This window comes from Carassius gibelio, chromosome B7 (assembly GCF_023724105.1).
Source record: "Carassius gibelio isolate Cgi1373 ecotype wild population from Czech Republic chromosome B7, carGib1.2-hapl.c, whole genome shotgun sequence".
NCBI lineage: Eukaryota > Metazoa > Chordata > Actinopteri > Cypriniformes > Cyprinidae > Carassius > Carassius gibelio.
Genome location: NC_068402.1, coordinates 5,896,759 through 6,136,457, shown reverse-complemented (window position 1 = coordinate 6,136,457; position 239,699 = coordinate 5,896,759). Strand labels below are relative to the sequence as shown.

Sequence of the window (239,699 nt, the reverse complement as noted above, 5' to 3'; positions counted from 1 at the left end):
TTCTGAATGCATTGCCACCGATTTCCTCTCGTGGGGGCTGACATATTTTTTTGACAGTTTCTGTTTTATAAAGTTACGTTCATTTTTTTAAGCAAATATAATTCCATAGTTCTTGGGTCAAAACTGATTCGTGAATCAGACCAGTCTTTTTTTCGGATCAGAGTTGCATGCAAAGTTCGGGTTAATTAATACTCTTGGACCATTTTGAGGAGCAGAGCACTTTTGGTTATCCATCTGAATACCTTCCTGGACGTTACATTGATCTGCCATGCTGGTACTGTCTTCTGACTCGTATGTTCTTTGACCTACTGTATGTCTGATCAGGGTTAACGATTCACCGAGTCAATGAACCAATAATCGTTATGCTCGACTCGTTGTGAGAGGAGAACCGATGAGTGTGCATTGCATTTGAGAGAGAGAGAGAGCATCTGGAATAGTACAAATTTGATTTATGAGGTCTACAAACAAACATAGATCCTAATTTAAAGAAATATTAATATAGCATAGCCTAGACTTTGTTTTTATCTATCTATCAATTCTACAAAACCTATAGCTGGAAAACAGCCTAGGCTATATTTTAAACTTATCTAATGGATGTCAAGGACGTGATGACTTTTTAATTAATAATTTAAATGTATAATTACTTTCCCTATACATGTAGCTTTACTGGAATATTTAGATATTCTTTTTCAATATATGTAATATACAGTCTTGGCAAGGTTAGTTTGGAAATGCAGGCTACAGTTTACAGATTATTTACTATCTAAAATTTAATAAGTAGTCTACCTATTTCATTTACTTTATAAAGTTATTTTGACTGATTAAATTTGATTATTTTCTAAATTTCTAATGTTTTCAACTGTTAATCATTTTAAACAGGTAACCTACAGTACTATTCAACACTGATTACTGTCACTTTCAAACTTTTTCAACACTTGATGAAGCCTTATTTAATTTTAAAGCACAGCCACCACAAAATCAGACTTACTTTGGGATCGTTTTGGGGTTAAATACAGATTTTTTTTTTTATTAAAATAAATTGAATTACCCTAGATAATTTAGTTTCATATAGTTACTAACCAACACTGGGAATTAATCCAACAAGTAAATACATACGTATGTACATATACAATCATACATGCATGAAATAAAAACAGACAGAGACATAAAACATTTATATGAGGATAGTGTTTGACAAATCAAAGTTGTTGTAGTATTTTTTTTTTTTTTTGTGCCTAAATATAGTCATATGTAGGCGAGTAAAGGACAGTTTCCGATTCTTAAAAAAAAAAAAAATGCATTAATGCATAAACAACTAACCTAAAAACCAAAGCGTTTGTATTGTTAAAATGTAAAAATATTATTTGGACTTATTAATATTTTTTATGAGCAAAAAAAAATGTTTTGACATAAAAAAAGATGTTAAATCCTTGATGTTAAAATGTGCTGTTTTACAGAATGTGCTTTTTTCCTTTACACTTTGAAGTGCTTAAAATATTCTCTGTTTTTGAACCGGTTCCTTGGAACGAACGCTCGAAAGAACCGATTCGCTGAAGTGAGTCGAACTGCCATCACTGTTTCCTTTCACCCAGCCCAGTTCAGTTGCCCTCCCTCTCTCCTCTCTCCACAGCGACAGAAAGAATAGAGCCCGCGGAAGCGAGGAAAATAAACCTTCTCCTTCATGCGCATCCTACAGAATGGACTCGCATTTTTCTCCTTACATCCTTGTTGTAAGGAGGACTTTGAGGGGTAAATTGTTGACAGCATGCTGATGGTCAGATGTACTGTAATTGGCCAGTGAAGATAGAAAATAGAGAAACGCGGTAATGAATTGAATCCTGTCTAGGAATGCAATTGCAGGTTGGCAGTACAAGGATATTTAGATCACTCGACTGTCAAATATGAAACCTTGTCATGATCTCGTTCAGACTAACGTTTACTGAACGTATATTCATATGTTTGTGTGCTCTGCCACCTGCTGGACACAACTCGGACTAGTGACAAAATTACAGGGGATATTAGTTTTGATTGAATTATAATGTTATCATTATAAGCTTCTGGTAAAGGAAGTTTGCTACCCTGTATCAAATGGTGATGCAAAATACAACTTTGGCGCATACAAATATTCCTGATTTGTATTGCATTGACCCTTTTATTCATGGATCAATTTATAATATATGGTGGCATACTTTATGCTAATTAATAATGCTATTTAAATAATATTTACTATTTAAATAATTTAATTTAGATTGTCCTCTGTCTCAGCATCACTGTGTTCAGCCAAAATGAAATGTTAGAAATTAAAACAGTAATTAAAAGTAATAAAAATAAAATGATGTGCGCATATGTGAGAGGGTTAGAATAAGATATTAAAGCAATTTAATTTGAAATCATTGTCACCACTCACCAGTGTGTGCATGTGAGAGAGAGAAAGAGAGAGGGTTTAATTAAATAAATTAAGCAAATCCTTTTTTCTTTGCTTTTTTTTTTTTTTTGAGACATGTAAATTTACAGTGATTGGATACTGAATTTTTATTCATTTATTCAGTCCATATAAAATGCTCTTCATTTTTCAGGGTTTACAATTTTTACACTATCCTATAGTATCCTATTAGTCAACGCACAAAGGTAAGAAGCAGCCTTAAAATGTTATACTCATATCTTACATGTGTACTAAATACACAATAAGAGCAATTAACATGCCCCATCAGAGAGCTGCACTGCATTTCTCGAACCCGAGCCTCTGGATTAGAACTCCAGCGCGCTATATATATATTATTTGGCTATTTTTTATGACTTTTGATAAGTGGGTCAAACAATAAAAAGGCACACAATTTCCATCTAAGTTACACAAAATAAGGAAACCGAAGATACCTAGCAGTACACACATCACGTGAATTAGGCTAGCTGCTATTTACAATTGTTCAGTTTAATAATAATAACCACCAATACACTGCTTAAAACTATAATTGTTCAGAATGTGTAGTTTTACTAGTTTATTAGCGAATAATACAATTGTGATGGCTTAAAAACGTGTTCAATAATTTAATGTTGTATTTAAAAATAGTTATTTATATTTTTACATAATAAAATGTATTTATATTATTTGACGAACACATCTAAGTGAACATGAATAAGATTTTTTGCTGAGATTTGATGTAGTGACCACTGATCTAAATATAAATGACTGCATAGCTCATTGCGTTCTAAACCATATTCATACCTATTATATAATATGATATAATATAATATTTAAAGGTGGGTGTGTCTTCTGCTCACTGCTGGATATGGTCATCACTCCTGACTCCTCACTGCAGTGCAGAACACAACTCTCACTTTACTTACATAACCTACCCGTCTCCACCCGCTGATCCATAAACCCACCCCTAAATCTACCAATCTCCACCCCCTAGATGTAGATCCAACCATCCCACCTGGGTCTTGTGTTTTGCAGTAAGGGGTTACTGCACTGCCAACACAGGTAACTGATCCAGCACATATGATCCAAAATAAAGCCAAGTTCTTTATGTAGCCTACGTAATTATTCAGGAATTATAAAACATGAACGTATTAGTATAAGAAACTGAATTGAATATACAAAGAATAACTAGTACAATAAATGTTCTGTTGTACTGAAATGTAAAGCTTACAATGCATCATCTTGGAAAAAAAGCTTATTGTCTTTAAATCCGCACTGTAGGCTATGTAGTCAGTTATTTCTCTGAATAAATTATGATGTATTGGCCTATTTTTAATGTCCTGATTGAGCAGCATCTATTTCAGACCCTCCAAGACTGCGCAAATATGTTATGTATTTGCTAAATAATAATCAATTTAACCACCGTTTAAATCATTACCTGCTTCAAAACGATTGATTTGAATGAAATCATTGCGACATTTGCATTAAACCTACTGTACAAATAAAAACACTATAACAAGATTACATAAACAATGAATAACTAGGCGAATGAAGGTATATGTGAAATTGTTTTACAAAGCATAAATCTTAAGATTTCACAATGAGCAGGAGAAATTTCAGACATTAAAATAAATAACTGTTTACTCCCAGGTTGTTTGTATTGTAAGAATGTATATGGATATTTAAGAGTTAAAATTGCTGAATTGTTAGGTGATGATTTCTCATTAAATTTGTATGATTTCCTATTCATTCAGTGTAATGTATTGGAATAGTGGGGGATACTAATATGGCATCGCAGTGGCTTCACTTTCATGACATCATGAGTAATCCAGTTCTCAATAGAGTGGTGGAACTATGATGTCACTTTTTAGGCAAAAACTCGGAAGCAAGTTCACTTTTTGCACTTCTGGTTCCATTATCCCAAGGTCAAGTTTTTTTTTTTTTAATGGGAATTTGGTTAAATCCACTAAAATACGGTCTGTGGTTCACACGAGCTCAAGAGACACTTTTGCGGCCATTTTTGATGAGCTAAACTCAAAAGATTTTTTTTTTTATGTACACAAAATTGTTCACAAATCTGTCTAAATCTGTGTTAGTGAGCACTTCTCCTTTGCTGAGATAATCCATCCACCTCACAGGTGTGGCATACCTAAATATTTCTTCTGTCCACTTGGAGGGAGAGAACTGCACAAATAACTGACTAAATCCTCTGTAGGCAGCATGTCTTCGTCATACAGCTCATAACCGAAAGAATTAGAATTATGAGCTTCGGGGGTAGGCTGCAACTCATAGTTGAAAAGTCAACCTGGTCTACGTAGCACTCTTCAAGAGCTTGAATGCGGCCCCAGGGGAAGTGAGAAGAAAGGAGAAAACTTGTCTTGCCTTCCATAAGCTCCGGTGTGCACGTCTTGGCACGTCAGCAACCGCAGAAACGGGAGTTAGACACTAGACCTCCCTCCTTAATGAAGGCCGCAAACCTCAAGGCTTTTTCAGTGTTGACAATCAGAGAGGCCATTAAAGGGTTAGTTCACACAATTATCAAAATTATGTCATTAATAACTCACCCTCATGTCGTTCCAAACCCGTGAGACCTCCGTTCATCTTCGGGACACAGTTTAAGATATTTTAGATTTAGTCCGAGAGCTCTCAGTCCCTCCATTGAAGCTGTGTGTATGGTATACTGTCCATGTCCAGAAAGGTAAGAAAAACATCTTCAAAGTAGTCCATGTGACATCAGAGGGTCAGTTAGAATATTTTGAAGCATCGAAAATGCATTTTGGCCCAAAAATAGCAAAAACTATGACTTTATTCAGCATTGTCTTCTCTTCCATGTCAATGACAACGTCAATTTTTAATAACAAATCGACCTTCCTTTAGCAACTTTCCTCAGTGTTGCCAACTTGTTGCTACTTGATGCAAGTTGCAATTGTCCAATAATAATCGTTCATTTACGATAACATCTTGTTATTAATTTGTACCTGCACGTTTTGATCAGATCAGTTAAAACAATGTAGAAAAATAGAAAAGGTACTGAACATTTTCTGCCAGGACCGTACAGAAAATACTAATTCTGTGAACAAGTGACCGATTTCAGGCATGGCTTTAGCGTTTATTTATAGGGTAGGGGGCGGGCACTTCGGATTCTACCGAGCATTTGATTGGACAGAAGATTTGATGAGAAATTAAGTGTGATATGATGTCATGAAAATTCGTGATCCATTTTTGTGGAAGTGAGAGACCATAAGTTTTGAATGCTTAGATCTCCTAAATATGAATTTTGTCATTATTTTGGAACACACCAGCTTAAAGCTAACATGTTAATACTAAAAGTTAAAAATACTTACATTTAGATTTCATGGGGACTTTTAAGTTGCAACCTGAAAACACAAAATGCAATGCATAATTTTATATTCAGGTAAAAAAAAATAAAAACTACATAAACAACTGTGAAAAATCAATACAGAAAATTCCTTCAAAATAACAGTAAATTGTGCCCCATACAGACTTTTCTGTTTAGCATACTAACTACCAATACACTGCTTAAAAATATAATTGTTCAGAATGTGAATTTTCTTTCAAGTTAATAAGAAAGTAATTTGAGTAATCTGTGTATTCAATGTAGTGTTGCGTTGTGATCACATGATGTCACCACAACGTCATTTAGCAACTTTCAGCAACAAATTGTCCTGCCTTTAGCAACTTCCCCTGAAAATTAGTTGACAACACTCCCAATGTAATTTATGCAACTTGAATAACGCTTTCAATTTAGATTAAGAAATGCAAATATTTATCGTAGTTGCTATCCGTTGTAAAATGTATTTTCTTTCTTTTTTAGTCTTTCCTTTGCTGATAACAAACGTTTTTGGTAACACTTTCTAGGAACAATTCTCTTCTAGTTGCTTGTTAGAATGCTCCTATTAATCAACAGCAATTTAAGAGTTTATTGAAGCAAAGGTCATAGTTAATGGTTTGTTAATAGTGAGAATTAGACCTTAAAATATAGCGTGACCACTTTTTTGTTTTTGTTTTTCTAAACAGTGTGCCCAGTTATGCAAACAATTTAATTACAGGAAAATACTGTTTACTTAAACTTGACATGAAACAGAAAGTATGCAAATACAATTTTAACTTTTAAGGTATATATTTAATTTTATGTACAATTTATACAAATATATATAACTTTATTTTTTTTTGAATGCCTAGTTGTTATGTGATGTTCCATATCCATTATTTTGTCTATATCCATTTGTTAGTCAAAACTGTGAACATGATATACATATTTAGAGTAAAGAACATTTTTCATTTTGGTATACAGTAAATCACACTTTAATACATAAATCACAGTGTATAGAAAACCTTATTTCTTTAAAGTTTTTTTTTTCTTTTCTTTTTATACAAAATTATTTGTAGCAGTACATGAAGTTTGTAAACTATGTGCAAGAACACCCACAAGTCCATAAATGCGGCTGTACAAACAAGCATAAAAAAGTTCAGTAATTGTGTGCAAGAGATCAAAGTTTCCTCGTTCCATGGACCTTTTTGCAGTGGTCCTCTATCATTTTGAATGAAGCTGCTTATGATGTCCTCCGGCCTCTGGATACACCGAGTGAGTACAGTGTGAGCTTCACATAACCAGATAATCAGAGCCAACCAACCTGCCCCAGGAAAGTCTGTTGATTGCTTTTCTTATCTTCACAATACATTCAATGAAAACAAGCCACTGCTGTGCCAAGAAGAGCAATTTTACTGGCAACTGCAATAAGTGCGGTCGAAGTCCATTCAAAAAAACAAAGGTGGAGCCTGAGTTATTATTCATCAGCAGATGAAACAGACAATATGAATTTACTCCCCCTTGCATAGACATTTTCCTGTCAGTGTAGGTTTTAAGTTCACCCTGAGTCCTTCCTGATGTACTGGAGATTTTCACTCATCAGAAATTGTTATCCCTGCATTTGTTGTGGTTGGTAAAAGCGGTGTCTCAGGTTCAAGACTTATCTTGCTTGCTACGATTTCTTCAATAGGGACGTACAGTCTGCCATCTGTAGGACTCTGATGGAGAAAGAATATTAATTACAGATATTTAATGGGGGAATGTGTGAATCTGAAAGCTTTCTGATTGTGAAACTAATAAAAGATTATTGGCTGCACAAATTACCCGTGCATCCTCCGGCATCCTAATGTTGTTGATGAGCATGTCCTTGAAGATAAGTGTTGGCTCTGGGATTTTTGGGAATATGATGTCTTTATGTCTGAAGGAAGACAAGCAAATTCAGATTTCAGTTCATTCCAGGCCCAATTATTATTTAGTTTTATATTTATAGTACTTAATAAATATAGTACTAGTATAGTACTTAAGATGGTTCAATAGTATCTGTGATTCACAGGACATACAAATAAGATATTAAGAAATCGTAAAAATACACAATAACCAATATATAAAACATGATGAAGCATTAATACTGTTTCACATTTGTTCTTTTTAAGAGAAGAGCAGAACAATGAAAATCTAAATCATTCCTCACCTTCTGAGCAGCACAAGAGAAACGATCAGGCAACAGGAAACTATGAGCGGAATAATAATGACAGCCAGAAACGCAGGCAAATGTGGATCTCTGTCCTCACCTACGACACAGAGCAAGGAAAACATTCAAGTTCAGGTGTCAAAGATCAGAGGAAAGCACATTTCTTTTGCAGGATGTGAAGCAAGTAACTCTAAATAAACTACCATTTCAAAAGTTTAGGCTCAGCAAGATTTTGCTTTTCTTTAAAAAAAAAAATTGTTTTCCCCAAAAAGACATCAACACTGATAAGAAAGGTTTCTTGAGCAGCAAATCAGCATAGTAGAATGATTTCTGAAGGATCATGTGACACTGAAGACTGGAGTAATGATGCTGAAAATTACATATCAAAATATACAACGGTTACTTAAAATGTTTCTCTTTATCCAATACTTTGATATGACTTTGTGAGCATAATCTTGCAGACCCCAAACTTAATGTAAATGAAGTGGATTATCATTATGCAAATCCAAGTCAAATCTGAAGGTAGAGTTTATTATTTTAGGGCGTTTCGTCAAGTTGTGGCAGTTGTTTTATTTATTAAAACTAACATTTTTCTTTATGTTATATACAGTACAGTCTAGACTAAAATGGTCCAGGAATCTAAAACTGTCATGCATGCCTTTTTATTTTGACTGTTGTATCCTTGATGCAGGTTTCTGGTTACTATGAGGAATATCCATAAAATTTGAATTTTACATTTCTAATACTTTATCAGTCTAAACAGAGTGATTATCATAGTTGAATATGATGCCGATTGCTAGGCCCAGACGTACCGTATTCCACCTCATCACTGGGGTCACTCATCCCTGCACCACATTTGTCTGAGAAGATGATCTGGACTCTGGCTTTGTACTTGCAGTTTGAGTCATAGTCCACTTCATAGTTGGTTTTTTCTATGACCTCCTTTTCTTGTGCATTCTTTAAAACACAACAGAAAAATATAGGATCAGAAAATCAAATCATAGAATATAAGAAGCTGTTTTGTTTGACATGACATTATGCGCTACACTCCATGGTGCAATAATAGCTCTGCCAATGCCATGCTTTAATAAATGTGTGTTGATACACATTGCATTGTTTAAATGTCCTTTTCATTCTTTCTATACTCTTAAACATCACAAGAGGGCAGTTAAATGTGCAATTAAATCCTTAGTGAGAATGATGATTTACCTTATCACACTTTGTGTATGTGTACTTGTATTTGTAGCAGTGAGATGCAAACTCCTCTAAATCTGATTGGTTTGTCTGAAAACGTAGACTGTGCCCGTCGCTCTGGATCGTAAGTTGAGGTTTTTTTAGTTTCACTGCAAAGGAAGCCCCCAAAAAAGAGACTATTAATTAGTGAAACAAACAGACAGGAGATTGGCATGTAATCAACTATATTTTTTCTTAAATAATTTGCTGTTGTGAAGAAGACAACGCAACATGCTGTATTTTAGAAAAGTGTGCAACTGTGCATGTTTTTAAAAAAGTGCATGTTTACCATAATGTGCTGTCCCCTCTTCAATGAAAGTGTTGTTTACAGGTTTACCCATGTAAGTGCCATTGAAGAGATAGTGCATGCTCGTCATATCCTTGAGACCTGTATCGTATATGACACATTCTCCAGTCTCCATATCATTGCACTTTATTACTGTCTCTTTCTGAGGTGACCTGAAACACACAGGTTAATAACCAATGTATAGATGAAAGGAAATATACAAAACAATGGTAAAAATAGAGAGTTACATACCAGTAATAAAAACCAAGGTCTTTGACTACACCAACAGGACTCCAAGTGCACCTCAGCTTGTTATGGGAATACTCATAGCTCCGGTTTGTCACCAGCATCACTGAAATAAATGTGCAGATTTAAAATCAAGTCCAAAGACTGGAATTTTAAAATTAGATGAATTCATGAATATTTCATTAACCTGTGGATTATGTAAGAAGTGAATCTTAATGCTTGAGTTCCTTGACTATGAAAATCAGCATTTTATTCTTTAAGACTGAATGGGCTATGAAAACCCACTGGAACATTCAGAACTCAGACACTCAGTATGAAATGTGACATCACAAAGTTGCATGCACATAAATGCATTAACACATGAACGCCCGTATTCACATGTAAGTGAATGCATGACATTAATTCAGTGATTCAGTTATAGTGAGGCAAACAAGAGTAAAGCAGGAAAGATGCTATTATTCCCCCAAAGAACTGAAAAAAAGTCTTTAACAGTTAATATTAGAACTATGATTAGTATTTAGACAAATGCCTCAGTAAAGAGCTGAAAACTATATTGCAAACCTGCAGCTCTTAAAAAACGAATGGTGGTAAATAATATAAACTGTTCATCTTGGTTACTTTTTTCTTAAGTAAAATGCATCAAATGATTGTTTGTTCTGTATCCAATAATACCATAAAATGTAATAAAATAAACATACCTCCATGACTTAAGATCAAAAGGAATGATTAAAAATGGACAAAGTACCAAAAAGCATTTAACATGAGATGAGTTGGTTATCATGCAGGGTACCTGTAGGTGGAGGGAGGATAATGTTCAAAGATGGACTTTGTTTTCTGCTTCCACAGTTTTCAGGGTTCACTGTAACACTGATGCACAGTCCATTCACATTGGAGATATTCCAGCTGCAGGTGGTGCTTTGGACTCTCCTGGTTTGGCTTTTATTGTCTGTTACAGAACACTCCTGTTGGCGACAGTAGGTTTTCATGTAAAATACAGTCTGTTTATACTTGTGTTTTGTGTTACTGTGTGTGTGTGTGTGTGTGTGTGTGTGTGTGTGCACGCCTTACTCCATACTGAGTAAGAATGAGTCACTTGTTTCTAACGAAAACCTCCCATTATTCCTTTCCAGAATATTTTCCCTAAAGTTACAGCTTTTCAAGATGATAAAGCAATCAAAAATTATGTAAAAACAAAAAAAAATACCTTTACTTTACTAGGCACAAAGAAGTAAATATTTTAGGGATTATTTTTGCATAAACTGAATTACATTGGAAAGCAAGTGTTTGTTGAACAAGCAGTTCATTTGGTTCCCATAACATAGGGAATATCTATATATAGGTATACAGTACTTTCAAATGAGTTTCAAACTTAAATATTACACAAACAGAAACACAATCGCAAATAAAGTTGCTAAGTTTCCAAACAACAGAGTTCCAGAACTCGCTTTGTTTCCTCTTCCTCTCGCTTTACCAAACCTTCTTATTGTGCCTAATGTATGAGGAGGGTTTTAGGCTGGTCTAATCTAATGATAGGACTTCAGTCGATGTCAATAACTGGTTTTATTTACAGTTATTCTCATTAAATCCAGCTTGTGTCAAACTTCACGATGTCAGTACAGCTGGCCATGCAGTTTGCTAACCCGACTGGTTCTCCAAGACGGAAGTGACCTTTCAGAAGTGCTATGTTTAACTCTGAAATTCCCTAAAATACCACAGGTACCACTCAGATCAACCAAAGGTAATCCAAATCAGATTAGCTGTTTGTAATTAATGTGTAACATGTACAGAAGTATTTGAACACAATTAGCTTCAAATGTGTGTCGTAAGAATCTAAAACACATCAGATAAAAGCTCATTTGATTGCAAAGGCTCGATTTGTAACCTCGATTTGCATTTTTTTGAATTGCTCCAACGTGCACACATTTCCATTACAGTTCATTTACTTTGTGTGAACATCATCCCAGGAGTTCATGAAAACAGGGTTTTGCAAGGAAGTACACGGTTTAAGTTGAGTGTTGTGCCTGGCCCGGCCACTACAGGATTTAAACAATGACTGGCACGGTGTACTTAAAAGTAAATAAAATGTTTTATATTAGTTGTACTGTTAGACTAAGCAGACTTAATAAAACCTTAATATCTACTTGTGCCATAACACTCAATGAGGAACACATGGAGAAAGGGCTGTTTAAATGGAAAAGGGCAAAGAGAGATAAGTACACACATAAATGAAACTAGACACATGTGAAGCAAAAACAACAACCCAAGCTAGACTTTGACTTTGGCTTACGTGGGGAAGAGCTACGGCAATAAAGTATCATATAAATGAAATTGTCCAACTGATCTACTTTCATTCAGTTGACTTCAGATGGACGAAAACACGCTATAAACTCCAGTTTAGTGTTTGCTCAGGGCTTCTAAGACCTGGTTAACTGCGTGATTACAGAGAAAAACTATGCTTCCTGTACGACAAGAAGTGTGCCAGGGTCACTTATACTACGGTCGGTCCTGCTTTGACTCATTTTCATGAAACAGTTAAAAATATGGGACAACAAAACTGAACTGTTTAATTTATTTAAGTACACATTTGGTTTTAATAACATTATTTTAGAATCCACATTGAATGTCAGTACTGTTTAAATACTAAGGCTATCTGTAAAACTACAGGACTGTTTGAATCGAGAAGGCAAAAATGTCACTAAATATAGTAAAGACCGGTCACAGCTGCTTGCATAACTCCTAACCGAACATTATAAACTAGCCCAAGGAGACCCTTTGTCCTTTTGTCCTCTTGGGTTCTGTCCAAAGCTATTTTAAAGGTTTGAAATTGTATCCGCGTTAGGAAGCTTTGAACCCTTGAAATATTTGCTGTGAAAAATCAATAAATAAAGAAAAACTATTTTAAAAAGTGAACCTTCGCCTTCGGCATCCGGAGTGACCCATGAGCTGCAATAAACACCAAACATCTCCCGATCATTTCTGCACATTAGCTTTGGGGAATTTGGCCCAATCCTGCTTAAATGTGGCTTAAATTCAGCTAAATTGGAGGTCTTGTTTTGCTGGGATTGCTCTCCTCATGACCTTTAGATCTCAGGGTTTTTTAATGAGATTCAAGTTTGGGAATTTGACTTTGGAAGTTCAAGTTAATTTCTGATTTAACCATTTAATAGACTTACTGTACAGCATATCCTCCAGATCAGGTGTGTCAAACTCAATTTTGTTTCAGCCCTGCTTCAACACACATACCATAGCTTTCAAATAAGCCTTAAGGGTTTAATTAGAGTTGAATCTAAACTATGCAGGGCTCCGGCACTCCAAGAATTGAGTTTGACACACCTGCTCCAGAAGAACAAACATATTCATCTTTAAATTATTGTTTTTGGACAATCTAGTTGTACAGTAGACTGTTGGATCTTAAACCCACAAAATAAACTACAAAAACTACAAGATGTAGTGAGGATCAGACTTTGATTGGGAAGATCCAGTTTTATGTTCTGTCAATAGTGCAATAACTCGAACTTTGCCCATAAAACTGATCCCAAAGTTCACATATTTATTCCATAATAATATTTTTAAATAAAAAATCTCAAAGCGCTCGATAAAAACATGCATGTAGAAAATATAAGACATTTTTATGAGTTCACAGACTTTCTACAGTAGTTTCCGATCGCAAATGCAGTTCCGTCAAATGGAGCGGTGACTCACCTGAGAATGGCGCACGTCCACCGTGTAGTTCACTTTGCAGTCAGGGTCAAGATCCTTCGGCTTTTCCCATGTCAAATTAAGAGTGAAAGGTGTTTCCCATTTGAAAGTCAGGTTCCTTGGTGGAGGGAGCTCTGTGTGGTCCAAGAGAAGTGGAACACAGTTATGAAGAAATACACAGGAACAACTTTCAAGAAGAAAGTAACAGTAATAACATTCAGGTGTTTGTTTGTAGTAGTAGGCTACTAGTAACAAACTATTACAGGGACAAGTTGAGACAAGAAGCAGGTTTGGGTAGAAACACACTGGTGGCTTTTAGGAGAAAGTCTCTGACGTCACCGCTTTCTGGAATTATACAGGATTTCCCGCACGCGCTGTCATAGGAAAACTTCAGGGAAGCGCGAGACTAGAATACACGAAACATATATATATTTTTAAATACAGTAAACCCACCTGAAATGCCTTCAACTCCGACGAACATGATCGAGACGGTGAAGCATATCATTAGGGAGAGATCCCAAACCCGAAACATCTTCTTGGAAGGTTTTAACGGATATTCCGTTTGAAATCCAAAGTGAAGTCTCTTAATCCTTTGTCGATATACTCAAAACGCGATCTTTTTTTTTTTTTTTACCTTTTTTTTACTCGACGTAATAAATCAACAGTTAGATGTAGAGTGGACGCGTCTGTCAGGCTCGCGCTCAGAGCTGAAGTGCGTCTGGTGTCTGTCGGACTCTCTGTAAGACTGCAGTGGGTGGAGTGTGTGAACTCACATTCACATGCTCTCTATGGATTAAAGGGAAGTAGTTTGGCATTGCCTCATTTCTACAGATTTGTAAGTCGTCTGGATGTCGAGTGCCCAAATTTCGAGATAAATTACGGATTTCGTCTCAGTTGAATTAGTAGAAAATGATCAAAGAAGAATCACTAAGACTACAGTCGAACAGAAAAAAAAAATACTGGAAGTTCATTACCGGGACATTAATGAATCCTGTCATTTTACGAACACACCCCTTAAAGGGATAGTTCACCCAAAAATGAAAATTTGAGGTTTAACTGTTTACCCCCAGGGCATCCAAGATGTAGGTGACTTTGTTTCTTTATTAGAACACAAACTGACATTTCGAGAAGGGTCTGGCTGCAGACTTGCACTTGCACTCTCAGACTTGCATTCTCACACTTGCACTCTCAGACACTTGTGCTTCTGCTAGTGACGTCACTTGCAGTCTTTATTATTATTATTATTATTTTCTATTGATAACTTTTTGTTTGAATCTTTCAGCATTTTACAACAGTAACCAAGTGGTGAAGACAAGAAAAAATAAACTAAATTACAATGTCACTTGCAATCGCTACTTGCACTCTCCGCTACCTGTGACGTCACTTGCAAGCTACACAAATCGTGCATGTTGCCAATGGAGACAAGACGCTGTGGTGGTGATTAAACACAATGCAAACGCTTAATGTGGCCTAATAACAGACTAAGATGATAAAGACAATTCAGCAGGCATAGCATATATGTCTTGTTGTTGACTCAACGTATATACAGACCAGCAAATATGAAGGTGCATTATGAAATGCATTAAGTGATTTTAAAAGGATCAGCTTCGTACAGGCAAGTAGACGAGTACAGAACGCAGTGCGTTTAATTGTACATTAAACGTTTTCCCCTATAGAAAATCATTATAAATAAAACACATAATGTAGCTTAATGGACAAAGACAGTGATATAAACGAGTTGTAGACAGTTTATTCTATATGGAAAAATGCTTAACGCGAAACTTTGCGCGTTGCCTTTATTCACCACCACAGCTTCTTGTCTCCATTGGCAACAAGCACGATTTGTGTCGATTGCAAGTGTCACAGGTAGCAGAGAGTGCAAGTAGCGATAGAAGTGACATTGTAATTTAGTTTATTTTTTTCTTGTCTTCGCCACCTGGCTACTGTTATAAAATGTTGGAAAATTCAAACAAAAAGTAAAAAAAAAAAAAAAGACTGTGAGTGACTTCACCAGCGGAAGTGCAAGTGTCTGAGAGTGCAAGCCTGAGAGTGCAAGTGCAAGTCTGCAGTCAGACCCTCTTGGACATTTCTAACACAAACTGTTAATGTAAGTGGATGGGAATCACGGCTAAAACATACAATAAAAAAAAAAACATAGGCCTCCACAATAAGGATGGGCGATACCACATATTTTGTTTTCGATACAATACTGAAAATTTTAATGTCCAGTATCGTCGATATCAATACCGATACGATACTTCTAAATTGAACTTTTAGATTATGATTAGATTATGTATTTAATTATTATGAGTACAATGGGTAATAATACCTACTTAACTTTATATTTGAAATGCATTTTAACATTCAATATGCCTTAATTGGGACTGCCAGTATAGGCTGTTGCATGCATAAAATGCAAACTTTTTATTCAGAGAGTGTATGATTTATATTAACAATACAGAATAGAACATGAGCAATATAAACTTTTAACATTCAAATTTAAATAAATGTACTGCATAAACTAAGGTACAATTTCAATAGGTTTATTGTGAAATAACTCAAACATATAGCCTATGTTTTTTCAAACAAATTCACCAACATCTTGGATGCCCTGGGGGTAAGCAGATAAACATCAAATTTTCATTTTTGGGTGAACTATCCCTTTAACTCTTAAACACAATGCAGTGTAAAATAAATACATAAATAAATAAATAAATAAATGCGGCAAATTCCCAAAGATAAATTAATAAAGAAATACAAAATTTATAGGCTAATACATACAACACACAAAAATACACACTAGACAAAATAGATAAATAGGCCTATAAATAAATGTGAAACCTGTATAAACATTGCTTTAATATGAAAAGCTGACACCGACAATTATTTGTTTTTATAGCCATTTTACCTCTACGAACCCGTAAAATGTTTTAGGCCTACTTATATCCCTTAAAGTCACAGCCTATATTTACTTTATTTGTATTTTTAATTTTCTCCTATTTGGCTTATGTTACAAATACAAAAATAGGAATAAAGATTCACTCATTTATTGATTCCTATTAGAATTAAAATACTGATAAAGGCATTCACTTCAATCATTTAATACGATATCCAATTTATATTTATTCAATATTTTTCTAAAACTGGAAACTTTGCATCAACAAGGTTTAAACCACAACATAAAAGTAATTCATCAACACTTTAACTGCAATAACAATTATTAAATCATTGAATAACATAATTTCCAGCATGACAATAATTAATTATTGTCATCAATATCTGTTGTTTTCTTATGGACATAAACAACACAAGGCCTAAAATTTTTCTTGTGCAAATCAGTGCAGATACTACAACAACTGCAACTCCGACCAACAGCTAACTTAAGATTGCATGAATTTGTCTTTAGATTGTGTTTTGACATATCAAGCATGTATCGGAAATGTTAATGGTGAAGCTCCTACTACCAGTTTATGGTCAGAAACATAAGCTTATTACAGTAATCATCTCCAGTGTCCCACAGGCAACCAAACGAATTGTGTCAAATTATATGGATTAAAAAAATGCATCTTTAATAATTATAATGCAGAGATGATAAAGTCTCATTGGAGTTAAGTATCAAATGACCTCTGCAACCTGTTTTACAGACAAGTCACAGATATCATCCATCATTTATTTATTTTTTTCACAAATTGTGTGTGTGTGTGCACGTTTGGAGAAGAGAGCAGTTCATGAAAACAGTGCTTTTCAAAAGAGCGGAGAACAAACATCACCAAAGACATTTTCTTTAGAAATATTCTCTTTATTTTATCAACTACAGACCACAGATAAGGAAAAAAACACATTCATACATTATATGCTGACAAAACGAGAAGGAAATTATGAAACTAATCATCGGAAATGGCAGCTTGTCGCACACTATCCTCTTAATAGCGAATTCAGTGTCCATTGCTGATGACTTTATTACTAGACCAGAAAACGCAGATATTTTTGCATCTGCTTGCAAATACTGCTTTGTCAGTTCTTTATATACGTTTCAGTTTGCTCTCGCACACACACTTAGTCACACACACATAAACATTTACAACAAATGGACAATTTCCTATATAAATCTACATATCCTCTGTTTTGCAATTTGCATATTCAGTGCAGCAAGGACTGATAAGTATTAACAGCATTTTTGAACATACATCAGCCCTTAATAGGCTGTACTGGCTGAATCCATGGGCAGTTACTAAGGACCAGCCCAACGAAAAACAAATGTTTACAATGGAAATCACCAAAATCTGCTTAAACTAGATATCAATATGCTGTTACAATCTGCATTATATCAAAGTCAGCTGTTCTCGACCGTCATGGGGTATGCATTCATTTTTAAAAAGCTTTACATATACATATTTATATAACATCATTGCAACTCCAGACGGTTTCGTTCAATTTCATAACAGAAATTATGCAATGATCTTAGTTTCTCAGTTTAACAAACGTGCAGCCAGTCAATAACCACCAGACTGAAAATAAGGGAAGAGGGACGGTGTGATTTGACCACATATACAGTAGTAGCTAGTTTAAATTCGTCTATTCTCCAGCTGGCAGGAGGAAGACAGACGTCTTAAACTGACAGCAATGTTTCTCTCAAACTACACCACATGCAGTTTGCACCAAGCATCAAACAGAATTAAGGGAAGAGTCAACAAGAGAATATTAGAATCAAGATTTTGCTCGGTAAAAAAAAATGTCCAAAAAAACAATTATATAAATAATTTAAAAAGTCAAACTTTTATTGTACCATTGTTTTTTGAGTTGAGAAATAATAGAAATAAAAAACAGATACCTTCTATATACTTTTTTTGGAGTCAAATGTAAGTTTGTAATGTTGTGATTCATCTTGAAAGCTAGATGAGCTAGTTTATATCTTATTATAACCAAGTCATTCTCTGTTTATAGAGAAAATGAATAGCAAAAATACTTTCAGAATCAACGCCTCTGAAAATATGGGCGTTCACTGTTGGATCACTGTATTTTTACAACTGTGAATTCTATCATTCCGTACAATGATTCAGTTTTAGACTTTATGATCACCTGCCATTTTCAGAAAATACAACTGTCAGTGTAAAAGTCATATGGAAATGTAGGCATATAGTATAAACTGGCCATTTGATCTTTGGTGTACTGGGTGATCTAAATACACTGCATGTTTTATTTCCAGCGGCACCTCTTAATTTAAAACAGACAGTTTGGCTGAGATGCAAAATGGACTGCATTACAGAAAAACACGTACAGTACAGGCAAAATGTAATAGCATTGCTAACCCATTTTACTTTTAAAGAATGTAAGAAAAAAATAATACTGGACTTGAATTTATATAATCGATTGGATCACGAAAAGTAGAGGAAGAAAGTCTATTTCCAGCAAGTAAAGAAAATTCCTTGGTAAATCATAAAACTTAAATGAAAAGATGATAGTTATGCATAAATAAAAGTCAAAGTACAACATACTAAGACATAATTATGAAATAAAAAGCTAAAATGATGAGATAAAATCATAATTATTAAAAAAATGTTTTAAAAACATAAATTATGACTGTGTTATAATTGTGTAATAAATTAAGAACTGACTGAATTCAGTCCATTCTATACTTTTATCTCATAATAATGACTTTTATGTCAGAATTCCGAAGTTTTGTGAATTCTGACTCCTGTTATAATTGACTTTATATCAATTTTGACTTTTTTATTTTTTTTATTTTGACCATCTCATCACAATGAGCAATTATGATTTTGACTTTCTATGTCATAATCATGATATATGAAAGTTTCTTATGTGGTGGAAACAGGTTTCTAGAATGGATTGGTAAGAGAGTAAGAGTTGAAAAACAAGGTGGATTGGTGATGTTAGACTTAAAGGAACATCGATGCAAACATGATAAGACCAGGGATGTGCATTAAGAAAGTAAATAGAGTTGTTGTTAACATGAACCGTAAAAGCAAAATTTACACAAACTGGCTGTACACGAGTAAAAACATGGCATTCTTGTAACATGAAAAGGTTCTTGCAGAAAGCCTTGAAATTTGATCTGTACATTCAGGCGGAGGAGAGCTGATAGTCCATCGGGTTCTAGCTCAGGTCAGTGGAGGTTCCACTGATAGCACGGAACACATGGAGAGAGTTCTGCAGCAGGGAACGCATCATATCCTCCTGGAAGATCTGAGGGGCGCAACATGAAAACAGGATGAGGATTTACAAATGAAGTGGGAGATTTGCAGTCATGTTATTAGCAGCTAACAAGATTTCACTCACTCACACAAGTACAATTACCGGGTATAGCAACTGCATGCACAAATATTTAAAAGGAGACTACTTTTTTGCAACAAAAGTGGTTACCTAGAACTCAATCTATAGGACACGGCAGCATAATGAAGAAAAACAGAGACACATTAGAAGTAGGACAGCATTATATTCACCATAACACCAGAAAACAGCATTTTTCAATTGATTCATTGAGTTTCAACACCTAAGTACAGTGACCTACACATTTTGAAACAAATTACCACATTCTCACTTCCAGTTGCAGTTCGGTTTTTAATAATCATGATGACACATTAAGGTGTAGTTACACAGGGAAACACTCGCTTGCTGTAATTCTGTTGTAGAGAGGAACTAATCGAAATATTACCAAATGTCTTAATAGAAATATATCCTGTCCTGACATGACTGGTGTGCTGAACGCACAGCTGTTTCCAAGAGCTCTGACATGCATTTCAAAGTACATTCACATACAGGAAGTGAGAAATGCCTGTGCACACACATTTTGTATTTATGCATCACATGAATTCTTTCCATTAATGGATGGTTTGTTAGGATAGGACAATATTTATAAAAACCTGGGATCTGAATCTAAATATTGAGAAAATCGCCTTTAAAACTGTCCAAATGAAGTCCTTAGCCATGCATGTTACTAGTCAAACATTGAGTTTTGATACATTTTCTTGTAGGAAATTTACAAACTATCTTCATAGAACATGGATCCTAATGGTTTTTTGCCAATGTACTGTTGGCTATCGCTACAAATACACCCGTGCTACTTATGACTGCTTTTGTGCTACAGGGTCACCTATTGTATTGTATGATGTGAACAGAATTAATATTGTGCCTTTAAACTGTTTCTACTGTACGACGGTCAAACTAAAAGCATTTAAATCGTTTTAAGATAATGCAAGCCAACGCACTTCTTGTTAACTTCATCAAGAAATGAAGTTCACTAATCAAGAATACCAAATCAGATTAACTTAACACACTTCAATGGAAAAAGACAAATGCAACTTCTGTATTTTTTAACTAAGCTAGTGTTCAGCAAACCTAGTTTACAGTATCTATCACTAGAAACAATGGGCCCTATCTTGCACCCAGCGCAATTGACTTTGTACACCGACGCATGCGTCATTCCTATTTTGCACCCGCGCAAAGCGCGCTTTTCCCTCCACAGAGGCACGTCGCTAAACTAGTGAATGAACTTGCGCTCCCTGGGCGGTTCAGCGCAAAAAAGGAGGTGTTTTCCGGCGCAAACAATCCCTGGTGCTATTTTGCTGTTCCATTAAACAATTGCGCCACTGACCAGAAAAAACCTAGTCTAAAGTCAGTGGCGCGTTGCGCGTTGTTCATTATGCTATTTTAAGGGCGCAAGCTTGACCATAATGTAGCCTATAGCGTGCACAACGCGCATACACTTTGCTCATGTAATCTACACAGATGCAACAGTTATTTTTGCAAATCATAAATTGTTACACTAAAAAAATATTAACACATGAGATGACGGAAATCATTGTGAAATCTTGCTTACAAATTATTCAGGCTAATTGTAGTAATTAAGGATCAGACCTGTTTGCCCGATAGTGGCAAGACATATAAGGACATCTGACAAATTTGTTTGTCCGTCAAGAACCAGGAAAAAAAAAAATCGATGAAACAATTGTGGCTATTTCCTCCCACGCCTGTTTAACCGACGCTATTTTGGGTGGGTTTCTCCCATCCCCATACAACACAACTTCTCTGTCTTTCACTGCTCTTACAAGAACATCAGTCTCCTCGGCTGTGAACCGCTCCTGGCGTGCGCCTGGTAAATACGCCATAATAATAGCAATCCATAATGGAACTTGCGCACCTGCTTTTAAAGGGAATGTTGGATGACGCTCCGATTGGTTTATTTCACGTTACGCCCAAACCACACCTATGAATAATGAAGCTACTTCAGACCAACCCACTTTAGATTTGCGCCGGGCGCAAGAGCCATTTATCCATAGACACCGCCGGGAAAATAGCAACAGCGCCGAGACCCGCCCACAAAGTTACTTGCGCTTCGCGCTTTGACACTTGCGTTTCAGATTGTTAAAATAGGGCCCAATGTCTTAAACCATACAGTGAACTTGAATAATAAAAAAAACTGTCTGAAAATGTAATGCATTCATCGATGACCAAGAACTATGACTGCAACGTTTTTCTGTGTGTCTTTTAGACACTATATAATTGTTCTTTGCATTAAACTGTAAAAGGAGACTTTAAAATGTGATGGGGAAATAATTAATTGGAACTAGTGAAACCGGTCCTTAGTCAGGTTTTGGAAAGCAAAGGCTTTGTGCTTCTAAAGAAAACCAGCAAGGTGCAAGTACATGCCATGATGTGAAAAACAGGGGAGTTGTCAAATAATTACATTTTATTAAACAAGTTACATTTTAAATCATTTCTTTAAAATGATCAATTAATCAAAGCATATATTTAGCAAGGTCCCAGATGAAGGTCATTTTAAAATATCACTGTGTCAGATGAGAAATCATTAAACAGTCATAATAACAAAGACCTTTGCTTTAGATGTCGATTATTCACGGTAAATTAACGCATTCATTTTGAAACCATGGAAATCTGCATTTCTATAAGACGAGTGTCAAATCGCAAGGTGAAGTTTTAATTTGTAGTACACAAGAACAACATGAAAGTGAAAAGTATTTGAAATCTTTCACTCTCAAACTCTTTTGTCAAGTGTCATCTCAGGACAAAACCTCTCTGGGATAACCGTGTGCGCACTACAAACCAGAACAAACCTGTTCCCCTTTCACCGTAGCAGCCTAACAAACCTGTCTGCCAATCACTGCCTTCAAGCTCAAAACCATGAAGCTTTTCAACAATATTTTGTAAACCAGTGGACACACACAGAAGATTTGGTTTATGGTTTGTTTACTGAGGGAAATGGCCAGTTAGCCCATTTCCTGAAGTCTGCGTGGACAAGAGAATACACGGATTCATCCTAATTCACTCTGTAATAGCTACAAACATAATGCAACCACAAAAACCAGCAAAATCACTACACAGGGTCCGAAGGTAGAACTCGGCAAGCAAACAAATGCTAGCAAAACTGCCATTCATTTGTTAAAGATGACCTTTTAACTTTTTAAGGAAGTGCATCAGATGCAACAAGGCATAAATGAAAAGAGTGAAACCCATCAAAGAGAAACGACAATCTTGCAGATTTTCACACATTATCAGGAAGAAGAAAAAAAAAAGTGTTTTTCGTCTCCTGTCAAATAACTTCTTAACTTAGTGTGGCAATACATTTCTGGGTTTTACCGAAGGCACCGAAACCAAAAATCAGGAACAAAGTCATGATGGGTCAACATTTTCAGAAGAAGTGGCATAGAGGCCATCAGATATGCAACAATGACCAGCACTTCAGTCTGTAAAAAATCTAATGAAAAGCGGCTAATATTACATACTGTAGATGTTACCACTCTTCCAGTTAGATGACACTGATCAATAAAGGCTTTAAAATCATAAAGATGATATATAGTTTCACGAAAAACAGAAAGAAAGCAGTTGAATGGAGTCTTTATGTCAAGCAGGGTTATTTTAGTTAGTTATTGTAGTAGTATTTTAGGTGCTTTTTTGAATCATCATTTTAGTATTTTTATTGCATTTTGGCTTTTTCATTCTCTTCATTCTTTTATATTTTAGTTTTAGTTCATTTAGAACATAACGAAAACTAATACGGTCCAAATGTTGCTGAAAAATATATTTAGAGTAACGAATATTATTTTATGCTTTTAGATTTTTAGTTCACTGTAATAACCCTGGGGCTGAATTCATTGCAGAAATGTGTTGTATGGAAGTACGTAGAAAGAAGAACAAAAACTATAAAGGACCAATCCAACATACCTGCTCGTGGATGATATCAGAAAGTTCTTTCACCATGCTTTTGAAGTTGGCCTTTAGTCCCTCGTGATACTCATACTGATCCTCTTTAATGAGCCTCTCATTGATGTCCAGAGCCATGCTGCATGCATTGACAAACTGCCTGCAACACATACAGAATAACCAAAAAACTGAGCATTACAGAGACAATACAAGATCTATTGTTATAGTGTGTGTTCATAGAAGAAGTTTTAACATGCTAGAAGATTTGTTTGATTTAGGTGGGGAATGCACATGTATTTATTTAAAAAAACTAAAATTAAAACTGTCATATAAATGTCACTGCGAGTGCTTATAAATGCAAATACCATTTACAGGAATAAGATGCCTTGGTATGATAACCAATGCATTCCTGCAGCATGGCAAGTTGATACATGCTGTTAAATGAACAGAGACTGCCGCTGCTTGCTTCCTGAAAATTGCTCACTTCAGCTTTTTTTTAGTAGATTTACTATTCTCTTGAAATTAAAGTTCTCAGAAAGAATACCTGAAGCCTTTTTTGGTGTTTTATAAAAGGCAAAAGTTGGAAATCTCACAGAAAACAAGCCAAAATAATATTAATCTCACTGATAAGAGAATGATTTGTATTGATTGTTCACATATATATCCAACTTCAGAAACCTTGTGTTTATGTGTGTTGGGAAGGTTCCTTGTAACTGCTGTTTTACCAAACCCAACTTTTCTGGTTATGTAGCCACGCAGGTATCTGTTCCCTTTGTAAGTTCAACAAACTCCGAAAGTAATACCGGCAATACCTGAATATTTCCTTGAGCTCCTTAACCTTTTTACTGGATTGACCAGATTTGGATTCATCCAGAAAAGCTCGAGCATAGGCCATCGGTCCCGCGTTCACCTATAACCCCGAAAACAGTAGAAGATGCATGAATTGACTGCCTGCAAATCACTATCAAAGAAAAGACTGTTCAGAAACTGTGTTTACAATGCACAGGAACATTTTGATACAATGTGGTCATATTAAAAATAGAAAATGCAAAATAATGTTTTTCTTTTCTTTTCTGTTACGAACAGGAATTTTGTTTTGCATTAGGGAAAATTTGGCTTGCATATAATTGTCTGTATTGACATTGTGTCAAACAACATGTGTGTATTTAAGGCATAATGTAAGAACTTTAGTGTAATATAATGTGGGGGGAAAGCTGATTTAATAAAAAATAAAAAAACCTATCAATCATTTGACAAAACAAATTGTAAAAAAGTTTAATCAAGAAAAACTCAAAAGCAACAGTATTTTACTTTTGCATACAACAGTATGTTTATTTATATATTTCTATAAACCAGTTTAAACTTGAGGCAGTATAACACATACTGTAGATAATAAATTATTATTAATAGTTTTCCATATTGCATTTATGAGAATTAGATTTTGTGCATTACAGTTACGAGAAATGTGCCTAAAATAACTTACACAATGAAAAATAACTGTTACACAAAAAACTTAATATTCCTAAAATTATGCTTTGCCTGTTAGTCACTAAATATTGTTCTGTATCCCATGATATTGATGCATTTATTGCATTATTTGATCAAAAATACAGTAAAAATAACTGTTGCCATGTTAACATATTTTAAAATATAATCTATTCCTGTGATGCAAAGCTGAATCATCAGCATCATTACTCACATGATCCTTCAGAAATCATATTTAATCTAATATGCAGTTTTGCTGCTCAAAGCACACCTCTTATTATAATCAACAGTTGTTTAATATTTTGTGGAAACAATGATCTTTTCAGGATTCTCTGAGGAGTAAAAACCTCAAAAGAACATGTATTCGAAATGGAAATCTTGTGTAATATATAAATCTCTTTACTGTCACTACTGATCAATAAGTTGAATGCTTGCTTTTTTGAATGAAAGTATTCATTTCTGTAAAAACCCCACAGTTTTGAGCAGCAGTGCGCTTAAACACTCCTGGGTGTGTAATGCATACTAGTACCTGCACACTAACACAGCCTTGGAGCTTGAGTTGAAGTGTGATCATGTTAACCTCTGAATTAGTGCAGAGTTTAGTGAGTTCAGCGCTCCTCTCTTTCATCTCATCTATTGCTACATCAATCGGCTTCAGCTCCAAGTGCTTTTCTCCCACTACCTGGATGCGCTTCTTTACATAGGGAAATGTGTTGGCCGCTGTAGACACAAACAACATGCAAACACACACATGCAGTCAACAATACAATATTCTTTCGATCCTGAACACAAATAACATCACCAAAACAAAAGACAGAGATGGTGATCTGATCTCCAGTTTTTCATCTGTGGATGACTGGCTGTCATTTACATGTCTGTCACTTGCCGTCGAGTTCACAGTTAGCCACACACCTGCTGTTGTCAATATTGACTGTTTGAAGAAGCCGCCTGAAAAGAGTCATTATCTAAGTGATATTTTGAGACCGCTGACAAAAGTTGTCACTCAAGTGCGTGCCAGTTTGTAGAATAGGCACGTTTTGGCCCACGGGGGAACATGTTATTCCCATTGTCCGTTGAAATGCTTTTTCTTCGTTTCATTAATTATTAAACCAATTTTATACAGTATTAAACGCATGCATTTTTTTGGGTTGTGAAGATTATGCAACTAACCTGTGCACACAATAAGGGCCACATACACACTATAGGTTTTCAGGAATGACAACCACATTTAAATGTGAGAGTGAGTATCATAAATGAAACATTAAGTCACTTCTGAAATTGTGATGATTGACACAATGGTAACCATAGCAAAGCTTCCGAGTTTTGCAATGTTGACCTAACCACCACTCAGCGATGCACTGTTTTGTTTCTGCTCGGAAGTGTTTAAATGTCATCAACGACTAGTTATTTAGTATTCAGAGTTAAAACAGCTGATAAAAACATTCGAAAAAGTAATCCACACGAATCATTTCTTGTGAAGCAAAAAGCTGCTTGTTTTTAAGAAACAAATCCACTGAGAGCTTTTTTTTTTCTCTGGCTGAATACAAGTCCTGTACCCACAATATTGCTTCCTCCACTGGAAAAGTAATCTCATCTGAATCAGGAGAGGAAAAAGACACGGACCAAGCACTTTTTACAATCAAAAACAGTCTAGAACTGTTCTAAACACATATTTTGGAGGGTAGACAATAGACTCCTATTTTGGTCTGAAGTTAAAAACACATTAGTGATAGATTTGTATTCTACAAACATGCAGCTTTTCAGTTCACAGTGCATTAACTGATGGACTGGAGTCATGTGGATGACTTCTGGACTGCTGTGATGTTTTTATCAGCTGTTTGGACTCTCATTCTGATGGCACCCATTCACTGCTGAGGTGAGCAAGTGATGCTACATTTCTCCAAATCTGTTCTGATGACGAAACAAACTCATTTACATCTTGTATTCCTTGAAGAGAAGTACAGAGTTGATGTACGAGCTGCAAAAAATGGTTCAGATCTCACAAGATGCACTGGGAGCAATGCCAGATCTCCTGCTGACTTTACACTTACTGGTAAGAATCGTTCGCCGCTTGCACTGTTCCTCAACCCCTCCTTGTTTCTTTCCTGTTAGTGTGAATGGAGTCTCGAAGACAAAACGCTGAATGTTGTGGCACTTTTCGAAGTCTGTCTTCCTCTCCGCCAGTTCTTTCTCATCAAAGTAGGGCTTGACAAATGTGACCTGAATGTAGGCAAACTTCGGATCTAGTTCTTTCTGGTTAACCTGCGGGTAAGATAAACAAGTTTGTGTGTGCCTTTTAATTATTTAAAGAAAGTGAGATGGTTCACTATGAAACTTGGAAAAGAAAAAAAAACCCTATTAAGATGATGCATAGTGCTTTTGAATTTAAATACTCAAACACATGCAAAGACTGCAAGCTAGACATTTGTTTGTGCTTAACATAAACAAGTCTTTCCTGGAAGATGAGTGAAATGAGCTGCTCCTCACGGTCATTTCAGGATAATACAGGAAGCTGGACAGTTAAACAGAAATGTTATGTTTTCTTACTCTGTTGGAGTCTTGGATGATTTTGACATTCTCCGCTCCAAACTTTTCTTCGTAGAGACTTAAGAGACGAAGGGAAATTTCAGGCAGACTTGTGAGCTTTGGCTCTTTGTAGATGTATTCTTTTCCATCCTCTTCTTCAAAGAAGCCCTGGGGTCCAAAAATAATGAAGAAGTTCACAAGAACACGGTTTGTCTTTCAAAAAATCATTTAAAAAAGTGACCCACCACAGTCTTTTGACCGACAGTGTAAGAATCTGCTCGGTGTGATGCATGATTTCTTCTCAAACCATATTTTAGTCATCAATTTATGAACCAAAATAGATTAATCTCAAAACCTGGCAATGTCTAGACACTGAATTCTCATCTGTACTCTATCAGACATGCAAGTGATTCATCATATCAATGGTTTACACAGACAAGTCCTTTTGGGAAGTGGTAGCTAAAAGGTGAGCTTGTAGAATGGTGTGGCATGTCTTCGTTTGAACCCACCTGCCCATAAAAGGCGACTCTAAAGTAAGTCCCCAGCAGACGTCGGCCAGAATGCATCACCTCTAATATCTTTGCATAAGCTCGCTGCAGTGTGTCATACAATCGCCTCAGTTTCTAGAGGATAAAGAGAGACAGTTATGTGAGGGAGTGTGTGAGGTGTTGGAACTGCGTTCACATCTGTGCTGTCAAAGTTTTCATTTCCTTTGAGCCTTTTCGCTTGAAACTATCATCTTCGGCTTGCTTAATATGATTTGTGAAAAGGGTCAAATAAAACAGATTCAACAACATAAAAAGAAATGCATAAGAAAGGACTAGGAACAAGAGCGGGAAATTACAAGTCAGATATGATGAGTGAACTAACCGATAAAAGTCTGCAACTATAAGTGTGTAAACTTCAAGAAGTGCGCCTAACTTTAATAAGGGTGTCACTGTTAGCAGAGGAACATATCCTAAAGTTGTAAACAGTTTTCCAAAGAAATGTTTCTTTATTAATGTAGAGTAAACTTGCTTGGGCTAATAAAAACATGCGTGTTCTTTTATGACACATACTGTCCGTGCCATTTATTTAAACATTAAAGACAAAGGTATGGAAATTAAATGTCAACAAACTAGCAATATTATCATAACACTACAATCATACATAATTTATGGGTGTCACTAAAAAAAAAAAAAAACTGATATGGAAAACCAAATGAAATATCATGTAAAACAAAAATACAAATTCAAATTCAAATTCAAATTCAAATTCAAATTCAAATTCAAATTAAATTAAATTAAATTAAATTAAATTAAATTAAATTAAATTAAATTAAATTAAATTAATGCATTTAGCAGACGCTTTTAGCCAAAGCCACTTACATTGCATTCAGGCTAACAGTTTTTACCTAACATGTGTTCCCTGGGAATCAAACCCACAACCTTTTCCGCTGCTAACGCAATGCTCTACACCACTGAGCTTTAATTCCATAAAAAGCCGAGCAATAACTATTACACACTTTTGTTTTTATTCAATGGAGTGAAACAACTCAAGATGGTGCACTCAAGTCTTTGATTCGCATGCATTTCTGTTGGTGGAAACGGTTTTAAACAAAGTACAGACTTCTGGAAGGATCAACATTCTCACGACAGCACTGGCACAGTGGTAAACTTTCCATGTAGAAGAGTTTGTTTATGAATTGCTTTCCAAAAAGCGGCTATAGAAGGCAGAGGACGATGTCTCAGTCTTAATCACTTCACAGAAGGATTCTTACATTCACAAAATGTGTGGTTTATGCTAACAAGTGTTTGCCAAGTCGCTGCTATGAGGTTTCTGTGCTGTGCTTATTAGCATGCAGTGCTGTTATCACGAACTAAAACTAAAAAGTATTACAACGCAGAAGTTATAACAATTTCACCAAATGAAATAAAACGAAAATAAATGAAAATGACAAATTGCCTTGGTAGCTAACTTAATTCAGTTTAAGTTGTAGTACAAAATGTACTAGAAAAAAAACCCTAAATAAATAAATAAATAAATATATATATAAATATATATATATATATATATATATATATATATATATATATATATATATATATATATATATATTTATTTATTTTTTTTTTTTTATATATATATATTTAAAAGTTTAAAAAGATATACTGTAAAAGTATATAAATAGTACTAAAATGATACCTTTATGTATATATGATATTCTGGTCCCTAGATATGTAGGGGATTTTTTCCTACTTCATTCAGAAATCATACTCAGAATTTTTCCACATTGACTGAGAAGAGAAAGTGAAACAGATCAAGGTTGTGTTCCTAAAGACTGATGATGCCCTCACCACCTGACTGAGCTCCTTTAATTCTTTTAAGTCTGATCAGAGTGTGCTTATGCTTTCTAAGAGTTTGGTTGTTGAGCAAGTAGCTTCAGTCTGGAATAAAAAATAAAAATAAAAATAAAAACACAGATGCCACCAAGTCTTAAAGTCACGCCATTGTGTAAGAAAAGAATTGGGCAAAGCCAAAGTTGGGCAAAGCACTTGCCAAAGTTAAATGAGCACATTTCCTAAATCTGCATGGCATAATTTCTCACCTCAAACTCATGCCGCTTCTCGTAAACTGGAATGATGAGTCTTGAAATGTGTGTTATGAGCTCAAACCTCTCGGCTTTCCATAGACCCTCCACACACACCTCCAACTGCTCTACCAGGACATCCTGTCACATAAGTACAACTGAACTTCACAAATGCATCTTTTGACTTGTTCAAAAACATTTTCCTGCTACGGTCTTTTAATGCTTCAATCTGTCAGCCTCAGTGTTTACCTCAGTGTAGTACACATCTTGCATCCCTGCGTCTTCTTTCATAGCTCCTTCTTCATCGATGTTCTGGGTGATTTTCTTAAAAGCTGCCAGTCCACTTGGGAACAGCTCTGAAACAATAAGAGAACAGAAGATATGCCACTGTATTAAGACTAGCAATAACTTTGAATACTGTATTCAACACATACGGTATGAATCAATAGTACAACTACAGATTGGTTTATCATTTAACTCTAATAAAATAGTTTTGCTTGAAATGTGTGCTTGCACCATGCTTCATTAAAATAAAGATGTCAAAGAAGGTCTGACATTAACACATGTTTATCTTTCCATGCTTTTTTCTTGTGTGTGTAAATACAGTTTGGGATCACGTTTCACAAGTTACTGCATTATTAAAGATTACTTGAAAACCTGATGATTAGGATTATAAAATAACTGTATAACTGTTACCAACACATGACTTCTGAGAAACATACAGCAGTCCTTTAAACAATGCTATTTTTATCTCTGGTTTCTAGTTATGCAAATATGTGCGACATGTGACATTCTTTTCGATTTCCATCATAAGAGTTGAAGAGAGCAAACCTCTGAACTGCTAGCAGCTAACAAAATCTGTTTGCAATTTAAAAAACGTTCTGTAAAATGGACATTTTAAGTTAATGAATGCTTTATTTAAAATCAAAATGGAAGAGAAAGAAACAGGTTTCAAATGCTATCCACAATACTTCAGACACATTGTTTGAGACTTTGCATTGCCATTTGCATTGTGCACCACAAATTAGACCTAGATAGTGAAGTGTTTGTCCTGAGCAAGACCATTATTTGCATGGGGAAATGAGGGAAATTACATGAGCCACAGGTTTTTATTGTTTTTATTATTTTTAGGACACGTCATCTAAGGAAGAAGGATTTTAGCCAAATATATGAGCATGTTTAAAATAAATAAAACCTTTGCAAACTTACTTCTCCTGTGCAAATACTCTGCCACCAATGCAGCAACATGAACATTACACATAGCAGCCTGAGGAAATACAAGAGCAGACAAAATAAGGTTCACATCACTAAGAAAACAAATCTCACACACAATGAGCTGAACGTAAGCTCATCTATGTCAGTTGATTTAGAGGTACAGTCCAATCAAAAATGAAAACTTGCTGATAACACATTGTTACATTTTATTTTATTTTGACATACCTTGAAATTATTTTCTCAAGTAGATTAAGTGAAGACGTATGCTTCCGCAAATATGCGTCCAGGGTTAAGTGCATACTAGATCTCAGGTTAGATGGAGCATGGTGCACATCAGGTGAGATTCTAGACTTCTGACTAACTGCTTAACTTTAGTTAAGTTGTTTTCAGTTGCATTAACTATGGGGGGGGGGGCTAAACATAGTACTGGTCATAAGTAGCGGTCAACCGATATATTGCCAAGGCCGATATATCGGCTGATGTTTGGCATTTTTCAAATATCGGCATCGGCGAAAACTTTTCATTTTCTGCTTGGCTGATATGTTCGAGGCGGGACTTTTATTTTGATGGTGCTGAGAGCGTGAGAGCCTGAGCGCACACAGTGCTCACACTCTTTCTCTCTTGTTCGTCGTCGTTAACAGTTCTGTCTAATACGGATAGAAGTCTGTCTAAAAATCGTATAGAACGATTAAACAAAGGAATTCATGTATACAGAAATTATTATAATGATTGCTTTTATATTACGCATATTAGTTACAGAAAGGCAAACATTATAATACTTATTTGTTTGCATTTGTCAGCATTAAGCAAATACGCATTTATATAATTTAAACGGACCCACTTTATATTAAGTTGCCTTAACTACTATGTACTTACATTTTAATTAATAATTAAGTACAATGTACTTATTGTGTACATACATGTTTTTACATTGTACTTATATTTTAAAAAAACCTACATGTAATTACATCTGTATTTAATTTCTGTAATTACATTTATAATTACACTGTTGACCCATACTTTTCACCTTAACCCAACCTTAAACTTACCCATACCTCCAACCCTCTCCCTAACCTTACCCCTATCCCACCTCAATAGCAGCAAAAGTGTTTTACAATACAATATGAACACAATAAGTACATTGTACTTATTTTATTATGTAAGTACATAGTAGTTAAGGCCACCTAATATAAAATGGGACCATTTAAACAAATCTTTGAATGACTAATGAACATTTAATTTCACAAATCTTACAAACTTAGTCTAATCCAGCTGTGAGATCTTGTGAAGTGCGCATTTTTATCCAGCATGATCACGTGTTCTCTGCGTGACGATCTGTTCGTGTGAATTGAATGCTTTAAACTTTAAACTCATGATTTCAAATTATTCAGCGCTTTATGCATTCACCCACTGTCATATTCATGTCATTATCACTGTGTGCTGTATGTAAAATGAGGGTTACCCTGGCTTTATTTGAAAAATATGATTCCCAGTGCACACAAACTTCCCAGAATACCGAGTGCCCCATTGGTTACAGTGTTTACTTCCTTTTTAATTATATTTGTATTAAATATTTATTTATTTGTGAAAAATACCTTGACATCTAAAGTTTGTTTAGTTCACTCATTTATTTTTTAATCCATTGTCAAACGATCATATGATTACAATTTTTTAATATTAATAATCATATCGGCATTATATCGGCTATCGGCCCCCCTTGCTTTCCAAAATATCGGCATCGGCTGTCAAAAAACACATATAGTGGGGCGCATGTAAAACGGCCGATGTGAGGCACCCTGAGCGACATAGATTCCTAATGAACGAGTAAATATAAAGTAAAGAGTTAACTAGAATAAATCAAATGTCAGAATAATAGAAATAATTAGAGACAGACAAACAACCAATTTGCATTACAACCTAAATTCGAGGTCATACTAAAATGGAGTCAGGTTTGAGTTTAACCTAAATTGAATAACTTTGCGTGCTGAAAAGACCGAACATGCAGGAAACCTTCAGCCAGCACTAGATACATTCCTTGGACCGAGTGCACGGACCTTACATCGGTAAGAAACAAATCCGTCAACACATTTTAAACTTAAATTTGACTCATTCACCAAAAATTAAAACGAAAAAAGTAAAATGCCTTAATTATGGATTTTTTCTTACAAGGAACATTCACAAGACAATAATTGAATTTGATCTTATTCTGACGGCACCCATTCACTGCAGAGGATACATTGGTGAGCAAGTGATGTAATGCTAAATTTCCCTAAATATGTTCTAATCAAGAAAAAAAAAAATACATTTTTGATTACCTGAGAGTGAGTAAATGTAAATTTTTGGGCAAACTATTCCTTCAACTATCTCCATTTATTTGTTCTAGGGCATCCACTGCACAAGGAACTACTGTTATATAATTTTTCCCATTGTTGGGTGTATTCCCTGTATGCGACTAAAATAGAAATATTAGAGAATGCTGGCAAGGAAGTGACCTTTACTCCAATTCATTTCCTGTTTTTATTCAGTGGGGGATATATTTACATGAAGAATCAAACACTGCTGTTTAACCCAAACATATCAGAAGAGTACGGAACACATTGAGCCCAATTATTAGATCATTCCTAAATCAGGTAAACAGAACAAGTTAAACAGCACGGAGCATCTCTTGTGAACTGTTGTTAAATGATCGAGGCTTGACCCGTGTTCAGTCAGGCAAAGGCTGGGACAGGTGCAATTACAAAGTTTGTTTAAAGGATAACCTAAACGTTGCTACCAGGAGGTGGTTTCCAGAGGGTTGCTCGCCATTAGTTATGGCCATAAAAAATAACCGATTTATGTCATGCAACTGAAATCTCCAAACAGGTGGTTCAAAACTAAAATAGAGAAAGAAATGCATCATATGTGCATAAAGCCTTATAAAGTATTAAAGTCTGACAACATATAGTGTGCCCTTGTAAGATTGTGTCTATAGATTAAAGTTAGTTGAATAAGTGTTAGAAAAACTTTTCAATGACTTCTATAAAAGTAAAATGAAATATATATTTTTATAAAAGTATCAAAAGACCAGAAACAATTTCTACATCAAAATGGAAGCTGTTGATAAAAAAAAAAAAAAATGGCACTTGGTTTTTATATTAACTTATGCAAATGTATTGGTAATAAAACTGAAAACTGAATTAAACAATGTATAACATATTAAGATAAACATCTGAAAACAAAGATTGCGTTTCCTCTGAAATTTCCACCGTAGAGCACATGATATGATCTGCAGGTCGTGTGCTGAATGGCATTCAGTGTATACTTACAGCTTCAGGGCGATGCGGGGCGTAAAATGGCCTACAGGCATTATGAGTGAGCAAGCGTCTAACTTCATCCATACAGAATGGGCTGAGGCCAAAACAAGTTGACATGGAGCCTTTCCAATGCACCTGTACCAACAAAACACTGCACCACATGCTCAAAATAACACACCTCGGAGAAGTCTCCATTCTTGCTGTGTGCTCGTGCCATGCTGTCCAGCCAGGTCCGCCGGAGCTCTGGAGTGCTTGCGTACGATCGGGCCAGACTGTACTGAAGGTCGAGCAGCATTTCTGGGTCTTTCTCGTGCTCACGCATCTGAGCGGTGGCCATCAAAACCGTACGAATCCTCATCGTCAGACCCTTCACTTCAGAGGGAAACGTGGTGGTCTGGGGAGATAACATAGATTAATATAACAAATATTTGCCAAGAGAAGCAAAAAAATGTGCAGGGCACTTTAGTACACAGCTGTACACGCAAGTCAAATTCCTCCATGCTATTTTCTAAATTCCTGCTCTATGCAAATTTTTTTGACACCATGTCTTGCAGCGTTTTCTACATCTCACAAGAAAGACTTGCATGTCAAGTCATGAAGACTGTGTATAATATTCTTTGAAATGAACGAGTAGTTCACTTCCAAAGTTTCCTAATAATTCACTCACCCCCGTGTCATCCAAGATGACATCCATGAATTTTCTTCTCGAGTTGGAAATAAATTAATGGGGGGGGTTAATTGTGTAATGTTGCTGTTACAACACTGAAAGTTCAATGCAAACAGAGATACTGTCTTTTAAAATTTGGCAGTTTAATGCCTACAAATATATCTGGTAGGAATTAAAATGTATAAAGTCAACCAACCCTTTTGAGGAAAACATTCCAGGATTTTCCTCCATATAGAGGACTTCAATGGGGGCCGGTGGGTTGAAGGTCCAAATGGGCTTCAAAGGGCTCTACACGATCCCAGCTGAGGAATAAGGGTCTTATCAAGTGAAACAATTGATCATTTTCTGAAAAGAAAAAGGGCTGGGAATAACTAAATATATAAATGACTGACCGTTTCGCTAGATAAGACCCATATTTCTCAGCTGGGATCGTGAAGAGCCCTTTGAAGCTGCATTGAAACTGTAATTTGGACCTTTGACCCATTGGCCGCTTTTTGAAGACCACTAAACCGAGAAAAATGGTTTCTTCAAAAACCTTAATTTCTTTCCAACTGAAAAAAGAAAGACATATTTGATCAGATCTGTTAAAATCCTGAGTGATCATAGTTTTACTTTTCTGGCATACAGCCTTTATGGTTATTAAGTCTATTATTTAGTCTATCATTACTGTACATGGACAGATTATATTATATGTGTATGGGCAGATCCTGTTCTTAAGCTGTATAGTTATAAATGTTTAATAAATAAAAAATTAAGAAAAACAGACAGACATGAACATCTTAAATGACTTGGGCAGGGTTCCCATACCTTGATTAACTTCAAATTCAAGGACCTTTCAAGGACTTTCCAGGTCCAATACCTTCAAATTCTTCAAACATTTTACATGAGATAAACAACTATGCATTAATTTTTGGCCATTTGACAGAGATCTGATGTTCTATTTGTTGTATTTCTGTTTTGCATAATTTCCGGGAATGTCTGTGAAACAGAGGTACCATCCTAGTAGTTTTGTGCATGATTGAACATCATGTAGGGTGACCATATTTTAGTTTTCCAAAAAGAGGACAGTGGGTGTGGGCAGGGCGGGGGGATGGGGTGTGGTTGGTTGGTGGTTAAAGTAGTGCCCAAAGTAGTGCAATTACAATATCCCAAATATCAAAACTGAAAATATGTCATTTACATACATAAAATACATATTTTATGGTCACTGTCATGCATATTGATCATAAACACAGCTAAAAAGCTTCCTACCAGTGGCCCTCCTTCACAAAACACACAGTTTTATCATAGGCAGAATGCTAAATCTTTCAATACAAGCATTTTAGTCAAATGTAATTAAAGCAACATTAACCCAAGGAGAAAATCATCCCATTAACAGTTTAAAAGTAGCCATAGGAGAAAAAAAGAAGGCAGACTTGGCAACCCAGCATTCAGCACGAGCTACGGGAGTCAGATTTGACTGATCACGGGTGGAGGAGAGAGATTTAAATACTCTGCGTATTGATAGCGGCTCCCTGATGCACAGAAATGATGCAATATTAGAATGTTTGCAGGGAACAGGAAAATCATGGGAGTGGGCAATAATGGTCAGAAATTCAATGGGAGTGGAATTAAGAAAACAGTCCCTCGCAGCGTTTGGGTACAAAAATGCACTGGCGACTGTAGAAAACAGAAGCCATAACCAGAAATCCCGGCCAGACGAGGACCTGCATCAATGTATGTTTATTTTTAAAAACTTTCCAGGGCCATGAATTTTTTTTTTCAGATTCACAAACTTTCAAGGACCCGTGGGAACCCTGCTTGGAAATTAGCAAATTATCAGTACATTTTATCTGCAGGTGAACTAATCCTTTAACAAAACTATCTAAAAGGTCTGAAGACCACACAGTTTTTGTTCATTCACTGCATTTTGGTGTTTTTGGAGCTTAACAATGGTTTCTTTGTGTGTGAATGGCTCTTTAAAAAGTAATGGGCCAGTGATGTGGGATTGTGGTTTTTTTGCAATAACATTGAAAAAAAATCATTTTCTGTATTCAGAACATTACATTTGCCAATTATTACACAACTCTCTGAAATGCTTGATTCTTACGCGTTTCACACTGCAAACTTGAGCTTAGCGAGCTTCTTGTCAGCATCACTACTTATACATACAAAAAGAAAAAGATTCCAGTTTGCATTCTCTACTGCACCTTCATGGCTTTATCACTGTTGGCAAAGTTGTTGATGATGGACAGTGACTCCTGGAAACGTGAGCTGCCCGTAAGCGCCACATCAGCGATAAGCTGGCTCACAGCGATGATGATCTAATGGTCAGAGAGGACACAGACAAAATATACATTCTTGGGTCACACAAGAACAGGCACAAGTTAGTGTATTTGTTTACCAAGGGGACAAAATTATCAGTGAAATCCATGCTTGAGATTTGAGAAAAGAAGAGTGAAGAAAAAGATAAATCAAGGTAAATCTAACATGTGAACAACATTTTTGATCATCCATTAAGCTGAAATTTATGCAAATGTATTATGCAAAATAATACAGCCAGTATGAAAATATAATTGAATTGTGTGTAGAGACATAAACTGCCAGCTATGAAATTTGCCTTGGCAAGACATCTTATTTCACAGATGTCATTTCCATCACAGGATGCTATTAAACACAACACATTATGTGAGATGAGGTGGAAATGACACTAAGTGTTTTCTCGTGATACTTTATGGTGTGTTTACATGACACAGTTTTTAACTAAAAATTGAAAACTTTTGTGCATTTTGGTCATCCATTCACAAGATGCATGCCATTGCTGTATAAAAGCACCCTTATATTTACAGTTGGATATCGTAATAAGACAAATTAAAGCGAAAGGGTGAAAAAGTGAGTTCATTTACCAAAAGCCCTCAAGGCCTAAACTCTATCATCAAAATAGCTAAAGGAACGCCCTCATACAGCACACTGGGTTTCACGAAGCGAAAGTGTGACCAAACAAAAAAAAAAAAAACGTTTATGGTATAGAAGATAGGTCTAAAAGCATTTTAGTATGAATGCAAAAAAATACTAACAATTTGTTTTTATTTATGAGGGTGCAACTGAAATGTATCTTATAAATCAAAAAAGTAAAGTTGTTGCTCTGCATTGAGTAGAAATGACGGCGATGCCTTAAGACACATGAGAGAGTGGTATTCAGCTCAAGTTCAAACAAGTGAATGTGGCTTGACCTGTCTCACTGGCATTCTGAGGTTTTATTACGCCATGCAGACTGCATCACATGCTTACGCACCTTCAGCAAACCTTTTCTGCTTTCGATAACATTCAAAGACATTAACCTGTTAAATGTCACCCCGTCCCGTATTCGGGACGCCTACGTTGACTATACTATATTACAATCAAATCTAATCTAATCTTGACAAACTATATATCGTTGGAAAGGTCTAAGACTCCCAAATAAATATTTTACCAATATTTTTGGTTAGAAATTATGTAGGAAAAGTAATAGATGAATTTATGACAAGAGTGCTACATTACAAAAGGAGCTTTGACCTTTGTTTAAAAATAATACTTCCTCGTTGCCTTTTTCTCTATCACATTTTAGAAATCATCAGAAGTTACATATCACTTGAAAACATAAAATCTCAAAATTCATCCTTCAAAACCCATTTTAAAATCAGACATTGCATTACCATGTAAATTGTACATCAAAATCATGTTACAAAATGTTTTCAGACATGAATTAAAAAAATTTAGGTTTGTATCATGCACATTCAAGTCTATCTTCAAAAACGTGAGTGACAGTTAACAGGTTAAGACACCTAGACGGTCTATGTAATATCAGATAAACAGAAATGATCTAATTCTTGAGACACACCGGATCACACGCAAGTCAGTACGCACAAACACGGACGTCATAATGAATTTACAGTCTTACTGTTAAAGGGGTCATATGATGCCATTTACATTTTTCCTTTCTCTTTGGAGAGAGAGAGAGAGAGAGAGAGACAGGGACACACAGTGGAGTCAGCTGTCTTATCCGTCCATGTCTGGTGTACTTTAAACACATACGAGCTTCATCACTGTCTGACACGACTCTGTTCCCCTTTCAGACTTGAACTGATGGTAAAACTAAGGACATTATTAACTGTCTTTATTTTGAGAGATAAACCTCGCGATTTTAGAAAGGGGCGTTACATTTCTGACGAGTGCTTGCGGTGTTCGGCCAATCACAGTGCACTGGGTCAGTTGGCCAATCAGAGCAGAATGTGCTTGTCAGAAGGAGGGACTTTGTAGAAAATGATGCGTTTGAGAGAGACGGGGCATAGAGGACCTACAATAATGTACAGTATTTGAAAAATAATGCTTTTTGAACATTAAAAGCATGTCAACAAATTCTATTACGGTACACCAAATACACAAAATAATTTTCTTTAAAAAAGCATCATATGGCTCCTTTAAATCCTGTAAACTAACATTCAAATGTTTTGGGGTCAAGCTTATTTTTCAGTAGGGATGCATTAAATTGATCAAATTAAACAGTATATTTTTACACAATATATGTTTCAAATAAATTCTGTGGTTTTGAAATTTTCCATTCATCAAAGAATCCTGAAAAACAGCGTTGACTTGAACACACACACACACACTCACAATTCGCGAAACTAAAGTGGGCCAAAAAGAAATCTAACTCTAATTCCAAAATCAGGAAATTACATAAAGTGTGAAATCACTCTCAAAAGCAATGTAGAGCTGTGGATCTTTTGACATTTCTAGTAACTGCCCTCACATTCTTTTTAGCTGACTGCAGACTTGACTCAGTAATGTGATCACTCATTAGTTCTCCACTGCATGTTAACACATCAAGAGAATCATCTGACAGTCGTACCTTAAGGACAAACGTATAAAGCTTTATAGAAACCATCAAATGACATCATTTATATTTGTTTTGCTGCAGGTTTCATGTTCAGAATCATATTAGCATTGTGTGTTTTAGCAGGAATTAACTTGTGAAATAAGAACATGTATGTGTCATCTAAAGTTAGTATTAAAAAAAAAGGCAAACCTGGAAAAAGGGAACAGAAGATTAGATCAGAATGATTTCTGAAGGATCATGTGACACTTAAGACTGGAGTAAAGATGCTGAAAGTTACAGGCATACAATAGGTTTTAAAATATATGTAAATAAATACTAAACAGTAATAATATAAAATATGAAACAACAGTTAAATTAATTCCATTTGATCTATTAGTTAATAATTTGCACTTACAATGTTGATAATGTTTTTGCTGCAAAAACAGTAATGTTTTACGATCTTGTAAATAGCCGTTAAAGCGTCTTACTTCTGGACTCAGAGGTGCAAGCTCAATAATCACCCCTTTTGGGCTTCAAACATGCAGCCTTTCAGCAACCACCCATAATTTTTAAGCATTAGGTTACGGTACTCCTCCGCTTTATACAAAAAAACTTCCCTCACATCCAAGTGATCTTTCACCACAAGTACTGCGCAACGGTTTTGACAAGTAAACATTAAAATGACGTGCCAAGACGTGCGCTGATATACAGTACGATAGGATTTGTAATGCATAAAATTAACAAAGAAGAAAAAGGTTAGATTTGGCATTAAATTAGCCATTAAATTTGGCAGACACACTACTGTTTCCCAATAAAATACAGTTGGGGCTCATAACTTGTGCATGATACAGCTGGAAAATAAAGAGGAAAATGAAAAGTGAAAAAAAAACAAGGACAAGTTTATTAAGGTGAAATAATAGTTATTATAAAATGTTATTTTATACCTGTAAGTGCATGCGCAGGAAGCTTTTCCTCTTGGTGTAATCAAAATTGTTCCTCATGAGCAGGTATAGAAGGGCAGACGCTTCTCCACGGAGGACACTTAGTTTAGACATACAGCACTTCAAGACTTCATAGCACAGAGAACCGCACAGAGTTACACGGCCCTTGAAAAGGGGAACCTGGAACTAAAATATATAGATCGAGACACAAACACATTCATGTGCAAGTCCTTGCAAACATCTCATGTTGTTGCATTCTTCAAACCTATGGTTTACCCAAAATAAAAACTATTTCCATTAACATTATCCTTTGCTCCGAACCTGTATGCTACAAATGTTTAATAATAATAATAATAATAATAATAATAATAATAAAGCTGAACCTTTTGGATTTGGGTTGGGAACCACAAATAATGATTTTCTAAAAGAACTATTCCTTTAGTAAAAGAAGTACGTCGGTCTCACCTTGAAGATAAAGGCTCGCAGAGAGGCAAAGATGTGTTTGATTGCGGTTTCTGATTGTCCGACTTTCAGTAAAGTGAGGTACGTGTCAAAGACCTTCGTCATCAGAGCATTGTGACCATCACTGTCCAGCAGCTGAATCTGTCAAGATCCATTAATTACACTATCAGTCTGTGGAAGGATCAACCCCTGGCTTCATCATGAACACTAGGATAAGAATGAGTGCATGTGTTGGTGATTACCTTGAAGCTCTGAGTGAAGAGTGAGAGGACATCCAGCACGGTAAGGCAGGCCTCTGTCGACATATTCCCCTCAAGCAGAGACTGATGGTTGACCTCTGCTTCTGTGGCACCTCCAGCTGAAACACAGGATCACACAAATGCATGCTAATATTTCAATGCAACGTAAAAACCTAAAAAACTTTACTCAAAGTTTCAAGATATTTTCTTGTTAATATCATAGTCATAAGTCTAGATTTAAGAATACAAGTTAAATACAGCTACGGTCAAGAAATTAAGGACTATATGTGACCCTGGACCACAAGATAAGTATACTGTAAGTCGCTGGGGTTTATTTGTAGCAATTGCCCAAAAAACACTGTATGGGTCAAAATGATCAATTTGACTTTTATGCCAAAAATTATTCGGATATTACATAAAGATCATGTTCCATGAAGATATTTTGTACATTTCCTACTGTAAATATATCAAAACAAAATTTCTAATTAGTAATATGCATCGCTAAGAATTCATTTGGACAACTTCAAATGCGACTTTCTCAGTATTTAGATTTTTCTTCACCCTCAGATTCCAGATTTTCAAATAGTTGCATCTCTGCCAAATATTGCCAGATGGTAACAAACCATACATCAATAGAAACCTTATTTGTAGCTTTCATTTGATGTAAAAATGTCAATGTTCAAATTTATGTTTTAATGTTCAAACACATTTTACTAAACTACCTTGTAATACACTACCACTGAAAGGTTTGGGGCCAGTATATAAAAGAATTACATTTTAAACTATTCATTTTTATTAAAATATACAATATTATAACATTATAATATTTATTTTATCAAATAAATGCAGCTTTGGTGAGCACAACACACTTGTTATTAAAATATTACAAACTACAAAGTGAGACTTTAAGTTGTTAAATTATATAAGACTTTGTTCTGATATATTAAATTAGGTAAAGTTTTTCCATTTCATTTTATTCATTGCATTACAATATGTTTAGTTTTGTTTTGTAGTGGAGCTTAATATATCATTATATAATAAATAAAAAACCTATGGAAATCATGTAGCATAATGCAATTTTTCCCAGAATGAATGGAAATAGAATAACAGAGGAGTACACCAATTACCCATGTTCAGGGTTAATGAGGTGTCCATAGTGCTAAACTGCTGCAGCTTTGCTTGCATTAGGCTTCCTCGACTTCTCAGCACCGGCATGGTCTGAGACTTCCTCTCACACGAGAAGAGTTTGGACACCCAGGGCTCCAGGCTCCTAAACAACGCACACAAACAAAGCTGTATTGTCCCCAACAATGCTAATCTTGATACCACTGATCATTTGAAAGCACAGGGGGCAATGAAATGTAAAGATCTGGCTTTGATGACATGGAGACAGCGTCACAGTTGTGGTTCATGTAAATATGAGTGATCTGAATGTGGTTAATTCTCAAAAGGGAAACATGTAGTCGTTGTTTAGTCTCTATCATGCATACCGGCTGATGTTTCGCTTGCCCACATAGCGGAACTGGACTATGCAGATCCTACAAACAGAGAAGACTGAAAATGAGTTTGTTATTGTGACAGAAAGCCAAATAAAGGCTAAAGAAAGATTTACTTTCTGACAAGATTTACTTTCTGGCAATAAACTTATATAATTTCCTCCCATCTTCAGAGCCGGAAACACAGATTAAGACCCAAAACATTCCACAAGTGTGCATGTTCTTCCAGCAACACCAGCTGGATTTCACATTTTGTCAGAACAAAATTCTTAAGGTAACATTGTGTGCCGTATTCTCAGCAGCCATTAAACAATTTACTTTTATTCAAATGTGCATTCATTTAATCAAGAGACAGCAAAGTCTTTTACATTGTTACAAAAACGTACATCTTTCAATTAAATGCAGTTCTTTAAAACTTTCCATTTATTAAGGTTTCATGAAAAAGACCGGTCAACACCGGTCAGACAAGTGGGAAACACCTCATGGGAAACTTAGTACGTCACTCACTCGAGCAGACTGAGGAAGTTCATGACGTCTTGAGGATTGACTTTAGACCAGTAGGCAAGTAGAGTATCTACAGGAAGACATTAAGTAACATACAAACAAAAGCATTAGTGCAATATAGCTCTTATAACACTTGTTCCTGTTCACAGTGACATTCTCAAAAATACAGGACAACAACCAATCTCACAGGGTTCCCACGCTGTTCTTTGACAAATGGCCAAAAATAATACTTTTACAGAAATGATTTCAAAAATGAAAATTATGCCATGATGTACACACCCTTAAAGGAACACTCCACTTTTTTTTTAGAAAAATTGGCAAATTTTCCAACTCCCCTAGAGTTAAACAGCTTTTTTACTGTTTTTTTACTGTTTTTTTTTTTTTTTTTTTTACAGTTTTCGAATCCATTCAGCCGATCTCCGGGTCTGGCGGTAGTACTTTTAGCTTAGCTTAGCATAGATTATTGAAGCTTAACATCTTGCTCAAAAATGACCAAAGAGTTTCTATATTATTCCTGTTTAAAACTTGGCACTTCTGTAGTTACATTGTGTACTAAGACTGACAGAAAATGAAAAGTTGTGATTTTCTAGGCCGATATGGCTAGGAACTATACTTTCACTCCGGCGTAACAATCAAGAAAGTTTGCTGTCATACCACGGGTTCAGCAGGTGCAGTGATAATCCAGCACCTAAAAATAGGCTACTGCTGGAAGTTAACTGGGGACTAATTTAAAGCCGCTGTGTAATAAAATGGCAGAAAATTGCAACTTTTAATTTCCCGTCGGTCTCAGTACACGATTAACTACAGAAGTGTCAGGTTTTAAATAGAAAAAGATATTTAAACTCTTTGGTCATTTTTGAGCGAGATGCTAACGGTCTAATCAGATGCAATGATCTATGCTAAGCTAAGCTAAAAGTGCTACCATCAGACCCGGAGATCGGCTGAATGGATTCGAAAAAGGTGAAACTCAACTGAATAACTGAGTTAGACAATTTCACTATTTTAAAAAATAGCTGAGTGTTCCTTTAAGCCATCATAAGTTTATATTACTTTCTTTTTTTAATACAAATCTGTGTTATATTAAGAAAATATCCTGGCTCTTTCAAGCTTAATATTGAAGCAGTGAATAGGGTTTAAGATTTTTAAGTCCAATAAAAGTGTATCCATCCATCATAAAAAGTGCACCACAACACTCAAGGAGGTTAATAAAGGTCTTCTGAAGCAAATAGATTTTTTTTTTAAAGAAAAACATGCATATTTAAAAATAAAAAAGATTTACTCTCTAGCTTCCGTTAACTGATGATGCAAGATGTAGCGTAAGCTCCAGTGAAAATATGCTAGTCTCGTAAGAACCAAGTTTTGTTCACAGCAGAGGAAAACCAATCTCCTCTTGGTTCATACTGAAATCCTCCAACACTTTTCTTTACAAATTCTCAACCAGTGTTTTGTTTTGTTCTCTCCACTGCACTTCTAGCGCTTTTAACAATACAGATTGTGTCAAAGCAGCTCTACATTATTAAATAGGAAAACAGTGTTTTAATAATGCAAAAGGACAATAGTAAACACTCAATCTTCATTTAAGGGCAGTTAAGCATTGAATTCAGTAATGTCATCATCAACTTCAGTTCAAATGGTATCTGTGCAATCAAGTTGACGATATCCCTGGAAAATAAGTGTCCCCAACTAAGCAAGCCAGAGGCGACAGTGGCAAGTAGGGCTGCACGATAAATCTCATTGTCATGCATCTTGTCAGTAAAGCTGGTTCTGTGATTAGTAGTAAATCTCCATCACGTGCTTTCAGATGGAGCGGCTTCTGTATGTGCTGTATAAAGAAAGGTGACAGTATGTCACTTGTCTTTGGTGTCTAAGGCATCTCTTTGCAGTTGTGTGGGTGCCTGGCTGGTTGCAAAGTCATTCTGGGTGGTTTCCAGGGCATTAATGGGTTGCCTGTCTGGTTGCAAAGGCTACAACCGTGACTATAATTCATGGTATAACAAAGTGTGCTTACCATCTGACAATGTTCTTACAATATGCAAGAAACACAGGAGCAGCCCTCTGATCTCATACTGCCCCAAACGGCCAGCGGTGGGTGCATTGCTCATAGTGGACCTGCGCCTCTGTAACTGAGCAGAAATGGGAAAAAATATATAAAAATGATGCATGATTTGTGTGATGCAAAATAAGGTAACCTGCAATGTTGGGGAAATGTAATGAAAAAGTTATTATTATTATTATTTTTTACATTTGATTAATGCATTGCTTGTTAAATCTATACGATAAAAACTTTTTAAAATAGTTTTTCTTAATGCACGTCACTATTTAATATTTAATTGAATAACTGACAAACAACTGCAAATTTGTCCCTTCCACATTGAAAAATATATATTAAGTATATTAAGACACGTATATACTGTAAGAGTTAGTAAAAAAAAAAAAGTAAATTATATTTTACAATTTGTGGTCAACAAACAAATGGTGCATGAGAAAAACAACAAAATGTATTATATTGTATACATTCTAGTAAGTTAATTACATCATTTAATATATTATACACTACTAAGCAAATGTTTGGGGTTGGCGAGATGTTTTAATGCTCACCAAAGCTGCATTTATTTGATCAAAAATACAGTAAAAACATTGATATTTTTAAAAATTTATACACATTTAAAATAACTGTTTTCATTCATATAATTTAAAATCTGCTTTAATCCTGTGATAGCGAAGCTGAATTTTCATCATCATTACTCAAGGCTTCAGGGTCACATGATCCTTCAGAAATCATTTTGATTTGCTGATTTGGCACTTGAGAAACATTTCTTATTATCATCACTGATGAAAACTGGTGTAACCATTAATATTTTAGTGGAAACAGTGCTATATTTATTTTTTCGAGATCAAGTTCAAAAGAACCGCATTTATTTGAAACGGAAATCTTCTGTAACATTCTAAATGTCTTTATTGTCTCTTTAATGCATTCTTGGTAAATACACATATTACTTTTTGAACAGTAGTGTATATATAAAGCGTGAGGACAAGAATTCTACTGTGTTGTAAACACTAACCATGCAATATAATTAATTATTTTGTATTATATTGAGTAACACAACATTGTAACATGTTATTTTAAACGTAACGTTCCCCACACTGGCCACCTGTAGAGAAATCACAGCGGTCTCTGTTTCACCTCATTGATGTCTGGAGTGCCAGGATCTCCATACATAGAGCCTCTGGACTCCCCTTTCCTAACGTGTCCATTCTGGGTGATGACACCAGCTGTGAAACACACAAACACAGACAAATGTACACATACTGTACTGTGTGTGTGTGTTACTTATAATGACCGTTGGCACAAAAAACTTTGATACTCACTAGGTTCCTTATCAACAATTGTGCTGCTTCTGCGGCTATCCACTGACAAATCATCCCGGTACTAAAGGAGATGGGAAAACAGGAAGTGCTTATCCGACTGCCGATCAAGAAATTGCAAGGTTAACATTTGCACTAGGACATGGCGTTTAAATGTAGCACTCTTATGTCTCGAGTTACAACAGAGCAAAAGTAAACCGAATCAGCAAATACTAAAACCATGTACACACACCCACAATCAACACATAATGCTGGTAAAAAAGCCAAATAACTCATCCATCTGTAAATTCGAAGACAGCATGTTTAGGTTTTTTGGGGGACTGATTTAGATCATACTCCAAATTGTGTACAACTAATAATTACATTATGCAAAATATCCATTTCAAAAGGTTTCAGATGGACATTTGAGAGTCGAATTAGAGTTGTTTTCCACTCCACAGTCTGTTTCTGTTAAGATAACAATGAAATATTGACAAAGCCTGTTAATATTTTCCTAAATGCCTCTGATTTGTCTTACCTTTTTTGGACTTACATTTGAGAAGTTTCAATGGAGTTTTTGATTAAACAATATGCCTTTCATAAAATATTGATTGCACAAAACAGATGAAGACTGAGTCATTGCAGATAATGGATAAGAGAGAAATGCATGTTTACCATGAGGCCGAGGCCATTTCTGCAGAGTTGCCCCGGGCTGTTCATCTGACTCAGGTTCTGATAGAGCAGCTCAAAGATTGGCAGGTACAGCAGACAGATGCGGGCCTGCTGATTCTGTCATCAGATCAAAGAAAAATGAATGCTTCTGAAACACCGTAGCAGAAAGAACGGTCGCTAGCCATCAACTGCATCCAAAGAAAGACTTAAGTGTTTGTTTTACTGTGCATATTTCATTTTTGCTTCCATGATTTTAATAATGCATAAACAAACAGAAAAAAAAATGCTACAATACACAATAATTCAAGCAATAATATTGTTATATTACACAAAAATATACAAAAATTGATGTGGTCATAGCTATTTGGTTGACAAATCAAAATAAGTCTCTATCACCGTCATTACTGTTAACCATAAAAAACTATTAAACTCAAATAAAGCTTGAATAAAGCAAAATATAAATATTAGAATTAAATGGTAAAATGTTGCTTGGAAATTACCTTGAGACATTAACCACATTTAAGCTGAATTTACTAAATAATATACTGAATATAATACACTCAATATTCGGTAACACTTTATAATAACTGCATGCTATTAATCATTAGTTAAGCATTAGGAAACAGTTAATTCATCATTTATAAAGCATTAATAGACATTTATAAGCAGTTTATAAGTACAGATATAAATGCTTTATACCTGATTTAAAAGCATATCTATAATGTATTTAATAATTGTTTTTTCATACTTTATTAATGATCAATTTATCATTTCTAAAGTATAGCATTATTTACACACCAGTTATTAATGAGTTGTCAATGGTTCATAAGATCACTTAGAAATTGTAAGTAAATGTTACAGAATATTCTACATCCAAAAATGAGAAAACAAATCTGAATAATAATAATAATAATGTCAAAAAAAAAAAAAAAACTCATTTAAAATAAGGGTATACAAATAATACTAAAATTAACACTTTTCTTTATGATATACTTAAATTATAAGGCACATTTTTCAATTAAAGGAATAGCATTTGGAACGATGTGATAATGTCATAGAACTATAATAAAATCCCTCACCTTGGCTTTATCAAGCGCCACTTAAACAGAAAAAGCCTTCTAAGACTTCTAGGAAATATTCTTGGAATGACCTATCCTATGATTTTAGCAAATGAACAGCATTTTTGTCCTTTTTGTCATGTTGTTTATACAGTTAAGCATATTTCACACAGAATCTGCTAAAAACTAAACTCCTTCAGCTTCTGATGTAAACTGATGTTTTCTGGAAATGATCCCAAGATTATCCCAGAGGCTGAGGCACCGGTGACTCACAATGTTGTTTAGAGCAAACAGATCCTAGTGGCTTCTCAAGAAATGCGATTGGAGCAGGAGCTCGATAGCCATGTCTGTGCCAACGATCTGGAACTTAGATCTGGACTCATTGAGCCTGGCATTTGCATAACAGACAGATGTCTGTTCTTGGATAAGAGCAAACACAATGTGCAGCAGTTATTTACTATGGTGACAACGGCACGGCCATAACTGGAGGATTTCTTTGCATTGTTGTCGGCCACCCTATTTGATAAAAGATAAAATGCAAAACCACAAATTTCAATAACATCGACCTGCTTATGCATTGGGGTCATCTCAACCTACTGCATCCCTGTGCAAGATGTACAGAAAAGTTTAACTACAATTATTTGTGGTGCGAAGTTTCAATTAATATATTACAACATTTACTTGAATTCAATCTGGTATTTCATTTATTACCGTGGGATATTAATGCACCAAAAAAATTTTTTTGCATGTTGGATCTGCCAGACAAAACCAGCTAATTTGTTTATGTACGGGTTAAAGGTACACTACACCTGACAATATTTCATCATGTTTTCACCCTCGTGCCACACAAGACAACCCGGTTTCCGGTCTTCTGAAGCAAAACAGTAGGCGTTTGTGAAAAAACTCTTTAAACTTTTAAAACCCTAAACCATTGCTTTTGGCCAGGTGTCATATAAGTTAACGCTTGACATAAACGTCCCACTTGAAACTTTCACAAAACGTCATGTCATCAGTGTTTCAGCATCCCTTCTCGCGAGTCACACAGTTTGTTTATTAACATTTCTGTCACACGCTTGAGGCATTCGGCCAATCACAATGCGCTGGACAGTTGGCCAATCAGAGCACACCTCGCTTTTTCAGAACAATAAGCCTTGTAGAAATTAGCATGTTTCAGAAAGCGGGGCATAGAGGAGAAACAATAATGTACAGTATGTGGAAATAACGTGTTTTTTTAACCTTAAACCGCATAAACACATTGCATTACACCAAATACACCAAATAATGTTCTTTTTAGAAACATTATATGACCCCTTTAAAATATCTGCCACCTCACTTCCTTTCTGAGCATTTGGCAATGGTGGAAGCCATTTAAAGGAGAGTTGAGGTCTAGACAGCAGTGATGGCCATGACATTTGCATTTGGGCATTTGTTATGCGGACTATGTGCGTGCATCAAGTGCATGTTACCACTCTCTATTTAACATGAGGAGATATATTGTTTGTGCACATTGTTGGTTGAGGAATTTTAGCCTTTATATCGATGGAAACTGTTTGTTGTATGTTTTTAACATCGAGTCATTCGATGTTGTTGAAATCTTGGTAATTTCTGATGATTGTTTAATAAGATTAATTTGTGGTTACATGAGCAGCGATATAATTGTGTTTGATCATTTAGATTTGTAACTGATGACAATGTTGTTGTCGTCCCTTCTTTATAGTAACCACACTTTGATCCACATGTTGAGCCATCGATAAAGTGATTAATGGAACTTAGTTTTACCCAGCTTCCATAAAACTTCGAACAACTCATTGAGACCAACATCAGAAATATGTAAAGTGACACATGCAAAACAGCAATCTGTCTTCTGTGAACAAAGGTTAATGACAACTGTCTATTTAGCAGCAGGGACAGAAATTGTCCTGTCCTTTCTGAAACAATGCATATGTTTGTATAACTATGTCATTTACCTTAAAAGCATTGTATCTGTCATCCATGGCATGTTTGATCACGAGGTTCTTGAGTGCGGCGACAGCCAGCTGTCTGATCTCGGGGCAGCCCTGGAGTCCTTCAGCAACCTCTCGCAGAAGCAGACCCACCAGGAAATGGTTTTTGCAGTAATCCTCAGTCAGGCTGTACTCCAAACTCTGATCTGAAACACATTATTTCAGGGTCAGTGGCGTTCCGTACTAGTAATATGTCTAGTAATATGTCATTTTTGCATTTACAGTGTTATGCATATGTTTTTGCAATCGGTGTGGCCTTTTATTAAAAGTAACAAGCAACACTTTCATTTCATGCATCCTAAAGACGCAGTACTTTTAAAGATGCATATATGCAAATGGTGCTTAACATACAGGTGTAACAGGTAAGGCTCCTGTGTTGAGTCACTGACATTTGTGATAGTGAAAGGCATTCAAATGAAAAGACTAGTGTCTAGATGGCTGGCTACTTTCAAATGCTTTCTGAAAGCAGACTTCACTGCATTCCAGACATCAAACAGAAGATAAAGAGTGACAGAAAAACCTTGAAAGCATGTAGTATTATTATTATTATTGAAAATAGATCATGCAATTATAAATAGCCTTTGACAACAATACAGTAATCCTGATGACAAGTTTTTATCCACGGCCGACAAGTAGTTATTCACGAACAATGGGAAATTCTGTCCGTTTTTACTCACCCTCATGTTGCTTTAGGCATGCATGATGTTATTTAATCCTTGAAATGCAAAAGGAGAGTATCTGAAGAATCTTCTCAAAGTGAAAACTGGCTCAGTGAGCAAACGATTTATTTTAAGCTAGACTAAATAAATCAGAGTTTAATTGATGATGATTCATGATGAGACATGATTCAGCCTCAGCGTAGAGGAAGGTTTGAAGTATTTTCCTCACACAGAGATGTGGTTTGGCTTCATAATATACACTGCCATTTTTTTTATTTTTTTTAAAGTGAAGTGACATTCAGCCAAGTATGGTGACCCATACTCAGAATTTGTGCTCTGCATTTAACCCATCCGAAATGCACACACACAGAGCAGTGAACACACACACACACACTGTGAGCACACACCCGGAGCAGTGGGCATCCATTTATGCTGCGGCGCCCGGGGAGCAGTTGGGGGTTCGATGCCTTGCTCAAGGGAACCTAAGTCGTGGTATTGAAGGTGGAGAGAGAAATGTTCATGCACTACCCCCCACCTACAATTCCGTCCGGCCCGAGACTAGAACCCACAACCCTTCGATTGGGAGCCCAACCCTCTAACCATTAGGCCACGACTTCCCCTGTCCCTTGGAGCAGATATCAGCATATTAGAAAGATTTCCGAAGGATAATGTGACACTAAAGACTGGAGTACTGATGCTGAAAATGCTGTTTTGTCATTAAAATGAATGAATTACAATATTTAAAAATATTACTGTGATCAAATAAGTGCAACAGGGCAGAAGAGACTTCTTCTGAATCCTTAAACTTTTGAATGGCAGTATTTGTCATCTGAACTACGTCTACAATGTTTTCTGTCACGTTTGGAGCTTAGGTCACTGTGAACACTCAATGAATGGAAAATGCTACTGAAATACTGAAAAACAATATATTTAGTTTTGGCAAAACGTGAAGGTGAGTAAATGATGAAAACTATTTTTGGCTGAACAATAACTTTTGAATTCACTGTGATCTGAACAGAAAACAGAAGAGACACATTTCCCCACATTTTTCTATACAACAACAGTAATAAAAATCAGATTATAACAAATGCACACAAGATGTTTCCGCACTCGTTCTCTAAGTGTAGTATATTACATAGATAAAAAGAGCAAGTGAGGACAGGACAAGACGGACAAATATAGGATACGCTTCATTACAGCAACAAACGTCTCAGGTAGTGTAAAAACACTGCCCTTTTCATTTCTGTTTTGTAAAATCATATAAAAAATCCTCTGACAATACACATTTACTCATTGAATTTCATCAGAGCATAGCAAATGTGTTATGCTTGGTGACAGAAAAAGCAAAGGCGTCAACCTGAAGTGTCAAATGCAGTTAGACAGCGATTGATGAGTGATGCAGGAGCAAAGCAAGGCAATTAGTGAGGTTATCAGGATGATTATCTGACGACTGGAAGTGCGTTTGGGTCGGCATCACCTACCTACGACACCGAAACACTCCGCCGCATACGAAATAAAATCTGAAATAATGAATAAAGGAAGCAATCATGCAGGATTGCCATTTTCAGTGGTGGGAGTGAAGCTGTGAGGGTGTGTGGCTGTGTGCAATTTAAAGTTAATGTTTTCTAATCATATGTGACCCTGGAGCACAAAACCAGTCTTAAGTCTCTGGAGTATATTTTTAGACATTTTGATTTTATGCCAAAAATCATTAGGATATTGAGTTAAGATCATGTTCCATGAAGATATTTAGTAAATTTCCTACTGTAAATATATCAAGACTTAATTTTTGATTAGTAATATGCATTGCTGAGAACTAAAAGGACAACTTTAAAGGCGATTTTGAATTGCAGATTTTCAAATAGTTGTATCTCGGCCAAATATTGTCATATCCTAACAAGCCATACATCAATGGAAAGCTATTTGTTCAGCTTTCAGTTGATTAAATAACTTACTTATTCACACTTAGTTAAACTTAAGACTGGTTTTGTGGTCCATGGTCACATATTTCACACTATCACTGTTTTTCCTGCAATTTGATCAAATAAGTGAACTTTTTTTGTTGTTTTTAACTCCTTTTATATAAATATATGTTTGCATCTTTGTGTGAATATGTATATTAGTTTCACAAACTACAGGAAAATCACAGTGAATATTATATTTTTCCATGTTTTCCATGTCTTCCATGTCTTTTGACTACATAAAAGCCAAATGCAGTGATTTATCTCCGATTGATCAATGATAAGCATCAGCAGTGAAAATCATATCTTTTGCGGTTCAGGCCATTAGAAACTAGGCATGAAGAAAAAACAGCTACCTGCAACATTTCTTCCATTGAAAATGAGCCACTAAAACGTCATCTTAGCCAAAATAAATTAACATAGAAACCAGTGAAAAAATATTTACCATTTTTGCAGTATTTTGATTTAATAAATACAGCCCGGTGAGATTTCAAAACCATTAAAAACCATACTGATGCCAAACTGCAGAAAGTAGTGTACATACTGTGCACAGTATTCATCATTTACAGTGCACACATGTGTTTTATGTTAGTAAGCTTATCCCGGGCCTTAATGAAAAGACTGAGAAGTAATTTTATCTGAACTTCATTTGAACTGTGTTAAAGAGGAGACACTCAACACTGACTCACTGAACATTTCAGTTAAAAAGAGTCTGTTTTTTATTCTTTTCTAAAACTCATGACAGCCATTAAATTAATTATACCTGAACTTGTCAAATCCAGTGTTTAGGGTGATTCATGCCTAAATTATATGTTAAGCTTGACCGTCATCACGCCCCATTTCGTGACACTTAAATCCTTGTATAGCTAGGTTTTCAGGTTCACGTTACATGGCGTAAGGAATGGTGCTGTTGTGGTGAAGTTGTTAGACTGGGTTGGAGGGGAGGATGAGGGCAAGAAGAGCCATGGAAAGATAGGTGGGGGGTGGAGAGACCTACCCTGGACTCGCTGCAACTTGGTTCGGCCGAATGCCATGGGCAGGTTTAGAGGAATGTAGTGCTCATGGTTGCAAACCGTCATGAGGAAATCAAACTTCATCTCTGTAAGCACCTGTAAACATTGCAAAAAAAAAGTGATAAGTGAGATAAAACAGATTTACTGCAAAAGCATATCTGTACAAGTTCTGACAAGCTACGTTCATGTTTTAATTCATGTCCAAGTTCAGCAACAGAGACAGCAACTCTTGTTATTAAGGAACTGTTACAGTGATTACAAATTAGGAAGTATAATATTAAAACTGTTATTGCCGATAACCAATATCAAATGCCCATAATAAAATATTTTGTTTAATTGTAATGTATTATTTCAAATTCTACAAGTGAATTTAGGCATTACAACACTGCAATGTAAAGCATTAATTAAATGTAACAATTTTACAAAATGTAATTTATCTAAATGTCAGCTAAGGTAATCTAAATGTAATCACAGGTGGAAATAAAAATGCACAATTAAACATCCAATATAAATTTATACTGAAAAAAATAATAAAAATCGAATTATATGCTTCTATTTATATCGTGCATGCCTGACATTTTTTTAGATTATCAACAATCATTTTTACAGTGCATAATGAATATTCATCATTTGCTTCTGTTTTCCCAGCTTTGCAGTCTAGACAGGAGATCAGAGTGGTAAAAAAAAAAAAAAAAAACTCGTAAAAGGCTGAGAAAAGAGCTTTCAGCAAATGATCAAGCATCATTATGGACTGGGATTGCATTACATCCTACAACATCTCAACAGACCTGGGAATTACGCAAGGATCCTATTTGTGGACTTCAGTTTGGCCTTTAATACCATCATGCCTGACCTTTTCTCAGACAAACTCTTACAGCTCTCCATGCCCACCTCCATCTGTCAGTGGATCACCAGCTTCCTGACAGACAAGCAGCAGCTAGTGAGGCTATGCAAACTCACATCCAGGACTATCACCATCAGCACTGGCGACCCTCAGGGATCTGTGCTCTGCCCACTGCTCTTCTCTCTCTACACGAATGACTGCACTTCAGAGGACACCTCTGTCAAGCTCCTGAAGTTCGCAGATGACACTACAGTCTTTCGCCTCATAAAGGAGCCGTCGGCGAGAGTGAGAGCTATGATAGCTATGATTGGATGTTCAGTTTAGTGAACGATTCAGTGCAGAGAATTAAAGCAAAAGTGATGAAAACAGACTGAAGACAGAAGGCTGTTTAAATGTTACATGATCTTTCCCAATCATTCTAATATGCGAATATTTTCATAACAACATGAGCCGCTTAAAATGATTAAAGTTATTTACGTTACTGCTGATATTCAAAATGGTAAGCAACTTTAAGCCCTATGATAGTGGACTTCAGGAGGAACCCCAGTGCTCTCCCCCCACTCACCATCATGAACAGCACTGTGACTGCAGTGGAGTCATTCAGGTTCCTGGGCACCACCATCTCTCAGGATATGAGGTGGGACATATGGCGCTTTTCCACTGCATGCTACGGTACAGTTCACTTTTGGGGTGTTTTCCACTGGGTGCAGTACCTCGTACTTTTTTAGTACCACCTCGGTTGAGGTTCCAAGTGAACGTGTAAACTCTACTGATCACTGATTGGCAGGATCACTACCTTACCTACACTACCACTACGTTCACTCCCTGCATCACTGAAATTGTGACACAAACACAACAGAACCGCTAGATTTAAATCAGTAGAGCCAGCGAAGGATTGAACACAACTGTTTTGAACGAGCGCACCTTTTTAACAACCCTAAAATGGCTGTTTCTTTGTCTGTTGAGAAAGTAGAGATGTTCCTTTCATTGACAGCAAAGGAGCGGATCCAGTCATAGCAGTAGTGGCGGCGCAACAATAACGACTTCTGAATAATCCCGCCCACTCTAAAGTGATACTAACTGCAGTGAAAATGCAAACCGAGTCGAGCCGTACCGTATCATACTGAGCCATCCCGAGCCGAGTCGTATAATAGACTCCACTGCAAAAAAAAAAAGCCCCAGTAGAGCTTGTACTTCCTTCGCTGGCTGAGTAAAATCAACCTGCCACACAGGTGCTGCTGAAACAGTTCTGGTCTGCCATCATTGAGTCTGTCCTGTGTTCATCCATAACTGTCTGGTTAGGTTCTGGTTTACCAAATCTGACATCAAGAGACTACAATGGACAGTCAGGACTGCTGAAAGGATAATTGGTTCCCCTCTGACCAGCCTCCAAGATCTTTACATCTCCAGAGTGAGGAAAATGGCTAAAAAAAAAAAATCACCTTGGACTCCTCACACCCAGACCAATGTCTCTTCCACCTGTTCCCTTCTGGTCGGCGCTACAGAGCACTGACCACCAGAACAGCCAGGCACAAAAACAGTTTTTCCAAACTGTTAACAATTAATCATCATAATTATACACTGTCCATAACATTAATATAGTTATCTGACATATTTATATTAAAATGCACACTTTGTAAATAACATATCTGCACACTAATGATATACATTTATCTAAACAATAGTTTTTTTTCCTATACTTCTATTTCTGTATATATAGTACATTATTTAGGCTTTCTTTTTTTATCAGTGTTATATTACATCCCTACTGTGTTATTATTATATCTTTGTGCTTTCGTCTACACTGGAAGCTCCTGTCGTCAAGTCAAATTCCTTTTGTGTGTAAACAAACTTGGAAATAAAGCTCTTGTCATTCTGATTCGGATTCTAGACAGGCTATGGCACATTGAATTTGCAAGTCAAAATGAGTCATACATGATCTTATGAGATGATATCCCACAATAAAACTCTTGCGATATCAACAGCACAGAAGAAGAGCGCAGAGAAGCTTTTCCACAAAAAAACCTACATGTCACACTCATTATCTGGATGTCTGTTATGAAAGACCACACAGAGAAGAAGATCTCTGAAGAATCAAAACCTAAAGAAAGGAATTTCTTCATACCAATTTTTTCAAGAAAGAGAAATTAAAAACACTGAAATCATTGTTATACTGTTCAGATTTGACATGTTTTAGTATGAGAACAAAGAAAAGTCATTGTACTTTATAGCAGAATTGAACTGGAAACATCTAAAACTCTCTAATGTTTCCTTGAAGACCACCGTGTTGAAATAAGAAAAAGTATACCAATTAATATCAATAACCTACTGATTAACTGTAAGTTGTATTGCTTTGAGCATGTAATGCATGTTGAACTGTTGCCTACCTTTGGATCTTTCAGGCCGAAGCCACACATGTAATCATTTATCAAGCTGAAAGCAAATCCTCGGTTCATGAACGTAAGGCAGCGCTGTGCAGGAGGAGAGTTGCAATCACAACAATGTAATGCCACACAATGAGTTTATGTGAAAAAAAAAACAATAATCAAGAGTGAAGTGCAATTAAACTTATAGTAGACATATTATATATGAACAATCAAATCTGTTTGACAGTGAGGAGAAAGAGGAGCAGGTTAAAGTTTGCTTCAATATCTTCAACGTAGGCCAGACATGTAGACACGAATTAAGCTTGACCGAATGACAGATACAGTAGTGACTACAAAAACATTTTCATCATAACACACTCTTCTGGTGACCAAGCCCAAATGTTGAAACACTTCAAATAATAGCTATTACTAGATAAAAGTTGATAAAATCACTGATCGTGGGGTATTTGCTCCAGGAGATTGAACAGGTGAAGGTTCTACAAACTTTTATCTCTGCAGTTTAATTATTATAGTGAATGGCACTTGAAAGGTTAAAGGTTAAAGTGCAACTTGTGCAACTTGTGCGCATTTATAAAGAGCATGTAGACAATGCAATTCAAACAATTAAACTGAAAAATAAAACTGAAATGGCAAAAATAAAGATTAAAATGAAATATTTAATACGAAACTGAGTGCCAGTTTGTGCTCAAGACACATGTCTAACAGCTGTGCTGTAAAGAGTTAGGCCTGACCTTATTAAAATCCTCACCTTGATGAAGCAGGCCAGGCTAAAGTTGACGCAGCGGGCCTCCTCTAGGATCTCCACATAGCGTATGGTGATGTGAGGCATGATTGACAACAGCAGGCACTGCAGCGCTTGCTGGAACGATTCTGGAAACCTCTGCGCTCGAGGCATCTGCAGGAAATGCACAGTAGGTGGTTTCACATCATCAACAGTCACATAGCAATGCTGTGAGTACCACATTGTTGGAAATGCTCATTTGTAAGTAATGCAGGATTTTATCTGATTTAATTTCAGCTGTCGATAGCTCAGATAATCGAACCCTATTGAAGTCCAATTTGAACAACTGAGAAAACATTTTGTGTGTGTGTGTGTGTGTGTGTGTGTGTGTGTGTATGCAATCTGTTGTGCTGAAGTTATGTTTGAACAACAGACTTTACACACCAGCCTGACATACACGAGTCACAGATTCAAGTATGCAAAAAGGATTCAATGCAGGGCCGCAGACTGTGACCAAATGGCATTTTGGGTCCATTTTTTCTGACGATGCGACTATTTCCAGCACTTTAATGCTCTAAAATGATCCAGTGTAAATGTTATTTTTAATGGGATGAACAAAATATACTTTGTGGTAAACACACACTTATGTAAAATTGTAAAAAAAAAAAAATACATCAAATCACAATTATAACCAGTAGACAGCAGCATAGGAGGATGTACTGGCAATTTTTTTCCTCTATATTTTGAAATTACAAAATCACTATTATAAAATTCCAAATCATCAAGAAATCAAGTTGTGTCACAATTTGACTTTTTTTTTCGTGTATAAAGTAAGAAAGGTCACAAACTTTAGCTACTAAATCACACATAATCACTGAAGCTGGTCAGCTCCATATGCTAGAAGAATAATGGTACATTTAATAAGAGTGGAATATATAAATTCTCTGTATATAAGAAGTAGATTTTGCACCTGTTGCTGTTGTTAATAAAATTGATTTTGTATGCATCTTAACTCAAGCTTAGTGCTTTACTGTCAAATCTGTATAAACAATAAACTACAGAAAAATAAACAAGAAATAAGCATGAAATATTATAAGTAACTGCACCTATTAATGCAAACAATGCTAATTTTCTGATTAAATGATCTTGATTTTGAATAGCCCCACACACCACCCCCAGCGCCACCATCTGCAGAACTTAGTGGCGCTGGCGCCACTGCTCCCAAATGTTAGTCTGGAGCCATGCATGGCATGTCAGATAGGTCTGAACATGTTTGGGATGGACTGACAGAAAGCTGAAACTGTTAAGCACTCATTGTACATGCAAAAGGCAACTCTGTGTCAATAGTACAGTACAGCGCAGCTTTGTTTATGAGTTTAACGGGTGTGTTTCCTCCCAGATACCTTGATCATGCACACATCTGAAGAACGAGGAAGTTAACCGCATGATATTTACAAAAGCCAAAAGTGGAGAGCAACATCCTGCTCGACAGCCCAGGATTATTTACATCCAGCTATGCTTTACCGAAGATGATCACTAAGAAAAGAAATTGGAAAGGAATGTCCTATACATTCCTCTAACTGATTTAGAAGTTTCTTTGAGATTACTTTAAAGTGTAAAATATGGGAAAGGATTATACTAACTTTCATTCTGTTGCCGTCCATGAGGTATTGTGCCATTGACTTGGCCATGGTCTCAAAGAAGAACCATGAATACTGTAAGACAAGACAGGATTTAATAACAATAATAACACAGATGAACATCATAAATGTGTGCCAATACATAAACACTTGAGATATATATAGATACTGAGGCCATATTACACACACACATTAGCATTCAAAAGACTGAGGTCAGTAAAAAAATAGAAAATATTTAAACAAAATGTAAAATAAAAAAAAATATTTTAATATATTTTCAAATGTAATTAATTCCTGTAATGCAAAATGCCTTATTTCTAATATGCATATTCTGTGCTCAAAAAAAATCTCTTTATCATCAATCCTAATTTTTTTTTTTAGAAAATAGAAAATTCAAAAGAACAGCATTTATTTGACATAGAATTATTTTGTAACATTATAAATGTGATTTATTTAATGCATCTTTGCTTGCTTAATAAAAGCACCAATGTCTTTCAAAGAACAAACAAACATTTTGAATAAAAATATAACATTAAATCTAAAATAATACTATAATAATATTAATATGTATGCATTATGATATCACAATAATATGAATGTGTGCCACTATATATGAATTTTATACACTATACCACAGCATAAACACAAAAATAAAATTGAACAGTCTAGCTGAAACAATGGACTTATTATTCTACTACACTACGATACGATCTCTGACACCAGCCAAAGTCAAACCAGTATTCTCTTATCTAATTATGTAAAAGCAAGTTCCCTCAAACCTAGTTCTAAGAAAGCGTTGAGAACCGAATTCCAAAAAACTGTGTCCTTGGAAATGTTTATGTAAAGACTTTAAGGAGACGCAAAGTCTATATGTGACCACAAAACCAGTCATAAGGGTCAATTTTGAGAACTGACCCTTATTTATAGCACATTATCTGAAAGCTGGATAAATAAGGTTTCGATTAATGTTGGGTTGATATGGATCTGACAATATTGAATATATTGAAAATCTGGAATCTGAGGGTGCAAAAAAATCTAAATACTGAGAAAATCACTTTTAAAGTTCTTAGCAATGCATATTGTAATCAAAACTATATATTTATGGTAGGAAATTTACAAAATATCTTCATGGAACTTGATATTTACTTAATACCCTGTTGATTTTTGGCATAAAAGAAAAAACGATACATTTGACCCATACAAAGTTTTTTTGGCTATTGTTAAAAATATCCCCTAGCGACTTAAACCTGGTTTTGTGGTCCAGGGTCACATTTGAAATGTGGTGGTTCCATTGAATTTAATACAATGAGAAAGTTCCAGTGGTACAGTCATATTATTTGGGTGTAGTATTTTTAGGACAACCCACCAATTCCTCATAAATGACATGGACAATAAACCGCAATTCTGAGGGAAATCAAAAAGATAATAGACAATAAACACAACAGCGCCCTCTGCTGCACAAAAAGAGTTGGTCATATTCCGAAAAGTTGGGTCACCTTGAGGAGTTTGTTGCAGGTGTTGAAGTCTGCAGTTTGTTTGAGGATCACAGTCACTGCTGTAGCCAAAACTTCATGTGTGGACACAGAGCTTGCTGAAGTTGTGTTGTTGATCCGAAACACATACTGCAAAATAAAATATTGGTTTTATTTACACTTGTTAAAAAGAAAAGCCAGCAAAGCAGTTATTGTGATATCACTGTCGCATGTTGAAATTTGCAACAAATCAATATTTTTGTGATCAAATCAATACAAATATCTGAATATATTTGGTCAAAATCCCGTGTTATGAAAGATGAAGTGCTATGCAGGCTGTTTAAGAAAAATATTGGCTGATTAGACGGCAATGCTGACCTAAAATCTCATGGGTGATTTATTTGGTGAGTTGTCACTGAAAGGTGAGGATTTTGCATCTATGAAAGGAATTGTTAATTGGTTATTAGACTAATAATTAATTATACTATAATAGTTTGCAAAGGATTAGATAACTTGTTTTCTTTTGTATTATTCTTGTGTTATTAATCTTTTAAACTAAAACTGCTTTTGCACCTGGCTTTTAACATGGTCGAATGTGGTCCTCCAATCACCAAATACATGGCAATGCCAGGTTTAACAGAAAGCCTTGATGTTGTACCTTCAGAAACATGCGTAGGTAATGTTCCAGACCCTCCTCGTGACACTGAGACACTATGTGAATGATTACCCTGAGAAAAACAGAGGCACGCGCTTCAAATCGCATGAAAAAAAAAAGACCATACAATATGCATCGGCCAGTCTGCATACAAAACAGTAATACAGAAGTTCTGTCTTTCCGAGGAGACAAATAAAGTGGTAAATCACCGTGTGGAGTTGACAGCAATATCTTGGCTCTCTTTGCTTGGCATAGTGAGGACTTCGAAGAGCTGAACGAGCACCGTCGGCAGGAACTTGATGATGACCTGAGTCTCTACTGCATGTAGGCACTTGGAAATGAGACAGGAATATGAAAGAGGTTATGTGACACTATAGTCTTGAGTAATGGCTGATGAAAACTCAGAGGAATCAAGAACACTTGGGTTTTCAACCTTTAGGTACTTGACGAGTTCAGCAGGACTGCCCTGTGACGTAGACTTCATCAGCTGGCAATACTGGAAGAAATTATGAAGGTGCAAATCCTGGAAGGACGAGGGTTACTAGATTTAATGCTTTTGGTTTTAACAAAACATGTCATTACTCTCTGTTCAGGACAATGGAATTTGTCTGAACAGTTTTTAGCTCAGATCAACATACCTGAGTGTAAATTGTTGATGCTACATATGCTCGCACTTTAAATAAAGGTTTGGCATTCTCCACCCATTTGATGCTTTGAAAACACTGCCAAAAAAAAACCCCAAATCGAATCAATCAATCCCGCCAGCCTAACCAAGCCACCAGTCAACAACCCAACCAATAAACAAGGATTTTTCAGTGTGAGCTTTGCTGAAAGTTAGGTTTCACCTTCTCTGAGTCTTGGTTTTTGTCACACATGTAACCGGCTGGTAGATTAGCAGACACAGGAAGCTGTAGCTCTGAGGAATGCATTCTGCCGTCCTTCAATAAAGGAGCCCAGGAGTAACCCACTGTAGAGAGCAAGAGTTAAAGGTATATTCCTCACACACACACAAACACACACACACAACCATTCAATTGTATGCTATCAGTAAGATTTCTGAAAGAAGCCTCTTACGCACACAAAGGCATTTATTAAGAATATTGTGAAAGTCTATAGTGTATGCAACACACTCACCCAGTGTTTCCACTCCATCCCGTTTCTTAGTGGTGGTTTTGTTGCCAAGCTCACAGCTTATGTGGTAGAAAGTAAAGAGAACATGATGCTTCTCGTGGACATGAACAGGAAGCTCAATCTTAATCTGTGACAGAAATTAAAATATTTGAACGTTAGTGAAATCTTTACCAGTTTCTGTTTTTCTTTAAGCCTAATCATGACTCATAAAAAACAGTGTGTAATCATGTCAACGTGATTCGTTTCAAGAGTTCATCACAGATCTGTTCTCCTTTAAGACTCACCAGCTGATGACATCACTAGACTCTCGTCTGTGCATACTGTCTGCTCATGTCTTGTGACTCATTCATTGACTGAACAAACAATCTGTCTTTAATATGCTGGCCCTGAGGGTCTGGTGAAGCCCAACAGGATGTGGCTCTGGAATGATTCGGCTATTCATATCCTAGACGTGCTTTGTGCTGTTTATGCCTCAGTCTGATCAAATGTTCATAAACTAAATGTAATAGTTTTAGATCATCTCAATAATAATGTAGGGCTATACGTCAATAATAAATTGTGTTGTCACCGCTTGATAGACATATACAGATTATTCAAGGTGAGCTGGAGCTATTGTATTGCTGTGCAGTTGTTCAGAACAATAACACTTCATGATAATATACGGATCGCACCTCGTCATAAAACTCTGGGGACTGATTGTGATGCAAAACTGCAGCAAAAGCACTGGTGGTGAAAAGTGGATCCCCTGGCTTGCCGTAGATGCACTAAAAGCAAACAGTATCTCATCAATCACACAAACATGTCACTGATTATTAAATATTAACAAACAGCTGGAATTAAACTAGTGCCACACACAGAAAAAACGTTTAAGGTCACCTTCAACGGGGCGACTCCTTCATCATCAGAATCCTTGAACTGAACACAAACTGCAATGTTTCGAGCCTGGAAGAAAGAACAGACACTGTATCAGACTGCATTGCATACATTAGAAGAAATAAATTGTATATATATAAAAATATGTTTGGTAGCCTCTCTAAATTAGAAGTTGGAGAGTAACAGGGCAAACTGCCAGCAGTGGAGCAGAGGAGGACACAATCACTCCTGAAGTCTGTTTAATTACAGATAGGATCTTTGGTGAATTGATTATGAATAAAATCCCTGGGGCTTTTCATAGAGCCTTATGTCTGAAAGCACGTCGGCAGACATTGTTGCAGCTCGATGGAGCTTGTTGTTGCTCCACCATCCACAGCTTCCCAGGATGAGCTTTGGGAAGTGTGGGGAGTCTCACCTTGGCAAATGTTTTCTGATTGTCATATTTGAGCTGCTGGGGATAGATGTAGAGATGGTTCTTGTAGATGGTGAATGGGTGGTTGTATCTGGCCTCTTGTGGGACAAACTCCTCCACTTCCACGGACACCCTCTCACACTGCTCTTCAAACGGCTTCACAGGAATATAAAAGGATGTGACCGAATCTGAGAAGAGATAAGTTATACATTAAATATCATACGTTATATATTAACTCTCATGTTGTGTTCTGTTCATCTGGAAACAGAAGCTGTTTCGAAAAAGACTGTATTCCTAATACAGATTGCATCAAACTATTAAAGTCACATTCCAGTGATACAATCTTTTAAACAGAGATTCAATAAAAAATACAAAAAAAAAAATATTATTATTTAATTAGTTAATATTTGACAGAAGCATGTTTATTTGACATTGCATGATTTTCCCCATTCCAAAAAAAATGGAACATTCCACATTCCATAAAACTGTCACCCAGGAAGTGACATCATTCAGTGCAACCATGCTCTCAGTGTTCCAAACGATGATCAAAAACCATTCACTTATAAATGGACTTTGTTTCTATGTGTTACAAATTGCATCATATGCTAAAAATGTGCCTTTAAATAAATTGTTACTGAGAATTTTAAAAAGTCTACGCATTATGGATTTAGAAAGAGGTGTTATCAAATATTAAAAGCCAACGGAATATAAATAACAGGCAAACAAACTTACTTGATAAGTCTGGAGGTACACACTCAACAGTGATGTTAATTTGTCCAGGGATTATCTGCAGTTTGCTCTTCTCTGGTCTACGAACAGAAATGTCTCTTCAAAACATTCATAATGCGATAAAACGACTAACAAATAAGTACATTCATAGTAAATGACGGAGATTTTGCCAAGTGGAACACATCGTTCACATCAACAATTTAGTGACAAGTTTACTCTTAAAGGCTTTTACACCATTCTCATCACTTCTTTCTGATTGAAGGCTAGTGTGTGGGTTCTGGATCAAATTAGGACTACGACTGTGTGGAGGATTGTTGTTACAGGCCAGGAAGATTTCTTATTGGGCAAAATCAAACTAGTAAACATTATCCCTCACTTCTTGAGATCTGTCAGCAGTTTGATGAGGTCTTCAGTGGATATCTTGCTACTGTCTTGGCGGTAGAGCGGAGAGAACTTCCCCTCAGTGTCTAAACTGCCTTGGGAATCTTTGAACACCTGTCTGAAAACACACAACACACATATCCTTGAACTTTAAAACACTTACACATCACCCAAATATTTACTAAAGCAATTTCCGAAGAGCACTGACTGTGACATTCCAGTTTGAAGGACACGTACTTCCACTTGAGGTAAAACATAGATCATTTAAGCCTTACTAGTGCATTAAGGGAATAAGGATTGAGTTTCTGTGTCTTACTTGGCAGCCCAAGCGAAGGGCATCCGGTACTGGCCCAGCCGCTGACACGTCTGCTTGGCAGTCTTCAGGACTTTCTGTACCGTCTAAGAAACAGACACATTATACAGAACATTCTGGTTTCCATTTGAACTAACAAAAGACAATTCAGGCCCAAGACATCACTTAAAGGGATGGTTCACCCAAAAATGTAAATTCTGTCATCATTTACTCGAGATAATCGAACAGTTGGTGGTTCCCATTGACTTCCATAGTATTTTTTTTTCTGCTATGGAAGTCAATGGTAGCCACCAACTGTTTGATTACCAGCAATCTTCAAAAAATCTTCTATGTTCAACATAAGAAACTGACTCATACAGGTTTGGAACGACACGAGGGTGAGTAAACGATGACAGAATTTTCATTTTTGGGTGAACTATGCCTTTAACAGCCAACACAATTTTCTACAATACTTTTATTTTCCAAGTCAGACTGACATTTGCCGTTAAAATGCATCCCAGACCCTGCAGCCAGCTTGTTGGTGTTATGCAACACTCTATTCTAGCAGAAAGACGTCATGACTAAGAACAGTTTTTTACAGTTCTCCTGAAGCATGTGTTTGTTATTGAGCACTAGACCTTGCTGATGTCGGAGGTCTTAATGTAGGGCTCAGCACAATGGGTGATGCCGTTCTGTAACACTTTTTCCACCCGGGCCAGCAGGAAGATGTCTGTGTGGGGGTTGGTGACGGAGAAAATACCCTGGGAAACACACAAAGCACAAACTGTGGTTATACGAATGATTAGAAGTGAAAAGGAAAATTAAATAGACTGACAGAACATTAAAGATTTTTGTGTTTTGCTGATTATGGTAGTTCGGTGTAAGTAACTTGAGTCATTTACCGTATTTTTCGGACTATAAGTCACACCGGACTATAAGTCACATTTATTTAGAACCAAGCACCAAGAGAAAACATTACCGTCTCCAGCCGCCAGAGGGCGCTCTATGATTTCAGTGTAGACTACAGGAGCACTGAGCAGTATAGAGCGCCCCCTGGTGGCTGGAGACGGTAATGTTCTCTTGGTTCATGTCTCTTAGTTTATTTCTCTCGGTTCATGTCAAATTAATTTTGATAAATAAGTCGCACCTGACTAAAAGTCCCAGGACCAGCCAAACTATGAAAAAAAGTGTGACTTATAGTCCGGAAAATACGGTAAAAGAAAAAAAGTGGGAATACAGTGCTTGGTTTAAATAAAATCTCATTAATTTGTTGCTGTTTTGAACAAAAACAACAACAACAACATGTGCTATTATATAACAGCTATTATTATTATTATTACTATGGTCATTCTATTCCAATTTTCACATAAATGAATCAATCCTTTTATTACCATTATTCTTATTTCTGGTCATTATGCTCACAATTTTACATAAATACAACTGTGAAAGCTACACTTCTTTTGATGGACTCGTATCATATTGGGCCACATATCCAAATTTTAAATCATACGCTGCTGAGATGCCTCTTTTTAACTTCTCTGAGCCCTGAAGACTTGTTCTATGCATTTTTGTGTTACCATTTCATCAACAAAAGATGAACTAAAATCAACACAAACTAAACTGCAATACATTGTTCAAGCCATCGTGCAAGTTGTAGTGTCTGTTTGTCTCTCTGACACGTCCAGCCATCTCTAAATCATGTCAGCTGAGGCTTGAGACCCTCACGGCACTGGCTTTGATTTAGTGCACGGAGTTAGTGCTATGAAACAGCGCTGTGTTAAACCTAAAGCCGTTTCTGACCTGGCAACATGCCTTGTACAGAACAGCTAGTTCAAACACACAGATAAGCAAGTAAGCCTTGAGCGGATTAGTTAAATACAACAATCCATGATTTAAAAGTGAAAAACTTCAATACCAGAGATAAAAAGATGCATTTATTTAGCAGAGCTCTCCGTATCATCCTGCATTAAAAGGCATCAGCCCTGCAAAAGGTTACAGATAAATAATAAAGCAAAAACATGTCTTCAGTTGCATTAAACTTAGTGCTAATGTGGCAGAAATACAGTGACAAGGGAAAATGATGCAAGTCAGCCAAATGATAACTATATTCAGCCACCTGCAGACTGCATGGATGTGCACAATTGTGAAACCACATCGACTTCCCCATCAGAAGCACTGCAGAAGCATCCTTTATACAGCAGTGCTGGACAATGCTTACTGGGGAGGGTTGCCAATCATTTGCAGAAATATTCAGCAATGTGCAGATTTTAAAAGGTGACCGGGATAAATCTGTCACAAACTAAAGAACAGAAAGCAGCTCTCTCTTGATTTTTACTGGTGCTTGCATAGGATTTTTCACCTGGTGGACCATAAAACAGACAGAAAATCCCATTTTCATCCTTTAAGGAAAGGAGCCACTTCTAGTGACCAAAAGTGCTAGTGCTATTTTAGTATGATTGAGATACTATTATAGCATTAATTATTATTATTTTTATTTTTATTACATTATCTCTTTTTATTTTAGTTTTAGTTAGTAATTTTGATCTGCGTTTTTTTTTTTTATAATTAAGTCTATACTTTTATACATTTTTATTTCCGTTTTAGTTTGTTATTTTAATGCATTAAGTTAAACTAAATGAAAATGCTGAAATAAAATGTTTAAATGGTTTTATATTTTAGTTAATTTCAGTTAAAGTTAATTTGATTGAAAACAACAAAAAAATATGTTTTGGTTTTAGTTAACTATAATAACTTAATATTTATATTATATAAGATTATTTTATAATAGAAAATAATTTAATCTCTATTGTGACACTATTGGAGGTACAGCATTTTCTTTCGGCAAAGGCTTTATTCATTGATTTTCAGAGACTATAAAGCATCTAGAAAGTAGAAATTGTAACAGTTTGAGTATGATGAGCTTCTACCTGAGTGGGGAAGCGTATAAGAGACTCCACGACCCTCTGGAGAACTGGCAGCCCGTGTCCGTTCACCCTGACCATTTCATGTCCATCTCCTCCTTCTGGTTCTGTCGGTGTCTCCGGAGAAGCTTCCTGAAGCATTTCCCTCACGCAGGGTGGATTGAGGTCAACATGAAAGTCTGCAGAGATCTTACATCCTTTAGACAGATCAAACAACGCTAGGCTGATGAAGAACGGCTCTACCTAAGGAGAAAACAAAAAGTGTGCAATGCTTATGAGTTATTCCGCCGTATTTGACATCTTTACTGTAGTTATTTCGATTCTGCCTGAGCATGCTGTGAAGATCACGTAGTTTTTTATTGATAAAGATTATATAATTTAATGACAGCAAATTAGACTCAAGCAAAAGATGCATTCATGTAACGACACCTCTGCATGTAATTTCACTCCATTCACATCAGTCATCATTTAACAAAGTGTGGGAAACTAAGTGCGTTCTGCATTGCATTCCTTCCCTGGAGCCACTGAAACTGCTTCACTGAGCATAACCATATTCATCCCTGTGTTCTGGAAGAGTCCTCTGTCCTCATGCCAACAACCTCTAATTCATCTCTCATTAAACGAGCGCCATGATATTCAACTATAATGACCTATAACTGCTGTTCTCTGACAGTCTAAGCTGGAGAACAGCTCAAATAACTGACATTTATTATTTAACCTGGGGCCCAAAAAAGGGAATCCAGGGTTTTCATGTGACTAGTGTTTGTAGCTTTCAAACAGGACCGACAGGATCAAGAAAATGTGACACTGGCAAACAAGACGAAACTCATAGATTAGGGCTTACTCACGTTGGTTAAGATGCCATCATTCTTCTCACTGACACATCCTTGAAGGCTAAAGGTCAAGTCGTGACAGCTAACCATGATTCTTCGCCCAAATCGCTCTTCAAATGGCTTCACGTCAGGCTCGATGCCTGAAAAATCTAATCTCTGAAGAGGAATAGAGAGATATAATTCATTCATCTTCACACAGGCAAAGAAAGACTGTCTTTCTAATAGCTGTAAATCGGACATAATGGACTGACCTGTGTCTCAGGATCCAGGGTGAAGATCTTCTGTCGACCTTCATTCCTGCTCATTTTATTCAGCTGGTCAGTTTCTCTGGCATACTGGAGAAAACAGGACAAAATACTGTTTGCATTTTTAAACACATATAAATAAATAACAAAATGTGATATATAGAGAAAAGAGCACAGTGCTTAAATAATAGTTCACTCAAAATGTAAAGCTACCCAAGATATAAATGCATTTGTTTCTTCATCCGAAATTTAGCATTGTATCACTTGCTCATCAATGGATCCTCTGCAGTGAATGGGTGCCGTCAGAATGAGAGTCCAAACAGCTGATAAGAACATTAGTATAATTCACAAGTAATCCACACGACTCCAGTCCATCAGTTAAAGTCTTGTATTGCAAATAGCTGTGTGTTTGAAGTACTGTATCCATAATGCGGCCTTCTCCAGAAAAAAATGTATCTGATCTGAATCATGAGAGAAATATGTATAGTGGAAATGGTCCAAAACTGTTCTGGATTTTGATGTGAGATAAAAAAAAAAAAACAGGGGCTGGAACTGAAAGGAAGTGTTATTACAGATTATAGACTCATATTTTGGCCAGAAGCGACAGTTTAAAGTTAAAACACCTTAATGATGGACTTATTTCTCAATAACATCCAGCTTTTTACTTCACAGGACATTAAATGATGGACTGAAATCATGTGGATTACTTGTGAATTATTGTGATGTTTTTATAAGCTGTTTGCAATCTCATTCTGACGGCACCCATTCACTTGATCCATTGATGAATAAGCGATTTAATGCTAAATTTCTGTTGCAATGAATAAACAGCCTCGTCTACATCTTGGATGAACCTGAGGGTGATTATATTTTTATCAAATTTTCATTTATGCGTTACTATACTTTCCCCACTATTCATTGAAATCAATTCGACCTTCCATTTGTAGTACAATGAATAAACCAGAAGCAAAATCACCTTTAATTTTTAATCTCTTTCTGGTCCTTTTTTACATTTAAGACATTTAAGCAAATTAGTGGACTATAAATGCAACATAATATTTATTTCTGTGACCACAGAAATCAACCACTCACTGAATTGAAACATGTGACAACAATGAAGCATGCTTCTGTTTTGTGTATTATTGCATACTATTACATATTTTTGAGTAGTAAACAGTCAGCTGTATACACAGCACATTGTGCAGTAGACACTATTCCAGTATTCTGAACTCAGCCACTTAAAATGCACAAAGAAGAGTTATTGATAACATTTTGTCAACTACCTTCATTAACTCTGGATGAAGACTCCGGCCAAAGCTCTCCGCGATGTTCTCTGGTTTTCCCTGACTACTGCTGTCATCATCTGTTTGGATGAGACACACGTTAATCAAAAGGCAAACGGATTCAATCTAACTGAAGATGCATGCATAACAGACAAAGCGTTTTATCATTATGTAGTGTGTGAATGTGGGCTTATCTCCGACACCAAGCAGAACAATAAAAACTATCTTTAGCCACGGCTGACTGGTACTTTTAAAAAGTAACAGACAAAATCTTATATTTGCTGATCAAGGTGGTTGATGTATTTGAAAGTCAAATGAGTTTCTATGCTCCACTGGCACAGAAAGCAGTAGCATTAACTGTAATGCGTGTATGTGTTAAATGGTGTCAAATCTGGGACACTAGGTGGAGCTTTCTGGGAAATCAGCTGCCCTCATTTGTTCATTCAGACACTAGAGAAAGTGGGTTGCCACAAGATTTATCTCCACACTGTTTTCTAAAAGGCTGCTTGGTTCTTATACAGTCACTTTCTGGTCTGGTTTTATCCCATTATACACTTATCTAACACAGGACACAAAATACCTGTCTCTCTCCTCTTGTTAAAAAGTCAGTTTGGGCCTAAATCGTGCAATTAAGATCAAATCAAGAATGTAATAATGTTAGTATAATCCGTTTAATCAATATTCAATTCCTTGCATTAATGTTTGCAATTATTAGCTTATTTTAATGACGAAAAATATGTTAGCCCACATCTAATTTAAGCTAAATATGCAATCTTTTTAAATGCATTTAGTGAAGCACCTTCCATTGCTGGATTTTAAAATATTACAGATTTGTACACCCTTCGTGAAAAGTGCTTCGTATACTATCTAGACTTAAAATAAGCAAAAAACAAACAGGCTTCCCAAATAGGGACATGCAAAGAGGGGCTTCAGACATGTTAAACTCAGAGCAATGAAAACCAATGACAACTGGACAGCAGCAATGGAGACTGAAGTCTGCATGAAGACGTCCAGAGACTGCTGTGTGCTGGTGTTTTGTGTAGTTATGGTTATGTTTGATTCTTACACTAACAGATATGGTTATGTTTAACTGTAATTCTACAACTCACCACAACAAAGAGGAAAAATGTGATCATAGAATAACTGTCATTTTCGACACAGATCTGAATTCTGTACATCACTCATTCGAAAAATCGAAAAGTTAGAGATTGAAAGCCCATTATTGAAAACATAATTTCATTTCCTCATGACCAGCACATGGAAGGTCTTAAAAACAAACGCCGCTATTGGCCAAAGTTTAGACGCAGAGGGAGTTGTTCATCAGTGTCTTTACAGAACAGGCCAAAAGTAGCGCTCCCTTCACAACTCCTCTATGAATACAGCCTCCTTCACATTTCAATACTCTGTCAACACAAGAATAGTTACTCCAAATCCAAATGACTGCCTCCTATAATAAAACAGCCCAAACTGTTCTCATACTATTATTATTATTATCCAGCTGGCCTTATTTGAATACACAGAAAACATCAAGTTCAACAGGCCCCAAAATAAACTCAAATAAAGGTATTATATTTGGAAGAGGCAGAATGGGAATCATGCATCTTTTCAGGAAGCAGCACATACTAGAGTTCGCCTATGTTGCCGAAACGCTCGTCGTCTGGTCATGTGGGGGGACCGTTTGGATATTAGCATTAGGAAGAGGCTGGTATGTATTCCCAGACGAATGGGAATCAGGGAGAACAGCCAATTCAAAACGACCCATTGTTGGCATTTTGGGAGTGACATCATGTCTTGATGATGATGATGCAATAAGCTACATCATTAAAGTGATAGAATATTAAAAAAAAAGCGTAGTTCAAAACTCATGGTGTTCCAAACCAGTGTTAATGGGGGTGTGTGTTGTTTACCCAGAGAACCTTCCGAAGGCTCGGACCCGTTCCTCCTGTCATCCAGCGCGCTCAGTAAGGTCTGTTTCAGGGTGTTCACCCACTCCCCCATCTCAGCCTCGCTGTCCGCCACCAGATAGTGACTGTTACCTTCCTGCATCTTCAGCTCGAAGCCATTGCGCTTCATCTTAGAACACTGGAAAAAATGTGCTGCGTCAGTCGGTGGAGGAATTTAAGAGCAGTTTGTGGTTAAAATAATAATGGCTGTTCAGCCAGGAAAACTCCTCTGGTTACAGAGCCTGAGGGCTGCTACGTGCTTTTCTAAAACTTCCTGAAAAGCGTATCAAACCGACTTCAGATGCTTAAAATAAAACATCGCTTCATCATTTATAAAGCTCATTCCTAGCAACAAAGAAAAGCGTTTTACACACTTTCTGACTATTACAATTAAACATTGTTCATCAGGCCCTGTAAACCTTTGATCACATGACAACTTCTGACAGCAAAAATGAAAAAATCCCATTTTGTACCGGGACTACATCTGTACAGGAGTCCAGATAGATGGAGCCTTTTGATTCTTTGAAGTTTTTCTCATCTTTGTATGAATTCAGTATGTAAGAACCGTCGGGGAGTTGAGACAGGTAGAAATATCTCCTCTTGAACACCTGTGGAGAAAAAAAAACATCGCCTGTAAAAAATAGAGCCAGAAATATTGTGATGTGTTTACAGGTATTTTTATCCCTCATATTTATTTTTTAAATAACAGAACAAGGATTTTTTTTATGCACACAAATGCTGCATCACGCATACAGTAAAAACACTTCTAATGTGAAAGAAGTACAATTTTATATAAGTTTCAAAAATGTACTATATTTTCAAATGTATTTTGGTCCTTTGTTTGCAAAGCTGAATTTTCAGCATCATTACTTCAGTATTCAGTGTCACATGATCCTTCAGAAATCATAATAATATGCTTATTTGCTACTCAAAAACATTTCTTATTATTCTGTATATATATTTTTTATTGTCAAATGTTCTGCCTAAAAATTGTGCTTCTGGTCTTTCCTTAAAATGGTTTGATAGTTTTTTATGCAATACAAATACAAGGTTTGGCTCAAAAATCTCCAAGCACTTTACACAAGCTATATCCACATATGATCTATTATTAATAATATATGAAAGGATTTTTTGACCTCCTGACCAATGAGTAATGGGACTGAATAAGTTGTAGAATATACTTTATATCCTACACAAGTACTTGCGAGACATAATTTAGTGCAGAGAGCACTAAGTGCACTTTGTTAACAACCTGTTTTTGTGAATGAACACTAATGCATGTAATTGACATTTCTTATTCACCAAAAGACAAAAGACCTTACAGTCCTCTGCAACAATGGGTCTTCAACTACATTGATCAGCAGATATAAAGTATATCGAGTAACTGCTCTAGAGTCTAGATCTGCTGATGTCTTTTAATTAAAAATTGCACTGATGATTCCACTAACCTTCATAGAGACAGACAGACTGCTGTTGATGTTGGCCTTCTGCAGCCAGCCCTGCTTCATTACACCTCCTCTCTGAGAGCAAAGAGATGATGAATCCTGAAACACACGCACAAAGTAAGAACGAATGAGCATACAGACTGATCTGGATACAAAGACTCACATCAATGCATTTCTATGCATGCAAAATATCAAATGCTCTGACACAAACATGAATTTACCAACATTTACACTAATAAGCCCTTGTACAGTAACTTAACATCACACACAACAATACAACAATCAAGTACTCACAAACAGCTTAATGTTTAAAAAAACTAATATACTAACAGTAATATTAATGTATTCATAAAAGGTAGAATGGGGTGGGATTTTTTACTTACAGCGACTATAAATGTGTGCGCGTGCATGTGTGTGTGTGTGTGTGTGTGTGATTTAATTGAAGTGGCCTGGCGTCCTTTATGGATGTGCTTTTCTCTAGCTCTCCACTGTAATATAATTGTCCAAATGCCCTTCTCCCCTCTTTCCTCCAGCATTTCTCATTCCCTCCCTCTCTTTCTGTTCCTAATAGCCCCTCTGAGACTGATCAATTGCCTGCACCCTCTTGTCCCTTTTGAGTCACTCAGCTAATTGATTAAATTAAATGAATGTGACAGAGCCCACATGATATACTGTACACACACACTACTGAAAAGTTCAGAAGTTTGGGCTCAGTAAGATATTTTTTAATGTTTCAAAAAAGGCGTTTACATTCACCAATGTGACATTAATTATGGTACATTTTAAACAGTTACATTTATTATTATGAAACAGCTTTACAAAAGTTTTATTTATTATTATTTTTATTTATTTTTAAATGTAATTTTCGGTAGTCTTCAGTGTCACAGAATCCTTCAGAAATCTAATATGACTATTTGGGTCTCAATAAATATTTCTTATTAAATATTTTTTAGTGGAAACGGTTCAGAAAAAAAATGTTTTGATGAATATAAAGTTAAAAAATAAAAATAAAAAAATTAATCCAGCATTTATTTGAAATAATTTTTTTTTAAGTTAATTAATTTTAAAATTAATTCATATTATTTTCTGATAATAACAACTGACCTCAATCTGTTCTCGGTTATGTAAAGTATCAGGTACTTTGGCAGTGATATCATTTCATTATTTATTAATTCATTATGTAAATTTAAAGCAAGGGTATGTAAATGAAATGTAAAGTCCATTTTTGGTAGCTAAAAATTGGGTGCTATTATATAAAATATATTTTGTGTTCCATAGAAGAAAATAATGCACAGAGATTTGGAAAGACATAGAGGTGAGTATATCTGAATGTTACAACTGAACAAGATATCTAATTCATTCTCATATAATCTCCTTATTATTTTGTACGTTTTGGCTTCACTGGCCTTATTCTTTAGGCTAGAAATGTTCTTTTAGGTCTTTAGAATTAGAACACATTTCATTAAATTCCACTTAGTGAACTGTAAGGAAAAGGGTTAGACTATCCATGTCTAAACATGTGCATACACACAGATTTAGACACACACACACACAGAGGGTGGAGAAGCAATCTCTTTGCCCTGTAATCACCACTCCTAACATCTAATTTTATCAAGATCTGCTGGACACTTCAGTGTGTGTCTATTAATAGACCACGAGTGTCAGGTTCCATGTAATGGGTCTCTCTGCTGACCGTATGGCCTTCATTTCTACATCTGATTATGATTTCATAGAAGCCTCACAACATTTACTGTGCTGTCCGGGAAGAAGAACAATATCTACAATGTCAATAAAAGGTGTAGCACAATTCAACAAGATGTGTTTACACTTAAGACAACCGGTGGATGTGAACGTGAAAGTTGGGATTAACACTATTGAGTACTAGAGTATTTGGAAGTAAAAACAATACATGATCATGAAAACACAATAAACGTGTGACTTTTGGGCGGGAATTTTGTTCAGTTTGTTTTGGCACGGCAAACAATACACAATTACGCAGAGAAGTTAAACGAGAGAGAGATGAGAGAAGATACTGAGACTGTTTTCCATCTGACATTAATGTCTCTTACCTCCTCCCCCTCATCCACCTCAAACACTTGGTTGGGAAGCTTTTCCGTCTTCATCCCTTTACTGCAAGACAGAAAAAGTAGCTTACACCAAACTTTGGAAATAGCCCTGCAAAAGCTTTGGCAAAAAAATGCTAACTTTGACATACCAGGGCAGCGTCCGGAAATCTCCAGAGTAGGCCTCGTAATTATAGTTGATGACATGCCAGTTGGTGCTGTACATCTTAATGCACTGCCAAAGACATTAAGCATTGCTCTGTTACTCAATCGCATGAGAGGAAAGGCATCAAACAATGAAAAACAGGAAAATGTGATCTCATATTTTATTAGTCTGGAAAGCTGTAGTCTTCACTCAAAGTTTGGCATTGAGAGGTTCTTTACCTCTTTGGCAAACAGGCTTTTTGCTTCTTTCTCAGCATTTTGAGGAACTGAAGGAACAATGGTCCTCCTTTGACGTTCAATCTGTGCTTCCTAGAGAGACAGACAGACAGATAAAAAGAATGAAAGAACGAACGAACGACAGACAGACAGACAGACCGATAGATAGATAGATAGATAGATAGATAGATAGATAGATAGATAGATAGATAGATAGATAGATAGATAGATAGATAGATAGATAGAGCAAAAGAACAACAGACAGACGGACAGACAGACAGATAGATAGATAAAAAGAGTGAAAGAATGACAGACAGACGGATGGATGGATGGATGGATAGACAGACAGACAGACAGACAGACAGACAGACAGACAGACAGATAGACAGATAGATAGATAAATAGATAGATAGATAGAGCGAAAGAACGACAGACAGACAGACAGACAGACAGATAGATAGATGATAGATAGATAGATAGATAGATAGATAGATAGATAGATAGATAGATAGATAGATAGATAGATAGATAGATAGATAGATAGATAGATAGATAGATAGAGCGAAAGAACGACAGACAGACAGACAGACAGACAGACAGACAGACAGATAGATAGATGATAGATAGATAGATAGATAGATAGATAGATAGATAGATAGATAGATAGATAGATAGATAGATAGATAGATAGATAGATAGATAGATAGATAGATAGATAGATAGAGCGAAAGAACGACAGACAGACAGACAGACAGACAGACAGATCGACAGATCGACATATAGATAGATAGATAGATAGATAGATAGATAGATAGATAGATAGATAGATAGATAGATAGATAGATAGATAGATAGATAGATAGATAGATAGATAGATAGATAGATAGATAGATAGATAAAAAAGCGAAAGAACAACAGACAGATGGACAGACGGACAGACAGACAGACAGACAGACAGACAGACAGACAGACAGATAGATAGATAGATAGATAGATAGATAGATAGATAGATAGATAGATAGATAGATAGATAGATAGATAGATAGATAGATAGATAGATAGATAGATAGATAGAAAGATAGATAGATAGATAGATAGATTAAATGAATTAAAAATGATAGAAACAGACAGACAGATGAAAATGAGATTCATATGAGGGCAGCAGAAGGATGAGGACTTTGAAAATGAGTCACAGAAATAAACGTCAGGAAATGTGCTGGTGAAAGACTCACTGATACATCATCAGCTGGCCACAGCAGCAGGTCTCTCTGTGGATCACTGTGGATCTGAGCTTTCCTCTGGAACACCACGTTCTCATAGTCCAGCGGCTCGATGATCTTGGGCTGCTCCTGCAAACACACCGGACGGATCCAGGAATTATACACCGTTTCCCTCAAAAAGCCTGTGATGTCTACAGTCAGTGTTTGTGTCCCTCTTTGTTACTGCTACCGAACACAATAAAGCAATGCACATGGTAATTATTCAGATATGCTTTATCTGTTCTGTAGCCTACAGTACACAGATTTGACAGCTCTGCCTGTGAATTTATCAGGTCACTGTCCCTCTACAACCTGAGCAAAGCAACAATCTGCCACAGGATTTCCAATTTCTTATTTGAACAGCTTTTGAGTTCAGTTCAAAGCTTCTCCCAAGTGCTTTCTATTTTCAATTTCCTTCTAAAAGAGATTCATGTGTTAAAGCTTAAAACACACTCCTGACTCTAAGCTCCCATTCAAAGAGTTCAGCCCACGTAAGAGAAAGGGTTTTCACCAAAACAAACCATGTGGGATGGACAGGAGAGACGGGCAGTGGACTAGATTTATCTTTTGCACTCTTTTGACCCATGTTTCACCATACAGGGAATAGCCAAACAGATGACATTTCAGCTGACTTGCCAGCAACCTTCAATTTATGACTTTTGCCTTTTGCTAAAGGTGTTTATTTGCTAAACTATGAGCAGTCAGAGATATGAAGAGAGGAAGTTATAGTTTCATAACTACATGAGGTTTAGAAGACAAAATGGGCAGCTGGTGTCTCCTGTCCAAAGTTTGAGGCTGAGTAAAACAGCTCATTGTTTCTAATGTTTAAAGCGGTTCAGCTTTGACAGGATCAGAGGGGCTTGAACTCATAATCACACAGGTCTTCTGCGAACATTTCAGCTGAAATCAAGAGGAATAAAACGAGTGCAAATTAAAGCAATGTAAAAGTCTTTACTGTCGCTTTAAGTCAATACATACTTGCTGAATAGAAGCAATTTCTTTAAAAAAAATGTTCCTGATCCCAATTAAACTTGCACTATATATTTTGCTTTAATTATACAGTATATCTTGCTTAAGAGGGGTAACAACGGCCTAAAAACACGCATAAAAAACATCAATACCATCTCTTTTAATACACACAAATGCTTCCTGTGTTTCTCAAGCACACACACATGACAGGCTGCAACTTCCTGTCACGTGACATACCACATAGAGGCAAGAAACCACAGCCAGTCCAGCTCCTGTTTCAGCTCAGTTCTGCTGGCTTGCGGCAGTACTCTCTCTCAGCTGCCCTTCCAACCCAAATAACTCCAACTTCTCCAATCCAAGTCCTGTCCTTAAGCACTGCAAGCCAGGTGTTAAAGTCTCAGGGCCAAGATTAAGCTACCATACTATTCTAGGACCACCATAAGGCCTCAGCTCATTTAAAAACGACAGAGAGGAACTGTAGAAGAAGAAGAAGAATCACAGACTGAGGTAAAGGGAAACGTGAGCCAGATAACTGCCCGTTCACAAGCCAATGGGCGTTGGCGCCACACACACGTTTCAGTCATGTTATTTCCGTATGCAAGAAGGCAACATGAAAATGTGAAGGACGACAAAGTGGGAGACTTAAAGCTGTAGAGAAACTGCGACTGGAGCACGTCTCCAGGATGGTTAATGTACTTTCCAGATGCGAGTCTTTGGCGAAGCAGACAGAAAGAGCTCCTCAGCTGATGTGCATTAGGCCACTGTGTGTAAACACATATGCCAACATCTGAACTAAATGACCACGGTCTCCCTCTGAACCTATGCGAACACACATCTGATCTCTTTTCTGTGTCATTACAAGGCTTTTGAACAGCTTATCTTGTCTTGTAAATCTCGTGGAGGACCGCACGCTCTGTAGATCTGTGAGCATTTGAGGCCCACCATTTGAAAGCATCTTGAAATATTTATATCCAGTGAGTTCTGTGTAAAAACACACAGCGTAAATGATTGTGACTCAGTAATACACATTGTAAAACACAACTTTCTGCAGCTCCACCATAACTGTCCCATATTTAAAGTCAATGTGAATTGCTATTTGCTAAAATGGTGCTTAAGCAGCTATTTTTATTTAGCATTATCAACATTAGCACAATATGTGGAAAATGAAGAACAAGTTAAGACAATATGTTTAGATTATAAAGACAAAGCCATTTTTTTCTTTAAAAAAAAATGCACCGAAGGTATGCATTTATAAAGTAAATGGGGTCAGTTTTATCTTTAAAGAATGTAATGGCCATCTATAGATTGCCACAGTAATAGCCCTAAAACCCAGAAATGGGTCACTGGGTTATCTGAATGGACTTTTGGTTAAATGCCAAAAGTAAGGTCTGTGGTTTAGACAAGCTCAACATATTTTCAAGTTTTATTCAATAAAATAAAAATACATTGATAATAACCCACTGATTGTTTTACATTATTTTTTTAGGTGGTTGCTAAACAGTGACATAATGATTAGAGATGTTGTCGGGGACATTAAAGGGTCAGTTCACCCACAAATGAAATTTCTGTAATTAATCACACATCCTCATATTGTTCCAAACCCGTGAGACCTTCGTTCATTTTCTGAACACAAATGAAGATATTTTTCATGAAATCTGAGACGCGCGCACATGCTGAACATTAACAACGCTGATTACGTTCTGGGGTACTCTCCAAAATGGCATAAGATGCTAACTTGGGAAGAAGAATTGCTGAATAAATGATGTTATTATTGTTTGCTTTGCACACGAAAAGTATTCTTGTATCTTTGTAAAATTACAATTAAACAACTGATGTCACATGGACTATTTAACCGATTTCCGTGCTATACGTTTCTGTGCGTTGGTCGTGGTAATATCCTTGCTGTCTATGCAGAGTCAGAGAGCTCTCCGATAGAGGGTGACACAGGAGTGGATTTTCAAATCTCGTCATACTCCCGCTAAAAATAATCCCATCCCGTTCCAATCCCATGAAAAAACTGGGGGAAAATCCCGTCCCGTCACAATGCCGGAAGAATGATTCCCGTTCCAGTGCATTTCCGGTTTGTTTGTTTTTTTGGCTAAAATCTGTCAGTTACAGTTAAAAAAAAAAGAAAAATTAAATAAAAATACAGTAGGCTACAGATCACAGCAACCCCTTTTTAGTAAAATACAAATTTTAAATGTTTATGTTTTTTTTTGTTATTTTAATGAACTGAAAGCCATCTTAAACAATGCACAATGTGCATTGCACACACATTCAATTTCATGTCAATCATCTATGCTAACCCACACGTTTTCTATTTTTATTTTGTATTTTTTTTCATTTGAATGTAGACATTTCACTCTCTAAAGATGTATTTTTCATACACCGAGTTTCGAAGTTTCTCGCTGAAGTTCACATGACCCAGACGGCGGAAACTGCATCTTGTTTGCTTTAATTATTTTACAGAAGCCCAGCATTTCGTTGTTATTCGGAGTGCACACAAATAAACGTATACGGATTCGAAAGATTGATTATTTTATCTGTTTGACAAAAAATGACGGAGTATTTTAACAACAATTTCCCTCTGCTCCGAGCATTTAATAATCGCTCCGCGCGCACTGATACCAGAAACACCGCTCCGCACTCGCTCCGTGAATAAAGTATTTCAGTTAGTTTGTATTTCAATATTATGTTCATAACGTTGCATATATTAAAATAAAAAATAAAATAACATGAGAATTTCAAGGCTTAGGCTATTGTGTGCAAACTTCTTTTCCTACCACACGCCAAACTAATAACTGTCAGCATTAAAAGGTATAACTCCTGCTTTCTGCTATAAAAAATTTTTTTGTGATGAAACAGATCGATGCATTTCTTAAAGATTTCTGCTCATTCAAAATCAGATACAGATGAAGTAGCACTGTAAGATTACTTTTTTTAATGCATTATTGGGAAAGCGACTGCGTATGAATGTGCTGAATCTGTTTAAATCATGCTTTAACCTGAAATATTCAGTTAAAGGAACAGACAAACTCTTTGAGAACTAGCCTTTAACTTCTTGCTCGGTTATTGCCTTAATTATAACCTTCTGATCGGAGAGATCCAATTGAACAATTTTTATCGTCCACGATCAAAAAACGTCATATCACACACCCCTAGTTTATAGTTTATTTATATAAAAGGTAGGCTATATTTGTGTATAAAGTTGGGGATCAAAGTGTATTCCCGTTCCTGCTCACTCCCACTGACATTTTTTCCTGTCCCATCCCAATCCCGTGATTAATAGTGATTTTGTTCCCAATCCCGCAGGATTCCCACGGTATTCCGCGGTGATCCGCGGGAATCCCCCAAAAATGTCTCTACTCTCCAATTGCATCAAAAATACCTTAATTTGTGTTCTGAAGATGAACGAAGGGTATTATGGGTTTGGAACGACATGAGGGTCAGTAATTAATGACAGAATTTTCTTTTTTGGGTGAACTAACCCTTTAAACATCATCACACAGAATGGGAAAATGTATGTACTTATTGGCCCACTTTTGCAGCCTAGTGTTTATAATTTTATTCTAACCCACACTTTCTATCGTTTTAGATACATTTTTAACAAATATATAAAATAGATTTTAAATAAATATAAAAGATTTGTCTGTTGATGAACAAAAGGTGTAAGAATCATAAACATTTGTTTGTCACAGATCTCATTTTCTGCAATTACTCAGCAGTCAATGGAATATCCCATTGGGCCTTTGTCACAGAAACCAGGGTGATGCAAACTTACAAAATGCCTTGAAAAAATGTCACTAGTACAATATGTAAGCCTATACTTTTAGACAATATTCACATTAAAAATTTTGGCGAAAAACCTGGATGACTCATCCTGCACTACACACACGTTTGTCCAATCAGATGCTCTCTTGAAAGAGAACGGCCCTCCCCCAGTACCATTTGAAACCAACTAGACTATTTACAAAAATAAGGGATGACGCCTTCAATATATTGCCACGAAAACTTCCAATAAGACAAAAAGTAAGAGCTCAGCTCTTGCCAATCAATTCCACTGGGTCTTTAAGTCAGACAATGAGCACCAATAATAACAAAAAAAGGTCACTCATATCTTCATTTTGGCCAAATTTCTGCAATTGCACAATGTGCAAAAGAGGAAAAGAGGAAAGAGGAGACAAATACTTCATTCAGTACATGCAGAGGACACAGGAAGCACAGCTGAGTGTAATCTCATGGGAAACACAACGGATCTGCAATCTCCATAGTGTGCCATTTGTTGTCTGTCTCCCTGGAAACCACAATCAAACTGACAATCATACGCCATTTATAGACCTATATTCATAATTCTTATAGAAAATCTCAAGCTCCTGACATATGGTTAAAAATATAATTTCTCAGCACTAAGCATTCATTAGAGCCATCAGCAGTGCTGAGAAATTATATCCTCCCTAAAACATTAACAACACATTTCTGTTCTCCTCCTCAGATAATTTCTCAATGGTTTAATAGAGGCAGAAAGAAAGGATAGGCTCTGCTCTTGGACTGGTGCATGAGCACATGACTCCTTACACAAAGGCATAGGGATGCTCCATGTGGTTCCAGTAGGAGTACCGGCTTTTTTGCTGAGCAGATCCCTTATTTTGTATTTAAATCAATGCATACGTCAGTGTTTATATGCAGAGGGTTTCACCTGCTGTCTATGCCATGTGTAAGACAGATGTTGAATTTGTGCTCGTGTAACAGCCTTGAATGCACGAGACGGTATGCCCCATCAGCAGGATGGCATGTGTTTCAATAATAATTACAACGCCGTTTGCAAGAAACAAAAATGACTACAAGCAAGACCTAAGAGAGTTTATATACACATACGAGGTCTAATAATAAAAAACTAAGACTAGCTCAAAATCTAGTGAGCTGACTGCTTAGACAGAATGCACGGACCTGTGCAAAAAACAAACAAAACAAAAAAAGAAACGTCGCCTAGGTAGGTAGTTCACTAGGTTTTGAGACACAGCCCATCATACAGTGCCCAGAGAGGGAGAGAGAGACGCTCTTGAGTTACTAACCACAGCAATGGACGTCCTCACCGCCTCCGACACACTTTGTCTGAGCTCCGCTGCCGTTCCAGGTTTGCTCAACCTTTTTGTAAATTTTCTTACTTCGCACATGTTTTCCTCTCTTTAGTTTGATTGTAATTCCATCAACGTCCTCATTGCGGAAAGCGACATCGCGGCATGCCAATCTGCGCGTGTGACAGAGGTGCTGATGCAGGCGGGGCGGGGCGGGGCCTCGTGGACCAGCGTTAGCTCCGCCCACCTCTAGGGGCTGCCTGATATAGACCAATCCCTGGTTTTGAATTATTAATGTAAAAGTTTTATAGTTTTGTATTTTATATTAAGAGAGATTAAAGGTTGTATTTGTTTAATTGTATTCTTGTTTTAATATGCTAGGCTTTAAGATGTAATGAAAATAATGTGGTAAGTAAATAAATAGTGACGAGTTTTCATTGTGGTTTTCAAGCATTTTTTTTTTCTCATTTTGTGATGTTTTTTAAGCTATGATTATTTGTTTCAGCAACAAATCAGCATGTTTCACATGCATATGTATATGGCTGTACACAATCATTAATATGATCATCGGCTGACACCTTGTGGTCTTGGTTGGTATAAAATTTATTTTTTAAATATTAATGCCATAAACTTAAAACTGTGACATAACCATGGGAAAGTTAAATTGCATTGTATTGCATATGAGCATTGTATTTTTATGTGTACAAAATGCATGCTATTTACATGGTTAGTTATGATATAAAAAACTACATATATTATTTTATATATACACATACATACATACATATATATTATACATTCTGTACAGTCCTAGTATTCATCTGACAGCTAGCAAGTACATCCACACAACTGGTCTTAAAGCAGTGGCTCTCAACCAAAAATTCTATCATATAATTTTAATATCATATTAATCTAATTATATTCACATAATCCCAAATAAAACAGACACAATCCCACTTACAAAACTGAACAGTCATGAAAAGTTCATGTATTATTAACAGAAGTACCAGAGGTGCATATCAACTTGATAGGAGAGTCAAAACGGTTGAGAACCACTGTTTTAAAGCATTAGTATGATTCGGAGCATGAAGAATGAACATAAACAAATAAAGGCGAAGTTGACGTGTGCTCTCAGTGTCTCTCAGCTACATTTGGTTTTCAGAAGCTGATGAACTTTTCGGCTCAAGCTGGGGCTCCACGGCTTCACTATACTCTTCATGTTAACCATAGGACGCCCTTTTTTCACATCCTCATGTCCAACAACAAGATATTCCAACCCTACAGAAAGAGAAAAGCAGTCTCAGTCAACAAAATGATCAAGTCGGAGATCACACAAACTTGTCGAGGCTTCCCTGCGACTTTTATTAATAAAATAGACCAGATACTAAATCGCTACATTATATTCCTAAGCGACAAGGTGTGAAATCTCTAATAGTAAAATGTCTAATAATATATATTCTAATAATATATTTTCTTTACTATCACTTTTTATCAATTTAACACATCCTTGCTGAATAAAAAGTATTGATTTTATTTTATTTTTAAAAAGAGCCCATATTACTGACCAGTAGTGTATATTGTTATTACAAAATATTTATATTTTAAAAACATAGCTTTTTTATTATTATTATTCATCCTACAAGTATCCTACAAAAGTATCACATGTTCTGAAAAAATATTAAGCAGCAGAACTGTTTCCAACTTTGATAATGAATCATCATATTAGAATTATTTCTAAAGGATCATGTGATAATGATCCTAAAAATTCAGCTTTGCATCACAGAAATAAATGATAATTTAAAGTATAATAAATTTAAAAACAATTATTTTAAATTGTAATAATATATCACAATATAAAAAAAAAATTCTGCATTTTTGAAAATAGTAATAGTAAAAAATTAGTTAAGTTTCCAAACTTTTGGTCTGTATTGTATATATATGATAATTAATTGATAATTAATTACCTTAATTTACTTTTTTTTTATATAGCCAAGATTTAACCTTTTTTCCATGTAATATTTTAGCTTTATTTTAAAGTTTTAATAATAGTTTTCAGTTTTAGTTAACAATAACAAGACTGATTAGGACAACCTAATAAAAATCAAAGAGACAATGTAAAAAAATAAATGCATTTAGTAACACCATAATGAAAATGGAGAATTCTGATTCTTCCTATACACACACACACACACACACAAACACACAAATACATATACATAAACATATACATTATATGTATATATAAAATTCTCTCCAAGCAAAGTACATTTTCTATTTTAATGAATGAGCATAAGAGTGAAATAAACGTAACCTTTGCTTCCAGTCTGTCTACACAGGCAAAACAACAAAACAAAAAAAGTTATCAGAATGTGTCCGATATATCATTATAACAAGTAACTATTCTTCCATGAAGAATTCCGAATTCAGCAGAAAACTCAGAAGATATCCACAGAATTTACCCTTTAATTGCATTGCATTTAATTTGATAATACCTTTATCTAAACAAGGTTCTCCGAGGTCCATTTAACACATCTGATCGTGTTTAAATCCATTGCACAGAATTCAGCAGGGAAACAGATCGTTCCCCACAATTAATATATATTTTATGGGGGAAAATGTTTAGATTTCATATGGGCTAACAAATCATGTGTGCATGTCTGCTAACCTGGGAAAAGTACAGGGCATGTGCAGCCTCGTGAAGTCCACGACTCGGGATAGAGAATCTGATTTCCACGAGAGAGCCTGAGGCGCGAGTTATCCCACAACACCTTAAGAACCTTAACATCCACCTCAGCGTGAGAGCCCTTATCATGAGCAGCCAACACTCTCACCTTCACTGCTGCAACCCCACAAGAACACACACATCAGTTACAGCAACTCCACAGAACACAGAGGTGAAGTGAGTGCACAGCCACGCTTTTACAAGCTACTTACCATAAACATATTTTGCATTGCAGAATATTTTGCTGTTTCCAAGAACTTGCTGTTTGCACACACATTTGTCTGTCAAGAAAAGAAATACCCACCAATTAAAGTATTGGCTGTCAGTTTCATTATGTTGCTATGACATCCTAAAAACAGAAATGACATTTCAACAGCACATGCCTTTACCCCAGACGAGACAATAAACTTTTTATGGGAACAAGACTGCGCTGTTATCAGCTCCAAGATTTTCATGTAATACCTGGATGACTAAGGGCAGAGAAAAGCTCTTCTGTTCGAAACAGATGATTTTCTGCCGTACTGTTGTGATCTGATTCTAGAGACCTAGACAACAAACACACATAGAGCACACATGGTTATACATCTATAAGTAATTTATATTATAATATTCGCTGTAAAAGAAATTAAAGTGATAAAACATTTTATTTCCATATAAAATTGGTTTTATTGTAAAGAAAGTAAGCACTCAAAGATGTTTGGCATGTGACTTACATTTAAAATGAAGAAAAATAGCATTTGGAAACTTGTATTGCTTTGATTGTCTTACTGGATCATTTTAATGAGATGAACTACACCTATGGATGTACTTGAGGTGAACTGACATCATAAATTCACCCAAAAAATCTGACTTAATTTAATATTTGATCTATACCAGTGTGGTATTTATTTATTATAACTTTTTATTTTATTTTTATAATTACAGTATTCGTTTTAATTTCCATTTCAGTAATTTTAGTCATTTTTATAAATTTATTAGTTATATGTCTATGTAGCTCTTATTTATTTCAATTTCAGTTTTAGTAATTTTATGTACTTTAACTTTAACTTCAGCTAGTTGCTAAACCAACAAACTATTTTCTAACTCATTTTCATTTTTTTTCATGCTTACATTTTTAATCTAATATTATTTTTTATATTTTATTGCAACTTTATTTGAGCTACAAATAATGTATCTTTAAATAAAAACACTTATTTTGGCCCAACTTAACTACAAAAAAAAAAAAAAAATATCACAACTTCACATAGCTTTACCTTCACAGAAATAAATTACATTTTAAAAATAGATTTAAAAAAGTATTTTTAAATTGTAATAGCATCTCACAATATTTCTGTTTTACTGTCATTCTGATCAAATAAATGCAGCCTTAGTGAACATAACAGACTTTCAAAAATAAATAAATATATTGCAAAGTTTTGGATGTCAGCATATTTTTTTTAAGTAGTTTAAGTTATTTCCTTGTAGTCTCATTTATAAGATGAAAATGACAGCAAATAAATGTCCTTTAAAAATATTAAACAACCAGCAAAAAGGTTCATAATCACCTAATAATGCAGTCTCCTGTGTAAGAGTCACAGTCACCAGCACACTGGCAGGGCTTGCATCCATATTCATCAAAACCCCAGTATCCCAGCATGCACTGGTCACAGTATGGTCCAGCCACCCCCGGCTTACAGACGCAGTCTCCATTATCAGGGTTACAGTCTGTGGAACCAGCACGGTTACACACGCAAGCTGCAATTCAGAAAGGAAGATCATTACTCAAACCACACACATCAGATCAAAAGATATTAGTGCTCCTTTTCAGTTTGAATGGGTTTAGTGTAATGAGTTTCTCAATGAATAGAAAGACACAAAGCAGTCCAGACCAGACTGATGTTTTGCATACACATTCATTAATTATGAGCCTGTGTCATCTGATGATTAATCTGTCTGCCTCCACATACACAATAAGCGTGTTTACACTCATGCTGAGATCCCATCACTGTTCTTGTTACCCAACATGCCCCAACTCGCCGCTAGAGCCATTAGCATTCCGAGCAGGAACAACATTCAATACCAAACATCCCCTCAATGTGTGCACGCGTGTGTGTGCTACAGCATCGGACATGTTCGCTGATCTGGTGAGTTCCAGAATTTTGACATCATCTAGGTCAAGCTGTACACGTAAACAGATCCTCAAAAACTCATTTCCATGCACACGCTGGCGAACGACTGGAGACCAGGAACGGAAGTGTACGGCAGGGAAATCACAGACACTCCACATGCCATTTTAAGCAGCTTTTCAAAATCTGAGATTAATGGCTTTCATCTCATTCCGAGACACTAATACACACACACTAAAAAATATGACCATGCATAAGGAACACGGCATCCCATTTTTTCACACTTTGACAGCTGTTTTGTTGTAGTTTAAATGAATGCTGCATAAATGAGTTGATTGTGCATGATTGTGTCTTACGTCTGCAGGAATCCGGGGCAGTCGAGGGTCTCTCTGGGTCTCTGTAGAAACCTCTCTGGCAGTGTTGGCAGTGACGGCCGCTGGTGTTGTGAAGGCAGTCACACACACCTCCACTCCGCTGACCCGAGCGTAGCCATACGGTTTCATCAAAGTGACAGCTCTCTGCGTGGCCGTTACACTTACACTCTATATAATGAATACACAATTACTGGGTTTTTACAAACAATAACCAAATTACAGATCATCAGATTTTTTCTGACAAATTGGTTGCCAGGTCTGTGGTTATCCTGCAAAACTGACTTTTTATTCTATGGCCTGTATCATCTAATACGTCCAATACTGCAAACTAATCTAAAGGTTTTTTATTTTTACTCTTGTTGTTTATCAACCAACCAACAAAATTCCAAATGCAGCTCAAATTCCGAATGCAAAAGTCTCTAAAATCCATATTTAAAATTTAAGGCCATGTTCACACATACACGGGTTTTTTCATAGTAATTTCTTCTTTTGTTTACAAAAATAATAATCTCCATCCACATGAAAATGCATATGCATGCTATGATGTACTGTCAAGAGCATGCAAAGCCAACAGAAACCTGAAAAAGTATGCAATAGGCAGAAATTACAGCGCTGGCTCCGACAGTCACAAGCCAAAAGTGACCTGGTGCTGTGTTTGCATGTGGACGAACAGCCAAACAGTGTAGAAAAAGCTGCGTTTTAAAAATAACCATGTTCGTGTGGACAGAGCCTAAGCATAAGCTGGTTTTGGTCAAGTCATTATTAGTCACAGAACTCTTTAACAGATCTGGCAACCCTGCCATGGAATTACAACTACAAACTTATTATAAAGGTAACAAAAGATTGTATTTTAGATAAATATTTTTTTTTATCAAAAAAGCCTGAAAAAAAAAATTGGCAACATTTTCAGAAAAATGATGAGCAGCACAATTATTTTCAACATTGACAATCAAAAGAATGATTCTTGAGTAGCAAATCAGCATTACCAGCATATGTAAATTCAGCTGACATCACAGGAAAAAATGACATTTTTAAATATATTACAACAGAAACAAGTTTTTTTTTTATTGCAATAACATTTCACATTATTACTGTTTTACTGAATATGTGATCAAATAATTGCAGCCCTGGTGAGCATATAATATTTATTTCAAAAACATTAAAAAATGTTTTGCAGAGCCCAGACTTTTAAAGAGTAGTGTAAGGACCAGCTCTTTAAACTTTTTCCAGTATCAAATGGTCACCTTCAGTGTTGTTATGTCTGCGTCAGTACTTGGTTTAACACTTACTAACACACTGGTGAGCTTCTCCAGTTAACCCGTTAGCTGCTTGCCAAGGCCGGTCGTTGTAGAGGCGATCACACCGTTCACAATGATCCCCAGTCGTGTGATGCCGACACACACATTTACCGTGCACCTGTGGCAGAGGCCCGAAAACACAACCACACACTGTTACACCTTCACCTTAGCAGACCTCAGTTCAAAGGCTTGTTAAAAATCTTGAAGCAGAGATTTACTTCGTTGATGCTGGAGCATGTTGAAGATCAGCTGTGTTCATTCTAGTGCCAAATATGTTATCATACCGCAACCTTTGCCAAACTATAAACCAATAAGATAGACCAACTCCCAATAACTTTTTTTTCAATACTAGAACCCAATTGGCTAGTTATTTATTTTTATTTTTTACATTGTTTAAATTGATTTTTAGATTCACTAGGCTACCGCTGACTTTATCATTCAAAGGTTCGGGGTCAGCAGTTTTTATTAATTATTTTGGGTTAAACCGATTAAAAATGACAGTAAGGACTTCTATACAGTTTTAAAAAAATCTGTTTCTGATAAATGCGGTTCAAGCATTTCCCAAGGAACACACATACTGATAAAAATGTATAGTCTGAAAGCACTGTAACCTTTGCATAAAAGCATATGTTAAATGTAAAAAAAGCAGTGCTGATTTCAACATTAAAAAAAAGTTTTTAGCACCAAATAAGAATGATTTCTGAAGGAGCGCGTGACACTAAAGACTGGGGTACCCATGCTGAAAATCAGTTTTGCTGTTACAAGAATAAATAATACTTTATATTCAAACAGAAAACAGTTATATCAAAAAAAGTGTAATAATATTTACTGTATTTTTGATTCAATAAATTCATCCTTAATGAGCATAGCAGTCTTCTACAGAAGTGACTTCTTTGAGAAAAATTCAGAATTGGAGGATATTAACCCAACCTTATATATATTTTTTTTACATCTCACAATTCGGTAGTTTTTTTATAATAAATAATTGTGACTTTTTCCTCACAGTTCTGAATTTTCTTAACAATAGATCACAATTCTGAGTTCATGTCCCACAATCGCGAGATGCATCAAGATAAAACATCACAATTACCTTCAGCTTCAGAAATGTTCCCCCTAAATTTTGGGACGCTAGTGTAATTACAACATTTTGATGGATTTTAATGATCTCTAGTCATACTTGCTAAGACAGTCCATCTTATTATCACTCTACCACTGATTAGAGATTTGAAAAGAGCCCTAATTCCTTTAATTTGCTACAGTCAGTCATTCTCTCCTACATCTAGGAGTTATGTGCTCAATCTCTCGCTCAACGGTCCTGTATAAAAACATCCTCCTCGCCCTCAATGTCCATGATTACCTAATGCTAATATCCCAGACTCAGCCATCCGTCGAGATGCTTCAAATGAAAGCACAGATAATTATCATCGGTCACTCTCCAATACGGAATGAAAACAAACAAGCGAAAGAAGAATTCTTGAAATATTTGGGGAGAGAAAGAGAAGGACAAATGAGCGCTTCAGAGGGAGAAACTGGCAAACTGGCAGCGCTCCATTCCCTTGGCATCTGAAACACTTTCACATGTTTATCATCATAATATGGGAGGAAGCGCACTCAGACGCACATACTCTCCCTGCTAACCAAAACATTCCTGCAGGGGCACACAAGGGTTGCGTGTGAGCACGTGTTCATATTATGAGTGTGGATGGACAAAGCATGTCACAGCGACCATGTTTGTCTGCATGTCTGGGTGGCTAGCGTGTATGTCTGTGTGCATGCTTGTCGATTGGCACGGGGTGTGTGTTTTGTCTTCTAGATCAAACGGTTTAACCTTTGATAAGCTGACGTGTGTGTGTTTGAGCGAGTAAGACTAATTGCTGTTATTGTCTGATCACAGCATGCAAACAATAACAACTCAATTAGCAAAAGAGGCGAGCAATGCAGTCCCTCTCGTTTTCCTCTCTCTGCTTTATCAGTATTCCTCCCTCCGTTGTTTTTCTGCTTGACTTTGTCTTTTTATCCTTCGGTTGCTATCAGTTTTATCTCTCCACAGAGATAGAGAGCCAAATGAACAGCAAACACATGGCTTATATAATCTGAAACAAAGACTTGAGAGTGAGAGGCGAAAGAGAACGGTTTATGTAATCATACGGGAAACATGTTTTCTGGGAATGTTGATAACCGCAAATAATGGAAAGTTGTTTGCCGTTTTTATTTTTATTTTACAGTGCCACTGTTCTCCTGTACAGGGATGAAATCTCAAAAAATTCTGTCATCTGCTATTAACCTTTGTGTCATTTCAACCTGTATGATTTTCTTTCTTCAGTAGAGCAGAAACTGTTTTTGCTCATATGATTAAAGTCAATGAGGTCCAAAACTGTGTTGGTGATGTTTAATTAAAACTCAAACTATTACAATTATTTTTGATAACTTGAATATTAGGACTGTTTCATACCATGCTCTGTAAGCATACGGTATAAAAGAATGACTCTTCCCACTATACACTTACCATGTGTTTAACAGGAGTGTGTGTAATCTGTTGATCACCAGCAGGCACACACTGGTCTGCATGTCCATGGCACAAACAGCCTCCCTTTAAAATGAGGTCATAGATGGCATAGTGGGCAATGGGCATGTTGGCATCAGGGAGTTTTTGCTGACAGGAGCAGGACTGCGGCTGAAGCAGACGTATCCGTATGTTAGTGATACCAAGGAGGACTCGGGCATCAGTACTGTACGGATCCAGTTTGTCCCAGGGTGACAGTGCACGGTAAATGACCTGCTCAAACACAGATGCATATATCAAAAAAGATCACAGAGTAATGACCTTACCGTTTTCATTTAAAAAAAAATCAGTGCTAGTTATTAGTGGGAATTGAACACTATAAAAGCTAAATATTTATGTAACTTAATGGAATCAGGTTAACTTTTTTTTTTTTTTTTTGAAAAGTCAAAAATGACTCTCATTGTTTATCTAAATTAAAATGTTTTTTTCTAGTTCACCGAAAAAATTAAAAATGTACTCACTCTAAGGTCATCCAATATGTAGACGATTATATTTCTTCATCTGAACAAATTACATCACAATGGATCCTCTGCAGTGAATGGGTACCGTCAGAATAAGAGCCCAAACAGCTGATAATAAAAAAAAAAAACACAACCCACACAATTCCAATCAACTTTTTATTTATTTATTATTGTTTCTGGCTAAAATCTGCATAATTTCGAGGTCTATCCATAATATTGCTTACTACAGTAAAAAAAAAAACATCTGAATCAGGAGAATGAGAATATGTTGTCTTAAACGGTCTTAATAATGGATCGGTTTAGCATCTTCATTACAAGACTGTTAACTGATGGACTGGAGTGGTGTGGATATTTGTGGATTATTGTGATGTTTTTATCAGCTCTCCTTCTGACGGCACCCATTCACTGTAGAGGATTCACTGATGAGCAAGTTATGTAATGCAACATTTCCTAAAATCTGTCCCGAGGAGAGAAAAAAAAATCCATATCTTGGAAGGCCTGAGGGTGAGTTAATTTTTGGCAAATTTTTATTTTTGGATGAACTTATCCTTTAAGAAGGTCATCATCATTATTTACCCAACAATGCATCTCACGAATGTATCTCCCCTGTAACGTGAGATAGTGTACGAACACTCTCACCTCTCCATTGCTGCAAGGCTCTGCTGTGGAGTATTTCTGAGTGCAGCTCTGTCCATCCTCCAGGTCGAACACTTCACTGCAGTTGTGTGCATACAGCATCAGAGCACTCCATGTGCGTCCAAAGTCCTGCGAGCGCTCTATCACCATGGCAGCAGGGCGTGGTGACCGAAATATGATAATTAGGTGGGAGAAGTAAAATTCCACCTCCAGATCCACCTTCAGAGTTTCAATGGAAACACCCTGAGCGGACTGCCACCAGGTCGGTGGGTGTTTGAAGGGTGAGTCTGTCATGGACGCAGGCGGGTGTGCGCGGTGCAGTACTGAAGCATCACACACCTCACAATCAAACACACATCTGTTCATTTTGTAGACAGGCCTACAGTAGTGTTCTGGTGAGGACGAGCCACACTGGGAAATCGTCTGTACAGGACGCCCGACTGCCAGGTTCCCCATGCGTGGATTACACACCCGATTCTCACATCCTGGTACATATAAACAAATAAAACTTTTTTACAACACATACACAAACAAATTGACTGAATGTAAAATAACGCACATTCCAACAGAACTAGATTAGCTAATAATCAGATTACTTTTTCATAGATTACATGAGTATTATTTACATAATGGCAGTAAATTTCTCATGATATATTGATTCGCTTCAATTATTCCTTTTCCTCTTGTAAATTATCTTTTATAAAAAAATGCAGCATCTTATATGGAGTTGCCATTTTTTCCAGTTTTATGAAACGGCACACACCAGCCAGTCAGGTGAATACAGAATGGAGAGGCAAAAACTTTAATTTGAAATTTTTCTGATTTAATCAATCATTAGCTTTTCATCACTTCACAATCCCCGTGCAGTTTTTTCAGGAACTCCAGTTTGCAAAACTTAAGTTGGTTAAAATGTAATGCACTTCACGATGTTGAAAACTAAGATTGAAAAAAAAATGAATTTGGTCAAAAGTAATCCGAAAGTAATCAGAATACCTACTGAGTGTAATCCAATAGATTACGTTACTAACTACAATTTAATTGACTAGCGTTTGTAAGTTTGTGGCGCTGTTTATGAATTTATTATAGCCTATATATGTATCTATTACATTTTGGGGAGCTTCCGTTGTAAAAACTTTTAGATATTGATATATTTTAGATATGTTTAGCTATGCATGTTATAAAACAAAATTCCGATTTGGGTTGCACGAGATTGAAAGACTAAGATTTTATCCACATTTATATTTTTAAAAAATGGCGTTTTAAAGTCACTGAATAACCCATGCACTGATAAACATATAAACAAACACTTTTAAAAAATGCAATTATAGTACAAGAACAAATTAAACGGACTTTTAACATGCTTTAATACTCTGCAATTGCAGAATTAATCTGCAAATTGGTGGGATTCGGCCACATCTGGATGTTGGGTGTGTATGTATATGCAAAGTTTGTTTTTGTTTTGCATATTTAAATCATCCCCATCTCTTTCTCTCCAGTTCGTCAGACACCACGAGTCTCTCTTCGGTTGATAATTTGACGACTTGTTTTGATCGCACCTGCTGGGTGAATAGTTTACATGCGTAAAACACTGACCTGAACGCACGGGGTGAGGAACGCTCATCAGGAACGCTGCGAACAACACACATCTCCCGGGCAGCTCCATAATAGTCATCAATCCAGGAAAAGAAGAAGAAAAGAAGAAAAAAAGTCACAAATTGCATGTATCAAACCCCGCAAGGCGTTTTAATCCACAATAGGCACGGGAACCTGAATCCGCTCCAGAGCCTTTCAGACTGCGTGTAGGAGCACGATTTCATTGGCGTGGGTTGGCCAGGTGCGCAAACGCTGAGCGAAGGTGATCTGCTCCAGTGACAAACAGAAACTGTTCAGCTGAAATAGGACACGACTCTCGCGCGACAACGCCATTGGTGTGTAACTTCACACAAGCGTCTGTCAGAGTCACTTCTGTCCCCGGCCCGCTGTGCGCGCGTGTTGCTCTGAGCGCGTCTCGTGGGGCGGCGCGTGTTGCTCTGTAACACCTGAGCTGGAATCTGGAGCCCCTCTGGGTGACAGGAGCTTTGAAGAACAAGTCACGCCCCTTCTCCCAGCATTTTTCTCGATTTAATGAGCATTCCTGGCATGAGTCATTCAACGTCAGAGCTGGCTGTGCGCTCTCTCTCTCTCTCTCTCTCTCTCTCGCACAAATGTAATGTTTACCTAATTTAACTAAAAGGACACTTTCTACTGAGTTAAATTATTAATTAGGCTAACTGTAGACTTTTTAAGTTATCATTTGTATATTCAGTTATTTAATATTACACGAAAGTTTGTCTTAATGCCCCATATATAATAGTTTATGCATGATAGTTTATAAAAATAAAAGATCAAAAAGGGGGTTTGCAGCAGCCTTAGAATAATCTTCTTTTTTTTTTGGTTCCCCAAATAACCTTTCATTGAATAGTTTTTCTTACTGTGAAGAACATTCTGAGGAGTGCATTATAATTTAAAGAACATTTACCTAGTTTCACATGAAACCATCAATTCCAAAAAGAACCTTTATTTTTAAGAGTAAAGGTTAAAAAATGACTAATAGGGTTTTGATGCAAAAGCCTCTAAGTGCATCTGAATTTTTTTTCTATAATGTTTATGCTCAGTTATTTCACTTTAATGGTAGTGTAGTGAAATTACCACATGGAGCCTGAGAAAAGTGCTAATTTTAGTAGAAAACTTCAAATAGTAGGCTATTTAAAGGCTTTTGCCTCTGAACTGAGATTAAATATAATGTTTTATATAAAATGTAATTTCAGGTTAAGTACACACATTATTTAAATGATCATTCAAAAGTATTTTAATAAACAAAAGCTATTTAATACAGAAAACACGTAATTCTGCATTCTGTATTTGTAGACTGTGATAAACATTGTTTCATTCAATTACATTATTTCATTCTGCATTCTATGTGACACTGTTTCACACTGTTCTTTTCTCTGTTATCTTAATTCGATTCTTGGATGACGCTCATTAGGACTGGTTCCAAAATATGATTCCTAATGTAACTGAAATCAAAGGATAAGGATATTTTGAGATTTAAATCATGTGAAATCAGCTGACAGGAAAAGAGAAGAATGTAGGCTATATCGATTTGGTGAAGGCTTCGTTTTAAGATTGGTCAACAGGAAAGTAAAGGTCACTTTCTGAAAATATTGAGAAAAAAAAGTACTTGTCTGGAATGCGGATCTGCAGAAGATTTCCGTTCTAATCCGCTAGCGTGGGTTTTTCAGGCAGCTCTGCTAAGCTTTGATTCATTCACAAAGCACCCAACACATCTTTGAAAAAAATAAAATTCACATGACTAACTTTTATTTAAAAACTCATTTACTTTATTTTGTGCTGCAGATATACATGATAAAATAAACGAATAGACCTGGAAAATAATCGCGTGTTTTATCCAATCCATCCTGTCAGTCATGTAAACATTTTACATATGGCCTCTTTTGAATAAATTGTAATAAAATGCAAAAAAAAAAAAAACTCCTGGAAACGTCTTTAAATAAAAGATGCATTAAATGTGAAAGATCTAATTGCATGCATTATATTTACTTATTTATTTACTTACTTAAGCGTAGGCATTGAGAAATGCACGTAATTAAGATATTTTCTACAGTAGTCAACATTTAAAGTGGATCAAATGCTTTCATCAAAGTTGTCCTAAAACCTAAAACCAAAATGCCTTTTTGACTGATGCATTTCAAATGCTGACTACTTTATTTCATTCCAGACTACCATCCTGTGTTCATGTGGTGCTATTACCCGCCAGTGCACCGTGTGGCGCTGTTCTCAGACGCGCTCTTCTCTCCCGCCGCAAGGTCAAAGTGCGCTCGTAGTCCTTCCCTCACTCGGCGGCAAGGCGTGCGAGTGTGCTACTATAGCTTATGCTATTTAAATAAACAATTTTTTCTTCCTCAGTATCCATTTAGCTCTACAGTCATGGTATGTTCTACATAATCGTTTCCTTTTGGCTTAATATTTGAGGTTTTGTAAAAGAGCGAGGTGGTTTTCATTCATGAATAAGCTGAGAATGCGGCTGCATGTTAGCATCTGGATCGTAGAGCGGACGTTGTTTTCAGAAGCGACCAGTGTTTTGTTAGTAACCCTGAGCTCGTATGATCAATGTTTCCACTTGCTGTGTTGCAATCTAGTCAGCTGCCTCTCTAGATGGTGTATAACATGCTCTCTGTGTAGAAAACTAGCTTGCTCTCCTTGTGACAAAATCTTAAAGGTGTTCGTGTTGTAGCTCTGTGTTAATTTCGCAAGTAATTCAGTGGAATCCAACAAGAATACCATAAGACAGTTAACGAAAGTTTCTAATCAGATTTATGTATTCGCTAATTCTAACATTATATAGTCAAATCCTCTTTAGACGCCTGCATTTTTTATTTTATATCTTATGTATTTTTTTTTTGCAGTAGTGTCTTTGATTTTTTTTTTTTTATATTAGTTTCTTATGATATTCCTTAGAAGCATGTTAAATTACCCAATCCAGTCTTATTTGGGATTATGCTAGAAAAGTTATCCTCTTTTGTTGCTTCATGCTGGAGTTCTAAAAAATAATTCCTGTTAGAATCTTTAGAATTGGTTCCAAATTCTGATATGAAATTCAAATTTTTCAAATTCCGTATCTTACACCGAACTCTTTTTCTGCAGAGTTTGCCGCTGAACCCCAAGCCCTTTCTGAACGGTCTCACGGGGAAGCCTGTGATGGTGAAGCTGAAGTGGGGCATGGAGTACAAGGGCTACCTGGTGTCTGTGGACGGCTACATGAACATGCAGGTATGTCTGATTAGAATTCACAATTATAAATCCATCAGTCATTGATGCTTGTGTTTTTTATCTGCTAGAAACAATATCCTTAGTAAACTAGCAGGTCACAAAATGCAGAATATCGAGTGTTATCTGAATTTATATGGGTTAATTGAGCTATGTTTTCTAGCTGGCCAACACAGAAGAGTATGTGGATGGAGCATTGGCGGGTCATCTCGGAGAGGTGCTCATCAGGTAAGGTTTTAAGTTGAAACTCAATTTACAACTATGTATTATCAGAAAATATAATAACTTTTCCCTTTCTGCAGGTGTAACAATGTTTTGTACATAAGAGGAGTAGAAGAAGAGGAGGAAGACGGCGAGATGAGAGAATGAAGAGCGATTGGATTTCTTCTTCTAATCCGATTGGATGATTTATTGGTTATTTTGCAGTTTGTCCCAGTTTTATGTGAAGCTGTGTCTCTTTTCTTTGTAAAATTGTTAGTTATTTTTACACTGTAAAAGTTATTGGTGGCACAATGACAAATAAATTGTGCAGTTTGTACGTTTTTGTTGTCGTTTCTTTGACTGTGATATTTAAGGTCAAAATGGAATCAGAATTGACTCTAAAAACTTGATGCAACTATTCATAAGTGCATGTTATTCCAAAGAAAAACACTGTTTGTCTTTAACAACGAGATTTTGTGTTTCAGCACTAGTTCTGAAATATAATACCATGTACAGTATCTGGTAATGCCAACTGTCCAGTAATTGCAGATGGACAGAATTAAGTCCCATCTTGTGTCTTTTTAGTTGACACTGAATATCAAGTTCACTTGGTTACAGTTTACATAAGTGGTTCATGAATGCTAAAGTTCACTTTAAGAGTTTATTTACATTTATGCATTTAGCAGATGCTTTTATTCAAAGTTACTTACAGTGTATCCAGGCTATGTATTTTTTTATTTTATTTTTTTTACCAGTATGTGTGTTCCCTTGTAATGGAATCCACGACCTTCTGCTCTGCCACAAGAACACAATTTATTTAACATTTTCTAAATGATCAATTTGAACGCAAATGCAGTTTTAATGAAGTTATACAATATGTGTAGTAATAGTTTATTTAAATATCCAATATAGTTTGATATTAATCTAAAGTCACATGTTTTCCCCAGTAGTCTCTCTGTATAATTCTGAATGTTTGAGGATGTGTATAAACTTGCTTCATCGTTGTTTGAAAACAAATGTTACATTTTCGGTGGATTTTTTGTGATAAAGTGGCATTTTCACAGATTTAATGATGAAACAAAATACAAAGGCATGTAAATTCTTCACTGTCACTCATATTCACTAGAAATGCGTTTCTTTTTACATTTTTTTCACAACGCCTTTTGTTTACCTCATACACATAAATCGACTGAAGATGAGCTCCTCCCTCACTGATCATGGGTCATTCAGTTACCTGTTTACTTTCCGACCTTCGTCCAGTTTCCCAATTTTGGCTTCGCTAAATATTTACCCACTCTTTTACCCCTGAGCTCTGCTCTGAATAACTTGCACCACAGTTAACCTAGCAATGTCTGCAAGCAGTTTCAAACTTTTAGTCAAGAATGCAACACAAGTGGTGTTAGTTTGTAGAAATGGTGAAAAGTACCTGACCAGAGATGGGATGCAGACGCTGGCTGTCGTTGAGAATGGCAGTGTGCTCATTGGACAGTAAGTCTTCTTTATTGTGATCAATTCAGCATGTCTGGAAAACGCTCATTGTGTGGTATCTCATAGGCTATGAAAAATGTATTGCATCTTTTAGAACAATTTTAATGAGTTATTTTATAGTAAATGTATTTACACGTAAGAATACGTACATTAATATTTCATGGCTCCCTTAAAGAGAGATTAACAATGTTAAAAATACAAGAAGCGGTCCGCTTTTAATTTTTTATTAATTATTTACATATTGGGACAATTTACACAGAAATTTGAATAATCTAATTTGGGAGAAAATGTTTCTTTTAGGGTTATTTTGGCTAGTCTCCAGTAATTATACATGAAATAAAATAACAATTTAAGTTTATGGGCTGTGCTTATTTATCCGAGTGTGTGTACCTGGTATTTATCACATCGTGGGGACAAAATGTGTATAACCAAATACCAGTGAATTTCGATCTTGTGGGGACATTTTTAGGTCTCCATGAGGAAAGCTCATAAATCATACAGAATTAAGTTTTTTGAAAATGTGTGTGTGTGTAGTGATGGACTAATTAAAGCTGTTGGACCATCAGACATCATTGAGTCTCAGTTCAAAGGAGCAAAGTTTGACAATGTTCTGGATGCTTCTGGCATGTGTGTCATCCCTGGTAAGTGTAACATCTACCACCGTTTCTTTTGACAGTTCCTTAAAAAAAAAAGTTGAAAGAATCTTAACATAATGTTACAGGCCTGGTCGATGCACACACACATCCAGTATGGGCCGGAGACAGAGTGCACGAGTTTGCCATGAAGGTTTTGCTCTAATTTTATTCCATCTGTTCCTACTCTTGCATTTTATATTATATGAACATATCTTTAAGTCTTTGTGTCAGAGAAGCTATCTGAACAACATCAAAGCATCTTAATACAAGTAATGAGGCATTATCATTGTGCTCTGCTGTGTGTGTACAGCTGGCCGGTGCCACATATATGGAAGTGCATGAAGCAGGAGGTGGAATCCATTTCACAGTGGCACATACTCGCTCAGCCACCGAGCGACAACTATTAGATGGGTTACAGAGCCGCCTGGAGCGCATGATGAGAGCTGGAACCACACTGGTGGAGTGTAAGAGCGGATATGGGCTTGAGCTGGACACTGAACTCAAGATGCTGAGGGTGATCAATTCAGCCAGAAACTCACTGCCAATCGGGATATCAGCAACATACTGTGGAGCCCATGCAGTACCCAAGTACATAGTCTTTATAACAAACAATATTACTGTTTTTGCTGTCATTTTGATTAAATGAATGCAGCCTTAGTGAGCACAAGAGACCAACCCCACCCTAAACAACCCTTCATTTGTTTAACATCCATTTTCTCAGAGGTAAAACTATGGAGGAAGCCACTCAGGACATCGTGGCACAGCAGCTGCCCAAGATAAAAATGCAAATTGCTTCAGGTGAACTGCAGGTGGACAACATTGATGTATTTTGTGAGAAAGGTGTGTTTGATCTGAACTCAACACGTTGCATACTCAAGGCTGGCAAAGATATGGGCCTCAACATCAACTTTCACGGCGATGAACTCCATCCCATGAACTCGGCACATGTAAGCATGCATACGCACGTGCTTGAACATTGAAATTGTCTTGTTTCTTGCATCATCTGTGTCTCTTCCTTGTCCACCTGTCTAACAGCTTGGCGCAGAACTTGGCGCTTTAGCCATCAGTCATTTAGAAGAAGTGACAGATGATGGAATTGCTGCAATGGCAAAAGCTAAAACATCAGCAGTCCTCCTGCCCACCACGGCCTATATATTAAGGTAAATAACTACAATGTGGATGTTTTCCATAAAATAATTTGAAGAAATCAGGGATTTGATTCTCCGTGTGTCTGTTGAAGGCTGTCTCCACCACGTGCGAGAGATATGCTTGATGCTGGAGTCATAGTGGGCCTTGGCAGTGACTTTAACCCCAATGCCTACTGCTGCTCAATGGTGACCACAAGACTTTTTTGAACAAATGTTATCAGTAGATATTTAACGTGACCACTTCATTTCATTCTGTTTTGTCTGTTTGTTAGCCTATGGTCATGCATTTGGCCTGTGTGCTGATGAAGATGTCTATGCCAGAAGCTTTGGCTGCAAGTACTATAAATGCAGCCTACGCTCTCAACCGTTCACATACGCATGGGTCGCTTGAAATCGGGAAACAGGGGGACCTTGTGATCATCAATGCACCACGGTTAGATCATATCCATACAGTAACTACAGATCTACGAGGGGAACTGCTGAACTGATTACGTTCAGTGGTTGTTTGAATAAGGCATAAAAATAGTTCGATATTAAAAAACAAGGTTAACTAACACAAAATCTAATTTAATTTTAAATAAACATTAACTGAAATAAAATTAAATATAAAGAAAACATTTTATTTCTGCTAGTTGCCAAGTCAAGATTTCTCAATTTGGTTTATTCAACTTTAAGTACTTAAAGTACATTAATTACTCACCCTCATGTCATTGCAAACCTGTAAGACTTCCCTCCGTTCATCTACAGAACACAATAAGATATGATGCATCCCGTGAGCTCTCTGACCCTCCCATAGAGAGCAACGATCCTTAATCGATCAAGGTCCAGAAACATAGTAAGGACATCTGTAAATAATCTATGTGACATCAGGGGTTCAACCGTAATTTTAACAAGCTACAAAAATACTTTTTATGTGCAAAAAAAGAAATAAAAATGTATTCAACAATTCGTATTCCTTTGCGTCACACTAGTGCAAATTTGGAGAATATCCACTGAAGGTAAACGGTATATGTTGTCCTGTGTCAGCATCACCACGCAGATACGTTTTTTTTTTTTTTGTTCAGATCAAAGTGTAAACAACATAAACAGCATACACCATTTACATTCAATGGATATTGTCCAAAATGGCACTACAGTGACATGGAGAAAACAAATTGTTAAAGTCATTATTTTTTTATATTAAAAAAATATGTTTTATATTTTCATTACATAACGACATGAAGGTGAGTAATTAAAGACAGAATTTTAATTTTTGGGTGAACTATCCCTTTAAGTACAACTGTTAAAATATTTATAATAATGACAAAACACAACAAAATAACTATAATCAGTGAAAAAATTAAAACATGATGAAATAAAATCTGTTATTGAGATTCAGATATAGAGATTGGATTATAACTGGTGCTTGATGGGACTTGATAAGGAGGTTAATATAATATAATTCCTCTGTTGCAGATGGGAACATCTGGTCTACCAGTTCGGAGGCCACCAGGAGCTCATCAGATTTGTGATAATCAAAGGCGAGATTGTTTATGAAAATGATAAAGTCTTGAACCTTTGAGGATCCTGCACCATGACCAATCCCTCAATGAATCAACAAAAGATCATGTGATCAAATTTTATTACCATGATTAGTAAACCTCATGAATCCACGCTGAATGCTAAAAAAAATGTTTTGTTGATAAAAGAAGATACATAAATAATTTGTATAAATATTCATATAAATTAAAGGTTATTCTGTTAACAGAAGCTGTATAAACTCATACAAACTTGTTTTGTATCAGTGTGTCCCTTCATCTTTAAAAGGATTCTATCAACGTAAAGGAAATGCACGGTTTAATACCAGCTCCACCTTCTCTCCTCCTAATGCACATGCATCTAAAACACACAGGAGTCTTTGATTGGTCAACTGGTTAGCTGTGGCGATCAAGTCAGCTGTTGGAGAAGAAAGAGAAACCAGATTTAAATGTTCAGCTAATTTACTCCCACAGGAAAAAAAAGAAAGATTTAGTGGAAGTTGTTATATTTATTTAGTTGAAATAAAAATAATTCTCACTTATAGGTAGCTTTACCGTAGGCTTAATAATAAAAGTGATATTCTTTAGTTGTTGAAAGCTATCGAATAAACTAAAACGACAATTTATGTGACTGCACTGAAATCTGTTCTGAATAAATAAAGCCAATTTGCTTCATATTTACCTGGGCTTGGGGGCGGGGCATGTGGTGAAAAGCCTCCATGTGATAGGATAGACTCCCAGGAGTTATTGTGTGAAAGTGGGAGGGGCATCCAGTGCAAGTTTCCCGGAGCAGCAGGCAGAAAAAGAACATCAAGCATCACTGCATCTGATAGAGCTTAAGCAGAGAGGAAAAAAACACATATTTGATTGCAATACTACAAACATGCTGCGACTAACACTCTAACTTCAAGCAAAAACATGTTTGTGTGTGTGTTTTAAATGTGCACCTCTCATTGTCAGAGTGAAGTAGCCAGTGTAGCAGGAGGCGGGGCTAAATGACTCAAGTTCTCTCTGTGGGAGGAGCTTGTGAAAGGTGTTAACCTGCAGCCCCACAGCAACAGCCTGGACGTGTCGCCGCTCATAACAAAAAACCCGTGGCAAAGTTTCACTGGCGACACGTGTCAGCCCCAGGCGGGAGGTCATGGGACTAGTGGGCGGCGTCGAGAAGTCTTCATCTTCATCTTCATCATTACTGTCATCTTCCTGTTCTCCGACTAGAAACTCCATGGCGCCATCAAACAGCGAAAAATCTGCAGGGCACAGGGACACAATGATCTCTTTCTGTAAATTCATATCAAATTTGCTTTTCACAAGCAATTTTTTTTGTCAATATTCATTGTTAATCCTGATTAGCTTTCTGGTAAACTGTGAAATGATGTGCAGGATGAATCCAGTCATTTTAATGGCTCTTACCTCTCTCTGCATCATCCTCCGTTGCGAGCGGTTGCAGAGGTGGTGCCAACCTGAAAAAGATTGTATTATTATTATCCACTCAATAACACCAGTTCTTCTTTATTATACAGAACCCAAACATCCTTACCTCTTTCTAGGACTAGTACTGCTGAACAGTTTCCGCTTCACAGGTGTCCTGTTAGGTTCAGACCTGTGGTAAAAACAGTCTTGAAGGACAGTTTACCCAAAAATGAAAATGTAATAAAATAAAGATATCCTATGATCTTCCTTAGAAAATGGAAAGGAGGGCTTTAGCTGCTCAGTTCCATGCAGTGAAGTTATCAAATCTCATGTACACTTCTGCTTATGCTGCAAGACATTTTCGGATGATTTTTGGACAAACTTGTCTATACTTATTACACAAAATAACACACACACCCCTCTCTTTGCCGTCGAACTCTAGGACTGAGTGGAGCTGATGGAAGATCTGAAAACTGTGTTCGCCCACTGTCCTATAAAAGACAAGAAAACAGAAGTATAGCAAAAAGAGTTATACTAAAATTCAGTTTGGGGTCATTAATGATTATGTCGTTGGTTGTAGTGTTATTTGTTACCTCTCTATGATGGTAGCAGGCTGCAGTGATGACACACTGAATGGCAAACTGCCGTTTCTCTCTATAAATTAACTTCTCACATTCTAATTTCATCTCTCCTCCACTGATGAGACCAGCTTCCCCTGCAAACACACGCTCAAATTAGTCACAGGAAGAGTGCAGGGTGAAAGTATCAAAACCTGAAATGGTACAGCAACACATTTGGGTACTGAATTTATTTCATCACACTAAACAGTACTTTACAACATTTTTCCATGCTTAGTCCATTCAGAAACATATCTATTTTTACATAAACACTAGAAACACTCTCAAATCGTTTGTATTGCTTCTCACCGTGTCTGTTTTCCATGAAGTTATGTAATGAAACAGGAAGTGGTGGGTAGCTGAAAGATCCTCCAATCACAGCTCTCCCCAGCAGACTGCCCTCGTCCACCTGCTTCAGCCAGTGGAGGAACTGCCGGACGGGCCGTAACCCTCTGTACGGCATCACGGGGTGAGACCCTGTGCCTGTTTTTATGTTTGAAAAGAACAGCATTGGATTCTTTTAACTCTCAAATAAGTCTATAGTTACTATCTCAAGCTGCATTTGATTAAACAAAAGTACAGTAAAAGCAGTAATATAGTAAAATATGATTACAATTTTAAATACTTGTTTTCCATTCTATAATATTTAACAATATAATTTAATCCTGTGATGCAAAGCTGAATTTTCAGCAGCATTACTCCAGTCTTCAGTGTCACATGATCCTTCAGAAATCATAATGATGTGCTGATTTGGTGCTGAAGAGACATTTCCTTTCATCATCAATGCTAAAAACGGCTTGTACTGCTTAATATTTTTGTGGAAGACAAACCAAAAGTTCAAAACATCTTTTATAACCTCATAAATATCTTCACTGTCTTTTTTTAATCAGTTTAATCCTTCCTTATAAAGGTTATAACTTTTGTCAACAGATCAAAAATCTTACTTAGCCCGAACATGTAAACAGTAGTGTACAGTATATTATGTGTCTGATTTATAAAGGTGTTTAAGTCACCTGTGCAGTAAACCTGGGTCAGCGATGTGTTGGTAAGATATTCAAAAGATGTAGCTCTGTCAACTGCACTCCTGATCAGCTTTAGTCTAGTGCAGACAAGCAGTGCCACTGAATAGAACACAAAAATCTTAGTTGACAGCTTGTCTATAATAATAATGATACAGAGACCGTGAAGAAATCTATTTACTTGGATAGACACGGCTTTGAATGTCAGGCTGTGATGTGGAGAAAAGCTTGATCATGACTGGCTTGTCTGATGTTCTGTCTGCCAGCTGAAGCCACCGATACTCCTCGATTTCAGCCCTTTGCCCATCTGTAAGGGGACAGGTTTTCAGTCTTTTGGCTAAAGATGCATATTGAGCATATTTCTGTGTGTACCGGACGTCCCACCTTTCCTCCTGACACGTTCTGGTCGACCCACAAAGATCACAACACCGATGATGTCGCAAATGTGGCCTTGTGGACAACTTGGAAGCTCCTGTCTGTTAAACACAATCACTTAGTGCATTTCTTTGACTGCAATTCAAGACTATAAAGGACACCGGATTGTGATTTAGTACACATACCCACAGATGAATGCATGAGGCAGGTCTGGTAAAACCCATTCTGGTGAAACCTGGTTCTTGGGGATGATAGTTATCTGAGCAGCGGGGTTCCTGGAATTAAGACTGATCTCTGAAGGATGAGATGCATGAATAACATCCATGTTACAACTAAGAATTAATTATTTTTTTTAAATCTTATTCATATACTGCAACATGCACTAACATTCAAAAGTTTGAGGTTGTTTTTAAAAGACATTTTTAAAACATTAAGATAAAAAATTACATTTGAAAATAAATTAAAATAAAAAAAGTTAATTTAAACTGTAAAAATATTTCACAATTAACTGTAATATTTTAACCTTTTGATCATATAAATGCAGCCTCGGTGAGCATAAAAGACTTCAAAATCAAAAACATAATCTGGCCGACCCTAAACTTTTAAACACTAGTGTGCATGTCATAACTTCATATGTTAGATGTGTTTAATGTTCTCTCTACCAATGTGTGGCTCTGAATCCTGCCCCGTGCGGCTGCTGTAGCTCTCCTTGACTCTGTAGCGACACAATCTTACAACTTGACCCGGATGAAGGATTCGGTACCATTCCAGACAGACTGTGTTCCACAGTACAACACAGGCACTGGATGAGCCGTCACCAACCTGCAGCTCTGCCTGAGGAAAACAGATTGATAGAGGAACTTCAATTCAACATCTAACCTTGTGATGCATAACTAAAATTATACATTTTAGACTGGCATATAGATGAGATAAACAGTTGAAGTTAAAGATGAATAGTTGAAATGAGAAGTGCCCACAATATTAGTCAATAAAAATATAAAATATCTATTGATATACTGCATCTGTGCTTCCTACTAGACTCTTTCTTACCAAAGCAACTTGTATTCTTCTAAAAATCACTGCAGATGTATATACTGTTAACAGATATTTGCATGGAAAGGGATGTCATATATTTGATCTCTGACCTTATAGGGACATTCACATTTATGATCTGCTTTCCCGAAATAAATCAGTCTGGATTTGTGGAGGATCCGCACACACAAAGCGCCCCGGTAGCGCCGCGATCCACTCAAGAAATGTCTGCGTACTTCTGCGAGGGAAACCGTGGACCCAATATCTGCCACCAGAAACAAAGGCATATGCATGAATTTCATTTGTGTTCCACAAAAAAAAGTATGTCATGCAGGGTAAATCATTATAGGATTTATTATTGATTTATTTCGAGTGAATTATCCCCTTATGTTTGAAGGTGAATTTGACCCATGTGTTTCATGGTTAAAAGCCACTAGAAAATAAATATTTTGTCATGACAGTTTCTCTACTACTGTCTAAAGTTTAGAATCTTTTAGAAAATGTTTAAAACTCATTGAAAATATTCAAATATTAGACCCTGGACCACAAAGCCATAAGCAGCACAGTTATATATATATATATATATTTGTAGCAATAGCCAAACAATACATTGTAGTAATATGCATTGCTAGGACTTCTTTAGGACAAATTTCAATGCGATTGTTTCAATATTTAGATTTTTTTGCACCCTCAGATTCTCAGTCTCAGTCAAATATTGTTCTATCCTAACAAACAATACATCAATGTAAAGCTTATTTATTTATATATATTTTTATATACATTTATATATATCTCAATAATAAAAAAAATACCTTTATGACTGGTTTTGTGGTCACATATTTATTTAGGTCACAAATTTATTTTTTTCTTCAAATACTAAATACTAAAATCCAGTTAATAATACAATAGTGTTAAATATTTTTAAAGGGGAGGTGTTTAGGTGAAAATATGGGTCGCAATTTATATGTTTATAAGTGAGTGATTTCCTTCAAATGCTTCCTCGATAGGCATCTTAATACACACCCTCTATCTCCTCCTCCGAGTCCTCCTCCGCGTCGGGTTCAGAGGGAGCCGTGTCCCGCCACATCTCTCCACAGAAGTCGTGATTATTCCACAGCGGCAGATAGGAGCTTCTGCGCGCTCTGAGCGGACCTGCGCTTGGCTCTGCTCCCGTCCACGGAATGGCCCTCACATTGACGGAAGAGAGCGCCCTCAGAGCCGCATCGCCTCCGGAGAGTCTGTCCACCTCCAGACTGCACACATGAAAAGACGCGCTATCTTCCCCGCGGCTGAGCTCCACGTGCCGTATAACGGAGCCGCAGTGGAGCGCGTTGACGCTGATGAGTCTGTTCACAGCGGGATCCAGAGACACACGGACCTTACAGTCTCCATCCGTGAGAGTGGCGTCAAACAGGCTCTCCGACATGGAAATGCTGTCCGGGAAACGAAGCGCGAAGTCCGCGTCTCTGCCATAGCGCTCCAGAGAGATCACGTACAGCGGCTCCGAGCGGGTTCGCGCTCTCGGGGAGGAAGATGTGTTGGATAATAACCTGTTTAGGGTCTTTTTGAGTGTGCAGCACTCAGAAGAGCTACCTGACAGCGCGGCCATGTTCGCGCGACACAATAAACAATAACAACGCCGCAAAGCATCATGGGAGATTGAGTAGAGCACAGAAAGAGAGAAAGACAACGAGAATAAAATTTAGGATATAAACCCAGTTTGAAGCCTAATCCCGGAGTAAAATGAATGTTTGAGCAGTCCTTATTAAAAGCAACTTGCACTGACATATCTGGAAATATTTTTTATTATTATTTTTATTTATTTATCTATGGTATGATTTTTAAAAACGAACCTACTTTAACATTCTAATTTAACTAATAACTTAACAAACCAAGCCATAGTGTTAAAAACAAGAATGAATAAAATATAAATATAAAGAATATTAAAATGATTACAATAAAGAAAAAAGGTATTGGAAAAGATAAAATAAAAGATAAAAGAAAGTCAAGTATGTAAATAATAAAAGAAAATCTGATGGAAAAATAAATTTTGAACGCAGTTTGAGCTGCCGAGCATTTGGTTCCCATGGCAGTGTTTGTGACGTAAACACGCACAGCACGCCATCTAGCGGTGATTGCGCGTCACTGAATAATGCAACTCAGTCAACTCACAACACAACTGCTATCTCTTATGTGCGGAGAAGACACAATAAACACCGCAATATGGTTACAAATTATTAACATAAATTTTTTCCCCGGTATTTGAAGCCTGCGGTCCGGACTCTTGTGCCATGTGGAAATATTACAAAAATGGAGTTGTACCGAAAAGAAACAAGAAGAAATCGGTAAGATTGTATTCTCAATTTAATATATTTTATATTTTAAGTCGATACAGAAGACATTTCCTCCGTGTACATTTAAAATTTATTTTGTATGTGTATGCAAGCTAAACTTTTGTTTAAAAAGCATTAAAATTGCAATTATTGAAATGAATAGGCAAAGTCAACTCACTTAATAATATAACAAATATATTCAAATGTAATAAGCATGTGTTAAAACTGAACAGGAGAATGAAGTTGTCAGCCTCCCTCCCATTTCTAATGGGATTCCCACAAAGTCAGCAGTTGGCCTACTGGTAAGTATTTTCATTGATTAATGTTTGTTCTTTTTTTAATTAACACGCCTAGAGCTGTGACAGTTTCTTTCTTCAGCAGTGGAAGACTTTGCATCAGCTGCAACACAATCTGTTAATTTAGTGTTGCTGATTACGCTTCTTGTGTTACTTGGGGAAGCCAATCATTTGAGATGTTTGTGTACCACACTTTGTTGCTCCCTCATTTAAGATGCATGACTTGTTCAGGATCACCACACCAGGGGCCAAACAACAGCCCATAGACTACAGGAGCTGTTCTTCTTCTCTCAGGGCCTGAGGGACCCCGGGCCCCTGGACAGAACCGTCAGGAAGAAGGTGTGGAATGAGAGATTTTCAGAAAACAGATCTCATATTTGTATGTTGTCAGATGCATGTGCTAATATATTGTATGATTTGCTTAATTATGTAATAGAAAAACATTTTAGGCCACCAGAGTGTTCCATTATCCAGAGTGAGTGTGGAAACAGAGCTGGAAATCACTGCACACCTTAAAGTAAGTTTGGAAAATTAATTCATGTTTCAGAATCTATTTTAGCAAAATAGGCAGTTTTGATAAGTAATTTCATTTAATTTATTATCATAATAATTTCTTAAAATGCTTAGGATTATCAGGCTTAAACCATGTTTATTGTTCTTTATTGGATATATATAGCCTATCAGAGAATATAAAATATAAAAATTAATAATAGAAGTTAATTGATAATGAAATGCAATTAATTTAGTAAATAAAGAAATAAATCAAATATAAGAATAAATGTAATAGAAAATGCAAGTATGAAAATGTATGAAATATGAAATTTTTTTTCATAAAAAAATTTTTTTGAAATAGGAAATAATAAAACAAAGATGATTATTCTTTATTTAAAATGCTTTGGATTATCAGGGTTAAATAATGTTTATAGCACATTAATAACTGCATTAATAAAAAGTAATGAAATAAAGACTGATAAAATAAATATTAAAAAAATTCAAATCAAAAGTTTAATTATTAATTGCAACTATAGGAAGGCTAAATGAGTAAATAAAACAAATATTGATTTGAATATAATTGAAAATAAAATACATGTGTGAAGATAAAGGAGGAAAATATATATAAAATATTTTGAAAAACAAAGTAACAAAATTTATAATTTAAAATAATAAAATAAAGACAGATGAAATATAAATATTAAGAAACATGAATATTAAATATAAAAAAAATACAATGGGCAAAAATCGAATTAAGTATTTTCCTGAAAGGATCATATAAATTTGAGAAATTCCAACAAAGGAAGCTGCAAATTAAAATAATTAGTTATTGCTTTTTCTCTGCTCCAGCACCATTTGCATCAGCGTCATTTGAAGGGAACAACTCAGAATTTGTCTCTTGGGGAGAAAGAAGCTGCAGTGTTTCAGCAAACAAAAACTATTGTGTTCAAGGTTAGTATGATATGTTAATGTTTTAAGCATTTATTATAATTATATGATTTAGGGAGCCATGATGTGATGATCCAAGAATGAATTCTTCTTCTGCGTTAAAGGACCAGGTTTCGTCAAACGCTCCTCATGATCTCCTGCAGAGCCTTGTGACACTAGACCAGAAAGAGAAAGAAGGAAAAGAATACAAAAATGAAAAGAAAGAGGGAACAGGAAATGTTCAAAATGCTTCATCATGTTCGGACGAGGCCCCGGAGGGCCAAGGCTCTCTGTCCGAGGGACCATTCAGAGCCGCAGATGGTGACTACAAACAAAGATCAGATGCAAGAGATCCAAAACTGCCAGATCGTTCTTCTCCAAACACCTTACATGACCACAATACTTCAGCATTACACTTTAAACAAAGGAGATTTATGATCTATCTGTGCGGTGGATATAAAGGTGAGGTGGATAGAGATTCTCTCAACAACACATATACTTTACTAGATCCTAGTTCCTTGTGATGATTCCTGTTAATTTTCTGTTTTTAGTGTCACATCATCTAGATAATAATTTCTGTCACTTTTGATTAATGTTTCCTAGTTTATATAAAAGTATAGTTTAGCTATACAATGCATGTGTTGTGTGTGTAGATACCGTCCCGGAGCGCAGTGCGCTGATGGAGAGTGTGTATCCACGGCTGTATCTACACTGTAAGCAGAGAGGATATGATTTCAGGATGATAGACCTGCGTTCAGGAGTCGGAGATCCGGTTTCGGACAATCACGATTTGGCAGAGATGCACATGGAGACACTTAGACGTTGTCAGGAGACTGAGGGACCTACGTTTATTGTAGGTTCAGTTGCACACAGATTCCAAGATAGTCTCATGGAGGGAAAACTGTAGTATTTTCATCAATATTTAAGATATAGACTTTTTCCCTTTCTTGTAGGTGTTCACGGGACAGAAGCATGAGATACGGTCACTGCCGAATACAATTCCTCTAGCAGATTTTGAAGCTATTTTAAAATTCATGGAGAGAAGCAAGAAGAAGCTATCTAGGAGGCGGTCGGACATGGCAGACGAGTCACAGCTCAGTATAGACACCGCTGACAGTGGGAGTCTTAACCTGGAGAAGGAACCCCGTTTGTTAGAGAAGGAGCCTTCGCAAAGTTCTGCCGTCATGAGCGAGAACTCCATCTCCAGCAGTTCCACGTCAGATGGAGACGACATACAGCTGGCCAGGAGCTGGATGGACTACGACCAGGATCTGACTCTCTTGCAGACATGGTATAAGCTGGATAAAAACACAATTCCTGCTGTGTACCGCTTACTTCCTGTCAGGTAAGGGCATACTTTAGTGATTTAAATCTGCATATAACATAATAAACAACCTTTTTTACTCTGGCAACTATATGTTTTCTTCTCAGAATTCACAATAGTCAGGGTCAGGGAAGTGTCATTTTTTAATTTTTCACAGGTGTTCAATGGATTGTACTGTTATTTAATAATCTCACGCAACTATGGTCTGAAATCAATGGCAGCTTTCATTGGCCAAGCCCCGCCCATTCGGCCGTTTGACCGACACGTCAAACAACCAATCACAGTTCGTTTCGTTCATCGTCACATTTCGGAGTGTGGAAATGTCACCACAATAAAAGGCAGATGTGTAAAACTCTCAGACGTATTTTAAAGATTCTCTGCCACAAACTTTAAATATTTCACATAATTTTGGGAATCCAGCGTTTAACTGATCCTGATAAGCGCTCGTCATCACAGTTGTAAACACAACGGCTTTCTCCTTTTGTGAGGGGGTCTGTCTCCACGTATCTTTGTTTCCAGGAGGAAGATTAAAGAACGCAACACAGACATCTTCTGGAAATCCTGTATAATTCAATCAATCTAAAGACGACTTCGACACTCCTGAAGTGTTTCCACTTTTGTGTCCCATATGCATCAGACATTCAGACGTTCAGCCAACGGTCCGTGGGCATGACGTCTGAGGATGAGACTAGTTGTTTAAAGGGGTCATATGATGCTGTTAAAAATTACATTATTTTGTGTATGTGGTGTAATGAAATGTCTTTAAAAAGGTAAAAAAAAAAAAAAACACATTGTTTTCCACATACTGTACATTAGTGTTTCTCCTCTATGCCCTGCTTTCTGAAACGTATAGATTTTTCAAAGCTCATCTTTCTGAAAAGCGTGGTGTGCTGTGATTGGCCAGCTATCCAGTGTGTTGTTATTGGCCGAATACTTCAAGCGTGTGACAGAGATTTTAAACATACTGTGATGCTCTGTCCATTCGGAGCAAGACATTAAAACCAAGTAAAAATGTGATATCAACATGATTTCTAGTCGTGTCCTCTTTTGGAAGGCTAAAAAAAGAAGTTTAACTTTCTCAACGAAACAACGTCACACACCACGGCCTTGAGTGATCAGTGTTCAGCTGAGGAAAAGTCATGCAAAAAAATTAAAAAATTAAAATAACCTTCCTGCGGACAAAAGTCCATACATTTTTTTTAATTTACGAGTTGCAAAAATGAAATGATCTAGGACCTTTTAAGTGGTGCTTACCATTGTAAAGAACAAAAGTCTTTTCCTCACAGACTCATTTTCATCCGCATTGAATTCAATGTGGCGTCTAACCTGAGTAAGGTCTATTTCTTGTGAGTAAAATAGTAAAACATACATATCTTTTCATCAGTTCCATATTTTATCTTATAGAATATGAACAGCACAAGTGTCCGTATAACCACACTGATTATCAACATCTATGAACCAGCAACTACTTGTTAAACGAGATGGAGTAATTGCTGCTATTGTTACTGGGCTATTCATATTCAACTCTTCTTTGTTTGGTTCCCATGGCAGAGTAGTTGTAGTGATTTCCATGGCAGACACAATATAACTTGAATGGTTTCAGCTTTATGTTTAATATAAGAGTCGTTAGAACCAACATATATCATAGATCTAGTTCTTGTAGCTGGAACACATTCCTCTGGTTTCATAAAGGAATATTTCAACCAAAAAAATCGTTTAATCACTTTCGTGTCATTCCTGTATGGCTTTCTTTCTTTATTTCATGGAACATAAAAGATCTTTTGAAAAATGTTGAAAAAGAAAGTGATAATCAGACACTATTTGGGCTTTCTAAAGTTTTTTTGTATTGGTTTGACAACTGCGTCCACTTGTGTTGGTCCTTTCTGATTTATCCATTTATTTGAATTCAAATGCTTTTGTTTTTTTGTTCATTTCATATTAGCACACACCACCCTGACTACCTCAGTCGGGATGGGCATCGCAGGAAGCTGGGAAAGAAGGCGTGGCGCACTTCCTGTGTGAAGCTGTGGAACGTGCTGTGGCGATCTGGACCTGAGGCCATTGGAGAAGAAGCCACCTGCCATCTGCTTAAAACAGGCATGAGTTTTACTGTCATAAGGACGTTTTGTGTCAACCACAGATGTAGAATATATGTGCACTTGACTTACTTGGATGTAAAGAAGCCTAGTTTAATCGCAAAGACAAATGTTGCGTGTGTTTCAGTGTTGGACTGGGAAGTGGAGCAGGGTCTTGAAGGAAAGCTGCCTCCAGAGGAGTTCAGTCACTGCTATAAGAGGATCATCACTGACCTTCTGTACAATCTGAAAAATGAATATGCACCACAGTTTATAGACCTGCACAAAGGAAGATCTGAAATCAATCAAACCTTGCATCAAGCTCAGCAGCGCTTTATACGAAACATTCACCTCAAGGTCGGTATCTCTCTGTCTAGATATATCTAGCGAGTCACGGTACTGTTCGGATATCTAGAACCAATAAGAGTAGCACTTTATTTTACAGTCCTGTTCCCCATGTACATACTATGTACTTATTATAGTAATTACAATAACTATGTAATAACTAGGTACTAACCCTGAACCTACCCCTAAACCTAACCCTACCCCATGTAGTTACCTTGTGTTACCAGAACTTTCTTAGATAAATACACTGTAAGTTCACTATAAGTACATGTTAGTACACGAACTGTAAAATAAAGTGAAACCCCAATAAGATTAAAAATAAATAAATGAATACATCTATTAATTAAAGATGAATTCAGTTGATTGAAAGTGACAGTAAATACATTCATAATGTTAGAAAGATTTAGTAAATGCTGTTTTTGAACTTCCTATTCGTCAACGAATAATGATCAGTTTCTACAAAAATATAATAGTTTTCAACATTGATGATAATAAATGTGTCTTGATCACCAAATCAGCATATTAGAGTGAAAATTCAGCTTTGCATCACAGAAACTAATTACATTATCCTATCAGAGATATATTTTTAAAGAAATAGCATGATTGTACTGCATAATATAAGTGTGTATTGTTAAAATGAATTATTAAATCTTGCACTTGGTTTCTTTTCAAGCTGAGACACACTAATATCCATGAGACAAACGTCAGCTGGGGAAGGAAGGGTCTGAGTGCCAAACACAACAGATCTCATCAGTTTTACGTGGAACGGCTCTGCTCACACTTCCAGCGCACCGTCACCGCATCCCTCAACAAGTAAGAAGCCACCTTCTGTTCTCCATCTCACTTTATCACCGTCTGTCATGTCCTTCTCAAACTGTTGCTTCAGACTTATGCAGGTCCGTCAGGCTAAAGGCTCCTTCGACATGCAGAGGAAGGAGGTTTCCAGACTCCGAGTTGAAGAAGAGATTCGCCGTCATGTCGGATTTGGGAAAACACTGTGAGTCACAGATTCTACCGCGGTTCGGTTATATGTGACTAGTTTGAACTGAACATTTTTGTTCTTTCTGTTTCCTTGTTAGAGCACAGGGCTATACATTCAGGCAGGACTTTCTGATGGAAATGAAGCGTGCACTTGAAGCATCGGCGTCTTCCCAGAATGCCTTGCTGTTACTGGGGGACCCGGGGTCTGGAAAGAGCACAACTCTTGCCAAACTGGCACAACTCGTACCAAGCTGGATACCTGGGTAGGCTAACAGAGGAAACATGAATTTAAACATTTAAAGTAGTTTTAAGAAGTTTCTTGCATTTATTAGTTAAAAAACACAATAGAAATGGTAAATTGCAATTTAAAATAACTGGTTTCTATTTTTAAATGTAATTTTTTTCCTATGCAAAGTATCATTACTCCAGATATCAGTATCACATGATCAGAAATCATTCTGATATTCTGATTTGGTGCTTAATCTGCAAATCTGTGTTTACTTCTCAGGGATGCCAAAGTGTTGATCTGCTTTGTAGGGCTGACATCCGCCAGCAGAAACGTACGTCTGCTCCTCCAGACACTGTGTCTGCAGGTAGCCAACATCTATAACCTCAAAACAGAGATATCTGAGGTGCATAAACACTTTAAAGATCAATCAAATATTCATAAGGTCTTTTACACCGTATTGGATATGCGATATTGTCTCACAGATAGTGTTGCACTATGAAATACAGTCAATGTTTTTTCCTCACAGTCACTGTCAGAGTTGTCTAGTGAGCTGTGCTCATTATTGGGCCTGGTGACAGAAGACCGGCCCTTGACCCTGCTGCTGGATGGTCTGGATAATCTGAGTGAGGAACATGAGGCTGACCTTTCCTGGATTAGTAATGCTTCACTGCCAAACGTCTTCACTGTCCTGTCTGCCGGCACGCAGTCTAAATGTGCTCATATTCTACAGGTAAGCAGATGAGTCATAGAGAGTTTACACTACCATTCAAAAGTTTGGGGATTTTTTGAAGTCTCTTATGCTCACTAAGGCTGCATTTAAACATTTTTTTATGTAAAATTGCAAAATATTTTATTCAGTTTCTAATAATTGTTTTCTCTTTCATTACATTTAAAAATGTAACAAAAGCAGATTTTTCTTTTAGCATAATTACTCCAGTCTTCAGTGTCACATGATCCGTCAGAAATCATTCTGATTGGCTGATCTGGTGCTCAGAATTTTTTTTTTCTTCCTAATCAATGTTAAAAACAAAATATTTTTGTGGAAACTGTGATGCTTGTCTTTTTTAATGATTCTTTGATGAATAGAAAGTGAAAAGGAACAGCATTATTTTTAAACAGTTTTGTCTATATACCCTTTTTAAATGTATTTTGTCACTGAAAACCTTTTGGAACATAATTAATATCTTCACTGTCACTTCGTATGAATTTAATGGGTCCTTAATGTATAAAACTTTTAAATAAAAATAAATAAATACATAAAAACATCTCAAACTTTTGATTGGTAGTATAGTTCTGAATAAGGCCCAGTCTGTTGCACTTTAAATGTTAAATGTTTTATAGAATATATTTTATTTTATATTGTATGTTATTTTATTTGATTAAAAGTGCTGTATGTAAGTTTTTGACTCTACTAAAGCATAGAAATACCATAATATGTTTGCAGATATTTAAGAAACGTTACGTTAACATACTAGTCTATCTGGGAAACAACAATGGTACAGTCGTTTATTCTCCTTTGTATGCATTCCAGGGCCCTGTACCATGATGGTAGCTGAACAAATTCAGAGTTACAGGATTAGTTACGAGTTCACAAACATCTCCAATCCGGCTTTGTTAGTGCCATGATGCTGATCATCACCTTTCTTTGTCAACTCAGGCTTTGATCCCAAGTTTGTTGAGCCCGTGCACATTAATGTGTGACATCACTGGCGAACAGCCAATCACGAGCCTTGCAACACAAAGCAAGTTTGATTTATTTCTCGCGAGAGACCCAGCGAGATTCAAACCTAAAGGTTAAAGGTTTTGCTACAGGTTAAGAGATTGAAGAATATGACCATTTTAAACGTCATATGAAGCATGATGGAGGACAAATAAAATAAATTTTCTTGCTCTGTCAGTGCAGTCACAAGTGAAACTTGTTAAGTTAGTTTATACCTGTGAAAATATATAGTGAAAGAGACTCGAACATGTAAGGTCAGATTTATTATTTTTTTTAAATAGTGCTATCTATTGATACTACAGCTTATTTATATTACATGATCTGTATCCATTAATATTTATTTAAAATAAACGATTTATAATAACTGTTCAACTAAAATTGCTTGTGTGTAATAGATAAATAATAATAATAATATGAATATGAATCATTATAATTATGTAAATCATAAAATTACTTATTTTTTCCCCTTTTTTTTTTGCACTAGTGACCGTAATTTGGAACAAGATAAACTGGAGTGACTTTGTGTGAAACGTGTCACTTCTCTCACATCTGATTGGTCCAACTCCAGTTTAAGATCTCTAACCCAGAACATAACCTGCTAAAAGCCAAGCCACTTACATGGTACCTAAAATCCAGGATTGGTGCAAACTAAAATGAAATTTACCTGGCTAGCTAGCTAATCCGCCATCATGTTCATCCAATATTTTGAATTTGGACTGCAATACCCAGTTCAACCACTCGGTGTCAATCCTACATACAGCACCATTAAATAGAATTTTAAAACTCAGCTGTACTCCATATGAGAGCAGATTTTTATGATTGGCTTTGGTCGTATGCTTTTGTGTGTCTATTGTTTTAAATTGAGTAAGCTTGTACCGCACTTTGGTAAACACTTGTTTTTAAAAATGCTTAATAAATAAACTTTATTTTGACTTATTTTTATATGGTATTTTAGTCAGTAACTTGCCTCTTTCTTTTTTTCAGTCCCAAGTTAAGGTCACTGTCCTGTCCCTGCCAGCCCTTAACCGTAAGGATATCACTTCAGGACTGGTGTCAAGACTAGCATCAGATTTTCGCCAGCTGACTGACAACCAGTGGAGCCTTTTATTCCAGTCTTGTCTTTCCTGTCCTTCCCCTCTCTACCTCAATTTAGCCTATGCTGAGACCAGGAAATGGAGCTCCTTTACACCAAAAGAGAGTCTCAACTTCCCTACAGATCCGAATAAACTTTTCGTGAGCATCCTTGTTAGTTTGGAGCGAGAGCATGGGCCATGTTTGGTGCGCCGCACGGCTTTGCTCATATCACTGTCCTGTTCTGGTGTGACTGAGGAGGAGCTTTTGGTGCTTTTGGGGCGTGATGATCATATCACGCGTGAGATGGCGGTTTTGCATCATCAGACGACTCCCGTTTCTGAATACTCTCCAGTGCCTTATGCATTTGTGGCACGACTGCTGCATGGTCTGAAGGGTTATGTCACAGAAGTGGAAAGTGATGGCACATGGGTTCTGTGCTGGACTCATACAGAGTTTGCCTGCGTCGTCCTGCAGCGATACGCACCAACAGAAGACTCAATAAAAGCTGTGCATGCAGACTTTGCAGATTACTTTAATGGTAATGTCCCAAATAGGCAAGTTTTTCAGCCACTAGCCTGGATCAGGAAGGAGAAGGGAAGGAGGTGCTATGAATTTAATTTTCGTAAGCTCCACTGTTTGCCGTATCACTACATCCGCTCTGAGCAGATTATTCCTTTACTCACGCAGTGTCTGTTTAACTATGAATTCCTGCTGCATAAACTGTGGGGTCTGTCCATCTATCATGTCGAGGAGGACCTTAAAACTGCCGTCATACCGGAGAAGTACGAATATGAGCTCATGAGCTCAGCAAACGAGTTTGGTTTGCATGAATAGCTGTTTGATATTACGGGTCTAAAATTTTGAAATAGCATGCCATATATACATATATATATTTATTTATATATACATATATATACCATTGTATAATAAAAAATATTGTAATTTTTATTTTATCATATATACATTTAAAAATTGTTTTTTGATATTATGGGGGTTATCAGAATAGTAAAAATTATGTCATTATTTACTATGAAACCATTTATTTTCTAAATGAAGCATAAAAGAATATTATATATATATATTAGTAAATGAAGACAGAATTTTCATTTTTGGTTAAACTATCCCTTTAACATTAGTTCATAAGTCTAAATGTATTCTTATGAAGCTTCAGAAAATGCTGAGACAGAGTATCTTTTGTGTAAGTGGTTTTATTGTGTTTTCCAGAGAGCTTCTGGATGTGAAGCTGTTGAGTCAGGTTTTGTGTCTTTCTCGTTCTGTACTATTAAATGATCCATGCCAGCTGGCCTCTCAACTCTTGGGCCGTTTGGAGCAGATCATTTTCCAAGACAAACCTGTAACTTCAGGTACACACACAAACATAAGCACATATATAAGCATATATATATATATCAAACATGAAGTCTTATTTCAGTGTACTACGTGTTGTTTCAGGTGACCCAAGACGATACTCTTTTCTGCATGATCTGTTGGCACAGTGTAAAAGCTCTTCTCTACCAGTTCTGGTGCCCTCCTACACCTGCCTGCTTCCTCCAGGTGGACTGGTGCACACATTACTGTCAGGTACATGTATTCAGTTTCTGGACATCTACTGGAGGGCTCAGTTTCCCGACATCTCCATTCAGTCAGGGATTTTGGCTTAACGTGTGTCCGAGTTCTGATTGTTAGATTAGTAAACAATGTATTTTAAGTGCCATGTTAAGTCATGACTTACACATTATTCTCAGTAGCTCTGGTCAGATCGTAGCCTTGAAGCCTTGGGTTTCTTTGGGAATTTCCTAGGGGAGTTTTAGAAAGATGGTTTCAGATTTATGAGGAAATTAAAGTCTGTGGTCAACATTTTGTGAAGACATAAAATACACAAAGTAATAACTCCCGAGTGGATTTTGAATTTACTGTATGCTTCAAAAATGCTTTCACATCCTGGTTCTTTACAAAAAAAAAAAAGTGGGTAATACTTTGGCTTTTAGATAACAAAATAAACTCTACACCAGTGTTGTTATTGTTAACCAAAACGATTAAAATAGCTAAATTCGGTACTTGAAATAAAATGTAATATATATTTTTTAACTTAAAAAAGTTTAAATGTAGCCTTGGCAAATAACTGAATCAAATATGTTTAAGTACTAAAATGATTAAATCTAAAACTGAAATAAAAATAAAATAAAGCTAAATAGAAATGAAAACAACACATAACAAAATGACTTAAACAAGCTAAAATTAAGATAAAAACTAAAAATATTAAAATAAAAGCAATTATTAACCAGGAATTAGTATGATAGTATATAAATAATTCTGACTTATTTAACTGATTTTATTTTTATTTTTCGTGATATATTTCTTTTCGTTGCAATTTTTTTATTATTATTCATTGTGCCAAAATTGCTGCCAACTTTCTGCAAACCAAAGAAGGAAGTGAGTTTATGCGGTTTGGCGAATCACGTGGCGTTAAAGCACACACAGCTGTTTTCTTAGCAGTGGTTTCAAAATTCACGTTTGAGGATTAATGGTGTGGAAACTACCATATGCTCCAGAACAATTAGTCTGTTCAAGAGTTTTTTATTTATTTAACTACTCTTTATTTTACTAAAAATTTTAAGCAGTCTTTCTAAAAATAAAAAACAGAAGATTCCAAAGGGAACCCATGGTGAATTATGATTTCGTTTTGGCCTACATTCTGACCTCACGAGTGTACAGCTCTAAAACCTGCTGTGGTTTATGACCAAAGCATAGAACTGTAAAAAATGATTCTTTATCACATAGTGGCCAAATGATCTGTACTTAACATCCTGACTTATATGTAACTAGGTCATATGAGTGCTGTGACAGCTCTGGCTCATGGTCGGCACTACATCATTTCCTGCTCCTGTGATGGAATGCTAAATCTGTGGCGTCTGGATGAGCAAACGAGACCCGTGAGGTCGTTACCGAGAGCTGGTGGATCTGCAGGAGACTGGGCCGCTGACTCGCTCACCCTCTGTCTGGATGACAGTGTGCTTGTGCTACAGATGGGCCACTGTCTCCAGGTGAGAGAGGTGCATTCTGGGAAGGTGCTGTACATGGAGAAGGACACTCCGGATGTTCCTGTGGTCACAACTGCCTGCGATGGACGGTTGCTGGTGGTTTTTTATGATGGAAGTCACCTAGTTAAGGTGAAGCCTCAGGCAGACCATTCTTTCTATATGTACTGTGCACTGTAAAAAAAAATCTTGAAAATCCCTAAAAAAGGCATATTTTTTATTAAATTGTATATATAAATATATTATCTTCACAAACTACCAAAGTTAGCCTTTTGTCTTAAAATTTACTGATAAACTCCTAAATAATTCAGATGGTACATCCAAAATAAATGTTTTTGTTTATACAACATAAGCAGAGATGTATAAAGTACTAGAGACCCATACTTGAGTAAAAGTACAAGTGCTCTATCAAAAAAGTGACTTGAGTAGAAGTTGAAGTGCTCTTTAAGTACCACACTTAAGTAGAAGTACTAAAGTATTCAACATTTTTGTACTTAAGTTTTGCAAGTAGTCTATTTTAAAATTTACTACTCAAGTACTGAAAGTTAAAGTAGAAGTATTGTGTTATGTAGCTATTAAAGAAAGTAGTCAAAAGTTTGAACATATAGTTTTTACTATTTCAAATGATTAACCTAAAGGACAATCACATTTCATTTGACTGTAACTTCTTGTAAACAAAAAACGGTTACTAGAGTTAGTTAACCTAATTTGCTAAATTATGTCATTAATAACTTACCCTCATGTTGTTTCAAACCCCTGAGACATCAGAGGGTCATTTAGAATTTTTTGAAACATCGAAAATAGTTTTGGTCCAAAAATAGCAAAAACTAAGACTTTATTCAGCATTGTCTTCTCTTCCGTGTCTGTTGTAAGACAGTTAAAAACAAAGCAGTTTGTGATATCCGGTTCGCAAACGAATCATTCGATGTAACCGGATCTTTTTGAAACAGTTCACCAAATCGAACTGAATCGTTTTAAACGGTTCGCGTCTCCAATACGCATTAATCCACAGATGAATTAAGCTGTTAACTTGTTTAATGTGTCTGACACTCCCTCTGAGTTAAAACAAACCAATATCCCGGAGTAATTCATTGACTCAAACAGCACACTGACTGAACTGCTGTGAAGAGAGAACTGAAGATGAACACCGAGCCGAGCCAGATAATGACTCGTTCACGAGTCAAGAACCGTTTCTGTCAGACGCGTCCGATTCGTGAAACGAGGAGCTGATGATACTGCGCATGTGTGATTCTGTGTTAATGTTATGAGCCCAGATGCAGTCAACGCCAATGACGCCACTGCGTCGAGCGCAAAAGAATCCGTGTACTGTTTTCTTCAACTGGTTTATTGAATCGAACTGTCAGAAAGAACTAACGTTACTGGTCATCCGAGAACCGATGCAACCGGTTCTTGACTCGTGAACGAGTCATAATCTGGCTCGGCTCGGTGTTCATCTCTCTCTTCACAGCAGTTCAGTCAGCATTCGCAGTCTTCTTAATCGCTTGATTCGCTCAATGATGTGCCAGCTTCATCAAACCTGCCATCTACAGTTCTGGCAGTGGTTTGTAATGGAATGATTCGTAACATTTTTATAAATGTAACGAGAAACGATGCAGCACATAAAAAAATATCGGAGTAAAAGTATTAATCTCAGCGAAAATATGTACTGAAGTAAAAGTGGAAGTAGGAGAAAAAAAAATACTCTAGTAAAGTACAGATACCGCCTTTTAGTAGCTACTTAAGTACAGTAGTGAAGTAGTTCTACTTCCTTACTATACATCTCTGAACATAAGTGAGTATACTGTGTATATATATCATTTATATATAAATACAAACACATGCATGTGTGTGTGTGTGTGTTTATATATATATATGAAAAATTGTATGTCCATGTATTAGATATATTTATATATAGAATAAAATATAAGGATTTAAATATATAAATATGTATATATATATATATATATATATATATATATACATGTAAATATTTTCAAAATATACACTGTATGTGTGTGTACTATATATACATAATAAATATACACCTTACACATGCATAGATCATGTAAACAAAACTTTTACTTTGGAATGCGATTAATCGCGATTAATCGTTTAACAGCACTATTAAATACATAACTTATACACGTAGACTATGCAATAAATTGACTACATAACATAAAAGGAAAAAAATACTCTAAGGTACATTACTAATATCAAAAATTAGAAGAAACTATTTATATTAATCATATGTTACATCCTTTTACTGTTTTTCAAAATAATTATAATAGTTTTTAACTTGCAATAACCAATTTACAGCCATTGACATTATTCAAGAATATGACCAGTTATCGGTTCGGTTCTAACTTCCTCTGTTTCTCTTTTCCTTTGCCTCTAGGTGTTTGATCTTGTGGCGTCCTGTTCACTGTTGCGTTGTGTAAACCTCACCCTTGAGTTTGAGCCCATCCACAAAGATCAGTCCATCTTAGTGTCTCGTCACTCTGTTAAAGACCATGTCCTCTTCGCTTACAGGTTATTAGTACATTACAACACACATGCACATTTAGATTAATTAATCAACACAGTATTTTGTTCTTAAATAACAAATGCGCTCTCCCATAATAATAGAGTACATATCCAGTTTCTAGCCATGTGTGAAAACAAAGCCGGTGTTCTCGGACTGATTTATATTGTCTGGTCACACAATGTATTATTTAAGAGTCTGCTTCTCACCCAACAGTAATGTGTATGTGTGTGTGTCAGTGGTCTTGTGTAACACTGTAGCTATAAGAAAAAAGGGGGGGCGGGAAATGTGAAGGTTTCCCAGAAGCTGTTTATCTTTCTCGTATTTCATTACATGATTAAAAAGCATGGAATAATCAGGATCTATGATTGAAAGGAGTAATGAACCTTTGCTCTTAATGTGATTAAGCTGGAAGCATCACATGCATGCACATACATGCAACTGGGTTGACCAGTAATATGAAACCGTCTGAGTTTGTTATTAAAATAACAGTAGTTATCAGAGCTATGGTAACATGAGGCATTCAAATGAGGAATAACAGGCAGATATGGCCCTTGTTGTGTACCAGTTCCCTTTTTTAACTCTCTCTCTAATGATTTCTTGTGTCCCCTCTAGTCTCTGTTAAAAAAAAAAAAAAAAAAATGGCAGGAGTCGTGTCATGAGGAATCAAATACTTTGTGATAAAGAGTTCATTGTAATGTGGAAACATACTGTCAGAACCCCAAACTTCCCGCCCACTTCAATTCAATTACTGAAACTAGGCTGCAAATGTTTTTTTAATATTTCAGCAGCTTTCTGACCACAGTTTGATGAATACATATAAACAAAATGGCAACATTTACACATCAATGACTTCTGTTGAGTTCAAAAACTTTATCCACAGGATAGATGCTATTATTAAACATAAGAAATAGTTTAAAAGAAAGTTGTGGGAAAGTGTTTGTTTGTGCTTTTTGCATTTGCATCTTTCCAAGTGTTAGGAAAGAGCAGCTGAAATGTATTTCCCTTGATTACTTGTTTCTGTGGCACACTTCAGCACAAATGATTTTGTGAATATGCCATAAATTAACAGAGGTTTTGATTAAGAGCTTAAGATGCTATTAAGATGCTATTAAAGGATTTTCTTTTTTTTTGGTTTGACAGCAAACATGCAACCTGTGAGTAATTGAAGCACAGAGCTGTAACTCACATGCATAAAAATCATTCAAATAGATACAGCACACAACTGTTCAAAAGTTTGAATTCTGTACCAATATTCGCACCAATATTGCAGTTGTTTGATTAAAATTGCAGCAAAATTAGTAAATATTATTACAATTTAAAATGCTGGTTTTCTGTTTTGATATATTGTAAAATGTAATTTATACTTGTGATGGCAAAGCTGTATTTTCAGCATCATCAGCATCAGTCTTTATTTTGTGGAAACTGATAATTTATTAGGATTCTGTGATGAATCAATATGTAAAAAGAACACCATTTGTAGTAAATAAATAAACAATCTTTTAACATTATTAATGTCTTTACTGTCATGATCAATTTGATCAGTTTAATGCATCTTCGTTGAGCTTACACGTCTTTCAAAAAAATAAAAGAGTTTGGAAAATGGCTTTTAAAAACTACTTTACGCCTGGTACAAAATATTTTAACAAACCTTACATATGAAGCCGTACGTTGATGCAATTTCGTGTTTCTTTCTTGCTTCTCATTTGCAGGGATGGAGGAGAAGCAGCGATATTCAATGCTAAAGGTGGTGTTGTGTCAGTCACATTGAAAGCTCAGCACCCTGCAGCATCTATACAGGCTGTAGAGATCAGCTCTCAGTATTTACTGCTCTTCTGCAGGTAATGTAAAGAGTAATTCACCCAAATGTGAATATCACTGATGCAACCCTGAGTTTTTGTTATCTATAATATCTGTCTCTTTGTTTTTTTTTACAGATACCCCTATAAAAGACAGAGTGAAATCATTCACATTGAACTCTTCAGCACAGCATCTTTCCAGTACCTGCGCTCTATCTTGGGTTGCAGTCAGGACTACATTTCCCAGGTCACCATTGCAGGGGGCGGGTCCCACATTGTGGCCTTTTGTCCCACCCCTCACAGCGCCACCACAGAGATTATTATCTGGAACCTTGAGACTGAAGATCATAAACACATCGCACGGTTTCCTGGCCTGCTGGCTCATGGTTTGTCATTAATCTTAAGTTTTATTGTCCCCAGCACTGAACACTATTATGACTATTTTGTCAAAACAAACACAAACACTGTTCGAGTCCAGTCCCATTTATATATATATAATGGTAGCCTTTGTTATAGTGCCTGTAATATATACAGATAAATAAATAATACATTATTAGTGTCCACACTAGTGTTATTTTAATATTGTTGATATTCTACAATAGTGTAATAAATTTTGAATTGCTTTTTTTATCTAGTGTTTTTTATTCACCCATATTCTTTTCAGTAATTTTTATGTATTAGTTTAGTACTTAAAATGAAAATTAAATTAAAAGAAATGTTGTTTGACAGCTATTTTTATTAATGCATTTTTTTTTAAAGTTTTAGTTAACCATAATAACTCTGATCCAGGCATGGGATAAAAGCTTTTCATTGATCACTGAAAAAGATGAGATTATTTATTTTGCACCCTCAGATTCCAGATTTTCAAACAGTTGTATCTCAGCCAAATATTTTCTGATCATAACAAACCTTACATTAGAGGAAAGCTTATTTATCCATTTTAAATTGATCCTTTTTACTGGTTTTGTGGTCCAGGGTCACATATGGTTTATATATTTTTTTTCACCTGCTGTATTTGTATGTATGTGTCAACATGGTTCTTCTTCACTGTATTGCAGGTGTGTGTTCTGATCTGCGGTTCTGCGTGGGTTTCTGTCCCGGGGAGCGGTTCTTACGCATGTGGAACCTGGGATCCAGAATAAATGACCCAACACTCACATATAACGTGCACAAAGTACACAACGACGGCACAGCAGAGATCGTAACCATGCAGAGATATCCAAGGTACAAAGTCCTCTAAACAACTGGCAGACATATGGCCAGTCTATGGGCAGTTTATAACTGTAATCACAATGAGTCTGCACAAGATATTGTTTTATGACCAGAAGGTTTATAGCCATTTACGATGCATAATGTAACTATAATAGCGTAAGTTACTGCAATTGTTCTACAGACAACACCTAATAAAGTTTTACCATGGCAATGTGATTTCTGCAACAGTGCAGAAATCTCTTCAGGTTTATTAATCGATACATTTGTGCTAACCTTACACATTTGAACTAAATTAATATTTCTTGTTCGACAGCTAGCATTTTTTTAAACCATATTTTGAACCGAATGAATACAATTGTTTTCACACAGTTTATGCTTATTCTAAAGTATTTCAATGAATGCATTTTGAAAATGATTATTTACATAACATCAAATAGATGCAAAGTTAATAATAAACTTTGCCTTGATTTTTTTTCGAGTTAGCCGTTTCATATATGTAAAATATTGATGACAAATATTCATCACATTAAGTTTATTAGTTTGTTAAAACTGTGTTATCCAAATGAATAGAAATAGTATATGCAATTCAAATACATCAATCTAAATTGGTTGATATCCAAAAGCCAAGAATTGCATACAATATGTCTGTCACTGAAGAAAAGAAAGCTATTTTTGGTGGAAAGTTTGAAAAATTCCCTCTGAATCAGGTATGTAGTGTGTCAAAGCACCCGTCCCGGGACTGTGAGAATCTGGAATGTGGCACGGATGCGATTCAAGGGTCGTCCCGTGCAGGTGGAGCATGGCCTGTTCTCCAGTTCAGACATCGCTCTTGTACAAGACCTCAAGCTCTATATCCTGTCTGACCGTGGTACCGCCAACTTCACAGATACACCTACATCCGTCTATCAGGTAAAGCTTTTACAGGGGACACATGTTTCTGCTGGTCTGAAACCCCTGTCCTGAGATCTGTCACCTGAAACTGAAGCTGATTGTGTAGTTGTTTGACATTTGAGTATAGTTGTGTATATTTATCAACCATGCATGATTAATTAAAACATAGGCTTCCGGTTGCTTTATTGGTGACTCAAAAGATGCCTCTTCACAAGGATGAAGGACCATTGTGTTGTCCACTAAAATACTAAAACAGATCATTAGCTATTAATAATCAGTGTCATTTTTCAGTAGATAAATCAAATCAGTAAAATTTATGTAAATAAATACATAAAAAGGGGAAAAATAAACAAGAAGTGTTATTTTAAAAATATTTATGTAATATAGTATTTGTAAATATTTTATATAAGCTTTTATTTGATTTTATTGTTATTTTTTACTATTATATTTCAATTTTGCATGATTTTTATTTAAGTTTTAGTACTTTTTATTACATAAACCTAAAAAAAAAGTTTCTACTCATCTATTAATTACACTTTATTCCATTTAACAAAACCGGTTTTTAATATTTGCAATTAAAAATAACGACATATGAGGAAAGATTTCAGTTATGACTTGCAAGAATTAGTTTTGTACTAGAGTTATACATGACATTGTACTGCCCTGCAAACTGTTTCCCGTTGCTCCTTTTTTCTGTAGACATTGCTGGTGTATGATCTTCTTAAAAAGAGCTACATTAAGAAACAGACTGGACTCTTCATCGTGCCCTGTCCTCGACAAGACTATCGGCTCTTAGATGGGGAAGTACTGATGGGCCTTTCAGAAACACGGTAAGAGCTCACTTCCTCAATCAGCAAAAACGAAAGATTACTGTGTTGTTTAGTCTAGACTGAGTAATTCTCATTAGGGTGCATGGATATTGCATGTAGGGATCATCTGATACTCTGGGATCTGGACTCTGGATACATTAAAGGACGTATCAAGACGTCCTACAAAGAAACCCTACTCTCCAGTATGGACAGAGATTCTCAGATTATGTCCTCAAAAGAAAAGACAGGTATTAAAATGTAAATGATACTTGACTTTACCATTACATTTATACAATGTCTCAGTCCAACATAGATCGTCATACCATATTCAACATAAAAAAAAACATCCTATGTCTAAACTTGTTACACAGGCCTAGTAATGCCATGGGACAGGCGCACCGAAACCCAGACGGCAAAGAGGAGGCGACAGGACCGTGAGGTGAAGAGAGAAAAAGATGAACAGCAGCGCCTCGAAAAAGAGAAATTCAACTCTGTAGACCAGTATCTCCTCAGCGGCGATGAGCGGGTAGAAAGAAAGTTGACCAATAAACAAAACCACTACTCTTTCCTGAATTATGAAATAATAAACCATATGTGAACTACATGGTTGTGAACTGAACTGCAATGCATCGATTCAATCTTTGAATCTCTCAATCTCTCTCACTTTTCTCTGTGTATCACTTAGGTGGTCATATGCTCATATTTTGCCCATCATCTCAACGTCTTCAGTGTGGTTTCTGAGGAGCATCTGCACACCCTGGAGGACCGCTGGTCCCATTTGAGCCTCCGTACTGCCGCGATCACTCACACTGGAGGGTACCTGGTGGTCTCCAACTACAGTGAGGCCCAACATGCTCCATACCTCACCATTTGGGACACACAGCAGGGCAGAGTATGCAAATCTGTTTAAAAATGGCTAACAGTCATGTTATTATTAATCAAAAAGAAGTGGGCACATTGCTTACTTCAGGCACGACAGTTAAATCTTGACATTTAATAAGTATTACTTCATCTTCTCTGTATATCCAGTAAATTGTATGTTCCTTACATATGTAAAGGTGCGAAAGAGATTGAAAAATGAAGCTGGAATATGCTGCATTGCTGTAAGCGATGATGCCTGCAGAGTGGTTTTCGGCATTGCAGGATTCAACAAGTATGTTCCAAACCTGTCCACTTATATCATAGCTTTATATATATATATATATATATATATATATATATATATATATATATATATATATATATATATATATATACATATATACATACACACACACACAAACACACACACACACTAAAGGTCAAAAGTTTGGAATAATTAATAAAAATAGTATAATAGTTATTTTTTTTAGTGTTTTAAAATAGTCTCATGTTCACCAAGGCTGGCTTTTTCTTTTCTTTTCTTTTTTATCACAAATACAGTTAAACTGTAATATTGTGAAATATTATTTCAATTTAAAGAACTGTTTTCTGTTTTAATATATTTAAAAATGACAATGTGTCAAATCTTAATCATTCCAAATTTTTGACCAGTATAGTACACAGATATGTATCTGTGTTTTATATACATTAAGCTTTTAAGAACATTGTTGCATTTATGTTAAAAACTTTTTATCCCTCAAACTTAGGTTAAAAGTATGGGAGCCGTTCCGAAGGAAACATAAAACCATTTCTGGCTACGGAAGTTTAAATCTTAATTGGTCCAGCTTGCTCTTTATTACTGAAGGACAATCCAAGGCTATTTTATTATCAGGTACAGCAGACCTTTGCTTATACTTCACTTGTTCTAAGTGATATCAGTTTAATCTACAGTAGGTCAAGATTAAGAGATTAAGATTAAGAGACGGTGGTAATCTTTCAAGTTTAGCATGGGATGTGGTACTGATGTCTTAGGGTCTTTGCACCTTCATAGTAAGTACTAAAATGAGAATTTATATGTGATGCATCGTTGAATCCTTTGAATTATTTGTTGAGCAGAAGCAGTGAGCATGTGGGACCTGGACAATGGTACGATGTTGTCTGTCTTCACACCTGACTCCAAGATCCAGACCATTTCTCTGCATGGACCTGACAACAGCACACTGCTTCTTGGCTTTAGTGACATGTCTACTCTAATCTCCATGACGGTCAGCAAACAAGATGCACACACAAAGTCCAGCGCTGCTTGTGGAAAAGACCTGTTTGGGGAATCCAGCAGTAGTGAAGACGAGGAAGAGGAAGAAACAAACAAGAACTGATAGGAAGAGCACTGGATGTGTACAGTATAATATAGGAATTCGGTCTGAAAGCAATTTAAGGGCTTTAAGATCTTTCACATTCACTTTGTCTTGTAGGATTCAAGAGATCATTTTAGTTGTACACTAGAATTGCAAAAGTATGTACCTTGTATCTTCAAGTCAAAGATGAGAAATGTACACTACGCATTACGATCAGTATTTTCAGTGCTTGTTTTTCCACATACTATGAATTTAGCAGAACTTCCTCACCTTTCCCTGGGAGTCATGAGACCAGAGGATATGATAAAACAAATCTCAGCAAGCATGTGTTGTCATGTTACATGATTTCAATGTATATTCAGGTGTATGTAGGCCTATATTAAACGATATAGATCTATTGGCATGTGTGAGCTTCGAAAATTAGTTGTTCTCCTTCTGTAACCTTTCATGCACAGCGAGTCAGATTTTCACTTCCTACATTTGTCACATGATAGATGAGTAAAATAAAATCAACTTCCTGCTTAGATTAATTTGTAAGGTGTTTTTAACAACTGCACTTGCATTATCAATGGAAATAAAAAAAAAAGAACTGATGACAACTGATAACTGATGGTTTTCTTTTGTATTTATTTATTTTAGGGCTTTCTTTCTTCATTTATAGGAAAGTATGTTTGACAAGAGGGGGTGTAAATAAAAAAAAAATATAAGGCTACGACTCTTGTCTCATATGTCTATCAAGCATATATATATATATATTAAGTGCATGACATGAAAACGTTTTAATGATGGGATGGCGATATAAATGAAACCAAGTATGAACACTTGTAAACAAGATTTTCAATGCATACCTTTCAAAGATTATTGCCACGATAAGAATATCTCATAAAAGCAGTTCTTCTAGCCAAAATGTTCCAACGAGAAATATAGATATAACACTGACCAAATTCTAACATCTGTTAATTTTCGCTTTCTACAAATCTAACTCGGTCGCTGTATTGAATTTCTGGGACGCTGAATGCCTCACTAGAGATGTGATTGGCCAAACACTTCCTTCACTTTATATGTGGTTTTGTTTCAGGCAGAAAAGTGCAGTGTGCGACAGGCTTTCAACGCCAGATACTCGTGCCACTTTAGAGCACACAATCCAGCAAGTTTTTTTGTGTCAGGTACATCGGAATAAGGGCGAAAATGAAATACGAATTATTATTGATCGTGCTTTGCATGGCTGCAACAGGTAAAGCAGATTATTTTATTGCATTGATCGATTTAAAATATTCATTTACCCTGTGTTCACCATTAGTTAAATACTGTGATGGAGTTATGAACTCTGACACACCATATGGAAAGATTTAAGGGAACTTACTACATTATTGTACTATGACCGAAAAGGTGCGAACCAATTGGCCTAGAAAACCTTTTTTCAGCAATAAAGAAGAAGGGAAGTTGTGATAAGTGTAAGCTAAAATCAAAACCGCAGGTTTTACTCATAAGAACGACTTTCATTTTAAAAGACCGGAAAGAGATTTCTTATTTGGAATACTCGGAAAATACCGTACTTTCGATTCTATTTTTTAACTGAATACAGGCTGGTAAAACAACACTAGGCCTACTAAAACAAACCCTAAGATTAACCTTTAAATATCAGTTCGATTTTACTGTCAGTTCTACAAGCATCTAGGAGCACAACTACTTCCTTATTGCAGATATCAGTCCGTTTTATCGCACCTTTTTGGACAAAGTACCTTGCCTGATTACAATCGTTTATCACAAGTCAGGAATCTTTCAACACTAATGGATTTTTTTCGGATAAGTGCTATTTTCATAAGTGTAGCTTCACAGGCGTACCTTTTTGGTGAACACGAACGTGAGAAACTTTCCCTAAACCAAAGAGAGAGTGTCAGTAACATTGTCAGCGCTCACATTTAATTTCTGCGGCTAATCTAACCATCAGACATCACGTGAAATCGGCTGAAGTAATTTATCACATTTCCCTGTTGGAAAATTTTGACTTGTGTAGCCTACACCTGTGACAGGCTAAGGAGGAAGTGAATAAATGCATGTAAATGGCACTCCATGTTTTGTGTATAGTGTCTACTTTTTACTACTTATAGTTTTTTTTTCTTATGTGAAAATTTGTTCTAATTGAGGATGTCACTTAAGGTTTTGTCAGATTTAGCTCACATTTGGGGAAACATTTTCTCACATTCTCTGTCTGATCCTCCTCAGCTCTCACCTCAGGTGAATATAGTTTAGCTTCTGACCCGAGCCAGACCACAACAACCAGCAAGCCGCCCACAACAACCAGCAAGCCGACCACAACAACCAGCAAGCCGACCACAACAACTCTTGGTCCAAAAACCACAACTCCAATACCATCTCCAACGCCACCCACCAAACTGGTGGTGGGCCATTATAATTTTAGTTTAGATGGCAAACTATGTTCTATGATTGATTTGGCAATAGGGATCCATGTGAGGAATGGCACGGTAAGATGTTTTCTGTTGGAGTGACAGATCTACATCCATATATGATTCCTGCTTATATCTAAGAAACTTGAATCCTTCACACTGACTACTGCATGATTTTTTCATATTACATATAAATATTCTTTATTCTGAAACGTGTGTTTCCTAGGTTAATGACACATTCATTGTTCAGCCACACAAAACCGCAGTCACTGGAGAATGTGGGGACAAAGCCTCTGTTATCACTTTAAGTTTCACTGAAGGCCAGTTTATCCTGAAATTTAGACATGTAAGTCTGTTTATGGATTTTCTAAATGTTCGTTACTTAAAATGATATGCTTCAAATGTGCCAACTGGCAACAAAATATTTCATAACACAACCTTTTTTTTATCTAGAAGATTTTCAAGGGTTTTGCATTCAAATTAGCCAGTTATCTTTTTTGACAAAAAAAAAAAAAAAAGTTAATGTGTCTTTCAGTACAACCTGAGTTTGTGTGGTTTAAAAAATGGGAACTTTGAGGCACATGAGGATGAATTATAAAAGACCTGTTAAATTATGTCTGATAAAAACCTGAGCTACCTCCCCAGCAGCATTTTATCAAATAAATCTGACAGGGAGGTGTGTGTTTTCATCAGGTTGACTGTGGTAATGTGACTTGTTACTTAAGGGTCAGGTTTATTGATTATATTGTTGTGTACAGTATTAAGGTATTAATATCATTTTGTGACAGACATATTTGTATTTAATTTATTCTGGTTTTCAACATTTATTTGTTTTGTAATGTATGCAATGGTTTTGGAATACATCATTGCTCTTATTCTATTGTGCTTGTGTATTTCAGTTTACATTCTAATGGTCTTTTCCTCTGACTTTCCAGAATGAGACGATAAAAAAGGTCTATGTGGAGCTTGTGGAGTACGACTTGACCTATGCCTTCAAAACAGGAGGTAAATGTTCTCGCTGTGTATGACTAGTGCTATTTGCCTTGTAAAACACCTACAACAACACACATCCTCCATTTATTCCCAAAGCTTTGGACTTTTTATTTGCATAGGTAAATGGAGTGTATCTAAATAAAGAATAATCTACTGAAGACAGAATTCTAACAACAGACAGAAAATCCATTCAGAATGAAATAAATTGCCAAGCCTCTGTAAAACAAACAAACACTAGGCCATGTGGGTCAACCAGTCTGGCAGCAATAAATGTCACATTGCCGAGAAAGAATGAGGAAGTAGAAGTCTCATTTTGGACAGAGTAATAAAATGTCTTTCCCTCACTTCATTTTGAATTTAAAAAATCATTAATTCTTTGAACTTGCAAGACTGAGTCGTAGTGGAAGTGTTTGGTTATAATTTTGACTATTATTATCACAATTATGGGATTAAGAAAAGGGAGAGACTTGGTTAATGTTTTCATCATGTTATGCACATCCATGCCAACTCTGATCCAGTTATTTGTATTGTTTTCAACAAAGAGTCAATTGAATACTCGGGGAAGAACGAATCTCTTGAGCTGTTTTCGGTGGAACCGGGTCACTCTTACTCCTGCCAGTCTGTGACGCTCAACATGGGAAGTGGTGTTAGTCTGGACCTGACCCATACCAAGTTTCAAGCCTTCGTATTCAAAAACAATGAATTCGGACCATGTAAGTGTAGAGTGATTATGCTTCAATATCTTCAAGTACTCCATCCTTGTAGTGTTTTTCTTAAAGAACCTCTTCTTTATGTTACAAGCTAAATCAAGTCATGACTAATTGCCTTTTTATGCACTGTATACCTTATGTCCTACATACTTCATAAAACTTGTTTTTAAATATTGTAACAAAAGTGTCATGGCAATGCAAAATAGCCAGTTAGACCAGCCAGATGACTCTAAACAAATGGTACTAAGATTATGCCTTGCTTGTCATTAATTTCAAAGGCCATTTTATTTCCTGCATATTTATTTTTAAATGAAAGTCTGCTACTTTTTCATGAAAAAATTTTTCATGATTGTTATTTTTTATTATTTGACATGACTTGTTAGATTTAAATGTCATGCAAATTAAAAAAATGATCTTCAACACAACTGAAAATGAGCAGTTGTAACAGACCAACTGCATATAAGTATTATGTATAGTTGTGGCCTGATGGTTAGAGATTTGGACTCGTTATCCAAATATTGCGAGTTCGAGTCTCGGGTCGGCAGGAATTGTAGGTTTGGGGAGTGAATGTACAGCATTCTCTCCACCTTCAATACCACGACTGAGGTCCCCACATAAATTGTGTGTGTTCACTGCTGTTTGTGTTCACTGCATCCAGTTTGGATGATAGCAAACACGTTTGAAATCGTTTGTTAATTTTAGATTAACACATACGCTGTGTCCAAAATTGAATAGTGTATAATAGATACTACATTTGGTTTAAAAGTTGCTTTGTGACCATTTAGACAAACTACATCCGCCATGTTGTCGCTGTAATGTGTCCCATTACATTTGTAAGTCGCTTTTGGATAAAAGCGTCTGCTAAATGACTAAACGTAATGTAACTGTCATTTGCATCGCTACACTGCCATTCACAAATCCACTTCCGGGGCCTATTTCACTAGGAAAGTGTCCATCAGATGCATTGAATCTCTGAACTTATTGAATACTGTGAATTTAAAAATACTACTCATTTCACATACCCCGTTTTTTTTTTTTTTTTACCTACTATATTTTATGGAAGTGGGCATATTCAGAAACAGGGAAATTGTTTTAATTTGTCATGCATCCCCAAGCAATGATGCATGTTTCTGTGTGAGTTTGTTGAGTTCAGAACGACTTGTAAGTCCTCAGATGCTTAGTGTACGATGGCCATTTTGTTTTCTTTGTAAGCATTTACAAAGTCATAGCCATATGATGCCTAGTGTTTTAAAATCTGTCCAGATTTGTAAACTCATGCAGTGTATACCAGCTTTAAATTTTTCAGCAACAATATTGACTTCATTTTCATTTCTTACAGTGAGATACAAGTTAATTGTGCTCTATTTGTGTTTGTACAACAGCTGAACTATGCAAGGCTGATCAACCTAACTACCGCGTTGCCATCGCCGTGAGCATAATCCTCATCTTACTCATCATCATTGTAGTCATTTTTTTCCTCATCAGAAAGAAACAGAGGACGGATGGCTACCAGTCACTGTAGAGGCCTACAAATTGAGATTTATGAGATGGCAATTCCAGTTTAAAGGAATCATAATGCTGTTAAACACTTATGTCTTAAGTGAATGTTAATTATGTATAATGATGAACATGGATGGCCTAGGATCTGTCCTAACAATGTGTACTATTCATGGACAGTATGTCACATCCTAACTCAAGTTGAAGTTGCCATCACAAGTTCTCATCACTGTAAGATAAAAATAGATCCAGACAAACAGTTGGCTTAGTGCATGCTTTATTGAGCCTGCATTTGCATACTAATTACCTTTTTTAAAGAACCTAACCTTATACTGGCATTACAAAAGGAAGTGCATTAATCTACTGTTACCATCTTAAATGAAAGTGCTCTTTTCTATAAGTGCTCTTCACTATCTGTTACACATCTAATACATTTTCTGTGATAGGATGATAAGCCATGGTTTCTCTGATCAATATGCCCTTGTGCTTTATTCTTTCCAAAGGGGCCTTAAAACCTTTAAAAGGGAATTATTTTGCTTGCATTGTATAATTCATAGTAGAAAGGATTTTAAAAGCAGTTGTATTCATTCTGTTCTGTTCAAATGTTTTCCACATTTTTCTTTAAACATGAAGAGCTTTACTAAACTGTATTGTGATCTGAAGTTACATTTATGCACTGAATGCTGGGACTAATATGGAGTTTTGGTTACAAATAAAAAAATGTATTTGTTCAAAAACCTGTGATTATGATTATTTGATATTTAATATGCAGCACTAAAGAGAAATATAGTAAACAAGGCATTATCATGGGGACAGGTTTAAATTGGGTTCTGTTGTCTCTCTAACCTTGTGTTATGTGAAAAGCAGTTCACTTGCATTAAATTTATTCATTTGGATTACCTTGTGTACAAGTGGAACCAACGAAAATTTGAGGTTTTTTGTTTGTATTAGAGTTCACGAGCTCTGTGGTGCTATCCCAAGCGTGTGAGTGCTCCAGAACACAAGCATGGAAGCCATGCAAAAGCAGAAAAACAAGGGATTATAGAATATCATTTTTTTTTCACTTCTCAATAAATATAAGTGAAATGTATTAGTACGTAAACTAACTTTTAAGCCATTTACAATCATATTTAGGCCTATTGTTATGAAGAATTGCTTATTAAAATATTTTTGTTGCTAAAAGCCACATTGTGTGACTGAGTGGGATTGATACAGTGATGTCACACATCAACCTTATTTTGCAAGTTACAAATCGCCTCGCCTGCTTATACGTTTAAAATGACGTCATATGATATGAAATTTATTTAGATTTTTAATTAAAATAACATTTGCTAGCATTTATTTACTAGCATTTATTTAGGCTACTTGGTTGAGTGTATAATAAAAAAAATTACACACACACACACACACACACACACACACACACACACACACACACACATATATATATATATATATATATATATATATATATATATATATATATATATATATATGTATATATAGTTTAATCAATTTCTTATAAATAAATAAACACATAAGCAACATAGATCAAAAGAAAGATATCCCTTAAAATATGTTTTTGATTTTAATAATGATGCACGTCTTGAGAGAATCAAATTGACTTGTAATAGAGGAGTGGCGCTCGAGAGCTCATGTGTGCAACTTTGGGAACTTTTTGGGGGTTCCCAGGAAATTAGGTCAGGAAAGACAGTAGTGAACGCAGAGAAAAACATTTTACATTTGTCAAAAAATAAAGAGAGGAACTGAATACAGCTACGCATTCTTTGTCTCATATCATTTAGACTATTAATATAGACACCGACAAGTTTGCTTTCTCTTTAGATAGCCTTCTATTTTCGTTTACAATTCTGTATGTTTTCTAATCCTTTTATATAAGCCTTGTCCTACCCTACATAGGTTACAGCTTGGTTGACATCGTTTTTTGCTAACTTTAGAAAAAGCATTGAGGAAAAACGCACTGTAAAACCGTCTATGGTTTCAGGTTTAGCCTTTCCAGCTGTAATGTCGAAAGACTGTAGCAAGTCTTGATGATCCAGATGGAAGGGGGCGGACACATTCCGAGAACCCCACAACGGGGTCTTTTAAGGAGTTTTGGCTTTAATACAGCTAACGATTGTTTTGAACGAATGCATTGAAGACCCGCAGAAGAAAATGACCAGTAAGATATCTTATAAATAAATAATGTGTATTTTATAAACTGGCATTTGAACCAGCAGAACTAGAACTGATGCTAAACTTCTGACGATGTTTTAATTAACACCAAGGCGAAGTTGAACCCGAGGAGCCCGAGGTTTGTGTCGCTGCTCCGGCGGTTGCTGCAGCGCAGAGCGCGAGCGGCTCGGGCGAGGCCGGGACATTACTGGAAGTTAATTTCCAGAAGAACCACAGACAAAAATACAAATACCTGGAGGCAGAACCCAAGATTTTAGGGGTAACGTTACACGTGAACTTGATATCGAAATATAATACAATGTAAGTTAGTCTCAAAAACATCTAATGAGGAATGATTTTATCTCATCCCGCAGGTCACCGAGATCGCGCTCACCGTCTTCTTCGTTGTTAGCAAAATTTCGTTTTATGTACGACTGTCTGAGTTATATAGATTCATGCTGGGGTTGTCATGTGTTGTAAGTGTCTATTTTATATGTTTTTATTGTAATATGTTTGAATTGTACAATAACTGTTTTCATATTGTTTGAACAAGGGTAAGTTTTTTTAGCTGGTTAACATGCATGCATATATATATATATATATATATATATATATATATATAATATTATTTGTATGTAATAATATGTAATGTAGTATTTATATTTTTAAATTTACACGTAGAATTTCATACCATTTCAGCTTTTTGATTATGCGTTTGTGTAGGGGTCTACAAAAAATATCCTTCAATATAACTTGCCACTATGTTTCCTAAACAGGGCATTATTTCTGGCAGTGTGGCCATTGCATCGCAGAAACTTCACCTGCCAACAGTGAGTTTTTAAGAGCACAGACTACTAACTGTGGGGAATTTTATCATGATTTATTGTCAACCCGGTAATCGTTCCATCACTAATCTGGACACAGCAAAAACTGAAATATTATTAAAAATATGTACCATGGATGCTAATCATGGACTATATGCAGAATGTAGCCTATCCAGTGAATTTCTGAGTTCACACTCTGAATGTATCACTGAAGAGGCACTTAGAAATAATTATTCCTAAGTGTGTTTGTCGTTTTATTTCTCAACAGATTAAGGCCTGTTTGGGAATGCAGGTGGTCACATGTGTGGCATATACCTTCTGTTTTCTGGGAACTGTTGCTGAGCCATATTCAGAGACCATTGGCTGCTGGTATAATTTTAATCACAGCGAGATAACACATGAAAACGACTTATGCCTACAAATAGAGGTAAGAAGACTATTTTAAATAAAAATTTAAATGTTCTTAGTCTCACTGTATGCTGTTCACATTCAAATCATTATGTTATGTGTATATAGAATCAAAGTTGGGATGGGGTCTCATTTCAGGAAAAGTTCTCCTCGCTTATCCAAAATGTAGTGGTTGCCTACCAAAAGTGCTAGGAAAGACAACCGGTAAACCAACTTAAGGATCATGAATGCCCAAGGCCCCATTGTAGATAGGGAGCGAAAGCTAGCCTTGTCTGGTCCGATTTCACAGGAGAGATATTGTAGCTTGAAATGCTGCAAAACTAAATGCAGGTTGCAGTTTGGTTCAGATGGGCCTGCATAGCCGCAGACCGGTCATAGTCTGCATGATGCCTGAACTGTGCCATGAAGCAATGGAAGAAAGTAGCCTGGTCAAATGAATCACATTTAGATGGCCGGGTTCCTGTGCGTTGTTTACTTGAGGAAGAGATTGAAGAAGTATGGACTAGAAGAAGACAGATTGGTGGACGCATTGGATTACTCTGGGTAATATTCTGCTTGGAAACCTTGGGTCCTGGCATTCATGTGGGTCTTACTTTGACAAGTACCAACTACCTAAAAACTGTTGCAGATCACGTACACCCCTTCAGTAGTGTTCCCGGAAGGCAGTGGCATCTTTTAGCAGGATAATGCATCCTGACACACTGCAAAAATGGTTTAGGAATGGTTTGAGGAACACATGAGAGTTCAAGGTGTTGCCCTGTTTTCCAAATCTCAATTGAGCATCTATGGGAGGTGCTGGACCAGCAAATCCAACCTGCTGCTAATGTCTTTGTGCCAGACACCACGAGGTCTTGTGGAGTCTGTGCCTTGAAGAATCAGAGCTGGTTTGGCAGCACAAAGGGGAATTATATATGAGGCAAGTGGTTTTAATGTTGTGGGTGGTCAGTGCATATTTAGATATTGTTTATCCTCTTTGCTTACAGAAAGGATTTAGTCTACAGTATTCAATAGATCAGCTGGTGGAGGTAACTCAGATTGTCCTCTCCATCACAATAGCTGCGTACTGCTGCAAAGTGATTCCCTGCTGCGCTCCCAGATCTCATGTGGTAAGTAACACTCATTTCATATATCTATCGATGCTGGTGAGCAGTATGAATGATGCACAGTTCTCGACTGTAAACCATTTTTTGTCTTTTTCAGCCTGTCATCGTTATGACGTCACCCACAGCTGCGCAATGAAAGTGGGAGTGTGTGCATCCAAAAAGACTAATAATACTAATATAAAACTCAATCTTACAACACATTATGAAATGTTATTACATTATACCAAACATATCACTAATATATCTATATACAAATATTTAGAGAACATTAAAACATCTTGTCTTTAAACAGTTTTTTTTAAATGTCTTTGTCTCAGACCTACATCTTAATTAACATAACTGTGTATGAATATATATTCCAATCAATTTTACAATACAATAACATATAAAACTAATAAAAAAAGTTATTAAAATTGAATATGCAAATGTTTTTACCTGAATATGCAAATTATTTACCTTCTTTGGATAGGGTATTCCACACAAAAATTACATTTCTATCTTCATACTGCTTCTTTCATTCGAAAGATATTATGAAGAATGTTGGGAACCAAACTAAATTGGAGCCCATTGACTTCTATCATACAGTGTAGACAAAAAAAAGTAATACAGTGAAAGTCATACAGGTGTGGGCATTACGACAGAATTATCATCCTGATGTGGAATACTGCTTTAAACCAATGTGAAAACAAAAGCAATACTATTAATGTATCAGTTGTGAAATAAAAGATTTTGCATTGAACTTCAACAAATTAAGTTCACACACTCAACCACTGACCTGATGTCAAGATTGTATATGTGCTTTCTAAATAACCAAAGAACACAAATGAGTCTAAACACTTCACAAAATGTGTGATGCTTAACATTATCTTTAATCATTTCATAAGAAAAAATAAAGCACATTTTCAAAAGGTGATTCAGATCGTACATCTTAAAATCAATTTAGAACTAATCTTGATGAATCTTCACAGAAGATAAAAATCTGATTTGGCCAATCTGTCTATTTAAAGTAAATGAAAAAGGTTCTGATCTCCTTCGGATAAATGGTCACGTTGAAGTCCTGGGCTGTGCTGCTGAAAAAATCCTTGTGCTCTGTCAACAGAGAAAAAAACACCAACAGCAGTTTATAGCAATAACATTTCTTATTACATCTATACAGTCAGATTTAAGTACTTGTCAGATGAAACATTGTAGTAACCAATCAAGGGTAAAATCGCACCTTCTTTCCGTACACTTTCATTAGTTTTCCAGCTCCACCTCTTGAGGTCTGATATATTCCACGTTCCAGTGAGGGAACGCTCCTGAACTTTGGTTACTTCACCTATGCCTCTCATAACTTCCTGTTAATTAATTCATGTATGAATTTACTGTTGTAATGGTGACGCTTAAGAAATCTACCGATAAAAACATCAGGTACCTTCAGGTTAATAACAGTGGGTTGTGATAGGACTGGGTCTTCTCCCTCTTCATACAGGTGTGTGATTCTCAAAAGAATACGGTCAAAGTCCATCTCAGACTTTCTCTCACCACCTTGAAACACAATATATACAGTACATTTTCAATATAGCTCCTGGTTATAAGCAGAATTTATACTCTCCATCAAACCCTGATTTGCATGACTGTTTTGTTGTGATGTGTATATAGTGGCCTGCCTGTGTTGAGACGGTGGAGGTGCTGGCTGTGATCAGGACTGTAGCTCCAGCCAGGGATGCTCAGGGTCTGCATGTGGAGGTTCTGGGGCACCACCACCGGCTGAACAAACGGCCCACTAAATTTCTCTCTCTGATTCCACGGCTTTTCTGTAGAAGGGAAAAGTTTACATTCCTTTGTCTCTGTTAGCTTATCAAAATGTACAAAACACACAAATATGGTAAAGAAATGTTATTGTTGTTCAATACACTTTAGGTAAAGCACGGTTACTTCACATTTTGTTATCAATTTTCTTATTTTTTATGATACATAAAAGATGGGGGGAAATCAATACAATTTCAGACAAAAAGAGGTAATAATGAAAATCTAATTACATAAATAATACATGAAGGTGTGAACAAACAGAGATAAAACAGTAGTTGCACTAAATACAAACACCATTGTATAAATCTGTGTCATTGTATGTTAAAAAGGGCTTCCACATTTTAAGGAAAGATGTACTAGACAGTGTTTTTTTTTTTAGTATTTACTTTCAATATTCTAAATTAGTTTGTATTTGTATTTTCATTTTAATTTCAGTTAAATGTTTTACTAATTTTGTTGTATTTGTCATTTTATTAGTTTTTTTAATATGACTACACAGTTTTTATTTATTTATTTCAGTTTTAGTAATTTTGGTACATCATATTAAAATGATGTCTAAATAAGACTTTCACTCTACACAGTACACCCTGGACTACACTTCCCATGCTCCATTGCACCAATTACATTCACCTGATAACAATCACACCATGCACCTGAGACCAATCTCACACACACACACACACACAATCATCAGACCTGCTTTATAAGCATTGGACTTCCACTCACACACTGCCGAGTATTGTTCTGCACATATCCCTCTCCCTGCCATAGCTGCGATACCTAGCCATTCTGTGTTTGTTTTCATAGTGTTGTTTAATTTTATAGATTTCATAGTTTAGTCTTTTTCTTGCTTTACCCTCTTTTTCTTTGCTGTTACTCGTGTTTTGACCCTTTGCTCTGGATTCTGGATTACCCCTCTTGCTTAGCCCTCTGGATATTGTTCATTCATCAAAGAGCCACGCGTGCCCTAGGAATATTCTTTGTCTCGTCCTCTATACACCTGTTTGCCAGTGTTTGACCCATGCCTGTTATAACCACGTTTCTGCGTAATAAAAGTTTGCACATGGATCCGCATGTCTCACGACCAGTCAGCCCCGTTACAGGCACCTAACAGAAAGTTTTTTCTAATTTATTATATTTCACGTAATAAACATCTTTATGACTGTAGTTTAGTTTACTGTAATAACCTTGGTAGTGGGCTAATGGAGGGAATTTCTATTTTTAACTGACAAATTTTTTATATATATAAATTCAAAGTACACCTGTTTGTAAGTAGTTGTACATTATTAATGGCAAGCATTTGGATTAAAGATAAATGGAGGGTATGCTACAGTATGTTTCCTATTGTTACTCATAAGATGGTTAACACTAAAAGTAAAACACGTTTTAGAGGAACTGAGACTGAAAGCTATGTCAGTGTTTGCAGACTCACGGGGTTGGTCAATGGGCATAACCACAGGTCTGTGCTGCAGCTCTAGTGCCTCCTGTTGGTAGATAGATGACAATGCAGAAGGGGAGCCCAGCATCATCCAGAGAACAGGCCGCACCACAGACGAGTCATTAAGAGTCAGGTTATATCCCAGATTCCACTCCTGGTTGTTCCAAAGCCGTCTATGAAGCATCACCTGATGCACACACACACAGTGCAAAAAGTACAAATCATTTGTAAAATAGAAAACGGCTAAGTAAGGCCTTAGGGATCAGTGCTAAGTATGTGTGAAAAGCAAATGCAAGCCCTCACTTCTAGTTGACCCTGACTTAAACTGGCCACTCCATGAGCTCTTTCACTGAGGAACACAACTCTGCTGGAATCATCTTGTATGTAGGCCGCTCGTACCATTGGGTAGTAATTCTGTGCATACAAACACAACAGATTTATGATAAGCATATCTCTTAATATCTGTAAATGTAGTTTTCGGTGTAAAGCAACCTTACACGGGCGATTGTGTTGTTCACAAAGGCCTTATATGTTCTTTTCATCATCTGATAGCCGTTGTTATCAGTAAACAGTGTTCTGTTATTCTTCAGACTCGTGCGGGTTCTGAACACGGTCTCTCTGTTCATCTCTAGGGGGCCCACTTTATAGCTCTGCTCCAGTCTGAAACACGCCAGACGACCATCGAACCCCACCGGCACTCTGGTGACCACAGAATAAGTGTGGTTCTTGTCTTCTTCCTCTCTGCAGAGAGAACACTCACACTTTTAGGAATGAGAACTATTGCTAGAATTTTGGGAGAAAATGTGAGTGTTGTTTAAAGTTGCAATGAAACAGGCATAGCACCAGATTATTTTCTTTTATACTGTGGTGTAAATCAGAAATTCACATTATTGAAAAAGAAAAACCCGCAGTCATAAAAAAAAGCCAGCTTGCTAAATTATTGAAGAAGTGTGGTTTATGTGGCCGAAAATAATTTGTATTCTTAAGTTATGACATAGTTATGACATTTTGATTTAAACATATGAAAAAATATGAGATAAAAAAAAACATATGCTGAAACTTATGCATGTATGAATTGCTCATAATACGACCAATAACATACATTTAATTTTAAATGTTAATTTCATGCTGGACAATTTATATAGTAATCATTTTTTATCAGTCAGTTGTGGATATTTCATTATGCATGCTAACTTCCACTTTTTTAATTTTTTCATTTACACTTGATGTTTATAACACTAACAATTTAATAACGCTGTAATATATATATATATATATATATATATAGGTGTAATAAAAATGTAAAAATGAATATCAGTTTTTCATACATTATAATGTTTCTAGTTTCTATACTGTAATAAATGCTATATGTCAAACAGCACTGCATTGTTCATATAGGCTACTTGGAGATGTCTTGGAAAAACAAATAAACCATATCTTGTCACAATCGTATGTTTAATTTTTTCATGTTTCCAAACGTTTCTGGTTTTCTGTGAAAATACAGTGATCGCTGGATTCTTTTGTCCATATTAGGAATGTCCTGGTATGACTTTCTGCGCGAGAGCGCCCTCCGGCTTCGAGTTTGAATTAAACACACACTGCGTGAGTGTTTAGTGCTCTGTGATTTTTATCTCGCCTTATTCTTGGTCCAAATATCAGGTCATGCTCAGACTATCCTGTCTCTTTGAGTTTACATTTATTTTACACTAGGTCTTGAAAAGCTCTATGCGAACCCACTTGACCGGAAAAGTGCGGGGGACAAATTTACATGATATTAAAAGTAGGGGTGGGGGGGCACGTAATCTACGCCCCTGTTACATAGCTTATATATCTCCATTTCTCGGTAATCAGCCCTAACATAAAATTAATTATGGGCTCATCAAATTGACTCAATTTTTTTTTTTGTCATCCCTACTTTAAATGAAAGACGTATTTTAAATGGCTGCCTTGTACTTTAGAGAGAACAACAACCCTAGAAGCATACAGACATAATAGTTTCAGGATATCAAGAAGCACTTTTTCTTTTACCTGTAGAAATACTGGCGTATCTCTGAGACCACCTTCCCTGGCACAATCTCCATGGCCACAGATTTGTATGCAGGAATAGCCGAGCCGTTGGCAGTAAAGATGTAGTTGTCTGAGATCGGCCCGGAGTGGACGTCCCCATTGGCCTCATACTCCCAGAAATCCTGCTGTACTCTAACACTCATTTTTCCACACCTGTAACGGAAAGACCAGGTCAGAAATTGGACATAACTGTGCAATCTGATGCATACTGAAGGAGAACTTGCCGGTCTGTGATGCTGTGCAGAAGGTTTGTCTCTTGGTCAAACATGAGTTTGTAGCACTCATTCAGCACTGGTAACAACTTCCTACCTGTCCTCTTCCACTGACTCACATTCTTCTTTGTAAATGTCACTACTCTGGCCACATGAGTCGCCCCACAGACAGATCCAGTGTCACAGTGGGATTGTGGGAACTGCACAATGTACTTTCTGTACTGCAGTCCGCCCAGCTCAACAACGAAGAACAGATCGTAGAGCGTGGAAGACTCCATCGATTGCTGGATCTGCAGTTCATTTTAGAGTCTGTTATTAACTGAAACAACTGATGGCTACATGTCATAACAAAAGCAACGAATGAGATCAATAGAAAAATATGTTTTGCAACCTGAGCAGGTACTGCCTTTCCACCATCGTCAAGCACAACTGCCATTGCGTATGCCACAGAAATATTAATATATGTTGAAATGTTCCAGGCAAGTGGGTTGTAGACGATGATATGCTGTTCAAGAACATTACCGGAGTCTGAAATGACAACAATATCTTTATTAGACAATCTAGCCTATAAACATCATTTCACATTTTAATACTGATAACTTGCTAATGCTGGCAATTAGACTGAAAATATAATTAAAAATGTACTTAAACTGTCAATATTATCTATATACTGTATATTTTGTCTATATTAACAACTGATTTTAATAAGATATATAAAATCAAGAACCAAGAGAAGAGGCTAAAAACCATAATCCAACATTGTCTATCAGACATAACTTAGTTATACTAAGTTTATTTATAACTGTAATAATAATAACATAAAGGAACAATATCAATGGATTACTTTTAATGAAAAGAACATTATTGTGAGTTGGTGTGGAAGCTAATATATACTGGCTCCTGGTATATTTAATCCACATACATTAAATTATTTTTTTTATTTTTTTTCAAAATAAATTATATTCAATTATTATTTAATTACATGCATTTAAATATAATATAATATATATATATACATACATATATACATATATATATATATACATATATATATATATATATATATATATATATATATATATATATATATATATATATATATAGTTTATCAAAAAAAAGTCCAATGCATTTCACATTTCACTGGCCACAGAAATAGATCAGATCTACAGAGGATATAGATCCACATTCTGAGAGGAAAGATTCAGAGAATATAAAGAAAGAAATGTACCGGTCTTCACTGTGGTGGATCTGGTTTGAGGTGTGTGATGGATGTCGTTGGAAAGTTCAAGGGTTTGTGGAAGCAAGAATATGGCTGCCAAGAGCTCCTCAGCTCCCATCATGCCTTGCATGAGATGCTCCATGTACATATCAGCCACTTTAGGGGATTCTGTCCCTGTGATGCCATCGTGGTGCTGAACCTGGTACAAATCAGATGAGATGATGACCACTCAATTTCTAGCCATTCACAAATGATGGTCATGTTTGATTTGGGCCTGAATCATACGATAATTCATTAATAAACATTAATGAATTGCATTGTTCATCATTGCAACTAAATAAAAGTAAACTGTAAATTCCATGCTGCTCAAAAGGAAGTGGTAGTGGCATAAACAGGCACCTCGGAGACAGCCCATCGCAGGGCCTTGAGTTTGTCCAAAGCCCATTCTCTCTGAACTGGACCGTCTGGGTAGCTGACACGGTATCTAGTGAAGAGAGACTCTGCTGCATACAGGAGGGAACTCGCTCGTCTAGCTACTCCTTTCAGAACATTTCTGGACCCATAGAACCCCGTCCATGCCTGAAACGGTTCTGGAAAATGAGGATCAAAGGCATTTCAGGATAATTCGTTTTTTCAGAAATGCAGAGAAACACTAATGGACCCTTTTAACATTTCCAGGGTTCTCAGAATCCACAAGAAATGACACAAACATGTCAAACTAGCTGTCACTGTTTTTACCATTATGTTAGAAACACTCAAAAAGCATCGTTAACAACTCTTTTGTACTTTAACACATTATAACAAGACACAAAGTGCAGTGTTAACAATGCTCATAAAATGTTGAAAGCACATCATCACAGTTTATGAAAAGAGTTCGTCACAATTATAGAAGTAGCTATAAAATCCTAATTCTAAACCTGTTGAGTAAGGAAGGAAGTCTTGGTTTCCTCTCACATCCCAGGACAGATTTGTCTGGTGCACCGTCTGGAAATAATCCTGTAGCGTGGCATACTGAACTGCAACTCCATACTTGTCACTGTGCGTGTTAATGTAGTTCATTAAAACATCCATGTTCATGAACTGCACTGAAGCATTGAAGAACTGCTTGTCACAACCCTGTAAATACAACAAACCCTTGTAATGCAGTATAAGTTGGTGAGTAAATGAAATGAAGTAGTGTACTGTATGTGTTAGTCTGTGGTATGATGGAGCAGAACTGACCCAAGGCCAGAGAACATGACTGGTTCTGAACCACTGCGCCCTCTGTTTGATGTTGTCCACCATGGTCTGTGCGTACAGCTCTACAGTTTCTGTGGTCACTGGCAGACTCATGTTGGGGTATATGCCATCTTTAGGAGGGTCCGGAAACAGTGCAACACCATTCCAGTAAAACCCAGACCTGGCCACAATTACCATTAATGTAAGAGCATGATCAAACTTTTTTTTTTTTTTTCTAATGCTATTTTTAAATATATATATAATTTTTTTAAATAAAAGTTTGTTTATAACAAAAGTTGGGGATGGTAAGAATATGTAATATTTGGATTCTTATGCTCACCAAGGATACATTTATTTACTCAAGATTACAGTGAAAAAAAAGTTATATTATGAAATATTATATTATTTGCTTATTTATTATATTATATTATTATTTATTTATATTTGCTTTAATATATTTTAAATAATTTATTTATTGATTTTATAAATTTCATTTATTCCTTTTTTTCTGGATTCTTGGACCAATATAAAGGGAAAAAAAACCAACTTTTTTTTTTTTTTTTTTAGATAATCACCAGGAAAATTATAAATTTCTTTAGTCACTTTTGATCAATTAATGCATCCTCGTTACAAATAATATTAATCTTACTGACCCCAAAATGTTGAATAATAGTGTATAAATTAACAGAACTTTCTAGATCTTCATGCTAAACAAAAACCACAACTGAGGTGTTACAAAATAAAATAAAAATAGTAATAATAATAAATGAAATAAACAAGTTACTGGCCTTCACCTGTTAGAGAAGGGGAGATGCGATGGTGTGCAGTAACTGAACTGATCCATTGTGTGTGTGAATATCTCTTGTTTTTCCTTTAAGGATGGTGAACCTCTCCACACAAACTGCAATTTCTACAAATACAGATGTAATATTATAACATCATAATGTAAGCAGCATTTATTTCAGAAACTTCACAAGCACATCTGTATTATAAATGTGTTTTACCAAATCAATGATGCAAAAGCACAACCTTGTTTTTCTGCATGTCATCTTTAAGGTCGTAGTCGATGCGAGAGATGAGGTGAGCGTCAAACCCCGCAAGTGCAAAGAGGACCGGGGTGACGGCTGACGCACCAAACGGATCGACATGCCATCCGAAACGTGGCCGAACACCAAAGGTCTCATATAAGAAGCCATGTCCCACTACAAGCCAGAAGAAGATAGAAAGAAAGAGAGGGAGATGAGAAGATCTATAACTACATGGCATGCAACATGTTAACACTATTTAGCATAGCTTTATATAAGTGATGTGTAAATTCAGCGCTATGCAACTGTATTCGTAAAGAGTGTTTCATGCTCACACACCTGTGAGTTGAAGAATGGCATCGTCTACATCAGTCACTGCTTCATCGTGCATCACCTGACCCCCGATTATGAACTCCAGACGACCCTCTTTTAGCAGCTGTCTCACCTGACATATAAAAACAAGTCACCTTAAACCAGTTAATTTATTTATTTATGTTTGTTTGTTTTTCAGATGCCACAAACCCCAAACGGGATCATACTTGTACGAACCCCATCCTAAAAATGAAAAAGCAGCTAGATATTTTCAGCGATACCTAAAAAAAAACAATTTATACTGTGAAAAATGTATTTATATCATTATAAATGAATGTAAGATATAATTGGGAAATTATTTATATTCTATTATATATTACATTATTTTTCGACTTGCTACATGTACTGTCCTGTTATATTTAGTTGTTGATTTATTTTACTTACTTGAATTTTTTAAATATTTATCTGTTTTACATATTTAACTTAACTTATTGAACAAATAACTTTTTCCATGCTGCTCCAGATTAAAATGTCTTAAACAGTAATTGAACTGATTTCCCTTCCTTGCGTAATACTTAAAACCACTAAGACAACTAATACGGGTAAGAAATAATAAGTCTTTACCTGTTTCTTGTGCCAATCTGTCGCCACATTATCCCACCAGAGTCGGAAAAACTCCTGTTCAACTGCGATGAATTTGCGGTTTTTGACTCGTGTCAGCTCTTCAACTACACTGCTGTACATATTGCTGGCGTATGCGTGCATGCTCTCCTACAACAGAGAAGTTTGACAGCACCGATGATGATAGCTCCACACAGAAAACATACAAGCTTTATGCGTTTTACCTGGACAGTGTACACCCAGCCAACATCCATATGACTGTGAGGAACGACGAAAGCTTGAATCGTCTCGGCTGCATGGTTTTCAGAGACTGTCATGAGCAGTAACCCGAGAAAGAAAGATAAAAACGCCATTGTCACTACAAGATCATCGAAATATCATAACCGGTGTTTCAAGAGAGAGTGTCTCATGACTGCGTGTGATCAAACGCGCATGCGCACTTTTACTTCCGATTTCATTAGCAGTTTGAAGCTTCTTTGAAAAAAGAACTTTTGTCAGCGTTACATTTCGGCGAAAAAGTATTTATCTATCTATCTATCTATAGAAAAATAATAATAATAATTGAAATATATAATTAAATATATGTATAATTATTATTATTATTATTTTATTTTATTTTTTTTCGTTTATGTGTGTTTATTTATTTGTTGGTTCGAGCTGGATGCATACAAAAAAATATTACAACTTGTGTACAATATTTTAGAATATAAATAATACAAGAAAAAATGTATTAAATATTTGCCAATGTCCAAAATAGTTTCATATGTTTAACATTTAAAACGTTATATTTCGGTCAAAAAGTATTTATTAATTTATTTATTTAGTGTTTTACATGTTAAAGATGGCCGAGGTTGATGTTGGGGTCAAAAAATAACAACAACAACAAAACAGTTTGTCTCCTGACCAATAGGAGGCGCCCAAACACACTCGTCTGTGTTTATCACGCTCGCTCGGGTCCTGCTTTACATGTTAAAGATGGCCGAGGTTGATGATGGGGAGCAGAAAACAACACACAAAGATGACTTGCAAGTGTTAAAGGTTTGGACTCACGCTTCCATTTCTTTCCGTCTTTTGGTGAGGTAAAAATAAATATACATCACGCAGATGTTGTCGACGGTGTATAATGTACACATGGCTGCTGCAGCTCCTGTCACTTTAACAGCTGATACACTGCAGGTTAACAACGGACAACAAACATGTTTCTACAGCAAGTAGCATCTGGATATCTTTGATTAAACTCTGCACAGTGTAGCCTGATCGTGTTAACCTAATGTGCCTTCCATTATGTGGTGTAATGTTGGTTTTACCTATCATTTACCTCTCACTGCACGATACACTTCTTGTACAGTAAAACTATAATTAATTATATGTAGTTCTTCTTTAAACAGTGTAAGAAGCTTTCGTCTTTTGTTTTATGACACTATAATGATAACTTTATTCTCATAACTAGTTGTTTTTTTCACTACGTTGTTATTTACTACTGACATTTTCATAGAAGATTTAGGTACAATTATGACCACGTTAAAGAGAAAGCAGCATCTCTTTAACTTTCTTCTTTTATGCAAATGCAAATGAAAAAAAAAAAAAAGACCATTTGCTTTCACTTTAATAAAAAGGTTGCAATGCCAGTCAGTGCTGTCTGGGACTGTCAGTCTGTCTAAGATCTCCTTTTGTGTTTTTCAGGGTGATGAAAAGATAAAATAATTTATTAACTATTGGTTTAATGCAATGAATCTCTTGTCAAATGTGTAGGTGTGTAATAATAGCATGTTTCTGTCACAGGAGCTGGTAGATGATCTTTACTCCTTTAGGGACCGTTACTTTGAGACGCACAGTGTTGAAGACGCTGGTAGGAAACAGAATGATGTTGCTCAAGAAATGGCAAATACACTTAAGAGGCTGGAGGAAAAAGAAGGTGGGGATTTCTTTTTATGGCAAAGAAAAGTTAATGTATAAAAAAAATTATATACTGACAGTTCATTTCTAAATATGTTGATAGAGTCCTTTATTATTGTCTCAGCACCATTCAAAATGCCACAAGAGTACTGGTATTTTTTTATGAATCATATACTTTCAACAGATTTGTACAAACACAGCGCTCAGTTCCTGCTGCAGCGGGGTCGGTGTCTGAACGTGGCTCCGGGGTTCAGTCAGACTGCAGAGGAGTGTCTGTCCCGGGCTGTTAAACTGGAACCAGGTCTGGTTGAAGGCTGGAACACACTGGGAGAGCAGTACTGGAAAAAAGGAGACCTGACCGCGGCCAAGACCTGCTTCACAGGTGCACTACAGCAGGTGAGTCTTTATTACAGCCAAAAACAATGGGTCTCATTTATTACATGTGCATAATCAATATTATAATCGCCTTTAACCAAGATTAAATTGTATTTATAATATGCAATATAGCTCAAGCTGCTAGGTTTCTCTGTATAACATCTGTAGGTCTGTACAAAAGACGTTTTTTTTGTGAGTGTTTGAATTGGTTTTGAGGAAGCCACATGCTTTTGCTACATGCGTTCAGCTGAGAGCTCAATTTGAAAATGCATTGTGTTTGCTGAACAGAGAGGAAATTATGAAGTAAGCAGAATTTTTAGTCAGAAGTTGTGCAAACAAGTAATACACATAACATATAAACAAAAATCCATGCAAATAATAGTGAATGAGACCCGGTATCTTTTAGGATGTCTGTCTCTTTTGATATGGCACTGCTCAGATGAACTCTTGGTGTATTATCTTCATCCAGAGTAAGAACAAAGTGTCTCTGAGAAGCCTGTCTATGGTGCTGCGACGGCTGCCACCGGAAGGAGATCCACAGGAGCAGAGCAAACGCATTCTGGAGAGCGTGGAGATGGCCAGGAAGGCCGTGCAACTCGATGTCACCGATGGGACTTCGTGGTGTGAGTATATTACAAGGCTATTGCAGGAAAGGACACATTAGGTGTGTTCCTAGTGGAATGTCCTGTAAAATGTATTTGGATCAAAATTGAGTGTATTGCGCTATTTTAAAATTTAGGTCATTAATTAATTACCCTCACGTCTTTACAAAGCTATACGACTTTCTCTGCTCTGTAGAACATAAAAGAAGATATTTTGATTTATAATATTCTTTAAAATGTATCATCTGAGAGTCAGTCAGTTTTTAAACGACATGAAGGTAATAAATGATAACTGACTCTTCCATTTCAGGTGAACTATGCTTTTTAAGTGAAACTTAATTCTAATGAATGCGTTTGTCAAGTGAAGTGAACTCCAATGGATGTCCATGCTGTCGTTCAGAACACAGCTTGTTTCCTAACTGCATTTCTGAATAGAGAGTTTATAATGTTGGTATATTAAAATAAAATTTGAATTAAAAAATGTATACTGTTTTGCTTTGATCCGACAGATATTTTAGGGAACGCGTATATCTCCATGTATTTTACCAGTGGACAAAACCCACAGCTCTCTCAACAAGCCCTCAGTGCCTATGCACAGGCTGTGAGTATTTCCTCTGTCTCGGTCATGTATCATCCAAACATTCCTATGTTTATTAATTAGCCAAAGCTGGTTTTCAGGGGTGGTTTAATCTGTGCATATTTACAGGAGAAAATCGACAAAGCATCCTCAATGAATCCTGACCTCCACTTCAACAGAGCTACGGTAACAATTCTATCAGTTGCTTTAACACACTTTTTCCAACTGGTGGGAGTGCACCAGCAATTGTGTGTCAAAGTAAAACCAGCATCGTATCCATATATTTTAAACTGGTAAACAGCAGACCTAAGAAACTCCTTTCTGTCACCAGTTGTTCCAGTATGAGGAGATGTACAGTTCAGCTCTGGATGGATTCAGCCGTGCTGCAGCTCTGGATCCTGGCTGGGAAGATGCGCGGGAGAGAGAAAAACTGCTGCTAAATTACCTAGACCAGGTTATAATGTTAATAGAGAATAAGGTGAGAGAAGTGAACAACGATATTGTAGTTTTTACGGTTTATTCTGGTGTGGAACAGGCACTTTCAGTTCATATCTACGGGGGCTGAGCTATTGACAACAGAAGTGTCAAGAGCATCCGAGAATGTTTACTTGCATACTGAGAAAAAAAAAAAAAAAAAAAAAAAAATATATATATATATATATATATATATATATATATATATATAGCCTGAATACACTCAAGTCGTTTTAGATAAGTGCCTGCTAAATGCATAAATGTACAGTAAATGTACTCAACTTACTCAAAACCATCAATTGAAAATAGTAGGTGGCAGCCAGTCGCTGTCAGGTGTAGATAATGATGATCAAAATCTGCATATTGTACTGGTGTTTGGTGTTTACAAGTGTGTTAAATTAATTAACACATCTTGATTTTTTGGGGGGCATTTGGAAACAAAGCTATTACAGTGTATATGATTATTTTATTGAAGAAAAAAAATAATTGGCTAAACACATTTGATAGCAGTGCAGAGCTTTGTTTAGTTCTGTTGATTGTGTAAAATCTGATCGAAAAGGTTGTTTTTGGGTTGTTTCCAGGAGATTCTTTATGTCCATAAGAAGTCCCATTAACCCCACTCTCTCGGTGTTGCAGGGAAAAGTCAAAGCGCGGCGTCTTCGTAACATGCTCTCCTCACTCAGTACCTCTGCTTTGGGCCCGTGCTCCTCCCCTCAGTTCCGATCTCCCTCGGGCCGCGTGGGGAGCCTTGAACCCCGCACCTTATCCGCTCTCACTCATGGCCACAACGGCGGGGTGGCAGCGCTAGGAAAAGTGGTCTTCAGCCTGGCCTCAGAGGGCCGTATGGCCTTGTGAGTTTAAAAACCTCTGCAAATATTTATAAACAAAACTAGGTTACTGTTGCTGATTGTATTGTAAAATGGTTTTCTTGTCTTTGTCTTGCAGCACATTTGGCTTGGTGGACAGTGATGAGAGCTGTTGTGTGGTCATGGTGTATAATACAGCAGACAGCTGGGGTGTTTTAATAGGGGATACTGTAGTCATTCCTGAACCACAGGTTAAACGGCACAGCGTAACACATAAAGATAAGGTTTGTAAACAATACATTTCATTATACTTTAAAGTTTTATACCCCTGCTGCTTACACTACCATTTCAAATTTGGCAGTCATTAAGATTTCAAAAAAATGCTTTCAAAGGAAATCCCTTATGCTCACCAAGGCTGCATTTATTTGATCAAAAATACAGTAAAAAAAAAACAGAAATATTGTGACACATTATTACGAATTAAAATAAACTTTTTTTAATGTTTTAAAATGTAATTTATTCCTTTGATGCAAAGCTGAATTCTTAGCATGAATTACTCCAGTTTTCAGTGTCACATGATCTTTCAGAAATCATGCTAATTTGCTGATTTAGTGCTGAAGATACATTTCTTATTATCAATATTGAAAACTGTTGTGCTGCCTAATATTTTGTCACAACATGGTACTTTATTTATTTTTCAGGATTCTTTGGTGAATAGAAAGTTCAAAAGAACAGTATTTTGATCAATTTAATGCATACCCAAATTCTTTAAAAATATATGTACTTATTGACCCTAAAATTTGAACAGTAGTGTACATATTTAAACAATCAAGCAAACAAACAAGTTTTGTAGCTGTTATCTGTGATCTGCCACAGTTATAACCCAGTAGTGATTTTCCCCCCCACTACAATAGGTGTAATAAATATAATGTTTTATGTTTTTTCTTTGCTTTTCCCTACAGTCATATGACTTCCGAAGTATACGTGTGGACTCTCCCTTGCTCCTTATAGTCAATGGGAAAAAACAGGTGATGAAAAGCCAAAGTGCAGCCTTTGTTACTTACAAACCACAAAGTGAATGAAAACCCAGAGAGAGGACGTACATTGAGATCAATGAGGGTAGTGTTTTTCATGTTTGTATATATTCTGTTCTGCTACTGTTTGTGACGACAGGAAAACTCTTTGTACATATTTTTTTCATCATTCATTTACCTTTTTTTAAACTTTCCTCTTGTTTGTTGATGGGTATCATTGTTAAGATTATCCTGCAGTCTGTTTCATATTTGGGTTGTGAAAAAAAAATAAAAGAATAAATCCCAGTCCTACTCTGATCAATTTGGCAGGTCCTACTGCTAATAAACATCATTTACATGGAGTTTTCCCACATATTTTAATTATGAGTTATTTTCCACAATAAAGTCATTTACATTAGTGGAAACGTGTTGTGAATATTACAACATAACACTTTTTAACTATGTAACAGCTTTTTCAATAAATATTGAAAGAACATAGAGAACTAAACGGGAACGACTATATTTGGCAGTTAGAACTGAAATCTGAATTCAGAAGTGAAAGAAACAAGCATCGTAGTGAAACTCATGTTAAACTTAGTTTTTCTTGATAAAAGATTGGGCTCTGTCTCGGGTGGGTGTGCTGAACTGGAAGAAAGTTTTAGTGTTTTCTGATCCCAGTGAGAAGAACCGGTCACCTTCTGGTTCCAGGAATGAAGGACTGCTATGCGGTGAGCGCTGTTTGACCAAGCCTGATGATAATAATTGCAAATATTTTTCATATTTTGTTCTTTACAACAGTTGATAACATCTGAACAATTTTGGTCTCAGTAGGATAAAAACTCTTGACCTGATTTTACTTATGCAGGGTAAAATAGACAATTACTATAATTTGTTTAAATAAGGAACCATTATACTTGTTTCCACCCATTTGCTTTTTATCCCCCCTGACCTGTAGTGAAAGGATGGGAAATGGGATCTTTCTCTCCCGTTCCCAGCGTGTGCATCCGTAGTGAGTCGAGAAGTCCCTGCAGCTTCTGATATTGCCTATTTCGTTCATTCAGTCGCTCCAAAACCTCATTGTGCTTCCGCTTATATTCCTCCAGCACCTAGAGTATTAAAAAGTTGAAAGTGAGGACACTGAAGATCGTTGTTAAAGAAATAAAAATATATATATATATATATTTTCATGCTTCTACAGTCATGGCCAAAAATATTGGCACCCTTGGTAAATATGATCAAATAAGGCTGTGAAAATTAATCTGCATTTTTAATCCATTTGAAAAACCAAAAAAGCTAACCTTTCATTGGATAATAATTTAAAATGGGGGGGGGGGGTATAGTTTTCTCAAATACATGTTGGACACAATTATTGGCACCGCTAGAAATTCTTATGAGTACAATATATCTGAAGTATATTCTCATTCATAATCACAATTTTGAGCACTCCAGGGTGATTATGAAAATGAAATTATACAGCCATTGATAAAATAAATTAAGTAGGGAAAACAAAGCCAAAAATCCCTTAATCATCCATCACAATGAGAAAAACCAAAGAATATATTTCTGATGTGCAGTAAAAGATAATTGAGCTTCACAAATTAGTGGCTTTAAGAAAATTGAACATTCCCATTTCCATCATCAGGGCAATAATAAAGGGAGTTCCAATCAACAGAAAATGTTAAAAATCTGCCTGGAAGAGGACGTGTGTCTATATCCTCCTAATGCACAGTGAGGAAGAGAGTGAGTGGCCAAAGACCATTCATAGACCATTAGTCTCAGGGTCAGAAAACCTTAAATATATATAACGTCAAACAGCACCTACATCACCACAAGTTGTTTGAGAGGGTTTTAAGAAAAATTCTCCTAGCTCATCCAAAAACAACCCATGGCATATTAAGTTATCAGACATGACTTGAACATCAAATGGGACTGGCTTCTATAGTCAGAAGAAACTAAAAAAAAAAATTAGCTTTTTAGCAGCAAACACTCAAGATAGGTTTGGTGCACACAGGGATAAAGAGTACCCCATGTGTGCAATGAAATATACTGCTGTGTTTTTGACGTTGTGGGCCTATATTTCTCCTGGACATATTGTTTAGATACATGGCATCACTGATTCTATCAAATACCAACAGATTAAAAAAAAATCAAAAAGGGACTGACTCTGTTAGAAATCTTATAATGGGCCATGTTTGGATCTTCCAGCCGTACAATAATCCAAACACAAACCTCAAAGACAACAAAAATGGGTCACTGGGCACAAAACCAAGCTTCTGCTATGGCCATTCCAGTCCTCTGAACCCTATAGAAAGTGAGTGGGGTGAACTGAAGAGGAGAAGCACCAACATGGAGCGGGGAATCTAAAGGGTCTGGAGTGTTTCTGGATTAAGGAATAGTCTCTGATCTCTAATCATGTGTTCTCTAACCTCATCAGGCATTATAGGAGAAAACTCAGAGCTGTTAAACTGGCAAATGGAGGTTTCAAAAACCATTGAATAAAATGGTGCCGTTAATTGTGGCCAATGCGTATTAGAGAAAAACATTTATTTCATAATGATATTTTCCCCCATTTTAAATTCTAATGATCCAATGAAAGGTTAGATTTTTGTGAATTTTTTAAATAAAAGATCAGAGGGATTAACAATGCAGATACTTTTCCACATCTGCCTTTGATCATATTTACCAAGGGTGCAGATATTTTTGGCCATGACTGTATATATGAAGTACTTGGACATACTTGATTAAATGTTTTTCTCATGGTCTTAAACATCTTTCATTGTGTGAGCTAGAGGCACTCCAACAAGTGTAACCACACATTTTTTTTATTAATACAGTGAAATTGTGATTTTTTTTTTCTTCTTTAAAATGTATTTAAAACATTAAGTCCTGTGATGGCTAAGGTTGTAATGTTATAACAAATGGTAGCATTTATTATTATCTTTAAAACAGTTGTGCTGCTTAATATTGTGTGCAAACCATTATACATTAAGATCTTTTTTATGAATAGAGTTAAAAAGAACCGAATATATTTTAAATACATTTTATAACCGTATAAAAGTCTTTTTAGTCACTTGATAAATTAAAGGCATACACTTGTTGAAATGGATAAGTGGTGGTTTCTTGAAAGACCACAAATATTTGTATATGATTAACAATTTTGGTCTTAAAAATGGTCTTTCCATTTTTTTTTTTATTTGTCATTTCAAAAGTTTCAATAGCATTTACATTATTATGTTTTTTTTTAAATAGTTATTTTGACTTGATGTATAAGAATTACTGTTACTGTATAAAAATTGAGAGTGGGCACTGTTCTGATGGCATGCACATATTTGGGACCTTTTTCAGTGATGCAATCTCTCCTCTTAATGCATTTAATTCCAGCTCTTTGCTCTGGCTCTGCTGGATCATACACTTCTCCATCTGAATCACGTGTCCTCCAGCCCTAGACAGATTGTACTCCATCAGCATCCTCTCCTGATTTACCTGAAATAACCACAAACAAAACTAAAACATCTGAAGAAAGGTGCATTAATCCCAACCTCTCTCAGATTCCACAGACATCGAACCTGGTAGGTCCAAAAGTCTAGCGCTTTATGACTGATTTCCAAAACCGTTTCAGGCTGTAGTCCAACCAAAACCATAGCCTTGTATTGCTCTGATGGTGCCAGCTCGGTTCTGAAGACGTCCAGTTTGCCCGAGAGCATGGAGGAGCAGGCGGGGCAGATGGCAGGAGAGCGGCTGAACTCCTCTGAACCGTGTTGATCGCAGAAGACGTGAGAGCAGGCCGTGACCCACGCAAACCCACTCAGCTTTGCACGGCATTTATGCGAATTACACAGCAAGGTGAATTTAGACGCAGACATGGCTGTTCTAATGGAAGGAGGCAGAAATTTAAAGCATTATATATGTATATTGTTTTAATGCTTAAGCTGAGTCACGACGAAAAACGATAAAAAGTTAGGCTATGCGTGCACTTTAGGTGTAAACTACCACGTTAGCAGCGCGGGAAAAGTAACGAGTTCTCAAGCTCTTCAAAATCCTAAATCAGATTTATGCGGCTATATATATATATATATCTAGGTAAAACAATTATATAGGCTATATATCACTTTTCTGAAATACGTAGCTTTATAACCCATGATAGTTTACCGAGAATTTGCTCGTGTGTTGTTCATTGTTTACAGTCAGGCAGAGCGGCGCGGGCGCGCGAGTTTTGACTGGCCTCATCTGATTGGCTGCTGAATGAGCGAACGCAAACATTCCAGAGGCGCCATGATGCGCTTTAAATAACACTTTTGTAACTCGGCACAAACATTCTGTAAATGATGTCATAAATGATGTTTACGTACTTTGAGGAAGACGAATTTAAGAAAAAAAAATCGACGTTCACTGGTCAAGTAGGCAAGTTGCACTTACCAAAATATGTGGTGGTTAGGTCTAAGGAAACAGGAAACTAATTTTAATTGAGCAGAACTATACAATGGCACCTCCGAACAGCAGTAAATAATGCAAGTCTATCAATATTCTGGTTGATTTCATTGTATGAGAACTTATTTAAGTTGTACAATTAAGCAATGCAAATTCCTAACACAAATGTTTAGAATAATGCCCAAACTTTTGCAATTAGACTTAAAGTCTCTCCACCCAACCGAGCACATTTTCACAATTTAATTAAAACCAGCCTGATGTAGAGTAAACCAAATCTGACAACACTGAAAAGTAGGCTACTCTAACAAGCAGAAAACTGAAGCAATACAGCAAATCCATGTGGGCCATGATATGGTTCTATGTCTCTTTCTTTTTTCAATTATTGGTTTGCTTTAAATGTACAGTGTAATATTGTTGTGACTTTGAATGTTTTTTTTATCTTAAATTATACTTTTTTATGGTAATAAGCCAAATACACTCATGCAAAAGAAAAATCCTGCCTTATGGCTAGTGGATAGCTTGGCCTTATATGAGATACTGTGCAGGTCGGCTGCTTGTTTTTGATACATCTAATTAAAAATGGCTTTTCACTTCATCCCTCCTCCACGTGGTGTATGAGAACAGAGGCGGGGGTGAAAGGGGGGCATTGTGCGGAGCGGCAATGGATCCTGGGGTTGAAGAGAGAGAAAGAGATGCCCACTCAACTGTGTCCAGGTCGCCATTGTTGGAAATTCCCTTCCTATTCAATGCATTTTAAATAGAGCTCTGAATATTCGGACGCACCGACAAAGTGAGCGACCCGCAGGGAGTCTTTACTCCAGCAGCCCTTACAGTTATAGACTACAAGCTGCCTGATGTATTATCTCATCTCTTCACCTTCCTCATCATCTCCCTTAAAATAATCATTTTTTGATTCCACATCATTTTGAAATACACAACTTTCACATCTGGTCAACTTTATACATGCGTAATCTTCCACTATGCCTTTCGATACTTGAGCTGTTTTATATTTCCTTTCTAGGTGACCTGATAACAGTTAGTCTATTTATTTATTTTTCCCGTGAATCAGATGATTTGTGATGTCACCTATTTAGATTTCACATAAATCTTAGTAGACCTGCCAATAGAAAAGGCGTCTTTACTCCCAATGGGCGTATAAATGAAGTGTAGTCATTAAGTTGTTTAAAACAGACAGATGTCAGAATCTTGAGGGTATAATCTCCCTTTTTGCATACATTACAAACGTATGTGAAAATATAAAAAGTGTTTCGTATTGATAGCCTATATAACTCAGTTGTCTAAATTACTAGAGAGCTGCTATTAGCATTAAGGGAAACGTAAAAAGAGGGAGAAAGAAAGAAAAAGAGACGGTGTTCCGCGCCATTGAAATGCAAATGTCCGAACAAGGAGAGATTGTATTTTTGTGTGAGTGTGTCTTTGGAGAGGAGAGGAGGAGGGGAGGGGGTCTGCAGAGTGGACAAGTTTGAGAAAGAGGGGACTTGTTGAGGAAAAACAGCCACACACGCACTCGCCATCTCACACAGCAACACCGGACGACTTTATGGTCCGCTTCAAGAGCCCACACGATTTCTTTTTTTAATTTGTATTTTATTTGTAACTAGCTCTTTCAGAAGAAGGCGATGTTGTCTTAACGCATCCTGCAAGGTGGATTATTAACGAACAAGGGAGTTCGGTGTTTATCTAGGCTATTCAAAACGAGTTTTATAGTTTGTATTGCAAAGTTGTTTGATGCCCGTGACTCTCATCGGCTGCTCGTGAATCATGTCGCGCCGGAAACAGAAACGGCCCCAGCAGCTCGTTAACGCGGACCCTGGGGGCACGCGCTTGATGCCGCAAGGTGAGGAAATCATTCCTTTGTTAATTATTTGTTACCCTGGACTAAAATTGATAGTGATGTTTTTTTTATTTTTTTTACGACTGGTTAATTAAAAAGTTTTGCATTACTGATAATATAGTAGTTAGCATTTGAAGTGGATTAAAAAAGTTAATCAAAGATTTTCTAAAACAAGAACACATTTTGGTTTTAAGTTTTAGGACAACTTTGATGAAAGGTTTTGATCTACTTAAAATGTTGACTACTGTGGTTTACCGAAAACACCTGTTACCCCAAATTATTTTATAGCCCATCGTTTTTTCTTTTTCTTTATTGCTTAAAATTGGAACACTTTAACACTTAAAGAATTATGATACAGGTTAAAATGCACTAGTGCGTTTGGCCCTCTACTCAGTGAGCCATTGTTTAAAAGTTGCAGCACACAGCTCACATTACTGCCATGACCTGTTTTTTTTTTTTTTTAAATAGGTAGTTTGCTGACATTTCCCGCTTAAAATGTCTGCCAAATGTGTTATATTGAAAAAAGGCTCTTGAAGATATGGCCAGAGGGTTGGTCTAAAGGTGTTCAGCCGTATGGCCGGTCATTATGTTGACATGAATCACTCAGGGGCCATAACTGCGTTAGCTTTTCACTGGTGTCAGTCCTCCAAGAGACTTGCAGTATAGTCAGTTTGATTGCTGGGGGTGCATTTAGAGGAGTCTCCTATTCAGTGTGAATAAGGTGCAGGCAAGGGGGAGGGGATGAAGGGGGTGTTTGGGTAAAGATTAATCTCTTCTCACTCTATTCTCTCCTCTTCTCCCTTATTCTCTCTCTCATGTTTCCATGTGCTCCTCTTTTCTGTTCACGCTGTGTTCCCCCCTTCCCACTCCCTTGCCTCTATTCACTTTGTACCTCTGCTCAGTTGGGGTTCCACTGTTACAATACAGAAAGGAGAAAGAATGCATCATTGCGTGTGTGCATGGAAGAAAAATTTAGTTAAGGAATCTAAAATATACTGCACCTTTGTCATTTGATTTCTATAGTTATTGGCAAGAACAGGTAGTAAGTGGTGGGGGAATTCATATATATATATATATATATATATATATATATATATATCCCCTCACAACTTACCAACTGTTCTTGCCAATAACTATAGAAATCGAATAGCTAGCATGTACAGTCATTTTATGCATCAGTATGCAAGAGAATGGAAAAAGTTTGTCTGTCAGTCAACCCACTATTTTCCCAACCCCCTTCTTCTAGTTCTTTTTCTGCGCTCAAGATTCTAAAAGAATTTGACCTTAGTGCTCATGAGGTTAGGTCATCTAGCCAATCAGAGCACATGGACAGTGCCCAAAACCCTTTCTATGCCCTGACCTCTGACCCTGTGTTGGGTCAGGGGGGAAGGGTGAATAGAGAGATGAATAGAGAGATGAAAGATGTAGTTGATGGACAGAGGGTTGGGTTAAGAGGGGTTATGGGCTGTTGTGGTGATATCTATTGTCCTCTAAAGGCCAATTGACACTGCACAGACAAACGGCAACAAATACCAACAAACTAGTCTGTTGGAGTTTGTTTTATCAGTGTGTTACCCCTGTTGGCGTTGGTTGGAGTTTGTTTTCACCCAAATGAACATGCTTAATCAGCGTTTGCTGGGTCGTGGAACGTCTGAGCAGTGTGAAATTATTTTCCAATAAAATACAACAAACTCTGACATCTGACTTGGCCATGAACCATTGCCATGATAATGCACATATTTCACTTAAAGCGTGGTTCACCCATGGCCTCTTTCATTTTATTCACTGTTTTTTTCAGACAAAGGATGACACGCAAAGGCATTAATAACAGTACAATTTTGATTGTGGTTACAGGATCATCAGTTTTGTCTTAATCAGACTTACACTGGATGCGAGTGGCACACTTGACATGACAAACTACAGTAGAAGTTGTATAGATTATAATCAGTGATGCTGTCCACACTGGATGTGACAACTGACACATCCGGTGATGAAGAAACGGTGTTACTTGAATCTCTGACTCAAAGTTTGTTGGTGTTTGGTGAGGCATTGTTAACATGACATTTATTTTTAATAAAATTCTAAATCCAACAGCCAACTTGTTTGTAGCCGTTTGTCTGTGCGATGTGAATTGGCCTTAAAAAGCTTTGCAATAGCTGCAAGGTGGTTAGAGAGTTGTGGCAAGAGTGAGGACATATGACGTGAGTGTGGTATATAAAGGTTGTGAATTAAGGGTGAAAGATCATTAAAGATGGGGAATGACAAGTGGTATTCAGTGTTTTAGTGAAATAAAGCTTGACAAAGGAGCTGGCCTTAATAGGAAGGCTTTTTACAACAACTAATATATAAATTGATTTATAAAATAATGAAACAATGTCATAACAGTATTATGTTTTCAAATATTTGTCATTGTCTAAAAAATAAATGCTAAATACTTGAAAAACTGATTATTATTTTCTGTATTTTCCAGATGACCAGCTTCCAGTGAAATCTCCATCCACCTCTCTCGCCTCTGAAGTTACCTCGTCATCTGCATCCTCCTCTCCTACATCCCTTCGGGACTGTCAGCCTCCTTTGGCCCCAAGATCATCTCCTGGTGGCCTTCATGCTCCCTCACTCCCCAATGAGAGCTCATCTCCTCCCCACTGGCCAAATCACATTGCCTCATATTCTACATCTCTGCCTAATGCACACTCGTCTCTCTCTCCGGATTTCCCACATCCTTCCCTTTCATCCCAAACCCACTCTCCTCCCCCTAGCCAGCAGAAATCCACTCATATTTCATCTCATCATCCCCACTCAACTGTGACGTCCCCGCCAATGGGTATTTCTGCAACCACCACTACCTCCTCTTCCTCATCTTTATCCTCTTCATCGTCGCTGGGTGCCCCACCTCATCAAGGAAGTCCTAGTCCCATCCACCAAACTCCTTCATCACCTTCAGAGCAACTCCAGGTGCCTCCGACCCTCGCTGTACTGTTAGAGGAGCTTAGGGTCCTGCAGCAAAGACAGATTCACCAAATGCAGATTACAGAAGAAATCTGCAGGCAGGTGCTGCGCCTAGGTGGTATGGTCAGTACCCAAGATGCACCTCAGGGATCTGGGGAGGGTCAACAGAGTGATGCCGGCTCTAGCTCCCCACCTAATACTGGTGCTTCTTTAGTGTCCCAAGCTCCTACATCCAAGCCCAACAGATTTCACACAAATGGAACCAGAGCTCCTTATTCCACAACTGCATCTTCAACATCTTCCTCATCCTTAGTCACCTCTTCAGCCTCTGTGCACCCTCTCTCTCTAACGCTAGGACTTCCACCTCGTTACCTCAATGAAAAGTCTCCCAACACCTCCATCAGTCATGGCAATGGCATGAATTTCCCAACTCCTCCCTTGCCCACGGTCAGCCTCTCCCAGGACCAGCTATCTCTCAGTTCTACTGTTAGTACGTCAAACGGATCATCCAGCTCCTCTTCAGGCCGCCAGCAGCACGTGTGCAGGTTCTGTGGAAAGGTTCTAAGCAGTGACTCCTCATTACAGATCCATCTGAGATCCCACACCGGTGAGCGTCCATACCAATGTCCGGTCTGCCTCAGTCGCTTCACAACCCGTGGCAACCTCAAAGCCCACTTCCTCCGTCACCGTGAGCAAAATCCTGAGCTGTCGCTCTCTCTCTTGCCACCTGCTTTATCTGAGCAGTGCCAACCAGGATCTGCCTCAGGGCCATCACAGAGGCGCAGAAAACGTAGAGCGGAGGATGAGGAGCCTTTTGGGGTTAAAGGTAGTGTAGGTGTGCCAGAAAGTTTAGCTCTTGGTTTCCTGTCTGGGTCATCTCATCCGTCTCCCTCCTCCCTTCCGTTACCACCCAGTGTTGATCTGGCGCTCCTTTCCACTGCCCACTCTTTGCTACAGCTAAACCGTGCCTCAGCTGCAGCGGCAGCCTCTGTTTCCACTAGTGTGCAGTCGTCATCTCCATCTATAACTTCCTCTGCAATGACTAGCCAATTCAAAGGTGCAAAGCAGCAGAGGTTTGATGAGAATACACCGCCACACTCCACTTTACATCCTGGTTCTCCATATTCCCAGCTGGCACACCTTCCGAAGATTCTCTTCCCATCAGGCCACTCCGCCCACCATCCTAGCCTTGCCCTTCTTCGCCCTCCTCACCTCCCATCCCCACACCTCCCACTTACCTTCCCTTTCTCCTCATACCCCAAACCTCAAAACTCCACTCCTCCCTCTTCCTCTCCATCCTCATCCTCCGCCACCTCCGACACCTCCAAGCTGCAGAGACTGGCACAGAAGTTAGAGAAGCAGCCCTTCCCAAAAAGCACCAGTGAAGGCCAGGCTCAGACTAATGACATATCCACAACCTCCAATGCTAATGTTATATCAGCTTACAGGAGGGAGATGATGGCGGCCTTAGGGCTGAACCTGAATCCCAGTGGTGAGCTGGCCAGCCAAGAGCTCCAAGGGTCAAATGCCTCCTCTTTGGTTCCTAATCAGTGCGGGGTATGCCTCCGTGTCCTCAGCTGCCCAAGGGCATTACGTCTCCACCAGGCCACTCACTTAGGTGAACGTCCATTCCCCTGCAAACTCTGTGGCCGCTCCTTCTCCACAAAGGGAAGCCTAAGGGCTCATCTGGCCACACACAGAGCACGTCCAGCCAATGCACGTGGCCAGAATTCATGCCCGCTCTGTCAGCGCAAGTTTACCAATGCTGTGGTGCTGCAGCATCACATTCGGATGCATTTGGGGGGCCATTTGCCCCCGGAAAGTAATGGGGACCTGCAGTCAGAGGAAGACCCTGGTCAAATTGATGGCGTTTCTTTGCCCAAAAATCTTCAGTCTTTTCCTCTAAATATGAGCATGTCTTCCTCTGCCAGCTTATTGGAGTCTGGTGCTAGCCTAAGAGATACTGCATCAGCTGATGCAAATCAGCTCACGGAGTTAGATCAAGATCGTTATGAAAACACACCTGAGGCTAGTCCAAATGTCACCCTGGAAAAGGAGTGTCCATCAGGTGAAAACAGTCCACCTGACAATTCAGATGAGAATCATTATGGCACAGTCCTTCAGAGCAAACCTCAGGTTGTCAATGGCTCTGCAGAAGAGGATGAAGACATGCCTTTATCTCTCTGTACCCGGACCAACTCCCAGGACACCTTATTTGATAAAAAATGGCAAAATGGAGCTTCACATCAAACAGTGATTAGCGGGCCAAAAGCTAGTTTAAACGCTGACGCTCTCAATCTGTCACCTGCCCTCACTCCACCCTCCAGCCCAGGGTTGTCCACTGAGTCAAAGTCAGACCAAAGCAGCGAGCAGACAATGCTTCATGTGAATGGAATCGACCAGGTTCTGGAGCCCAATGATGGTGACTCTCACCAAGCTACAGAGAACGCTTCTTTGCACATTTCAGACAGAGCCGTAGAGCAGAAGGGGAATGCTGAGGATGCAAAAGTGTCAGAAATAGAGGATCAAAGGAAAGAAAGAGAAAAGACTGAAGTGACATCATCAGAGACCCCTGTAGCCCCTCCACAACCACAACGCTCAGAGAAACCCTACAGCTGCACAGAGTGTGGAAAAGAGTATGCTAGCCGCAGCGGATTGAAGGTACATAGATTAATGTGCTATATTGAAAAAAAGATGGAATGTTAGATGACATTAATATCAACTGAATATTCATGAACAACCTGTGATATCATGTTTGTGTGAGAAACAAGACTTCTGTGTGTTTCAACAGGGGCATATGAAAATCCACAGCGGAGGTTTGAATCAGTTGGCCAGTACTGTATCCTCACAGTCCTCTGAGGGAAAAGTTGTGGAGTGTGCAGAGGAGTTGACCCATCAAAAACTGAGAAGAGAGGATGCTAAAAGCATGTCAGAGAAAAGTACTAATAAATTGTCCTTGACCGAGCATCCGGTGTCTACTACTGAAGACAGACCTGAAGACACTGCTTAAAAGAATGTGATTAGTTAGGTTTTAGCACTATTCTTGTTTACTAATTACTATGAGAACTTTTTTTTTTTTTTTGTTAAACTTTTTTTGTGGTAAGGAGTAGTTTTTTTTTAATTGTTTGATATTGTAGAATATTAGTATATCAGTCCATATGTAATAGTAGTGCCTTTTCATGAAGACAATTAAATCATATTGATAAAGACTTGGTCTTTCGATTTCAAATATCAGGATGCACAGAAATTGGATCTTGAAAATAATATTTGTGTTTAACAAATGACAAGCAAATTAATTGTGTGTCTTAAGTGCAATTTCAGAAATCAATTTGGAACTTCAGGATGCTCATAAAAATACATGTAAAACATTTTTTTTTATATATAATTTCGAGCAAAATCTAGGAATAAAGGGAGTGACCTGATGTGTGAGATGAGAGAGGATTATAGGGACCATACCAAAATTGATCAACAGATGTGCAGCTTAATGTAAATATCAATTTTGTTTCATGTACCCTGTTTTTATCTACTTTCATGCTGCTGTACTTTGTAGGTGTTTCTCTAAATAGCTGCACTATATCTGTGACTGCTGAAACTCTTATTGACAAGGGAGGTTTATGACTACGATGATGGGATAGAATTGCTGAGAGGGTCAGATTTACCTTCTGCACAATGCCTGTTCTTCAACTTTCTTTATTTAAAATCCCCACTGATTTGTATGTCTTAAGGTTTTTTTTTTATTGTTGACTATGAAAAACAGCAAATCACATTAGTTTTCACACTGCTGCAGATGAGCAAAACCAGCTCAAAATTTATTAAGATTTAAGCTTTCAGTATTTTTGTAATCTTGAAGTTTGAAGCAACTTTTGTTTGCCCTGTTGAACTCTTAACAACGTTTGTGTTGTATTGGATGTAATGTGGTCCTAACTTGTCAAAAAGAGAAATAAAGTCAGACTGAATGTCTCAAGATTTGTGTTTTTTAAATGTATGTGAATTATTTGAATTGCATGGAACACATAACTGCCACCTGTTAAGCTATTTTTGTTTTTGTTGTTCTATAAGGAACTTTGTTCTTCAGCAATTGTCTTCATTCACCCTTTTTTTTTTTTTAAGTATGCTTCCTTTAATGTTTTAGTTTCCCAGATTGGTGGTGTGCATGTTGATGGCTCTGTGTGTGTTTATTCACACACACACTTGTGTAATGTGATTGAGTGTGCAGCTGTACAGACTTCACTCCCTCCCCTCAAACACCCTCTTGCTTTCTGTGTCATGCTCTCTTTCATATGCTCGCTCTTTCATTTTCTCTTTCATTCTTTGCCTCTTTCACTCTCTGTCCACCCCCCCCCCCCTGTAATGTGGCTGACACACAGGAAGCTCTAATCCTCGCACAATGTCCCCCCTCATCCCCCCAGAGCATCTCTGCGCGGGATAAAGGGGAGGTGGAGGCCGACCTGGCCAGCTGTCCCTAAAATGGCTCCTAATCCTGCCTCTGCCGGGCCCTTGAAACCATGACAACCTGTAACCAAGGAGAGAAAATTTGAGGTTGAGAGGGAGACGAACAATGAGCCAGAAACAAGGCATGTGGTAGAAGTTTGTCCACATGCATTCAGGAAGGGATAAAGACATGTCTCAATCAAAAATAAGGAAATCTTACGGAGACAGTGCCAAATATGACAAAATTAGTTCCTTATAAGGCAATATGTGATTAATGGTTATATAAACAAAGAGCAGTTGTCAAAGGTCTTTAAAAGATGAATTTATGAAATCATGTAAATCAAGTAAAGCTTCTTTCCATTTAGAAGTTGACAGTCGCAATAATAAAATAGATAACATTTAAAGTAAAAAAAATGGCATAAAACAGTAACAATGGGAAATTATTTCCCTTGTAAAACGTGAGAAACAGATGTGGTGTAACATCCCATTTTAACCACACGATGGCGACAATAAAGTGTGTGCTGTAAATAATCTAAAGTAGATGCAAGCACTCTTTTTGAGAATCACATCATTTTTTTATATATGGTATAAGGGGAAATACAACATTCAGTAGGCAAGATGGCTGAAATTCAAACCAATCCTAAAAAAAAAAAAAAAAAAATGTTTTTTTTTGTTCTATTCATTTTGTAGAAAAGATTAATATAAAAATATAAACAGCATATAAAACCTCCCCCAAACGAAGGCTATAATATAATCTTATTTTATTTAAATGTTTTTCTTTTTATTAATTTCCATTCACGTAGATGACTCGGGGCTTATCACACGTTTTACTCTATATTTTTAGCCTATATTTATATTTTTATTTTTAAGTAGCATTTTCTATTCGATAAGCCAATAGACTGTGCTTATTTATTATTATTTATATACAGTACATAGTAATACTGTGAATTAGCTTTTATTTTCATATTTTTTATTTGTTAGTAATTTCGTCATGTAGGCTACTTTTGTCTTTTCTATTAATTTACACACACGCGCGCGCGCACACACACACACACACACACACACACACATAGCTCTAAATAGTTTTTAGTAGTGGAGTATTATTTTTAACTCCACTAACTTAACTTCTTTGTTAAGTTGTTGTTTTCCATGTAATATTTAGATTTTATTTCATTTCAGCTATATATCGATTAAAGAAATCGATTTCGAATCGTTTGAGTTTACTCACGATAACAACTGGGCTTTATATTCAGACAGCATGCCTCGAGTACAAAACGTCCTTCATTTTGAGCTCTGTTTAAATGGTATTCTTCATAAGTTCATCCAGACGCTCATTATAATGGTTCAGTAGTTCAGATGGAGCTGTGCTAGCTGTCTCTTTTCTCCTCCCCTTACTCGCTGCCTGTGTTTGCAGTCTGTATTTGACTGAGAGCAGAAGTTCATCAATCTCCTTCAAACGTCTGCACGGAAGGGAACTCGAGCGCGAGCTGTGACAGACCCGACAGCATATGACAGTCTGAGATCTCACACGGCGAAATAACATGAACTGCTCATCAATTCGTGCGTGTCTAGGAAAATGAACGGCAGATAAAGCATCCGTACAAGCTGTATCCTGATGCCAGTTCAGCACCTGGGGGAAAAGGTAATGCAAACCGTTCCGCTCAGCTGTAGCCTATGCTACTTGACGTCATTTAAAGCCAGAATTATTATTTCATAAAGGATGATTTACAGGATTTAAGATTTACCTTAGATTACCATTTTCTTTTAATAGATATCGCAAGTAGTTTACAGTTAGTTTATATAGTACACTGATAAAAATCATTTTTATTTAATATTCTGCTTTACAGCAAGTCTATATGGGTGCTTAAGCTGTAACCTTGAGTGATTTTGTTTTATAGTTGTTTTTTCAGAGGCTTATCAGCATGCCCTGAACCTTGCTCTCTGGTCCCTAAAGATCTTGCATTGGTGTGGCTGTTTAATTATCACGTGCAGTAATTGCCTACTGTCCACCCACACATCAGTTCTTTAATCATCCTCTCTATCTCCTTTTGCCTTTCCTGAATGCAACTTTCTTCTTTTGTGATAAGACCTTCCCAGTCATTATACAGAGCAATTAATCAGATCTGCAGTCAGGGCCGTCATGCACTCATGATTTTTGAGGGGGCATTTGTGTGTGTGTGTGTGTGGGTGTGTGAGACACAGCAGCCACAATAGCTCTGTATAACTGATATAAGTTTTATTTTGTTTTTATTCGAAATATTTCCAAACGTAACAACTTATCAGGAAATGTCTTAAAGATTTAATATAAAGATGTATTTTCAGGAAATATTCTACTTAAGTAGCCTACAAGATTATGGGTGTCATGCCATAAAATAGTTTTAATACGACTGACTTTGTATTTAATGTGAATTTAGGGCATGAAGCCTTTATTCCATCTTTAAAGGGAATTAAAGATAGAATTCTACATTTTAAACTACCTTTTTAAAATTTTGAATTTAAACAATCAGGTGACCCGGAATTCTACAGCCATGATGTATAATGTATAACAATGCAAAATTCTCATTCACTTTCCATTTAGAAGTCAGGGTGTCATTAAATCTGATTAGTTAACCTATGCCAAAATAATGCTTTGTCAGTGTACAGTTTGGCATAGTCGGCAGTAATAGCTCTCAACTTTGAGCTTCAAAAACACAAGCTGTCAATTAACTACTCATGTTCCTGTATGTGCATTTTTTTTAATATCGTCATGAGAAAACGCTTCACAGTTTGTGCTCTTGAGCATAGGTCTTTTGAGTCCATTGAACCTTGAGGAGCATGTGACAGATCAGCATGCTGACGCACCAAGAAGTCTCCATGCTAAAAGTGAGAGAGAGATAAAACGAGAGAGAGAGAGTTGAATTGGACTTGACGTATTAAAAATCCCTCCATTTGGTCTTGACTATAGATCAGGTGGATCAATGTCCACGTCAGGAATGGTGATTGATTAAACCGTAGGCTAAGACGCACAATCCTGTCTCACGCAGTAAGGAATATGAGCAAGCTGGGTGTTTTTCTTACATGTAGACCTTTTTCTCTGTGCGGCTCTGTTTACACACCTTTAACAAGCCATTTGCCATGACATCTAATGGATCCGTAATAGCCATATGTACGTTTGAAAAGCAAGAGTGTGTATGTGAGCTCTTTATGACTGCCCTGTTTCTTTGGAGATTATTACATGAGCGTGCATGTGTGTATAAAAACTGAACACTATGTTTTCCCCAGATGTCACCTGAAGATCTCAAGAACTAGCTGGGAACCTTGCAGACCTTCCTGAAACCCTTGTATGTGACTGTAGAACTGGTTTAAGACAGTCTTTTTTTGTATCGACCAACCCATCGGCCCTTTAAAACAATGGCGTCCTACAGCCCTGCACCCACGGAGGAGCAGTCCTCAGAGGTGTCCAACGGAAACCTGAAGGCAAGCAGCTCGCACGAGTCCATGAAACTGAAAAAAGAAATATCTCTGCTCAATGGCGTTTGTCTCATCGTGGGAAACATGATCGGCTCCGGGATCTTCGTCTCACCCAAAGGCGTACTGATATACAGTGGCTCCTATGGGTTGTCTTTGGTAGTGTGGACAATTGGTGGGATCTTCTCGGTGTTCGGGGCGCTCTGTTATGCTGAGCTCGGGACCACCATCACCAAGTCAGGAGCCAGCTACGCCTATATCCTGGAGGCCTTTGGAGGCTTTTTGGCTTTCATCCGTCTATGGACTTCTCTCCTGATCATCGAGCCCACCAGTCAGGCAGTGATAGCCATCACCTTTTCCAACTACATGGTGCAGCCCATCTTCTCCACATGTATAGCACCCTACGTGGCCAATCGTCTGCTGGCTGCAGCCTGCATATGTGAGTTGATGCATGTGGATGTGTGTGTATATGAATGGGAGTTGCTTTTGTAGGTTACCTGTGAAGTTTTGTGGCCCTCAAGTCTTTATGAAAAAAATTTGAGCTAAAAGAATGAATCACAAATCCAGTCATTTATCTATCATTCCAAAACTGTATGATTATTATTATTATATTTTTTTTTTGTGGAACACAGAAGGAGAAATATTGAATAATATACACCACTGTTCAAAAGTTTGGGGTCACTAAATAATAGTTTTTTTTTTTTAAGAACAATGCATTAAATTAATCATAAATGCTGTTTATCTGAATTTTATTTTCATAAAATGATCTTTTTTTTTTAATGCATCTTGGTTTTCGCTAAAATATTAAGTAGCACAATTGTTTTTAACATTGCTAATAATAAGAAATTTTATTTCTTAATTTATTTATTTTTTGACACCAAATCAACATATTAGAATGATTTCTGAGTGACATTGAAGACTGGAGTAACGGCTGCTGAAAATTCAGCTTTGCCATCACAGGAATAAATTACATTATAATCCATTAGTATCAAAATGTGCGTTTTAAATAGCTTTGATAATATTTCACAATATTACAGTTTACTGTATTTCTTTCTACCTTGGTGAGCATAAGAGACAGCACCGACCCCAAACCTTTGAACGTTCATGTGCTTTGCCACTGTGTAGCGACTTATATTTCAATCTATTCCTCAAAAATTTCAAAATGTTGCAATATAGTCAAGTGGAGTATGTTTGTGATATTTTTATAGTGGTTTTATTCCAGTTTGGAGCTTCACAGTTTGTTACTTTATTTAATTTTATTTTTAAAAATGCCATTTCTCAACATTTCTCCTGCTGCGTTCTACAGAAATTTTTTTTTTTTTGACATTACCCTGATTAATTACAATGTGTGAAAGGCAAATGATGACCGTTTTAAACAATTTGGGTTTAACTAGCTCTTGAATTCAAAGCTTAATCACATTTCTGCATTCAATGATTGTTTGTTGGGAAAGTGGGTAACACAGTGAAAGACTGTGTGAACATTGAGAAAACTGGCAGCAGGAAGTGGGTAGTAGGTAGCAGCTAGCAGCTTTCTATTACACAAACACATAAACACAGAGCTACGTTTACCACAGACAGCAAGAGCGCATGCAGTGGCATTAAAACATCACAAGACACATATGGAGTTCAAAAGACACTCTCAAACAAAGGTTATCATCTGATACCATACCACTTCACTATGGCACAATCAGTGCACTTTTTGGTAAGAGGAGAAAAATAAATGATGACGTTATAAGCAATAATGACAGCCTGTCAGTATTTGATGTTGAGTGGAAAAGGGAAGGAGAAGAGAATGTGTCAGACCAGTGCTGATGTTGAAGGTTACATTCACGTGATTCGTCTCGCTCAGCGCAGACATGCATGACACCCAACAAAAAAAAATAAAAAAAAGTGCAAACTGAAACAAAACTAAATTCAGTTGAACTGGCAGTTCTTGAAATGCTCCAGAATTTTGAAATCTGAGAATTTTTTTTCCACACCCTTCATAATCTATAATCTATATATAAAAAAGATTGTCTTTCATAAAATGTGATTAAACATTATACCCCCATATCTAAATGAAGTTAATCTGATTGCAACAAACACACTTGTATGCTTCATTGAAAGATAAGAAACACTACCAAGAACTTGCTGATTTCTGGAAGGTAAAGTCCTTCTGATTAACAATCTTGCCTTTATGACTAATAGCTCATGACAGCTCAGGATGGAATAGAGCCAAAAGCACATTGAGAGGGAGTGCGATAACGGTCTCAGTAGACACATCTACAATCCTTACAAATACAATGTGTACTGTTCTTTTAATAGGAGGCACGGTAATGTTAACAATGTTAATATTATTTATAGTTGTCAACAGAAAATACAATTCTGTCATCATTTGCCTGCTCTCTTGTTGTTCCAAACCTGTAAGACTGACTTTGTTTTGTGAAAGACGAAAGGTAAACACCACGTTTTGGTTCCCGCTTTTATCTTCAACAGAAAGGAAGAATATCAAACAGGTTTGGTGTGGCATGAGAGTAAGAAAATTAAAAAAGAAAAAGCTGTTCATTTCGTGTTTATTATAACATGGACAAATTCCACAAAAAAGGAATAGTTCACCTCAAAATTCGACATTTTGTCATCGCTTGCTCATGTTGTTTTAACCACATGAAACGCAACATTAGATATGAGTGATATTAGATGTTTGTTATCTAAACAGTGGAAGTGAATGATGTTAGTCGTACATTTCTTTTTTTATTGTTTATTCATTATAAAAGATGACATAACCGTACAGGAATGAGACACATATCTGTCTCTGTGCTATCTGCCCTCCTTTAAGCAGCGAGACTGTAGATTAGAAACGGGTGTGCGAGCAGTTTATGAACTTGAGGCAACATTGATAGCAGCCATAACAGATAAGAAGAAGTGGGAGCAAGCATTTTGTAAAACATTTTTTTTTTTTTTTTTAGAAATGTGACCTGGACTCGGGGAGAGAGAATTGTAACATCCACGTATTATATTTTTTTTTTCCAGCTGTTTAATGGGTCAGACGGTGACAGTATATTGTAAGAGTTAGTAAGTCACGTGACACATTGTAACTTCCTCATTTGCAGTAAAGGCTATTTAACGCAAACTATCCAATCTTACTCTCAGTTTCAGTTCAGTTTCCACGGTTTTATTTCCTGTATGCATGCACCACCAAGGGATATTTGCAATACAAAGCAATACATATTTGTTATTAATTGTTTGTATGTGCCCTCATAGAATGCAGTATCACAGTAAACGCATGTGCTTACAGCTGGATTTTCTGTACGACAGAAAAAAATGCCCCGCTCACGCACGCAAACTTTAGTGCTGCCCTAAGCTATTTCGCTCCTTGCAAAACAACCAGCAGGAGTGCTAGAGTCAGCAGCCCTGCTTCCTCAAGCCAGGAAGACTACATTACAAAACACACACACATGATCACACAAATCAAGACATTTCAGGATCAGAACAAACTGACCCCTGAAGATCATTGATCCTCTTGGAAAACAAGGGAAGACCATATCCATTTCATGTTACTGCAGTGATGTTGTGACTAGACTCACAAGAACACCCATGTGGATCCTTAAAGGGACAGTCCAAACACAAATTAACAGCCTATCATCATTTAGTAACCCTCGTGTTATTCTAAACCTGTATGACTTGCTTTCTTCTGTGGAACACAAAGAAGATATTTTGAAGATTGTTGGTTACTGAACCACTTTGGTTCTCGTTGAATTTCATGTAAGTACAGTGGAAGTCAATGGGAATCAAAACTGGTAATCAGCATTCTTCAAAATAAGTTCTTTTCAGCAGAAAAAGATATGCATACTGGTTTGGAATGACATAAAGGTGAGTAAAAACATATGACATTTTTGGGTGGACTATCTTTTTAAAGACTGAAAGATATTCACCCTGAGCACAAAAACACAAGGGCCTGTGCAAGTCGCAATATATTGAGAAAAAAAGGTTTGATCTTGATCTGCGTTTGTTCTGTAGGCTTGCTGACCTTTGTGAACTGTGCCTATGTGAAGTATGGAACACGTGTTCAGGACTTCTTCACCTACGCAAAGGTCATCGCCCTCATCGCTGTCATCATCACTGGCCTGGTCAAGATCTTTCAGGGTAAAAGCTTTTTACACCTGTGTGAGGTTCTCAGCTTTGTCTCTGAATATTTCATATAATCTGACTATGCTGGTTTCCGTGCGTGTTTGTGGTCCAGGTCACACTCAGAATTTCGAGGGGCTCTTCTCAGGCTCATCTCAGGATCCAGGTCACGTGGCTCTGGCGTTGTATTCTGCTCTCTTCTCCTACTCTGGATGGGACACGCTCAACTTTGTCACAGAGGAGATCAAAAATCCAGAAAGGTCATCTATCTATCTATCTATCTATCTATCTATCTATCTATCTATCTATCTATCTATCTATCTATCTATCTATCTATCTATCTATCTATCTATCTGTCTGTCTATCTATCTATCTATCTATCTATCTATCTATCTGTCTGTCTGTCTGTCTATCTATCTATCTATCTATCTATCTATCTATCTATCTATCTATCTATCTATCTATCTATCTATCTATCTGTCTGTCTGTCTATCTATCTGTCTGTCTATCTATCTATCTATCTATCTGTCTATCTATCTATCTATCTATCTATCTATCTATCTATCTATCTATCTATCTATCTATCTATCTGTCTGACTGTCAAATCACAAGAAACATGTGACTGGATCACATGACTTTTTGCGGGATGCTCGGCCTTCCTACCCACAAACTATCCAAGCACTTCTCCATTTTGGTCTCTATGTAGAAGTAAAAAAAAAAATCTATGGACATGTGAAACACATGTGTCAGCATTAGACAAAGTGTTGCTCTAAGAGCTTTGAGAGTTGTAGATTAATTGTAAAGGTTTGCAGGTCAGGTATTGTTTGCATGAGAATGCATTCTGCTGACCTCTGGTGGTCATCGTGTTTTGCAGGAATCTCCCGCTGGCCATTGCCATCTCCATGCCCATTGTCACAGTGATCTACATTCTTACCAATTTGGCTTACTATACAGTCCTGCCTATTCCTGCCATCCTGGACAGTGACGCCGTAGCTGTGGTGAGTGTTTATCTCTGCTGGTCATCTGAATATACACTACTGTACAAAAGATTGAGGTCGGTAAGATTTTGAAAAAAGTCTCATAATCTGATCAAATGTCTTATTTTGTGATTTTTTTTAAAGAACAGCATTTAATTGGGGGGAAAAAATCATTATTATAAATGCTTTTACTGTCACTTTTGATCATTTGCATTTGAAATGCATTCTAGCAGAATAACATTTTTTTAAATTATTTCTTTTAAATAAAAGAGAAAGCTGGTACAAGCTTAAATCATCTAGTTTTCCTATTGAGTTTTGGCTAATTAATTATTTTATTTTTTTTTAATTCACAGACATTTGCAGACCAGGTATTTGGGTATTTTAATTGGACAATACCAGTTGCTGTTGCCTTCTCCTGCTTTGGAGGATTAAACGCTTCAATAGTTGCTGCATCAAGGTGAGTAGTAATTTCTATCTGCTGTCTGATTCACCACATCATTTCATCTCAGCTGATTTCTCATATGCGGATCTCTACTCAGGTTGTTCTTCGTGGGCTCCAGAGAGGGCCACCTGCCAGATTATCTGTGCATGATTCACGTCACACGTTATACCCCCATCCCTGCCCTGCTCTTCAATGTCAGTCCCCATCTCAACATCTCCATGTGTCATAATATGCTGTACTACATGTACTAATGTTCTGTTTCCATCCTGTGTTTTCCTATAAGATCATGCATTTGTCTACATTCCACGTCTTTATAGTCATCATTAATGATCTCATTAATTATTCTCAAATGTTCTGTTCTGTTGTGTGACAGGGTGCCATGGCTCTTGTGTACCTGTGTGTGGAAGATGTCTTTAAACTGATCAATTACTACAGCTTCAGCTACTGGTTCTTTGTGGGTCTGTCTATCCTGGGACAGCTGTACCTGCGATGGAAACAACCGGACAGACACCGACCGCTGAAGGTATCCACACAAACCAACGTCTGCCATCTATTATTTTATATTTTGTATTTTAAGTGAGAAAGCTAAATCCACCAACACTTGATTTTTATTTCAACCAAGCCAATGCAACACTGAAGTGATGCTTTATTGAAGCTAGTTTCTGCTTCAGAGTTATATTATACATGAATAAATCAATTCAAAATTCAGGGAGATTTATATAATATATATAAGCTTAAAGGGGTGTGCAACCAAAAAAGTTTGAGAACCACTGTGTGTTACACTTTATTTTAATGTGTCCTTGAGGACTTAAATGTACTCAGTACTTAAAGTAATAAGTGAACTGTAACAATTTATATATTTAAGTACTGAATAATATTAATTAACTACATGTACTTATTATATATGGTTAGGGTTAGGGTTTGGTTAAGGGTTACATGCATGTAACTTTGCGTAATTTATTATATAATTAAGTTATTATATTAGTAAGTACATGTAACAAGGACTCCTTAAAATAAAGTGTTATCGTTTTAATACATCTATTTTCAGGTGAGTAGGTGTGGTCAGAGGCTGTTTGATAAACATGAAAAAGTAGATTGTATTACGTGTGCATTTCACAATGTGTAATTTCCATAAACAAGCGCCAAAATACAATTTGTGTTGTGTGAGATGAACTACTAACAGAAATGTCTTTAAAAAGTTTATTCAAGATTTATCGAATAATTAGCACAGTCTAAACCCTCTCATTTATCTTCCCTTTTCTTTTTCTTTCAGCTCAGCCTGTTCTTCCCAATTATATTCTGCCTCTGCACAGTTTTTCTCGTGGTGGTGCCTCTGTATAGCGACACTATCAACTCATTGATCGGCATTGCCATTGCTTTATCGGGCGTCCCCGTCTACTTCCTGTGCTGCCATCTACCTGCCACACGTAGGCCAATGTGGCTCAGGAAGATTATAGGTAAGTCTCCTAATAGTGGTTTAAGTTTACAGCTCATATATTGCTCCTAAAAGTAATATGCGTGTCTCTATTTTCATTCCCTCTTCACCAGCATCTTCAGGTATCCTCATTCAGAAACTGTGCTACTGTGTTCTTACTGAGATGGACACAGAAGATGAAAAGGCCGAGTAGAAGAGGAAGATGCACGGACAAGAAAACTGGAATATCTCTGGACATGCAATACACAAGCTGCTGACTCCCCACTGGTTTACACAGATATCATTTTAGACTGATCAGATGTCAAGTGAAAACTCCTCCAAGTCGAAGCGAGTCCTTTGTATTTATTAGAGATATTTATGCTGGTTTGATGGGGAACGGTAAACCAACTCGAACTCGAGTACGAAGAAACTACCTTTGGACTCTAAGGGTTGTTGTGGGGCTTGGTAAGATGGTGAAATTATAGCACTGATAAGAGAGGAATTGTTTAGAGACATTTGTACCATTGCTTTGAAATGCCTTTTAACCTAAATCTTGCACATTAATTGAATAGAAATTTAGATTGAAAGACTAATAAACTCCCTGTTGTGTGTTGAAGGAAGGAACTGCCACTACAACATCTTTATCTGTACACGTTTGTGTCTGAATATAGAAAACAGTATTTTCCATGTTTGCTTTTATTTTCCAAAGACTGAATTGACGAACACAGTGTTATTATGGATTTTTGACAAATAATAGAAATTAAAAAATTAACTAAATAAAGGACAAATAATGCAAAACCTGTGTATGTTGATCTTGACTTAGTAGTAGCATTTCGTCATCCACTGTTGTTTAAGTGCTTTGCTTAAAAACTAGTAAACAGAGATTCAGTTGTGTGCATGTAAATGAATGGAGAGAGCGGTAAGGCAATAAGATTGCTCTTTAATGGCAAATTTTTCCATTAAACACTTATTTAGTCTTAATTTTACGTCCTTCTCAATACATATGTACAAAGCCTTCACAATCCTCCATCGAGGTGTTAACCAATCGTATCTTCCCACGGCCTCTTCTTGTCTTGCTTCGAATTACTTGATTTTCCTGTTGACATTGATGCTGCTGACTGCTGAAGGGGGTTATGGGTAAAAGTCTGCCTCAGAGGACCTTTAAAAAAAGGGGCAGGGATAAATGGAAATTTAGAACAGCAAAAAATACAACTAAACATTAAATATAGCTTCACAACTGTGCACCATTTATAGTATGCAAACAGAGATACAAGTTCTTTCAACAGAATACATTTACATTTTCATTCTGTAACAAATAGTATTATAATTTCAGAGGTTTGGAGTCGGTAAGATTTTTTTTAAATTTGAATTTTAAATTTTAAATGTATGCATTTAGCAGACGCTTTTATCCAAAGTGACTTCATGTGTTCCCAGGGAATCGAACCCCCAACCTTACAGATGCAAATGCTCTACCAATTGAGCTACAGGAACACTTTTTTTTTTTGGTATTTTGAGCAGTAGTGCAGGCAGAAGACCCTCACCTTTGGCTGCCATATCCAGGTGTCCTTTAATTTTCCTTTCCCTCTCCTCCAGCTGCTGAGCCAACTGAGCATTCGACCATCCTGAGGCGAACAGATACAGAAACATTATACAGAGAGTATAAGACGGGCAAAATGCTAAGACAAATAGAAGTGGTTCAGATACAGAACGGCGTTGTTATAGTTAGCTTCCACTATTAAACGTCATTTTCAGTAATTGAAATAAAGCTGAAAACTAGAAATACTATATGAAAAACTCAAAAATGAAAATTACCTTGGCGACTATCTAAAATAATTTTGAACCGAAATACTCAAATTACTAAAACTGAAATAAAAAAGCTATACGTAAATATTAAGAAAATGGGTAGCACTTTATTTTACAGTCCTGTTCTCCATGTACATACTATGTACTTATTATAGTAATTACAATAACTATGTAATAACTAGGTACTAACCCTGAACCTACCCCTAAACCTAACCCTACCCCATGTATTTATCTTGTGTTACCAGAACTTTCTTAGATAAATACACTGTAAGTTCACTATAAGTACATGTACTGTAAAATAAAGTGCAACCAGAAAAAGCAATAAAAGCACATAAAATTACTAAAACTTGAACTAAAATTACGGTTTCAAGTCCTTACATGTACTTACAGTGTATTTATCTAAGAAAGTTCTGGTAATACATGGTAACTACATGGGGTATGGTTAGATTTAGGGGGAGGTTCAGGGTTAGTACCTAGTATGTATAATACGTACATAGTATGTACATGAGGAACAGGACTGTAAAATAAAGTGCTACCAAAATCTCAGTATAGACATAAAACCTGGTTCAAAATTATAAATGTTATGTTAGTAGAGTATATAAATAACACTAAAGTAACACTGATACAGAAGATGAAGCAGAAAAAGCTTTTACCTTTCTTGATGCTTTTTATGAAACCATCATTGGGAGGAAGCGCTGAAGGTGGATGTGTGATGCGCTCCGGGATGCGTAACTTCTGTCTCACGACCGGGTGTCTCAGCAGGGCCACCTGACCCAGTGAGAAGAGGTTAGAGGTCATCCAGTAGGTGAACACCGCCTGTAAAACACACAGATCAAATGACACTGTGAAAATCATTACAGCATGACAAGAGAAGACGGATCAGATCCCACAACAAATACACTTGAGAAGGGAGGAGTGTGAGAGACTAACCGTGGGGAAGTTAATGGTCATAGGGAGGATCACAAAGGGCATGATCCTGAACACAGTCTTCATGGCCTTCAGATTGGGGTTGTCTACACCAGATTCGGCTCCCAGCTGTTGAAAAACAATTTAAAATATGGTTGCAATACATAATAAATGTGTCTTTTAAAAAAAAACACCAATATTACTTATAGTGACTACAGTTTTAGTTTCTGAAGCCATACAATAACTTCGTATGAGATACAGACCAAAATCACAATGTACAATGCCGAAATGTTGTCACAATATGCTTTCCCTGTTTTAAATATTTGCTCCATTAGAGAAAGTAATTCAAATGGTTTTTGGAATGACATGAGTGTCAGTAAATTGTCAAGTATGAACAATTTCCATTAACTACTCCTTAAACAATTACCTCTAAGATGGCAAACATTGTGCCAGTCACGGCAATGGGGAGAATGTAAAATGGATCAGCAGCGGTTAGGTCTGGGAACCACCAGAGGCCGCCTGTCTGCAAACTTGGCACGGGGAGATACGCCATCTTCCGCAGGGCAATGAAGAAAGAGATGAAGATTGGAGCCTGAAGAGTAAACGGGATGAAAAGAGATTTATGATTACTAAGCAGCTGCTGACTAACAGAATTTTTCACAATTATAAAAGCATTTAAAGCCACTGACCTGCACCATGGGAACTAGAAACCCACGCAAAGGGTTCACGTCATGTTTCTTCTGAAACATCATCAAGTCAGTGTATGCTTTTGAAACTGGAGAAAATTCACATTTTTGAAAAGAATTAAAAACAACACTAGAATGGGGACTATACGTTAAAGAACACCAAAAGATAGAAAGCAATATCAACTTGTAAGATACAATCATTTATACACTCTGACAATATAATAAAGGCAGAAAAAGAGAAAGAAAACGGCGTACGCAGAAGATGAGACACTTACAATCAAATTTGTTGCCACTCTGTTTGGCTTCGTTCATGCGGTTGGTGAGCTTGGTCATTTCTGGCATGACGTTGTTCAGTTTGGCTGCTTCCCTCTGTCCCTTTACAATGACTGGGAACACAACACACCGAGCTAAAATGGTGCCTGAGGGAAACAGACAGAAAGTTAAGCTCAATTCAAATAAAACAATAAGTTACACATTGAAAGAGTGAATAAGAATTCCACATAAATGTTTTTTTTTTTTTTTTAAATAGCACACCAGGTGGATGTTCAATAAGTACAATTATTCTACAGAGAACCAGACAAATAAAATGGAAATATTAGATGCACAGATTTATTGTTTATAAGTTTGTTTTTTTTCATCTCTGAGGATTAAGTGGTTTGTATTTCTTTAAAACAAAAGATGTAACAAGACGAAAGGCTGTTGAATGGATTTAAAAACATATTTTCATCAATAAATCACACTCATTATAAACACATTTCTACCTGCAATAATGGCCCCCCACCAGGGAAGCCCAATGCTAACATGCATGAACTCCAGCAGATTCTGGATCAGGCCCACAGGAGTGTGGCCGCCCAGGCCGAGCTCTGATAGGCTGACTTCAGCTCCAGCCTCCTGCAGAACATCCAATGCAGTGAGAGGAGCCTCTGTCATCTGCTCTGTGATTGGTGGCATGACTGCAGGGGCGGGGTCAGCAGAAGGACTTGGAATGGAGACTGGAACAGATACTGCAGGTTCAACTGCAGGTGAAATGCTCTGCACTGTCGTCTGTAAAATATGCAAAATAATTCTTAATCTAACACAGAAGTCAGTCCACATTAGGATCTTCGGAGACCCGTTTTCATTTAAGAGTACATAAAGTAACATAAATGCTCTGCTACTGTAATAAAACTCTATTTGAGGAACCTACCTGTGAGCTGCTGTGTCTGACCGCCACAGCACTGACCAGCAGGAACTGGCCATGATTGGGACAGCCAAGAAGTGCCCTAACTAGTGGACCTCTACTTCCTCTGCAGGTGTGAAGCTGTGATCTCGGTACAAACCACTGCAACAATTCAGAGGAAAAAGTACGAATGCACCATCAAACACAGGCTTTTTAAAAATACAATAAACTACGAACAATAGGATGTTTGGAATATTTACATTTATGATTAATATTATTATACATTCCTAATTATAGTACTTTACACATATACACACAGTCAGTCACACACACACACACACACACACAAATATACATACATATACATTTATATACACATACATATTTATTTATGTTTCTGTATATGTGTATATGTATAAATATATATAAATTAAACAAATAAACAATCATATAAAAATGTATGTTAAGAATAAGCCTAATGTTACTTAACATTGAAGTAAAGTGTTTTGAAGATAAAGTTAAGAGACGTGAACACCGGTTTAATCGGCACAACCTCAGCTATGCTATTAGCTTCTGTCAAAGTCATGTCATGTGGAGTACTCCGTTTCCGCGTATTTTGGGCAGCAAATTAAAACAGATCAACATGCCGCTCACCTTATTCCTTGTCGTAACAAAAGGAAGAGTGGAAATGCTCGCTGTGCCTGTTTGTCGAAAAATACATGTTGTAAGACATTCTGTGACAGCTCTGCCCCTGAGCGCAGCCATCTTGGATTGAACAAACACATTGTACGGCAAGCGCAAAGGGACAACTGCTCTTCATCTTCTTTTTTTGGTGTTTACTGGCGGTTGGCAACCTAACTGACTGGTGCATTACCGCCACCGACTGGAATACATTTATGGATCGGGATTGTGCTTTTATGACAAAAATAAACCATAAAAACCAATCAAAACAAATAAACAAACTAGAAATAAAATAATAATAATAATAATAATAAATACTATATTCTCGATTAAACTAAATAGTTTTCTTCTTCTTTAGATTTGATTGGTGGCTGACAACCAGTTTTAAAGATGCATTATCGCCACACACCACACGAGTGTAGTGTGGAGCTGTATATGACAAACAAGGGAACTTTTCCATCAATCCTGTTATTTTTTTAGGTAAATAGATGTTTGATCACATTCCTTCTAAAAGCGTCTGAACATTACATTTACAATGTTAATCTTAGTTAACCATCTTAGTCCTTTTATTCAAAGAAACTTTTCTGCTGCTTTAACTGTAATCTTTATTTTTTTCTGTCTTATTGAATGTTTGAGCTGAGCAATTTATAAATAGCTCAAACTCATTTCTTCCCACATTTAATATGTGGTAAACTTTAGTTTACTACATCCATTACATGAACTTGTGTGACCTGCTGAGCTTTTCCTGTATACAAGCCCTGTTTGCCTCTTTCTTGCAATTTCTTGGTTGCATCAGATTAAGAAATCTCTTGTGCATGCTTACTTTTCTGAATCTCTGCAGGTCTTTTGTGGACTTCACGCCCTCGAAAAGCAAAACTATTCTCCGCTTCACAATTGCAGCATTTAATTTTAATCCCTCTTTCACAATTTCCATTTTCATGATCACCAGCACATCTTCCACATCTTTGCCTGCCCTTGCACATTGCCTCTATCAGTGTTGCCAAATTGGGGATTTTGTCACCAAATTTAGCTACTTTCTCATTGTAGCTTTTTTTCCATTTTTGGCAACAAGGTGCTATTTTAGCTATATTTAAATAAAAGTTTTTTTTTTTTTTTTTTTTGCTGTAGGCCTGTGACCTCTCACGTTTGCTTTAAATCATGCCAATGAGTTTTCGCAGAGTATGCCATGCCTGCAGGTTGATGCACACCACAACATTTGATTACATAAGGGCACCAAATTCTCAATGCATGAACATCTTGTTTTAACCATGGACACAAATGTTATACCACAAATCATGCACAGTCATGTCAACCAGATACTGAGAGACACAGTGCATCATTGTGTCGTGTGCTGGGATGCAGTATTTTGAACTTACTTTGTAGTTATAGAGTGTGTTGACTGAAATAAGATTGTACGAATAAAGTTTTTGTTTTTGGAGAATCATAATATCTCTTATTGTTGTATTTGAGTAGGACAGGGATGCACTTTGGTGACACATAAAACAAATTCCCAACATTATGTGTCTTTTCCAAATATATATATATTCTTTTATCTTTTCCAAATTTACCTGTTTTTTTCACTTTACTTTGTTTTCATATTTGGCAACTTTTAGTGAAAAATTGAGACTTTTGAGGATGGTTCTAGAGATTTTCTAAGGGGTTTATCAACACTGCCGCAATATGTCAAAATTTTTGACATTTAAAGCATCTTAGTGGCGGAGGAATATAAGGTCTTACCTCATAACTCATATATCCAACATACACTTTGCAAGGCAGATTTTCTTCTTCGAATTTCCTTAATCTGCTCCATTAGGATCCCAGTAATCACTCCTTGTATTATGTTCTTTTCAAAAATTGTTCCCTGTACCTTTTTGCCTTCAATTTTATGTATTTTGGCAGCTTTTTGTTGTTTTTTTCCATTTTTGCTAAATATCATTAATGATCATTAATTACTTTGCACTTTTGACATCCCCTACCAGTTTACTGCTTTAGTTAACTAAATTGACCAAATGAAGCACCATCTTGATCCAGCTTCCAGAATAACTTCTATTCTTCGATACTATCTCTATCTTCAGCTCAACTTTGCTAAATATCTGTACATTCCGACATAGACATTCACAGTCTGGCCACACCCAAAGCACCTCCAAAGGGACAACACGCTTTGGTGCGTCCGCCTTCAGATAAAACCAAGACATTTACACTGAAGATTTGCTTGATAAGTCTGTGTGTGCTGACTGGCTGAGGACATCATTTGGGTATTTGAGGGATTCTCGACTGTAGTTTAGTAACGTTATAGAAAAATAGATATAACTTAATTTGAAACGCAAAAATGACGGAAGATCATGACTGGGACGAAGATTTGGAAGAAGCAGACGCCGCGATAGCAAGAGTCTTCCAGCACTTGAGTATTGACTTTTATCTTTTTTTTTTTCATTTAAATATTTATTGATGTGTTTGAGATAATGGTAAAAAATAACATTATTTTGGGAAATGAAAAACAACGATAGCAAAACCGAAAGTGAAATTGGCCACGACTAATTTTGAAAGTGAAGTTGACCAAAAAAAAATAAATAAATAATAATAATAATTTGTATTATTGCTTTTCAAATCCAGATGTCCACAAACAGCATACTGATGAATCAGGTCGTAATTCTGAAGTACGGCCATCAAATGAAAGAGTGGACTTCGGTGAGTTGACCAGCCATCGATCAAATTAATCAGCATTTTAATCGAAATTAAATTTCAGCATTTGGTCTGTGTGTGTACTTAAAGTATTTTGTTGTTGTTGTATAAGTTGCATTGCCCTGTGGTCATCGAATGCCGACAGACTATGTTGTTGCTTGGTTCAAGTATTATCTTAAACAGGTTAGTGTATATTATTTAAACTGTTCACATATTGACTGAGTTTAATGTCTATGCTACAATTTTATCTTCAACTGGTTCTTGTCTTTCAGAAAAAGACTGCGTTTTCTTGCCCTCGCAAATCCTGCAGTGTGAATCTCTCTTATCAGGACATCTGTCAGCTGATACCACTGACAGACAAACAAAGGGAATTCCTTGAGGAGAATCTCGCTCTACTTGTTGCTAGAAGACTGTTTGACTTTAAAGCCGTAAGAGATATCATTTTGTTTGCTGTTTGCATGCATATGGCCTCTTACACAACAAGTCATCTTTATTTATATAGCACTTTTAACAATACAGACGGTGTCAAAACAGCTTTACAGTATTAAATAGGTAACTAGTGTGTAATAATGCAAAAGGACAACAGTAAACCATCAATTTTCAATTAAAGTGAGTTCATTCATTGATGTCATCATCCAGCTCATATAGCATCAATAGTATCTGTGCAATAAAGTGCATAAAGTATCCAAAACACATCTGCTTGTCAATGCTGCAGTGTCCCGGATGTCAGTCTAACGTGGAAAGACGAGATCGAGGTAACCTGTGTGTAAACTGCACTATCTGCACGGCCAACCTGAAACGAAATTACTACTTCTGCTGGAACTGCCGCAGGGAATGGAAGGGGCCGACCAATAATGCTGTGCGGTGTGAAAATAATAACTGTGGACAGAGAGTGGTAAATAAAATCTAACTGAATTGACCAAATAAATGTGTTTTATCAAACATATCACCTTTTCTGACAACATATTACGATTTGTTGCATCCGAACAGAGAACTTCAGATCCACTTACACCATGCACGCCTGAGTTTAAAAAGAAAATGCTTCAAGAAAAGGGAGATGATGTAAGTTATCATTAAAACAGATATCTTGGTAATGGATGAGAGAAAGTACTATGTCTATGTGTTTGTTGTATATTTTTTTTTATTTTGTCTTAAAATATTATGTGCAAATTAATAATAATACAATTCTTCTTCTCTGTCTAGATATACCCAGTAAAAGACAAATCCACGGACAGGAAACGTTTGGCACTGCTTATCAACAATGTCGAATTTAGAAACTTAAATGACAGGGCTGGGGCAGACAAGGATGAGGTGAATATGGAGGTGCTGCTTAAAGCTCTGGGTTACACTGTGATCACACTCAGAGACCTCAGTGCACAGGTGCATTTCACTGTATTTAAACCATATAAGCCAACTTTTTGTTTCTTTTTGATATTTGATATTGATGCTCTGATGTTCAGGGTATGCATGCTGCCTTGCGAGACTTCGCCCAGCGAGAGGAACACGTTAAATCGGACAGCTGCTTTGTGGTGTTGATGTCCCATGGAGACTCCCGTGGAATCTGTGGGGTTTTTGACTCTTTCGATAATGAAGATGAAGAAGACGTTCTTCAAGCAGATGAAATTTTTAATAGCTTGAACACTCCAAACTGTGCTGGATTGCTGGACAAGCCAAAAATCATCCTCATCCAGGCGTGTAGGGGTGGTGAGTTACAAAATACTATTTTAGGGGGAAAAAAGTGGTGTTAAGCTCAACTCTTTAAAATGTTGTCATATTTGATTTGTCAGAGCCTCATCCATTTCAAGCACCAATCTTTGCCAAATGCCCTCATATTATAGATGAAGAAGGCAGTGTGTATGTCCAGGACGCTGTGCCGACACGCAAAAGAGCAAAAGAGCACCGTGAAAAAGACTTCTGCTGCCTGAGATCCTGTACTCCAGGTGGATATTTCTGCACATTATTCTGCTCCATTTACTATAATATTAGATGAAACACACTAAAACTGATTACAATTCTGTCATCATTTACATCATTTACATGTTCATCCTCAAGTTCCAAATCAATTTGAGTTTCATTCCTTCGCCAAATTTGAAGAATGTGACCGAACAGTTACTGTTTCCCATAAACTTCCATAGTATGGGGGTGGGGGCGGGGGGTGGGGGGGTACTTTTAAAGTCAAAGGGAAACAGGAACAGTTTGGTCACATTTTCCAAAATATTTTCTTTGGTGTTCAGCAGCAGAAAGAAATTATGATAGGATCTTCATTTTTGGGTAAAGTGTCACTTTAATGCTGGATATACTGTTTTAGAATTGTGTTTTATTTAATTTGCATCTAAGCAATGATGTTCGGTCAAACCATCTAAGTCATCATTTGTATTCTCTACAGATACTGTGTCCTACAGAAACCAAGAGAGAGGCTCACATTTCATCCAAAACATTGTGGAAATATTTAATCAGGATGCCCACCAGGACGACATCGAGGAGCTCTTCAGAAAGGCAAAGTCACATTGTTTAGCAACACAGACATTAGTGCTGATATGTGTTATTTTTGATGGTTGATTGAATAGTTTATCTTTACATCTTTGTTATTTAGTATTGTTATCAGTAGTATTGCATATCAGTTACAATAACTAGCCAAATACCATATTTAGGTTATGTGTAGTCTATGTTGTAATATTTATTTGTTATTTTTAAACAGGTCATTAAGAAGTTTAAGATGTTGCATCCTTGTCAGATGCCATGCAAGGAAAGAGCAACATTATCTAAGAGATTCTACCTCTTCCCTGGCTTGTAGGACACAGGAACCACAACTTCTGACTTCATTGACATGAGTTATGCGCCTCTTTATTGTCATCTCAGGAATTCATGTTTAGAGAAAACAATGATTTTGCACATTCATATAATCCTTGATTGAAAGTAAACAGATTTAGCTTGTCATCCAGCTTGAAACTTGACTTATAAAAAGAATATTTTACAAATAAAGTTAAAAACAGTTGATTAAAGGATGGGCAAACTAATGAGCTAGTTCTGTTATACTTAAGTAATGTTCTCCATGTTAAACTATACTATTTTCCTACAATTTATTTGAAAAGAAAAAAGAGGATTCCCGTATTGAAATATAATGACCATCAAATCAAGAAAATGAATGTGGATGTACTTTACTGTGAACATGATGTATTAAATCTTTATTCATTTTATTTACTGCTTTGTTCAGTTTGTTTAGATTATAAATACATTCTGAACCGTTCACATGCCATTACATGATTTAATGTTGACCTGTTAGTTTGCTAGATCTGATGGCTTAGATATCATTTCTTGTAACCACTCAGCTGTAAAGGTTTGATTTCCTGTAATGTGAAACTGAAACCAGCAACAACTGTGATCCCTGAAAAACATGTCTGTTGCAGTAAAGCCTGGAGGTGTGTGTTATATGTCTTTGAAATCACACAGATGGAATGAGGCTTTGATGCAGTATGCTACAATTTAATAAAAAATCTCAAATATACCATGCACCTGAATAAGAGTTTGTCTAAACTCACTAAACAGTTGCTGGTATTATGGTATTTTGTAAAACAGCCATGTTTTTAGTTTAATTTCGTTATTTATTTATTTTTATTTTCATTCATTTTTGTTTAAACGGACAGTAATTCTCAATGTTGTAGCCTACGTTATATTCCATGTGCAGGTGTTTCCGTTTTAATACATTTTTCCTCTGCGTTCAGAGTTCATGAAATACAGCGTGTATCTAATAAAAGTTGGTTTTGGAAATCTCTTTTCTTCTCCTGCTTTGGTGAAATCATGGATCTGAAATCCGAAGCTATGTTATGTTGTGAGAAATGGGCTTGCAGGGTTGAGTTATTAAATTAATTAGATCTAAAACATTTGAAACATATCAGGTCTAAAACATATGAGAAATAATACGCTTTGAGGCTTCAAATGCAAATACATGCAAATTACAGCAGTTTCATTGGTTGCTCTCGCCAAGAAGTCTTTCCTAGTTTCCTATCTCGATCGTCCCAAGTTTCCAGTTTTGTTTTGATTGAATGTGATTCAGCTCTCGATATCTTCTTTCTCTCTTTCTTTGGTTGACGATTAAGCGACTGAATCCATCACTGAAGGGTAAGAACATAGTACATTTGATTAGACTTAATTTGGTAGCACTTTATTTTACAGTCCTGTTCCTCATGTACATACTATGTACTTATTATAGTAATTACAATAACTATGTAATAAATAGGTACTAACCCTGAACCTACCCTTAAACCTAACCCTACCCCATGTAGTTACCTTGCATTACTAGAACTTTCTTAGTTAAATACACTGTAAGTACACTATAAGTACATGTTAGTACACGTACTGTAAAATAAAGTGCAACCCTTAATTTGATAAGACGTGGATACGATTAAAAAAATTGATGCACTGAATTGTAAAACAGTTTAGCAATGGTTTTACGAACGAATTGTTGTCTTGAGTATTTGAAACTTTATGCTTTTTAATTGTGGTAAATAGAAAAGCGATATATATATATATATGTTACATAGGTTTTGATTCTTGATTTGTGTATATGCTATAAACCTGAAAATCAAGGTTGACTAAGCCAGGATGGCTATAGACCCTAAGGCAAAACTAATATGCTACACACCCAAACTTGTCAAGACAAGAGGTATTTGGCTTTGTGATGCTTTCAACTTCATCAGACACATTTTTAACATTATTAATTGCAATAAATAAACAACTACTTGTCTAAAACAATCCAAAACATTTACCAGTGTGACATCGTTTTGTTTAATTTAGGGAAAAAACTAAAATGCCAGATGTGCTTGTTAGATTTTTAGCATGAATAACAACAGCATTATAGGATTACATTTTTAAATAATGTAATTTACTTTTAGAATTTGAAAATATGGAGCTAATGAAAAGTTTGATTGAAATGTGTTTTCCCCCTCCTATTTCTATTTGTCTGCTAAATCCATTTGCTCTAACTGAAGTTTTTTTGTTTATGATTTTAGCTGTAAAATCATGGCTTCCTTCAGCAGTGTGTCGAAAAATAGCTTCACATGTTCCATATGTCTGGACGTGTTCACTGACCCTGTAACCACTTCCTGTGGCCACAACTTCTGCATGGTCTGCATCAGGAGCCACAGAGAGCACAGTCCATGCCCAAGGTGCCCACTGTGTGGGAGGGAATTGGACTCAAAACAAGATCTTAACATAAACAGAACCATTAAAGAAATTGCAGAGGACATCAAAAGGAAACGGGTCCGGGGGGAGACTGAAGTGTCCTGCGACAGTTGCCCACAGACAAAAATGCGGTCTGCTATTAAGTCATGCTTACACTGTGGAACATCTTTCTGCGAGTCTCACTTGGAGCCCCATAAAACTGCTGAAAAACTCAGGAAGCACAAACTAATTAACCCTGTGAAGAATCTTGAGGAACATATTTGCAAGAATCATGAAAGACCTCTGGATCTTTACTGTAGAGATGATCAGACGGCCATCTGTCAGTTCTGCACCGAGAGTGACCACAGGACTCATAATACTGTTCCTCTGGAGAAGGAGAGTTCGGTAATTATATCTAACTATGAAAATGAACAAAATGCAACTAAATGCATGCTGATGCTATAGTACATCCATTTCTTTCTCCTCAGAAATTGCTGATGAATAAAAAGACTGCGGTGCAGCAGAAAATTCAGGACAAGTTGCGGAAGATAAAAGAAATTAAACATTCATTGCGGTTTAACAAAGTAAGTAGCATTGATTTGATTTATAGGATTTTATTTCTGACGAAATTATGCATTGCTTTTAAACTTGTTTTGTCAGTCAACTTTCTCAAGATTATTTCATTTTTGTAAGCGCATGCTTTGACAAGGTTGTGATGATTTTCCATTTAAATCTTCTTAACAGCAAGCCAATGAGAAGGAGACTGAAGAGAACATCAAGTTTTTTAAGGACGTCTTTGACAGAAGCAATACGGAGTTACTTGAGCTCACAGAGAAACATCATAAAGAAACAGAAAGACGAGGAGAACAGATCATCAGAGAGCTAGATGAAGAGATCGTGGAGCTCAAGAAAAGACAAACTGAGCTGGAGAAGCTGTCGCATCCAATGGATTTTACACAAGTCAGTCTTTCTCAACAAACCATGGTAAGAAATTAAGCAACATGCACACTTGGCTTAAGGGTCTTTTCCCCCTCTGTTGTAGATTATTAGCCTCCTGCGCAACCCCAAACATACCAGCCGCTCAAAAACCATCAGCTTTAGCGCTCTTGAACATGGAGGTATTCTGAGGAACACCATATCTAATCTTCAAAGCATCCTGGATGAGAAAATGAGAGAAACTGGTAAATATTCACCATGTAACCAATCATATTTACTCCATACACTCTTTAATCAGTCACAAACCGTTTTTTTTTTCATTTGTAGTTGGCAGAGAGCTGCGGAGTATAAAACATTATGCAGGTATGGTAAATCTGACTGCTTAAAAAGTTACATTTAGCAACAGTTAAACTCTTAACGGCCGATTCATACTAAAAAAAGGTGACTATAGAGGTAACAATAACTATATTATCATCCACACCAATGGACAATAACTGTTTATTTGAAACATGTGCTGCTGTGATTATATTGGCGGCCTTTAACTTTACTAAAACTGAAATATTGACTTGGTCAAAAGTTATAAACATGAACCTTTATATAATTTTTCAGTGGATGTGACACTTGACCCTGACACGGCTCATCCTGAGCTCATGCTGTCTGACGATGGGAAAAAAGTCTGGAATACAGGCAAGTCAAAGAAGATTCCTGACACCCCAAAAAGGTTTGATTTTTGCTCATGTGTCTTAGGAAAGGAGGGTTTCTCCTCACAGAAATTTTACTATGAGGTTCAAGTCAGTGGGACGGAGTGGGATTTAGGTGTGGCAGAAGATTCCATTGAAAGAAAAGGGCAAATTGGGCTCACCCCAGAGAAAGGATATTGGACGATATGGCTGAGGAACAGGGATGAGTATGCAGCGAATGATTGCACCCCTGTCCCTCTCACCTTGAGACAGAAGCCAGTGAAAGTGGGAGTGTTTGTGGATTTTGAGGAGGGTTTGGTCTCTTTTTATGATGTTGAAGCCAGGTATCATATCTATTCTTTCACTGGGCAGTCTTTTCCTGGAAAGTTATATCCGTATTTCATGCCTGAAGAATGTGAGAATGGGCAAAACTCAGATCCTCTGATCATTACACCTGTTGACTCAGTCGAATAAATCATTTTTTTAAAAGAACTTGTCAAATGAATTGAATGAAGTCTTTGCAGTCTTAACCCTCTCAGACCTAAATGATGTTAAATGCTTTATTTGCTAATGCAAATAAATATGTGGTTAAATCATTAGATTCATTAAGTTCCATTTATGTTGTTTCTTTTACATTTTCAGAAATTGTTATGAAAGTTGATTATATATTTTGATTTTAATATCAGCATTCTTCAAGAACTTCATTTATCAATGTTAAATGTTTTTAAATCAATAATGTACAAAAAACATGCAGTGATTCACCACATTCCGAATGATTTCATCTTCCCTCATTATTCACAGTTTTTGTGTAATTTTTTGTCTGTAAGACTCAAGATGTTTGATCTTTTTAATGGTATATGGATTTTTGTCTTCTTCATCTTCTTCTAGTACAATGCTTTAATTCTCTTTTTGAAATTGCACTATACACTGATGTCATGCTGCTGAGTTTAAGCAGTTCTGGGGTGTAATTGTGACCAATAGTGATGTAAATGACATGGCACTTTTTCTGACAACTACAGACCACTTTACCAAGCTTGCTTTTTTTATGAAATAAATGTGTCAATAGTTTGCTCAATTCTTTCATGCTTTCTCCCATTTGTGAAGATAATCGTCATATGTTTTATAGTTGCTGAATGTAGTCAATTTCTGAAGGCATGGAAAATACCTTGTTGTTGATTGCTACATTTACTTATTGTTGTGAACCAGAAAATCACATTGGGGCCAGGGTCACATAATAATAATAATAAAAAAAGAAAGTTCAATGGACTCTTTGGTCACAGTCTCTGATCCACTTTCACAAGGAAGTAATTTCCACCAAGGATGATGTTGCCTACTGTACTTTTCCCAGATCTGGAAGGCCCTATTAGAAGGATCCTTAAAGGATGTGTTATATATATTACCTATAAGCTAATCAAACCAAAAAACAAATCTCCCTGTGTTACAGTCATCAAAACAGTACCACATTTAATTTTCATAAGATCTGATGATTGCATCCTTATATGGTTTAATTATCCTAAAGAGACAGACCAAGGTTTTTAATGTTTAGACTATTTTGTATTGATTTAAATAGCAATTAACCTTTGGTATGATGATTTATTATTGATCCCTCATTGGAGGTACTTGGAGGTAGACTGAGAGGTACATCCAGATGACAATCATTCTTGTTGTATCTCATCTGTATGTAATCAAAGTCAAACCTTTTGATATGCAGAGTGAGAAGAGGGGTATTCATCTGTTTCACTCCACTGCAAGAGTTGGGAAATTGCAAGGAAACCAATAATCTGAATGGGTGATGGATGTTTACATTTTCATTGAGCCTCTGTTTCTGTGTTTTGGTCACATTCATCACAGTACAACCAGTCATTACTAAAGTGATCAGCGAAAAGAAAAAAATAAGAAGTAGAATGGTCATAAAGAACTGTATAGCATTAGGCAGTAATCACAATACTGCATTTATAAAAACATTTTATGGTTATTTGAATATGCATCGAATAAGCCTATTTTGCATCCGAATTGACCTCAGAAGAAAGTTGCATTTTCTTCTGGTACATGGAAGAAATTCACAAGAGGACAAGCACAATCCTGCCGATTAATCACCTCATAGCCTACCAATAAACACGTCCAACTTAAAAAGTTAGTTTTACTTTCGAATTCGCGCGTTAAAGAACTTGAATGCAGAAAATCATTCAAAACTGATCATTTTATTAGGATATAATATAATTCATTTAAGAGAAGAAAAAAACTAAGCAGGAGTTATTAATTGTAGCCTAGGCTACTTAATAAAATAGGCTAAGTCAAAGAAGTAACGATCATAACACAATCAAAGATCATTTTCTTCATGGATAAAATTCATGAGAAGGTTTTCAAAGACTGCTGTGATTATCCCGTTCACAGGTTAAAGATCTCCATTTACAATATCCAACAGACCCCACATTCATAATAGGCTAGCTAACAACAAATTGAGTCATTAGCCAAAAAATGTAGAAGTGTCTCTGTGTTTAAAACGTTTCTCGTCCTGTCGACGAGATTCTTAAGGTGGACTTCATTCCGGCAGGGACTCAGTTCTTCTTAGCTTGTCTGGAAACCTCCGGGTAGACGCAAGACCATGAAGAGAGTGGAGCGATCCTTAATTTGGTGGTGTAAAAACGTGTCAGCGTCTTCTAGTTGTTTATCTGTGTACAGCAGCCTCAGTGATGATGGATCATCCCCTATGGTGAGATATAAGAAGGAAGTTTAAAACGTTCGAATAGAATTCTTATGAAATTTTTCGAAAAAAAGAAAAGTATAGGCTACATTCCATTATAGTCTCCGTTATTAACAAATGCTTAAATTAGGCTATTGCGTATAATTAGGATAAAAGTTAGCTCTATTTTTTTTTACGATGGCCACCATCGGTAACAAACGTAACCGGAAATAAAACGACTAACTTTTTAAGCAATGTAGGCTATAGCTTACTATGTAGGCTATTTAATTACACTTTGAAATTAACATGATCTTACCTGCTTGTCCAGGCAATTTTTCTGCTAATTTCTTTTTGAATTGCAAAATTGTCATTTTGTTGAATTCTTCCTCTGATGTCGCAACATCGACCGTTTTCTTCTCCCCCTTTATCCCGACCACTATGATCTGGAAAATCTTTCCCATTTTAGGAGAGCACCTATGAAAGTTAGGCTACTGCAAACAAAACAACCTCTGAACCGCGGACGTTTCACTTTCTGTTTTATACGCTTGAGTGTTGACGCCCTATAGCCTATATTATTTGATAAAAATTAAATAGGGTCATATTCTTTGCTATTTAGATAATAACAATTAGAAAAAAAAATATCAAACTATTTACTTTTGTCGTTCAGATGTCTCATACATTTATTCTGTATGTAGATTATAAGCTGCAGCAAAGAAGAAAACACAAACGCTGGTAATTTAGCTACTCATTTTAGCCTATAAACTTAACGTGACAGGTGTCTCAACCCCTCTGCCGAGAAGCCATGTGACAAACTAGAAAGAAAACATAACTCTGTCAACATATGACCTAGGTTTCATTTCTAAACCGCCTGCTGGAGAAACATGACGGAACAACAGAGGGAAGAAAAACGCTACGATCCCGACGACAAAACACTTAAGTTTGTAACGCGCCAGGATGACATAAGTATGCATATAGCCTTACATTTATGTAAACTCACGTTAGATGAAGATGACAGTCATGTCGGTAGGGTTTCTTTTTGCTTTACATAGGATATATGCATAGAGAAGTCAAAAACAAGTGCGCTTTGTCTAGTTGCATATTGACAGCGCGTATAAAATGAGTAACAAAAATCTCACAGTAATTTAATAGAATATTAAGCTATTTTAAGGCAATTTTTAGGCTACTTATTTCCAGATCATTTATCACACTTGAAATGGAGATTTCGTTTCACAAAGTGTCCAGACATTTTGGTAAACTGATTATCTATGTATTGCATAAAGAAACATTGTATTTCTTTATTTTTAATTGATGAGTCTATGATGAGTCATTAGTCCAGAATTCCCATGCAATCATTTAAGCAGTTACTTTGCATCCTTAGAATGTTGCATTAAATTAAATGTATGATATGATTATTAATATTTGTCTTGAACCCTAAGACACCAGTTAGCCTAACTAATTTACTTTCAGCTGGGGATGATGACCCCGAGACTCGTCGTGCTGAGATGTCATGTGGCCATGCAGTGACTCCAGAGTCACTGACTGGATGGTGTCGTAGTCTGCTGGACCAGGTAAGATGTTTATTCAAACTAATGCACATACAGTAAACTAATAGCATATCATATTCACAGGGTCAGCACAAGTTCCTATGCCCTGCACTTCAAGAAGGCACACTACAAAAATGCAATGCAGAATGGCCCTATGTTGAAGTGCGGAGGTTGGCTGCACTGTAAAAAATAATTCAGTGGCTTAGTAAATTTCACAAAAATAAAGAGCTATATTTACTTAATAAAATCTTTTGAAATCATTTAAGTGATATTTTGAGTGGGTCAGGTTAAAAATAATAATTAAAAATCCAACAAATAATTTCTCTAAAATTTACATATATTATTTAAGTTTATTTAATGAAAATAAATAAGTATTTAACTAACTAATTATATTTTTAATATACCCTCAATATTTCTGGTGAATTCTAATATAAATATTTGATAATTATTTACTTGTACTGATCTGTTTTAGAAACTAAAATTATTAAGTATTTCCTACCAATTTTCCTAAATAAAGTTCCAGCTTAATAAAAAACGGTTTAAATAAATTAAGTAAATTTCGCGGCTAAAGTGAAAAATCTGCTTTCCTCAGCAGAGACGTCGACTAGCCATACTCCTCACAACTCCTGGTAAGTAAGGTTAGTCAGCTAATCCTACTTACGTTTGTAACACTTTATTATAAAGTTAATAATTAAGCATTTCCTAACAATTGTCTTTGTATTTTACGTCATCTTCAACAAGTTTCATAACTTAATCGAAGTCACCTGAAGGACGGCGTTCCTGAGTTTCCTCAGCAACGGCAAGACCCGCACTCCTCTCATATCGGGGTACGTTATGTAATTTAGCCAGCTTAAACTAAATATGTTTGTGATGTTTAATTCAGAAGTTAATTATTAAGGATTTCCTAACAATTGTGTTTGTATTTTGCGACATCTTAAGAAGTTTAACGAGTTTCGCGGCTCAAGCAAGAGGCACCTGTCACTGAAGGACTGCTTGACGTGAACAGCATTACTCGAATTTCCTGTAAGTAGTCATTTTATAACGATGTATATTTGCAATACTTTATTCAAAAGTTGATTTAAACATTGACCGTGTGTACGTGTACATAACAGTGTAGTTTTCTAAGTTAGTTAGTGGGGCAGCGATATGTATGTTAGGGGTTTTTTTTGGAGTGGATTAACTTTCGTACTATTTGGATCACCGTTTAACCGCCATTTGAAAGTCTAACGATAAGTGTACCGTGGTCCAGCAACTATAACTATACATGCCCAATGGAAAACGATTTTGTATAGGTTCCCCTTTGGGGTCAGTGGCTTGTCAAAAGGGAACACATCATTTATGAACTTTCAAATGACATTCTGTCTTGTAAAAAGCTGTCACGTTGTTGTAAAACATCATAATTACTACATGAACTCAAGTATGAGCTCTTAAATAACCACTAAAAATACCATGCAAAAGTATTTAAAATGGCGTGGACATAACATAGACTGGTGCGTTTTAATCAGCTCCCACTATAGGGAGTCAGCCAGTTTAAGGCCTGCTCCGTTGTAAAATCATTCTAGTGCACTGAAACCTAGATCACATACAATATCGGTCAAAAGTTTGAAAACAGTAAGCTTTTTAATGTTTCTAAAATAAGTTTCTTAAGCTCATTAAGCTTGCATTTATTTAAAAAAAAAAATAATGCAGAAAAAACAACCGTCTATTATCCCCCCCTACCCTCTATGGCTATTTGGCTGGTAATTTTTTTAGGGTTACTCGCCAGACTGATATAATATTTATATACACACACACACACACACACACACACACACACACACATATATATATATATATATATATATATATATATATATATATATATATATATATATATATATATATATATATATATATATATATATATATATACACATACACATACATACATACATATATACATTAAAGCCGAATTTTCATTCCATTACTCCAGTCACCGCAGCTGTTTCAAAACAAATCCAGACCTGGTGGGTATTGAAGGACAGCGGAGGCTGGGGGAGGGGTACATTGTTTTAATTTTAATTAAAGTAATATTTTTGTTCCCTGAAACAGATCAGTTTAATTTTGCATCCTTAAATAGTTTGATAGAAATTTCACAAATATATTATGTGTATTATAAATAAACAATTTGTTAGTCAAATACTAAATTGTTTTAGTGGAAAAAAAAGATAAAATATAACTGTACATTTTAGATAAAATTAACTGTTGTATTTTTAGTCAATTATTATGTTTACATTTATGTATTTGGCAGACGCTTTTATCCAAAGCAACTACATTGCATTTCAAGGTACACATTTACAATCTTATAATATTCAGAGATTTTATTAAGTTCATAAAGTTAAATATTATTGTAATATTTACTAAGCCACAGAATTATTTAGAGGGTTAAGGGTTGAGTGTGAGGGTTAATGCAATGCATATTTTTTTTCAAGTAGTGCAATTAAACAAGCTTTTTTGTTTCAAAACCATTAGTCATTTTACTTAAATATTAAACATGTTTATAAAGAAATTGGTTGAAATAATGCGGACCTCAATAAAAGCCTATAGCATTGATTTAAAGCATAGAAGCTCACAGTTAGTCTCTTTTCATTTTTCTTTTAGGTTTATTGTTAAAAATAAATGTCCCTATGTAGAAAATTAACCTGTCCTCTTGTTAAGAAGAATGCTGTTAATTTTTGCAACTCCTCCCCCTAGTAAACTTTGTTTGAGATTTTACCTATCATACGGTCCAACAGAATGTTTGCTTCTTCAGGTGCTATTTGTTTTGTGTATTTATCGCTTTCTTGTAACATTCAGGTTTGAATGTTAGCTCTAACCAGTTATCTTTAAAATTTGCCTGTAGGGTTCAGCTGATCTACCCGTCTTCGTACACGCAGAGTTGGCAGAGGAGGTCATAAAAATCTACATCCTTCGGGACAATGATGGGGCAGTCAGCGATGTAGGAGTTGTGATTGAGGGCATCACTGTCCTCCGCAGTCTTGGGAATCTCAGCAGAGTCTGCTGCTATCTTTTGGGAGTCACGTATGCATTGGATTTGAGATATCCCAAGACCCACAAATACAGGTCCTTCTCAAAAAATTAGCTTATTGTGATAAAGTTCATTATTTTCCATAATGTAATGATAAAAATTAAACTTTCATATATTTTAGATTCATTGCAAACCAACTGAAATATTTCAGGTCTTTTATTGTTTTAATACTGATGATTTTGGCATACAGCTCATGAAAACCCCAAATTCTCAAAACATTAGCAAATTTCATCCGACCAATAAAAGAAAAGTGTTTTTAATACAAAAAAAAAAGTCAACCTTTAAATAATTATGTTCAGTTATGCACTCAATACTTCGGGAATCCTTTTGCAGAAATGACTGCTTCAATGCGGCGTGGCATGGAGGCAATCAGCCTGTGGCACTGCTGAGGTGTTATGGAGGCCCAGGATGCTTTGATAGCGGCCTTAAGCTCATCTAGAGTGTTGGGTCTTGCGTCTCAACTTTCTCTTCACAAAATCCCACAGATTCTCTATGGGGTTCAGGTCAGGAGAGTTGGCAGGCCAATTGAGCACAGTAATACCATGGTCAGTAAACCATTTACCAGTGGTTTTGGCACTGTCAGCAGGTGCCAGGTCGTGCTGAAAAAACGAAATCTTCATCTCCATAAAGCTTTTCAGCAGATGGAAGCATGAAGTGCTCCAAAATCTCCTGGTAACTAGCTGCATTGACCCTGCCCTTGATAAAACACAGTGGACCAACACCAGCAGCTGACATGGCACCCCAGACCATCACTGACTGTGGGTACTTGACACTGGACTTCAGGCATTTCCTTCTCCCCAGTCTTCCTCCAGACTCTGGCACCTTGATTTCCGAATGACATCCAAAATTTGCTTTATGCTATATTATAATGCTATATGCCAAAATCATCACTATTAAAACAATAAAAGACCTGAAATATTTCAGTTGTTGTGCAATGAATCAAAAATATATGAAAGTTTAATTTTTATCAATACATTATGGAAAATAATGAACTTTTATCATAATATAAAATTTTTTTGAGAAGGACCTGTACTCACTTGAGTTGTTCCAAAAACTGTTTCTTGAGCTGGATCCTCCAAAACTCTCTGTTAATGTTCAGAGGTTAAAAAATTATCTTCTTGCACAGTAGTGGTTCATGATCATCCCACAGAATGGGTATTCCTGATGGAAGTGTTTCTGTTATCGGATTAATTCTGTTGAAGGGATAGTTCACTCAAAAAGATGATGTTGTCATAATTTACTCTCCCTCAATTTGTCCCAAACCTGTACGAGTTTCTTTCTTCTGTTGAACACAAAAGATATTTTAAGTGAAGTGACGTGACATTCAGCCAAGTATTAAAGAGTGTTGGTTAACGCATTTAAAGGTTGCCATTGACTTTGCATAGTAGCCTTTTTTTTTTTTTTTTTCCTATCATGGAAGTCAATGGCAACTTTCAACTGTCTGTTAACCAACATTCATTAAAATATCTTTTGTGTTCAACAGAAGAAAGAAACTCTACAGGTTTGGGACAACTTGAGAGCGAGTACATTATGACAACATCATCTTTTTGGGTGAACTATCCCTTTAATATTGATGTAAGTGTTGCTTTTTTTTTATGGTTTAATGAGTGGTAATGAGTGTGACTGCAAATGGCTGGTATGCACCAGGAACAAAGTAAGATGTCATTTCTCTTACGGCTATCATATTTTACATGTAATCTACTTGAATACTAAGATGGATGAAATGTTTCATAAGGTTTAATCATTTCCCTTATGGCTGCTTTACAGTTTTTAATTTTTGCAATCTACTGGAATATTAAAATGGATAAAATGTTTCAAAGGTTGATTTTAGACTTTGTCTGATGTTTAATTGATAAATAAATGTTTAATAAAAAATGTGTTTCTTTCTTTATTTGGTTTTATTATATTAATTGTAAAGGGTAAATGGTGTAAAAAAAAGTGAATGCAACATTTTGATAATTTATAGTCCAATATTAAGTTAAATTCACTTTTACATGTAGTAAACGTAGCACATTTGTTTGGTTAAATTTCATCCAATATTTCAATTATATCTACTCAATATTTTTTGTTTATTTTACATAGAATTACAGTTGTGGTGTTTTATAATTTTGATTATATCTAATTAATTTTATTTCTCATATAAAGTTATTCAGTTATTCAGATTTACTTAATTTTTTTACTTACAATTACTCAATTTAAACAGTACATTTCATTGATTTCACAGCTTTAAAATTTACTCAATTTTTTTGAGTGTAAAAATGTTTCACCAAAAAAATTGAGTAAATAATAGTTAAACTTTTTACAGTGTGTGCTGACTCAAGAGGAGCAGAGCCATTTTGAAGAGATGATGGCTGTCCTTGCCGCAGCCGAGTACTGCGAACACAAAACAGTGAGTTACTAGCATCAATCACAACATATAAGCAATAATAATTGCATTCTTTAATAGATTCATAAAAGTCAGCACTCCGTGTTTTTTTTTTGTAATACCATTAACTGTTCTTTAACTTTATCTTCAGTGTCCTGGATGTCAGACATTCGTCGAGAGAGCTGACATTATCAACCTCTGTGTCATGTGCACAATCTGCACGGCTGAGAAGGGTCAGACATTTCAGTTCTGCTGGCAGTGTATGAGAGAGTGGAAAGGCCCAGGCCCTCGATCTGACCGCTGTAACAATCCCGACTGCACTAATCCTGACATTGAAAAGCTGGCAAAATGTTGTTATATATCGCTACCTGAAGTCAACAATGTGAGCTGTCCCTCAATGCGAGCTTGCCCCACTTGTGGCTGCCTTGCGGAGCATGACACAACAGGGTGTAAGAATCTCATATGTATTCGCTGCAAGGTAGAATTCTGCTTTGTTTGCTTGAAAGTCACTAAGGAATGCTTGAAAACAAGCGGTCACTTCATTGCCTGTTCAGATGGGGTCGCACCACGACAGACTTCCATTCCTACCTGGAGAAGAAACTGAAAAACATTGAAGAAACCAAACCTAAATGATGTTAACGTGACATGATAAAATGTGAAAACTCTGTAGCTTGAATGCATTGAATGCATTGCAAGTTGCTTTGAATTAAAGTTTGTAGTACCATGTAGTAAACTATATTTAAATGTTTATTCCGTTTGTGCATAATAATAAAAAAAAATCATGCACAGTATATAAGGTCAAGGCTTTCTGTCCATTGTTCTTATATTGACAGTTTTATTCTCTCAATAGAACGGCATGTTCTTCACAACTTAACTATTTGCTCGCTCCTGCAGAGGCATAAGTGAGAGTGAATTTGAAGATGTTTTCATATTTTAGAATGGTCACATGACAAAATGTTCTGACAAAGTTAGCTAAGAAATATTGTGCTGTAAGGTAAAAAAAAAAAAATTAATAAAACCTTTCTCGGTTTGAGTATAGCTATGTGACAATGGTCAAATTTGAAATGCAATTTCCCTTAAAGTCTTTAAGGTTTTTGAAAATGTAAAGTAATAAAATCATGACAGATGTGATGATAGGCAGGCTTAATAAATATAGAGTAGAGCTGTCACAATTTTGGTTTCGGTTTCAATGAAACCAAAAGTCTTTGCTGTTTATCTGAAAACTGTCACTGGAAGAGGAAAACATTCCTTTATTATTCTCCAGAATCTTCCTTTTAACAAGCCAGTGACTCAAACTCCAAACAATAATTTATGAAAATGGATTTTCCCCTTAAAGAGGAAAACATTTATGCAAATATGAACAGATCAGATGGGGTTTCCTCAAAACTTAAATGAAATATATGAAGCAATTAATGCAATGATTGTCATGCAAATGTAAAATATAAATACTGATAAAAAAAAAAAAAAAAGTGTCATTCGGGCTTTATCTAATCTGATAACAGTGTGTTTTGCTACTAACTATGGTTCATCTCAAACCTAAGGAATGATCGCATGGCTTCTTAACCTCTTCTAAATCATTTTTTATTTTAGAAATCGCATTAACTGCTCGTTAACACCAGTACGACATTTGAGAAAAGAGTGCGTGCGTGGACATACTGTACTAGGACTAACAAGTACACACTAATAAAGAAAGACTAACAATGCCCTCTAGTGTGTAAGTATGCAAGTAACCTTTAAAAGTTTGTCGTCAGCTCCATGTTAAACACGAACACATACAGTTACAGCCTATAACAGGTGTGCACTGTTTCGTAGGACTGTCTTTAGAAACAATCTCATTTATCATTCTGAAATTCAAATTAATGTTCAAACCTGGTGCACGCACAAGCAGGAACATTGACAACCTTGATATGAGTTTAACAAAAATGACCAAGTTTACACTTTAAAATAATTATTGGTGAAAACCAATTCAGTTAACACTTCTAATGATGTAGTCTTCATTTGTACACCGTTGTATCCCCAAATATAGTGCACAGCATGTGATTTTAGCTCATCTGTATCTTCCAAAAGACCTCCAGGTCCTAAAGCAGCAAAACAGCCCCAGACCATCACACTACCACCACCATAGTTCACTGTTGCTATGATGGTCTTTTTTTAAAATGCGTTGTTATTTTACGCCAGACGTAATGGGACACACACCTTCCAAAAATTTTAACTTTAGTTCCATCAGTTCACAGAGCTTTATTTTGTTTTCCCGTAATAAAAACCTTCATTTAAAATCTGCATGTTGTGTTTAAGTGTTATCTTTGGCTCGTATTTAAAAAAAATGTTATGATCTGAAACATTAAAGTGTGACAAAAAATAAGAAATCAGGAAGGGGGCCAACACTTTCAGACACCACTGTGTATGAGATCATGATCCGCACTCACAAGAAATGTCTTCTTTTTTAAATTAAGAATAAATTAAGACTGTTCTCATGAGTGCGGATCATGGATCATCTCCTATGCTAGACTTTAAAGATGCACATAAATAGACATGTCTGATTATATTTTACCTTTATTTAGCACAAGCCAAAGCATTTCATTCTAAACAAGAAAAATTAATAAAACTTTACAGCAAAACAATTGGACCCATCTGTTAACAAAAAACAAAAACCTTTTAGCAAGGGCTATTCATTAGAAGCAGAACTATGACTGAGTGTTGTCTGTGTTGAGCAATCACCCTGCTTCTGAGACTTGAGATTCTTGTAGTAATTCTGGAAAAGAGAAGAAGAGTTAACTACATAAACAGATGTTCAGTCTTGAATAAGAACAGTACTTTAAATAAGTACCACCAGTATTTTAAACCAGTAAGAAATTAAAGTGCAGTTAACATTCAGAATTAACTAGTACCTCCATGTTCTGGTAATGCTTTAGGGTACAACAGTGATTTCTCTTAGTAGTTTCCTCATTGCCATAAAATACAGAGCAGATTCTGCAGAAGAAACCCATCTTGGGTACCACAAAATCAAGCCCTATAAAACATGAAATTTAGTAATGTTGTTATAATGCATTTGATTCAGTTATAGTTCACAGCATCATCAAACAAAGACAGTTGGTGCTGATGGTAGCATGATTCTAGTGCATCTCTTACCAACAGGTTTGTTTGGGTTAAACGGCGGCATGGTGAAGTCTTCAATCACAGGGGAATCAGAGCGGGCTTTCTTAGCCTCTGGTTCCTGAGTTGGCTCCTCCTCCTGCCGTTGCTTGGACACTTCTGCAAATGAAAATGGAAGAAAACAACAGGTAAGAACAATGGTAAAAAGAAACTCTAAACCAGGGTTTCTGCAGGATTTTTTAAGACCTGAACACATAATTAAAACCTTATGAGCGGGGTAGGGCAATGTCTATAGTACCACATAAAGTACCATAAAAGTACTGTAAAAAGCATAATTTACAGTTCAGATACAAGTTTGCACAAAAACAAAGTTTTATAAAATGATTAACTTTACATCAGTCAAACAAAGAAAGTTGTTATCAAATTATTATATTAAATTAGGGGTGTGCAATATTGATAAAAATAAGAAAAATCTCCAAAACATTCTGGGATTTTATCGATAATGATAATTAGATATTTTGCTGAGTGTGTTTTATGGGCATTTTTACCTTTAAGTCGTTTTTTTTTATCTTTTAAGTCAGATTTTAGCATTTGGGTTGTTACCAAGCAAATTAAATCAGCATCAACAGAATTTATCTTTGCAATGCAGAGGAAACACAGATTAGAAATGTCATTTACACGCTGTTTAATGCAGCTCAGAGGGACATGGAATACCTGAACCTGCAGTTACAAATGCATCAATAATGTTTTGATATTTTAAAAACAAAATATTGAAAACTGATGTTTGAAATTGTTTAAAAAAAAATGGAAAGGTACCTTAAATGTGAAATTAAAACCACCAGTCGGCAGCAGCAAGTCACCGTTAATAAGTGAGTCATTACGATTGAACTGAATCATTTAAACGGTTGATTCATTCAGGAACAAAACAGCTCCTGATGTTCAGAGATGCAAAACAGCGCTGCGGCTGTTTGAGAAATTATTTTTTTGTTGTTGGAGAAATAGAGCAAAAACAGGAAATATGGTGTCTTAAACGTAATCTCTTAATATTAACTACTTGTATATTGAACTATTGTACAAAATCATTTTCACATTTGTGATCATGCTTAATTTTGGATAAAAAAATGGCACTCTTCATGGTGATATTAACTATATGAAATTATATAAATATAAATTTCCTGCACCCTGTCTTAAATATGTGATAATTCTAAATGCATTTTCATAGACTGATTAATGCATGCAGTGAAAGAACACACTCTAAATGTGCGCACTAGTCTAATGTACTTGACTTCATCCCCTAATGTATGCGTGCACTCTGTAGGTGTGTTTTGTGTTTGCTTTTCACGATAGACTCATATTAAATCACACATCATTAAAACTACAATTACGATATCGCAGACCATACATATAGCACACCCCATGTTTAGATTTTTATGTAATACATTGTCTGCTAATCGATCAGCCAGTTCACATTTAAAGCTCTGCGTGTTTGCAGAGAAAAAACATGGGGCGATTTTCACATTGTTCTGAATTCTGAACAAAATAATAGTTGTATTGAAAAAGCATACTATGCATACATGAAAATATAACTTTCCCCGGTAACAGCACAGCACAACACAAAGCATGCAGCACTGGACTTTGAACCTGCAGCGCTCATGTTTAATCAATGAAATGATAGCGTTAGCCTTTTGAAGTTTAATCATTACATTCAGCCATATTGCAATTGTGTTCTTTCCATCGCCATATTTAAGAGCTCTTGAATTTATTGTACAATTTAGGAATTTTTAAGGCCTTAAATTTGATGCAACTAAATTTAAGACTTTTTAAGACCCCCGCAGAAACCCTGTAAACAACTTTCAATGAGATTAAGGGTGTACTCACACTAGCCAGTTTGAACCATGCCTGAGGTGCGTTTGACCACCAAAGCGCAGTTCGTTTGACTAGTGTGAGTGCTCTAAACCGTGCCCGGGCGTGGCTCGATTAGCCGGCCCTGGCCCGCTTGGAAGAGGTGGGCCAGGGCACGGTTCAGTTGGACTCGGGCGCGGTTCGCATGCAGTGTGAGTACACCCTAAATACCTTTGATTGAAGATTGAAGACTGGTGTGTCAACATTATCACCTTCTGACTTAGCAGAGTTGTCATTATCTTCAGTTCTCGTCCTGTCCTCTTCTGGCCCTGAGGAGACCTCTGCAGTCGATGATTCAGGAACTTTCACGGTTTCAGCCTTGTGCTTTTCTGGCTTAACATCGAGATCCTTGGATTCGACAGCTGCAGGAGGACTCTTGCTTACAGAAGCACCTGCCTCTGGTTCACACTCCACATTCGTCTCGGGCTCCTCTGCTTCTTCAGCCATCTTTGTCGCTCCTCTTTTACCTCTTGTGGATCTCCTTACTACAGAGGGCAAAAAGAAGACAATCTGCTTGCCACTTTGCACTTAGAAATACATCTAATCTAGGGGGTTAATGAGAAAGAAACGTTGCTTTCTCTGTTTTACTCACCTGGGGCCTGGGGAGTTTTCTTTTTGGCCCTTGTAGCTCTCTTTTTAACTTGTTTCACCTCTTTAACATCTTCGCTGGGTGGTTGTTCCTCTTCCTCCTCCCCAACTTCATCCACAGTTACAAAGTTCATCTTGCGGAGCTCTTCAAGGTCACAGACATGCTCTTCTTGACTTGGTGATTTCACAGGCTTTTCTGGTATGATTGGTGTTGGGGTAGTTGGCTTGTCTTCACTATGCTCCACTTCCTCAATCTCCTCATCGTCACCCTTGGCCTCATCCAGGGTTACAAGAGTCTGGAAAGACAAAGAAGAGGTCATGCCAACTTACCAGAACTAAACCAAACCAAGGTAACTTAAAAAAAAAATAAAAAACTGACCTCAGGATTGAATGAATCAAACTCCTCCTCTTCGTCAACAATCTCATCCAATGTAACTAAGCCTTCAAGTTCTTTGTCCAACTGGTATTCTTCACACCCCATTTCATCATCTCCAACCTCATCAACCGTTACAAGTGTCTCAGGCACTTCATCAGCCTTCGAATGCTGTTCCTCATTTGTTTCATCGAGAAAATCTTCCTCCATCTCACTGACCTCATCAAGAGTGACCATTGCATCATGGGATGGACTTTCAGAGTTCAGAGTTGCCTCAACGTTATTGTCCATCATTAGGGCAGAGGTTTCAGGCTCCTCGGGATCGAAATCGTCTGATTTCTCTAAATTTTCTGCAGACGTTGGTGGGCAGGGTCCCTTCTGTGAAGGAGAGGAAGAAACTGACTTGCTTGACACGAATTCATCCAAGTTCCCAATGTCAGGGTCTTCTTTCATGGTCTCAACACTGCTGTCCATTGATGCTGAAGCACTTTCTGCTACAGTACAAGGCTCTGTTGTCTCGTTGTCAGCAGCAGTTTCCATCCTATCAGTTCCCATTGGTTTATCAGCACTCTCTTCCTGAGACTCTTGCTCTTCTGGCTTTAGAGGTGCAACAACTTCTGCAGCTGGGGTGGTTTCTGTTTTATCTGCAGATTCAATAACTTCACGTTTTCCTATCTCAGAACCAACAATGTCGTCGGTTTGTTTCGTTTGATCAGCTGAATCGGACTCTGCAAAAGGAGAGACTACAGCGTTGGAATCGGGTTTATCCTTAATCTTCTCATCCTTGACCGATGACTCAGTATTTGAGACCCCAGTCTCCTCTGCATCATCCCCTACTTCATCAACGGTCACAAACTCATCAATGTTAAATGGAAACGGTTCCTCACTGTTTTCCTGGAGAGCACAAATTCTTAATCAGCAATGCCCATCTTCAGTTTTTAGACCGCAGACTTGTTAAGTTTTGACACTCACCTTTTCAGCGGTCCTTGTTTTTGATTGACTTCTTGAGGGCTGAGAGTTTTTGCTCACCTATAAACAAGTGGAAAGATTAACATTGTGTGATTAATAAAAGCAGGAACATCAAGGTACCATTTCAAACATCTTCAAACAATAGCTATATATAGAGATTTGGTACACCTCACCCTGTGATCAATATCATGCCCCCTTAAACGCTTTGATGGAGGAGTGGACTCCCGCCTGCTCCTCCGGGAGGAGGAGGACCCAGAGGATCCCCCACGTCTGGTGCTAGGGCCCTCTTCTTCAGAATTACCCCTGCTCCTGAATCTAGACATTGGCTCTTTCTCTGGGGACGAGGTGTCTGCAGGCTTACTCTTTGACCCAGAATTTGGAGACTTTTTCTCTTTCTCGTTCTGAATCTTTTTACTCTCAGCTTGAGTGGTCTTCTTGGTTGCTTGAGCAGGCTTCTTTGAGCTTGACGGACCTTTTGCGGTTTTCTTCTCTGCAACTTTTTTCTCCATTTCTGCATTCTGTCTGGCTTCTTCTTCAGCACGTTTTAGTGAAGACTGTAAGCGACATTGATGGACAGCTAATTCAAGGGCCTTTAAAATCTCCTGTGTAACCGGAGGAAAGTCCAGAGAATCGTCATCAATCTGGATGGTCTCAAGCACCGGTTGAGGACTTTTTGAGGTAACTGTGACAGATGAATTACTGACCGTTTGATCAGAAGTGGAGGGTAGGTCAGCTGCAGGAACATTCTCTCCAACAGGTTCATTATCATTACTAGACTGAGGATTTATGTCCATCTCTAAAGGTTCAGTTGGTTTCAAGTCATTAGTTTGTCCCTCGTCTTCAATCTTGAGCTTGTCAGTTTCTAAAACATCATCTTTGATATCAATGCCTTTGGTAGGATCTTCTGGACTCTGGGTCTCCATAGCCTCTACTGCAGTTTCCTCACTGCTAACAGTTGAAGCAACAATCTCCATTTCTGACTTGGAGTCAACATTATTGTCTTCTTCTAACTTTGAATTGTCAGTTTTGCTTTCTTCCACAGATGTAGGAACCAGTTCTTTGGGAACATCGTCAGCCTGCAGGACATTCTGATCGTCTTTCTTAAGCAATGTTCCTGTGTGATCGGTCGAGTCTATTGAAATGGAAGCCAATTCATGCTCTGCTTCTGCAGACTCCACTGAAACTGCAGGCTCTGAAGTGGAAACAGCCGATGCAACCTCAAGCTCTGTTTTTCCAGATTCTGAAGCAAGAACTGTGGATCCACCTTCAGGCTCTGTGTTTGGAGATGTAACTGAATCAGCAGATTCAACTTTAAACTCCGCTTTCCCAGACTCAGCCGAACCGGCAGATCCTGAAGAGGAAACGGAGGATTCAACTTCAAGCTTCTTATTCACAATCTCAGATTCAGCCGTGGGAACTAAGGATGCAGCTTCATCCTCTTTTATCACATATTCGGTATCAGGGGTCTCCATGACAGTTTCATTAACAGCTTGGGTATCCTTCTCTGCTTTATTCTCAGTAGTAGTTGTTTCTGCATTAGCAGACCCATCAACTGTATTGTCTTCGGGAACTGCAGTAACTTTAGTTGCAGCTGTATCAATATTCATCTTTTCATCAGCAACACTTTCATTCAAACTTACTTCACTATCGCTTATAATAATAATTTCATCTTCTTTAGCTGCAGTACTAGCAGTAGTTTTGGGAGCTTTGTCTTTTGGGACAGGTGGACCTGCAGTAGATGCAGCTACTACCTTTTGGGCTTTGACGGTATTCGTTTTTTTTATTGTTGTACCAGGAGGGTTTGCTCTAAGGGGAGAGTAAAACATAAGAGAGAAATTCATTTTGACATCTCCGGAACCGTTTACATAAAGTAAAAGCAAAATATTTAATTTCTCCGCTCTTACCCTTTTGCTTCAGTCTTCTTTTTAAACTGTTAAATAAATGACAACATGATTAATTGAATTTTTAATTGCATCAGTAAAAGCATTGAGTTGATGCTACACATGTAAATGGCAGAAAATACCAGCTGAATTACCTTGACTGGTCTGGCTAGTTGGAAGCTAAGGGCACTGTTCTGGACCACACATCGAATCTTGAGGAAGCGAGTGAAGAGAGCCCTTGCGGTATTAGCATTCTCCATCTCAAAAATAATCTGAGATTTTAAAAAAATAAAACAATATCGCAACAGTCAGCTAAGACCTCACATTTCCCTTTAATAATAGAAAATAGATAAAAAAAAAACAAAAAAAAACTGGAAGATAAAGCCAAACATTATTTTATAGTCACTACATTATTGCTTTTCCTGTTTCTCTGCAAATATATTATGTGTGAAATAAATAAAATAAGATTGTTTAATTAATATAGAAATTGAATTATAGATGCGTACCCTGCCATTAAGTGGCAAAACTTTCTTGAAGGTACCATGGCGTTTAATTATGGTCTCTACTTCCTTGATTGCCCCAAGTGTTTTTGGCACATTGCCAACAATGAGAAGGCGTTCTGGCAATGTGATAATTTCCTGTGGTCAGGAGGGAAAAAAGAGAGTCTGAGCCATGATACACGTTATTTAATTTTAATACGTCTTTTGGGCATTTACTTACAGGTGATTTCTCCATGTCCATTAGCACTCTGAATATTGACTCCTTTGGGGCAGATAAAGATAAAACATTCAGTCAAACCTAACCAGAATTAATCAAGCAAGTATAAATAAATGTACTTTTATCTGATTGACAACACAGAGTTAATAATTATTGAATTTTTTAGAGAGAGAACAGAAAGTTTAATAAATTTGGGTTATCTTATATTATCCTTGGATTGTCCTATGCGTAATTAAAGAGATGGAGTACACACTCACAGTGTAATTCAGGTCAATAGGTTGCATCATCATCTTAACAGTGATCTCCTTGTCTTGTACTTTAGCTGGGGTCTCAGAGCAGGCCTTCACCATTGCTTCAACTGCCTCTGTGTTGGGCATCTGCAGATACGCCTAAAAAAAGTATAAAAAAAGAGCGTTAAAATTTATAAAACACTATACATATTAAAATAATATTATAAAAATTGTATAATATTTAAAAAACTATATATTTTCCGAATATTAATACCTTTTTTTGATTAATTGCTATGAGAGGAGTTGCACTGAAGCCATATGGTTTAGCAAGGTTGGTGAGGTCATCCTCAGTAACTCCCTCCTCTGGAAGATTTGTAATCTCAATTATATTTTTTCTCCAGGGTACTTCCTATAGTCCAAAAAATTTATAGAAGTAGATAATTTAACAAAGTGAGTGGTTTTTATATGTGAGAAAAAAAAACAGTTTAGACAGGGAACACAAAATAACATACCTTCTTCACTAATTTCTTTGCAACTGCTGTCTCTGTCAAATTACACACACACACACACACACAAAAACGTTATACAGATTGTCTTGCATGACCACAAGAATTACAGATGAAGACAGTTACTCACCTGAACCCTTAGCAAGGGGTTTAGCTTTAGCTGTCTGAACAGTCTTTTTTGGGTCGCTCGGTTTTCCCTTGGTCACTTGAGACGTCTTGGATCCGGTCACATCTTTTGCTTTTGCTGTCTGAGATGCCTTAACTGGGTCTGCACCCTTTACTTTTGCTGATTGGGTTGGTTCTGTTGTTGTAGTCACCTCTTTTCTGTAACAGGACACAAGTTCATTAACAGAACCCTTTGCAAACATGGAAAATAAAAGTCAACTGTTATATCTGCAAAACCACTGCACGCATGAGCACTTACTTCTTAACAGGTTTTTCGGTCTTAACAGATTTTCTCCCATCATCATCATCTCTTGCATCCTACAAAAATGCACAAATTGGATTTAATATCAGGGCTATCATGGTATGGTTCATCTGTAAGAGGAACTGCCAAGAGACTCAAACATACCTTCTCCATGCAGACTTTAACAAACTGTCCACGAATCATCAGGTTCTTATAGTTGAGCAAAGCTTTGGCATCCTCCTCTCTCTCCATACACACCGAGGCCTGAAGAGAGTGCAAACCACAAAAGTTTCCAACAGCTACAACTACATTTCAAATGCACATATTTGCGTTATACTACCATACAAAATGTTAAGATGCAATCATATTTTTTCCCAATTCTACAGTTTTTATTGTATTTTTGAGCAATTAAATGCAGCCTTGGTGATCATAAGAGATTTAAAAAACAAGCAAACAAAAACAATCTGGCCAACCCCAATATTTTGAATGGTACTGTGCATTTTTAGAAACCCAGGATATACAAGTGTTACAACTTTCGGAGCTAAATAAAAACAGTCACAAAAAAGTATTCAAAAGAACTTTGTTTATATGAACTGGACATTTGTGTAGGCATATATATATATATATATATATATATATATATATATATATATATATATATATATATATATATATATATATATATATATATATATATATATATAAATGACTAAGTCTGACTCTATGTAAATTACAAAGCAGTGAAGGCCACATCTTACAGAGAGGTAGACTACCTGCACAGTGCTGTACATTCAAAGATTAATGAAAAATAAAACCACACATGATAAACACATTATTTCTACCTCTCTAATTGCCTTGAGAAGGATGGCAGTATAAATCTTGCCAAAAGGCTCGATGGCATCAGTCAGTTCTTTGCTTGTAGTCCCATGAGGAACTCCAATGAGCCTCAACAAACAGGATGTGCCAGGGGCATCCTTGGGCCTTGGCTTCACATCATGCAGAAACAAAGATAACAATTAGATTTCATGCATAATTATTAGTACAGATACTCCTACATTCATCCTTGGATTTTCTAATGACCCTGATAGAAATACAACAACACAATCTGACTTAAATCTAAAGCAATGTAGGAACAAACAGCCTGTAACTGCAATATGAGGACGTACCCTTGGAGTGCTGGAGGACTTTGAGGTGGAGCTCCTGCTTGACTTGGAGTACTCCGCTCTCTTAGGAGAGGGCGGCCGTTTCCAGCTACTGCTGCTACTGCTTCCCTTTGATGAGGAAGCAGTGGAACTACTTTTCTTCTTTGCTAGCTCAGCTAGCAGGGCTGGTGCCAAGGACTTCACAACAGCCTTCAAAGTACTACTGTCTGCGATTGAAGAAAACTCAGCTGTGGGCAAGAAATGAACTTAACGCATTAGTACACCAAGTGATCTGAAAGCAAACTGTATGTTTTCATAACAAGAGCATTGCAATAAAAGGTCTTACTTGATGAAATGAGTTTCATGGCCAATCGTTCACTACTGCTAGATCTCTGTTGCCAGGATGGGCTCGAACGACGGGGGCTCGAACGGCGTACAGGAGAGCGCCTACTGTAACCTGGAGACCTTGACCGATGAGATGGTGGACTACGGGTCCTCCGTCTGTAAGGACTGCTTCGAGACTTCCTATGGGGGGACCGGCTGTGACTTCTGGAACGCCGGTACCTTCTAGAGCTTCGGGATCGAGAACTGGATCGGGAGCGGGAGCGTGAACGGGATCGCTTACGTCGGCTTGAGGATTCATGGTGCCGCTTCGGACTGGGGGATCTGGAGTATGAGTGCGATCGAGTGTGACGCTTTGATCTGCTGTGTTCTGTTTTTGGCTCAGGTCTGCGGATGATCAACCAAGTGCATTTAAAAGCCTTTTTAACATTTATACAATTATTGTAAATTATAAGATGAATTTTATTTTTAGATTAAAGTGCCCAAGATATGATAGGGATTTACCTTGAAACGGGGACAGACTCAACATTCCAGTCAGGATATCTATAATAACAAAACAAGGACATGGTTTTAGTTTTAGCAGTTAAACGAGATTCTCCAATGGAGTTCTTGAGCAATGGAAGCCATTCATAAAAAGCACTCACTGTTTCCTAAGACGTCTACAACTCTCAATGTGAAGATTTGTATTCTGATGCTCAAGCCAGTCCTGTGATCAAACAAAAATGCTTTAATTATCAATGGCTTTGCTTTAATTACCAATAGTTCTTTAAACAGTGCAATTGATCATAAAAAAGATTCACAATATTTTGAATATGCTGCTAAAAACTTTCAAAAACAAAAAAAGGAAATACAAGAAGTCCAGATATGAGATGTGATAAAGCCTGTTAAATCCACTATAGTCTCATTACAACAAAACGTCCATGAATTTCACGACATGAAAAAGTCCAAGGCGTTGCTTCAGGTATTACGAAGATGAAGATTGCCATCTGCCTTTGTCTTCTGCATTGAGGAAAGTCATCAGGACTGCATTCACAACAGGAACAGTATTTATTTCAGCCAGTCCAAAGTCTTAAACTAGGTTTCAACATATGGTTTTTCATCAGGCATCCCCAAGGTTTCCAGAAAACTGACTGATAAAACACATTCTGAAACTGAAACTGACTTAAAATAGTCAGGATACATTTCTTTTTCCAGCCAGTTATTATATATATTCTACATCAGTTTTTTTTAACCCACAATATGGAAACCCTTAATAAGCAACTGAAGTTAACAAACATTTAAATTTCATTACAGGTTTCTGACATTTTATTTAAATTTAATACAGTTCTAGCTCAAAGTTCACATTTTAAATGAATGAAACAAGAAGTGAGACCCTTTTACATACAAAAAAGCAAAACACATTATGCTTTCAAAAGAGACACAACTGGGTAAGAAGATACTCACCTTAATCTGGACACATTCAATGTTACATAGAGAGCATGTATGAGGAAAGATTCTTGGTGTAGCTGCGGAGTAATCGTTCATCATGGTCGGCGTTGGAAGCCTCTTCATGGCAGGCGCGCTGATTGCAGGTGAAAGGAACGGGATCCAGTTGGGATTCAGACTTCTGGAGATGTCGTCAACGGTCATCATAGGAAGAACACCAAGTTGAGGCGGTATCTGTAGAGGTAGAGGAGGTCGACTGGGAGGCTGCAGAACAGGCTGGGAAGCAGATGGTCTCGCTGGAATCGTCTTGGTGGGTCTCGGATCTACAGGCGGAGGTTTCTGAAGCTTTGGAACTTGCACAGGGCTTGGAGCTGGCTGACACGGCGGAGGAGGCTTTGTGATGTCCATGCCAATGAAGGGTGGTCCAGAGACCTCCCTCACAAACTTTGGTGACTCTTTAGGCAGGTGTTTACTTGCAAATCCATCTGGAGTCTCGTCTGGATAGTCATTTTTTCTAGAATGTCCATAGTCAATAACTTTGTTGTATTCCGATCTCGCATCAACGTCCCTCTTGGCTTTACGCATTCGGATGTCTCGTAAAATAAACGGCAGGTTGTCGGGGGTCAGCTGATCATCTGGATAGTGGCTCAGAAGTTCTAGGTCCTCGTTGGAGAGTCCAAAACTTGCTAGGAGGCTGCTGGCACTTTCAGAGGTGTAGCGTGAAGGCCGCTTTTCTGGCGGAGGCTGGCTGTCCAAACCACTTGATCCTCCAACAAAACTTGCAGATGGGAACAGCTGTGAAGAACTGGAAGGACGGTCCAAACTTGAAGATGAAATGAGTTTGCCTGGGGCTTGGTATAAGGACCAGTCCACTTCATCAGATCGCGAAGTCCCTGAAAAGCCGCTGCCGGATGGAAGCGCTTCATCCCTTGCATCCTCTCTCAGACGGGGATCTGTTTTTTTGGGTTGATGGAGCATTTGAGTGAGAAGACGAACTTCCTCGCGGGCTCCCCGAAGGTTCCTGTCTATGGCGGCTTCAAGATCTGGGGAAATCTGAGCCTGGCGCTGTCCCAGTGAGAGGGGCTGGTTGACCATCAGTCCCCCGCGAGCACCGGATATGGAACCCGGGCCAAGACGGGCTGCCCCTAGCTCCATTCGAGGCTGTGACCCAAGACCATACTGGCCAGGCACAACGGGTCTCTGACCGACGGGTCTCTGACCACTGGAAAACCCTCCACGGGGATTATATAAAGGATGCGACATGGTGACCTTGAGCAAGTTGAGCAAGGTCAAAGCAGGGAAAGTAATTGGAGGCGGAGGGACACTTGTGCCAGCAATTGCATTTAGCTGGTGCAGTGCCAACTGAGTCTTTATCTGTGCCAACTGAAGGGAGGCGGGGCCTAAAAGCGGCAGACTCCCAAAATGCCTCAATGCAACAGGGGGCACACAACTTTCCAAGAACAATGAAAAGCTGGAAAAATTAGGAGGGAAAAACACACAGATAGGGTTACTGGCTTGTTGTCTTCACGTCCTCACACAGAAATGGCAAAAACGGATTCGACCATTTTCCGCTTCTGTCACACAATCTCAAATCTCCAGCTTCAAGGATTTTAAACAGGTTTCCATGTCTTCGCTGAAGAAGAAAAAACAGCAAGCAAAAAGGACAAGACAGACAAAGCAAAATGATATCACAGTTTAGGACTACCTTCACACAACTTTCATGCATGTGCTTTAGTAGGGTTGGTTTTTTCGCCTGAATGTGAACAGGTAGGGACAAACATGCCTCAACACATGACAACATGATAGGCCAGAATGACAATTAATAGATACTAGGCAACTGTACATTATTAATAGCCTGTCAGCAGTACTTTGGCCTTTTACATTAATGCTGGTGGTGAGATGTAATTAAGAGTCTGGACTGTCAATATTGTCCTTCCCTGTCAACAAAGATCACTAAGTTGACTCCTCTTCATGACCAGTTCAATGAAAAAATAAAGGGAAGAACCTACTCCTGTAAAAAAAAAAAAAAAAAACCTACAGAGCCTTTGCAATGAACATTTCTGAAATAAATCAATTTCTAACTATGCAAACAGTCAGTGTTGCCAAGCCTGTGGGTTTTCCTGTGGAATTGGGCTACTTTCTTGCTATTGGTTTTGTCTGCTCATATTTTCTATCAATGTGGAACCCTTGGAAGAAGGTTTTGACCCCCGGGAACATGATTTCGATAGCCAATTTCACTGGACCATGATTGGGTTAGTTTGGAGTACCAATTGGGCTCAGGTTCTGGTAAACGGACTTGGCAAACCTGCAACCAGAGCTGCTTTTTTCAATGGTCTCTAGTAGGGCTGCACAATTATGACACAAATTATAATTTGTCAATTATTACCTTGAAACCTGCGATTTTTAAACACGACCATCACAATTTACACCGAATGATGTTTATACCATTGTTTAATGCAACTGTATGTTGTACACTCTGAAAACACTGAAAAACTTTTAGTGCTTTCCTATAGTTTTAAACCTAAAATGTCAAATAAACATTGGATTGGTTTCTTCTTTAAATTTTAAAAAAGTAAAAAAATAATAATAATATGAATGGTATTATAATGTTATACTAAAATTAAAATGAAAATAATGGGGAAAACTCTTAATATAATTTGTAGAAAGAAAAAAACGCATCTGAAGCACGCAGAATAAAAGAAGTGGACTTTGAACAACTAATTGCTGCTGCATACATAATTGTAATTATATTAATTGTGTAACCCTAGTCTCCAGTATGATGTACTTATAGATAGCATATAATGCTTTTGGGACATGCAGTCCAGATCAAATGATTTAAAGATGTGAGTGGCGAATCCCTACAATTAATCTCTCCTTATGTCAAGTTTTTCTAACTGTAAAAGTGCAGAAAAATCTAAAGGAAACAACAGTAACCACCAATTCTCCTTCTACAATGTTACATATTTACAAGTAAAAATTAAGATCTGTCTTTATTTGCCATTACTGCCATAACCTTAGTTAATATTATATAAAACATTTTTACTCATGAAACATCAAAACCAATATTGTGCATTAAGCAAATGAGTTCAATTTTGATGTTGAAACCTTTGATATAACAGATTAATTAAAAACATGCATGTACAAAATTAAAACGCAGCAGTCTACACATCAGAAATTAATAGAACGTAAGTAAAATTGCATCATCAACCATCCATCTGAAACCCTCAACCACTGGGTTTTGGATTGAACTTTGTTTTGTTTATACTGCAAAACGAGACTGGCACAGACAGATTTGAGCTTGCCATCCAGCGACTGAACATTAACCGAGCGCCTCACACAGCAGCCATCTCTGATAACAGGCCTAAACCTGTATTAAATGTTCACCACTGGACATTAAACTGAGATACTCTTCCGGTCATTATAAAGAACGACACAGAATCACAAGATGATAATACTATGACCCAAACATCTGCTTCAGTTCACCTCTTGACAAAATTCGAGCACGTGTACTGCAAATGGAGAGCATATAACATGCAATTTGCAACTGCTAAAACAGATATTTGTTGTGATTGAACTGATGATGAGGCATTATAAAGTTACCCAAACCATAAACTATAACGCTTACATCGCTAGTTCGATCGTCGATCTTTTAATGGAAGCGTTTTAGTGGCCAATGTGTTGCATAAAAAGTAAAAAGCAATGTTTAATTGCATGAAACACGCAGTAATCTGATGGACCAGCCAGATTCATGCAGGCCTCTATCGTTTACCCCGATCAGTCGACGTCGCCATTTTTTAGAGGAAAAATAATTTTATTTCACAAATAAATCACCACATTTACACTAGAAGGGTTTCCAACACAGGTGAGATGCACTACAATAACATACCTCGTACTTTAATCTTACTGTGGAAATCCGACGAGGAAAACGCTCCACTTTTGGGGGACGATCAGTTTGCGTCTCAGACGCGATCAGATGATCGAAGAGTGGAGCCTCGAGTCAGGAAAACCAATCAAAACCCGACTTCTTGCGAGACAGAATCATAGACTGAAAAAGAAGAAGCACGGAAGACTTCCAATCTTTAACTTATTAATCGACTATGAATGTATTATTCAGTAGACTCATTATTTCGCGAGACGGGTGCATTTTTTCCCCAGTAGTTGAGGAGTTAATAAAAGACTTGCTTAACGCCGTTTCTTGTAAACAGCAGAGATAGGGGCGTTTTGCTCTAAGGCGTCCAGGAGATGGCAGTGTTGACATTTTTGAGACTAGTCTGACTCTTTCAGTAAGGCAGAATTCTCTTAATTCCAAAAATGTGTTTGTTTCAAACATGCTTCGCTTTTAAATACTAAATACGTTGACAACACAAATACATATACAAATTAAATACAAGTTCCTTTTAAGAAATGCCAGTCATAATCAGATATGCAGAAGTTCAGAATTATTGTATTTTGATGTTCTTGGTATCTAATACTCGGTACAAGGTCAGATTTCTATTCTTATTTTTTTAAGTGTATTTTTTTATTGTTAATTAGACTTTTTACATTTATGCATTCAGGCATTGTTTTATTAATTAATTAATTTATTATTATTATTATTATTATTATTATTATTATTATTATTATTATTTACCAGTATGTGTGTTCTCTGGGAATAGAAACATTGCATTGACTACATAGTTGATTTTCAGCTTTATTTAGTTTATTTACTTACCTTTAGAAAGAGTATGGGTTGGGAAGCTGGTAATTTCCACGACTGAAAGACTAATAAGAAAGCTGTTATTCTGCTAAAGGTGAAATTTATACCAAGTGTCCTGGTTAAGTTTCTAGACTTGCAAGCACCTTTATTCAACCCTGATGACATCATTTGACTTAGTATTTTGACCATTGCTAAACATCTAGATATAAATGAATATGAATAAACAATGTTTCCTTTTCCTGTCTATGAATATTTCCATACACAGATATACTGTATAGACTACTATTCAAAAGTTTAAGGTCAGCAAGTTTTTTTTAATTATTATTCAACAAGCCATGGATTCAATAAACTGATAAGAGTAGATACTTGTTATCGAAATCTATATCTATTTAAAAAAACAAAAAAACAAAAAAAAAAAAACATTATAATGGTTTCCACACACACACACACACACACACACACACACACACGCATGAAGAAAAATGAATTTTTGAATGTTGATAATATTAAGAAATGTTACTTGTTCCTTCTTATTTCAAGTACAAATTCAGCATATTAAAATGATTTCTGAAGAATCACCATCATAGGAATACATTTAAATATATATATGTATATATAAGTAAGCATTTTTTTTTTAATTGCAATAATATTTCACAACATTACTGTTTTTACTGCCTTTTTTTATTTAATAAGTGCTTCCATGCTGAGCATAAGAGAATTCTTTCAAAAATATTAAAAAGAAAATCTTACATCTTTAAACTTTTGATTTCAACAGTAATGTAGGTTAGTAAGGCTACTCAGTTCTGGCTTGCTTGGATTTTTTTTGGCAATCTCAAACTCACACCCTGAGTATTTACTGTGCTTGACCACATGCTAATCTACTAGACAGAACTTGAGCTCAGTTAACTTGCAGAACGAGTCTGTTTTCGCTTCCCAGAAACATTAGAAGTGGATTGTAGAAGTGATTGTTTTCTATGATATATTTGGACTTCCCATGCTTTTGGGAGACTCAGTACTAAACAGTTAATTACAGTGAAAGACACAGAAGAGAATATTACTTTGCTTCTAATCTTAGCTCTAATCTAATCTTTTCATTTGTCCCTCTTTTATCTTCCATATCTTTCTCACTGGCCCTGGTTTATTTCCAGGTCCCGCATAGTGACAAACCAAAATCATTCATGCTCCATGGGCCAATTTCAATCAATAACAGCTTGGGCACAAAGCAAGAGAGAGCTGGATGCATTGCAAACACTCAGACATGAGTGACAGAAAGAAAAAGAGACATGATGAAAGGTGTCATTTACACTTCAAGCAAGAGCGTGAGAGTTAGATAAATGCTTCGCCCTTTTCATCCCATCCTCTTCAAGCATTATTGTGGCACACAACTTTGCACGTACTGTAGCTATGTTATGGGCAGCTGGCATGCCACCATTTGTCCTTGTCTGGCAGGGCAGGTGATATGGACTGTGAGGGGTCCCGTTAACAGATAACTAATTAAATATAAGAAGAATAAATGCCCTCCAGAGCTTGGGGGAATAACTACCTCTCAGCATTACAGGACAGACTCTCCCAGGAGCCTTTCAGTTCTTAAAAGGTCAAGATAACATGATGCCCTCATGGCAGATGGAGATCAGGCTACGAGTATTTTCAGTTTGCATGTAACACGCTGGGTCTTATTTTAGATGTCTACTGTGTCAGATCAAAGAAATCATATATTATGCATTGTGTTGTTTATTATAGATTAGTTTATTATTTAAATAAAACAATTAGCTGCATGGCCGTGTGCCTAATGGTCATCATTTCATTTCATTTGTCTTAGTGTATATGACTTTGGCACTCTCTATATGTGACTATTGGCAATGTTTTATGGACAGGCCACTTTCAGATTATTCTGATTGATCAAGTGGCTTTCTATTATACCGCTTGTATTATTATGATGGTTTTCATTATACATTTTAATATGAAAAGATCTTAACAAAAGATCCTCAGCAGTGAATGGGTGCCGTCAGAATCAGAGTCCATAAAGCTGGTAAAAACATCACAATAATCCACAAGTAATCCACATGACTCCAGTCCATCAGTTAATGTCTTGTGAAGTGAAAAGCTGCATGTTTACAAATAAGAAACTAATCTAACTCAAGGTGCTTTAACCAAAATACAAATCCATATTAACATTTCATTGAGTGTAAAAGTCCATCCCCTGTATTCTTTCATCAACATATTTGTTTAGATCTGTTTTCACTTGTAAACTGTGCTTGATCTGTGCATATTTCTCTCCTGGTTCAGACTTTTAAACTGGAGATAACAGTATTGAGTAGATAGTACTCGTATTGGATTACTTATGGATTGTTGTGATGTTTAATCAGCTGTTTGCACTCTCAATCTCACGGCACCCATTCACTGTAGAGGATCCTAAAATTACAAGCTGTACAGGAAAATTATAAGCTAATTTTTTTTTATTAAGGGAACTATTCCTTTAAAGAAATATAAGGTTATATTAAAGTAAAATGAATGTTACTGTTTGTTGTTCGCATGAAAGAACATCTTCTCACAGCATGATTTCTTACGGATATCTGCTGGTTAGCTCAAATGTGTTGGTTAATGTTTCTGTATTGGGCTTTGGTCTTGTCACCCCATCCGAAATGAGTTCATTCAGCACCTTGACACCTTCTATTTCAGAGTACAGACACACGCGGATGAACACTTACACACCCTCATGCAAACACAACCCCTTTAACCTTCTCTCAGACCCGCAATTTCTGAATTGTGCTGGAGAGGCGTTTTGTGGTAACAGTGTCCCTAGATATGTTCACCATCTTTTCTGGTGTAACTGAAAACAGCTTGCTCCTTTTTTCATCTGTCCTCATCTAACTCCTCTTCTTCCAAAGCTTGTTCCAGGTTCAAGTGTTGCTTATTAAAACTACAGTTTTTTGAGCTATAGGTGGTTTGAATCTCTTAAGAAAAAATACCTGTTTTGATTAGAATGTAATGTATTTAATATGTTATAGGTTAATCAGTTAAGTTTCAACAGTAGTCAAAGTAATATAAAGTTGATGTAAGTATAAGCAAGGAATAGTCCAGTTGGTAAGCTGTGAACACCCTGTATTTGCACTTGAGGTTTGGGACTGACTGTGTTGACATGACACCCTTTAAATCAGCATGGCTTCTCTGATTTACCTTACACAAGAGTTTCTGTCCGGTTAATGGAACTATCACTGGCTCTTTACTATTCAAAACTGTTACATACATTAATACTCTTATATAGCCATTTTTAAGCTTTTTAATGCCTGTACTGTAAGACAACGTGTTATTTTAGTTGTGGTACTGTTAGGGCCAGAAGCTCTTAACATGCACAGACACAATCACTGTAAATCATGCATGCCCATAAAACATATCCAAAAAAATATGTATCTTTTCTGTAGGAGGAACACATAAATCTTGTTAATGGGCCCAGATATAGATATCCACTACAGCCCATCTTCGGCCTTTATGGAATTAAACCTGAACAAATGCCGAAAACCAAGGTCATGTGCTAAGAACATTGTTCTTTACTTTTTTTTAAATTTTACTTTTTTCCTTGTTGGTTGTTACAAGGTAATGCCACTCCGTCCAGTGTGAAAGGTGAAGAGGAACCACATGAAACTTTCCAGTATTCAGTTTCTGTTAACAGCTAGTGCCATGAGACTATGATTAACACGTCTAATTCTGCCAATGCCCCTTGCAAAAGTTGTTCATCAGGCTTTGCTTCCCATATTTATCTTCAAATATTACTTCATGCCACCTGATTTTCCTTTTCATATGTTGATAGATTGAATAATAAGTATCTTCCAGATTTCTAAAGCAATAGTTACCACACACACAGCCAGTCAAATGTTTGGAAAAATCAAGAATTTCTGGATGATATTGTGACACTGAAGAAGACTGTTTTGCCATCACAAGGAAACAAAGGGATCTTTGAAATTATAAAATAATTATTTCACAAAATATATTTTACTGATCACAGAAATGCAGGGTAACCATAAAATACTTTTTCCAGCAACATTAAATATCTTAATTGCAAATTTTTGACTGGTATTATGATTGTTTTTTATTTTTAATTGCTATTTTATTGAGTTTTAAATAGGTATTAATATTCATCACGCTTGTAAATGGCAGTGATTTTAAATATAATCTTTTTTTAGCAGCAGAATGAAAACCAATGTTGCTTCAAGACCTAATTTGGATGACATAATGATGAATTAGCTGGCCTTTCTGCCTCATAAATCTCCAGTTTTAAAGGCCTGCATTATTTTTGGGCACCACAGAGGTGTCCAAAAAGGTTTACTGTATGTGTGAGGTCCATGGTGTTGGCCATTTTGTTCACAGCATGATTGTTTGGGCATTTTTTTAATGCCATTTCAAAGTATGTACAGAGGAAAGCAATTTTAAGAGTGAGAGGAGAGAGGAAAGAAACCATAAGCTCTTGGTATTTACTTTGTCAATATTCAATCAATGGCATAAGCCTGAGGCTGTGACTACTTCCAGAACAAACAGAGCAGTGTCATAAATCTGTTTCCGACTGTGTTCAGACTTTCATCAAGCCATGGGATCATCACCATAGCTTCCCGTATCACTGGACTCAATCCGATGACAGGGAAGCGACAGCAGATTGTCACCTTCTATAACAAAACAGTCCATTTAATTGTTTTCGGAAGATTCCTTTACTTGCATTTCATCGGAACTAAACTGATAGTCAGCTAGCAGGTGACATCTTTTAAGTCATGACCCTTTTCTGTGTGCTGAATTTACGAGTGCAGTCATGCATTGTGTGTAGCTGCTTTATTGAGTTTGCATTCAGCTGCTTGACATGACTGGCCCTTCAGCTCAAGGGTCTATTTGGAGCAAGCAGCATGTTGTGGTAGTGTAATCCAGACAGACAGCAGGAACACATTGTGTTCTCTGCCTCATATGCTTTGTGAATGTGTCATGATTGTCTTTAAATCCCGAATAAGTTTGCTATTAAGATGAGAATAATAAAAATGCAGATTTCGATGAGCATATGACACTGAGAATGATATGACCGATTAACAATGTTGTGGTTAATAATGATATTTCTGCAGCGATGATGAGGACAGTGACAAGAAAACAAGTGATTTACAAATGAAAGATGAGCCGTGATAGTGTGTTGGGATGGAAATGGCATATCAGTCTGACCGTACTGGAATTTACAAGAATACCACAGCGGACACATTGTGGGCTTCTCCAGACAGTCTCGCCTCAGTCCCTTACAAAACATTATGTGCAAATGTCAAATGCACAAGTCACAGATTAGCAGAAAGCTTTCCCACTGTGCTGTTTTCTCTAAGTTACAGTTACATACTGTAATGCAGTTACAATGAAAGTGAACAGGGCAAGGCAAGTGGAAATATGAAGCTTATACGTTTAAGCGCATAACTTCATTATTATTTCTGTTGTAATGTAGGCTCCAACCCCTCCCCATGGCCCTAAAGCAAGTAGAAGATGGATGGATGAAAGGAACGAAGTTGTCCAAGTCATCATTTTTGAGGTCAGACAACTTTTGTAGGCAGTGAACATCTGCTTATACATTAATGATATGATTGTGGATGGAGTCATGCACATGTAAACAGTCTCTTTTGATAAGTTATGTAATTTTACTATAATGTCTACACAATGTTCGTCTTGTGGATATCTATTTATTATGTTACCTTGTGCCTTTTTTACAAGTGTAAATGCCTTTTCTATAGTTAGTTATGTGGTAATATTATGTTATATTTATACATCTAATATTTCAATATGAATTATTATTGTGGTAATCAACAATACAACACAAATGCAGTCAATAGAGTGAATTTGTATCCTGAATATATTTTTTTGATAGGACAACGACATTTAATTTTAGTCTTATTTGTTCATATTTTAAAGCATGTAGGCTTGTTTGATTGTGTTAGAGCAATGCACTTATGGTCACTGCTCCAGACGGCAGAGGAAGATCCATTGTTAGCGTAAAGAATAAGGGGAGGAGAAAAGGATGTGAATTGGAGAGAGAACAACAAAATCCTTTCATCCACAGAATTAATGGGTTACATCAACCAGTTCAGGCGGGGATGGAGGGGAACATACCAAAGCAACAATCAGTCCATAATCACAGTGCTTTACAAATAGTCTTCATAGCAAATACCGCTTTGAATTAAATGTACGGTACCTAGATTTATTTGAAGATTAATGTTGGTCCTTGTTTTGTTTTGACCGTGTCTTTCATTCAGTTTAATGTGGGAGATCCTGTAGGTGTAATGTTATCTGAACCAGTGTTAATCTGGGCTGAGTGACAAGAGGAATGCAACATGAAGTAAGCAACAGTATCCTCTAGTCATGTGATCAAGAGAATAAATCCAGGCCCCAAATGTAAAGCTATGAAGCCATCAAGAACAAAGTGAGGGTTTCTTAAATATGTCACCACGTTCATGGTGAAGTAAAAAAAAGGTTTCTACAGTTTACTTCAGACATCAGCATGTTGAATTTGGCATTATATTACAGAGTTGTCTAAAGATCATGTTAGGTTACATTTTACTACATTTTATACATGATTATGACATTCCCTTACATAGTAAACTGCAGACACAACAGGTGCTCGTCCCTTCAGACAGCAGAAAATCAACCCCTTGAGCTTCTTGTTTGTCATGCTCATTGGTCTAAGGGCCATTATAAATGAATACAACATGGATTATATAATTAGACTATTGCTATCAGGGGATACTGAGTCACACGAAAGGAATGAAACCAGACATGACTAGACTATGATAATAGATGCCTTCACCAGCGAATTTGATTTGATGTGACATTGCCAAAAATCTTTTTTAAAGACTTTGCAAATCATATTCAAGTGAATTCTTACTCATTTGATAGGACTACACAGCAGAAAATCATATTCTTTAATGAGTATCTTCACCTTGTTTATTGGTTAAAATATGTCATAATAATTTAAACAAAACACATTTAACTGAGAAACACCGTAAGACTTGTTACTGTATCCTGAAACTTGAACTAGACAAAATACACTTGAGATGCATCAATAAAACAAGCCTCAATAATAATTTAAATAAATGTATCTTGTTTTAAGGATTTTTAGAAGATATGTTTTTTTGCGGTGTAGGAAAATAATAACTGATTGACTGAAAAGTTGTACTTCTAACTAAGGTCAGTTAATTCAATGTCTACATAAAGATTCAACATAAAACAGGCACATGAGTAGGACACAAAACGCAACAAACCTCACATCCAGAGAGGTTAGGGAATTAAACAGATTAACAGGGGACACGAACGCAAATTACATTTCTTTCTTCACACATTTTCAGACACAAGTGACACTTAAGCGCTGAATCTGGATCAGCTCCTGAGAAATCACAACTGATTTAAAATCAGTTGAATAGGTTGGTTTTAAAACACATCGTCACTTACCTATTAAAGGTATTCGGTTGAGAGAAGAGAGCCAGGCTGTTGGCCTGTTTGTTGACATTGTTACTTCTGATAGCATTTGATGTGCCATCTTGGGAAATTAGTTTCTTATTGCTCTTTATCATACTTCTGCCCCTAAAAAGCTGAATGGAGGGCAAATGTGCTCCTGTAGCACTCACACCTGCTCTGAGCCTCAAAGAGACCTTCAAATCCACAAATAAGCTGATGCACAGGAATACAGAGTCTCAGATTCTGAATGAAAATATGGTTGTTGTGGATGATGTTATGATAATTGATTGGTTTGCTGATCCTTACCTGGAGGTGCAAACAGGGTATTTTTAATGGGTTACTACATAAATTGATTTGGTCAAGGGGCAATAAATAAGCGCTGAGAGTAACGGGTCACAAAAAGGCAAAAAAAAAAAAAGTCCCAAAATAATGACAATATCCAGTTCTATGTAGGTAGAGAAACTTCATTAGACATCCATTGTAGAAAATGTTCTTTCTTCAGCAAACTATTTGAGAAATTCAAGCTGGCATTGACAGAGTTTCATATGCTGCAAACACTTCTATAAAAAAAAGTAAAGTCTCAAACAAAGAACTTCTCCATCCTAGATGTCTTCGCCGACAGCTATTAAAAATCAGGATGGGATTGCAAAAGGGTGTCCTGGGATTTCAAGTCACACGGCTTCTGCCACTCGGATCGGTCAGCTGTTGTGCAAAGTGTCACATGCCGGATGTCTGTAGGGAGGAGAGAGAGAGAGAGAGAGAGAGAGAGAGAGAGAGAGAGAGAGAGAGAGAGGTACGGTATTTCTCTCTCCCTGCTTGGTAAAGGGTAATTTAAAGAGACATTTCTTCCTTCTATATCCTATGCTTCCATTCCTCACTCTATTTTTAAATGTCTCTCTTGCTCTCATAGCTGACTGCTGACCCCATGTGTTGGCTCAATCTCTTGCAAGTGTTCATTTTGATAGATATGTTAACAAGAATACTCTCATCTGAGTAATTTTTACTTTAAAATTTAAATAGCCCACTGATTAGGCCTCAAGATCATGTCACCTTTCCTTTGTATCTTCCAATATTTATGGTCTGGAATTATATTCAAGGAATATAATGTTAGCCATTCAGAACTGAATTTAGAATTGACACAACATTTACATTTTAATAATTTAATAAACAAATAGAATACACAAAGTTTAGAAAGGTTTTTTAAGAATAGAATTATAATAGTGTGCTAAAGATAGAGGGTCAAATAAAGATGGAAGAATGTTTTGTAAATTCGAATTTAATCATATTTAAATTGATAGAGCATTAGCAAACAGGACTAGAATTTGAATTTGAATGAAGAGGAAGTAGAATTAAAATGTTAATTATATTTAAAAAAAGTTTTTAAGTTTGATAGGCCTTATGGAGGGATGAACTCATCTTGCTCATTGTCAAATATAACAAATCACTGTATAAATTCTGTAATTGTACAATCCAGTTCCTTCATTTGGCTTCATGCCCAGCCTGCTGTGTTCGATCCTCTATGAATTATTTCAATCCGAGCTGGAATGCAAACTTATCCTCCACTCAAAGTCAGCTGTCACTGGAGGCTCAAGGGATGGAAAATCCTAATAAGTGTGTCCTGTGTGAGAGGACAGGTTCAACTGTACCTCTGCTCCCTCCAAACACTGGCAGTAAATCCCCCCCGGTTGACTCAGATATCAATAACCACTCTTACTGTGCATTGAAAAAAAAAATGCAGAACTGTAAATGTAGTTGACAGAGCAACTAAAAGTGCTGCTAAACATATGAAACCCATTCTTTCCTGTGTTCATTCCCTATAAAAACAATGAATATGTCATGCTCTTTTTTATTATATTTTCAATTTAAGTTTGGAAAACAGAGAACACATTTTAAATGTTTATATTTGGCAAAAGCTTATTGCATGCAACTAAAAGCTGGAGTCTTTAAATAACCTGCTTCATTATAAATTAGATGGACTGCAGGTTAAATAGAAGTTCAGGATGAACAGTGTGTCATGGTTACATTTGTGAAATAAAATCATGTATATTTAGATTTGGACTACAAGGACCCAGCCCAAAAGTGTGATAATGTACAAGCAGCATAAAATGCTGGTATGAAAATGCTGGATCGCACCATATCAGTGAGATTCAGGAGTTTAACAGGAGGGCGAAGAAGTACCCCATCAAGATCTCACTCGTGTTCAAGCTGCCTGCTTTGAAAGCGACGTCTCTTTACTATTGACAACAGACAACGGACCCTGTTTTGTGTGCAATTTTTCACTAAAATTTCACGAATGTGATCGCAGTGTGAAAAAATGTTTTCAACAGGTGCAGAAAAAAACAGCAATGCATTAGACAAACAAGATACTGTATTGTTTCTTAATAGATATACAAATGTCCAAAGTTTAGGTGACACATTGGTGCATGACAACACTGTTGACACCTCAAGTGTTTCCACTAAATATAACACATAATAATACACATAATAAATCTGCGGAAGGATGGGCTCCGAGAAGAGGCACTATTATTGTCACCTGTTAATGTCCTTGCCAAGTAGTGCCATCAGAGACAGGCTTAGCACCTTGTTCTAGGAAGGTTAGATTCTGGTTATGTTAACCTTTCTAATATGATTGGATTCATTTAATAACTGACACACTACTGTGAGATACATAGAGAACAAAGAGGGCTAGAGGTAGGGTATAGTAAAGGTACAGATTTGATGAAAACCATTGCATCAATGAGGTCATGTGATGTGGGTCCATAGTCAAATTCATTAGATATTGGTGATTTATCTCCTGTATTCAAACTGGAATATGAAAAATCTTTGAAGGTTGTGACTGAGTAGTTCATCATACGGTATATGCGGTATAATTAATTAATCAATATCTGACAAATAAACAAATAAAAATCCAAAGCAGATTGTCTCGATTTTTGTGTTTTCTCCATGTTGTTTTTTGATCTTATATGTTTGAGAAGTTTGCATGTGTATCACTCTATGTGGGATTTTTTAATCTTCACAGCTTTATGTAGTATGTAATTTATGTACATTATGAAGCAACATTTCAATGGTCTGTCTGCCCACAAAACAAGAACAAACTAACAGAGTAAGTCACTCCTGAGGTTTGGCAACAAAATCTTCCAAGGTTGTTTTGAAATGTAAAGGTATGTCATTATATTGTGCATCAGGATGGCTCTATACATTACACAAAGTCTATATATTTACTGTTTGCATAGCTTCCTATGCAACAACATTTCTGAAGTAGTCAAAAATTCCACCTCACTTTGTATATTTATTTCTACGAAGCCATCTATCTATTCATACATAGTAAAATCACCACCTGCAGGGCAAAAATGATGTTAAAATGAGAAAATGGAGATAATTTGGTTTTTATTGACTATGATTTTCATATGTAATTTACATTTGTCATACAGAAATGCACTGAAAAAAAAATGGCTGTTGGAAAATAAATAATAAATTGAGAAAAGTGTTTGGCTAAAACAATATTTTTGTACACTTTAAACAATTTTTGACTTGTCTGAATTCATCTTGTTTTCATCAAGGGGATTTTTGCTGGAAATTAAGACATACACTGTATGTATATCAGGTTATATAGAAAGAATTGTGATGAATTCAACATGCAAAACAATTGTACGTAATTGGTATTTTTGACATTTAATTTATGTGATTAGTGTTGGTTAAAGGGCATTGTGTAAAATGCTGTGGAATCCATTTACAAGTCACTTGATCCATTCATTTGAGTCACTCCTTTTCTGTCCTATATTTAAATTAAACATTTTCAGAAAACAAATTTGCATGCAGATTATTTTGCAAGTTATATAATAAGCTACATTTCAGCTACATCTGTTACTACAAAACTGTACTAAAATAATAATGCAATCAAACAAACAACTCTTCAATTCTTCATCATATGTGTACCATCTCTGAAGGGTTATTATTTCTAGTACTAAACAATGTAACTTCGGGATAAGTATCCATGTATCCATAAGTAAACAATGCAAACTTATACTACCTATGTTCTTCTCCAGTTTCTTCATAGCCCTCTTTTAATATGGATGAGAGGAGTGGCTTTCATACAGACATGTACTGTATTTCTACACACTGTGTCCTCACAACACCCTTACAGACTGCACAGATATACACGTGTGAGTATATAAATATATATATTTTTTCTATTTGAAATATCAAACATCTGTCATACATTGTGAAGTTTTTGGAGTATGTTATTGTGGTGTATGCGTTATCATGAAGATACTGTCTTAATATATATATATTTTTTATTTCGCCTATTGCCTATGGGATTAATAATGCTATTTAATCATTAATGTATTTGATAAAAACTTATGAAGTGATTTAATTTAACAGATGCACACAGAAAATAAAGGAACATCTGAGCAAATATGGGACTGAGCAACACTATGGATTTATCCAACTGCACCCTCCGATTTAAAATGAACTTTTCTGATGATCCTTTTTATGAGTGCATGGACTCTTATCCGGGAAATGTTCTCACTGCCATCAGCTTACTGTCCAACACCGTCGTTTTCTTGCCTGTGAACTGCTGGATTCTGTGGCTAGTGAGGAGAAGTGTCACATCCTCAGACTTTGTCATTTTGAATCAGTCCGTTGCTGAGGTCATTAATGGGGTTTCTCTCGTTACTTTTGTCTTAGGTGCTTTGCTTAATAAGAAAGCCCTTATTCTTATCTCTATTTTCCTGTGCAGTACATATCTGGTGGGTCGACCGCTCTTTCAAACCGTTTTCTGTGTGGAGCGATTCCTGGCTGTGGTCCATCCACTGGTTTATATGAAATACACAAAAACCCCTAAGATGAAACTGCCTTTAGTTGTGCTTGTCTGGCTGATCATCCTGGCGTTTGGATTTTATATTGTGAATTCTTACCCAAAAATGCCTTTATGGCTTGCGATGGGACTGTTTCTAGCAATGTTAGTTGTGTGTTCATCTTGCTCTGTCATGATTTTGTGGGTTTTAAAGAGACCCAAGCCAGGGAACAGAGAGAAAGAAGGAGTACATCAACAGAAGAGAAAGGCTTTTGTAGCTGTCACAGTCATCTTGATCACACTGGTGTTTGGCTATGGGACAATCTCTTGGGTTATTGTACTGAGGGATCAGCTTCCATACCACACTTATTGTTTAGTTCTAGGTTTAAGTTGGTGCACGCTTTTGCCAAGCGCTGCAGTTCAGCCTTACTTGTACCTGTCAAAAGTGCATTAAGTATTTTTTGTGCTGAAATTCTTGAGGAATCTTCTTGCAAAGTTTGGTAGCAAAATGTCCTAGTTGTGATCAGTTCATGCAGAATACAAATGGATTTTAGAAATATCTTTGCAAATCCAGTGTCTCAGTGATTGATCCACAAAGAAAGTGTCACAATATGTTTTCTTTTCTTTTTGAACAGTACATTTGAACTGTTGGTACATTATTTCAGGCCTGACAAACTTCTCTCTGTGTAATTTTATTGACTGACAATTGTATTGGTTTGGATACACATATGTGATGACCTTTATATAGTTTGGCTTATATGCCTAAACATATTTAGTGCCAATACGTACAATTATCTGAGCTTTTCCCATTTGAAATTAGGATAATATCAAGATATTTCTTTAAACTTAATCTGCACATGAATATATTTATTCAAAAGTTTTAAGAAAACAATTGCAACTATAACTACTGACCATGACTCATAGGGAAACCAGGGCTTAAATACACAAGTGTAAACAAAACACACACACCTGTTGAAACAGTCAAAAGAACCAATGATCAAATAAACTACTGGACTACAAACTGGCAAAGGAGAAGTGCTCACTTACACAGATTTAGACAGATTTGTGAACAATATTTGAGAGAAATAGGCCTTTTGTGTACATAGAAAAAGTCTTAGATCTTTGAGTTCAGCTCATGAAAAATGGGGGCAAAAACAAAAGTGTTCCGTTTATCATTTTGTTCAGTGTTCCCTCAGAACAATATTTTATATAATATTTTACCATTAAATTGACAGAGACACTTAGATTTTTAAAGACGTATCCCAAAAAAAACGTTTTTTCATGCACTTGCATCTGAAAATATTACAAATGAATCCGTTTATGATCATCTCTGAAAATCTGCATGTTTTGGATTCAAGGCAACCTGTTGATTTGTGACAGGTATGTTTGAATGCCACTTTATAGGCAAAAGGGTTCACCAATACAATAGTCTCTTGGTAACTTTAATTTGCAGTTCTGTTATGTAACAAAGTCATTTTTTGACTGCTGCAGTTACCTAACATCTCACAGTGTATAAGAGGTGTGGCCATCAGAACAATACATACAGTATAAGACATAAAAGCTCGCTATGCACTTCAGGCTGCACATAGACATGTACAACTATCAATGTACAGGGGTGAGTTTCTTTCTCAAAGCAATTGGATATGCAATTTATTATCTATTAAATATTGAGTTTATCAGTGTATCTGGTATGATCGTAAACACTGCTTCCGGGATTATCTACTAATAGTGTGGCAATATGCTGTATAGTAATATAATGTATCTAAAATGGATTGTTCACATTTTCTGCTAAATGTGCAGGATTAATAGTTTATG

The 239,699-nt window shown here is 36.6% G+C and overlaps 20 protein-coding genes across 27 annotated transcripts; 11 read left to right on the top strand and 9 right to left on the bottom strand.

Moving 5' to 3' along the window:
• Window positions 1-6,541: 6,541 nt before the first annotated feature.
• Window positions 6,542-14,311, bottom strand: LOC127962552 (uncharacterized). Its single transcript, XM_052562162.1, has 10 exons — window positions 13,859-14,311; window positions 13,409-13,539; window positions 10,497-10,668; window positions 9,713-9,812; window positions 9,464-9,633; window positions 9,151-9,284; window positions 8,754-8,898; window positions 7,942-8,041; window positions 7,575-7,668; window positions 6,542-7,468 (listed from the first exon to the last, which is right to left on the bottom strand). Exons 1-10 carry the CDS (start codon window positions 13,935-13,937, stop codon window positions 7,343-7,345), a joined length of 1,251 nt encoding a protein of 416 aa, XP_052418122.1. The 5' UTR covers window positions 13,938-14,311; the 3' UTR covers window positions 6,542-7,342.
• Window positions 14,312-17,183: 2,872 nt separating this feature from the next.
• Window positions 17,184-84,694, bottom strand: dock11 (dedicator of cytokinesis 11). Of its 3 annotated transcripts, none has more exons than XM_052561021.1 (54): window positions 84,478-84,694; window positions 78,410-78,526; window positions 77,181-77,270; window positions 76,949-77,031; window positions 76,803-76,863; window positions 74,737-74,832; window positions 73,762-73,896; window positions 73,253-73,427; window positions 71,346-71,425; window positions 70,072-70,155; window positions 69,836-69,976; window positions 68,994-69,230; window positions 66,705-66,827; window positions 66,091-66,173; window positions 65,770-65,892; window positions 65,397-65,473; window positions 64,668-64,852; window positions 64,256-64,321; window positions 64,051-64,143; window positions 63,383-63,506; window positions 63,094-63,215; window positions 62,887-62,970; window positions 62,682-62,771; window positions 62,458-62,579; window positions 62,252-62,321; window positions 61,618-61,743; window positions 60,125-60,196; window positions 58,509-58,655; window positions 57,761-57,844; window positions 54,514-54,625; window positions 53,037-53,075; window positions 50,861-51,042; window positions 47,839-47,952; window positions 47,188-47,248; window positions 47,003-47,091; window positions 45,827-45,941; window positions 43,822-43,888; window positions 43,309-43,356; window positions 42,946-43,088; window positions 41,822-41,937; window positions 41,583-41,720; window positions 41,121-41,303; window positions 37,529-37,642; window positions 34,851-35,066; window positions 31,374-31,431; window positions 30,414-30,520; window positions 30,183-30,305; window positions 28,105-28,218; window positions 27,617-27,763; window positions 27,121-27,331; window positions 25,599-25,789; window positions 24,397-24,494; window positions 23,606-23,744; window positions 17,184-19,609 (listed from the first exon to the last, which is right to left on the bottom strand). In XM_052561021.1, exons 1-54 carry the CDS (start codon window positions 84,577-84,579, stop codon window positions 19,520-19,522), a joined length of 6,207 nt encoding a protein of 2,068 aa, XP_052416981.1. In that variant the 5' UTR covers window positions 84,580-84,694; the 3' UTR covers window positions 17,184-19,519. The 3 variants fall into 3 exon arrangements, with proteins under 3 accessions (XP_052416981.1, XP_052416983.1, XP_052416982.1); XM_052561023.1 differs by lacking the exon at window positions 84,478-84,694 and adding an exon at window positions 79,643-79,865; XM_052561022.1 differs by lacking the exon at window positions 53,037-53,075.
• Window positions 84,695-85,065: 371 nt separating this feature from the next.
• Window positions 85,066-98,155, bottom strand: ntn4 (netrin 4). Its single transcript, XM_052561044.1, has 10 exons — window positions 96,233-98,155; window positions 94,643-95,124; window positions 93,486-93,755; window positions 90,971-91,097; window positions 89,664-89,849; window positions 88,747-88,936; window positions 87,665-87,747; window positions 87,415-87,483; window positions 87,146-87,319; window positions 85,066-85,758 (listed from the first exon to the last, which is right to left on the bottom strand). The coding sequence occupies exons 1-10, from the start codon at window positions 96,309-96,311 to the stop codon at window positions 85,622-85,624; spliced, it is 1,797 nt and encodes a 598-aa protein (XP_052417004.1). The 5' UTR covers window positions 96,312-98,155; the 3' UTR covers window positions 85,066-85,621.
• A 264-nt stretch (window positions 98,156-98,419) lies between these two features.
• snrpf (small nuclear ribonucleoprotein polypeptide F) lies at window positions 98,420-100,004 on the top strand. Its single transcript, XM_052561046.1, has 4 exons — window positions 98,420-98,629; window positions 99,344-99,469; window positions 99,630-99,694; window positions 99,769-100,004. Exons 1-4 carry the CDS (start codon window positions 98,435-98,437, stop codon window positions 99,833-99,835), a joined length of 453 nt encoding a protein of 150 aa, XP_052417006.1. The 5' UTR covers window positions 98,420-98,434; the 3' UTR covers window positions 99,836-100,004.
• A 951-nt stretch (window positions 100,005-100,955) lies between these two features.
• Window positions 100,956-104,711, top strand: amdhd1 (amidohydrolase domain containing 1). The gene is made up of 9 exons (XM_052561045.1): window positions 100,956-101,155; window positions 101,690-101,796; window positions 101,877-101,941; window positions 102,101-102,378; window positions 102,512-102,737; window positions 102,826-102,950; window positions 103,031-103,124; window positions 103,211-103,371; window positions 104,394-104,711. Exons 1-9 carry the CDS (start codon window positions 101,016-101,018, stop codon window positions 104,497-104,499), a joined length of 1,302 nt encoding a protein of 433 aa, XP_052417005.1. The 5' UTR covers window positions 100,956-101,015; the 3' UTR covers window positions 104,500-104,711.
• Window positions 104,712-104,723: 12 nt separating this feature from the next.
• Window positions 104,724-110,520, bottom strand: si:ch73-71d17.2 (RPA-related protein RADX). The gene is made up of 15 exons (XM_052561043.1): window positions 109,935-110,520; window positions 109,025-109,176; window positions 108,542-108,713; window positions 108,065-108,173; window positions 107,889-107,980; window positions 107,686-107,811; window positions 107,499-107,606; window positions 106,795-106,968; window positions 106,462-106,583; window positions 106,286-106,359; window positions 105,996-106,058; window positions 105,869-105,918; window positions 105,403-105,705; window positions 105,138-105,290; window positions 104,724-104,873 (listed from the first exon to the last, which is right to left on the bottom strand). The coding sequence occupies exons 1-15, from the start codon at window positions 110,518-110,520 to the stop codon at window positions 104,752-104,754; spliced, it is 2,406 nt and encodes an 801-aa protein (XP_052417003.1). The 3' UTR covers window positions 104,724-104,751.
• Window position 110,521: 1 nt separating this feature from the next.
• LOC127961787 (uncharacterized) lies at window positions 110,522-133,799 on the top strand. 3 transcript variants are annotated; one of them, XM_052561042.1, is made up of 31 exons: window positions 110,522-111,256; window positions 111,478-111,546; window positions 111,772-111,879; window positions 111,977-112,057; window positions 112,882-112,983; window positions 113,085-113,421; window positions 113,613-113,812; window positions 113,913-114,304; window positions 116,226-116,380; window positions 116,507-116,715; window positions 117,377-117,516; window positions 117,590-117,700; window positions 117,783-117,947; window positions 118,193-118,277; window positions 118,440-118,643; window positions 120,618-121,489; window positions 121,932-122,071; window positions 122,160-122,288; window positions 123,534-123,877; window positions 126,141-126,274; window positions 127,979-128,107; window positions 128,204-128,451; window positions 129,124-129,289; window positions 129,985-130,186; window positions 130,868-130,998; window positions 131,098-131,225; window positions 131,349-131,503; window positions 131,663-131,869; window positions 132,036-132,130; window positions 132,606-132,730; window positions 132,955-133,799. In XM_052561042.1, the coding sequence occupies exons 1-31, from the start codon at window positions 111,203-111,205 to the stop codon at window positions 133,212-133,214; spliced, it is 5,877 nt and encodes a 1,958-aa protein (XP_052417002.1). In that variant the 5' UTR covers window positions 110,522-111,202; the 3' UTR covers window positions 133,215-133,799. The 3 variants fall into 3 exon arrangements, 2 of the variants coding, with proteins under 2 accessions (XP_052417002.1, XP_052417001.1); XM_052561041.1 differs by having other exon boundaries at window positions 118,193-118,316; XR_008154501.1 differs by lacking the exons at window positions 132,036-132,130; window positions 132,606-132,730; window positions 132,955-133,799 and having other exon boundaries at window positions 118,193-118,316; window positions 131,098-131,235; window positions 131,663-131,809.
• Window positions 133,800-134,229: 430 nt separating this feature from the next.
• cd68 (CD68 molecule) lies at window positions 134,230-139,538 on the top strand. Its single transcript, XM_052562191.1, has 6 exons — window positions 134,230-134,427; window positions 135,420-135,679; window positions 135,828-135,947; window positions 136,537-136,606; window positions 137,137-137,307; window positions 138,687-139,538. Exons 1-6 carry the CDS (start codon window positions 134,382-134,384, stop codon window positions 138,824-138,826), a joined length of 807 nt encoding a protein of 268 aa, XP_052418151.1. The 5' UTR covers window positions 134,230-134,381; the 3' UTR covers window positions 138,827-139,538.
• Window positions 139,539-140,675: 1,137 nt separating this feature from the next.
• On the top strand, window positions 140,676-143,729 carry LOC127961953 (uncharacterized). Its single transcript, XM_052561273.1, has 7 exons — window positions 140,676-140,983; window positions 141,090-141,256; window positions 141,351-141,452; window positions 141,753-141,806; window positions 142,069-142,227; window positions 143,192-143,314; window positions 143,409-143,729. Exons 1-7 carry the CDS (start codon window positions 140,977-140,979, stop codon window positions 143,445-143,447), a joined length of 651 nt encoding a protein of 216 aa, XP_052417233.1. The 5' UTR covers window positions 140,676-140,976; the 3' UTR covers window positions 143,448-143,729.
• A 430-nt stretch (window positions 143,730-144,159) lies between these two features.
• On the bottom strand, window positions 144,160-153,651 carry man2b2 (mannosidase, alpha, class 2B, member 2). Its single transcript, XM_052561261.1, has 19 exons — window positions 153,439-153,651; window positions 153,218-153,364; window positions 152,621-152,726; window positions 152,286-152,458; window positions 152,051-152,166; window positions 151,260-151,437; window positions 150,956-151,154; window positions 150,438-150,628; window positions 150,048-150,237; window positions 149,211-149,347; window positions 148,832-149,109; window positions 148,569-148,760; window positions 147,038-147,281; window positions 146,844-146,954; window positions 146,535-146,727; window positions 144,961-145,107; window positions 144,726-144,838; window positions 144,528-144,648; window positions 144,160-144,400 (listed from the first exon to the last, which is right to left on the bottom strand). Exons 1-19 carry the CDS (start codon window positions 153,565-153,567, stop codon window positions 144,309-144,311), a joined length of 3,057 nt encoding a protein of 1,018 aa, XP_052417221.1. The 5' UTR covers window positions 153,568-153,651; the 3' UTR covers window positions 144,160-144,308.
• A 16-nt stretch (window positions 153,652-153,667) lies between these two features.
• ttc5 (tetratricopeptide repeat domain 5) lies at window positions 153,668-159,263 on the top strand. Its single transcript, XM_052561271.1, has 11 exons — window positions 153,668-153,732; window positions 154,125-154,252; window positions 154,997-155,129; window positions 155,295-155,506; window positions 155,955-156,108; window positions 156,597-156,688; window positions 156,794-156,850; window positions 156,996-157,142; window positions 157,775-157,989; window positions 158,084-158,228; window positions 158,907-159,263. The coding sequence occupies exons 2-11, from the start codon at window positions 154,181-154,183 to the stop codon at window positions 159,024-159,026; spliced, it is 1,347 nt and encodes a 448-aa protein (XP_052417231.1). The 5' UTR covers window positions 153,668-153,732; window positions 154,125-154,180; the 3' UTR covers window positions 159,027-159,263.
• A 172-nt stretch (window positions 159,264-159,435) lies between these two features.
• Window positions 159,436-163,222, bottom strand: LOC127961952 (E3 ubiquitin-protein ligase CCNB1IP1). Its single transcript, XM_052561272.1, has 5 exons — window positions 163,107-163,222; window positions 162,524-162,827; window positions 162,294-162,440; window positions 159,907-160,063; window positions 159,436-159,706 (listed from the first exon to the last, which is right to left on the bottom strand). Exons 1-5 carry the CDS (start codon window positions 163,130-163,132, stop codon window positions 159,552-159,554), a joined length of 789 nt encoding a protein of 262 aa, XP_052417232.1. The 5' UTR covers window positions 163,133-163,222; the 3' UTR covers window positions 159,436-159,551.
• On the top strand, window positions 162,674-172,144 carry LOC127961942 (sal-like protein 1). 2 transcript variants are annotated; one of them, XM_052561260.1, is made up of 3 exons: window positions 162,674-162,800; window positions 167,711-170,850; window positions 170,981-172,144. In XM_052561260.1, the coding sequence occupies exons 1-3, from the start codon at window positions 162,782-162,784 to the stop codon at window positions 171,197-171,199; spliced, it is 3,378 nt and encodes a 1,125-aa protein (XP_052417220.1). In that variant the 5' UTR covers window positions 162,674-162,781; the 3' UTR covers window positions 171,200-172,144. The 2 variants fall into 2 exon arrangements, with proteins under 2 accessions (XP_052417220.1, XP_052417219.1); XM_052561259.1 differs by lacking the exon at window positions 162,674-162,800 and adding an exon at window positions 164,539-165,243.
• Window positions 172,145-174,073: 1,929 nt separating this feature from the next.
• Window positions 174,074-183,881, top strand: slc7a7 (solute carrier family 7 member 7). 2 transcript variants are annotated; one of them, XM_052561266.1, is made up of 10 exons: window positions 174,074-174,262; window positions 175,882-176,506; window positions 180,064-180,189; window positions 180,287-180,431; window positions 181,046-181,169; window positions 181,502-181,605; window positions 181,688-181,784; window positions 181,964-182,113; window positions 182,864-183,047; window positions 183,139-183,881. In XM_052561266.1, exons 2-10 carry the CDS (start codon window positions 176,011-176,013, stop codon window positions 183,216-183,218), a joined length of 1,506 nt encoding a protein of 501 aa, XP_052417226.1. In that variant the 5' UTR covers window positions 174,074-174,262; window positions 175,882-176,010; the 3' UTR covers window positions 183,219-183,881. The 2 variants fall into 2 exon arrangements, with proteins under 2 accessions (XP_052417226.1, XP_052417227.1); XM_052561267.1 differs by lacking the exon at window positions 174,074-174,262 and adding an exon at window positions 175,551-175,765.
• A 43-nt stretch (window positions 183,882-183,924) lies between these two features.
• Window positions 183,925-188,380, bottom strand: oxa1l (OXA1L mitochondrial inner membrane protein). Its single transcript, XM_052561270.1, has 10 exons — window positions 188,213-188,380; window positions 187,586-187,720; window positions 187,161-187,443; window positions 186,675-186,818; window positions 186,403-186,488; window positions 186,141-186,305; window positions 185,738-185,842; window positions 185,461-185,623; window positions 184,546-184,626; window positions 183,925-184,163 (listed from the first exon to the last, which is right to left on the bottom strand). Exons 1-10 carry the CDS (start codon window positions 188,321-188,323, stop codon window positions 184,042-184,044), a joined length of 1,395 nt encoding a protein of 464 aa, XP_052417230.1. The 5' UTR covers window positions 188,324-188,380; the 3' UTR covers window positions 183,925-184,041.
• A 1,674-nt stretch (window positions 188,381-190,054) lies between these two features.
• LOC127961949 (caspase a) lies at window positions 190,055-194,621 on the top strand. 2 transcript variants are annotated; one of them, XM_052561268.1, is made up of 11 exons: window positions 190,055-190,644; window positions 190,853-190,927; window positions 191,034-191,104; window positions 191,194-191,349; window positions 191,637-191,816; window positions 191,912-191,983; window positions 192,125-192,301; window positions 192,382-192,625; window positions 192,709-192,861; window positions 193,308-193,417; window positions 193,620-194,621. In XM_052561268.1, the coding sequence occupies exons 1-11, from the start codon at window positions 190,569-190,571 to the stop codon at window positions 193,713-193,715; spliced, it is 1,410 nt and encodes a 469-aa protein (XP_052417228.1). In that variant the 5' UTR covers window positions 190,055-190,568; the 3' UTR covers window positions 193,716-194,621. The 2 variants fall into 2 exon arrangements, with proteins under 2 accessions (XP_052417228.1, XP_052417229.1); XM_052561269.1 differs by having other exon boundaries at window positions 190,301-190,644; window positions 192,760-192,861; window positions 193,620-194,616.
• Window positions 194,622-194,785: 164 nt separating this feature from the next.
• LOC127961946 (E3 ubiquitin-protein ligase TRIM39-like) lies at window positions 194,786-198,296 on the top strand. The gene is made up of 7 exons (XM_052561265.1): window positions 194,786-195,040; window positions 195,931-196,486; window positions 196,570-196,665; window positions 196,826-197,041; window positions 197,124-197,262; window positions 197,345-197,380; window positions 197,627-198,296. Exons 2-7 carry the CDS (start codon window positions 195,941-195,943, stop codon window positions 198,169-198,171), a joined length of 1,578 nt encoding a protein of 525 aa, XP_052417225.1. The 5' UTR covers window positions 194,786-195,040; window positions 195,931-195,940; the 3' UTR covers window positions 198,172-198,296.
• A 1,583-nt stretch (window positions 198,297-199,879) lies between these two features.
• zgc:194655 (uncharacterized protein LOC794380 homolog) lies at window positions 199,880-200,988 on the bottom strand. The gene is made up of 2 exons (XM_052561274.1): window positions 200,697-200,988; window positions 199,880-200,405 (listed from the first exon to the last, which is right to left on the bottom strand). Exons 1-2 carry the CDS (start codon window positions 200,839-200,841, stop codon window positions 200,266-200,268), a joined length of 285 nt encoding a protein of 94 aa, XP_052417234.1. The 5' UTR covers window positions 200,842-200,988; the 3' UTR covers window positions 199,880-200,265.
• Window positions 200,989-201,209: 221 nt separating this feature from the next.
• LOC127961956 (uncharacterized protein DDB_G0292642-like) lies at window positions 201,210-208,147 on the top strand. Its single transcript, XM_052561275.1, has 5 exons — window positions 201,210-201,343; window positions 201,848-201,948; window positions 202,009-202,098; window positions 207,297-207,380; window positions 207,508-208,147. Exons 1-5 carry the CDS (start codon window positions 201,262-201,264, stop codon window positions 207,958-207,960), a joined length of 810 nt encoding a protein of 269 aa, XP_052417235.1. The 5' UTR covers window positions 201,210-201,261; the 3' UTR covers window positions 207,961-208,147.
• A 1,746-nt stretch (window positions 208,148-209,893) lies between these two features.
• Window positions 209,894-233,232, bottom strand: LOC127961940 (zinc finger protein 638). Its single transcript, XM_052561258.1, has 25 exons — window positions 233,081-233,232; window positions 220,948-222,400; window positions 220,149-220,210; window positions 220,009-220,047; window positions 219,509-219,891; window positions 219,187-219,410; window positions 218,863-219,006; window positions 218,186-218,284; window positions 218,039-218,097; window positions 217,745-217,938; window positions 217,621-217,652; window positions 217,383-217,517; window positions 217,136-217,267; window positions 216,882-216,923; window positions 216,668-216,799; window positions 216,317-216,433; window positions 216,186-216,211; window positions 214,455-216,087; window positions 214,285-214,341; window positions 213,319-214,206; window positions 212,944-213,235; window positions 212,564-212,836; window positions 210,486-210,608; window positions 210,245-210,366; window positions 209,894-210,108 (listed from the first exon to the last, which is right to left on the bottom strand). The coding sequence occupies exons 1-25, from the start codon at window positions 233,200-233,202 to the stop codon at window positions 210,022-210,024; spliced, it is 6,870 nt and encodes a 2,289-aa protein (XP_052417218.1). The 5' UTR covers window positions 233,203-233,232; the 3' UTR covers window positions 209,894-210,021.
• Between the last annotated feature and the right edge of the window lie 6,467 nt (window positions 233,233-239,699).

Excerpts from the sequence above, each read along its gene's own strand:
- LOC127962552 (XM_052562162.1), bottom strand. The coding sequence starts at position 13,937 with ATGTTTCGGGTTTGGGATCTCTCCCTAATGATATGCTTCACCGTCTCG. Across the intron at positions 8,899-9,150 it reads CATACACAAAGTGTGATAAG|AATGCACAAGAAAAGGAGGT; the intron begins GTAAATCATCAT and ends TGTGTTTTAAAG. Across the intron at positions 7,669-7,941 it reads TCTCTTGTGCTGCTCAGAAG|ACATAAAGACATCATATTCC; the intron begins GTGAGGAATGAT and ends GTCTTCCTTCAG.
- dock11 (XM_052561021.1), bottom strand. The coding sequence starts at position 84,579 with ATGTGCGAAGTAAGAAAATTTACAAAAAGGTTGAGCAAACCTGGAACG. Across the intron at positions 53,076-54,513 it reads CAAGTTGCAGCGAGTCCAGG|ATTTTATTTCGTATGCGGCG; the intron begins GTAGGTCTCTCC and ends TCATTATTTCAG. Across the intron at positions 45,942-47,002 it reads GCACTCCAGACATCAATGAG|TTACAGAGGCGCAGGTCCAC; the intron begins GTGAAACAGAGA and ends ATTTCTGCTCAG.
- ntn4 (XM_052561044.1), bottom strand. The coding sequence starts at position 96,311 with ATGACTATTATGGAGCTGCCCGGGAGATGTGTGTTGTTCGCAGCGTTC. Across the intron at positions 95,125-96,232 it reads TCCTCACCCCGTGCGTTCAG|GATGTGAGAATCGGGTGTGT; the intron begins GTCAGTGTTTTA and ends TATATGTACCAG. Across the intron at positions 87,484-87,664 it reads CTCTGCCCTTAGTCATCCAG|ACAAATGTGTGTGCAAACAG; the intron begins GTATTACATGAA and ends TTTTCTTGACAG.
- snrpf (XM_052561046.1), top strand. The coding sequence starts at position 98,435 with ATGTGGTGCTATTACCCGCCAGTGCACCGTGTGGCGCTGTTCTCAGAC. Across the intron at positions 99,470-99,629 it reads ACGGCTACATGAACATGCAG|CTGGCCAACACAGAAGAGTA; the intron begins GTATGTCTGATT and ends TATGTTTTCTAG. Across the intron at positions 99,695-99,768 it reads CTCGGAGAGGTGCTCATCAG|GTGTAACAATGTTTTGTACA; the intron begins GTAAGGTTTTAA and ends CCCTTTCTGCAG.
- amdhd1 (XM_052561045.1), top strand. The coding sequence starts at position 101,016 with ATGTCTGCAAGCAGTTTCAAACTTTTAGTCAAGAATGCAACACAAGTG. Across the intron at positions 102,379-102,511 it reads GGAGCCCATGCAGTACCCAA|AGGTAAAACTATGGAGGAAG; the intron begins GTACATAGTCTT and ends CCATTTTCTCAG. Across the intron at positions 102,738-102,825 it reads ATCCCATGAACTCGGCACAT|CTTGGCGCAGAACTTGGCGC; the intron begins GTAAGCATGCAT and ends CCTGTCTAACAG.
- si:ch73-71d17.2 (XM_052561043.1), bottom strand. The coding sequence starts at position 110,520 with ATGGCCGCGCTGTCAGGTAGCTCTTCTGAGTGCTGCACACTCAAAAAG. Across the intron at positions 108,174-108,541 it reads GGATTCAGAGCCACACATTG|AGATCAGTCTTAATTCCAGG; the intron begins GTAGAGAGAACA and ends CTCATCCTTCAG. Across the intron at positions 106,584-106,794 it reads CTTCATGGAAAACAGACACG|GGGAAGCTGGTCTCATCAGT; the intron begins GTGAGAAGCAAT and ends GTGTGTTTGCAG.
- LOC127961787 (XM_052561041.1), top strand. The coding sequence starts at position 111,203 with ATGTGGAAATATTACAAAAATGGAGTTGTACCGAAAAGAAACAAGAAG. Across the intron at positions 114,305-116,225 it reads TACCGCTTACTTCCTGTCAG|CACACACCACCCTGACTACC; the intron begins GTAAGGGCATAC and ends ATTTCATATTAG. Across the intron at positions 129,290-129,984 it reads ACCATGCAGAGATATCCAAG|GTATGTAGTGTGTCAAAGCA; the intron begins GTACAAAGTCCT and ends CCTCTGAATCAG.
- cd68 (XM_052562191.1), top strand. The coding sequence starts at position 134,382 with ATGAAATACGAATTATTATTGATCGTGCTTTGCATGGCTGCAACAG. Across the intron at positions 135,948-136,536 it reads TTATCCTGAAATTTAGACAT|AATGAGACGATAAAAAAGGT; the intron begins GTAAGTCTGTTT and ends CTGACTTTCCAG. Across the intron at positions 137,308-138,686 it reads AAACAATGAATTCGGACCAT|CTGAACTATGCAAGGCTGAT; the intron begins GTAAGTGTAGAG and ends TTTGTACAACAG.
- LOC127961953 (XM_052561273.1), top strand. Across the intron at positions 141,257-141,350 it reads CAGAACCCAAGATTTTAGGG|GTCACCGAGATCGCGCTCAC; the intron begins GTAACGTTACAC and ends CTCATCCCGCAG. Across the intron at positions 143,315-143,408 it reads GCGCTCCCAGATCTCATGTG|CCTGTCATCGTTATGACGTC; the intron begins GTAAGTAACACT and ends TGTCTTTTTCAG.
- man2b2 (XM_052561261.1), bottom strand. The coding sequence starts at position 153,567 with ATGGCGTTTTTATCTTTCTTTCTCGGGTTACTGCTCATGACAGTCTCT. Across the intron at positions 145,108-146,534 it reads TATGCCCATTGACCAACCCC|AAAAGCCGTGGAATCAGAGA; the intron begins GTGAGTCTGCAA and ends TCCCTTCTACAG. Across the intron at positions 144,839-144,960 it reads CCTCCACCGTCTCAACACAG|GTGGTGAGAGAAAGTCTGAG; the intron begins GCAGGCCACTAT and ends TTGTGTTTCAAG.
- ttc5 (XM_052561271.1), top strand. The coding sequence starts at position 154,181 with ATGTTAAAGATGGCCGAGGTTGATGATGGGGAGCAGAAAACAACACAC. Across the intron at positions 156,109-156,596 it reads CACCGATGGGACTTCGTGGT|ATATTTTAGGGAACGCGTAT; the intron begins GTGAGTATATTA and ends TTGATCCGACAG. Across the intron at positions 157,990-158,083 it reads TCAGAGGGCCGTATGGCCTT|CACATTTGGCTTGGTGGACA; the intron begins GTGAGTTTAAAA and ends TTTGTCTTGCAG.
- LOC127961952 (XM_052561272.1), bottom strand. The coding sequence starts at position 163,132 with ATGAACAACACACGAGCAAATTCTCG. Across the intron at positions 162,441-162,523 it reads TAGACTTTTGGACCTACCAG|GTAAATCAGGAGAGGATGCT; the intron begins GTTCGATGTCTG and ends TGGTTATTTCAG. Across the intron at positions 159,707-159,906 it reads TTCCCATCCTTTCACTACAG|GCTTGGTCAAACAGCGCTCA; the intron begins GTCAGGGGGGAT and ends TATTATCATCAG.
- LOC127961942 (XM_052561259.1), top strand. The coding sequence starts at position 165,168 with ATGTCGCGCCGGAAACAGAAACGGCCCCAGCAGCTCGTTAACGCGGAC. Across the intron at positions 165,244-167,710 it reads CACGCGCTTGATGCCGCAAG|ATGACCAGCTTCCAGTGAAA; the intron begins GTGAGGAAATCA and ends TGTATTTTCCAG. Across the intron at positions 170,851-170,980 it reads CTAGCCGCAGCGGATTGAAG|GGGCATATGAAAATCCACAG; the intron begins GTACATAGATTA and ends GTGTTTCAACAG.
- slc7a7 (XM_052561266.1), top strand. The coding sequence starts at position 176,011 with ATGGCGTCCTACAGCCCTGCACCCACGGAGGAGCAGTCCTCAGAGGTG. Across the intron at positions 180,432-181,045 it reads GAGATCAAAAATCCAGAAAG|GAATCTCCCGCTGGCCATTG; the intron begins GTCATCTATCTA and ends CGTGTTTTGCAG. Across the intron at positions 181,606-181,687 it reads TCAATAGTTGCTGCATCAAG|GTTGTTCTTCGTGGGCTCCA; the intron begins GTGAGTAGTAAT and ends ATCTCTACTCAG.
- oxa1l (XM_052561270.1), bottom strand. The coding sequence starts at position 188,323 with ATGGCTGCGCTCAGGGGCAGAGCTGTCACAGAATGTCTTACAACATGT. Across the intron at positions 187,721-188,212 it reads TTGTTACGACAAGGAATAAG|TGGTTTGTACCGAGATCACA; the intron begins GTGAGCGGCATG and ends GAATTGTTGCAG. Across the intron at positions 184,627-185,460 it reads CATAAAAAGCATCAAGAAAG|GATGGTCGAATGCTCAGTTG; the intron begins GTAAAAGCTTTT and ends TGTTCGCCTCAG.
- LOC127961949 (XM_052561268.1), top strand. The coding sequence starts at position 190,569 with ATGACGGAAGATCATGACTGGGACGAAGATTTGGAAGAAGCAGACGCC. Across the intron at positions 192,626-192,708 it reads CATCCAGGCGTGTAGGGGTG|AGCCTCATCCATTTCAAGCA; the intron begins GTGAGTTACAAA and ends TTGATTTGTCAG. Across the intron at positions 192,862-193,307 it reads CCTGAGATCCTGTACTCCAG|ATACTGTGTCCTACAGAAAC; the intron begins GTGGATATTTCT and ends TATTCTCTACAG.
- LOC127961946 (XM_052561265.1), top strand. The coding sequence starts at position 195,941 with ATGGCTTCCTTCAGCAGTGTGTCGAAAAATAGCTTCACATGTTCCATA. Across the intron at positions 196,487-196,569 it reads CTCTGGAGAAGGAGAGTTCG|AAATTGCTGATGAATAAAAA; the intron begins GTAATTATATCT and ends CTTTCTCCTCAG. Across the intron at positions 197,042-197,123 it reads ATCCAATGGATTTTACACAA|ATTATTAGCCTCCTGCGCAA; the intron begins GTCAGTCTTTCT and ends CCTCTGTTGTAG.
- zgc:194655 (XM_052561274.1), bottom strand. The coding sequence starts at position 200,841 with ATGGGAAAGATTTTCCAGATCATAGTGGTCGGGATAAAGGGGGAGAAG. Across the intron at positions 200,406-200,696 it reads AAAATTGCCTGGACAAGCAG|GGGATGATCCATCATCACTG; the intron begins GTAAGATCATGT and ends ATCTCACCATAG.
- LOC127961956 (XM_052561275.1), top strand. The coding sequence starts at position 201,262 with ATGACGGAACAACAGAGGGAAGAAAAACGCTACGATCCCGACGACAAA. Across the intron at positions 201,949-202,008 it reads GTCGTAGTCTGCTGGACCAG|GGTCAGCACAAGTTCCTATG; the intron begins GTAAGATGTTTA and ends TCATATTCACAG. Across the intron at positions 202,099-207,296 it reads ATGTTGAAGTGCGGAGGTTG|TGTGTGCTGACTCAAGAGGA; the intron begins GCTGCACTGTAA and ends AACTTTTTACAG.
- LOC127961940 (XM_052561258.1), bottom strand. The coding sequence starts at position 233,202 with ATGATAAAGAGCAATAAGAAACTAATTTCCCAAGATGGCACATCAAAT. Across the intron at positions 217,653-217,744 it reads ACCCCTTGCTAAGGGTTCAG|AGACAGCAGTTGCAAAGAAA; the intron begins GTGAGTAACTGT and ends GTAATTTGACAG. Across the intron at positions 216,434-216,667 it reads TTTTGCCACTTAATGGCAGG|ATTATTTTTGAGATGGAGAA; the intron begins GTACGCATCTAT and ends TTAAAATCTCAG.